General features: G+C 38.7%; 10 protein-coding genes and 2 long non-coding RNA genes across 18 annotated transcripts; 9 read left to right on the forward strand and 3 right to left on the reverse strand.

Moving 5' to 3' along the window:
* Positions 1-14,814: 14,814 nt before the first annotated feature.
* On the reverse strand, positions 14,815-17,891 carry LOC113022276 (uncharacterized). Of its 3 annotated transcripts, none has more exons than XR_003272414.1 (5): positions 17,581-17,891; positions 16,836-16,880; positions 16,309-16,464; positions 15,764-15,856; positions 14,815-15,522 (listed from the first exon to the last, which is right to left on the reverse strand). It is a non-coding gene; the product is annotated as an uncharacterized LOC113022276 (long non-coding RNA). The 3 variants fall into 3 exon arrangements; XR_003272413.1 differs by having other exon boundaries at positions 16,815-16,880; XR_003272415.1 differs by lacking the exon at positions 16,836-16,880.
* Positions 17,892-51,411: 33,520 nt separating this feature from the next.
* On the forward strand, positions 51,412-53,182 carry gpx1a (glutathione peroxidase 1a). Its single transcript, XM_026167500.1, has 2 exons — positions 51,412-51,758; positions 52,501-53,182. The coding sequence occupies exons 1-2, from the start codon at positions 51,534-51,536 to the stop codon at positions 52,849-52,851; spliced, it is 576 nt and encodes a 191-aa protein (XP_026023285.1). The 5' UTR covers positions 51,412-51,533; the 3' UTR covers positions 52,852-53,182.
* A 783-nt stretch (positions 53,183-53,965) lies between these two features.
* brk1 (BRICK1 subunit of SCAR/WAVE actin nucleating complex) lies at positions 53,966-55,450 on the forward strand. The gene is made up of 3 exons (XM_026166373.1): positions 53,966-54,286; positions 54,739-54,821; positions 54,920-55,450. The coding sequence occupies exons 1-3, from the start codon at positions 54,169-54,171 to the stop codon at positions 54,944-54,946; spliced, it is 228 nt and encodes a 75-aa protein (XP_026022158.1). The 5' UTR covers positions 53,966-54,168; the 3' UTR covers positions 54,947-55,450.
* Positions 55,451-56,558: 1,108 nt separating this feature from the next.
* rbm5 (RNA binding motif protein 5) lies at positions 56,559-67,165 on the forward strand. Of its 2 annotated transcripts, none has more exons than XM_026167502.1 (25): positions 56,559-56,710; positions 56,958-57,005; positions 58,425-58,605; positions 58,699-58,857; positions 58,997-59,066; positions 59,487-59,560; positions 60,300-60,383; positions 60,655-60,715; positions 61,096-61,161; positions 61,267-61,427; positions 61,517-61,614; positions 62,104-62,191; positions 62,264-62,332; positions 62,545-62,611; positions 63,092-63,192; positions 63,302-63,458; positions 63,852-63,943; positions 64,106-64,270; positions 64,381-64,521; positions 64,612-64,695; positions 64,837-65,022; positions 65,112-65,186; positions 65,315-65,415; positions 65,534-65,663; positions 65,756-67,165. In XM_026167502.1, exons 2-25 carry the CDS (start codon positions 56,989-56,991, stop codon positions 65,879-65,881), a joined length of 2,553 nt encoding a protein of 850 aa, XP_026023287.1. In that variant the 5' UTR covers positions 56,559-56,710; positions 56,958-56,988; the 3' UTR covers positions 65,882-67,165. The 2 variants fall into 2 exon arrangements, with proteins under 2 accessions (XP_026023287.1, XP_026023288.1); XM_026167503.1 differs by having other exon boundaries at positions 63,323-63,458.
* A 3,112-nt stretch (positions 67,166-70,277) lies between these two features.
* On the forward strand, positions 70,278-97,334 carry slc38a3b (solute carrier family 38 member 3b). Of its 2 annotated transcripts, XM_026167505.1 has the most exons (17): positions 70,278-70,621; positions 80,620-80,785; positions 81,145-81,165; positions 81,328-81,409; positions 81,530-81,645; positions 83,831-83,904; positions 84,439-84,531; positions 86,007-86,088; positions 92,234-92,316; positions 93,819-93,877; positions 94,240-94,413; positions 94,591-94,670; positions 94,753-94,853; positions 95,451-95,575; positions 95,668-95,812; positions 96,762-96,865; positions 96,955-97,334. In XM_026167505.1, exons 2-17 carry the CDS (start codon positions 80,682-80,684, stop codon positions 97,057-97,059), a joined length of 1,548 nt encoding a protein of 515 aa, XP_026023290.1. In that variant the 5' UTR covers positions 70,278-70,621; positions 80,620-80,681; the 3' UTR covers positions 97,060-97,334. The 2 variants fall into 2 exon arrangements, with proteins under 2 accessions (XP_026023290.1, XP_026023291.1); XM_026167506.1 differs by lacking the exon at positions 81,145-81,165 and having other exon boundaries at positions 70,279-70,621.
* A 5,694-nt stretch (positions 97,335-103,028) lies between these two features.
* gnai2b (guanine nucleotide binding protein (G protein), alpha inhibiting activity polypeptide 2b) lies at positions 103,029-154,110 on the forward strand. Its single transcript, XM_026167507.1, has 10 exons — positions 103,029-103,692; positions 103,854-104,000; positions 133,677-133,719; positions 138,738-138,879; positions 145,906-146,066; positions 149,067-149,195; positions 151,186-151,315; positions 151,806-151,959; positions 152,066-152,258; positions 152,906-154,110. Exons 2-9 carry the CDS (start codon positions 103,883-103,885, stop codon positions 152,254-152,256), a joined length of 1,068 nt encoding a protein of 355 aa, XP_026023292.1. The 5' UTR covers positions 103,029-103,692; positions 103,854-103,882; the 3' UTR covers positions 152,257-152,258; positions 152,906-154,110.
* Positions 127,040-127,353, reverse strand: LOC113022282 (uncharacterized). The gene is made up of 2 exons (XR_003272416.1): positions 127,303-127,353; positions 127,040-127,220 (listed from the first exon to the last, which is right to left on the reverse strand). It is a non-coding gene; the product is annotated as an uncharacterized LOC113022282 (long non-coding RNA).
* A 1,385-nt stretch (positions 154,111-155,495) lies between the features above and the next one.
* LOC113021676 (PAK4-inhibitor inka2-like) lies at positions 155,496-158,093 on the forward strand. The gene is made up of 3 exons (XM_026166375.1): positions 155,496-155,601; positions 155,691-155,735; positions 156,980-158,093. The coding sequence occupies exons 2-3, from the start codon at positions 155,733-155,735 to the stop codon at positions 157,907-157,909; spliced, it is 933 nt and encodes a 310-aa protein (XP_026022160.1). The 5' UTR covers positions 155,496-155,601; positions 155,691-155,732; the 3' UTR covers positions 157,910-158,093.
* Positions 158,094-159,697: 1,604 nt separating this feature from the next.
* uba7 (ubiquitin-like modifier activating enzyme 7) lies at positions 159,698-192,993 on the reverse strand. Its single transcript, XM_026167508.1, has 24 exons — positions 192,831-192,993; positions 192,522-192,690; positions 191,845-191,979; positions 191,549-191,655; positions 191,388-191,478; positions 191,019-191,151; positions 190,677-190,774; positions 190,446-190,595; positions 190,195-190,359; positions 189,937-190,035; positions 189,751-189,831; positions 189,187-189,342; positions 188,718-188,883; positions 188,176-188,372; positions 187,709-187,773; positions 185,983-186,193; positions 183,260-183,334; positions 182,483-182,684; positions 182,305-182,393; positions 180,338-180,430; positions 178,670-178,861; positions 162,757-162,858; positions 161,531-161,613; positions 159,698-160,570 (listed from the first exon to the last, which is right to left on the reverse strand). The coding sequence occupies exons 1-24, from the start codon at positions 192,875-192,877 to the stop codon at positions 160,438-160,440; spliced, it is 3,039 nt and encodes a 1,012-aa protein (XP_026023293.1). The 5' UTR covers positions 192,878-192,993; the 3' UTR covers positions 159,698-160,437.
* Positions 192,994-195,080: 2,087 nt separating this feature from the next.
* On the forward strand, positions 195,081-208,561 carry LOC113022284 (macrophage-stimulating protein receptor-like). 2 transcript variants are annotated; one of them, XM_026167509.1, is made up of 21 exons: positions 195,081-195,143; positions 195,856-197,136; positions 198,559-198,729; positions 198,858-198,977; positions 199,079-199,249; positions 199,389-199,555; positions 200,670-200,799; positions 200,922-201,058; positions 201,159-201,338; positions 201,427-201,526; positions 201,642-201,872; positions 202,023-202,169; positions 202,268-202,430; positions 202,859-202,951; positions 203,196-203,402; positions 203,487-203,567; positions 203,665-203,846; positions 203,952-204,061; positions 204,891-205,056; positions 205,407-205,543; positions 205,864-208,561. In XM_026167509.1, the coding sequence occupies exons 2-21, from the start codon at positions 195,940-195,942 to the stop codon at positions 206,087-206,089; spliced, it is 4,116 nt and encodes a 1,371-aa protein (XP_026023294.1). In that variant the 5' UTR covers positions 195,081-195,143; positions 195,856-195,939; the 3' UTR covers positions 206,090-208,561. The 2 variants fall into 2 exon arrangements, with proteins under 2 accessions (XP_026023294.1, XP_026023295.1); XM_026167510.1 differs by having other exon boundaries at positions 203,217-203,402.
* A 10,532-nt stretch (positions 208,562-219,093) lies between these two features.
* On the forward strand, positions 219,094-235,314 carry LOC113022286 (caM kinase-like vesicle-associated protein). Its single transcript, XM_026167512.1, has 11 exons — positions 219,094-219,378; positions 227,118-227,254; positions 227,987-228,118; positions 229,354-229,428; positions 229,565-229,703; positions 229,855-229,975; positions 230,082-230,157; positions 230,277-230,413; positions 232,609-232,687; positions 232,798-232,885; positions 233,918-235,314. Exons 2-11 carry the CDS (start codon positions 227,160-227,162, stop codon positions 234,197-234,199), a joined length of 1,224 nt encoding a protein of 407 aa, XP_026023297.1. The 5' UTR covers positions 219,094-219,378; positions 227,118-227,159; the 3' UTR covers positions 234,200-235,314.
* Positions 235,315-236,091: 777 nt separating this feature from the next.
* On the forward strand, positions 236,092-250,606 carry rbm6 (RNA binding motif protein 6). Of its 2 annotated transcripts, none has more exons than XM_026167513.1 (23): positions 236,092-236,223; positions 236,827-236,894; positions 238,087-239,599; positions 239,691-239,780; positions 239,898-239,967; positions 240,869-240,942; positions 243,847-243,921; positions 244,153-244,444; positions 244,552-244,709; positions 244,806-244,906; positions 245,008-245,077; positions 246,330-246,396; positions 246,491-246,540; positions 246,628-246,748; positions 247,898-247,995; positions 248,330-248,674; positions 248,768-248,917; positions 249,031-249,096; positions 249,173-249,403; positions 249,490-249,564; positions 249,659-249,756; positions 249,891-249,942; positions 250,032-250,606. In XM_026167513.1, exons 2-23 carry the CDS (start codon positions 236,848-236,850, stop codon positions 250,125-250,127), a joined length of 3,939 nt encoding a protein of 1,312 aa, XP_026023298.1. In that variant the 5' UTR covers positions 236,092-236,223; positions 236,827-236,847; the 3' UTR covers positions 250,128-250,606. The 2 variants fall into 2 exon arrangements, with proteins under 2 accessions (XP_026023298.1, XP_026023299.1); XM_026167514.1 differs by having other exon boundaries at positions 246,333-246,396.
* The last annotated feature ends 21,350 nt before the right edge of the window (positions 250,607-271,956 follow it).

Genomic DNA, 271,956 nt, shown 5'->3' on the forward strand with positions numbered 1-271,956 from the left:
GAGAAGTCAGGGCATTCTGCAGCTTAAAGAAGGCTTATCAGCAAAATAACTCTAATAAACAACTTAAAATTTCCATTACTATACCACTAATTTTATCCAGATAACTGAAGAAAACCTGGAGTTCAAGATTTGGTCCTGGTAAAGCTTCTACTTGAAATGGCTCCCTCTCTGAACCCAGTAAGACGTGGTGGTGTTGTCACATTAACTGTAAACAGGTGTTCAGTTCAGAATCATTTAAGATAATGAAATCAAGAAATTTCATCAATTATATTTTAACAAGGCACACCTGATATCTACTTTGAGGAATCCGAAGTATTAAATATATTTAGTTAAACCTTTTTTTAAGTAGTGTATTGGGAATAATAGTTTTAATGGAGAACTTGTCATACTCTACTGCGAGTGGATCATTCTATATTGATCCCTACCTATTTCTCACCTGTGGCTCCTAGAAGTTGTTTGCATGTGGCAACGGCATGATAGTCAACAGGTCATCATACTATGTGATGTAGTAGACAGCTCTGGTTAACTGGGCAGAAGAAATTAACATTCACTGGCCAGGAAGGCAGTACAGCAGTACACAGTGCAGTGCACTCACCAGCTGGGAGAACAAAAGACAACCTGGACATCCACAGCAGCCAATCAAGTCCCTAGTTGAAATGTGTCACAGTGTCACTGGGCTCTGGCTTGGTAGATAGAGAGTTGCTCACAAAAGCTAAACACTGAGTTTCGCAGGGTATTTTGAGAACACTGTAACCTGTGTCTTGTAATTAAAACAGACCTTTAAAAAGGTGGGAATGGTTAAAAGAGAAAGAGGATGCAGGAAGCTAGATTCAGTCAAAGAGCATTCAGTCACAGTAAAATTAATTTTATTTGTCAGCCTACTTGTCTTGGCTGGACACTCACTGTAATCATGTCCTCAATCTCAGAGGTTGTGAGAGGACGCCAGGAAGAAGGTAATTGCACATTTGCACCATTAGCCACCACCATTTGAAAGTGAAGTACAGTTTATAATCAAAATATGTGCCTTACCAACAAAGCTTGAACAAAGGTAAATTCAGTTTTATTTATACAGTGCCAAATCACAACAACAGTGCTGGAAAATAAAGGAACAAAGTAATGACAAAATTACAGATTTTATAGCCCATCAAATACTTTTACCAACCCTAGACTTAGAAATATGTGCACCAAAGAAATATATGAACCAAGCTCATTAACTGACATAAAAGCAGCTGTTTGGGGTAACAACGCTGTCTGAGAAGCAGCCACTCTAAAAAGGTCAGGCTGGTCTTTTAGCTTCAACTGAAAATCTGAATGAGGATAGGAATTCAAAGTGGACACCCTGAATCATTAAAATCTTTCACAAGCTGAAATTTGGCAGCAGACAGGTGTTTTCATGTGCTGTCCAGCTTTTCCGTAGAAGTCCAAAAAGCGGTGGCCAAACAAAAACTAAATGCAACAGAAACTCGCTGATAGTCCAGAGAATCCTGGTCAGAAGTGATTTGGGCATTAGGCCTGAAGCCAACAAGCCATTTCTCCAGTATGGGAACAAAGCCGGGTGTGTTCAAAAACACAAGGCCTGGGTGTAGAAAAGTGACAGCAGGTGCTTTGACCAAAAGCACTTTCTTTTTTTCTTTTCTTTTTTAAATTTTTCCTGAGCTGGAAAGTGCTTCAAGTATTTGTAAGCAACAGGAGGATGAAGGTAGAAGTTCTTTACACGTCTGGGATTTATGGAGGTGATGAACTGGTCTGCACTGGTTTTCTCCTGAGAGTTTATGTTTACACCAAACACTGATTTTATTCTTTTTTGTTTGCAACATTTAGTGTTATGGTAATTGATAAACACTGTTGATGGGATTAATTTCTTTTCAGTTCATTTTCACAGCTAAATAAGCAAATCTTGTCCTCAAACTAGATCATTAACAATGATCATTAACAAACGATCAAGCAGTACAGCAATATATGAACCAGACTCATTAACTGAAATAGAAGAAAATGCTTCTTGAAAGCTAAAACTATGATTTTGCTGCACAGATAAAATATTAAAAGTGGAATACACTGAAGTGAAATGCTTTGAGTTAAATACATTAACTTCAGTGACTTTAGACTTTTTTAACATTAGCTTTGCATTTTGCAATGAACAAGTTCTTTAGAGTTAGATTGGATTGTTTTCTGCCACTGAAATTGATTTGATACTGTCTGCTCTGAAATTATTTGCTTTCTATGTTGAACCTCGTTTGTTATTCAGAAACTACAAAATTGAAGCGCACAGCTACACCTTCATCATCCTCTTCATGAAAAGAATGGCCTTTCAGAGCACATTCTTAAACAGACTAATGCATTGTTGGTTCTGTTGTTTTCATGACAGTTGTTGACCATCACCAGTCCTATCATTTAAGGAATATTGTTATAGATGTACTCTTATAATTTGCAAACATCATCCTTTATTCTCTCATTCTTGATTAATACATCTAACTGAATTTAAATTCCTCTCCCACTCCTGAGTGGGAACCTCCAGGCTCCTCAGGTTGGAGACTCCACTGTGACGCTCATCTCTGTTTTCCTGTTGTCCACCAGTCTGCTCCAAATGAGGTTCCCCTGGAGCCTCTCCCTCTGTAGTTTATTCCCTTGATCCCGGATATACGGGTAGTGGACCGTGCATGCCGCCAGTGACGTCGCTCTGTTTTCTAACAGGAGAACCCCACTCCCTGAGCAAGCTTCGCTGTCAGAGCCTGTACCTAGAGCAGTTATAAAACAAAGGGAGGGGAAGGACAGATGGTGAGAGGACTTCTATAAACAAACACCACATGAGAAAAGCAGGACTGCCCAAAAATCCTGGGATTCAACCAAAATCTGCTTGATGGCATTTAAGCTATACTGTGATTTCAGTCGAGAATGACAATTTTATTTTTATTCATGTTATTAAATCTATTTCTAAATCGTATGCTCTGAGAAAAATGTCAATGTGAAAGCAAATGCTATTAGAGTTTATGCAATATGATAAAAGAAAACATGTGCTTTAGAAATACCTTTTTTAAATGATATCCATACAAAGTGCCATTGACAGAAACAAGATTAACATCCTGTCTTTGATATTACCACATATTACATAGCCGTGGATTCCATTTTCTCACAGCTGTATCGTCTGCACGCGCTCAGTACATTTTCTTAACGTCAGGACATCTGATGTTGTTGATTTTACTGTTGTGTCTTACGTGTTTAAAAAAAATGTAAACACACTTCAGCTTGGTGAGACAAACTTATATTAATATATTATTATTAGTGATTAATCTAGTAATAACATTATCCCCTTTTGCATTTTTACTTGACAGATCAGCTGTAGTATATTTTGCTTGTCACACATTTCCCTGCTTGGGGGGAGAGATAACAGCAACGACACATTTTGCTGTGACTGGAAGTTGAAGCTCAGTTAATTAGAAACTCCAGAAAGCTAAAGGTCTTCTGTTCTTTAATTGGATGGGATCATATGCGCAGCTCAAGCACTCAACTCCTCAGTGTTTTCAATTTGTTCCTTGCAGGTTAATAGGATCAATTTTATACCTATGTGTGCCAGTCTGTTGACCTTTTGTCTTTGTGTGGAAATCAATATGCGCTAACTCGAAGCCAGCCTGTCATTAACAACAGACATGATGATCACGGCACACACACGTTGGACAGAAGCAGGATGGAGGTTGTCACGTCATATGTTCTATATAAAGGAGATGAGATTTGTGCATTAAACAGAACAACAAGCTGTTAGTCTGCACTTCTAGATGCTTTTTGCACATTTAAAATGTGTAAAAAGCATGAAGGCAAGAATATAAAGTTGCAAGTTCTTTTATGATTAAAAGATAGAAAAAAACACCAAATATCTAGAGGGTTTAATGCAGAAACTCTATTGCAGCATCCTGAAATCCCAAAGAAAGATAAAACAAGATTTTTTCATTGCTCATTCAACTTCAAGAGGTAAAAAAAAACAGAAAACAAACTAAATATCACACTTCTGAGCTCAAGTTAAAAAGACTTCCAACATGCAAGTCAAGAGAAAAGCATGAAATGGGGTTAGATTTCAACATTTGAAAGACTCTGAATAATTATCACCTTTGCAATGGTATGATTCTTAAGAAAAGCCTGACTCTACAAGCATATGAAGAAATCTCCACATTGATATGAGCTAAGCTTGTTGTTGAGTGTGCTGTGCTATACTTATTCAAGATATGAAAGACAAAGGACTTGTTCTGCTGTGCAACATGCTAACTAAATAAGTTATTGGAAAAGAACAAGAATAGGAACCAGAAGGATTTAAATTAATTGCAATATAAGCTGCTTAGCTGATTGTATGATAAAGGATTTATTCCTGATGCTGCATACAATCAGCTATGATGAATTTCAAAAGATTTTAGAGTAAGAGGAGTTGTATATACGCGATGTAAATCCGGAAAAACTCAGAATGCAATATAGAATGAACTCCTATTTATCTTTATTTTTTAAAAATGCATTTTAAATTCAAATTTAAAAAATCTAAATGTGGCCAGAAGCATAAGCTGATTAATTTACATCAAACTCATGTGCCTGTGATTGATGGAGGAAAGAGAGAAATTAAATAAAACATTACAAATATGCACCATGAGATCTGACGAAGGAGTAGGATTGGTTTTCAAGTGCTGGTTGGTCCCCTGAAGCAAGTCACAAAGTCTAATCACTCTGTGGGAAAGAGAAATCCTATATGGATTAGCGGATACACATTGAGCATGATGACTTCATTTTTTTAAGTGAAATTTGCATTTTAGTGGGTGGTTAGTGATGACTTCAGGCATCAGTATCCACGTATATGATTATGATCTAACTGACAGCTGACCATTGTGAGAATGAGGTCAAGAAAAATGTGGAAAACTTTAAGTAAAGTTATAAACTTCAAACAGAATCACACCAGTGCAGATCAGCATATTTTGTAAAGAGCGAAAACCAAAGCTGTAGACTTCAGACTTTTCAGCCTGAAGTCGGAGGCCTTACTCCATTCGATTAGTGTTGTACAAACACATCTTTTGAATTCACAGCTCTCAGTCAGATGAAGCAGAATCTTTATCTTTCTGTCTTAAGGGTGATGCTGTACCTACACTGCTGTGAAAAACAATTTACCCCCTTCCTGATTTCTTTTTTCCCCCTTTTTTGCATATTTTTCACATTTCAGAAAATCAAAGAAATTTTATTATTTTAAAAAATTCAAATTTTAATGATGATTAATTCCCCCTTAAATCTAATAATTAGTTGTGCCACCTTTGGCCGCAGGAACTGCAATTAAGGAATTGAAATGCCTGGCAATGAGTCTTCCACATCACTGTGGAGGAATTTTTGGTACCTCTTCTCTGCAGAATTGTTTTACGTCCACAAGGATGGAGGGCTTTTGAGCATGAACTGTCATGGGGCTCATTTGCAAGACACTGAGAAAAGTTAACAAAGTTTTATTTACTGGTTGCCTTAGTACAGAGAAAACCCATCTGCGAAGCAATGGTTTCAGAGAGTGGTCGGAGGAGTTGCAGGTAAGTCCATGGGCGCACACACACACTGCCAAAATGACTCAAGGGGTCCCAAAATACTAGAGAGTTCTGTACAGAATCAGAGGACAGCACTGGGAACAAACTGAAGGAAAGCATGAACAGGACAGGAGTCAGAACAATCTGGCGACAACTGAGAGTTTTCTCTCGCTTTAACTAGTCAGCAGAGATGGGCAGAGATGCAGAGATTGGCAGTAACACGTTACAAGTAACTGACCACTGCGGCACACCTGCACCAGGGCAAACCTCCACCTGCCCCACTCCTGCTATACAGGTGAAACTAGAGAAACAGGACCGCTGAGTCTTTGATTTTATTTTTTTTCTGCTGTGTTTCACTTGCATTTATTTGAAAGAGTGAGTGTAAAAACAAAAAAATATTTTATTTTATGTGCTGGAATGTGCAGAAAATAGGTTTAAATGTTAAACAAATTTCTTAGAGTAAGAGAATGTTGCACATAATTTAATTTTTGCTTGATGCATAAAGTTAAAAGATTAAAACTAATAAAACAAATTTTAAAAATGGACTTTTTCCATTTGATTACATTTTATATGATGGATTATGCAGAAAAAGTAGAATTGGGCTGAAAGATCTATCACTTTATTACCTATTCAGGTTGTAAATTATGTTTTTAAAAAGTAACTAAGAAACTAAGTAACTAATTACTTTTGAAAATAAGTAATCAGTAAAGTAACAGGATTACTTTTGAGGGGGAAGTAATCAGTAATTAGTTACTGATTACTTTTTTCAAGTAACTTGACCAACACTGCTAGTCAGCTTGACAATCACACGAGAAGCAGGTGAGTTAATCAGCCATCTTCAGCAGGTGAGGGTTTGACAGGAGAGACGGGAAGCCCGGAGGAGGAAACCCTCATCTCTCAAAGGTAAATAATGCACGCCCTGAAGAACACAAGAAATACATAGACACAGAGAAAGAACGAGCCAGACAGAGAGAAAGAAAGAAAGAAAGAGTGTTTGAGAGAAGGCAGGCCAGTGCAGGAGGAAATGGGTACCATGACATGAACAGCCTGTTTAAGGTGTCAGTGAGATTTCAGACTGGACATGGACTTGCCCACTTCAGAATCATCATTTTGTTTTAGCTTTTGCAGAGACATTCAGAGGTGGACTCACTGGTGTGTTTTATGGAGTTTATGGAGAGAGATTCTCCTTCACGAGAGGTAGAGAGCAGAACTCATGAATTACAGCAAAGAAGCCCCAGACCATCACACTACCAATAAAACTTTTGAATGTATGATGTTCGTTTTATGAATCTGCCATTAGTTTTATGCCAGCTGTAACGGGACAAAGGCCTTTCAAAAGTTCAGCGTTTGTCTCATCAGTCTGCAGAATATTTTCCCAACAGTCTTAGGGATCTTCAAGATGTTTTTCCTGTAAATGTAAGACGAGCCTTGGTGTTTGTGGTGTGAATGAGACACGGAGGGTCCAGGGATCATAGTTTTGAGCTATTTTATTACACGCGGCTGCAGCTCTCAAGCTGATGCCATGCAGGTGCGTCCGCACGGCACCGCAGACCACGCCCGCCACCGCCACCACGCCCGCCTCCTTATGGTTTAACCAAGGTTAGCAGTGGCTGGCTGAGAGCTCTCCATTTTTTCCCAGTCTTTTTCTTATTGTCTCTCATGAACACTGACCTTGAGGATAAGGGAGGCCTACAGTTCTTTAGATGATGTTCTGGGTTCTTTTGTCAGTGTGTTGTTGAAGCGATCTTGAAATAATTTTAGTAGGGAAGGTTCACCTCTGTTCCAAGTTTTCTCTATTTGTGGATGCTGGCTCTCACTGGAGTCCCAGAGCCTTAGAAATTGCTTTGTAATCCATTTTATACTAACAGATGTCAATAACTTTGTTTTAGCCTATTCATCTATCTATCTTTTAGCCTATTTCACTTTGTCAAACAGGCTCTAAACAGGTATGGCAATAATCATGCCTGGGAGTGGTTGATGAAATTGAATGCAGCCAGGTATGTCTGGAAAGTTTTTTTTCCCTTTAATAAATAAAATTACCATGTAAAACCTGTATTTTCTATTTAATTGGGTTATCCTTATCTAATACTAAATTTTGTTCAATGATCTGCATCACGAGTGTGACAAATATCCAACAAACTTGGGAAAGGAGCGCATTTATTTTTTAAAGAACTGTAATCTAATTACACACGCAGGGTGTGGAGATAACACTTGGGGACTTCCTGAACTGCGACTGGTTGCTTGTCTTTTCCCCTACAAGTTTCTCACAGTGGTAGATACAATGTCAAAATTTCAGCAATGTGCGTTGGTCTCAGTGATGAAAGTATTTATGCACTGTATATTAAATAATAATATTGATGGTGATAATACTACCACATAGCATACATAGCAGTCAAAAGAGTGATACAATGATTTTTTGAGACTGCTGTCCCACATAGTGAGGAGCCATGTGTGCTGAAGCTGGGGGCTGATCAGGTCACAGACAGAACTGGTATGAGGGTGTGGGAGATAGTGGGTGGTTGAGTTGGGAATTAATGGACCGAAGAAGCTCCCGCTGTGGCCCGAATGCTCCACTGATCTGGCTGAGTTGGTCTCAGTATGACAGGAGCATGGCTATCTGTCACATTATCATTCTAAGGTCTTGGACCTGAATGTCACTGCCACTCCGCACTGCGTCCATGACACATAAAGACCACAGGATTTGTCAACACCAGTCAGTATTTCTCTGCTTTATAAAGTAAAAATGCAGCAATCCAAAAGGGGGGAAATTCTATTCTGTTGTGTAGCTGAAAAGTCTGAGCTTGTGATTAAAAAAGCAAGACACAACTGATGCTGTGTTAAAAAGACATAACTATATCACAGACAGAAGTAATAAACTATCATTTATTGTTGTAATATTAGTTTTAAGTATTGTGATACACGTCACTTTGTTTAAATTGCATTACTGACAACCCACTCAATTGCCATTGGTAAGGTAAAAATTCCTGAGTAATTGCAAAAAATTAGTATAGTCTGCAAAATTAATTCATAAAAAATATGGGGAAAAAATATGTATATGTATATGTATGTCCCAATGGTTCTTGTAAACACAAATGAGAAGCTCAAGACTATGAGAGTCAGAACAGCAGAAACGTCAGAATCAAGAATCGAAATAACAGTTGCTTTTGTGAAAGAAATTCGGATATAGAAGCCAAATTATCACACAGTACTGTTTGGTAATTTTCAGAAGATTCTATTTCATAAAATAATTGCTAATTAAATTTCCGTATACTAGCCAAATAGTCACAACATGTTATTTGCAAGTTTTGAAATATAATGCTATAATTGAGTGTGTATTTGGTTGTGGTTTACATGGTTATTTTTACTTTTATCCAAAGTCATGTTTGGACTCCTCATTAAGTCTGACTGCTGTGCCCTCTGCCACAAGACATTAGCAAATAGGTGGTATGGAACTGCTTAAAAGACTTCTTTACACATCCCACATTAACTCATGATTAAACCTGCTTCATCGTCATCTTTACAAGGTTTTATGTCTCCTTGGAACAAATCACTGCCAGGTGAAATTGTGTTTAAGAGCATGTGCATCTTTTGTAGATGTCCATAAGGTGTCTGTAATAGCTGCGGACAGCTCCTCGGTGAGTGACAGCACACTTCCAGCAGAAGCTGTTGTGTCTGGACTTTTCATTAACACCTAAGAAGGTGTCAATCACAGTTTGCTTCTGCTTGGGATGCTCATAAACAAACCAGCAGTAGTAACAAGGTCCAATTCCCCTAAGCCCCACCCAAGCACCAACACAGGTGCCTTAGCATCCAGTTTTCTCATAACCACCAGAACCATGCTGACAGAGAAATCTTGTGGTTTTTCCTCCTGAAATCAACATCAGTCACAATGCCTCTGCATGTCTTGATGGGTATAAAAATGAATAATATTGCACTTATGTTAACAGTTAAAGACATCACCTCACATCATTATTTTCCTATTCTGAGAGTTTCTTTTAAAGAATGCAACTTTACTATTTTGCTTATTTTGCACTGAGACTAGATTGAAACTGGTGATCATAGAGGAAAATTTAGCAGCTAAGGAGTCAGATATTTCCTTTAGGAGTTAGAGACAGAAAACCAGACTGAATACTCCACAAATTAGGACATTGCTGTGCCCATAGTAGTGCAGCGCCACCAAATATGATAATAGCAGGTTAAACTGCAGCTCACGTTATAGGAAAGAGCTAAGCTGCACTGAGGGTTGCTGAGGTTATTTGTCTTGAGACACTGTCTAACTGAAACTGAGGCAGTACAGTAAGTAAAGAAGTAATGAAACTGTGGGGGGAAAGAGCCACTTGGTCTAACTTCATTTTCTTTGATGTGATGCTGTGTTATTTACATTAGGTATGAAAATAAAGATTGTGCTCTAAACGTGTCACAGAAACCTGTAAAATAAAACAGTGGATATATTTTACTATTATCTATGGAGAAGCTAACTATTGACCAAGCATCAAAGTGATTTTTTTGTAGGTCTGTTCATGTTTTCAATCAGAGCTTTAATGACAGTAAAAAGAATAATAAACCAGCATACCTGAGGTTTGATCCTGATCCATTATTGATTATTGCTTTGATGGGTTTTTATTTGTTTGTTTGTGTTGTTTTTGTTCATGTTTTTTGTTTTTGGTGGTCCTGAGTAACAATTCTTTGTAAGCTGAAAAAATGTAAATCATGTGTTCACCTGTACTGTCTGTGCCCTCTTTTGTGCTACCAAACTTTAGTAACGTAAAAATTGTGCAGGTGAGTAAAAGGGACCATAAGCCGGAATCCAGTAAGCCACTCGATCTTCCCCTGTGGGGCACTTTTGCACAAAAAAAAAAAAAATATGAACTACATTATCACATATGTCTACAGTATGTGCTACAGTACAAAACAAAAAAGCAAGTGCATGTAATGTTCACCATAGTGGGATACAAGCAAAATTAGTGAAAAGTTTTATATGTAGATATATGTTAGAACATCACTGCTGCACATTTGCACTACAATGAACCTTTTTTCCTCTCACTTCTTTACAACCCTGCAAAACATTTTCGAAAACTAAAGATTAAGAATCCATTTTTCACACTGCTCTGTTAAAACTGATGTCCTTCCTCAGTTACTTGCCTCACTCCTCTACATGTGGGAAGTCTCACATGACAGAGACCACACCAGTTTTCAGGGCTCATTAACCTTTCATACCAAATGTTTTGTCATTCCACTCATGCACAGCTATGCATTCACACATTCACCCTTTTGGCATATGCTAACTGTCGAGTAATAATAGAAGCATTCCAGAGCAACAGTGCACTATCTTAGTGTCACTGATTATTTAAATCTGAAATAATGAAGATAATAAACATAATATTTGTGGATATTTAATTTTCATTATCAGCCAGAGCCGAGTCTGTCCATTATCTTTCGTTTGTAGCACCATGATTTTGTCCATTTGTGGAGGTATTTGCCCTCAGACAGCATACAGAGAGGGTTTTTGAAAAGTACACATAGTTGCTGTAGTGGGCACTTTTCATGGTTTTTAACACTCAATTTCACTTCAGTTCTTTGTATACTATAACTTAACTCTTCTCTGTGGCTGGCTGATGGGCCAACCTAAACATAAACAAGAGTAGCCCACATAATGGTTGTGCCACATATTTTTGACAAAATAGACTATCTGCAGGTCGACCAAGCAGTTCGTAGCTGCTCGTGAACTCCCAGTGGACTGCCAACACACTGCCACCACTAAACCGTCATTTCCAAATAACTCAAATCTTAGATCTACGAGGAGCAAAGCGGCCTCTAGCCTGGTCGTGGAACATTAGACCGGCTTTTTATCCTTTCGAGGTTGTGTGAAGGTGTGTGGACTTGAACAAGGTGTTCAAATGCATCTCGTGGACATCCCGTGGGGAGTGTTTCAGAGTACGGGCCGGGGTCATTGCTGGTGGCCATTCAGGCCCTGTACAACTGTTGAGAGAGCTTGGTTCGATATTCTGTAGTAAGTCAGACCTGTTCCTGGTGAGAGTTGGACCAGTGATGCACTTTGTCACTGATTCTGTTTATAACTTTTGTGGAGAAAATTTCGAGGAGCAGCTGGGTGGTGGACATTTTATGTTTTGGTTTCTACAGGATCACGTCTCTGCTCTTTGATGTGGTTGATGTGGTTCTTCTGAGGTTATCAGGTGAAAACCTCCACAGAGAAGAACTACTACTACTCCACATCGAAGGGAGGCAGATGAGGTAATTCAAGCATCTGACCAAGATACCTCCTTGAGGCCTCCTAGAAGAGGTGTTTCAGGCACGTCCTAATGAGTGAAGGGGAAGGACCTGGGGCAGACCAGGGACACACTGGAGAGATAATGTCTCTTGACTCGTTTGGAAACACCTCAGTGTCCCCCCCAGATGACCTGGAGGAAGTGGCCAGGAAGTGGGAAATCTGGGTGTCTGTGCTTATATTGCTAACCCTGCAACCCAAATCCAGATAAGTGGCAGGGATGTACTGATGGATGAAAGGATGGATGGATTCATTACCACTTGATCATTTTAGTGCGTTTTATTTTTCTTTCTTATTTTTTGACCTGAACTATCAGGCCTGAAGCATATCAGGCCCAATAATTTCATGCATTATGACAAATTCATGACAATTCACAGAGAGTTGATGCTACTCGCAAAAATGATTATTTCTTGACAGTTCCTGGGAGCATAGAGTCCCCGAGCATCTTGCTGATGTTCCAGATTTAAACAATGCTATGCAGTGACAGGTAGTTACCATTTAATGGTCGAACATAGCGCATCTGATAATCAAGGCTATAGACACACATAAGTTAGACTGTTTAAAGTGGAAGAATATTTTAGTTCTTTTCAAGCTTCATCCTATCATGTCTCTCACCATCTGTCTCAGCCCAATTATGACAGACGTAGTGTTCCTCTCACTGCTGTGTGAAGGCACAACATTGTCAGTTTGAGTGATTTCAGCAACATAAATTATTGGTGCATGTTTCCTTCAGAAACATCTGTGTGTTCTTATTGGCTTGGCTCGTCAGCCAGAGTTAGACACGGATTGCTATATAATGCATATTAATGTGAATGGATGCATGATGACACACAAGTTGAATTTTGCAGTTTGGATCCTATAAATAAATGATCAAATGTAAGTAAAGGAAAAAGTATTGGAATAAAAGCTAAATGGAAGGGTTTGGTATTAACATTGTTCCGGGTAATTCAAATTTGACTGAATGCTGTTTATTTGCAGAAAAAAAAATGCACAAGAAATTAAATTTCACAAGTTTTCAAAGGATTCAGGACAAGCTCATGAATGCAGTAACTCAAGATAACAATTAAACGTAGACTAAGCACTCTAATGGCACACTTAAAATAGAGAAGCACAAAATATAAATTTACCAAGGAATGGGGCATTAAAAAGTATTTATTCAAGACCGTTCATTATTTTGTTAATACACTTCGCTTCTAAAAATCCAGTCTTGTTGGGGTGACTACTTATACTTCCCTACATGCTGCAAATAATCGAAGTCCATCAACTGCAAGTGTTTCAAGTTAATTTTAAGAGGAAAGCTGGGTGGCAGTGTCACAAACTTATGACCAGGAGTCTTGTTTAGGACTAGCTTTATGTTTCATTTTGACATTATTGCTATCTGTTATTCACATCGATGTCACTTAATTTTAAGTATAATTGTAAATTGCAAACAAGTGGCAGCCTCAGGGGCTGAAACATGAAACAAACAGAAATATGGGAGAGAAAAAAGAAACTCCCAGCTGTAGTTGGTCCTTGAGGTTGGCTTCAAAAGCAGGTTGATTACCATACACTCAAAAAAATGAAACGTTGACTTTAATTAAAATTATTTTGTCAACAGGTTCCACGAAATTGAATTATGTTAGTTTAAAGCAAAAATCTTTAGTTCATCTAATTTAAAAAAACTACTTAAGATTAACAAGACATATTTAAGACTAACTAAATCAAGTTATGTTGTATGAACAAAGATGATATATTTTCAGGTTAGATAGTTTAGATTAGTTACTTCAACACATTTCTTATTTGTGGCAGTAAAATGTTAAATTTAAGTTAGATTAATTCAAATATTATATTTTCAGCCACCTTGTGCTTTATTAATTAGTTTTACATAAATCTATTTTGTCAACAGGTTCCACACAAATGAATTAAGTACATCCAACTTATTTTTTAACATTTCTTTTATTGCCAACACATTCAGTGAGCATTTGTGTAAACCCAGTCCAAAATAAAACACAACAGCTCATTAGGGTTAGTAATTAACAGTATGTAGACAGATGCAACATCAAGACTTTAAATTAAATGTCTGTATCTACCAGAAATAGAAGAGAGAAAAAAAAACGCATTGAAGATCACATAACACATTGATAAGATGACACTTGAGTTATGCACATGTGATGCTAGTAAGGTCTGTGAGTGTTTTTTTCTTTTAGTGTCTAAAATGGATAGCAAAGTTGCTATTTGCAATGATTGCTTAGGGTCAGTCCAGTAACACAATGCCAATGAAGTGCTTTCCTTTAACAATGCAAAGTGAAGTGTCCACCTCAACAGCCACAATTTAAAAAAAATTTATGTAACAACAACAACAACAACAACAATAATAATAATAATAATAATAATAAATAGTCCACTGATATTAGCAATCAAAGAAAATTACATCACCATCCCAAATAAAACTTTAACAAAACATGCCAACATTATGGTCTAACAATAAAACAGCTTGTCAGCGTTCAGTTTTTTTGCAACAGCACAGCAGTAACCATTTAACACTTGCCACTGTCAACATTTATTTTACTAGTGTTTGGGCAAAAAACTTCAGATGTAAACATTTTAACATGGAAACAATTGTTCGTCTTTAAAAGTCCACAAAATATACATTCATCCTGCATTCCCAACTTGGATGATCTGATATCCTCGTGTTGGTGTTGTTCCCAGACCATCATGAAAATGTTGTCACATTGTTGTGACGTTATTCTTTTGCGCGCCAAGCCATTCGTGCATTTATGAAATTCCAATGTTGCAAGGACAATATCAATTCTGCTTACTGTTTATTAAAGGGTTACGGTTAGGGTTAGGGTCAGTTGATCGGCGGACAGAGGCGGTTTCACGCAGCTTAAGTACAGTTTTTTGTTTTACGCCGGTTTTTCCCGAAGTCGCAAAAGTATGACGTCACAACATTCTGATTGGTCACTTGCAATGTTGATCCTGGAACAACATTTAGTATGATGATCTGGGAACAACACCAACACGAGGATATCAGATCAACCTCCTAACTTACCCTTATTTTTAGTATGTATTGCAATTACCTTTACAGTGCACACAATGTAACACAAACTGAATATGAACATATTTCCACCTCATAACAATATGCCTTGAACGCTAATATACACACCACCCTTCAACATTTCTGGTGCAGTATCATCTCTCAATTAAATCCTTTAAATCTCAATACTTTTGATTGTCTCTTACTAGCCCCCCACAACAGTAAAATCTCTCAAATTGTAGTAGTTTACAAACTTTTCAAAATGTTCTAAATTTCTCTTAAATGTAATTTTCCCGTTATCTGTCATTTACAAATTACCATTTTATTGCCATTCAGCCTCCGAAAAACTTCTGTCCATCTGACAGAACATTCATCATCCAAATTAAAGGTTGGCTTATTCATTCAGTGTATTCTTGAGCAACTGTACCTTGGTCAAGAGTATGCTGACATACAGATGAAGGAAGAGCTTCTGAAGTACTTCAAAGAAAGCTTTCAGTCTTGAGGTTAACTGAGATTCAGTGCATATATCCCACCCATTAAGAGTGCACATGCAGAGGCCAGGTCTTCCAGGTCATGCAGGACACACTAGATGGTTATACCCACATCGGCTGGAGGAGTGCTGGCATCAGCTCTTTCGATGGTAAAGATAGCAAGGGTAATTTGTTCCAGCTCCCTCTGAACAGCTGTAGCTTAGACACAAAAACATAGAAAAATGGCATCCAGTTTTAAAAAAAGAAAGAAAAAGGGCCACTATTTCAGACTACAGATTCAACGATAAATATAAATAGTTTGGGTATACAAGAAGATTTCCCAAAACATTTAAACAGGTTCCATGCAAATTACAACAACAACAACATTACAACATGCAACAACATTAGTTATTCAAAATTTGGTTTAATACAGATAAAAAACTAAACTAAAATTACCAACCAATTATTCTTTGAAGAGGATGCTTGGGTCTTCATTCAGGTAAAAAGGTAGTGCCCTGAGGACACACTCCCTCCCCTTTTCAATACTTTCCTTCTGTAGAGAGTGGCAGAGATACAGGAAGAGAAAACAGATGTACTTTAAGATGACAGAAACTCACATTATACGCAAAATGAATGACATATCCACTGCACAGATAGACATGTACACAAGACCAACTAATCATCACATGGACATGAATAGTTAACCTGTTGGGCAGGGTTTCCACCACATTATATATGTCCATAATGGAGGTAAAGACAAACTAATACATCATCTTTTTTGCATTCAAAACATAACATAAAAACATTCACTTCTGGTTTAACCTAAATCAAGGGATCAGATTTTACATATGTTTAGGTAATTTAAATTTTCCAACGTTTTGAGTACCAAACTTTGTCTTGCTTAATATAAATGTAAGTGCACTGTGCAGCTACCATACACTAGCTGTTTAAATTTGAAAATGATCTTATTAGCCATAATATTTTGCTACCAACAGAATAACGCACCTGTGTGGCTGGGGCCAAAGTTTGTCTAATTTTCTTCCCTGCAACGCCTCCTTTTTTCTTGAAGACTTTTATGAGCTGGTCAGTGTATTGGTCAAGTTGTGTAAAAAGCCTTGGAACATGTGCAGCAGTAGTAATCCTCACATATTCTGCTTCCACCTGAAAATATGTCAACAAACACAACATACTGTACTGTAAATATACATACTATATGTACACATATACAAACTAAAACTAATGTAGTAAGACCTCATTAAAGCTATAATTTTAACACAAACATTTACACAAAATGCTAATGGAGCCATTACAGCTTTTATTGTTATTTATCAAGTTCCAAAAAATATTGATCACAGCTGATCTGAAAAAAATTTCATACCTCAGGCCCTTGAACTGCAACCTTTACAATGGTTCAGATGTGGAGAAGAAATAACAGGGGCATGGGATGGGTCACTAAAGAAAACTTAACTTATAAAACAGTTTTGTTTTTAAAAGTATAACAGTTCACATACCACATACAAGCTCAGCAGTACCACATACACCACATCAGTATAGGAGGGAGCAGGTAAAGGCAGGATCTGAAATTTATAAAGTAAAACAAGAAATTCATTTCTTAATTTCAAGAAGCAAATTATTGTTTGAATTACAACTAAATAAAATACTACTCAGAAGAAAAGCAAGAGATTGACACTGCCATGTGCTAACTTTCTATAGAAGCAATTATCACCAGGTCTGTCGACCTCCATTGTCTGTCCACTCATATGTCTTGAATAATTTTATTTAAAAAATTAAGTGTGTACTTTCACAAACTGTAATTTATAACTACATTGATATGTATAACTCCGCTAGGAAACATGCTGTATTTACAGACCATTTTTACATAATACAGATTACTGATAGAGCAGAACAATGGTGTCACAGTGGCTTTCGCCCTTGACTTTTTGGATTTTAAATGTCACTTTATGCTATCCTTGCTATCCTATTCGATATTTCCGACTCTCGGATTACAGAAAAGGAATCCCAAGAAAGCAAATGGAAAAATAACCCCTTGAAAGAATAACCCCATGAACCCCTGTAGCTAATCCCTTAATAAAACAAAAAACAATAAAAATGTTTCTTACACAGTCCACAAAATAAGCATGTCCAGGACCCAGTAAAACTAATGTAAAACAAGCGCACGCAAACGATATAACATGTCTTGTAAGACAAACGCAAAATATAACCATGCTGGACATATAGATACTACACAACATAGTCAAAGAAAAAAAGTGGTCTTACCTCTCAAAGAAACAGCAGCTTGGCGCCAAAACAGCCTTTTTCAGTTAAATTTGAAGTCTTGCGCATGAGCAGGCACAAGCCGTGAAACCTTCTTGTTCTGCGCGGTTTCATTACAACTGTTTTTGCATTACTGCCACCTTGTGGATATACAAGGTATATCGATCCTAATTGACTTAACTTAAATGTTATGCGATCAAGTAACACATTAGTATTATGTACGTTGAATAATAGACACAATTACGTAGACTTGATTAGAAAAACATATGTTAACTTAACAAAAACATATATTTTAAGTAAAATGAAAATAAATAATTAATATACACTGAACAATCCACCTCATTCATTTTTTTGAGTGTATAACCTCTACTCTACTTTTCTAATCTCAAAACATCTACACACTAGTGGGTTATGTTGCATACTGTATGTTCACTTATTTTTATAAATACTACTGTATATAGTGGTGGTCATAAAAAGATATTGTTTTTGATGGATTTGATGGATTTGATAAATCAGAAGGCTCCAGAATGTCATGCTAAAAACTATTATGGATTTTCCTTGTGGTGTTGATATGGTCCAGACCAGGGACTAATGTCACATGTACCTATATTTATATCATGTCTATTCTTGTCATTTATGCCTACATCATATTTTCAGTTTTGTGACTAACACACTTATCCACATTATTCTGGCTTCAAGGTTTCTGGTTACAGCCCAGTAACTGTGCATCTTTGTCATCCATAATGTCTTCTTCACATTGTTTCTTAATTACCAGTGAAAAGCTACTGAAACAAATCACACTGCAAAAGATTTCCTTGTGTGTGTGCTGGAGGAAACAACAGGTGCATTAGTACCAAGGTAAAAATAAAAGTGCCTTTTGCCTCTTGGCAGATAGTGTGGAGGAATACTTTTAACTTTTTCTGACAATACTTACAGTCAGACAAGTGCATTAAGCACTTGTCTGAGTGCTTAATGCACTCAGCATGTAATAAATTACATGCTAATTTATTTTGAACATGCTAATATAAAGTAAACCAAAAGTGCTCACTCCCCTCATGCATCTCTTGGCATGACTGACAGGTTTGTATGTTTTTAAATAAAATAAATGTCAAAATTAAACTTTTAATTTTTCTCAAAGATGAACCAGATACCTAAAAATCATTGCTATTATAAGATTATTAGAATTTTACTTTAAACGCATGTAAATTTAAATGCAAATTTAGTGATATGATCATAATATGATACAAAAGCAGTACCTCTGTTGTAAAGAAAGTCACTTTAAATAATAAGTGTACACAAAAATAATAATCACAGCAGCAGAACAGACTTTAACTCTGGGCGCTCCATCTTTTATGTTCGGTGGAGCGACTAGCTGAACCCGAAGCGCCACAACTGGGGCTTGAAAACAGGTCGCCACCCAATCACCCCATGAACACTTGCACATAATGCGTGTTTCTGTTTTTTTGTTTGTTTGTGGGGGTTTTGTTTTGTTTTGTTTTTTTCATGCAAATTACAAATTATTCGTCAAGTTTATGGCTGCCTTTGTTGCCTTTCTTTGTGTTCTGATTGTATTTTGATTTTATTTGTATAGTAATCATTTAATCATCTTCTGGTGACAAAATTTTGAGTCCATGATTGCAAATAAATAATCATGTAGCTCTAAAGTCTTTTCACTTTGTCTGACTGAGACTTTAAATATCAGCTGGAGGATATTTGTTTTTAGTTTAAATTGTTATTCATGAATATTTTAACTTCATAGTACAGAATATAAGATGGGACAAACTCCAGACTTGCAGCGGGGAAACAATTCTAACATGTCAACCTAATATAAGAAGAAGAAGAAGTAGTTGATAAGTTTCTAGGAGCTTAACGTGACAACCAAGTGCACCTGTAATATTAGTGTGCCCACACATAAAGCCGGTTACTCATACGGCACTCGTTGCTGACTAGGTAAAACAACAACCTGACTGATCCCATCCATGCAGTCATTTTCTGTCTTTTACAAAGAGATGAGAACATAGGGAAGGCTAATAATTAGTCCAGCAGAGAAGTTACTAAGGAAAACTGTAGGCTTTTGAAAGTGGGTATGGGGATTGTGAATAGTGTAGTTATTGATTTTTTGTTTGATTTTCTCCATGCTCCTCCCCTACAGGATCAGGACCTCATAGCCCAGGGGAACCCTTAAAACAGTCCAGAGTAAAGGGTTCAGGATAAGGTTTTCTTTTTTCTTCACTAACCTACGGCAATAAAATGGCTTTATTTTTCTAGATATGGTTTTTGTAATTTTGTTTTATCCAGCATGAAAACATTATTATATTGCAGCATTATTAAGTGAATAGACATGGGAAATTACAAACACCAGCATAACATGACCTCACCTTGCTTTGATTGAATCGTTTTAAAAATTGGGGGAAAGACGTTTATATCCTTCTATGCTTCATGTTGCTTGCTTTCTTGTCCATCTTGTTATCCATGATTGACAGTTCAGGATAAGTTGTGAATAAATGACTAATTATTTGCTGTGATTTTGATTGTCACCATCTATGTCTTCTTTTATGCCTCCCTCACATGCATGTATTGTGTTACTCTGCAAAATTATTTAATACATTAGAATTTAGAGAAAACACAGATGCACAGACAGGTGTAAACAAAGCCCTTTATTCACCTCTCATATACCTTTTCCTGCAAGCTGTAGTCACTCTGCGGCTTGCAGCATGTCCCTAGGGAACGTGGATGAGAGATGGATGAGGCTGAGCTGATTTCCTCTCTATACAGGTTTCTAAAACAGCACGTGAGCTTGAATATATAAATTAAGCAGCTGCCAGTACAACAAAGCTGTTCAGTTGTTCTAAAGTTACTTTTACTTTCAAGGTCATTCAGAAGTACCATATCATATGAACCAGAGCTAATATATTGATTTAATCACTTATATAATAATAATAATAATAATAATAATAATAATAATAATAATAATAATAATAATAATAATAATAATAATATTTCCTCTATACAGTTTTTCATTGCTGTTTTTAGTACGTGCAGTGGTCAAAATAAGGACTAGATTTTTACATATTTATACACACTATCACTTAAATCTGTTTAAAATCTGGCTTAAAGTTTACTTTACAATACTTAATAATAGAGATGGACCGATCCGATATTACGTATCGGTATCGGTCCGATACTGACCTAAATTACTGGATCGGATATCGGAGAAAAATAAAAAATGTAATCCGATCCATTAAATATCACGAAAGCACCTCACAAAACTTGCAACACGCCGTAACTCGCCTCAGAACGTCGGAGCAGTATGCATCACGTGATAGAGCAGCTGTGGCATGCGGGACCTGTCGTTGGTCTGGATAGCATTTGGAGCTTCGCTAGCAACCTGGCATTTCATCTCCGACAAAGTTATCCCCGAGAGAAGTAAAGCAAGTGTGTAAGTCCATCTCTGAATGTTTGTAAAGCATTCCCACGTTAAGCTTAACGAGCGACTGCCTCTCGCTCTCCTGCTGCTACTTCAATTGTGAAACTGCTAATGATCAGCTGATCGGCTTTTCTGTCGCGAGTCCGTCTCTCTGGTTTGTTTTTGGTCCACTTTGCGCCAGAAAGAGCAAACCAGCGGCTGAACAACAGCAGAACGTTTAAGCTTGATAAGCTGTTGTTAGAATTTATTTAATATTACTTTCTACACCAGGATCTTTTTCTACGTAGCTGACGGCTGGTAACTGTGCAGGGGCGGATCTAGCAAAGTTTAGCCAGGGGGGCCGATAGGCCATTAACTGGGAAAAGGGGGCACAAAGACATACTTTTCTTTCTTATTCTCATTTAAAATGTCTAGCTTTTAATAAATATCTGACACCCAAAGTTTTAATTTGATGTAAAATGAATAGAAGTCAATTACTGTATATAGTGACTATTAAGTCTAATATATATACCCTAGTAAGCTATAGTACATTTTCCTTTGGGAAGGTACCATCTGTGCAGTCTGCAATTTTGTTGAAGAAAGATGTTGAATCTATTTAATATTTCTTGAAAAATAATTGATTTCTGTGCATTTTTTTTCACACTGCATCAAATTAAGGTTGATTACATTGATTAAGCATCATGAGGTGGAGCGTGAGGGGTGGTTCCCTATTTTTTATTTATTTATTTTTGTTGTTGCTGGGAGTTGGAACCCTATTAGTTAGGTTGCTTAATATTTACGCTAAGTACTCTTTAAAATACCAGAATAGGGAGGATGGTGTAGGTCTAAGTTTATTAGATTGATCAGTATTGCTGAACTATGAAATATTTTTTTTGTATACAGGTATAACAGAATAGCTTTAGTGTAGTTGTTGTTTTAAACTTGAGTATGAACTTGCAGACTTGCAAAATGCAGCAAGATATTTTAAAAAACAGTTTTGTTGATTAAAAAACACTATATCGGATTCATATCGGTATCGGCAGATATCCAAATTTATGATATCGGTATCGGACATAAAAAAGTGGTATCGTGCCATCTCTACTTAATAACATTGCTACAATCAAGCGGATGTTTGGTATCCTTGGAAGTAAACAGGCAAACACAAAAACTATAATATGAATGCACAAATAATAACACAAGTCAGCAGGATTGAGAAAGATTATCTAAATATTAAAACAACTAGAAGAAAATAGACTAAACCCTCATCTGTTAATGTTCATGTTTGCTATGATTTTAACTGCAATTAGATTTTAGGTGCTGGTAATAATAAAAATAAAACAAAAGCTACATAACAATCATGATTTGATGAATATTTCTATAGACCTGTTAGCAACTAAGTACAAGAGTATAATGTTTAAACTTTCGCATCAAGATTTTAAATCATGATACTTTCCATTAATAACTGTGTCCTGCTTATAAACAACAGGAGCAGTTGGACTCCTCAGTTCTCAGACATTTACAAACTGTTGTCAAATAAGAATTGGTTGCTCTACAGTGGTGAACATGACCCTGTCCCAGCTTTTTGCCATCAAATTCAAAATGAATTTTTATTTTGTGTTTGTAATCAAATGGGTTTATGAGAAACACAAATTATTGCAGTTTTTATTTGCATTTACAGTTTCTCAACTTTTTTAGAATTGGCTTTGTATATACTTTTCAGTTTTCCTTTAATGAATTAAACTGTGAGTCTTACTAAGATGAATATTGTCCTAATCTGTCTGATGTAGCAAATAAATAATACATCTAAAAAAGATGCATTTTACTGCAGTTTCCCTCATGAGCAGCAATTCAATGACAGACAAAGGAGAAAAAAGGTTTTTCTCCAGTGTGGAACTGGAAGAGTTGAAGGAATAGACAAAAGCAAAGAGCTCTTTCCCTCAAAGAGGCACTTTGGGGCCGTGTAGAAAATACAGTGAATACATCTGGGCATCAGATGTATGCTATTATCGTAGAAGGAGACAAACCAAAGTCAAGCCTGATGCAAATAAAGGCTGTATTGTGCACGAGCTACAAGTGGTGACTTTCTAAAGGAGCCATTAACTTCTAGCACAAAAAGAAATAGGACACGCTTTCCATGGGTGGAATTTAATGAACAAATTTCAGCAAATTTTCATGAATCTCTTTATTTATCTAGCAAAATATAAAATAAGAATCATTGCAGAATCATTATCAGGATAAATCAGAGGATAGCCACCCACATGGCATTATAAGCACAATCAACTGATTAACAAGGTTTACTCTTACTCTCTTTTATACTTCTTACAGTTTCTATTTTACACATCTAAACTAGATTTCTTCATGATGGGTTTGCAATGATCAGGATGCTGTCCATTATGTTGTACACTCTTAATCTAATCCAAGATAAACTCTTGTTTTCCTTCTCGTTGTTCCCAATCTACATGATGCATGATGTTTTCCATCTTTCGCCTATGCCTTTTTCAGCCGTGATGATAAGCAACATTAGTGGGTTAATCAGTCTATTAGAGTGAAGGCCTTCTGTCACTCTGACATAAGTCCCTTTTATATAAATTTTCCTCACAGCTTTTTTTTAAACATACCAAAGATAGTAACCAACACAGTGAACACAGTCTTTGCCACAGTCAAGCTTCAAATGAATAATAAAATATGTATTGTTAGTATTGACTCTAGTTATTTATAGGAATGCTTATGTCTCTGCAATTTCAGCTGCATAGTCAGAGCTTTAACCGACCCCTACTGCACAGTTTTAGAAAGAGAGATTTTTCCTCTGGATAATTACAAGAAAAAAAAAACTTTTTCCATATTAAAAGTGGAGTTAGTGAGCTAAAATCTCATTATGTAAATGTTATTGCTGTTTATGGGATTCTTTAAGAGAAGAGTAACTCACAAAAATGCATGTGCCTATGCATTAATGTGACTCCATATATTCAGACTCATATATTTCTAGGACCAGTCTGGGAAAATTGGCATGGTAACCCTTACAAACCCTTCCTGTTTAGATATGATAGATAGTCAGCCATGGCACAAAATAGGTTTAGTGTAGCTCTGATTGCAATGAGACTCATTGTTTCTTGACTTGAGGTGAGTGCCCCTCCTCCTGTTATATTTAAGGTCTGGATTTTTGGTCAAAAACAGAGACGGTGTCTTTAACCTGTGAAAAGTTCTATATAACAAGCAGTAATCCACATTGAGAGGTGGGAATCACCATAGCACCCAGTGACTCAGCAACTAATTGGATGTTTACATTCCTTTTTTTCTCAGTCCAATTTCCATAACAGCTGACAGCATGGGGATAAATTATTTTTTCTGCTAATAGTGTCTATCTATTAGCGAGAACAGCAGCAACCACAATGAAATTTCCTCATTAAACTTTTTTCTCCGACAACGATGAAAACTGGTACAATATTCATGCCACATCCATCCAATAACTCGTAAAACCAAATTGCATATGTCCAGGTCAAGAAGACTAACTCTCCCTCAGCAGCACACAGGCAGTCTGTCAAACAAAAAACCGGGTACCACAGAGCGTTGCCCTTTAAGGGTAATGATGATGACACCTCAGCTGCCATGCTCTCACTGTGGGCAGAGAAATGGAGAGTTATGTGTCTGGCTGGAGGAAATGTGGCTCATGTACAATCACAAAGTAATTAGAAATCTAATACTTTCATAATAAATTAACCTTATTTCAAGTCCAACTGAGATAAAAAAAATAAATAAATAAATAAACTTGAAAGAAGTAAAAGCATGTACTCAACTAAACGACCAAATACCAATATTTCAGTGCATTCACATGTAGGCTTTAGCTCAGAGATGGTGCTTCATTATCTGCTGTAGCATAAAGAATAATATGTTATAGATAGCACTCAGGGAATAAATTAAAGCATTCTCCTGCATCTCAATGTCTTAAAGATGCAAAGTTTAGAATGACTCCAATCCCTTGGGGGACATTGCACCTACTGTATCTAGGAGAGTGAGTGAGCCTAGAAGAGACAAAGGAAGTAAAAAAAAATGAGAGCATCCCATAGGGAGAGAGAAAAAGAAAAAAAGAGTGTGTTTTTCAGAGGAAAACAGTCCACAAAAGAGTATTCTGAGTACTGAAACCAATACAAATGCAAGCCCTGCCTCAACAATGCCCCCGCCTCCTGAGGAGAAAGGCAAAAGAAAGTGAGTGCCACAGACAACAGTTTAGAGGCAAGCTGATGGAAGTGGCAGATAAGTGCTCCCCACTGTCTTGAATTAAAATAATCTGCAAAGGGAATTGTTTTATGTCATTTACAATTTCCTAGTGAGAAAGAAAAATAGGAACAATGAAGCCAACAGCCAGTCCATTTCTGTTCATCCATTAGAATAACAAAATGTAATACATTAAACAAAGTACACCAGGGATTCTCAATACCTGGACTCAGCCGCTGGCCACCAACAGCCATTGAACTTTTTGAGCTGTTCTCTCCCATTACAGTGTGAAGGCAGCCTTAAAGCCTTTTTAAAAGGGCTTTAGCAATGGACACATTGACTGTGGACAGCTCTTTCAGTTGTTTTTGGTTACCTTTCATTTTTTTAACTGAACCACTCTAGCACCAGAAATGCTGGGGGTGTGTTGATGTACCAAAGGTGAAGTAAACATCAAAGCTGCTTTGCTAGAAGCAGAAACTGCTGAAGCAGACGTATGGGACCTTCTCCACAAGAAAAAAATCACCCCATTCATAACTGGACAGAGGTCAAAGCTTTTTTGTACTACCAGGCTGTAAATAAAACTTTTATTGCTGTAATGTTGATTATTTTATTTCAACAGTCTGTGGGGTCTTATTTATTTATTAATTCATTTATTTATTTATTATAATTATTATTTATTATCATATATTTTATTCTTGAATAAAATATATTCCTTATGAAATTCAGAGATAGCACCAAGTATGGGTTCCAAGCACTAATAGAAATGCAAGAATATAGAAGTATATGTGGTTTAGTCCAGTTGTCCTTTCAGGGTCATCCTAGTCATATTTGCTGAGGCATGTTTGAGTTCAGATTGGTGTCATCATGCTTCAGTGAGTATGAAGACACGTGCAGCAGATTTATCTTGAATAATGCTTGCAGCAGTGAAAGAAATGTATCAAACAAAGAGAAGATCCATCATTTGGTATTTACTCAGGCTTTTAAGAACCAATGTATTTTAGTGCAAAATGCTGTAGGGACACAGGTAAAATGCTTTCAAATATAATATTCACCTGATGATTGATAGTATCAGTGTTTTCAGTACAGCCACAGGGAAAGGGGATTGTCTCTGACAGATAACAGAATCTTAAGACCATGTCTTATTACTGCTAAAAGACTTTTCTGAACAGAGAAAAAACTGAAATTGCAAAAATGGAACTGACTCTTGGAACTGACAAACACATGGAAAAAGGACTTCTTAAATTAAAAGCTGCACTCTTGTCTCTGTCAAAATGGACAGAATTCTTTTATCATCCGTTTTATTAAACACGTTTTTCAGTTCTTATCTAAACCCTTGCATGTTTTATTTAACATAAATGCTCTGATCAAAAAGTTCAGGAAAATGGTCGGCGAACATCAAAATGACTGAACTGACTTAAATTTGACCCAGCATCTTTCTCATGCATCTCTGCAACCTGCTGTTTTCAATTGCTCTCTAAAAAAGTATCATTATGACCACTGCCATTATGCACTCTGTAAGAACAAATATCAACTGTCCCTTTTGAAATGACCTAGATTTTGTGTGGAGGATCATTGCTGGTGATGAGAGTTGAGATGAGAACAGTTTTCAGCAATTTTCACTTTAAGGGTCCACAGAAAGTCATTTTTGACTTTCACTGGGTTATATGGTGTAACATGGACTTTGTCTACTTTTCAAAATAAAAATGAATCAAACTCCTTTTTTTCTCTTTGTTTTGGCATACTGAAAGAGATCCAACATGTGTTCCAAAAGTACAAATGCTAAGGGACAGAATGAGACTTCAAGGGAACGTCATTCTATACACCATAATACACTATATACACTAATATAATCATGCATTGTGCTTTAGGTTTCATTTTAAAAAGTTCCCTTTTTTGCATCAGTGTTCATTCACAATGAATAAGCCAAACCAAATACAATTATGTTTGCAGGATTTTTTTTACTTTTTAGTATTGTGACCCCTATTAAAGACTCAGTAGAAGCTAATTTCTGAGCAGTGGAATTCAATTTTGTTTATACAGCACAAGTGTTTTGACTAGAAGGTAAATACCCTATAAGAGCGGTCCCCAATCCCCGGGCCTCGGACCGGTACCGGTCCGTGAGTCCTTTAGTACCGGGCCGCGAGAGTTGAGGCTCAGGTGTGAAATGTATGGTTTTCAGGGTTTTTATCGGTTTTCAGCGTTATTTTGTCATCGTTTTTATTGTTAACTCGGTTTTCCTGGGTCTTTTCACGTGTGTTATGAATAAATCTTCTTTTTTTCGGTACCAGTACTAGTTTTATTTTGTTGTATTTATCCGCAACACCTTAAAGGCCGGTCCTTGAAAATATTGTCAGGCATAAACCGGTCCATGGCGCAAAAAAGGTTGGGGACCGCTGCCCTATAATATTAGAGAGAATATTTACAGCTTTGAGTCCTCTAAAAGCCTTTAGGTTTTTACACCTGGATTTTGGCAGCTTATCCGATTTTTCATTTCATCCAACAATGCCTTGGCAGTATCCTTTTGGGTTATTTTGAAAGTGTAATTATTGCTACAGTCTCGGGTCACATGGACTAACATGTGAGCCAAACCATTTTTCATTTCATTACACACAATTTAATTTATGGACATCTATGGTTTGTTTTCCTTGCGTGTGTGGATTGGATAGGTTGCTACCAACATCTGGTGAGAAATTCGTCTCAATAGCACCTTTAGAAATATATTTACTTACATAATCGGTAATGTCATCAATACTCGTTAGCCAATAATATGACTCTGAAAAGTCCTCATTTTTGAAACTCTGACCTGAGTGACTGAGCCCATAAACTCAGTTGGAGAGCTGTTTTCCTGCAGACTTGAAAAGGACTGCAAGTCTTTTTTTTGGCAATGGCAGGTATCTCCCCACCCAGTGCCCATCAGAAAGTATGTAGGTTTTCCATGTTCTACATTGATGTTTTATACTGTTTATGATCTCTCCAGTGGATATTTCTAAAGTTCTGTTTGAGTGAGTGATCTTGGTTCTCGGTCGCCACCCTGACCACAGTCCCTCTTGTTCAGCTACTCAATTTTTCCAAATGGCCAATGCTAAGAATAGTGCTGGTGGTTGCACATGTCTTCCATTTCACATTTTAATAGGCCACTGCCCCCCTGGTACAACTCAAAGCTTTAAAAATGGTTTTGCCCTTGTCCTAGTCAATGTCTGTCCAAATTTTGCCACAGGTCTACAGAGAGCTTTGCTTTTGTCCTGAAGTACAATGTGAAGTGTGGGAGCCTATAAACACAGTTTTGTGGCTTTCTAAATTAAACTCCATTCAACTCAACTCCAGCTGTAGTGTATTTAAGAATGATTAAAGCAAAAAGCATGACACTGAACAAAATGAAAAGTGCCACAGCAAAACATACTTCTGCAAATGATTAAAAGCAGCTTTTTACTCTGTTATTACTAGTTGCCATTTTGACAGTGACACATTATTAATATCAATGAATAAAATTGCTGCAGCAACAGCAGGATATGTACATATCATACTTAGTTAAAAAGAAGACAATTAAACACACCTACGCAGGCCAGACAGCAAAGTGTACAAAAAATAAGGGCTCTAAATTGGTTTCAGTATTTAGAAAACATGCTTCTCAGATTACAAAGGGATTTGCACAGCTTTTATCACATATATACTAATAGTTTTTCAGAAAGGTAATGTTTTAGGTGTAACATTAGTGAAGGTCCCGTTATGTTGTATTTTTAGAATAAAAAAACAAAAACATTTTTGCTGGACAATGCCACTCTGTCAAACCGCCTAATGTGTGACTCAACAGGCACTGCAATGCAAACAAGAATGCCCAGCAACGACACAGAATGTAATTCAGAGGATGGCAACATTTGACCATTTTCTGTAGCTTGTGTGTTATTAACAGCAATGGTGGAGACCACTCTATCAGAGGCATCCCTTATCTCCCTAGCAATTATTTTTCCTTTTATATATTTTGCTTTTATTTCATTGCCCAGATTTAATAGACCTATATCATGCTAAATGTCCTGTCTATTCTGTGTTTGCTTTGTCACATGGGTATGCTGAGTGTTAAAATTTCAGTATTAAGGAAGTCTTTTCACAGTCTTGTTGCTCACATGAAGGAAAGGATGATGGAGCATGGTATCTCAACAACCCTTTTATAGTCTACAATTCATTTCAAAGCTGTAAGGGGAAAAAATGGTTTGAAGGGCCTGGGAGCATAATGAGTGACAGTAGTCGCTGCCACCATGAACAATCTAGGTGTCACTCAAGCAACAACACTCTTTACACAGACTTATTCAGCTCTGACAAATGAACAAGGGCTGTCTCAAAGTCACAGAGCTGAATAAAGCCGTTAAGTCCTAAGCCTCTTTTTTTTATCTTTCCCATTTACTTTTTCATTTGTTGACTGAGGTCCCAAAACCCCACACCTTGGTTAGGTTCCCCAATCCTGCTCATAGACTGACTTGAATGGTTCAATTGTTTCATGGATTGCTTTTGAGAAAATCCCTCAAGAGGACACTGGAGCAATTTATTTAATTTGCATGCCTATCTCAACAAAAGATACACCCAAACTGTTGAAATATTTTAGCGGACAGTGTGTGTGTGTGTGTGTGTGTGTGTGTCTTCTCTTTTATATAGCAGAGCCTTGTCACAGATATACAAGCTGGCCAGGTTTCTAAATGCAGAGTTTTATAAACCCAACATGTGGTCCAAATAGTACTACAAAGAAATAATTTGCGCTGGGGGAAAAAAAACACATATGGGGTTCACGTTGGGAAATCATCCACATCCTACTGCAGCCAGCAATAGTTGGGTTCCACTGAGTCATCTATCTGTTATTTGAAGAACCTTTTCATCCATTTTCCTTTGACACTTTCACCCTTTCGATATTTCAAGCAGGACAAACATGGAGCACAATAAACAATATTCAATACACAATTGCTGAATCCAATCACAGAGCAGCGGAGAGCATCTGAAGCCATTAATAACTTGGTACCTGGTACATAATAAAAGAGAAAAACAACCCTATGTCTAAAAATAACTACCTTTCTTATATTGTATTCACATCCATCTTCCTGATATTCATTCACAGAGAGAGGAAAACAGCAAATAAAGTTTAAATCAGATCAATCATATGTAGATGTGACATTTAACACCAACATTAGATTCCCAGCTGCTTGATGATAAAAGTCATGTTTGAACACTTGATGGGCCAACTCTGCTGAGGCTCCTACGCGAGCAGTTAGTTTCAAGGTAGTTATTCAACAATAACTTACTTATTACATTAATATGATATACTGATTAAGGATTATATCGCATACAAAAGATGCATCTCATAGAAAAACCAGAAGGAAAAAATACTTGATAATATAGTCATTGAGGTCTTAAGGTAAACAATTCCATCAAAAAGGCTTTTTTTAAAGCGATTTTAATTAATAATTTATTATTACACTTTTTTTTTCATCTTAAAGAGTCATCACTTTGTTCACATGGCTTTCAATATAATTATGTACCGCCTGCTAGTATAAATGTTTTGACATTAATCTTTTATTTGCATTTTCGCTGTGCAAAATTGGTTCGTCAAAAAAACTTTTTTTTTCCATCATCTTTCAAGGAAGACACATAGCTTCATCACTTTGAGACTTTGTGCCCAAGTACAGTTTAACACATTCATTGGACCATCATCCAATATAAGGTTTATGCCACAGCTCCCATAAGTAAACAGCAGTGGTAATTGCCAAAATCAACCATCTGTAATCGGTTAATCCATCAGTATACACAAGGTCTTTAATCAAAATAACATTTTTAATGCTAAAATATAATTATTGTTGTTATCCAAGGATTTTAAAATGTACTGTTTTTAGTAGAAAAAAATAGTAATGTGACACATTATTAGTTTTTTTTATTAAGATGCCAAATTACAGTTGTCTAGGTTTTTGTTTTGAAACAATTTTTTGACAGATTTCTACAATCTGTGTTGTGTTTATGATAGGTGGGCTAATAAATAGTTTAGCACTATATATAGTATAGGCAATTGTTTGGAAAGAAGAGATGTAAGGCTTCATAGAAGTTAACAGTTTGATAACAAATCATCCCAACAACCTGTAATAAGCATGAAAAACACCTAAATGAACCCATCATCCCTTTTACATTTTCGAGTATGATACTGTAATATGCACAGCATACAAATCCAACAACCTTTTCTGACCTTTCTGAATAAACATCATGTTAGCTAAAAGTCTGCATTTTTAACAGACCCTGCGGACTAGCATCTGTGCACTCCTTTGCATCACTCTTGCCCATGCAGATGACATGAGTAAGAATTGCAAGAGGCAGTACCTTATGTTCCAAAACTGGGGCTACACTTTCTTCATGATCATCTTTCCATGTGTGCCAGTTGCTAAAAAAAAAAGTCTTTTCTAAGGCACAATTGACAACTTGCTTTATATTCAGTCCAAGACCTCTGTGCTGGCAAGAAACTTTGGTGCCCTAAAGCAAACAAATGTTCCATCATCTGCCTTTCACAAACCTTTAGATCTCTGTGAATGTCAGCAGTATTATTCTCCCACTCCAGTTCCCAATCCAGTCTGAAGGCCTGGCCACCATGCTCGAACCAAATCTCAAGATGCCAAGGCGCCTGTGTTGTAGCTCACCACTTAAAAGCCAAGGCAGAGACGAAAAACACTCAAGCCGATCGATGGTCTGACTAGCGCAAATATCAGGCCTGACCATGGGGCAGCGACTCAAAGTGTCTGACAGACAGAAATCATTCTACCATGACAAGCCAGGCATACTAAATGCTGATGAGCTTGTCTGAAAAGGTCTCACCACTTGGGATATTCAAAGTGTCAGCTATCTTCCGAATACTACAAAAAAGAGAGATGTAGAAAGAGACTTACGTTGTTCAGCTGCTTCTGTTAAATGTGAGCTATATTTTAAATTCTATTTCATTCTTCAACATCAGAAATAAGTGTCTTATTTTTTTGGTTTAATTTTTCAGAGCATTTGCCTTTTAAACCAATTTCAAATAAGCTTAAAAAGATTTAAGGTTCTAATGTTCAAGATGCTCTTCAAACCCTTCCTGCAAATATATTTTACCTGACTCTTCAACTGCTCTCAGAGTGACTCAAAAAGTTTTGAAAGGGGAATCAAATTCCAGCAGAATACTTTTCTGTCTTCTGAAGTCAACAACACTTAAACTCATCCAGGCAGGAAATGACTAGCAGTGATGTGTCAACCAGAGAACACAGAAAGTCAATGACATTCTCCAGCTTTAAGTGACGAGGTCGGAGAATGCATAGACAGTGGTGTGCACCACACTAACAGGTAGGCTGAATGAATTTCTTATACTTTGTATACGTACTTGTTCCCTGTCATTCTTTGTTTTGATTGGTGCAAAGGTACGTCCAGTGTGACCACTCCCATAGCAGCACCTCTACACTGCGACTTGTTCAACGCAGTGGCGAGATGGTAAATAATGTGTCTGTGAAGGTTCTCAGTCATCCAGGTCATCGTAGTCAAAGGAGCTTGCAAAGAAAAGCGTCTGGACTTCTTTAAGTTGCTTGAAGACGTTTCACCTCTCATCCGAGAAGCTTCTTCAGTTCTAAGGTCAAATGGTGGAGAGTCCCAGATATAACCTAGTGGGAGTGACCCCCACAGAGGGACAAAAGGACCCCCTGATGATCCTCTAATCGCCTGAGCCAAGGTGTGAAACTGGGTGTGGGTCCCAATCAGCCAGAGTTTCGGGTGTGTTCATTGTGAAACCTGGCCCCACCTTATCATGCGAATTCCTGAGATCAGATGGCCCAGGATGTGAGTGGGCGTTAAGGCGCCTGGGAAGGGATCTCAAAACTGGATTATAGATGGCAGAGAGTTGGTGTCGTAAACCCCCGCCTCTGTTCAAAGATGGTCGCTCACAATGGACATAGATGGCTTCTTTCACTCCTCTTTCAAAACCATCTGTCCTCTCTGTCCAAAATGTGAACATTGGCATCCTCGAAAGAGTGTCCTTTATCCTTTAGATGCAGATGAACTGCTGAGTCTTGTCCTGTGGAGGTGGCTCTTCTGTGTTGGGCCATGCGCTTGTGAAGTGGCTGTTTGGTCTCTCCAATGTAGAGGTCTGGGCATTCCTCGCTGCACTGTACAGCATACACCACATTGTTAAGTCTGTGTTTTGGCGTTTTGTCTTTCGGGTGAACCAGTTTTTGTCTGAGCGTGTTGCTGGGTCTGAAATGCACCGGGATGTCATGCTTGGAGAAAACTCTTCTGAGTTTCTCTGATACACCGGCTTCATAGGGGATGACAATGTTGTTGCGTCTGTCCTTCTTATCCTCCCTCGCTGGTGTCTGGTCTTCTTTTCTGTGCCTCTTTGCTGACTTTAAGAACGCCCATTTAGGATAGCCGCACGTTTTGAGTGCTTCCTTTACATGTGTGTGTTCCTTCTTTTTTCCTTCAGGCTTAGAGGGAACATGTTCTGCCCAGTGGTGTAGGGTCCTAATTACTCCAAGTTTGTGTTCCAAAGGGTGATGGGAGTCAAAGAGGAGGTACTGGTCCGTGTGTGTGGGCTTCCGGTAAACTTCGATGTTGAGGTTGCCATTCTCTTCAATGTGGACAGCGCAGTCCAGGAAAGGCGAACAGTTGTCCTTTGTGTCTTCCCTGGTGAACTTGATGTTTTTATCCACAGCGTTAATGTGCGCAGTGAAGGATTCCACTTCTTGTGTCTTGATTTTGACCCAGGTGTCGTCTACATATCTGTACCAGTGGCTGGGTACTCTTCCTTTGAAAGAGCCAAGTGTCACGGTTTGCGGGGCAAGCCGTGTGGATTTGTAGTAAGGACCCAAAAGGCGGCAGCTCTGGTGCAGGTGAGTGTTTATTTACAGGGGTGTAAGTACAAACAGCGGTGGCGACAAAACATGAAACCGGAAACCTAAACTGGGTAAACTAATAAGACAAACCAGAATGAGGATGCAGGGAGGTCCGGAGAAATACATACGGGGAGACGCAGGGAGACCGAGGGGAAACAACACAGACGAACCAGCGATTACTAAGACAGAAAATACAACTTAAATATACTCAGAACACAGGGAGATTACACACAGGTGGGAGACACAGCTGGGAGTGATTAACATGACGAGACCAGGGAGGCAAACTGAAAACACTCACATAAGACGCAGACCTTCACAATAAAACAGGAACACACGGGGGGAACAGGGTAAACACCAATTAGAGAACAGAACCAAAATCGCGAAGAGAAAACACAAAACGCTGGGTCAAAAGGACCCAGGATCATGACAGTACCCCCCCTTCAAAGGCTGGCTCCAGACAGCCCAACAAGAAACAAAACAGCCAGAAAAAACAGAAAACAACCCGACCAGGGCGGGCGGCGGGGGCCCAGGAAGGAGGGCTCGAAGCAAAACAAAACCGGAGCACCAGAAGGCCAAAAGACTAAAACAAAAAACGAGCCCAAAACCAAAAGAAACGAAGCACACCAGAACACAGGAAAAAACAGAGCCCAAAACAGAAGAGTCCAGGGGGCCGACAGCACAGGAGTCCAAAACAGTTCAGGGGGCCGGCCAGGGGGCCGACAGCACAGGAGTCCAAACAGTTCAGGGGGCCGACCGTGCGAACGGCAACGGCGGCGACGTGGACACGGTTCAGGGGGGCGACCGTGCGGACTGCAACGGCGGCGATGTGGACACGGTTCGGGGGGCCGGCCGTGTGGAAGGCAACGGCGGCCACTCAGGCGATGGCGGTCCGGGGGCCGGCCGTGCAGAAGGCAACGGCGGCCACTCAGGCGATGGTGATCTGGACCAGGCGAGGCTGAAGACTCGGATGAGGCCGGACCAGGCGAGGCTGAAGACTCGGATGAAGCCGGACCAGGCGAGGATGAAGACTCGGATGAAGCCGGACCAGGCGAGGATGAAGACTCGGATGAAGCTGGACCAGGCGAGGATGAAGACTCGGATGAGGCCGGACCAGACGAGGATGAAGACTCGGATGATGCCGGACCAGACGAGGCTGAAGGCTCTGAGGCCGGACCAGACGAGGCTGAAGGCTCTGAGGCTGGACCAGACGAGGCTGATGATGAGGCTGGACCAGACGAGGCTGATGATGAGGCTGGACCAGACGAGGCTGATGATGATGCTGCAGCCGGCGAGGATGATGATGATGCTGCAGCCGGCGAGGATGATGATGAAGCTGCAGCAGGTGGCTGGACGGGCTCCTCGGGCCCTCCAGCTGAGACAGGTGGCTGAACGGGCTCCTCGGGCCCCCCAGCGGAGACTGGAGACAACGGCCGGAGCGGTCCCTCGGACCCTCCAGCGGAAACAGGAAACAAAGGCCGGAGCGGTCCCTCGGACCCTCCAGCGGAAACAGGAAACAAAGGCCGGAGCGGTCCCTCAGACCCTCCAGCGGAGACACGAGACGAAGGCTGGACGGGCCCCTTGGACCCTCCAGCAGAAGCCATCACAAAGCCAGCAGGCATGGAGTCCTCTGGCAGACATGAAGGCAATGGGTGCTGTGCTGAGCACTGGCCCTGCTCAGACAGCACTGACACGGAGTTGTTCTCTGAGGGCTGCTTAATCTTCAGGGGTCCAGAATCAGCTGGGGACTGAGACCTAGCCTCTGGGGAAGCCCTGGAGTGCAGAACGGTGCCTGAAGCAGCTAAAGCGCGAGAAACTCCCTGACTGGACCTTAAATTTTCTCCCTGCATGGAGTGAATGAGTGGAACCGGTACTGCTGGAGCCAGAGCTACGGGTAGCGGGGGCACTGGAGCTGCTGGAGCCAGAGCTACGGGTAGCGGGGGCACTGGAGCTGCTGGGGCCTGCGCTACAGGCGGCACTGGAGCTACTGGGGCCTGCGCTACAGGCGGCACTGGAGACTGAACTGAGGGTGGCACTGGAGACTGAACTGAGGGTGGCACTGGAGACTGAACTGAAGGGGGCACTGGAGACTGAACTGAAGGGGGCACAGGAGACTGAGCTGAAGGGGGCACAGGAGACTGAGCTGAAGGGGGCACAGGAGACTGAGCTGAAGGGGGCACAGGAGACTGAGCTGAAGGAGGCACAGGAGACTGAGCTGAGAGTAGCACTGGCTGCGGGGGAGCTAACCGAGCTGAGAGTGGCTGCGGGGGAGCTAACCGAGCTGAGAGTGGCTGCGGGGGAGCTAACTGAGCTGAGAGTGGCTGCGGGGGAGCTAACCGAGCTGCCGGTAGCTGCACAGGCGATAAGCAGCTCGCGTTGACATCCGCCACACAAAACGCAGCCCCTGAATGAACAGTCATGCAGTCTGAAAATGAAAAAGAGTCCTCACTCACCACAGCCGGCGATTTAGAAGCCCGAACGTCCGGCTGTGGGTTGGCGCGCTTGCGGCGCGATCGGCGTTTCCTCCCCCACAGACGGCTCCGACGGGCCGGGCAAGATCACATCCGGCGAGTCGGGCAGCGAGGCAGGAGTGGCTGAGAGAAGGTGAGGTGTGTGCCGGAGAAAAGCCTGTATGGTCGGAGGAAGTGAGTTCAGTAGCCATGGCAGGCCGGAAAAGAGACGTTATAGCCGACCTTCCACGCTCGTACGGAGGATTCTCCAGCCACAGCCCGAGGAGGATCTCCACATTGTAGCCGATGTCATCCTGGAGCTCCTCGGACGGATTGACTGCCGCTGGGTTCATGGTGGCTGGTTCGTACTGTCACGGTTTGCGGGGCAAGCCGTGTGGATTTGTAGTAAGGACCCAAAAGGCGGCAGCTCTGGTGCAGGTGAGTGTTTATTTACAGGGGTGTAAGTACAAACAGCGGTGGCGACAAAACATGAAACCGGAAACCTAAACTGGGTAAACTAATAAGACAAACCAGAATGAGGATGCAGGGCGGTCCGGAGAAATACATACGGGGAGACGCAGGGAGACCGAGGGGAAACAACACAGACGAACCAGCGATTACTAAGACAGAAAATACAACTTAAATACACTCAGAACACAGGGAGATTACACACAGGTGGGAGACACAGCTGGGAGTGATTAACATGACGAGACCAGGGAGGCAAACTGAAAACACTCACATAAGACGCAGACCTTCACAATAAAACAGGAACACACGGGGGGAACAGGGTAAACACCAATTAGAGAACAGAACCAAAATCGCGAAGAGAAAACACAAAACGCTGGGTCAAAAGGACCCAGGATCATGACACCAAGAGCCTTCCTTTCCACTTCCTCCATGTAAAGGTTGGCTACAATAGGTGACACGGGGAAGCCCATGGCACAGCCATGTTTTTGTCTGTAAAAGCCTTCGTTGTATTTGAAATATGTAGTGGTGAGGCAGAGGTCTAACAGTGTTCAAATCTGATCGGGTGTGAAGTTGGTCCTGTCCTCCAAGGAGCTGTCTTCTTGTAGTCGTTTTCTGACAGTCTCCACGGCCTCCGTGGTGGGTATGCAAGTGAAGAGAGAGACTACATCAAAGGACACCATGGTTTCATCTGGATCCAGGGTAAGTTTCTGGACCTTGTCGGTGAAGTCGGTGGAGTTCTTGATGTGGTGTGGGGTGTTCCCCACAAGAGGAGCACGGATGGTAGCAAGGTGTTTAGCAATGTTATAAGTGGCTGAGTTTATGCTACTGACTATGGGTCTGAGTGGGACAGCTTCCTTGTGGATTTTAGGAAGTCCATAGATGCAGGGTATGGCATCCCCTGGGTAAAGGCGGTGATATGTAAGGCGGTCAATAATTTTGTCCTTTTCAAAGTCTTGAAGGCAAGCTATAACTTTCTTTTTGTAGCTGCTTGTGGGGTCTCGCTTTAGGGCTTCGTAGGTATTGTTGTCACTGAGGAGAGTAGTGATCTTTGTATGGTAATCTGTAGTGTTTAGGACCACGGTGCATCTTCCCTTATCAGCTGGTAAAACAGTGATGTTGTGGTCCTTGTTCAGGGAAGCGACGGCCTTCTTTTCCTGTATTGTGAGGTTGGATGGAGGGACTTTGGCACTGGAGAGCGTGGCTGAGACTTTCATCCTGATTTGCTCTGCTTCTGTCTGTGATAATTTATTAATCCGTATGGCAGATTCTGTGGCTGTGATGAGGTCCACTATGGGCAACTGTTGTGGAGATTGTAAATAATGGGTTTCAGGAAGCAGTGCTATAGTGTTGCATATGAAGGGCCCTTTAAACTTTTCTCAACTTTCAGGCAATCAATTCAAGCTACTTCCAGTGAGACAGCTAGAGATACACCCTTGACTGATATATGACTGCCAAGGTAACCCAAGGGTATGATGGTTACCAAGGCAACAAAATCCTAGAATGTCCTGCCAACAAGTTTTTTCAAAAAGGTCTCAAAGACTTTAGAGTCAGACCTGTTACAGATCGTCAACTTTTCTTTATTATCAGGTGTGTTTCCAGAATCACTAAAAACTGCTGTAATAAAACCTATACTGAAAAAGGACAATCTTGACAAGACACAAATGAACAACTACAGGCCGATCTCAAATCTCCCATTTTTAAGTAAGATCATTGAAAAAGCAGTTTCTCAACAGCTCAGTTACTTCTTAAAACAGAATAACTACTATGATGCCTTCCAGTCAGGTTTTAGACAGAACCACAGCACTGAAACCGCTCTGACCAAAGTGTTTAATGACATATGTCTGAATACAGACAGTGGAAAAATGTCAGTCTTAGTTTTACTGGATCTCAGTGCAGCATTTGATACTGTTGACCACAACATATTACTCAAACGACTGGAGAACTGGACAGGTCTTTCAGGAACTGTACTAAACTGGTTCAAAACATACTTAGAAAACAGGAAATACTTTGTATCAATAGGTAACTTCACATCTGAGCAGACAAGTATCACATGTGGAGTTCCCCAAGGTTCCATCTTGGGACCCCTTCTGTTTAACATTTATATGCTCCCACTGGCACAGATTATAAAGAACAACAAAATAAACTACCACAGCTATGCAGATGACACACAAATATATATCACAATGTCACCAGGAGACCGAGGCCCTGTACAGGCTCTTGGTAAATGCATTGAGGAAATTAATGACTGGTTGCACCACAATTTTCTCCAGCTAAACAAAAACAAAACTGAGGTAATAGTCTTTGGCGCCAAAGATAAACGATTACAGGTCACCAGAGAACTTCAATCTATACATCTAAAAACCACAAACCAGGCGAGAAATTTGGGTGTAGTGATGGATGCAGACCTAAACTTAGAAAAACACATTAAGACAATAACAAAGTCAGCTTACTATCACCTCAAGAATATTTCAAGGATAAAAGATCTGATGTCTCAACAGGACCTGGAAAAACTAGTCCATGCATTCATCTTTAGTAGGCTTGATTACTGTAACAGCATCTTTACAGGTCTACCTAAAAAATCAGTCAGACAACTACAGCTCATTCAGAACTCTGCTGCTCGAGTCCTCACTAAGACCAAAAAAGTGGACCACATCAGTCCAGCTGTGAGGTCTTTACACTGGCTGCCTGTCCATCAGAGGATAGACTTTAAAGTTCTGATGCTGGTCTATAAAGCTTTGAATGGTGTAGGGCCAAAATACATCAGTGACCTCCTGACCCAGTATGAACCTTCCAGATCCCTCAGGTCATCTGGATCCGGTTTTTTATCAGTTCCTAGAGTCAGAACCAGACACGGAGAAGCTGCATTCAGCTTTTATGCTCCTTATATCTGGAACAAACTCCCAGAAAGCCTCAGATCAGCTGAAACACTCAGTTTATTTAAATCCAGGTTGAAGACTCACCTATTCTCAGCTGCATTTGAATAAAGCACCAAATCCACACTTTTAAGCTTAAATTTCAAAACTTACATTTAACTACTGATTTTATCTATCGTTCTGATTTTATCTGTTTTGATTTTATATACTGTTTTGTTTGTTAATTAGTTTGTTTGTTTGCTTGTTTTAATCAATTTTAAATCATGCTTTTTATTTGTTTTTGTTTCTAATGTCTCTGTAAAGCACTTTGAATCACCTTGTTGTTGAATTGTGCTATACGAATAAACTTGCCTTGCCTTGCCTAGCGATCAACAGGTGGTGATACAGTGACAGGTGAATTGCTTCCTGTGTGGATGCCCCTTTACAGTCCATATTCTATCGACATTTTAGCTCCTAGTTTCAAGTTCATCAGTTATTACCATACATGTTTCAGATGGTATAAAATATCAACTGTGTGATATTGCTCCTTCCTACATTTTAACAGTGTTATGTGAGTCTGTAGGAAACTAACATTCCTGTTACACTAACACTGGAGAAAACACAGCTATATTTAAACAACTTCATACTCTAAAGCAGTTAAAGAGACAGCCAAAATCCGCAAAATCCGCAAGCAAATTTCCAACAAGCAGCCACCGAGTAACAGACAATGTTATTTGTGTTAATTAAATTTTAAGTACTAGTTTTCTGAAGCTATAGTTACAAACATGTAGAATTAAATGTCCCACAGATAAAGCTACAATTATTTAAAAAAATTATAGTGAAATAACATTTGTTTTATATAGCTTAAAATTACTGGTGTTTTTCTTAACTGCAGAAAAAGAAATTCAGACTTTACAGTTGACCTTCTAAAGACAGATTTCGCTCTCTCTGGGGGGGGGGGGGGGGAAGCCAGGGGTTGTGGGGGATGTCTGGGGGATGTGGGGTGGCAACACACACACACACACACACACAGATGCACAGTATATATACTTTATATTCTGCCTTATAAGTCTGCTTTCTACCACTAAAAGATCAATATGGACTTACAGAATATTTTTCAGTCATCAATAATAGCCACAGGGGCTACACAGACAGACACACACGCACACATTTGAGAGAACCAGTAGTGGATAACAGATAAATACATTTCTAAATATACATATATTTTGTTTTGCTTTTTTCATTTAAGCACAACAGCTGAATCTGTGCAGTTTAAGTACAACGTCCTGTGATAAAGCCAGACTTTGTGAAGGTTGCTATATCTAAATGATTTGATTCTGTTGAAAGCCATATTTATCACTTTAACCACCCAAATTATATCTGTGTGGCTGTGGTTGTATTTCATATTAGAAACTAAAACTTCAAGACGACCAGTGAATTAAATAAGCAGCTCTCCAGCACAGTTCGTGCCAAAACATAAAGACGATAATTTGATGTAAACCTATGATTTACATCAGAAGACTCCATTATTTTAGCTAGGTAAGTAAATTGACCATTTGAGTTTATCCTGTATTGTTTTATTTTAAGATTTAAAAAAAACACGTGTCCAAATTATAGGAAACCACAAGCACCTCAAAGACTATCAAAAAACAGCTAATATATGAAGCTATACTATTACAACTGCAGTCAGACTGTAAGCTGACCTCTGAGATAGGCTAAGTGCCACTGGAGCAGAGCCAGGCTTAAACAGCGTCCAAGCAGATGGTAGAGCCGGCCAGACATGACACACAAACACATTCCTCCAGTGGACACAGATTTATTGAGACAACCTGTGGTGTTGCCACCTGTTTTAGTACACTTCACAATTAAACCATATTCACAAAACTCTCTGCTCGTCACAATGATTCACCTTCACAGAATCCCTTGAGCAGCTATCACTGGAGTCATTTATCATTAAGTGTGAAGAACCCCAAATTGTTTCTCTCTCTCTCTCTGTCTGTCTTCAACTTTATCACCAAGTTCATCTTTCATATAAATTGTGGGATGCCAGGAAGGAAATCTGATCATGTTTTTGTTTTTTTACATAATATATTTTACCTTAGATCTGCCTGAAAACTCAGAGCATGACTCAGAAGGGCATGTGTTGAACATGGGGTTAGATACCGATCGTTTACTTGCCTCTGCCTGACGTAAGCCCACCTCAGATTTAGCAGTGATTCATTCTGTTATACACACTTATGCATTTCCTTTAGGGAGTTCATGAAATTAAAATAGGAATACTGGTACAGCCATTTTCTAAAAGAAACTCCACAAATATCACAAATACAGAAAATATTTAAAATTTGGACAAGACATTCATTCCCCAGCAGCTAGTTACACCTTGCTAGTTGGATCCTATTTTGATCCTATTTTCAAAACTGCCTTAATTCCTAACAGTGTAGATTCATCAAGATGGTGGACCTTCCATATTGACATGAAAGCATCACAAAATTGCTGTAGATTTGTCAGCTGCACATCCATGATGTGAATTTCCTCTTCCACAGCATCCCAAACGTGTTCTTTTGGATTAAGAACTGGTTACTTTGGAGACCATTTAAGTAAGAAAACCAGTTTCTTGAAAAGAGCCCAGCCTTGTGACAGGGTGTGTTATTCAGCTGGAAGCAGCCATTAGAAGATGGGTACACGGTGGTGATAAAGGGATGTTCATTGGTCAGCAGTAACACTCAAGTAGGCTGTGGCATTTAAACAATGCTCAGCTGGTACTAAGGGCCTCAAAGACTGCCAAGAAAATATGCTTTCATGTTGTTTACACCAAATTCTGACTCCACCATCCAAATGTTGCAGCAAAGACTTGTCTAAAAAGGCAAAGTTCTTCCAATCGTCTATTGATCAATTTTATTGAACCTGTGTGAATTGGGTTCATTTTCCTGTTATTTGCTGGCAGGAATAGCAGTCTCACCAGTCTCCTTTGACCTCTGGCACGAACAGGGCATTTTCAACCAGAGAAGCTGCTCACTAGATATATTGTTCTTTTTTGCATCAATCTCTATGAACCCTAGACATGGTTGTGCAAGAAAATCCCAGTAGATTAGCAGTGTTTTAATACCCAGACCAGCCCACAAACAACTATGGCAAGTCCAAAGTCACTTAAAGCATCATTAAAATCATAGCTGAGATGCTGTGATTCAAAGCAAATGTACGTGATTGGCTTGATGTTGATGATTCTTGGCATGTGCTTACATATATATGAATACATGGCATGTAGTGTGCCTAAATCAAAGTGTTCTAGATTTCGTATTTTATAATTCAATTCAATTCAATTTTATTTATATAGCACCAAATCACAACAAAAGTCGCCTCAAGGCGCTTCATAGGTACAGAGAAAAACCCAACAATCATATGACCTCCTTTGAGCAGCACTTGGGCGACAGTGGGAAGGAAAAACTCCCTTTTAACAGGAAGAAACATCCTGCAGAACCAGGCTCAGGGAGGGGCGGGGCCATCTGCTGTGACCGGTTGGGGTGAGAGAAGGAAGACAGGATAAAAGACATGCTGTGGAAGAGAGACAGAGGTTATTAACAGATATGATTCAATGCAGAGAGGTCTGTTAATACATAGTGAGTGAGAAAGGTGACTGGAAAGGAAAAACTCAATGCATCATGGGAATCCCCGGCAGCCTACGTCTATTGCAGCATAACTAAGGGAGGATTCAGGGTCACCTGGTCCAGCCCTAACTATATGCTTTAGCAAAAAAGAAAGTTTTAAGCCTAATCTTAAAAGAAGAGATAGTGTCTGTCTCCTGAATCCAAACTGGAAGCTGGTTCCACAGAAGAGGGGCCTGAAAACTGAAGGCTCTCCCTCCCATTCTACTTTTAAATACTCTAGGAACAACAAGTAGGCCTGCAGTGCGAGAGCGAAGTGCTCTAATAGGGTGATATGGTACTACAAGGTCATTGAGATAAGATGGGGCCTGATTATTTAAGACCTTGTATGTGAGGAGCAGGATTTTGAATTCTGGATTTAACAGGAAGCCAATGAAGGGAAGCCAAAACAGGAGAAATCTGCTCTCTCTTTCTAGTCCCTGTCAGTACTCTTGCTGCAGCATTTTGGATTAGCTGAAGGCTTTTCAGCTAGTTTTTTGGACATCCTGATAATAATGAATTGCAGTAGTCCAGCCTGGAAGTTATAAATGCATGAACTAGTTTTTCAGCATCACTCTGAGACAGGATATTTCTAATTTTAGAGATGTTGCGCAAATGGAAGAAAGCAGTCTTACATATTTGTTTAATATGTGTGTTGAAGGACATATCCTGGTCAAAAATGACTCCAAGGTTCCTCACAGCGTTACTGGAGGCCAAGGAAATGCCATCCAGAGTAAGAATCTGGTTAGATACCATATTTCTGAGATTTTCAGGGCCGAGTACATAATCGGGACATTTTCCTAAACGAGGTATTTTCAAGTGAATTTAATTTCAAAGAGTATTTATTATTTTTTGATCTGTCACTAAAAATACCAAAATTCATTGGATGGTAAGTTTATAACAGTCTACAAAGGGACAATACCTTGATGTAGTCCTCATGAACTGAAATGACTTATTAGTATCAAGAAGCTACAGCCCGACGTGTTGGGAAACAAAGTAGTAGCACATGTTATTTCAGGAAAGGCAAACACTTTATAGCCAGATCCCTTATAGTGCTTTTGAACCTCCTCATCAGGCTCGTTTTCTCTTTTTCTCAATACACGACTGACAGCATATCAGCAATGAGGTCCAACCATCTAAAGTATCAAATAAACTGAATAAATAAGGATGTGTAAATAAATAAATATAACATAGAAACAAGATAAACTCATAAATAAATGAGAGGGAGGAGGTCCTCATTCATTAGTCTTATCAGCAAACTCTTTCTCATTATGATGTTCTCAACTCCCCAAATTATTCACAACCTCCAAATTGACAGCAGCAGCACTGACATAGAGATAAATGCTGTCAAAACAACTGTCATTTGGCTATTTTGGAGTAATCCATAATGTTAATTAGTGTAGCGCTTTTGTGCAAAATCTCACGGCACGAAAGAACATTGCACTATTGTGCATCATCTTGTTTCATGCCACTCAAATTTGCAGAAAACTGAAATCCAAACTCTAAATTGCCCCCTACCACCAACATTTCCAATGTAATAACCTCTACATACTGAGGACTCACAAAAACAAGGATGTGTAAAGCAAGGCAATGGTAATAGTTCTGCATAATATACTTAAACAAAAAATCTGGAGATGTTAGCCAGGTGCCAAAGTTAAACAGAAAATATGCTCATTAATCTGAGCTCTAATTGGAGCATTTGGCAGCACAGCAATTATCGCTCTTTCTTCCATCTTGAGCACCCCGGTGCCCATTAAAAAAAGAGGAAAAGGGAGACACTCTTTACAAATGAATACTCCTGGGAGAACCAAGACTTTCTTCCTGCTGTGCTGAGCTGTGCACCACTGATGGCTGATGTAATAAATAAGCTGGAATCGTCCAATTTGTTCATAAACCTATCAATGTTTTACTTCAAGCACTGTCAGCATGTATTAGAAGGCTTTTTTCTCCTCTGCTTCTAAATACAGGACAGCAATAGGTATAAGTTTTACGTTCAGGGTATTCACAGTGCATTACAGAGGCTAATTAATAAAAACTTTATTTAAACTTTAAAATAAATACACAAACATAAAAAAAAGAAAAACAGAGCAAAGTGCATATACATTTCTGACGTTTTTTGGTAAAAGCCAGTGAAAAAAGGTTGGACCAGTTTTTAACAAGTAATAAAGGAATTATATAACACTATGACCATGGTATTGAGTCATCTTTTGGGTCTTATGAAACGCCAGATTCATTTTTATTTGTAGTAAGTAGAAATTTTGTCAGCACACTCACATGTATTAAATGTATATTTTGAACAATATTTTGTTTATTCTATTATAACAGCCAAAAAAAAAACATAGACACAAAAGAATAACAATAAAGTGCTCCTGTCAACTGCAACAAACAACTTTAAAACAGTTACATCCAAGATCTTAGTTAAAAAGAGGTTTATGTTGTGATTTATAAAGAGTTCATCTAAAGTACTGTACTTTACTACTGTACTTGTCCGTCATTTCTTACATACCCACTTGGTCTGTCTGTTGTATATTGTTGTTCAGTGTCACTCCTTGTTTTGTTGTTATGGCATTCTGTGTAATATGTTGACTAACTTTATTTGTCAAAATAAAAAAAATGCTCCTCTGCATTAGAACCTGATTTATTAGCAGGCCTACATTATCAACTGGTATTAGCTGTTTGTAAATCTATCAGTATCTGTACCGTATATGTACAGGGCAATCTGCAGCTTCCATTTTGGCAATACATGTGTTTGAAACAGCACAAACACATGAGCCAGTTGAGCCAAGCAGTAAAGAAAGAAGTAAATAGACAACTACACATCAGATATCTTTTTATTCTTTGTGTATCTAATTTTTTTAAGTATATATATATCAACTGATATTTTGCAATATCAAAATTTTAAATCAACAAATATCAGTATCAGCGTTTGCCTTGAAAGTCCTGCATTAGTTGAAATTTTGTTACACACAGTTAAAGTGTGGTCTTGCTCAACGACCTCTTTCTTTACTGTCAAAATTATGTGATTTAGAGATTAATGAGGTAAAATACTTTGCAAATGGCCAACAGAAGTAGAATATATTGATTTAATTACTATTTAAAAAGGCCAACATTTTTATTAGCATGATTAAAAAACAAACTAGTTGATAGCAAATATATATACCTGAATATAAATTATTGCCATTAAGGAATCTAATGGAAGACCTGGCATGATATGGTCTATGAGTTTTTACCCCAAAACAATAGCACTTATGAACTTATTATCCAAAATTACACACTGAATAATTAAAATTATACTATTTAATGTGCTTTATTGAATGGTGATTATTCAGCAATTGCTATGTTTTGTTATATAAATGTTCTCTTCTGAAAACAGACCAAAACAGAAATATTGTTGGTTCCGTTTGTGCCTTAGTGTTTTTGGGAAATACACACAAAGTTTTTCTGATTTGGGGCAGCTTGTCAAGCCTGCTACATGCATTATATTCTCTTGCCATTTTGTTTTATTGATGCATAAACAGAAGAGCTCTGTACAAAGAATTCTGGTGAAATAAATATCAAGCTTTTAAGATTTGGGCTCTTGTCTTTTTTAATGGCGTTGATGTACATGTACTATTAGCAAACATCATATTACTATTAATATCCCTTCATTATTTTATGATTGATAAACCTCACCAAGCACTGGATACTCAGTGAAGATTATAAGAGTCAAATTCTCTATCAAATGTCCACAAACCGTGTATTCACCAGTTCAAAATATAATAGTGGCTGCTTTCACTGAAGCTGTCAGAATTAAATGACAACATGGCAAATGCTTAAAAATCAGATGGATTGAAAATGACCAGTTAATTGCTTGATTGATATAATTGTTAACAGCAAAAGCACAACTGGGGGACTCTACGCAGAAGGCTATTTTTGACACTTTCGCTGCTTTGAAATTTCACAGTGGGGAGCCTTAGCCAAGTGGATTTATTAACCATCACAGGACTCCAACTAGGGAGTCCAGAACAAAGAATCACTGCAAAAAGCACAAGCCTCTGTACACAGCCTTTGTTTTGCCCCTCTGCACTCATCAGTACACAAGTGTGCTGTCTTTTGATGTTTCTTCAATATACTGACAGTTCATCTGAAGCAAAAAGTTCCGAAATCCAGCTCACGCAATCACAACTTGTTGTGTCTCTGCTTCGCATCAGCTTCACTGGTTTTGGCGAGGGAGCAGGGAAAGTAGCGTAAAAAGGGTAGTTTCTCCACCAGCATACAAAATGTTAACGATCCACACTCAAATTCAGGAAGGCTTACATTTTAAATGTTGTACTATGACTTGTCGAAGGGGGAAGCGGTGGAGCGATTTCAGCATTTATCACAAAGACCAATTTTTGAACTGATACACATTTCCTGGCCAGTCGCCTCTCAAGCTCCCTTTCTCACTGCTTTCATCATATTGTAACACTAATATGGTCCCTAGAGATGGGCAGACACATGTGCCATTTCACTGCAAGCTCACTTATCATCCATCACTTTCTTTTTTACACAATCTACATCTCCAGAACCACTTTGTCATTTGGAATATCAAATTGGACAGGAAAACTATACAATCTACCCTCAGTTCTCTCTCTCACACATTTTTTGGATGTGAAGGTGGGAGGGCGGTGAAGTGGGCACACTGGGTCAGAAAAATGCCCCTGGCCTTGAAACTGTGAAGAGGTTAGTGCAGAAGGAGGATTTAGCAAGTGCGGCCCAGAATATGTGTTAGCCATTTGGAGGAACAGACAGAGCTGCTCCAGCCCTGTATCCATGGCAACCATTTCAGGACCAACTCAAGTTCTCGTTGAGGTCTTTTGTTTCTCCAGAGGCTGTGATTAAAGGAGGTAAAAGTGAGAAAAACGAGAGAACAGAGGATGAGACTAGCCATGCTGACACTTATCCTCTCTCAGCTGCACTTTTGAAAATCCTTCCCACAGCAAATATCAGTGGACAGTGTCTTACTATTCAGACACAAAGTACCAGTCCTCCTATCTGAGAGCACTCTCTGGAGCTCCTGATGCAGGGACTGAATGACATCCTGAGGCCTGGACGCTAATGAGCTGAGATCATTACGCCAATTATTTTAGCTTAGATCAGGACTTGGCTGTGACTGTGCAGAGGAAGTAGGACCCACTGCTAGCCTAATTGATGGCTTGGGAAAAAGAGGATGAGCAAAACAAAAGGAGTTTGAACCGGAGATGGGAAAAGTTCATTGCTAAACTCTAGTTAAATTCCATCAGGTTGGTGTGCATGAAGCTATGATAGGGTTTATGCACTTAAAGTCAGTAAGGTTCAGTTAGCTCCATAAACAATCAACATAACTAAATTTCAGACACAGAGAATTACACAAATGTTGCAGGTTGCTCTAAATTGGCTGTAGGTGTGAATGTGAGCATGAGTAGTTTTCATTCTTTACGTGATGAACTGTTGACCCGCATTTCAAATATTAGTTCTCTCAGCCCTTTGTTTTGCGCTAATGTTACCAGAACCTCCCAACTCCCAGCACTGTAGCAGTGCAATAACTTCTGACTAACCATTTCAAGGTGCTACTCCTTGTTACACTGTTTTGGTAGAGCCCAGTACAAACACAGCTCAGCTGGACTTGCTTTGAAATGTGGGAAAAAGATTTCGGAGACCCAAGAGAGGGTGCAGTATTAAGTATCATGAAAACAGATCCAGCAGAAATTATTTCCTGCTGTTTATAGGATATTTGAGGAAAGATGAGTTCACAAAGGGATCAACTGGGAACATACACAGACATCTCACTAAGAGCCAAATGACTGATTGTGCTGTTAGAAGCACTTGAGTGACAATAAAGCAGATAGCTACAGCTTCAGTAACAGTTCTATAGGTTTAGTAGTCTGACCTTTGATTGAAGTTGGTCGTACTGGCTCACAGAACATCTGATGTAGTGTGCACATTTAAAAAGGGGCTCCAGAAGGACATTAATCTGACATCAGTGATGACTTGGCAGGTTTAATGGATAGAGGGCTAGGTGGATGAGTGGATGAACTGATGCATATTTTTTTCTTAAGATCAAAATAAGAATAAATAATTACAATTAAAGATAGAACCAAATCACATTACTATCAAGCTACTGAAATAATTAAATAAATTAGGATAATATCAATTTCCGCCATCCTAGTATTTCCATTTTCCTTACAGGCAGCAACAGAAGGCTAAGATTCTTTGTTCTCGTCTCAGTGGTAAGGATGTTTTTTCCTTTTTCTTTTTTTTTTTTAAGGCTAAACAGGCCTTCTAAAGCACCTCATTTTATTGAAGACTCCGCGAAGTCTCAACTCCCTTCAGATAGACTAGAGCAACGATTTTGTCACGTTTATTTTTCTAACATTACTTTTAGCTAATTAATTCATTTTAGTGTTTTCATTTGTCCTTTATTCATTGAACTTTTCCCTTGATGAATAGTAGAAATACTACAAACCCTACATTTAGCTCTGTTTTCAGACTGTATCAAGTCAGCTATCCAGTAATGCACTTGGATTACATTCCATGACATCTGAATCCACAAAGCACACCACACCCTGACCAGATGTGCCATGACAATGCTCAAGGGAAAACACAAAAATCAGTCAGTCCCAAGAGTCTTGCAAAGCGTTGGGCAGCTAAAAAACACAGAATATGTCTACAGGATAAGTAGACATGGCTATGTGTTGTTGAAGTAACAATGTAGCTGGATTAATATGATAAATCTCATCATAAGTTGTCTACTTATACCTGGTGAAAAGTAGGGTACTCGTCGTCTAATGCCATTTTAAGAGAATGGCAACATCGCCATCTAGCGGTCAACTGCACAGCCTTGTTTAGATTTTTTTTACGTAAACATATACCTGATTTTTAGGTTAATATCTTTTAAAATATTAACAAAATAATAATAATAATAATTTAGACATTACAGAAAACAGACTTTATATTATTGCTAATAGATATGCTATACTAAAAAATTGTGTCTACCAGATGTTTGACCTTTTATTTAATTATTATTTACCTTAGTACTGTCAATATAAAACACTCCAAAAAGTGGAAGCTGTGATCCAGTCCTTTTCGAATCCCCAAAAAGCTCGACGAGGTCCTCGTATGAACTTGCAGGCGGGTGTAATCTTTCTTTCTTGTTGGCTGATGGCCAGTTATCACAGTAACTTCTGAGCAGATTCCCGAATACAAGATGTAACGGATAGCAGGATATCAGGATACTGACCACACACACATTCATATAGTCTGACATGATTGTTTACCCACAGGGGGAGCCATAAGTGAACACAGCTATGGCTCTTATTTTTAAAAAAGCCACCATGTTTAACAGCATGGTTTGTGTGTTTTCCACTTCTCCAGTCATTAGTTCTCAAGTCATTTCACTAAGCAATAAATAAATTCACTTCCTGTGACTTCCTGGAAAGTACCATTCATGCACACAAAAAGGGGGGATTGTTGTAAACAAACTGTAAATCTCTTAAGACATACCGATGTGAAATACGTTTTGCTAACAGAGTTTCTGCAGTTTCGGTTGTGTAGGTTTGTGTACGTGTCCAATATCAAAATTGGCAGTGGTCATTTAATAAATATTTGCTAAGTAAAAACTATTATGTCATTTTTCTTTACTTATTTTGATTGGAGATTTAGACGTCAGTGACTTCCTCAAGTGGTTAGAAACAATGATAATTACCATACTGGATTACCACATTTGTTAAATTCTTGTGCAACTTTATCTTTATAGATCAGTATCTATAAAGAAATACATTTAAAACAAATAGAGAGAGATTTCGATAGCAGGTGAAAATTAAATGCTTTACGTCTTTCTGCAAAACGATAATAAAATAATACTACTAATAATAATAATACAAATAATAATAATAATAATTTGCATTTGCACTGAGGGGTGTTGTTAGATAAGCTACTTGTCCCGCCCTAAGAATAAAAGCGAGGGCTGGACTTGGAGCACATTTGAAACGTGATAAGGAAAAGGTTTTTAATCCGAGTTCACGGTTTCAGAAATCTAAATCATCTGGATTTTTTTAACAATGGCTGGCCATTTGAAAAGGTTTTACGACCTGACAGCTAAGCTGTTGTCTGGAGAAACTCTCCGTTTCTCTGCACTAAAGGACAAAGTTGTACTTATTGAAAATGTGGCGTCTCTCTGAGGAACGACAACCAGGGACTACACTCAAATGAACGAGCTTCATTCTCGCTACTCCGCCGAAGGTCTCGTTATTTTGGGTGTACCCTGCAATCAGTTTGGACATCAGGTACAAAGCGTGTTTGTTTTTTACTTGAGAGAGAGAGAGTAATGTTTATGAGGTGACCGAAACTCCGGACTAGCCAAATCCAGGCCTAGCTTCCTTATTCTTGACATGTGAGAAATATGACCTAAGAGCCGTCCGTATTTTAGTAACACAAGTTTACAGACATGCGTGTGTGTTATCAGTCTGAAATGAAACAGTTTTAACTTTAGGAATCTTTTACTTCAACTAAAGTGGGCCGTAAGTGTTCAAATACATGTGAAGTGTCATATTTTAAAAAAGTAATATATTACATGAAGTGTCTTATTAAAAGTATTCTGATTGTTACTAAAATATTAGCAAATTATCAGTGTCAAAGCAACATTTTAGCTTGCATATTTATAATATTTATAAGCTCCTGGTATTGATTTTTATATATAATACAGCGCATTATTTTCTAATATCCTAAATTGTCAAAGATGTTCTATGGTAAATATGAATCTGTCCAAATACCATATCTGTCGGATACATTTATCAGGTTCATAAGCACGATTATTTACTGCTAAAATGTCATGAACCAGAAAAATACAATACAAAGTATAAATTAGCGAATAAATCTCAAATACAAATACACCTGCCTCTATAGTGCACCTAAGTACTCTAGAGGAAATGTAGGTTACACTACAATTCCTCTTATTTAGCTTGTTAAATTGAAACCCCACTTTAATGTCTACATCTATCTAACAGTGCTTGTGTTTTGGTGCAACAGGAGAACTGCAAGAACGATGAAATCCTAAGATCTCTGAAGTATGTCCGTCCAGGGAATGGCTTTGAACCAAAGTTCCAGCTCCTCGAGAAGGTGGATGTGAACGGAAAGGATGCCCACCCCTTGTTTGTCTATCTGAAGGAAAAACTTCCATTCCCCTGCGATGATGCCCTGGGTCTCATGAATGATCCAAAGTACATCATTTGGAGTCCAGTGTGTAGGAATGACGTATCCTGGAACTTTGAGAAGTTCCTGGTTGGTCCTGATGGGGAACCCTACAAGCGCTACAGCAGAAATTTCCTGACAAGTGACATCAAGGCAGATATTAAAGAGCTACTTAAGAGACTCAAATAAAGTGTGCTGGGAAATTTTATGGGTGATTTAAAACATAACAGTTCAGAAAGATCAGTCAGCACATACACATATTAGGATAATTTGTCATGCTTTCAGATCTCAAGTTCCAAAAATGTTGTAGCAGGCCTGGGTTTGTTTGTGATATTTTAAATGACATCCACTACTGGATTGTTCAGCCTTTTAACTCAATGACGACACTCCTTTAAATGTTTTTGTGGAGGGGTTTCTGATAAAAATGTAAAAGTTTGACGACCATTGTGAATGTCTTTAATAAGATCGCAAATATTTTCACTTCCTTGACTTAAAAGAAGAAATAAATGTTATTATAATACTTGTGTTGTGCTCATTTCTTATTTGCAATGGTAATGGACAGGTAGATGGTTTACATCAGGCTTTGTGGACTGCGATGTTCAGATGAGGCATTGTGCTCTGTAGTGACAGTAGGGAGCAGGGAGAGGTATGCGCTTGAGAGAAGAGGAATAAAAGTAGAAGCAAGACAGAATGAGATGAAAACAAGACTGAAGATGCAATGAGAGGTAGTGAAGGTGGATGAGTTTTAATACCTGGGTTCAACCATCCAAAACTATGGACAGTGCACGAGAGAGGTGAAGAAGAGAGTGCAAGCAGGGTGGAGTGAGTAGAGATGAATGTCAGGGATGAATTGTGACCAAAAAATAGCAACAAAAGTGAAAGGAAAGTTCTCACTACAAGACAGTATTGAGACCTAGTATAGTTTGGACATGGTGGAACTCCAAAAACAAAAGGAGGCTGAGCTGAAGGTGGCAGACTTGAAGATGCTAAGATTTTCATTGGGAGTGATGAGCTGGATTAGAAATAAGTACCATCATAGGAACAGCTCAGTTTCAGCAGTTTAGAGGAAACGTTAGAAAAGCAACTCTGAGGTGCTATTGACATGTTCAGAGGACACATAGTGGATATATCAAACAAATGATGTTGAATATGAAACTGCCAGGCAGGAGGAGAAGATGAAATCCTCAGAGGAGCTTCACGGATGAAGCGAAGGAGGACATACAAAGGGTTGGTGTGACAGAAAAGGATGTTAGGGATAGAGTGAGATGGAAGTAGGTGACCCGCTGTGGCGACCCCTAAAGGTAGCAACCGAAAGAAAAATTGTGTTGTGCTCATTTCTATAAAATACACACAAATATCCTTCAGAAATGTATGCAGGAAACTTAGGAAATTTCGGTAAATAGAATCTTCATGGGGGAAAAAAGTGTTGTATAATATTTTCACATCGACGCAACACTTTCCGGTACTTCCTGGGTGAAAGCAGAGGGATACTGCAACTCGTCCAACATGGCTGGCCAGGAAGATCCAGTGCAAAGAGAGATTCACCAAGACTGGGCGAATCGAGAGTACATAGAAGTAATTACGAGCAGCATCAAGAAGATCGCCGACTTTCTTAACTCGTTTGGTAAGCTTTTAACAAACTAGCTGAAGTTAGCTAGTTCAGCCAGCTGTTAGCATTGATGTTGATGTTTTCAATGGCCACTCCCAGCTAGCAGTTAGCGAGGCTGTTAGCTGTTAGCTTGTTTTTGTTTTGGAGGAGGATTGTGACATTTTGAAGAGGAATCGGCTTACATTTTGCTCCAACTAGCTGTCCTTTAAGAGTCGGTCGTATTAATGAATTTATTAATATACCAGATGCGACAGACGATAGGAAAGCATTAGCAGGCTGCCGTAACCGCTAATGCTAGTGTTGTCGGGCAATATGTATGCGGATGTGCCCTTTAAACCTTTTTAACCCAAAATGACGGTGTGCATCTTTGTTAAGCAGCTATTGAAAAATTGATGACAATGTCATGCTTCGTCGTGGTAACCTCTAAACGTTCTAGTTTGTTTGTTTGTTTTTTAATTCTCCATCAGACATGTCGTGTCGATCTCGTTTGGCCACACTCAACGAGAAGCTGACAGCGCTGGAGAGGAGGATTGAATACATTGAGGCAAGGGTAAGTTAACTGGATGTAAAGTGCCTTTATTTCTTTGTTTGACTTTGTCTTTTTGTCAAGTAACCATACCCGTTACATAAACATGTCTCTTATTGTAGGTGACAAAAGGAGAAACCCTGACCTAGAAGTGGCCATTGAAACTCATAACACCCCCAACCTACCTGCCATCTCTCACCCTGAAGTTTTGGACTAAGTGTGATGGACTCCACCCTCCTATTTTTGGACGATGTGGACCTTTTTTTTTTTTTTTTTTAAATATATTATATGGCTGGATTTTGTGTTATTTTATCTCATGGTGCATTTGTACAGAAGATGTGTGTCTAACTTGGCTACCATTGATTCAAGCATCATTATATTCTATTACAAAACAAAACTAAGCTCCACTAGTATTGGTTTAAAATAAGTCTGGAGCACAATTATGATTTATAAATTTTGTATCACTGCAGTTTGACCATCTGTGTTGTGTACAGTGTCACTTCCAAATGAAAGCTGTATCAAAAGAGGAACATTTGCCTGTGCCAAGATGAACTATTATTGTGTACTTACATGTAATAAGGGCCTCCTTGTACAGCAAAGTGTTTGGTGATGTTTCTGAATTTAACTACTGTAATAAATTACCTTAAATAACATTGTAGCTGAACTTAACTTTTTTTCAACAGTTATGTTGCTATGTTGAAGATGGGTCTAGTTATGACTATTATGTAATCGGACAGACACACAATGTTTATACAAACTTGTAGTGTATATAGACTAGAGCTTGACATGAAACAACATATTAAATGGGTCAGATTGCTATTGTATGCAGGTTTTGGTACAGTTAGAAGAATTCATTGCAATGGCATTAATGTGTAACAAATGTTTTATGAATAATAAATCATACTTGCATAAAGAGTAATGTGCATTCTGGTTGAATTGAATTATTAATAGCGTGTGTTAAAAATAAAAAGCGTGGTTATAGCATGACGGTAACTTAATTATGTGTCCAGTAGAACATTAACAATTTTCAATTCCATGAAAAACCTGCAGGGAAATTCTAACAGCAGCGGGATTAAGCGCTTTCAGAACGCATCCATATACTGCTATTACGAAAATGTAACGAAAACAGCCAATGAAATGGCGGAAATCTGCGAGATGTGATAATTTTGTCCTGGGTTTTCCCTCACAGGCAGCACTACGCTATATCCCTTTGTTGTCCGTCCAGGCTTTTCTACCCAACTGAGCACTCACTAAACCACCAAACGTTTTAAGAAAATAAAAGTAGCAACGCACATTTACTGTGAGAGGATACACAATTTATGGAGAAGACAAACTCCACAAAGAAGGACTTTAGAAACCCAGGACTTTCTTATTATGAGACAAGAGTTCTAACAACAGTGCCATCATGCTGCTTCATCCTAGCTTGTATAGGTTAATTTATCTTATCCACCATTTTTCCACTCAAACGTTTAAACCTTAATTAGATACTACTTTAAAGTCTTCTTTGCCAATGATTTGTTAATTTCAAGAAAACGAAAAAAACTAACCATGCTCTATATTTAAATACCAATAAACGTATATATACGCTTTGTTGCGGTTTTATGTTTTGTTTTGTTTGTTATGATAATTATAACAACATGTAACCCCAGTAAGTCTTAACAACTAACTACGGAAGAGTGAGGAAAACAACCAGGCTGAGAGACCACTCCATGCCTGTAAGGCAAACTCGGGGCTGACCTTTCCATTACCCATAATGCACCGGGTAACACCAATGCATCTTGGGATAAAGAAGGTGCCATCGCAGATAAGTCTTTGGACGTGAGATGAATTTTCTTCTCCGCAATTTTTCTATTACCGTTTTGAAAAAATAATAGTGCGGGTGAAAAAAAACCCCATCATAAAAGCTTACACTGGTAAGTTGCTTCACGGTCAGAGTTGAAACTAAAGCTTTCGCGGTCTCTTGTTAGCACCGTTGATTTTGGCTTAAGAGACGTCCGTTTGATGACGTCTAGCTCCATATTATGGAATGAAGAAAAAGGAGGGCTTTGGTTTTTGTTTTTCTCACGCCAAACGAGTTCACTCGACTACACGGGGAATTGTTATGTGTAAACGAGTAAAACCGCTACGTATATTTTTAACGTTTTTATTTCTGTTTTCTAGAGGTCGTGTGAGTGCGGAAGCTGTAAGAAATATGGGGGCTGACAAAAGGTGAGTAGCAACGTTAAATGCCAGTTCAGCTCACCATGGTAGGTGTGGCTTATCATAGTGGGAATCCTGTGTTTTTCCCGTTTCTGATACATGTTCCGAGTTTCGGGGATATGTTTAACCAAATAATATTCAAAAGTTGTGTTTAAACTGAAATGGCAGACAAAAGTAGCGGTGATTTCTACCAGCTTTTCCAGACATACAGGGCGACCGTGGCTCAGGGGGTTGGGAAGCGTATCTGTAACCGGAAGGTCGCCGGTTCGATCCCCGGGCTCTCTGTCCTGGTCGTTGTGTCCTTGGGCAAGACACTTTACCCTACTTGCCTACTGGTGTTGGCCAGAGGGGCCGATGGCGCGATATGGCAGCCTCGCTTCTGTCAGTCTGCCCCAGGGCAGCTGTGGCTACATCCGTAGCTTGCCTCCACCAGTGTGTGAATGTGAGAGTGAATGAATAGTGGCATTGTAAAGCGCTTTGGGTGCCTTGAAAAGCGCTATATAAATCCAATCCGTTATTATTATTACATGGAATTTATTTTTAAACCAAAAAATTAAAAAAAGGCAAAATTTGTTTTCGTTAATACTACAGGTAAACAGTTTTATTGCCATCAAATTCTCTCGTAAAACGTGTTACGTAATTCGAATAAAAAGTTAGGACAATACAAGAATGTAAAAGTGATTATCTGCCAATGAGTGATTGCCAGTGTTGTTGTTTTTGGGGGGGTTGTTTTTGTTGTTGTGGATTTTTTTTTAATATGAGTAACATTTCTTGCCTATATTGGTGTATTGTACGTGCTTTTTTTTCTACATTGCAATCAATTAAGTCACTTTCAGCCACTTTAAAGTATCTTTAAAGAACTGATATGTTACATTTGTTGCAATTTCTGGTGCCCTCTCCGGCAGACATATTCCTGTCAGAAGGTAGAAGCTACAATCTTTCCTTTAAAAAAAAAAAAAAAAAAATACAGCTTAAAAGAAAAAAAACATGTCACAGCAATTGAAAATCTGACATTTTTCATGCACATGAATAAAGGGTTTATACATTTCACCTGGCCAAAAACTGCTTCAATCAGGTCACAAGAATCGTTTTTCCAGTGCAAAAAAACGTCATCATTCACGTTAGAGGTGTTTCAGATATGTTTGACAGACTATCGGCCAACAAGTCACTTACAGCAGTTTAAATTCCAGCAGTTTTTTGGTTTTTTGGCATGACAGTGTTAAGATTAACTGAGATTGACAATGACAATGGAGTATGACAATGCATTGTTCAAGGCTGGAGTCATGATAAAACTAAAATGGTAACAAAGTGATTGAAATGTTATACATGTTGAACACTAAGGTGTGCTAAGTTGGTTTGTTTATTGCAGTATTAGTTGTGCTCCTGTTTGACTTATTTTTTTTTTTTTTGTAATGTCCTTCTGAATAGGATTAGTCGAACAGAACGTAGCGGTAGATATGGTTCTGACCAGTGCCGTGATGAGTCTGAGTGGCGCGACAGACGTGAGCGAGACCAAGAACGTGGTGAACACAACATGCGCCGCTGGGGTGACGAGAGACGTGGTGATCGTTATGAAGGAGATCGCAGAGGATCACGAGAAAGCCCAGAGGTGCTTGTCCTAATAGCACTTGGGTTTAAATACTGCATTTGAAAAAACAATTGTCCAATGACACTTAGCAGCTGTTGTTGTTTTGTGTTAAAGCAAAGGGAGAGGAAGCGTCGTAACAGTGATAGATCAGAAGATGGTTATCACTCAGATGGCGACTACCAAGAGCAGGACTATCGAAGGGAACCAGGGGACGAGAAGAAGAGCAAGACCATCATGCTGGGGGGTCTGTCTCCTCATGTCACTGAGGATGATGTAAGTATTCAGTTGCACTGGTCGTGTGCACCCTTTTGTTCCTTTTCTTTGTTTTTATTGTGCAAGTACCTTTCTAAATGTATTAATGAATGAATGATTGAATTATGATGTTAAGCAGCCTCTGCATGTTGTTATTTAGATTCGTTTTGCCATTGACCAACTTGAGGGACCCCAGCCAGTGGATGTCAGGCTGATGAAAAAGAGAACAGGTGAGAACCAGTCATGTGACGGACTCCGAGCTTCCCCAAGTCTTTGACCATAGAGCCAATCTGCTTCCATTCAGACCCATTTTCCCATAGAAGTTAGGAGATGACTATATCAAAGTACTTGAAAAGGTTGTAAGAATATTGATTCAAGGCTTATCTTGTACACTGTGGAGCAATTTAAGGTAAGTAAGAGCAGCATTGATTGCTATGAGTAAGTCAGCTGGCAGACTCATGTTGATGTTGAGTGTGGTTCAAACAGTTGTATTCTGCAGGATTACTTGCTATGGTAAAACTCCTAAGGAGTGGGCTATTGTGTACCAATCTGGCCCTGGGTCGGGAAGCAGTTTGTGGAAGAGTTTGAATAATATGCCCTTGGACTCTTAACTAACACGCCTCCCGTCTATATTTGAATGCTGTCTCTAGGTATAAGCCGTGGTTTCGCCTTCGTGGACTTTTATCACTTGCAAGATGCTACACGATGGATGGAGACCAATCAGGTTGCTTCACAATCGCCAAGTCTAGTTTTAATCTTGGGGATCTGGAAAAATAACCCAAAAGGCAACCAGAATGTATTGAATACGTAGTGTGGAAACTGTATAGAGAAAAAAAAACTGGAAAAAACAAACTGAATACAATAGAGCAAATATAGAGATGATTATATTATTATTTACAATGTCATATTTTAATATATTTTTATAGTTAATTGTACTGGGTAATAAGCTTCAAGAAAAATTTCTGGTTTTGTTAAGTGATCTCTTTAAAAATCTGCATTTAGATTTGATGAACACACCATCTTTGCCTTGCAGATCATGGCTATATTAGTTATTTTCAGATTTCAGTGTAACCCCATTCTTTTTTCTTTTTTTTTCTTTGCAAGCTTACCCCAAATACTGGGAATTGTTATTTTTGTATTTTCTTAATCTTTTTAACAGAATTTTCTTCTGTTTTGTTTTTTGAGAAGCCCATACATTTTTTTCTTTGGAAAGCAGTCAGGAAAGTCTGTTAGGGTCACATTGTACACTTTGCTCCAGCTCAGCCTGGGCACTCGGGTCCCAAACACCAAAAGAACCCTCTTTACATCATGCTCACATACACGTCATGTGCCTGTCTGTAACTCAAAGGCTATCTGTTGGGGGTCCCTCTCCCCCGTCCCCTCTCCCTTCCAAAACTGCTTGCTCTTTTGATGAGACGAGTTCCCTCCATGAACACTTGGATGATTTTGTTCTCCTCTTTCAGAAACGTCTGACCATCCAAGGAAAAACCGTAGACATGCACTACAGTCACCCCAGAAACAAGTATGAAGACTGGCTCTGCAGCACAGTAAGTTAATGTCTCGGTTTCATGGTCTCATTATCCAACATTTTCTTCTAAAGAACACTGCACACACTTGAGATAGGCCTGTAAGCATCAAATTTTGCAATCCTGTCATCTTATTTTGTTGTACACCTACATTTGGATAAGTGGTAAAGGTTAGGTTGTGTCTTAGGTAAGTATGGTATGCAGTACCAATATAGTTGCCTGTTCTCTGAGGCAGCACTGTTCAGGGCTTTAGTAGGTGTATAATCAAAATGATGTGAACGGTTACTTGCAGTGTGGCCTGTACAATTTCCGGAGGAGGCTGAAGTGCTTCAGGTGTGGAGCAGCCAAAGCTGGTAAGTAGTTAAATCAACAAGAGGCCACTGACTGCAGACATCTGAGCAGCCTGAGTCCACAGGGCTGGGATGCAACACCAAGTTTGTTTCTGTAGCTGTGAGATGATGTGGATTTTTAAGGAATGTCACTCTGTCTAGTAAGGTGTATCAGTGCTAATTGGCCTGAATAATATAAAAGAAAACGTGAAACACAACAGACAGTGTAGTTCATGAAATGGGCACATAGTGTCAACACTATCTTTTAAAGAGATTTTTTTTTTTTTTTTTTTTTTTTTTTTTATACACCATTTTATACCTTTTTTTTTTTTTTTTTTTGTTGCAGTCTCTCACTTCTGGAGGTTGTGTTAATGCACTTCTTACTTCTGTCTTTCTCTCAACAGAAAGTGAAGCGACCAATAACACTGGAGTTCCTGAAACTCAACCCAGCGGAGATTTCTATGGCGATAGTAAGAGTTTCTTCATTACTGAAGCAGTTTCATTTGCTTAGTTTCGAAGCAAAATATCTCTATTTATAGTATTCTTTCCCTAAATATCATCTTTTGTCCCATCAGCAATCATCCTTAGAAATATTGCTCCTATGACCACAGTGGAAGCCATCATGACTGCCCTGGCACCATATGCCAATCTATCATCCAACAACATTCGTCTTATTAAGGACAAGCAAACGGGCCAGAACAGAGGCTTTGCCTTTGTGCAGCTGTCTTCACCTCTGGTAATTCTTTAATATGTACAGATGGAAAAAGCTTTCCCTTTGAAAAAAGTTTTGTATATAACTTAACATATTATCAATCATTTTAACAGGAAGCATCTCAGCTGCTAACAATCCTTCAAGGACTGCAGCCTCCCTTAAAACTAGATGGAAAAACAATTGGGGTGGATTATGCCAAGAGTGCTAGAAAGTAAGTAGTCCTCACTTGTTTTGTTTTTTCTTTTTTAAATGCAGGAATGGCCTCAGTATGGCTTTTTCTGGGATGCTTTCTAAATAACTGGTGTCACTAAAGAAACGTTAGCCATAAAGGTCGATGTAGCAAATGCGACAAAGCCCCATCTGCTCGCTTAATTGTTGACATGATTTTGGTCTTCAAGTTTGCATTCCCTCGAGTTGTTTTAGCAACTCAAGACTGTCATAAAAAGATTTCACCACATTGGAAGACTTTACTAGAGAGTTGAAAGTGATGATTAGAGGTCTAGTTTGTGCCACCACAAGTTGCTGTGGTTAAAAGCAGCGAGGCTCTGTGGTTTAACTCCATCTATGCTCTTAACCCTTTAAATGTTAGCCTTAGGCCAACCTTTTCCTGGTTCCTCAAGTTGCCTGTCTTGATTCACAATATAAAGAAAGATTGAGCTTCACTCAGGTGAATATCATTTTTTTCCCTTTTCTTTTTTAGGGACCTTTTACTCCCTGATGGAAATCGTGTCAGTGCCTTCTCTGTGGCCAGCACAGCTATTGCTGCAGCCCAGTGGTCCTCAAGTCAGGTAGGTCCTTTTTCTGTCTATCACCTTCCATTTTTGATATCACAGAGTCGTAATTGGTGTTTTCCTTTTCAGCCACAGCAGAGCTCAGAGGGAATGTCAGAGTACAGCTACCTACAGGAAGGTTATACTCCCATGTCCCAGGTTAGTAAGAAGAAAATTATGGTTACATTACCAAGACCTAGAAGGTAATTTCCGACTTCTCAGTATCAGTGAGATACAGCTCTGTATCATCATTCAGTGGCAGCTGTGTAACTCTACAGCCATTCAGAGAAAACGTGCGGGTGTATCTAATATAATGACATTATAAATGTACAAACACTGTTTCTTCTTCCTTTTTTTTTTTTTTTTCCCAGGATTATCAGACATACTACCAGCAAGGAGCAGCAATCAGCACCTCTCAGGGAAATGGAATTCTAGGAGGTAAAGAACTTCTAAACTCTGTTTAAAATATTGGTTCTGTAGCTAATTGTTCACTGTATCATTTTAACATTTGAAAATTAGTGTCTCCAATTTTTTTTCTTTATGTGGTTGTGATTAGACAAGACTACAAGCTGTTCTAACATTTGTTCACACTGAATTTATAGTTTTATGAGCTTCAGTTAAGCTGATATGTTTAATGTGGTTGTTTCCATCATTTTTGTCTGTATTCTAATAGGCATTTTGGCGTTAACAAGTAGTTAAGATTTTGAATGCGTGCACAGCGGCTGCTTTGCAAGCCACTGTGACCCTTTGCTCGGATTTATGTGTGTGCATCCTCAGAGAAGCGCAACAAATGCTAAGTTACTGTTTCTAGAAAAAATGCTCAGAGATTTTCTGTAAACTTTGAAAAATATAATAATTGGACTTTGTTTGCATCATGATCTTGAGTTTTGTTTCATTTTTTTGTTTTTGAACTTACAGCTGCCCCGGGTGTAAAGATTGTTCCAACTGCAGTTGGAGTTGTGATATCACAGAACGCACAAGTCTACCAACCCCATATAATTGCACAGCCTGCTGTGCAGGTAATGTACACGGTTGATAATTCTGTAATAAGATAAATTTATAATACTGTGTAAGTTACTGATTCAACAATCTCCAAATAATCTTAAATAAACTGTTTATTGATTGTAGGCATTGCCACTTGCCCAACAGTTGGAGGCAAAACCCCAGGCTGGACACATTTCAGGAATTGAAGCTGCTTCTTTGCCAGCTGCTGCTTTAGCAGCTGCCACTGTTACCACTGCGGGGACATTAACAGCCTCTGAACAGGCGGCGGACACCAACATTGGTATGAGCACATAAGATCCCTTTAAACCAACACTGCTGAACTGTGACGTGCATAGAAACATGACAGTTTTCTCAAGGTCACTGTCATGTGTGTTGAAGTGTTTCTATGTATAGAACCTGGATAGAACTTCAGTCTCCAGCCTGTAGTTTAAAAGGACTGTGTTAATCTGTTATTCCTTAGACCTAACCAAATGTGCGGGGCATGATATCTAAGATTGTTAATGTTGTACATAATTGCTAATGCTTAATTCTTTAAAGCTTTTCATTTTATTAATTGTGTGTTAGTTAACAGTTAAATCTGGAATGCGTCTTTATTTCTATCCCTGTCTTTTCTAATTTGCCAAGAAAGATTTTTACCACCATTGTTAATGCTGTTGTGTTTGCTAATTCACAGCTGTTCCTGATACATCCACCTATCAATATGATGAGTCTTCTGGCTACTATTACGATCCTCAGACTGGCCTCTACTATGACCCAAATACACAGGTAAGTAGTGCACATCCACCTTGTGTGAGTTGCATGTTTTTCTGTCTGATCTGTGCATTTATAATGTGTAATTGAGCTTCCTTTTTTTTTTTTTTTTTTTTTTTTTTTTTTAAGTTTTTTTTTTTTTTTAATTAACATGCAAATTGCCGTTTCTACTTTCAGTATTACTACAATTCTCAGACTCAGCAGTTTCTTTACTGGGACAGTGAGAAGCAGACATACGTACCTGCCAGCACAGGTTCTGCAGGTTCTGCAGCAACAGGCACCAAAGAACAGAAAGAGGGCAAGGAGAAAAAAGAGAAGCCCAAAAGCAAGACAGCTCAGCAGGTGTGTTCAAAGTCCTGCATTAACATTTTTATTATGCCTGAAACAACTTTCACACATTTTCAGTTCACTCGTTTCTTTGTGCACTTTACTATATTTTAAAAATCCTACAGATTGCTAAGGACATGGAACGGTGGGCTAAAAGTCTCAACAAGCAAAAGGAAAACTTCAGAAGTAGCTTTCAGCCTATTAGTCAAGAAGAAAGAAAGGAGGCAGCAGCTGCTGATGCTGGATACACATTGTTTGAAAAGAAGGTATCTCATTAGGCTTCGATACGTAACAAAGTTCTGGGACTGCATGTGTAAAGCTTCTATGTCTTTAATGGTTCCACTTCCCTTTTCCAGCAGGTAAGTCTAGACAGACTCATCCCAGAGATGCTAAGGGCCCCTGAAGAAGAGCCATCCACCACCTCAGTCACCTCTTCAAAGGTGAGTATTTTCTGCATCTCTCATTTTAGTTGGCTATACTTCTGTATGAAGATGATAATGTCAGATTTTGCATGAATTCAAAAATCTGTTACCCTTAGTAATAAGCTAATATTTATGTATGGTTATCCTTGGTGTGGTCAGTGTGGCCTTGTGGCTGCCTACAGTGGAGACAGTGACCCTGAGGAGGGAGGAGCAGAACCTGATGGTGGTGATATAAGCCAGGACAAGCTGACAGACTGGAAAAAATTAGCATGCTTACTGTGTAGGAGACAGTTTCCCAATAAAGAGAGTCTAATCCGACATCAGCAACTCTCAGACCTTCACAAGGTAACAGTACATGTGTCATCTTCAGAACTAACAATGAAAATTTTCCAAAAAAAGGGAGAGAGCTCATTATTCCGTTGGTCTCGTCATAGAAAAACCTGGAAGTTCTTCGCAGATCCAAAATGAGTGAAGCAGAGCTGGAAGAGCTGGAGAGAAAAGAGACTGAGGTGCAGCTCAATATAGAATCACCCACTTACTTCTGAGTCATTCTTTTGTTTTTCAATGTGGATGCATTTAAACATTGTTTTTGTACATTATACCGTGTTTATTTGTTTCTTTTTCTATATTTCTATAGATGAAATATAGGGACAGGGCAGCCGAGAGAAGAGAAAAATATGGCATCCCTGAACCGCCTGTGCCTAAAAAGAAGAAATTTAATCAACCAGCGCCAGCAATGTAAGCAGTCATTTTTGTTTATTTTACTGATTTGTGTGAAATGTCGTTCCTCTAGTGATTTCAGTCTATTTTATCATTAAACTTGGCTTTATTTGATATTCTGCTCTTTTATGTACAGTAACTATGAACAGCCCACTAAAGATGGCCTCAACAGTGACAATATTGGGAACAAGATGTTGCAGGCAATGGGCTGGAAGGAGGGGAAAGGTCTTGGCCGCAACCAGCAGGGCATCACAGCACCAATTGAGGTATTTGTAACAGTTTTGGTGTAATAGTTCATCAGACTCAGTAACTATATACAGCTCTAGAAAGTACTCAACTCTGTGGACTTCCTCCTCAGGCTCAGTTAAGAACAAAGGGAGCTGGACTCGGCACTAAAGGAACCAACTACACCCTCTCTCCTTCAGACACCTACAAAGATGCAGTCCGCAAAGCCATGTTTGCTCGCTTCACTGAGCTGGAATGAGTCATTAGTCTGAAGCAAAAGTGACTTCTTGAAATGGCCTGCCAACAATCTGCTTCTTTTTGGTGTGGAGCTCCACTGTGTCTGCGTCACGAGAAGCTAAAGAGACGTTCCTAACGGTATCAGTCCAGTCTGTGATCCATAAAAACTATACCTCTTACTCTAAACCAGTCAATGAAGAAAAAATCTGTTGTAGGAATAATGACATAGTTAATATAATTTATAAATTGTACATATGCACAGTGAATTTACATTGCTGGTTTTCAGATTTCTTTTATAGTCATTCAATGTTATGACAACTTTTTCTTTAGTCTGAGCATGTTTAAATGATTGTACAGTTTATACAAAATCTGGATTATTTGTACAGAAATAAACTTGTGGCGTTATTTTTCTCTGGTCTTCATTATGTTTGATAACATACGGCAGCTTTTCTTAATGTAAATTCTGAGTGTTTTCATCAGTTAAATTCAGAAATATTGCAGTGAGATCTATATGTGCACCGCTAATTCCAGAATCTCACTGCTAATAAAATCAGCTGAATATGCAGTGGGAGCACTTGGCTGTAGAGAAGGCACATTTTCACGTGTAGAGAAAAACCTTAGATGACAAAAGCTGCTCTTTTGTCTGATTTTGGTGCTAAATTAAGCATTGCAATCTGAGCAGTGGCTTCCTGTGAAACTTAAAGCTGTTCTCTGTAGTTCGGAATTGTGGAAATAGCAGTAACTGGCCTGTGACAGCAAAAATCTGAAATTACATTTTTCCTTCTTTTGTAGAGGGTTTTTTGTTTTTTTGTTTTTTTGTTTTTTTTTTTTAAAACTTATTCCAAATCATTATTTTGTCAGGGGAAAAATATTGATGTGACAATTCAACCACATGAATTAAATGCAATCGTATTTGCGCACAAACCGATACTGATACAATACCACCTTACTCTGGATATACCCATGGTTCCCTAAAAATGCCACAATGCTTTGTGTTATTTCAGTGTTTCATAATCCTTGATATACCTGGGAAGCTTCATTTTTTTTCTCATTTGAAGAATTTTTCCTGGTTGTCAAAACTGAAATTCAGTGTTCCTTTTTGTTTGGACAATATGAAATAAAATTCTCCAAGTCAAATATAGTAAAATAAAAAATCCTTTTTCAGTCTGTGTTGACGCAGGTGCAAGTGCTGTCTCTACTGGCTGTTCTTTTGACACACTTATTGTCCCTTTTTAATTGTTTATTATATAGTAAATCCATTGTAGTCTTTCCGTATGTTACATGTAAATAAAACTTTGACAAAACACTTTATTGATTTTTATTATCAAATTGTTTTTTATAAACAGTTGATTGTCAGTTGTAATTCCACCTGATCCCACTGCTGCACTCTGGTGATATTTTGTACGCAGGCAAAAGGAGTCCAAGGTCAAAACCTTGAAAGTTGTGTTTTGTGGTTTATTTATCCAGTTTGGCAAGGAATAAACAAAGATAGAAAATTGCCCTGCAGTTCTTCCTGGCTGATTTACAAAGGCAAACAACAAAAACAAAACACAAAATTATGCAGTCATTAACCTGCAAATAAACCTTGTAAATAACCAAAAAATATAAAGTAAACCAAGAACAAATTTTAAAATAAAAAAAGAATAAATTACTCCAACGCATCTTAAAACAGAAAAAAAAACCTTGAAAGTGATATTAATTCTTCACATAAAGAGTTGGTCATGTGGATGCTAGCAGTTTGTATGAAACACGATATATCTCTCAGATTGTTTCATGACTCTCATCATCTTTCATCCTTTGATGTTTTCACTTCTTAGGAAGAAATGTCCTGAACCTCAAGCTCACTTCTTTTAGACACATATATTGTAAGAAAGAGTACAAATTGATTACATATCTCACCTTTGTTCTGTGCTGTGTAAAGTGTTTCACCACTTCCTAAAGCCACGCCTAGAAAACCAGCTGGGAAATAGTAGAAGAAATCAAGCGCAGGACGTACGTCAGCAAGAATGTAGTGTTGTTTTCTTTAGCTCCTCTTATGTAATACCATTATGTTCCAGTCACAGAACTTGTAGTCTCTTTTTTACATTTTTGATGACACTTTTAAAACAAACAACCAGCACATGATTTTTTTAATGAACTGAAAACTGAACAGACTTGAAAAAATTGTAGAAATTGAGTGGAGATGTGTACTTTGCATGTTTTTGTATTGGCATTTAAAGACTTTTTAAGAGATGCCTATCTCTGTGGGACAATAATTATAGAAATACGTGAGAGACACAAAGTGCTGCTTTTCTCTTTGTCTTTTTAGTCAACTACTGCAAGTTGTTTAGCTAAAAATGTTCCAGCTGATCAGTCTGTTGAAATGTTTTGTACTTTTCATGTAAACATTACTTTAAGCAGATTATCTGAAGCAAGCATCAAATCAAGACATGCCACCTTTCCTCTCCTAAGCACAACCACAATGAATGAGTGATCTGTTAGCCAGCTTGTGCTAAAAAAAAAAAAAAAAGGTATTGTCTAATGAAGTTGTATGTGAAAAAGCTTGGCAGTGATTCTCTTGGCAAAGAGAATCATCGCTAAATCTGCAGCATTACTTCCGTGCCTTGAACTACTGCTTTGCTCCATATTTAGCACGTCTAGTGTGATGGATGAAGGCAACTGTTTTCAGGAAAAGGCTCTAAAAGCTCACTAAGCACCAAACTGCAATGTTAGCACCTATCTGCTGAACAAATGTGAAGCGTTTTGAACCAGAATAGCTATGAGCACATAGCAAATAAGAAGAAAAAGCCAAGCTAAAATCTCTCTGATTCAACTCTACATATGGTTAAGCAGTAAGACAAATATGACAAATAGATCATGTGATCCCACTTGTTAAAAGATGAAAACTTGGCATCACTCAAAAATATGCATCTTACACCATTTAGTGCAGGCTATTGGTGATCTCAGACTGGGTTATTGTTTCAGTCACTCCAATACATGCTCAGTCCTCTTGAAAAGTCAGGGGAAATGTGTGTATAAATATCACCATCTGTTATTGTTGTGTTCTGAGGCTCCTCTGAGCTGTTCTGCATTTAACATTTACTTACTGTTTGGGCCAAATTTGACCTCTTTTGAGATGTGATTATAGTAAAAAAAAAAAAAGAAAGTACCCTGTATAATATCCATATAGATGGTAGTTATGGTGATGTTTTTATGAAAACAGCAGTGAGGAGTAATGATAGTAATGGTTATATGGTTGTCTAGTAAATCCCAGCATTTTTAGAACGTTATCGCCATTTCACTTTCTAAAATATATTTGAACCCTTACAGCTGTTGTGTTTTCATGTCTTGAACAAAGCAGAAATAAGGTTTCCCTGCTCTCTGAAACACCCATTAAGAATTAATCATCTATTTGTTGGCTTTTTATACATTCTAAACAGATCTGTAGTTCAGATTTTGATATTATAAAGAAATTATTGGCTTTTGTCAAAACTCACCAGGACCCTACAGTGAAGGCAAAGACATGTGTAAGGGTTAAGGATGTGTTTATGGAGATGTGAATGAGCATTAATCTGTTAATTGGCGTCTCTAAATCTTCCTTCAATCAGCATGACCTCTAGAGGACGCTAAAGTGACATTTAATTTAAGTTGTCTTTTGCTTAAAATAATTTAATGTCGTGGCAACAGTGTAAAACTACACGATTCATTTCTGCAGTATAACCATACCTTTATGATATACTTGTAAGCTATGTAATAGCCAGTTATTTGATCCAATCTGGGTTGCAACTCTTGCTTCACACTAGGCTTGTTTATTTTATGTTTTAATATTTTATCTACAACTACACTATTTTTGTCTTTCATTGGTTTCCTCTTATGGTCTATTCTACTGAATTCTGATAATTGTCTGTATTTGTGCAGCTGCTGGCTGGTGATATTTCAGGATAAGATATCTTAAACTTTAATAACTCATACCTGCACCAAAGCCACATCTCAAATCAATTTATTGATTTAGATTAAGAAAAATAAATACATAAAAGAAAGTGTGATCCATTGGTAAATACTTGTCTGAGTGCCAGAAGCAAACAAGTGACCTCCTCACCTTTGCAATTTTTTTGTGAGCGAGCAGAGGAAACCACTGGATCCAACACAAGACACACAATTTAAGAAAAATAATGTACTAATACAGCTTTTCAGTGCAGGAACCACGGTATGCGGAATATAGGGAGACAAAGATGAACGCGCGTATTTGGCACTGTCGGGTTTTTAAAAGCTTTCAGACAATTACGACACGTATGTGAAACTTAGCAGGACGTCTCCTCTATTATCAGACAGATCTAAAGAGCCGTGCAGTTAAGTTCTTCATTCCGAAGACTTGAGTAATCAGTGCCTGCTGAAAGTCAGATTTTTTTTCTCATATTCGCTCACAGGCTCACTCACAGAACCAAGTGGCTGAACACTACATCGAGCAACGCGGCTAAATACCCGGCGGGGGCGGCGGGGGTTGCAAAGGAGGCGGACCTACCACGACCCCCACAGTTGGAGCTTCAAATGGTTTTACAATGCAGACCATCTCTCAAAGAACAGTTTGTGGCCACTGGTTTGGAAAGAGACGGTACAAATGTGCGTAAAAATCCACGAATACAGATAGACAGATAGATGGGCAACTCTCACCTTCCCTGAGGAAAAGAAAGACACGCGAAACGCACGAAAGGAGAGCGAGGTCATCAGATTGTTCCCACTTACCAGCGGAATTATCGTGGAAGCTTCGTGATACGAGCTTTTGGTAAGACATCACAATCCTGTCTTTTTTATTTGTTTTATTTATTTATATTTATTTTTTAGGGGAATGGCTTTGTTACTTATTGTGACTGACATATTTCCAGGTTTTTCTGCCTTCACTGAGAGGTGGACACTTGTAAAATAATACTTTAAACCTTTATTGCGATCTTTTGATTTTCATTCAACCACGCAGGAATATAGTAACCTAAGGGGAAAGCAATGAAGAAGACATAAAGGAAATTGTAGCTTCACTCTTTGGATATATAGGCTATAGCTTTGTTTCCTAAAAGGGGGTGATCAATGAAGAAAGAGTAGCTCGGTCCCTCTGGAGTGAGCGCCAAGAGCAGATGTCACGACTATGCGTTTCATCCAGGGCAACAAACTGGTGCTCATCCGTTGTTGTTGTGAATCTTTCTTAAATATAAACCGATGCGCCTGAAAGTTACTGTAGCGCAGTTGCAACAGGTAAATCCAAGCTGGACGAATGCCTACGTGAGCAGTATGTGACACAGAAACGGGTTTGATCGCTTATATGATTCCTATTTTGAGCAAATTTTTTTCACAGGAAGGTGTAAAACTTTGACATGTTGTGACCCCAGTGTCCCAGTATTCTTACAGGTTGTAGAACAGGCTACTTCCCTGCGGTTTAGGCTGTAGCACATGCAGGCACATGGTATGGAGTAGCTAAGCCCTTTCCTTTTCCTCCTCTTAGCGAAACCATATCCGACGGAAACTAAAAATTTTTCCGACTTAGTTCACCACAAGGTGACAAACATCTAACAACGGCAAGAGTGGATCAGTAGCTATAAACACCAGAAGGAACTAAGAGCAGCCCTTTAAAGCACTTTAAAGTCTGCCTTTGTTACTGTGGGCTGAAGATTAAGCATGATTACATTATTACATTTCATATGTTGTGTCACTGAGGTTTTTGTGAACTAAATATTCGCTGCTTTTCTGTTTTCTTAAGCTGAATGTGTCTTGATTTGTATCAGGCTACTTCTGCTGTATTGTTACTTGATTTATTTATTTGTGGTCATTTTAATTTAGATAATGCTGTGAAATGGATTTTTATCCCATTCTAAGTATAAACTAGGCTTATGTGTTGACCAATAAAGAGGCTACAGTTCAGTTAAATAAATAAATAAATTGTAACAGGTAATAAATACATTTAAAACGAGCCATTTTCAGCTGAAGATGCCTAAAATAAACAGGTTTCAGCTACTTGACTGTGAGCATTTGTTTTGTGAGAAACTGAAAACCAAATGATAGTACAACAAGATGATGGGTGGAAGATTAGTGAGAGTGACACTTTTTTTTTTTTTTTTTAATTTTTGCATACAGTGTGCATTCTAGCTCTGAGTATATAATTAAGAATTTACAGTGGCTGTTTATGTTGAAAAGCTGCTTAACTGTAAAGTGTTGTTCAGCAATAATAACAATACTTACAGTAAAACTGTTTGGGCCAGGTGGTTTCATGAAGCTGCAGTTTTGTTTTGCTTTGTTTTGAAATCAGCATAACAGCTTGTGTTAATGTAGGATAAAACTTAACAAGTGGGCTGCAGGCGGCTGGCTTAGATTTTCCTTTTGCTGGAAATGTGTGGAAATGTGGTAGGTGGTGAATGTTTTTCTGCAATGGCTGTCAAGATCTTTCGACCCCAAGCTGCTTAAATGCATGTGTTGACTAGATGTGTTCGACTGTGACATATTGGGGGGGGAAAAAAATTGGTTTCCAGGTAATGTGAGAGAGGGTGTATGTGTTTGACTTTGGTCCCTATCGAAACCCCAGTGTGGGGTTTTGTCCTGGGGTCATTATAGTGCAGAATGAGCAGATAAGCCTTGTGTAATGAACAAAGTGACTAGGAGTTTGAGCAGGAACCTGACAGGTGCACAGTGCGTGGAAGTCAGTGTTTTATCCATGTGGGATGCAGCCAGCTGTACTCATGTGTCACATTAAAGAGACCTGTGAAATGTTGTATTTAAGTCAGTCTAACTGTCATGTGTCAGGTTATTATTATCTTTGTCATGGGTCTCATAATCTTTGTGGGTTGAACCAGACTTCATCATGCGCCAGTGTCTATTTATATTGAAGTCATTAGAAAGTCATAGTCGTTTGTTGATATTGTTTATATTGTGTGGCAAAAATACATTTTGTTCAGCATTTTATGAGAGAGTTAAGATTGAAAAGAGAGCTCTAATTCTGTTCAGAGTGGATTTTTTAAGCTTTTATCCCCCAAGTTTGTTCCCTGTGGATGAATATGCACTGACATGTTAATATATGATGACTGAAATATTCCACAATGAGCCATAGATTTTGTATTTATATTTGTACTTGTCCTAAAGAATTTCCTTGGCTATTTAGTCTAATGTTTTGTAACCCCAAGAAATCCCCTGAACGACAATTAATAATAATAAAATGTTAGATAGCAGCCGTTCAAATTTCAGCTCATTATTTCGATTTCTAACTCATAGCATCATGCATCATTTTTGGCTGCAGCAGACATGTTTTCCAAGGAGTGCTGAGTGAAATCTACTCAACACCATACATCAGATAGAGTTAGACATGAAAGAGTAAGATATTTCCCTCAGTAGAGACAATAACTGGACTTCAAATGAACAATAATGATAAATTCTGGCTCTGATGGACAAAATTATTGCTCTGTGTGTACTGACCCATATGGGAAAGATTATAGAAAACACTAAGGTTTCCCATTCCCTCGGTAAATGTTTAGGTTTTATCCCAAAAGCCTGACATTACAATTTACTCATTAAAGTGGTCACTTTGATAGGTTTTCCTCATACAACATTATTACTGCATTCATCCTTCTTTCTCAAAACAGTGTTTCATGGAAAAATGTGAAAAGGGACACTTAATTGTTCAAATCATAATATGAGACATAAAAGCCCTCAGAGACAATGTAATAAAAACATACAACATAAAACATTTATTATTATTTTCCCCCATGTCGTAACAAGGAATCAAAATATCCGTAGGCCTTTAAGCCAGGGTACCTGCTATAATGCTTCCACTGCAATCACTTTATTCTCGCATTGATGTCACATTTAATCATTTTGTATTTTTTAACTGTTCAAATAAAACAACACCCTGCCCTGTCAGTAATTCACCCGTTAAAAATGAAAAATGCAACATTCTTGTGATGCAGTGTAAAAGCTGCCTGAAACACATGCACAGAGTATAATTGCTCAGTACTTCCCGCTGCAAACTCCTGGTTACCAAACTGTGCTTCAGAAAAATGTCCTGCAGTTTATCAAGTAATCATAATTAATGAGAGTTAACTATTTGCTTAAATAACTTACCAAACTGTTTTGGCTAAAAATTAAATCAAACAGCCCCTTTAAAAAAAGCTGGTTGTAGTTACTTCTTACTTCCTTTTGATAACTGTAGGACATATGCTTTTAATATTAAAAGAAATATAGTTGGTTTATTATTATTGCACTGCACTGGTTTTTCACTTTACTCATGTATGGCACAGATATATATGGTTAATTCTTGTTATTCAGAAGATCTTCTTTGTAACACTGTAGATTACAAAAAAAAAATAGTGTTTGTTAATAAACACTTAATTACAGCTGATAAATATATGTAATCTCTTATTCTCACGGTACAAAGTCATGCTATCATCTTGGTCTGTCTTGTTAGATAGTTGAAGTTGAGAGGTCATTTATAGAAAGCATTACAGTGGCTTTATTAACACTAAAGCCTCCTTAACTGCTTTAGTGCTAATAAAGCATAATAATTGCATAATTTGCACAATGTAAAATACATCTGTGTATTTGCTGGGTTTCAACACGATACAAAATTTTGTTTGTTTTTTTAAACTATTTTTTTTACTACAAATGGGCAAAATCAGTTCAAAACCATGCTAGCAACAAATGTAAAACTCTTCTCAAAGGATCAAGACATTACTGATAACTCAAGCTGTCTTTGAACCATCCTGGTTAAACTAATTTGAAGTATCTTTTACTGTCTTCTTTCCATGGTGACTTCGTTCTGTGCTATCAAGCCTGAAACCCGGTGCTGTTCTCTATAACTGCATATGTGCGCTTGTCTGTTGTATTTTATTTCTTTGTGTTTTTGTCATGAACCTATGTACGTTTGAGTGTTTTTATCTTCTGTGTTAAACACAGTGACTATATAATTATTGTATAATAAAATGTGAATCATAAATAAAATGTCCTACTGTTTTTTAAATTTTTGCTTTATTATTGTCTATAACATTTTACATCTAGCATTAATTATAAAGATTGTAGACAGGAGAATCTGGGAAAAACTTGCATAAATAATCATAAATAATAGCTTTTATATCTACTCGGACCTGTACAGGTGCTTGTACTGACTTCCTTTGGAACAATTCGGGATGTATCAATTAGGCTTAAAATAAAATCTGACATTTTATGGTTCCCTAGATCCTAAAGTGTCAGCCTCTGGGATGTGTAACTCACAACTTCACCTACCATCAGGGTGCACCTGAACCCGTACTGATGAAATATGGGGAGGTTTGTTGGGCTGTTTGCTATTGCTCTACAAATCATCCTTTATCGGACAACTGAGCCTAATGTTTTCAACTAAATCTTTGTACAAACACAGACTGTATTGTCTGCTTGCACAACTGCACATTGAATTTCGTCCTTGTGTGCTTTCTAGTGGTGGTGCTTCATTTTATGACCCTTTAAATGATTTAGGCAGCTTGTATGTGATGACTAAGAAAAATAAGCCAAGATTATTTTATTGAAATTATAGAGGGTTCAACCTTAGAGATGGAAGACAGTTGTACCAAAGCATCAAGTTGCTTAAATAAATGTCTATCATGTTTATTTTTTACTTTATTTATGCAGTTCAGCAAAAAGGCAATTTCAGAACTACTTGGGGGTAGTTAAAGCTAAAAACAGAAATGTTTTATAGTTAACAGCACTCCTTTTTTTCTCCTGCAACTATTTTCTTTTTATGTAGTCTTTAATGTCCCTGTCTGTTTGATTTAACATACATTTGACGTTATACATTTGTATAATGTATAATTTATGCAATTCATTTCTAAATTAAACACCTCAGTTTTCCTTCAAAATGAATGGTTAGAATACTTTTAGTATACTTTCTAGTCATGCCTGTTTAAAGTAAAATAAATCATCTGTTCTTTTGAACTGTTTAAAACGTTCGTGTTAATATGAAGGTTTTAGTTGTTGAGAAACCTATCATGATAAATGGAAAGAATATGTAATTCAAGTTCTGGCTGTAATGCAAGACATGAGCATGTGGTCCCCTGTCCCCTGGAAGCACGTGGATTAGGATGAGCTGGTGCTGCCAGGCGCTCTTGGCTGAACCTCGTGCCACATGCGCCTTTCTCATCTACATGTGCTTGCCTGCTCCCCACTGTCCCGTGTTTGTCGCGTGCATGCCCTGCTTTATGTCCTAGTGTCACAGGAATAGATGCTCTGGTTTTAATGATAAGAAAAAATATATAAATAGCTCCTCTTACTTGAACTTTTAACCTTGAATTGTCAAAAAAGAGAGAAAGAAATCAGCTAATCTTTAACCCTCCCACTTGTTCAAACATTTCAAATGTCAGATAAATATAGTAGCTCAAAATGAGACTTTTCAGTTTTTGTCACTTCGTTGCTGAAAACAAAACTCATTTGGAATCTATATAAAGTCTAAGAGTTCTTGAAATTATGTTAAAGCAAGTTTTAAATTGATACCTTTTTAGAACCAGCCCGCATTTCAACAGGTTTTAGAGCTAAATTTCCACGTAGGCGGGGTAATTTCTTTGGAAAGAAAATGACCAAATTCACAGGTCGAATGGTTTTAGGAGTGAACGTCACAAATTTTCACGGGACACAAATATACGCTTAAAAAACTCAGGCTTCTGGATCAGTGACAAGCTCTGCTCTTTAAAATTATCTTATATGTGTTAGTATAAAGAAATAATTTGGCTTTAGTTTACTTTTGTGTTTTATGGGAACATTTAAGTGGAAATCACTGGCAAATATTTTCTGTATTTGTCAAAGTTCTATACTAAGATGTGTCCCAGCTGTAGCAGCTGTGACATTTTCCTAATATCTCCTACAATTTTCAGAAACTTTTTCATGTGTCTATTAACTTTTTGTACTCTGAAAAAAGATTCTGAATGTAGAAAAATATGTGGAGCTGGTTTGACTTGTGATATTTCTTTGAAAACAACTTTTTTAAAATTTAAATTTGATATGTATTTGCTAAGATATACTGCAAAGTGCCTCATATCTATCATATCTCCTTTTCACAATAATAAAGAATTCTCTGGTTTAGCAAAGCCACACTTCTGATAAAATTTGTATACAAATCTGTTTTTAACATTTGAGCCAAATTTTATAAACTTTGTGGTAATTTGAGTCCTTTTACTTCTGTAACTAGTAATTATGTGGTACTATGTTGTCTTTTCAGTCCATAGTTTGGTAAATCCATTAGGATGTACGGTGCCATCTATAAAAGTCATGCTCCTGTCCCCCCACCTCTGTACTTCAGTGTTGAGACAATATGGTAGTCCTGGCGAGCTTTGTGCCAAACATCCTGATGCCAAATATATTTATGTTGGTCAAGATCACGAGGAGCTCACTGAACAATGATTATCCAGTCATCAATTATATGTTGATGTTCTATAGCTAAATTGAATCTTGCAGTTTTGTGTTGAATAGCAAACAAGCGTCAGACGCCATCCGCTGAGACTGACATTGTGCAATGTCCTTAACATTGTCCACACTGTCACAGAAACACTGACTTCCATTGATAATCCCTGTGCCAAGTCTGAAGCGCTTTCCCTTCTCATATTCACCTCTGCTGTCTGTGGTGTGATCTTAGTAGGACTACCATTGCGGCTCTGATTAGTGTTATGAATCAATTTATATTCCCAATTTCCCAAGACTTTTTATTTCCCAATTTGTCCTGCAACTGTGTTTTCACATAGTTTTAGTTGGCCACCTCTGCTCTTGTAGCCTTTTTAAAGTTTCATCAGACTTTTTATTTCCCCTGGCAGCTCTTTCCATACTTTTGAATAAAGAAATAAATGAGGAAGTTTAAATGTTCATGGGTTATTTTATAAGAGTGTTCTCAGTTGCACTCAGTTTTGTTTCAGTGATCATGCACACACGTGCACACGTGCACACTCACTTTGTTGCATGTGTTTCTACAGTAAGACCTTTATTTTCATTCCCTCTAAATGAGGTTTTTTAGTGGTCATAAGAGGAAATTGTGTACTTGTAACTTTAGAAATAATGCAATAATTTAGAGAGAATACAGCCTTGAATAATTTGACATTTAATTGAATAACCTTAACCATAATACTTTTTTATGGTTGTGGTTAGATTATGCTTTTCTTGCATTAACAGTTTTATCATTTTTTGATGAACCAAACTGAGATTTTTCTTATTTTTCATGGTACTCTATGCAGTACGGAAGAGGATTAGGGCCACTGGAAAAACAATCTGAGAAAAAAAGTCAGAATTCTGACTTTTTTTTCAGAATTCAGGAAAAGAAGAAAAAAAAAGACGTGCCCACTTTTTTCCCCCAGTGTCCCTAATCCTCTTCCGTAATGCAGCCCTGTGAAACACAGAGTAGTCTATGTTTCAGTAGATCCACCTTTAGCACTGATAACTCAAAGTAATCTTTTTCCGTTTGACTTTATCAGTCTCTTCCATTATTGAGGAGGAATTTTGGCCCACTCTTCCTCTTAATAACACTGCTTCAGTTCATTTACATTTGTAACCATTCATTTATGGGCAGAGTTGTTCAGGTCTCACAGCAGCATTTCAATCAGGTTGAGGTCTGGACTTTGACTGTGTCATTGCAACATCTTGATTCATTCTGCTGTAGATTTGCTGCTGTGCTTGGGATCATTATCCAGTTGTATGACCAAGTTGGGGCCAAGATTTTGCTGTAGGACAGATGGCCTCACATTTAGAGTACTGGCATACGGACAGCAAGGTGCCCACGACCTGTGGCAAACAGCAAGCCCAAATGATCTTGACAACTGTGTTTGGCAGCTGATATGTTGCATTGTTGCATTTTGTTCTCACCATGCATGGTGCTGTGCATTATGGTCAAGACATATATGTTGAGTTTTAGATATATAGAAGACTACAACAGAACAGTCACTGCTGTATTTAGGTATAAACATGATAAAGTCACGAGACAAAACAATAGGCTCTTGTTGTGTTTACTGTAAATTCAGTGATCCCATGCTTTGTGGTTGTTCATGAACAAACATAATGACTGTAGTTTCACTCACCGTGAGAGGCTCAACATTTTGAGCTCTACATGTTTACGTTTCTAAGTTTGATTTATTTTTGCTTGTTTGCGATTGCTTTTCGTGTGATGGCCAACACTAATCATAACTTGTATCACAAAGTGTATTTCAATTTGAAAATAGCATTCACACAACATTTTCTCCTCTGAATTTACCTCACTGGAAATAATTGCTGTCAAAGGCCAGTGTTGCAACAGGAAGTGTTTACATCAGGGGTTTTTAGGCTAGGGGATTGAGGCTACGTTAAGGGACGTGGTATCATTGAGCAAATACTGACTCACCAGATAACATGGTGCAAGGTATCAGTAATGTTAGGTATTTTTTCTTTTTAATTTAAAATCCAGATTTAGATCTTCTTCTTTTTTTAATTGATGAAAGGTATTCATAAATTTGAAGAGCTCAGTACCCGATTGTATTGTGAAGCAGCACGCAGTGTCCTCTCAAGTTTCTTTCCTAGCTTCAGTGGCATTGTATCAATGACACTCTTTAATTGTACACTATGAATAGCCACAGCAGTGATCTTCTGGCAGAGAGGACACTGTGAACACAATTGAGCTGATCTACCCTGGTCACAGCGGAAACTACTAACAACACACCATTGTCTGTCTAAGTTCTCACTGAAGTATAGAAGAGTATTTATTTCTGTTAAAAAGTCCGAGGCAAATTTTAAAGAGCTATTAATTACAGGCTTGCTAATGATAAATGACAAATACTCTGACATTCTCTTCTGACTGTAACTGTGAATACAGCATCCCCCACACTGATGCTACTGTTAAACTGTATAATTATAGTAGCCTCATAATAGCTGCTTTGGAAAGCGCTTTCTCTGTTATTTGAAGCATTTTGTTGTGAGTGATCTGGCATCTCGTTTAATCATACTCATGTTTATATTCATCATCAAGGCCACAGTGTCATTGTGTGGGGATGTCAGCAGTAGCACTAAAAATCGAGGGATCTGGAATATAAAAGACAAGAGCAAATACGGTTATAAAAAAAAGTACTCTGACTGTGGACTTTGCCTTAGTGATCCTGACTTGTTTGCTTTGCTCCATTCTGAAGTTCTGGAAAGCAGAACATGCATCGTCATATTTCATCCTCACATTTCATTATTTGCAGTTCAGTGTATGGACTGCAGAAACTTCTGAAAAAGAACAAATGAGGTCAGATCCTGTTGTCAGGCATGTTGAACGTCACTCTGTTGACTCTGAGTCATTCCTGTGCTGTACAGATGTATTCTGGATAGAAAAATTTGATAACGTCATGAACACAACATTTTGTTCCAATTTCTAAAAAAGAAAATTAGGCAAAAACAAATGACTTGTTTGTGGCTTGTAAAGTTTAGCTTTCAGTGATGTGGCACAGACAAAGGCAGCCCCACAGCATATTTCTAGGCCCTCTCTGAAAAGAAGGATTGTATATAAGGGTTTCTTCAGGTCCACCCTTTTCAAGTTTAACAAACTTGCAGAGATGTATATAAGGATATTTTTCACATGGACTAATCAAAAGTCTATGAACTTTTAGAGAAAGCTTGTGTTTCCACAAGCATTAAAAAGTAGCTGATTGTCTACAACAGGCTGGCTGAAACCACATGTCTTGAGGGCCATTAAGCATGTTAAGTGTACATTGTCTTTATGAAATGGTTTATCCAAAACAAATAAGGCCTCTTGTCTGATATGTTATCTGACTCATGTTCTTTCCACCTCTGCCCTAGATATTCAAGTCACTCATAAGAACTGCTTTAATCGAACGCATACACCAAACAGAGCTTGAATTATGGAGCCTTCTCAATCAGAGATGAACATATTATCAAACGGGAAAAGTCATGACCTCGGCGATGATGTGGGTGTGCCATTGAAAACAATGCTAGATGAGGATCAGTGAGTATTCTTTCCTTATGAATGGCTGCCTTTGTTTAATACAGCTTGAAGCAAGTATTTTTTACGCTTTCCTTTTCGTCTTTCTCTAGTTATACTTGTGTGAAAGCCACAATCTCATAAATCCAATTAACCAATATTCTTTTAAATTCAAATGTCACTGCTAAAGCTAAAAGCAGATGTTTGATTTGTTTTTGCTTACTGTTGCCACTATGATAATTCTCCATTAACATTGAAAATGATGAACAAGATAACAGATGTGGTGAACCACATAAAGTATAACTTCATAAATAATATTTGCTTTTTTAAATGCATGTTTACCTTGTTTTTGTGCTCGCCTCAACTGGTGGATCCTTATACAGAAATGGCACTCAAACAGTCAGGTATGTTTGCAGAGATTTACGTCAAGGGTTTTCAGCTACATATTTGCTCATTACGTCACCTTCAAAGCACATGATTTGCTAGAGTCTGCAGACGATGTTTGCTCACTTTCTCAGTGGTGGATGGAAATGCCATCAATTAACACCTGCAAATCTGGCCTCTAGATATGAAGAGCCTGATGATGGACTGGAGAACGAGGAATTTTTGCCCAACGAAGGCGGAAAGAAACCCATACGTTTCACAGATGTAAGTGAGAAACCCAACAATTATAGCTATATAACATAGGTAACAACGTTAGGTTTTATCTTAAATTGGCATTTAATGTATACTCTGTTTTTTATTTATTTATTTATATTGCATTTACAGTTTGAAGGAAAGACGTCTTTTGGCATGTCGGTCTTCAACTTGGGCAATGCTATTATGGGTAGTGGAATCCTGGGTTTAGCTTATGCCATGGCCAACACTGGGATACTCCTTTTTTGGTGAGTAAATGATTTTTAAAACAAATATTGTCTTAAACATTCCTTTTGGAGGAGGATACTTGTTCACCTTTTATCATTAATTAGATTGATACAATCATTATTTCAAGCCTCGTACAATAGCTTTTACTGTATGGGGACAGTCTATTCTTGCACTGTCAAAAGAAAAGACTATATCTATCAGCATATAGAAAGTTCTGTAGCAGGTAGTTTCAGTGCCTCCCTTATGGATGGATCTACATATTTTACACTGGATGTCTTTTCTGGCACAATTCTCCCATTAATACTCCCAAATGGGAGCAGACTGGCTTGTGACCTCTTGAGGCTGGTTTTGTAACCCCTACTGGTCTCAACACAGGGATCTTTTGTATATTAAGGAAATGTGTTAACCAGTACACTATGGAGCTAGCATATGGAAAACTATTTTGAGACTAATTCTTAGAACTACGTTCTCATGGCAGTGCCAAGAAACCAGTGAAGACCTCAGGAAATATCTTCACCTAGGAAAGGAATTCTCACATGGATGTAGGGAATCACAGAGATCTTGGTATAAGGAGTCATCCTAAGCGATGCTGTCTGGCCCCACATTTATATTGAACAAACAAATGTATGACAGCTTCCCACCTGTCAGCAAAAAAAACAATTAGTCTTTTTCCAACAATTTTCTGACCTCAAGATTTGCTATTCTACTGATATGCAGTGATTAAAATGAAAGGAGGTAAACTAAGTTGTACTTCTCAAAGTAATCTGCCTTTTCAGTGCATTTATAAATAGTACTGATTTATTATATGTCTTAATGTCTTGCAACACATTATATGCCAAGATTGGTTCACTTTTATTTATTGCCTCTCTTAGGCCCCAAGCCTCCTTGCCACATAGGCCATAGAAAGGCCACAGCTCAGAATAACTGAACCGCCAGACCCCATAGAGGCATCCATACAGACAGCTGCTGTTAGACCATGACCCAGGTTTTCCTAGTCATATAGTTTATGTTTAAGTAGCTGTTTAAGTGAGACTGGAGCAGAAAATGGCCTCAGCGTCTGGTGAAAGCAGGAAGTCAGTTTAGTTTATACAGAGTAGCTCTTGTACTGAAGGAACCTATAGCCTTATGGAATCTTCCTATTAGTACTTGCATTAGAACTGTATAGTGTATGATTAGCACAAATATAGTTAGAATGTAATATTACATCAAGCCAAATTTAACACATACAGAAGAAAAAAGGAATAAATAAGTACAGCAAAATAAGTATGTTTATAGATGTCTGTATTATAACCACATTAATGCTAGAACAGGTGTTTCAGCCACTGAAACATCTATCCAGACTGAAAAAATACTACTGAAAATACATGATACTGCAAGGTTTATAGATCTGGCTGGAATAAGTATTTTAAACAGTTGCAATTAAAGTTGATATAAACACTTCACATATAAAGGCTAATTTACATCATGAAAAGCTGACAGATGTAACACTGCCTGTGTAGCTGGATTTAAGAAATAAGTGCTTAATCCTTCGGGATTCTGAAAGTTCAAGTTTTTAAAACATGTTTATTGCCATCTTGTGCCAGTAGAGAACGTGACATCATGTGGTAGGTTTTTTTGCGGTCAATAGACTTACATTAGTTTATGTTAGCTAACAAAACTAATAACTCAGGAGAAAATAAGGACATCCATCCACCCAGTCGCTTCCGCCTATCCTTTTCAGGGTCGCGGGGGGTGCTGGAGCCTAAAATAAGAACAGTAAAATAAAATGAAATATAAAAAACATCAGTTTTTCACTTTTGTCCTGCCCTTGGCTATATCAATGAGTTTTATGTTAAAAGTGAGGTAATGCTGTCCAGCTGTCACTCTCTGTCTCTAAAGCAGTAAGTGGTTCTTCATTGTTTGGTTAGCTGCACTCAAACTGGAAAATCCACCTGTTAGCCATAATGCTTGGATTTGTAAAGCACTTTATGAATGAGATTAGTATGGAGAGCGGGTTTGAGACAGGTGACAGGTGGTTTACCGAAATAAAAAACCTGGAGTCAGAAACGGATTTTTTCTTGTGTGGTCATATGTACTGTGCGGCACAATCAGCTGATGCAGTCAGTGCTAATTTATGACCACAAAATATCATGAATCAGAAAACAAATTTCAGGATAATAGTGGTATAGAAAATAACGAGTGTGTGACTTTTGTTTTTTGTCACAGGTTTCTTCTGACTGCGGTAGCAGCTCTGTCATCCTACTCTATTCATCTGCTGCTCAAATCCTCAGGCATTGTGGGTAAGCATTGTGTCATTTCTCAGTGTTTTGAAAAGAAATGGTACAATTACATGTTGTAAAGTTCTCACATCGAAAATCCCCTGGAGATTGCTATTGTGGTTGCCATTAGAAAAGGACAGCTTATAAAGTTAAAAAGATCAAAAACCGCTTAATGTCAAAGAGTGCTTGACTGAAAAAAAGGTTATGTGAAAAAAACTTTATCAACAAATAAAGTATTCATAATTTAAATGTATTTTTAAAAGTCAATTTTGTATAGAAGGATTTGATTTTCAGTCATCGCGACTTGTGTAATGCCCTGTCTCATTAAATAAAGACATTTTGTTTTGTTTTTTTATTCTGTAATTTGAGGTTTCGCTGAGTTAAAATTGTCTAGGCAAATTTTAAAACTAGAAAAAAAGTCATGTCAGCGTACTCTCTATTTATCTAAGTTGTGCAGTCATTTGTCAACCCCTCTGAAAGCGTCTCGTTGTGTTCCTTGGACAGAGATCATAGCAAATATAACTAAATTTGTGATTGTTTGTAATCTGCTTACAGGAATCCGAGCTTATGAACAGCTGGGGTACAGGGCCTTTGGCAATCTTGGAAAAATAGCTGCTGGCACAGCAATCACCCTGCAAAATATTGGAGGTGAGGAGACAGTGTAGGTTTGGAACATGTTCGCTCATGTGTTCTTCCACTGGCCTGAAGCTATAAACTGATTTACTTCAATTCAATTCTGTTATATGCTTATTGCACCAAATCACTTCAAGGTGCCTTATACTGTACGGTAAAGACCCTATAACTATAGTCAAATAAGCCATTAGTATTACTTTGGCTTTTGGTCCTATTTATAAGTTTGGGATATGATAGAGTATTAACAATGAAGTAGCTGCTTATAAGTAGCTGTATTCCTTGTGATTTTGACATTAAAAAGATTTGCTCTTCTTACTGACCAGAAAGTTGTTGAGACAAACTAGGTCATACCTTCTTCCTTAAGCATGAACTACTCAACCCAGCTTCTTAAGAAAAAAGCCACAGTTTACCCTGTTGATTTCAGAATTGAAAATGGAGCTGCTTGATTACTAACAGACTCAAAAAGATAATGCTGCTTTCCTTTCTTCACTAACGATTAGCTTTGGTACTGATTGTAAGATTACATTTGAAGCATTTCATGGCCTACAACAAAAAAACATTTCATCAAGTGAAACTGAAGCAGTCAGTCCTGTGAGTGTCATCGGGCAACAGTGGCGTTTCCTAAGACCAGAGTCAAGACATGAAAATTATCTGTGAAAGTCACCTTAGATTATCACAGTCATTGATGTTTTTTTGTTTTGTTTTTTTCACTCTTTCTTTAAACTTGACTTTAAAAATGTTCTCAAATGCATTTTTCAGCTCTATCTTGTACTTAATTATTTATTGTAGGAGAGCTTGATTATATGTTTTAGTGTGATGTGATTTAATGTGATTTTAATGTGCCTCGCAAAACTTCTTAAGCTCTAAATTAGTCCATAATTGAGATAAACCCATACTGATTTCATAACTAGTTTGCTGCTACTACGTGGTAAGATCTGGTACGATCTGTATCCAGATAACTGAAAAGGGGAAAATATGTTAATGCAAGCTGTAAACGCATAAGCATGTCACTGTGATCAGTCATACCACTCACTACCACTAACTTCACCTGCTTCTTCTAACCAAAACAGTTGCAGATATTACTCATAGGTATAACAATTGCACTGTAAAGAAGCTACATAGCATAATTGTCATTGGAAAACTGACCTTATTTTTCAACAAATACACATTTTTGCTTGAAAGGTAACAGAGTCTATCGTCCCAGCTCAGCTAAGTTATAATCTTAAACCTGTTTCAAAGCAATAAAGTTTTGGTGCCAACGATAAATACTGAAAGTAGTAAAAATTTGTAAAACATCCAATTTCCCAAAAGTACAAAGGACGCGACCACAGTGTCCACAGTAGTAGCGACGGCTGTGTCACCTATGTAAACATGATGTGGTAAGTGTACTTGTGTCATGGTTTTTCTGATGTCTGTTTGGTTAGCGTGTGTACTTGCACTGTGGTTTACTTCACCACATGTTACATTTCCCCTGTCTTGTCTTGTTACAGCTATGTCCAGCTACCTTTACATTGTTAAATCCGAGTTACCGCTGGTCATCCAAGCTTTCCTGAAGGTTGAGCCCAACAGCGAGTGAGTCTTGTCATTTATGTCCTTTTCAGTACATGAGCACATGAGTCTTGCCTGTTGTTGACCCAGAGCTGAGACACTGTGTGCAGGGTCATGGGGCCTGGCCCAGTTTGCAGCATTTACTGAGTCAGTTGGTTTGGGGGTGTAATGAGAATGGGAGCCTGGAATTGGCTGAACAACAGGAAGGACATGAAGGAAGGGCATCTGATACTAAAGCACACAACATCAATCCTCACTACTGTCAGCTTGTAGAGGCAAGCACTGTCCACGTCAGAGTTATGCCAGAGACACGGTCTGCATAAGGCCACGGAGGACTGAAGTAGATTCCAGCTGTCTGTTTAAATCTAAAAAAACCTTGTGCTCAAAATGGATTGCAGCTATAATACTTATGTGCTGCAGCCTAGACGGTCTGAGGGCAGATATTCAATAGCTCAAGATACTCAACAGAATACTTTATTCAGTTCAATTTAGTTTTATTTATATAATGCCAACTAGCAGGATTACACATGTCAGGGCATAATGTGCAGACCTTCTGAGTTAAATGGGCTTGACACAAGATTTTCATCTAAGCATGGGGCTTGTTCCAATTGTTGCTCGTTTGTGTATTTTAGTGGAATTTTCCTCTTGCTTGGATAGACTCCAGCCGCCCCATGACCTTGTATTCAATAAGCAGAAGGGAATGAATGATGCATGGACTCATAATTACATAATTGTTCAAGTCGTAGGTGCTTCAAATATTTAAAGTCATAAAAAAAGACCTTCGGTTGTAAGGGGTCTTGCAACACATAGTGTGGCAATCCAGAATCCTGACCTCAACATTATTAAGTCTTAAGATTAAGATTAAAACCAAGTGAGACAACCTAAACCAGGGGTAGGCAACCTTTCTGATGGTGAGTGCCATCTAAAATTTCCTCAGAAGTCAGTGTGCCATATGATTGCATTAGCAATAAATTTAATAACACTCTATATTAACAGCTACACAATATATAGAACCACTTTATAGAATGATATTAGTTTGCAGATGTTGGCAGGTATCAGCAAATAGTTATCAGCTGTTTTGAAACAAAAACTTTTTATCCATAACAAGAACTCCATAACAGCAAATGAACTGTACAACAGAAAATGCAAATGCTATTTATGGTCTCCTCACAACAATGATAACAAAAATAAACTAAGCCAATATGGCATGTCTGTTAATACAGAGACACACATGTTAGTGTGATCTCTGGCCTCCCACTCAGAGACAGAGGTCTCCGAGTGTCCAGCATTCAGACGGCTACCCGAGGACACTCATGTGAGAGAAAATCTGTTCACACAGATATGTAGAGCCAAATACTGTCAATAAGGCCCCTGCAATGTTCTGAAGAAAGTTAAACTTGTCAGGTAGTGATGTCCAGCAGGTGAAAATGCAAGCTCCATGAACACGCACAGCTATGGATTCCAGCTGCTTCGATGTTGCATTAACTGGCATTAACTCAGCCAGATAATGCGAGACAAATCTAGCTGCTCATTAAAGTGTTCTGGTTTGATCAGAAAATAAAACATTGGTCCATACACCTGAAAGTCCCAAAAACGCATTGTGAATTCTGTCTCGAGTCTACGGATGTATCCGTGTATTTCCGTGGTGCTGATGCTGAGCAAAAAGCTCCTGAAGCTTTTGAAGTGTCGGAATGTGGAAAGGTAACAACGTCCCTCTCACCGATAGGCTAAGTTATTTTTAGCCAATTACAAGTTGAATCTGGTAGTTGGGGTTGTTAGCTAAGATACTATCATTAAGAAGTGGCACAACTAATGTATCTATGTGAGTTGATTTCCGATGTGCATCGTTGACGTGGCCATTTATTTTTTAATGCACCTTCTCAGATTAATTCACTGCGTGTCGTGCCCAGGGCTGGATTGGGACAAAAAAACAGGCATTTTGACTAGAGACCGGCCCACCAGGTATTAAAGCTATAAAGACTTTGAATGAAAGCAAACACTGTGGTGACAGTGATGTACAGTCTTGTTGGTATATGTATGATTTCTATACATTTTACATCAGATAAAAACTTTGGTTGTAAGCTTCAGATAATTATTTAATAGCAGCCCGACATTTTAAAAGAGAATAAGAAAGTATTTCTTTGTGCCCCCCTTTCCCTGTTAATGCCCAACCTGGCCCTCCTGCCAAAACTTTGCCAGATCCACCCCTGCACAGTTACCAGCTGTCAGCTACATAAAAAAAAGGATCCTGGTGTTATTTGTCTCTCAGAAACAGTTCATAACTTCCCTTCAACTCATTCATGTCACCTAAAAGTTAAACCTGTTTCTCCATCACAGCTCTGATGATTCAGTAAGGACATCTCCTGGTTACATCTTCATGTTTCCCTCTCATCACATAACCAAACCATATCATGACCAGCAGGTTTACAGCTGTGGCTCCAGCAAACATCAGCTGATACTAGAAATTAATATTAAATAAATTCTAACAACAGCTGATCAAGCTTAAACGTGCTGCTGTTGTTTAGCGCGACATCCGCTGGTTTCCTCTTTCTGGCGCAAAGTGGGAGATAAACAAACAAGAGAGAAAAGCCGATCAGCTGATCATTGATCAGTTTCATGATTAAAATAGCAACAGGAGAGGGAGGGGGAGAGAATGAGAGAAGAAGAGGCAACTCCAGCTTTGTGTCTTTTTCCATCCTAGCTGAAGTCCAGGACAAACTGCGTCCCTTCTCAGCTCAACACCAAACGCGTAATATTTTCTCTGAATACGGGACGATTCCGTCTTTTTACGGGAAGGTTGGCAACTCTACTAACTAACCTTATGAATAAAATAAAGTTCAACATCAGTAACATCATAGCACCCACCCAGCTGTATAGAAACTCCGTCATGCTAGCTAGTACGGAGTACGGGTTATTGTAACTGACTGTAAAAAGTCAGCACAACGAAAATAAACTAAACTTGGTTTATATCTGACCCAGATAGACTGCAGGTCATAACTTCTTAGCTGAAGTTCAGTTCACCTGACACTCGGACCGGCGGCTGCCTCGGGTCTCTCCTCCTGCCTCCCCTTCCCTCATCCACCTGCTGGCCTCCACCACTTGTTAATTTTACTGAATCTGTGGAAGCTCCGCCATAGCCACCTCCAAACAACTGAGTTATTTTTACACACCGGCCAGCATCTGGCCAATCCACCACCTTTCATTGTTTATACCGTTACAAAAAAAAGGATAATCGGGCCACCGAGCAAATGCCTAGTACGCCCGATGGCCAGTCCAGCTATGGCCGTGCCATCAGTTAACCCTTAGGGTTGCTGACCCCTGACCTAAACCCACATGACAACAGCAGTTCTCTCGTAGTTCTCAACCTACTTGCCACCTACGTTAAACGCTTATAGCCAAATGAAATAGATGTATTGAACTCTGTAACTGCTCTACATGTCTTGCACACACACACACACATAAATGACAGCAGCAGGTGGTGTAAAATGGGGTGCCAAATTCTGAGGCTGAGGATAGGTCAGCTCAGGGCCAGCCCTTTAGCAACGGAGGCACACTGTGTTCATGTCCACTCGATGAACCTTGTTGTCCAAATTCATGACGTCACAGCAACTAAGAGGAATGAGGGGTGTGTAGTGGGTCTGCAGTTTTATTTATGACTAGTGGCTCTTGAATTAGAAAGCTATCGTGTGGTGGAGAGACAGCCAAGTGCCTTTCACTCTGCCTGAGTTTAAGTAGTTTGTGCCAGTGCTAAAGTAGATCTGAATTGGTTGGTGTTGTTTTATGTAGGGTATGGGAAAGTTTTTTTTGGCAAAATATAAAGGGTCCAGTGATGTCCATCATGTTCAAATGCAGAGAGGCTGAGACATTTGGAAACAGTAGCTACTTTGTTGATTTTTTCTGTCTGCCATTCGGTTCTATAAAAAAATCTGTTAATCCAACCTAGGGTTGTCACTCTATGAGAACAGTGAAAGTTAAATCAAAAACTAATTTTGAGGGAGAGAAAACCAAAACTGTTTGTATTGTCACTATTGTCACTGCTAATGCAACTTTGGAAGCTAAATGTTAAAATACTGCTAGTCAGACTAACACAGTCTACTTCCAAAGACTTCATTTGACTGAACTTGGATTTGAACTCTAGACTTGACTGGACAGAACTTGTCCCAAGTGCAAGTGCACCTGCATGTGAAAGCTGCTCTCATTTGACCTACCGCCTAAAAGGCCAAAGAAGACATGACCTATGATTTGTGCAACTTCCCCTGCTTTTAAGTGACTCGCCCAAATTCGCATGCACACATGCATACACAAATAAACACTGGTAGTGTCATAGATCACACTGTGTTCCAGCATGTAGGACTGTGGCAGACAGCCGATCCTACTCATTGTGTTTCTTGCAGGGTTAAGAATAACAGGCTTAGCAGTGAGAAACAGGCTTTAGGGGACAAAGACTTTCCTATGCACAGGATTTAAGAGACAGTTGACTTTAAACTGCATGTTTGTGTGGTACCATTTGGCTCTACAGCTCCTGATGTTTTAAGTTTAGACAGGTAAAATGACTATAAACATGCTGTTTCACCACATTCATTTATTTATATTCACTTAGCAGATGCCAGGTAGATAAAGCGCTAAAGTTCACAGAATAACTCGCTGTATGGATACGGTAAGTATAAAAAAGGCACTGTAAAGTGCTTAGATAGATTAGTCCCACTGGAAAAAAGTCATATAGATGCCACTGCATTCCATTTAGTATAACTGATGATTTGAGTAGTGATTAAAGACAAATAAATGTTTTTAAAACTTAAATATATTATGTCCATCCTTTATTATACAGCTGGATCACAGTGTCAAATCGATAAAAGCTATATCATAAAAGAAGTCAGACTCTCTGCAGCATCTCTAACTGCACCCTAACACCTGACAACTGAGTGTCAGCATTTATACAGAAGTTATTAGACCACCTGTCATAAAACAATAAAACACAAATATTTCAGTAATCTGTGCAAAACGTATTTAAAACTCAAATTTAGAGCTGTTCTTTGGGCAAATAACAAAAGGAAATAATGTTTTTATACCCAAATTTGAGCAGGCGCAGTTGATTGGTAGGTAAATAACTGTATTTCGGTATCTTGATAAAATATAAGAATGTCTTTTACTATTTTTTCTGCTTTTTCTGAAAAATAGTAAATTTGAAAAATTGATGATAACAACAGTAAATTTGTTTTATAATTAAACTTAAAAAAAACAACAACCCATAAATAATGATTTTGATAATTACTAGTACTGTTATTTAGTCAATTGGAGAATAAACCTTCGCAGGTTTGCACCCTCTGAACCTGCACAGGATGTGTCAACAACAACAACAGGTTATGACACAGGTTACAGTGTAGGTTATGGCGTGGATTACAAGATAGTTTACAGTGTAGGTTATGGCGTGGGTTACAAGATAGTTTACAGTGCAGGGTTTCAGCAGGGTTTGCAGATATGACAGATACCACGGTGTAGATTTAACACAGAAGTACGAAGCCACTGTAACACTAACATTTGTCTACATGTCCTTAGAATAAACATATACATGTAATCTCAGCTATTGAGGTTGCACAACAGAGATATTTCTTTTTGAATGAATTTCACAAGATATTTGTTCAGAGTGAGGACATGTCTGATGATGACAAACTAGCAGAGCTGTAGAAGGAGACTGTAAATGTGAACACTAATACTTGTCTGATGTCTTTTTTTCTGTTTGAAAGAGAGGATAAAGTGTCTGACAGGGACTTTAAGCTTATACTGGTAACATTTGCTGACTTCTTCAGTCCTAAGATGTTTAGGCACCATAGTGTTTTGCTTTACTGCAACTGTGACCTGTCATATAAATAATCTGAGTTATGCAACACACTATTCTAGTACTTCTGTCGAGAGTAACATAAGCAGACACATTTTTTCCACAATCTTGCGGCCAAGGGTGTTCCCAACAGGTTACTGTTGGCCTGACAAAATGGGGTACATCAGCCATTTGGACCAACAGATTTTTAACAGCCTTGTGTCACAGATTTAGCCGCACTGACATTTTTAAAAGTACAAAAACAGCACTAACTCTATGCTACATGTACAGAATGAAGAAATATGTTACCACCACACACTCTTACCAAAATAAACTAGATTTTTCTCCAAACAGTCTGTGGTACTTGAACGGAAACTACCTGGTCATCATGGTCTCTGCCAGTATCATCCTGCCCCTTGCTTTAATGAAACAGCTTGGTGAGTATAATGTAAATATATCTTTGTTATGGGAGTACTGTTTTCCACTTCCATTTACCAAAGAAAGCTTTTAGTGTGTTGGAACATGCTATAATAATACCTTTTTACAGATATTAGAAAACTGTCACAGCTACAAATTGCTCCACAGTTTGAATAAAAGCCATATATTAAAGATAAATATGCACGTTCGAATGTACAGACACATAAACAGGCACACAATCGAACATATGGTCAGAAGCTCATTCAGACATATAAGCAAATAGTTGTAAACTATGGCCAAAAATAAAGGGATGAGGATTAAGGGAAAGCTAACCTATAAAAATGAGTTTTCAGCAGTCATTCAAAACCGTTATCAGAATCAGCTAACATGTGATCTAATGCATACATCAGACAGTGATGATGTTTTTTCTCCCTACAGTTGCCCTGCTGTTAAAAAAGAAAACAAAAACAAAAACATCCTCTTTTGAATCAGACCACTAAGGCAACTTTAACCTTATTGCTGACACAATATTAAAGCGAGTGGGCAATTGCATATAGATGAATGTATAGGTGTTTTCTGTACACACAGTGACCAGAGATAAAAGATAAGCTTGAAGCAGATAAAAAAGCCAAATTCACTGATCTGTGAGTCTAGCCAGACTTCCAGGACCATGTACACATCACCAGCGGGCTTAACTTTCCAATATAAATAATAGATTATTTGAATTCCCTAAGAGTAAAAAAAAAAAAAGTAATAATATAATATGTAATATACTAATAATCAATAGCTAGTGAAATAATATAAAATATTTATGTTGTCTTCACTTAAATTTACAGTTTGACTTACTTTTTTTTTTTTTTTAACTTAATTAAATGTTTTTTCTGTTTAAAATGGATCTCCATGGCAGCTGGGCAAGGTTCCTGCATAACAAGTATTATGTGTTGACAGTCTGTATTAACAGTTAATGTCCTTTTATTCAGCTACTCGTTGTAACATAGCTTCTTTAAAGTAGTTTTGCTCCTTTTCATTATACTCCAGAGTAGTGGGTTTGAGTTTTGGGTTGTTTTCATGCAGTGCATTTATCTAACTCGTGCATTTGCCAGTTTGTGTTCAAGAAATATTTTCTATACTTAGAAGTTATCAGTTAAGATTATTTGAAATTAATCCAACTTATCTAATAATTTTTGAAGGCAAAGGTATGTACATTGCAGTCAAGCAATTAGTGCGTTCTTGTCCTACCCCTCACAGCGAAAACAGCGGGCTGTTCAGTTAAAAATAATTTCTCCTGACATAATCGCACTCTCAATTCCGGCATATTCTGCTCGTTAATACACAGTATAAACATGCCGTCTTTGCCCTCACAGTGCTGTGAGGTCACTCTGTACATTTTCAGGATGTTATTGCAGTAGCTTCATTTATGACAAGGAGCATCTAAAGCTAATGCAGTTAATAGTGGTTCCAAACAACACATGAATTCAGTCTGAGGAGCAGTTATGAATTTTCTCGTTCTCTTTATTTTCAGGTTACCTTGGCTACACCAGCGGGTTTTCTCTCAGCTGCATGGTGTTCTTTCTCACTGCAGTAAGTTGGTCCAACACACACAGTGGCACATCATCACAGTCACTGCGCACACAGAGCCTCTTTTGCTCTGGCATGCCTTCCTGGCGTACACTTTATGTTGCTAACTTTCCCATCCTTGTCTCTATTTTTGGTGGAATGTGTCAGTGTTTGATAAGGCTAATATAAGAGCTACTATACAGACATCAGAGGTTCAAAGTTAAATCTGTCTACTTAGAGGCTGAGTGGCCCTAATCTAGATTGAAATGGTTTTTCTAAGTAGTTGTTGATAACTGGAGGATGTTTTTTTAATGACTGACATATCACCTTATCCTTATTTTTCATGATATTCCTGTTTGTTCTTCCACATGTTGCCACATTTGCAGGTCATCTTCAAGAAGTTTCAGATTCCCTGCCCCTTTGAGGAGTTCTCAGTGAATGGTACCGCTTCCCACCTCAGCTTGAACGATTCAGTCCATATCCATGAGTACAACAACGGTGTGGTTCACGAGGATGATGACTCCCACTGCACCCCACGCATGTTCACCATCAACCCACAGGTAGGCGGCTGAGATGAAGAACCGTTTGTATCTGTGGATATGTATCGCTTTTGAATATTGAAAGCCAGAGATGCTGAGATGCTGTAAATGTATTTGCTAGTTTCCACACATGTATGCGGGGAAGCTCAACTGCACTGCTAATAATAGACAGTCATGTGTTTATGTGTCTCTTAACAGACAGCATACACCATCCCGATTTTGGCTTTCGCTTTTGTTTGCCACCCTGAGGTCCTGCCCATCTACACTGAGCTACGCAAGTGAGTCGCCCATCTGTAACCTGCAATGTTTGATAACATCTCAGTGCAAAATGTGGCATTAATGTCCACTCTTTGATTTTAGCCCATCAAAGAAGAAGATGCAGAAGGTGTCCAACATTTCCATCTTAATCATGTACACCATGTACTTTCTGGCAGCTCTCTTTGGCTACCTGACTTTTTATGGTGAGGGCAATTTTCCCTGACATTTCTTTTACGATTGGTGTTTCAGTACCAGCGGACGAATACAAATGGCTGTGTTCATATCAAGTGGACAGAACAGTGATAGATATTTGTTATTATTAAGTAAGACAAAAGGAATCTAGTTTGGGCTGGAAAATATTTGACTAGGGAGATTAGTTTTTTTTAGAGGGGCAACTCAGATACAGTGTTAAAATGTTCATTATACTTTACAAATCTTGCAAAAAATAAAAATAAAAATCATTTTCCTCGCAAAGGAATAGCTTTTCCTTGTTGTTAATTGTTAGTTATTGTGTATTAGCTATTAAGTGCCATCATCCAGACGATCTAATGTGGTTTCTATAAAAGCGTAGTAACCTTTTTCATGGAAAAATTGAGTCTCTGTAGACAGATTTTCTAATCAGGGGTTTTGTTTTGTTTTGTTTTGTTTAATGATTCCATCCTTTACAGAATTTGCCTCTACTGTGTTACATGGAACCCAAGCGCCCTCTTGTGGAGATTGTTTGTCATGGTATGCTGTCCACAGTTGCTGAGTAATGAGCTCATGCGCAGCTAAACTAGTTTATGTTGATATTTCTGTAGGCAATGTGGAGACTGAACTACTGCACACATACAGCCGGATTGATCCTTACGACACTTTGATCCTGTGTGTGCGAGTGGCTGTCCTTACTGCTGTAACACTGACAGTCCCCATTGTGCTATTCCCAGTAAGTGATGCATTTTATTTCAGTCTTCATTCAATAATTAAATTAATATTGTAACATTATAGTGTTTCTAATGTGATTTTTTTTGCCCACAGGTGCGTAGAGCCATCCAGCAGATGATATTTCCCACCAAATCTTTCAGCTGGTTACGTCATATTGCCATCGCTCTCATTCTTCTCACCTTTATTAACATGTTGGTGATATTTGCTCCTAACATTCTGGGAATCTTCGGCATTATTGGTGTGTATAATACTGAATGTAAAGTTGGAATAATATCAAAACAGTAATGCTTTTCTTATGCTCTGGAGTCTGAGACTCAAGAAGAGGGGGTATAATGCTTAAATCTCCAAGAGGCAGTAAGGGAACTGATAGGTTGGATTTATGGGTAACTTCAGTTGCCATTTGTATACACACACAAACAAATATTAAATGTTAAAAACGTGACCAGTGTCATGGACACACTGACAGCTTAAGTCAATATTTTTGTTCCACTTTGTTTTCAGACTGAGGTCATGTTTCATAGGTTACAGGTAAAAGTATAAAACATTAACCTTAGGGACTACCGGGTACTTCCTCAAAGCAAGGGTTCACGTACAGAGTTTACCTGTTTTTGAATCTATGCACGGAAGCAGAAAAAATAGAGGATATAATAAATAGAGCTGTTTTCAGATTTTGCTTTTTTGTGTGCTAGCGTGTAAAACAGAGGGGATTAGGAGAATGGGATTAGGATTAGGCACATGTATATGTTGTATAAATAATCAAAAAGTCTGAATAAAAGTATAAATTACAAATCAAGTTTACAGAAGGGCAGCAGTGACACGGTGGTTAGCACTGTGGCCTCACAGGAAGAAGGCCCTGAGTTTGACTCCACTGTCTGCCCGGGACCTTTCTGTGTGGAGTTTACATGTTCTGCCTGTGTTTGTGTGGGTTATCTCCGGGTACTCCGGCTTCCACTCACAGTCCAAAGATATGCACTTAGTGCGGTTAGATTAATTGGTGATTCTAAATTGGGTGTCTATCTCTCTGTGTTAGCCCTGTGTCAGATTAGTGACTTGTACCCCCTGGAGGAGAACGAATGGATCGAGAATTTAGAAAACAGAAAACAAACATCAACAAATAATAATGAGTCCCGTGTATTTTTTTCTTATCAAAGTTTTATTACAGCATTGCATGCTTTTTTATTTTTCAGGCGCCACATCAGCTCCTTGCCTTATTTTCATCTTCCCTGCTGTCTTCTACATCCGCATTGTTCCCAAGGAAGATGAACCCATGAACTCTCTTCCTAAGATAATGGTGAGGCAATGAAAATATTTGCCATGCATGTTACATCATTTTACAACTTCTTGATAGTTAAGTCCAAAATGTTTTCCCATCATTCTTAGGCTGCCTGCTTTGCCGCTTTGGGTTTCTCCTTCATGGTAATGAGTCTGAGCTTCATTATTATCGACTGGACAACAGGGGAAGGCCTCGCTGTTGGAGGACACTAAGTGCTGCTTCATTGTGTGTAGTCTTAGGGAAGGAGTACATACTGTAAAACGGTCAATGGTTAGAAAATACTGTCAAGTAAGCAGGAACACACTACAGGGCTGCTAAGAACAGCTTCCGGATTTCTAAATGTGTAAAACACCCAGTATAGTATGTGGGTAGAAAGGAATCACTCTTGGAAATCAATGTCACTTTCTGACTGTAATTTAACATGTATCTGTACAAAATCCATTCATTTCAATATTTTATTATTTAAGTTAACAGAGTGTAAATTTTTATTTGAATAATTACGAATGAACAGGGTTGTTGTTCTGTTTTGTTTTTTTGTTACCCTGTGTTAGTGCGATAACATCCAAGGATGCAGGGATGATAGTGAAATTGTCTTTCCCTGTTGTTTTCCCTTTACTCACACACACAAACAGCTGCAGCTGGTACTGTACAGAGAAAGACAGTATGATTGACAGTATGAAAGGAAACAAATTAAGATAAAGTATAAACAAGAGACAGTAAAATAACATATTTTTTTATGTAATATTAGTTATTTTCCATTAAATGCACAGAAGAAAACAGATTATTTCAACCTGCACCAGCAGCGATCTGAACTGTTCATTCTCATCATTATTATGTAATATTATATAGTGAGGTGTTTTAAAGCCTTAGAGCATGGCTGACATTTAATTATGTGTATGTATTGTTTGCTTCATATGCATAAATCAACAAATTTTATTCAAAAACCTGGGTGCCTTTTAGCATTTAACAAAAAGCACACAAAGATACGATGAAAGCAAGAGTTTATATTTATTTAGCTAACTACCAGAAACATGTTTTTAATTTCAAATGAAATATATTTAATTCTACTTTATACAATGAAACCAATAATCATGATACAGAGATAATTCACACAAATAATATTTCACTTGTTTGTTAAAATGTAAAGTGTTTGATAAAGAAATGCCTTTTTAATGCTTTTGTAGTGCATATAAGCCAACTGTGACCCTTAATATAAAGAGTTCAAGTTTACTTTAACACTTTGTAGAAGTTTATTTACCTTATTTTATTCCTTCTTCGAGGGTTTCAGAAATAATTTCTTTACTCTACCACATCACTACAATTTACAAGTTGGATGATGACTGGGTTTAAAAAAAATAAATCTAAACAAGTGCCACGCTTTTCATGGATAAAAAAGAACACCTACATGAATGTTTAAAGCCCAGTAATGAGCATGTTATGTCCAGTTTCCAGTCTTTTTGCTCAGCTAAGATAACAGCTAGGTAGCTCTACTTTTATATTTATCGTAAGACGTAAAACTGGTGATGATCTCGTTTAATTTTAAGCAGCATCAAAGAGAATGTTCATCTTCCCAAACTGTCCCAACTATTCGCTCACTTTTAATCACCCGTGGTTAAAATTTAAAGGATGTATTTGCCCAGATTCCAAATGCATAAATAAAGGCCATGTAAATAGTTTGGTTGTACCCAGGGTTTAATAGGAATTTTATAAACAAATGTATAGACACGATGTATATATCTAAAAAAAAATAAGCAAATAAAACCAAAACGTCATCCATTGCTAGATGCCACTAGGTAAAAATGAAGAAAATGTAGTTTCTAGTTGTAATTCAGTTTGGACCTCTGACCTCTGAGTTGTTGGGTTTTTTTTTTTTGTTGTTGTTGTTGTTGTTTGGCTCTGCCTGCTGGAAATCTGTAAAATTAAAATGAGTTAATTTGATAGATCGATGTGATGATGATGCTTTTGTTATTCTGTCGCATTATCATTGCTTCACTAGTTGATAGTAATTTGCTTGGTCTTGTTGGCCATAAACATGAAGTTAATCTTTTTGCATGATGTCAAGTCTGTTCTGTATTTGGTGTAGTGAGCAGAGATTTGCCTTCCAGCACTGTCACATAGAGATGTTAAGTAATAACTGTGCATTTGGCATCTTATAGTGAAGCGTACTGAAGTCCCAATCGGTTTTGTGTTACGTGTTAAAAAGTCGTTCTTAAAAAAAAAACCCTCAGACTATTACAATTACTGTCATTACGCTCAGAGAGAGAAGACTTTTTTTTTAGTTTAATTCATGTGTGTTGAGGAATACCTCCCAAGTTTTGGCTTAAAGTGATCTCAACACCCATAACGGGTATGACTAACTACATAGGAGTATGCTTTCACAGACTACAGGGGCTTTACATTATGTAATATATATGAATATAAACCATAAATTCCCAGCTTTTAAACCAATGGAAAATTTTCTCATGGTCAAAAGTGAGAAAAGCTTATGACAAATACTTCTACCCAAAGATGGTTTTATATTGTGTAACAACTCCCAGACTTTAGAAAAGTCAAGGACAAATTCTCAGTTTATTTATATATAACTCTATTTTCTGTTTTTTGTAGCAGTTTTGACTCCAGGTTAAGTTGGGTTTTTTTTTTTTCAGACTAATCATGAGCAGAAGAAATATCCAGTATCCTTTTCAGTATTGCTTTGTCACATTTACTTGCTGTGCTCCTTGTAGTGTTATTGGAGGTTTAGTCTCATCAAGTTCAGTAACCAAAGTTACTAAAGGGATCTTGGGGTTACTTTAAGGGATCTTGCCAAAATAACAACTGACTACCTACTGCTTTAAAATGCTATAGCTTTTAAACATATGCCACCACATGATATCAAATGTTAATCCATCATGTATGTAAGAAAATCTATGTGATATGTTACTAGAGCTGTAGTTCAAGAAGTTAATTATAACGTCGCTACAAGTAGATAACAATGCCTCTGGACTTTGGTGACTTTATATAAATAATGTATATAAATGTATGCCTTTTATATTTGTGTTGCATATTTACAGTAGCTTGTAAAGTGTAAATAGCTGAACAATTTTAGTTTGCCAATAAAATAATTGTAGATGTTTTTAGATTGTCTTTCTTGGCCTCATTTACCCCTTGACTCAAACAAATTGTTATTTGGACAGTGTGTGTTTCTGTTTTTTTTTTTCTTTTACTATGTACTGCTCTTAATTTGTAGGCAATTTTAGTATTTGATAGATATTAATACAATAATCTGTGCAAGCCTTGAGTCATTCTTCATTTCTTTTTTATATTGCTAGGAAAATGCATTCTCTGTCAAGATGATCCCGCACTACTTAAGTAATGTTAAAATCTGGGCTTTTGGTGATTGGTGGCATCTATGACTGTTAGTGCCTCATCGTGTGTTTTGCTATCTTGGTCTGTTTGTATTGCACTGGCAATATGCTTCAGATCGCTGTCATGCTGAAAAATAAATGAGATCCTTTCCAGATGGTACTGCGTGGTGGATCGAAATCTGTTGGACTTTTTTGAATGCATAATTCCATCCCCAACATTACTAGCTGACATGCAGCTCCGACCATGACAGAATCTCCACTGTGTTTCCCGGATGACTGTGAACACTCACTGTTGGACCTCTTTCTTGAACTCATCTGCACATACTGACAACAATTTGAACCAACATTTTCAAATTTTCAATTTTCACTCTGTAAGACCTGTTGCCGCTGATTTTTAGTCCAGTTGTTCAGTAATTTGTCATGCATCAGCCTTTTCTCCTTGTTGTCTTTGTTTAAGAATGGATTCTTGACGGCCAACCTTCTACTGAGACCATTGCTGACCAGTCCCAAAAGGTTGATTCTGTTCATCTGGATGTAGTGTTTTTAAGTGGGAGAAACATTTTGTCACTCATCCAAGTGACGTGTCTGCAGAAGTAAGTACTGGAAATGCTGCGTCCAGATGAACAGAATCAGCCTTTTGGGTTTTCCTTACCTGGATGATTGAGCATGCATCAAAATATTTCTGATGAGGTTTCAGTGAACACTAACTAGATCAACTACAGGGCCAGATGCATCTCTCAGGTCCTGGGTCAGGTCTTTGCTAGATTTTTTTCCCCTATTTCTTAAGGACATTACATTTAAATACTGTTCATTTGCTGTACATAGTTGGAAGCAAAACATAAATACATAAAAAAAACTTTTGCATTTGACTGTAGATCTTACCAATATTGGAATCCCGGAACCTCTGTTTTTTAAAGGTGTTCAGGCTGTTTTAAAGACAAGCTTATCATTTTAACTGCTCAGTTTTCCTATGAAACTGTTTGTCATCATGAGCCGCCGCTGCTGACCTCATTATGTCAACATACTGCTGGTTTTTACTGTAACACATTAAGAATTTTATTTAGACCGGCACAGGTCTGTGTATTTCTGAATGCTCAAGCTAACGTTACATTTAAGTACTATAGAAATGAACTCAACAGAATATCATCTATATTGACTCAGACTAAAGACATTACAGCAGTAGCAAGGGCCCTGCAGTTAAATGGTACATTAGAACCCAGCAATAAAATGTTTGATTTATTTTTTTTACAAGAGAACAAAAGCCAAGACTGGTAAAATGGCTGTAATAAGCCTACTGTGAGCTGGTATAGTTCAAGATTATTTATTATTTTTAAATGCCCCATTCCTTTATTGTGCTGTGAAAATATTGTTAAAATAAAGAACGTGTCTCTCATGTCAAATAAATATAAGTAGCCATGTTTTTTCACTCTTAGAAGATTAGAATAATTCAAATTATAGCAGTGGAAGTGATTATTTTATCTTAAATTGTATTTGACTTTATATTGGAACTGTCTGTTTTAACATTGTGTGTCTGACAAGGTAATCAGCAACACAGAGGCACCACAAGGGACTGTCCTCTCCCCCTTCCTCTTCACCGTCTACACCACAGACCTAGGCCACTGCACAGAGACCTGCCATCTTCAGAAGTTTTCTGAAGATTGCGGTGGTTGGATGCATCAGCAGGGATGATGAGACAGAGTACAGGGCTGTGGTCGACTCCTTTGTCACATGACGTGAGCAGAATAATCTGCAGCTCACCGTGGCAAAGACCAAGGAATTGATTGTGGACTTCAGGAAGACCAGGAAACACTTGGCCCCTGTTTAATCCAGGGGGTCAATGTTGACATTGTGGAGGACTATAAATACCTCGGAGTATAAGATAAGATAAGATAAGATAACCTTTATTAGTCCCACACGTGGGAAATTTGTTTTGTCACAGCAGGAAGTGGACAGTGCAAAAGTATACATAGACAATAAACTGGACTGGGCTAAAAACACCACAGCACTTTACAGGAAGGGCCAGAGTCGTCTCTATTTTTTGAGGCGGATGAGGTCCTTCAACATCAGTCGGACAATGTTCAGGATTTTCTACGAGTCTGTGGTGGCCAGTGCAATCCTCTACGCTGTTGCATGCTGGGGGAGCAGATTGAGGGTTTCTGATGCCTACAGACTCAATAAACTGATCTGCAAGGCCAGCAATGTTGTGGGGATGGAGCTGGACTCTCTTAAGGTGGTGTCGGAGAGGCGAATGTTGTACAAGATAAAGACAATGTTGGATAATTCCTCCCACCCACTCCATGGCATGCTGGCTAGCCACAGGAGCACGTTCAGACTATGGCCATCTTTCTGTACAACTCCTCCACCTAACACACTGTATACACTGTGATAGCTACACCCTTTTTCCACATGCTCTTCTTTCTTATTCAGATATTTATTAGTAAGTGACTTATATGTATGTATATATATATATATTGTATATATTGTACTGGAGCACTGTAACCCACACAATCTCCCCTGGGGATCAATAATGTTTTCTGATTATGATTCAGATTTTTAATGTAATTGGTTATTTCAGTGGTAATATAATTTGATTCTATATTTTGATATAATTTGATTCTTTATGTTTTGTTTTGGAAAACAGCTTGTGTCCAACCTCAGGCAGTGCACCATACACATAATCTGTAATTTCTATATAAAGTTTATTCGCTGCAATGCCTTTAAGTCTTTAACGAGTAGATAAACTCTATAACTGTGTACGTCCATTGGATGGCGCTGCACGTCAGCTATTCTAGCGGTCTCATTTGGTGCCAAGGTATTTCATAAACATGTGACGACAAGACTCATTAGCCATTTTAACAGCACTCCGTGCATCCTTGACCGGAGAGGTGCCCCTGCGTATCGCAGTTGGTCAGTGAGAAGAGGGCGGACTGCTGGCCTTCATTTCATTTGTCATGCTAGAGTCTGCATCCGCGGGAAATGCAGAGGAATGAGGCTGGCACAGCGCCCACTGCGGTCTGCACATCACACTCCTAAAATCACGCCTCGCTGGTTTGCACATTAATTGGTTTCGCTCACACGAGCTACAGCGGAGAGCTCACCTGATTTAACAGGGCTATCGCGACAAGTTGCTCGAGTGACGTCGCTGCGACTGGTTGACAACTTACAGTTGTCACACGATGATCAGGTTTTTCGCGCGAGCCTAAATACGCACAGAAAGAGACTGCAGCACTGTCGCCACCACCGAGGGACGCGCTGCTTACCAGGCCAGGACTAAGTGAGCCAGTCTACCGTGGAGCAGAGAGCACGGGCATTTCAGTCTGTGGATGGATGCAAGACATCGGGATTTGATAGATTCGACATGGACCACATACAAATCTGAGGTTTAGTGTAACAAACACAAACCCAATAACAACAAAACAAAACAGCAAATGTTCTGAATTCATTTGCCTCCCTTTTGAGCTTCTTGTAGACCAGAAGAGCGGGACCACAGACTTCTTGCAGGTGGATAAGCTGACTTTGTTTGCAAGTAAAAGAGGCTGTTTTTTTTATAGAAGGCAGTACTGGAAGCAAAAGCTGTTCCATTGTTATTCCTGGCATCGGCCGACGCACTAAAACCATCAGCTCTCTGAGATTCTTATTGTTTTTTTCTTTTTTTGCGCAAGCGGTCGGTGCGCCCCTGCGTTTGGATCCAATGGGTTGTACGGTGAGCGCCGAGGATAAAGCTGCTGCGGAGAGGTCAAAGATGATTGACAAAAACCTCCGAGAGGACGGGGAGAAGGCAGCCAGAGAAGTGAAATTGCTTTTATTAGGTAGGTAGGTTACATCTGGAGTTGACTCCTCAGGAAACTGAAAGGAGTGTTTCTTACTCCAGAAATGATCGTGTCACGTTGCCTGTACATAATACTCCGAAAACTCATAAAACCATAAATATTACAAACTACCACAAAGGCAAGTTAAACCTCACTATATCTAAGGCAGGACACTATACACATAATCTTAGCTACAGCATAGAAAAGGGGCCATTTCAGTGCTCATCTGTCTACAGTCATGTTGTGTATTATTAATTAGCCTACACAAGTGCCCACACTATATACTTGGAGATAAGTCAGATATCCTCATGTCAACATGCTGCACAGCTTCTTAGAGGATTGAGCTGGCATTTTTCCCAGAAAGCTTAATTCAATATATTAAACCTGTGGGCATTCACAGGATTACACTTCAGCTCTACTCTTATACTCACATTAATCTCTCTCAAAGGGATACAAGGAAGAAAATGCCAATTTAATAGGTGGCAACAGCAAGGCAACAGTTTGTATCGAACAAATTCTGCATCTTGAAGGCACCATCTCCTTTCCTCCTTCTGCATTTCCATCCTGTGTGCACACAAAGTCGCATACATATGCAAACAGGAAATACATCCTCCCACTCATTACCGCATTCTCACTTCCCTTCTTAACAGTTTCAGCTGTTTAAGTTTGACTCGATCGTGCTTCTGATTGGTCTGTCAGCTCCTTCGAAAGGGATTGCGTTTAATGTCAAGACAAGAGTTTGTGTGAATGCCAGTAGAAGTGGGCATTTTCTGAAAGCTGTTTTGCCTGGCATGATCGCAAGCTTACCAGCAATCTCCCTCCTTACTCCAGCTCTGTTTTCAGAAGATGTGGAAAGATTTGCAAATCATATGGGCGATGTAAAAACATGATAACCAAAAAGACTCCATGATAAGCAAAAATATACCTGCAGGCCACTCTCTCAGTTAATTCGGTTAATTGGCAATTAGTAATTTAACTTGGTTGTTAATATTGTTATTGCTAATATTTATTACCTCTATGGATAGTTTGGATGTTTAAATGGCCTGTATTTGTATAGCGCTTTACTTAGTCCCTAAGGACCCCAAAGTGCTTTACACTACATTCAGTCATCCACCCATTCACACACTGGTGATGGCAAACTACATTGTACATAGCTGCCCTGGGGCGCACTGACAGAGGTGAGGCTGCCAGACACTGGCACCACCGGGCCCTCTAACCACCATCAGTAGGCCCAAGGACACAACGACCGAGGCTGTCCGAGCCCGGCAACCTTCCGATTACAAGACGAACTGCCAACTCTAGAGCCACGATCGCCTTCAACTCTGGTCATGCACACATATTTCAACTAAAATAAAACTGGTTTTTCCTTCTCACATAAATTCACCCCATCTCTTAGAGGAAAAAATAAAATATAAATAAAAAATTGTATCAAAGCTTAATGCAAATTATTGCCTTCTCTTTTTAACTTTTTTAGTTAAAACATCTTTGCCATCAAATAAGGTGTTTAACTACCTGACCTAAGTGAACCTCCTAAAGGCAAACTATAACATTTTTTACTTCTTTCGTTGCACCTACGTGACAGATGCTCATAGGAAAAATACTGAAAGGCTGTGAGATCTCTTTCTGTTTCTGCTGCACAGATTTTGGTAAAGACTTGTGTTTTGTCCATTAAGTGACCATTTTTCAGAAAGATTTTTTACTCCCCATGTTTGGTGGACACTTATCTTTGACCTAATGGAATGGGAATGTGTTGTAATCTCAGTGCATCTTTGTGAGCTGGATGGATATGCTTACGTGCTGTACAGCTTTGCCTTTATGGATATTTAAGCTGATGTTGGGCAATTTACTTTAGCAATCACCATGAAATATTGTATTGTTTTTCTTGGCCTTCATGCATTATACTGCAGGTTGTGGTGTGTTTCCAGGCAAACACAACTCTACAGCACTCTTTGTATGTGATTTTTTTCTTGGTTAGCATCTCTTGCGCTAAATCCAAAGTATTTTCAAACAGCGGATGATGATGTCCTTCAAGGGATGAGCTTCTCACATTCTACCGTGTCAGACGTTTGATTTTTGTTTGATATTTGTCTGTTATCTGTTGAATATCTGACTTTTAATGTAGTGTTACTCCTCCAGACTATACTCAGGAAACTTCAAATGCGCAGTGCAGGGAATAGCTGTGATCGGCACATGAAGGCTCGTCTTCAGGCTGACTTTTAGGAGTACATAGTACTCAGTACTTATTTTGATTTGTGTTGTGCTGGTGGATCATGTATTTTTGTTACTGGTTTAATCACATTCATTTAGTAGTGGGAAGCCAAAATTGTGATCAAGATTAATATTTGATAAAATGTGCAGGCCTGCTTTGTTTGCAGGGATGATTAAAAAACAACAACAACAACAACAACCCAATAGTTCGGAAGTTGGGGGAGCGGTCACTTGGATAGACAGATGTCTGGATGCAGGCAGGTGGTGTCTTCAAGGCCTTACTCGGGTAATAGGACTCACTGAACTGGACCTCTCTGCCACTTGCGTAGATGTTTGTGCTTCAGTTTTGGTGATTGAAATACTAGTGTTATATTAGTCTGTTGCTAAGCACTAATTAGCAGGTATAGGTAGCTGGTGCCCCCCTATGGTTTATGGATGCAGCTTGCTAACCAAGGTTCCTGACATTAGCTGATAAATTAGTAATGCAACCTGTCCTCCAAATATGGTAACTTCTGTCAAAAGACAGCAGTGTTTTCTGTGTCAAGAGCAGCTCAGCTCTCATTAAATACAAACATCTGCTCTTAATCTAGACACGTTCTACTTTTTAAACACTTCTTTTGCTTAAACTTATCATATCTTGATGATTTTTTATTTAGTCTGTTGTAATTTGATGACTGGCTTCACCTTGTCTGACATCTCAAGCAAGCCATTTGCAGACTTCTGTTTGCTCACAGCACCGGTCAGTGGTATTTATATATATCTTTGAATCTTTGTGTCTAATACCAACGTGAGGTTGTAAGAGGACAGTTGACTGGCAGAGTAAAATTGACAGCAACTAGTTCAGAGTCATTTAAAAGTACAAGTACAGTGCTTGGAGCTTACAGCATTTTGAATTTCATTTGCCTTCTTTGGTTTCAGTCCCGTGCTGTGGTTTTCCTAATAAGAAAAGTCAAACTGTCTGCTGTAAAAAGGGCATATATTTATTATACACAGTTTATCAAACATTATGTAACATAGTTTGTTTTTCATGATTCAAAATAATTTGTGGAAACAGATGCAAACAAGCAGCCTGAAGTTCTAAATAGTTAAGTTTACTTACAAACTGCTTAGCAACCAATTAATTTGTCACAGCATCTGAATAAGTATAATAATAATATCAATTAACCAACAATAGTAAAATAGCAGTAATAATAGTAAATGTAGTGATAATAGTAGTCATGCTAGTAATCTTAGCATCATTGTAATGCAGTATATAAAAATATTATGATTAAAATGTATATGTACCTGTCCCATCTAACTACTGGCTAATCACCTGTGCACCGCCTGGATTGATTATAAGAAAGCCTTTGACTCAATGCCCCACACGTGGATCCTGGAATGCCTGGAACTGTACAAGATCAGCAGGACGCTAACAACACTAGAGGCCAACTTCAAGTCAATAGCATAAGTCACCATCAAGTGCATGTTTTACTAAGGAGATCCTCTGTCCCCACTGCTCTTCCGCATAGGCCAAACTCCCTCAGTAAAATCAAAAGACTGTGGTATGGAGCAATAGACACACAGAGTATTGTATTATAGAAAGTGATTAGAGGAGGTATGAAAGATTTTCTATTCCTGTGCTTGTGGCAGTCTATTAGAGACGGAAGGACTGCTTCTGCCTGCCTATTAAGTGGTGCAGAGGGTGTTCAGGATTATCCATGATGGATAACAGTTTGTTCAGCAACCTCCTCTCTACCATAGCTTCATAAAGAAAATGAAAAAAGAAACATCACAAAGCAGGCCGTCCTAGTCAGTTTATTCAGTCTTATGGTGTCACCAGCTCCATCGCTGCTTACCAGCAAGCCATAGCAATACACTCCATTCGCCACAACTGTAGTGCTAGAAAGCCTCCATCATTTTGCTGCAGACATTGAAGGGTATCAAATTCCTTAGGAAATAGAGCCTGCCCATCCTATTCTCATATACGGCCTGTGTGTTTTTCTTCCACTCCAGTTTGTTGCCAGTGTGGATGCTCAGGTATTTTTACTCTTCCAACACATTAAAAGTATTTCTGTAAGTGCTGTGACACTGACTTGTACTGAAGGCCTGAGGTGTACAAGCGAACAGGAATAGAGACAGAAAAGTCCCCTGTGGAGCTCCTGTACTGCACATCACCAAATCAGACAGACCAGTACCCAGCCTCATATACTGAGGCATATCTGTCAGCCAGGCAGTAATCCATGAGATGGTGGACGTGTTTTTGGACATTTGCCCGTTCTCTTAATACCAGTGGCTGGATTGTGCTTTCTCACAATATGAAGTATCTTCTTCTTCAAGTATCTTCTTGGTCCAATTTGTCCATAGACTTGTTTTCCTGTCTCAAGCATAACAGATAGAAGAATCAGATTGATGTGTAAGTAAACAACACATTTGGCCTTTCAACAGCATAAATATTTTACAAGGTGTCCAGAGGAATTATGTCACAAAGATTTTGATAAAAGCACAGGGGGCTGTGTTTGGGACTATTTCTTTGTTAGCCGAGTGGCTTCCCGCTGTCAAGGGGCTTGAGGGAATTTCTTCAAATGGCACAAATGTGGCTGCAACTATATTTTGTGAGATACCTTAACTCAAAATTTCACATGCTACTTATTACACAGTTGTATGCAAATGTCTGATTAGATATATTTTTTTACACCTAAAATTTCATAGAAAAAATTTGGATTGAACTTGAGAAGATCGTTCTAGTTTTCAAGATTAAGGCAACGAAATGAAACACACACTTTGTTGGCTTCAGAGATCTTAGCATGTGAATTTTGTAACGTTAGGCAAGACAGCATCAACATCCGTGATATTTAGAAGGGTGAGGCAGACAATTAGAAAAGAAGAAGAACTGACCAACGAAGGAAGTGAAACTGAGTGGAGTGCAGAGATTAGTAATTAGTAAAAATTTAAAAATTACCGTATTTCCCGGACTACAAAGCGCACCTGAATAATAGCCGCACAAGCTAAAATCAGGGGAAAATCCTGTTTTGTACATACATTAGCTGCACCTGACTAAAAGCCGCAGGTGTTTCAATGTTGACTTATCATATGTAAGAGAATATGCACAAAGCGAATTGTCAGGAAAGAGATGGCTGTTTGGAGACACACCCCTTTTATTAATATTTTGAAAAACAAGTTATGGGTACATATTTACATAACTTTTTAGGTATATGTACAAGTAGCGGTAATTACAAGTACGAAACATGTACTGTGCTTCATAAATGAGTAACAAATGTAGTACATAACAATAACCTACAGCACAGCAGAAAAATAGATTCGGACTACCTTTTAGGCTCAGGTGCAGTGACACGGCTTTAACAAGAAGAAAAGTCAGTCATTCACCACCATATTCCTGCGCACTAAAACCACCAAAGTCCTCTTCTCCAGTGTCGGATACGAACAGGCTCAGGATGGCTACGTCATCCACTCTTCGTTGTCACTTTCAAAACCAAAGAAATCCTCGCTGTCAGTGTCAGAGTCGAACACCCTCTGAAGGGCCGTGGCGGTGTCCTCCTCTCCATCATGCAGCAGTCCAGCCCTTCAAAATCCGTTGGTGATCGTGGATGTTTTCACACTTTTCCACGCTGTCAGATTCCACCGGTGGAGTTGAGCATAACTTGCTTTTCGCAAGTTTATCGCCACTCGTCATCCACGCCTCCCGCTGAACGCATAGCGCTACTTTGAAGTTTGTTTTTCGCGCTACTTGTACGGCACTATGTTGCCTGGCGGATGGACATGTGACCAACATACCACTCTTGAACCCCGATACTGTGTGTCTGATCACATGCCCTTCCGCCAGGCAACGTAGTGCCGTACAACAGCGGAACAAACAAAACAAATCGTCTTATGATATGACAAAAATCATGGACAATCCATAGAAAAGTCGCACCTGACTAAAAGCCGCAGGGTCCAAAGCTTGTGCAAAAAGAAGCGGCTTATAGCCCGACAATTACGGTAATTAACTAAATCACAAAATACAAACTATGACACTTTTCAGTTTAAAAAAGGGTATCTTTCCAGTTTAATTTTTTTTTAAAAACACTGTTAAACCCTTTTAATCGATGTCACTTTTGTGGATGCTGAGTGAATTTTTTTTTTCATGATGAGATCAAGTATTTTGAACAGCATTCCTTCTTTGTTACCTCATGATTTGACAAGGAATCCTCAGTTGACCATATAATCACTGTTTTGTAATTCTACACAGCCGCACTGTATCGTCTTTTATCGTCTGTCTTGATATCAGTTCCTCAGGATGTCAGCAACATCACTAAGTTAAAATAATAAAAATATTCTTGAGTGGCAATTTACTGAAAGCACTGAGAACACGCAGGAGCTTACTGCTTTTTGATTTCTTGACTGAGCGCATATTGCAGTAAACCTAATGGTTGTATTTGTCCAATTTGTGTTTAGAAAAAAAATCATCTTCTTTTGGCAAAGAGAAGATGAGTCACTTGATAGAAATCACTGAAGCATGAAGGAGTGAGTACCAAACTGTCAGGGGAACGGGGCAGCTGTTCTTTGCAAACTGAGTATCTTAATTCCAAAAATACTGTTCATGAAATAAAATTCCCAACCAACTAAACAATTATGTACACTCACCTGACACTTTTCTAGATACACCTTGCTAGTACCAGGTTGGACTCAGTTTAGCTTTAGTGCTTTGTGGCATAAATTTAACAGTGTTGGAAACGTTCCTCAGAGATTTTGATCCATAGTGACATGATAGCATCACTCACTGCTGCAGATTTGTTGGCAGCCCATTTTAGTACAGTACTCACTCTCATGTTCAAGAAACCAGTTTGAGACAATTTAAGCTTTTGTGACATGGTATGTTGTCCTGGTGGAAGTAGTTATCAGAAGATAGGTGCACTGTACTGACATTGTCAGCAAAAATTCTCATGTAGGCTGTCCTGACATTTGACACCACCGCGACTTTTTCTATTTTGCTTTGGTTTTCTATTGTTGGGTTTTAGTGACCTGCGCAAACTGTAACCTCAGTTTCCTGAGAGAGTGGCACCTGGTGCAGTGTGTACTGCTGTTGCTCATCTGCTTCAAGATGTGACATATTGTGCAGTCAGAGATGCTGTTCTGCATGCAATGGTTGTAGCGAGTGTGAAAATCCTAGTAGATCAGCAGTTTCTGTTCTCAGATCAGCTTGTCTGGCACAAACAGCCATGTTGCATTCAAACTCTCATGTTTCAAAACACAACTAACAAATGTCCTTTTACTTGATGGCCTGAGAATGAGCCGTAAAGTAAGAAGCTTAAAAGACTATAAAGTCCATAGAAAACTCTTCTCATATCAGTTTTCATGGGTTTTAAGGGTGAGAAAACACTTATTTCACCATGTTGCACCATGCCCTCTCTGTATTGAGTAAGTAGATGGAATGTCTTTATATGAGCAGGAACTGGGAATAAAAACCAATGTTACATAAATGTATAAGACGGCTTCTCCTGAAGCAAGGTCATCACTTCGTCACATGTATACACTTTCAAATTGTCATTTCAGTACTGATAAACACTGAAACATTTCTCTTATATCTCTTATCAGAAATGTTATGGAGAGTTGGCCTCATGTTTTTTTTAACCATTTAAAGCTATTTAAAAGAATGTGTAATACTTGAGAATAGTAAACAATTTATTTCCATGACTTTTCCATGACAGTTACTCTCAAGTAATTTTGAGAGTAACTGATTGGCTCTGTAGATTGAGAGTGAAAATCCAAGGTTAAATGAAGGCAGACAAGCACCCATTGCTGCTGGTAAAATATAGTAACACATCTGAAATGCTATTAAAAGGATTAGGGAGCAAGTTAAACTGAAACTGTAAACGGACAAGAGAAGATTTTGAAAAATGAGAAGGAAACATCATCACCGTCAGAAACTACACCGTTATAAGTCATTAGTGATTTATGAGTGCTGACTTTAATATGCAAGATACTCCCTACTCTAATAGGCAGATTCTGTTTCCCTATTTTCACCCAAAAATGTGAGACTATTTTTAACCGTCTTTGTTCCCTTGAACCTCGTTGAAATCAGAACCCACTGCAGCTTATCTCTAATTCCCTCCCTCAGGAGACAGTAATAATAGTTCTTCACAGACATTACTCAATTCTCATGATGGAGAGAATAGCTCTGGGTGAGGCTGCCCATCCGGAGATGACAACTTTACAATTACACACATGTTCAAAGAATATACTTAGTACTGTTAGTCATGTCTCTGACGAACACCACTAAGTCCTCATTAAATCCCCGCGAGTTTACTGTATGTGCTGATCTAGCAAGAAATGAATCCTTCCTACAGTCACGCTTAGGATGCAGTTTTTACTTTAATGTAGATTTTGCACCAGGCAGTGACTATTGGTGAGTTTTTCTGCTTAAAGAAAACCAAAAAATCCACATTTTTAAAAATGTAATATACTGCAGTTGGTTTTTAGTTTTATTTTTTAAATGCTATTTATTTTTGTATGTATTTAGTAGTGAGCTGACAGTTTTTTGTGCTCAGAAGTAAAAATGTATTTTGAACAAACAAATAGTTTTTCTTAATGAGGCTTTTTCACTCCGAGTCACGATGAGCAGTCGAACAGCAGATCTTCCAGATTTCATGTATGTGCGTGCTTGATTTTGGGCCTATGAATGAGATAATGTCTGAGACAGTTCATCCATGTGTCTGCTTTGCTTGATAAAGTGAGATGTGTGTTGTGGCTGTTTCCTGAGGCAGGATGGTGGTTTATGACACCCTGTGAGAGTGTTAAATTCGGTATCTGTGGGAGTGAGCATACCACTCATATTCAGACCAGTGTGTTTATGACAGTTGTCGCCTGCCCAAATCTGACATCCGTCTCCTAAAGACTTTCATTCTTATATTTTTTTATTTTGCAAGTCTGAGATTTGTGGGCTTTATAGTATAAGTTAATAAAAAAAAAAGTTAGCTAATTGAGGCATTAGTGTGGAATAAAGCTATTCCCGGTGGCATGTTTGTTTGTTTTTAAGCAGTTATTGCCTCCTTATTTAGGGCCCCTTCTGCCTGCTCCAGCATTTACTAAGTAAAAGGTCAGTGAACCTCCTGCCTATCACACGAATATCTTTCTCTCCTTGTTTACTTAAAAGCTGACTAAGTTTACTTAAATCCATCTTAGTGACTATAAGGTAGCTGAACTTGAATCCAAGCAAATAAATGCACAGCTTTCACATATGATAACCTTATAAATGTATAAAGCTGGGATCAAGGAGTTACAACATAGACTACACATACGAGCAACAACAAAAACCCACAGCAGGGGACAAGCAGAGATACAGCTGGAAGGCCAGAGAATAAAGGTAGGTTTTGCGCCTACACTTAAAAGCAGGGATGAAGAGAGAACTTTTTATTTCAAGTGGTAACTATTTCCACAAATGAGGTGCAGCAACGGCAAAGGCTCTGTCATTTTATTTTCTGTGGACTTGGGATATGTAAGAAAGCTTTGCCAGCAGATCAGACCTAAAGGTGGGAATGTAAGCAAATTAGGTTGATGATCAAATTTGGAGCCTGCCCATTAAAAGCCTTAAAAACAGTTGACAAAATCGTAACTGAATTCTAAAATGGATAAGGAACAAAATGCAGAGAGGCCAAGACTGGAGCAGTGTGTTCATATTATGACAATATCTAAGCCTTACAAGATGTTTGGCTTTATTCAGTAGCTAACTGCTAACTTGCCTACCATGGTGGTGGGAATAGGATTTGGTGCTGGATTCACCAAACAGAACACCCACAGGAAAAAGGATTTTAATAGCCGTGCAGTGTTTAGAGCACAGGGCTGTTTCTCAGCCTGAGAAAATGCTTGAAATGTTAAATAGCTGTTTAAATCTTTATATGGTGGTGCTCATCCACACTGCACGGTACATAAAATGAAAAACCACCACAATTGTTTTGATGATTCTTTGAAATAGCAGACATGCTTATTAAGTGAGAGAGGTGGATAAACGGAAGGGTGATTATTTACTAGACCACTATAGTGCAATTTTGTGGCAGAGTAATAAAGCAAATTTTCCTGTCCAACATTATTTGTCAATTATCCCACAGAACAAGTTCTGTACAACCCTAGAAATGATGTTTTCTCTGAAATGCATTTAGAGTTCCCCAACATTTTAGCGAGCTGAGTTGCAGTCTGCTTGCTATGTGAATTCTACAATAAATTCCTCCATAATACCACAGTTCCTGGTATTGTTGATGTTGTTCCAAAAGTGACAACTCCACTTCATTTTATTATAGAGGTAATTCCCTGCATTATAATGAAAGCTGTTAGTAATCTGTTTTAACCACGGGTGTACGTTTATAGCTTAGTGTGGAAAACGGATATTGTTTGGAAAAGCAGAATTTAGAGCAAAGCTGTCGTTTTCAGTTAAAGAAAATCCCTCTTTTGTGGCTCATTTTAAAACGAGCTCACAATTTGTGTAGTATCTGCAGAGGTCAATACATTTTAAATTCCCCACAGTTTCCGCTAATAAGGCTGGATTTAAGGAGGAGAATGAATTAAGGTAGAACCCTTGACCCTTTGTGTTTTTTACCAAATGTTGTGGTTGATACCCAGCAAACACTGTAAAGTTGTAATGAATGAACGTTTTAGAGAAGAGCTACATTAATTTAACCTACTTTTTTATCACAGCACACAAATACAAAATTTGAAGCTTTATCAGTCTTCATCTTCTATTTGGTGCAGATGACACAGCAGGTCCTTGCCCATAATTCATTTTTCAATCACGTTTTCTATTTTCAGCCCCATCCATAATTTAGGTAACTTCTTTTATCGCTTTCACTCCTCATCTTTTCATATTACACTCATCCCCTCTCATACAGTGGTGTAAGAGTGCAAACATGCCTCAGCAAGCAGCAAAGTCTTGCGGAATGACCAGAAATCATCACCATCTGTCTATATCAGTGTAAGATGATATAGACAGATGATATATTCTGTCTATATCATCTTACACTCGACTCCAGAGACAGTTTATTTAGGTGCTGCATGCAACGTGGGAGGACCTTGACCTTTTGCAAGAACACTTAAAAAGCTTAAGTTAGAGACAGCGAAGGAGATAAAGGATGGGAGATAGAAATAATGTAGACAGTTGAGGTCCAGAATACTTGGAAAAACAAGGGTTTGCAATCACGACATGAAGGAACTGCTGTCACATGGGGAAAAAGGGGAAACCTGAATTCAAATATTAAAAGTTCTCTTTTATAATTCACACTGAGAAGATCCAAACCTTAAATATAAAAAATCGATTTTACATAGAAAATACTAGACATTGTACAAATTGTGCACCACAACATCTTTATTTTATTTTATTTTGGCCACTGATCTGTAGTCTACACTGAAAGAAAATATTGAATCTTACACAGCTGCTTATCACAGAGACCCAAAATGTAAGACGTCTTCAGATTGTTGTGAGTGGATCCCGTGATTGTTTTGCATCTTTCCTTAATAACCACTGAAAGGTTAAACAGCTGCTTTCAACTAAGTAATGTCATTTCAGTAGGTCTGACGTAACTGAAGGTAATTATATTAAACTTTACTATAAAAATCATATTTTTGGTAATATAGTTGTATACTAACTTTATTGATATGACTCTAAGTATCCCTTATATGGAAGCTGCAGTGCTTGGGAAACAGGGCCTCTGCAGATCTTTTAAATTGGTTTTCCCCCTGGAGATGATTTTCTGCTCCACCTCTAAATAGGCGAGAAAGTAATCACTGTTGGAAAAGGTGTAAGAGCACTTTAAAGCGCACTGGGCCACATGAAATATAACTGTGATCAGATTTAACTTATGAAATGCAGTCATCAGCAAAGGAAAGTAACAGATCAGTCGAACATTCCTGAATGTGCAAGATTTGATCATGAAGTCAGATTCCTTTATTTTGCAGATGTAGTAGACACAGATGAAACACACTGATTATAAACTGTTAGACAGATGCAGTGTACATGAGCCAACTTTGTTACCAAGTCCTCAGTTCCAAGCGTCCCCATTAGAAGATAAGCCAACATTGGCAGTGATGACAGTGACAGTGCAACAATATAAAAGGCATACGAGTGGAGTGTGAGAGACAAGTCTGTGTTTCAGAGCTACAGCTGAGATACGTTAACCATCACTGTGTCCGTAACTCGCAAATGTCCAACCTACATAGACAGTGACAGACACGACAGGCAGCTAGAACATATGTGGAGTAAAACGGTTAATAAATAATACCTGTGCTATTCACATGTGGCAGTGACTCACATTGGGTAGCACTGTAACAATATCTTGCATAAAAAGTAGCAAAAAAAGTGTAAAAATGTAAGATCAATATAGAGATTTTCAACAAAAGGCTGCCATTGCACATATGATTTTATTTATTTTTTATCTTTGTGACATCTCAAAGCAACCATATGTATAAGTGACAATATGAGTTTCAGTATCTTGCCCAAGGTCACCAGGAGAGCTGGGGGTCAGACCACTGACGTTCTGAGCAGTGGATAACACTCTAACTACACAGCCTCAACACTTGAGACAAAAATTATGGCAAGATATGGAACATGAGTAAAAAAAAGGAGGCTTTAAAGAATTTAATTAAAATTCTAATTAAAATTTTGAATATTGAACAACAGCAAAATATGCCTGCATGCATTCATATTAAAGAATATAGTCAGAGCGTGTAAGCTCTTCACAGATAACCATTTTATTAGCTGCTGTAGGGCTTAGGACTCTACCAATTGGAGGGCATCAACTCTGTAGCTTTTGTGTGCAAAATGTCTGCTCAGCAGCGGTCTAAATTGAATACCTTCAGTAATATTTACAATCAGTGGGCCTGATGTAGAGTCCATTAAGTTAAAGCTCTATATCAAAGTTCACCCATCGATCTGTCTGCCAGCTGATTCCTGGAATAGCCATCAGAAACCATCCCCATATTCATTCATATAAATGTTGATGCCAGAGCACTGACACGGAGAGACTTAAAGAATCCGGAATAGAAATCCACAGGAGACTGAATGCCAGAGATTGTTGTTGTTTGACACATGTTCTACTTGTACCCCAGTCAGCTGTCTGGGTAACTGCCAGACAGGGAAGCATATTTAGCCACTCGTATTGCTACCCCCCCTGACACAAGTCATGCAGTTAAATTACCCCAAATTATTGCCTCGGGATGTTACTTAACGACCATCAAGTGGAAGTCTTTTTTGTAATGAGCAGCTTTATAGGTTAAACTTTTCACATACTCTTAAGTTAGAAAGGTAAATTTAAAGGTTAACATTTGGAACAAACCTCCATGGATCACAGAGAACCCACTTGGAGGGCTGATACAATTTATGTGTAGTAATGAAAATGTTCATTAATAATACAGTTAGGGTGTAGATCATACAGAAGCTGAAAAGGGAACGTCTCAGTAGAGTTTATGATGATGCACTGGTCTTCAGGAAGGTAATATACAGCTTGTTCCTACTCCGAGGTAATAATAGCATTTTAGGAGTAGCACTGAGGTATGATCTGTAGAAATACAGGCACAGTAACCACAATGAAGCATTATAGCCTAGTGCTTTTCCAAGGTAAAGACAAATAAACTGTCTACAAACAGCTGAGACCCTGATATCTATATTGTATTATATTATAGGTTTTTTACTCACTACTGACTTTGTGGCTTTAAATATATTATCTCTCCCTGCTGGTAATGCAGTTTCTGCATGCAGTAATTTAATGTGTATGTCACATTTTGGAGAGGCAAAGCATGAATTGGACACGGTGGACCACCGGGTCTATTACACGTTTTGCTGTGATGCTGGGTTAAGACACCAGATACACTCACAAACAATCGAATAAAAAAACAAACATTACTTTGTACAGTTCATCTGTGATCGCATTACTTCATGCCATTAACATTCCTCAGTCAAGTCTTACAAATTGTTGCATACACTGGGCAAGAATGTATAACAGTGTGAAGTTAACGAGATGATTTGAAATGCTCTATTAATTAAGGTCGCCTCATAGCTGTTTCTGTTTAGCTGATGATGGCAAGTGACATAAATGTTTATGCTTGTTTATAAAGTGAAATTTCTGTCCACAGTATGCTACTACGAATAATAAACAGAAAGTTTACATTATGCTGGACAATAGTAACTCCAGCATTGTCGCTCACTGATTAAGATGTCCACAGCTGGTCTGAAACAAGATACTTTGTCTTACACTGAATAATATTACTGTGTAAGATGTACTCTGACATCAACTAGATGATGTGGGGAGAGAGAAGAAGGCAGAGACCTAATTTTTCTTGGCTCAACTCTAAATTAATGGGCCATTAATTTGGCAGTTATTCATTACTATGCAGTGAAGGAGGCAGACTGCAAAAGATCCGAATGCTATTAACAAGCTATTTAAATGAACTATACTCGAAACTTGAACTACAACCACTCTGTGAAAGACAGAGGTAGCTATAGATGTTATTTTAACAGCAAACAGGTCTGTTAAGATGTGTGATGTTTTGTTGAGTTGTCGTTAATTCTTGATGTTTTGATTGAAGTAAAGTGGGATCAATCATTGGTATACATCCACACATGCATCACACCTCCATTCTCAACAGGCCAGTTCACTGTTCATCAATGATTATCAATACTGAGGTCCTGAAAACATGTGCCATTATACCACACTTTATTTTTCTCTTTTGTTTGTTTTTTACATATGTCGACATAATTGTTGTATGTATGTTGTATGCATAGGCAGTTGAACTGATAGGCATTTTAAAAGTTCACTTAAATGAGAAAAGTCCCTGCTGTTGCCTTGTTTGTGCTATGAATCTGTGACCCAGTCAGCCTTCGCTTAAACAAATATTTTTCTACTGTTGGAAAAAGATCTTTTCTACTTTCAGAACATGAAAACGCGTGAATTTGTTGTTAAGGATTTTGTTTTGGGGAGGAGACTGTAGTGTCGTAACCATGGCAACTAATCGAATGCCAGCACAAGCAAGGCAACCCATCATTCCACGGGCAGCTCTGCCAGGGCCGACATTTAGATGTGTTTTCCAGGCGGAGGCTGTACTCTGTCTCATTTCTCTCAGGCATTGGGTCAACAGTAACGAAACAGCTGCTGCAACATAAGCATCTTACAGGCACATCGCAATGTGAAAAAATATTCTGATTTAAGTCGGAAATGAGCTGTCAGGTGTGTACAGTCTGTTTTTATACATAATGATAATAATATGCAGCATGACTGGACATGAAGTGGTAAAGCTGTGTGGCTCACACATTCTCACCATTTCTATTGCACTCCAGCTACCTTTCATCATCTTTTCATCTAGATATCATAGCATCTTTATATGCAACAGAGGGTTTTTGTGTGTGGTGGGGGGGGGGGTTGCATTGTCAGAGTTTGCTTGCCTTTTAAAAGGTTTCATGAGAGTGTCAGGGCACTAAAACTGTACTGTGTGTCCTTACGTATCCCAGCAATCTGGTGTAACAAGAGAATACTGCATGATTTTATGGTCCCTCAAATAGTAGAACAGTTTACCTCCAGATGCCTCATTTGATTGCTGATGTGTGTGTCTAACTAAAGAGTATAACCTAACATAATGGTCTGCAGAAACATAGGGAGATGGTAGAGTAAGCAGACTGCCTAATACCAGTTGTGGTGGTTTGTTATATGAGCAATCACTTTCCGGGTGCAGCAGATTGATTTGAGAGCAAAAGAAACAGCCTTCTCTTTGCTACAAACTTTGTGTTTTATACGTATTGTTCTTGGTCAGATATATGGTTGAGTGTCAGTTTAAACTACATTAGAGAAAACCTTTTCTCTCTGCCAAGGATTTACATAATGACCAGATCAGTGTCAGGAAGCTACCCAAGTCTAAAGCCCTCCAACTGTTTCCATATCAAACTGTCTTAGTAGCTCATTCTTATTCACTCCAGCCTGCAGAGTTATATATGAGGTATTAAAGGGCTGATGTTTGTGGCTCATCATCAGAAATGACCAAGAATAGAGAAATGTAAATGTAAATGAATTTAGCCTTGAGATATGACTGTTAACAATAAATGACAATGTGTAGATGTTTTTTTTTTGGAGGGGGCGTTTTGTTGTCTCAAAACTTACTGTTAAATTATCACTCATACCACTCTTTGTGCTAAAGCCTAAAGAACAATACTTAATGATACACAGAAGTACTTTGCAAGTACTCTGATGAAATGTCATATTAGAAAGGTTTCCCAAGCGAAGGTAAGAAATAGGACGGGACCCCGGAGTCTAGATTCTGGTACTAGAGCAGAGTTAGCAGATGGCTGATTGAGGCCTTGAAAGAGATTCTCTGGACGGGGGAGGAGATGGGATGAGGAGGAGTAGTGTGGCATGAATGCTGGTCTGAAAGGCAGAACAATGTGTTGAAAAACAGGGATCAAGAATTGAGAAATGCTGACTGGCTCTCATGAAGATGATCGGAGTAGTGATAATAAAATTAAATTAAATGAACTGAAAACTGTTGTAATGTGGAAGTGAAATAAATGAATAGATGCAGAAACAAGGCAATGGATCAGATCGAAATCATTCATTCCATTTTTGGAAAATTTTACACTGTATTTTGTAGAGCCTGCCCAAAAAGATTTTTTAAGACTAATACTTATATTTGGTGACTTAAAATGATCGACAGATATTTCTTTCTTCCACACACACAAAACATAAAGACAGTTACGTATGTGTTGTTATTAATCAGTCCTTACTGAAATAATATTCCAATTTATGTATCCATAGATAAGAAACAAATATCTTTTCCTAGAAATTGGCCTCAAGATGGGATTTAAAGTCTGTCACAGAATCTATTATCTCTATGTAATTCAAAACATAAGCTACGGTAGGATAAGCTGATTTTTCCATTTAAACAGATGACCCAAAACAAGGTCTTAATGGACTGACAAATAGCTGAAACGAGAACTCTACAGGGAGTTTTTTAATAGCAAATGTTAGCGTGCTACCCCATAAAAAGTTAAAAGGACTAGGTGCAGTGCTCTGACTTGGTTTCTTTAGTGCATTTTCTTTTCTGCATGCAGAACATGCAGTGATATATATATATATATATATATATATATATATATATATATATATATATATATATATATATATATATATATATATATATATATATATATATATATATATATATATATATATATACTGTATTGCAGGTGTAAAAAAACAGGACAGAGCTACATTCATAACCTCATCCTGAAAAGTCATATTACTGTGAAAAACACCCACAAATGGTCTAATGTTGGCAGATAGACCTCTGTGCTGGAAATGGAGAACTATTACTTGAGACTTTAAATTGCCGGGATGTAATAGGCTTTGAAAAATCCAGTACTTGATACAATAAAGTCACCTTCTTAAATTGTCAAGAATTGCTGGGTCATTTGCTTTTAAGAGTGCATTATTATGCATGTTCCTTGTGGTTTACATTGTTATGGGAGGAACATGTAAAAAGAAGTAGATTAGAAAAAGAAGGGCATGTATTGTCTTTCCTAATTAGGCCCTAGTTTGATGTTTTGTCAGTGGTGACTGAGAAGGTTGTCACCACAGAAATGTGTGAAACAATCAAGAACAGTACTGGAGACACCTCCCAGCTGCTTACAGGCATTAATTTAAAAAGGATGTTAAAGGTGCTGAAGCATGCATTGTGTTCTAAAAGGATTAAAAGTGAAGAAGTGCTTCTGTTATAAGGAGACAGTAATGAAGTGGGTGTCTGCTATACACTTATAAGCTCAGCACACTTCCTCAGGCACCATTGATTGATTGCACTGCATACATTTGCATGTCATGTTACAGCAGCCATTGTTTGTTTGTTTTTTTGTCTCATGTTCTCCATGTGCTGTGAATTTGTTTGTATCAGAAGAAGCTTCCAACCTGATCCTCTTTAAATGATATACATCTGTTCTCTTCTTATATTCACTCTGCTTTCATTGGTGCGATTTAACACTGGGTATACATTCAGAGTGCAGCCAGCATCCTACTGTGCAGAGCAAAGCAGCGAAGCTCCATTGCTCCGTGCAAGGCTGATGACCTACTTTCTCACTTCAAGCGATAACATACTGTACTGCATTCAGCCATGTAAAATTCCTCCATTGCTCTCTACTCTGCATGTGAATGGGGTTTGGGTGGTGGTGGTGGGGAGTTAGCTGCTTGGTTGGCTGGAACACCTGCGCTACCAACTCTGCTTGTCCAGCAGTCACCACTAGAACCTGCTTATTGTGACACAGTAAGCTTATATAGGTCTTTATTTCTTTGGGGTGTCTGCAAGAAATTACTCATAGGCTGCAGCATATTGACTTAAGACCTGCAGAAAAATTCGGGGTTTCTTAATAATAGCCTGCTAACAGAGGGCAGTGTAGCTGAAGCAAGTCTGTGGTAAAAAGGAAACAGATTAATTGTCTTGAATTGAGTTTCTCTCTTGCACAAATAAATTCCCATAAATAACCATACTCATGCTGAGCAACCAGAGATTCCACTATAAACTCCTGTTTTCACTCTCTCTTTTAGGCCTCAATACTTAGCTCCAACAGCCTGCTTCTACTACAGATGATGCCTATGAAGGTGGTAAAAGTAAACCAAACAAGCAAATCTGCAGCAAATCTTAAGACTGAATTAAGCCAATTTGCATAATTTGGGAACAGATATTGAGTTTGGACAATGTGTCAGCAGTTATTTTCAGTCCACTGAAGGGTCGAGCTATTCCATGCTAAAAGCAGTATTTTGTTGACAGGAATTAGACTCAATAAGAAATACAAATGATAGTGCTACAAATTCAGAAAGAAATGATACTTAACAAGTTAACATTAACAAGTTTTGTTCATATGTTACTGTTCAAATTCTATTCAAGAAAATCCTCCGGGAATCAATCCTATGTATGTATGTATGTACTATGGCACAGAACATCACACCAGTACCCAGTACATTGAGACAGAGCTGTATATAAAAAATAGTCTCTTGTTGAGGATCCTTCTTGATGCTATTAACACATAAAAAAGAACTTTTAATTGGCTGTAAAAGCTATGAAGCAGTCGTGACACCAACGGTTGGGGGCAGTGGGCCGGATGAAAAAGCAGGAGGAATCGTGTCACAGCTGAGCCAGTGACTCATTCTCCCATGGCAGACGCTTAAACAATAGATGGCCTATAACGCTGGCATATGCTGAGATGTGTTACATGTCTCCACAAAAGAAATGCAAAGGCAGTGGGCTGAGTGGCACAGAGATGTGAAACAGTGTTTGTGGTTATAGGCCTCGTTAGGATGCTGAGACACTGTGCTGAAAGGGCAGAATGGATTTTTTATTCTCCCTGTTTCTAGGAAGTGTATTTGTTTGTAGTGTATGTCAATTTCACTAAATCCAGACTCAAATAATTGTTTGATGCATTCCCATGAAATTTAGTACCAGCATTTATATTCCAGGGAAAATGAATCCAGTAATCTAGTAATTTCTTGACCTTTCCTCTAGGAAAATTACTGAAGTGTCATTTCTGAATGTGAAATAATTCAGCAGTTATTTGATGAAACGCCACAAAAGGCCAGTTCCCCATGTAAAAATTAAGAGGATTCTCACATTTCATCAGCATGATCCATTGAAGGTACACGTCTTTTTAACAGAGTGATTAATTAACCAAGTCCTTTAGTAGTTTATATCCTTGTTAGCTTGATTTTGCATTTTTCTAGATCAATTTTATGCTTGCAAGTATTGTTAATTACAGTCAATAATGTCAAAAACCAAAATAATAATACAATAATAAATTGTTATTTGTATAGGACTTTTTTAAAACATAGGGACAAAGAACTTTACTGAATACAATAAAATAGAAAATATACAGAAAGAAGAAAACATACACTACAACCACAGTGTACATTTTTTAATGACCTATCAAATGTTAGCTAGTAATACAGGTACTCAATTAAATAGTTTGCCCCTACCATGCAAAATACTGGCCACTGCAATAATTTGCTAGCAAACTAAGGAACTGCAAAGGTTTTCAGTGCAGTGCTTTATATCTGTAACAACCAGCAACCTCCAGCAACTACTCGCCAACCGGTTGCAGAATACATACTTTTCCCTAGGAAATGGCAGTTGCATGGGGCGTCACTGACCAGTCTTTAGGCTTGAGTGAATGATGCTATAGCAATTTGATGTTTCAATGCCAGCAATCACTTGGCAACTGGTCAGAGCGTGCACATTTTCGTTCATGACCATTTTATTCCAGATGGTTGCTGATTGTCCTTTAAGCCTGTGTGACTGGGGCCTTAGCTAAACACTAATTTGCTGAAACAACGCTGGCAGTAGGAAGAAAACAAGTGATTTTTGCTGCTGAGTGCTTTACAGCTCACTCTTACGTGTTTCTCATTCCAACATCACCTTATACCTGAGCTCTGCATTTATCTATGAGTTGGCAGATAACCTGTTATGAATATTCATTACTTTTTTTTAAATCAAGCACTCATGCTAGTTCTCTCATCCCACTATCTTTTCTCCTAACCATTTCCTAGTGTGTTCAGTCCTCTCACACACTTTACTCTGCATTGTCATCCACCTCCTCCACTTCTTGCTCATTTGTCACTCTTGTTCACACTGTCCAACTCTACTCCCAGTACCACCTATCTATCCTGTCTTTGTTAACAGCCTTTTAATTACAGTACTTTTTCTTCCTCCCCATTGTCCTCACTCATTCTGTTTTAAATTCTGTTTTACGTTCTTAATAATGTTGGATAGAAACGGGTTCACCTCTGCTCAGAATCCCCACACCATACACTTATAAGGTCCTGTGCCAGCCCTTCCAAAGGGACTCTGCGAGTTCTTATCTCCTCCCTGTTGTACGCAGCTATTCTGAGCCAATTTATAATGCAGCTTACCTCAGCCTCAGAATTTTAATTAAAAGATGTGACTCAAATAAAGACCATAAGACGTCAGTTGTGTATTATGATTTTTTTGGTCAGTTTTTTCATATGTTTTAACACCTACGTATGTCAAAAACAACTCCCCTCTCGTTTCTGCATTAGTCTAAGTGCTTCACCAGGCACAATGTAGCCATCCTCTGATAGACATTGAGTCACACCAGTGATTTCTTTTTGCCCGAAGACAAGCAGCATCACTCTGAGCTTCCCACTTTCCCTGACAGATCCAACACTCATTTTCACAAGTCTAAGCAGCAGATAGAAGTCAACAGTAACTGCATGTCAGAGATGGTGCTTTTTATATTTTGAACATTTTTAGTAATTATAAAGTAAAAAAAAAAACCAACTATATAAAACTGTAACTTTATTGAGTAAAAGTTACAGTGTAATAGTAAATAAAAAACAGTGCTGGTTTTTAGTTTTATTTCCCCAACAACTAAAAGCTACTTTCATCTGAAATGTGGGCCTCAGCTTTATAGACAGTGCCTTCAAAAATGTCAGAAACAAACATTTTAAAAACTGTGACATTTAGAGAATAACTGCTCTTCCTCATGGCAAAAATCTTTAGTTGGCCTGTTTGACTAAGAGTCCAAAAGCAAATGGTTTACAGTCATACTAAACAGCAGTAAATTTTTGGCATTCATGCTGTATAAATAATGATAAAAATTGTAGCAATTAATTTGCCGTCAGCTGCCTTATCTTTTAATCAAGCAGTGCTGTAAACACCCTCGAGAAAATGCCAGATGTAGATTGGTATCGTAAAAGCTTTTTGACTGATGACTGACCTTTTCTGCTGTGACATTATGTGTGGATGTTTGTGTGTTTGCCCGGTTCAGAATATCTCATCACACCATGAATGGACACTTTGTGTCATCAGCAGTGGGTGACTGAGGCAACTGCCAAGTTTTTTATAAATGTAAGTGGGTCTGTGAGGGTACTGGATGTGTTGAGAAAAATGGCTGTATTTTTTGTAGCCTGGCTACTTATGATCCTCATGCTACAAATCACGTTGTTACCATTGCTGCATGTTCTGGTACTCACTGAAAAACAACTCTGGAACAGCTATGAATAGTTGAGGTTAAAGAAGCAGAAAGTACGGGGGGCGGGCGATTTTCTTCTAATTGGCAGAAAGTGATTCTGAGCCTATTTGACTGAATGGGCTTTCGCACCTGCTGGCACAAAGCATAGATGGATCTTTGTAATGCTGGTTCACCCTCATTGCTGCACTAGTCCTGAAGCAGTGGATACAAGTCTTTATTTAGAACAGGGATGCCAAATACTCAGTATACATTGTGGACCACATACAGCCAGCTTTCATCTTTAGTGGGTTTAGGTTTATATAGTGCCAAATCACAACTGAGATGTAACCATATGAAAACGTTATAAAGAAAAGCTAATAATGTAATAATAAAAAGATCTGTCAGCATGACACTTTGGGTTCTAGTCATAAGTAATAAATGTGCAAAATTGGAGAAAAGGTTCAGGTAGCTCCCTGACCAGACTCTTGTAATTATAAAACTAAAGATTTTGGTTAATTCACAACAACGTTTTTTTCTTTTTTTTCCCAATTTTATGCCCTCCTTCACATTTTCCAAAGTCATGCTGTGGGCTGGATTGGAGTTGGATAGAGATTTAGAATATTCTTTAGATTTGTCAGTAGCAACAGAATTGACTGCTTTTAGTACCACTATTTGATGTACTCTGCAGGGGCTTGTGTAACTGTTTTAGCTCCATGTGGGAAAGTTGCTGAAATCAATTGTGCAATCAGACATTTTATTGACATATAAAACTGTGTTAATATCCTTCTCAATGGCAATTGATTCATGTAAAGTTGTCAGGCGCAGTGGCCCGTGGACATGGGATGGACTCAAGTGCAGATTCAAAACCGGAGGCCAGGGGTGAGGTGTAACGAAAAGAGATTTTATTTTACAATGCTCAGAGGCTAACAGAAAGTGCAGACTAGAATCAATGAACTTAAACTAGATGTCTGAGGCGAGAGAAAAATACTGTGATGATAACTAGATGGCAGGGATAACTGGGTGCAGGTACTGGGCAGGGGAAACTGTGGCGGGCCAGGGCACTGAAACAGAGGACAGAGCAGTCAGGGGAATCCCACAGAGGGTTGCGAGTGAATCTAAGGATAGTACACTGAGCTGTCTTACAAGCTTGCAGGTGGGGGTTGCGTGGAGGGGGGAGGCAGGAGAGGTCCAGGCGGGTGCTGCATGCAATGCAGGGAGGCAGGCAGGAGAGAATGGCAGCTCCAAAACGGAGAGGGATTACCAGAGGTGGGACCAAGTCATTGTTTTGCAAGTCTCAAGTAAGTCTCAAGTCTTTATCCTCAAGTCTCAAGTCAAGTCTCAAGTAATGTCAGGCAAGTCAGAGTCGAGTCTCAAGTCACTGGTGTAAAAGTCCGAGTCAAGTCACAAGTCTGAAATTTTGAATTTCAAGTCCTTTCGAGTCTTTAAAAAAAAAATGAAAAAAGCATGTTGCAGTTATGCTAAATGTAAATATTAGACCATGTAATTTTAAAATCTGTGTTTTTCTCAACACATGACAAAATAGTGAACGTAGAAAATATACACAAATTGTGAAATTGCACCTCTTTAAAATGCAGCTCAATTAAACCTAGCTCCAAGAATAATTTTCACAGTTCTGAGATAAGCTGCATGTTATTCTTGGATGCGGTTGTAGGACCGGCTTTAAAATCGCATGACAAAAATATCATACACATTAAAAAAAACTGCATCACCAACGTAGCCTGGAAAACATTTGCTAGTTAGATGAAGTCAGCTATCTCATCGTAGCATATTTATATGCATATTTATAAGCATACGGCTCTTGGAGTGAGTGCATACACTCATGAAGTTTAGTAACTTCCGGTCACTGCAACAAGCCCAGGTACAGTTTACCGCCGGATGGGTACAGGACCTTGAAATGCACCGTGTAGAACGAAAGACCATCGTACGTATCATAAGTTTACCAGTCTCACAAATCGTCTTCATAAATACACATTCGTTAACCGTTTATTAATAGGACCTTTGAGCTCAACGGTAATTAATTAGCAGTGGAAATAATTTCTGGTAGCGTTACAGAAATGTAGCAGTGACAATAATACTGTATGCTGTAATCGTACTGGGCAATTAGTGATACAAAAAACCTGTTTTAAACTGTGAATAAAAGTATATGTTTTTGTCAATGTACCATAATAACAGAGGCGAAACGCAATATTGTGTCAGGACAATTCACTATTTATGCACAATAAATAAAGGAGCATAGCGCGACAATTTCTGTTCAGCGCCAGACTTGCTTGTAACCTATATCACCAATTATGTTATGAAAATGACGTATTAACTACAACAGCAGACTGACCTTTGTGGAAATGCTTGGAGCAGACTAACCTGTGAGCTGGAGTGTTCTGGGACGTTATATTTGATCTTTGAATGGCTGCAATCCAGGCCATCCGTCGCTCTTTGTTACTTCGGAAACATGGCTCGAACAATTTCTCTTCAACGACGTAATCCGATAACAACCGATCTCTTTACCCGTCGGCTTCCCGTGGCTGTCATGCGACCGGCTATTGCAGTTAATAATACAACAGCTTCTCGACATTTTTGTGTTTCTTTTTATCGCTGTGTGACTGATTTCAATTGAAAGCCTGCGTGCGCTAGTACCTCTTGCCACGAGTTCCCAGAATTCTTTGCGGTTTACCCCTGAATGATGTCACATTTTCAATCTCTATATAATATGCATGTTAAATGTTATATTTGGGGTAAAATATCAAGTCTTTTCAAGTAAACCGGTTCAAGTCCAATTCAAGTCCCAAGTCATTGGTGTAAAAGTCCAAGTCAAGTCACAAGTCTTAGAACATTTTTTCAAGTCAAGTCTAAAGTCATAAAATTAATGACTCGAGTCTGACTCGAGTCCAAGTCATGTGACTCGAGTCCACACCTCTGGGGATTACCGGCGGCAGCAAACTGGTATCCAGGAGAACTTGGTAGGTGGGTTTCAGAGGCTGACGAGAAAAACAGAGATACGGTCAATACACACGATTAGTCACCAAGGAACGGACGTGAGGCCGAGAACTGACTAAAGTTGGCAGATAATCTGGCGAAGACCAGTTGAGTGCGCCTGTCATAAATACTGCTGGTACGATTGCCATCAGGTGAGGAACAACAAAGACTCCACCCAGTGGGGAGGAGCTGATGCTGTGGAAAACCACCCAGACCACGACAAAAGTAGCTCTTTTTACCCTTGCAAACACTGTTTTGAGTGCCAGTGATGTAAGTTTGGACACACCTTCTCATTTCAATGTTTTTTTTTCTGTATTTTCATGACTATTTACATTGTAGACTCACTGAAGGGATTAAAACTATGAATGAACACATATGGAGTTAGTCTGAAGTATCTCAGAGTCTGAAATATCTCAAAACATGTTTTACATTTTAGATTCTTCAAACTATCCACCCTTTGATCACTGCTTGCACACTCTTGGCATTCCCTCGATGAGCTTCATGACCCATATGGAAAAGAAATAGTAAAAACTTATATGTGATTACTCATGAAAGTGGCCACTTTCTCATTACTTTCATATATTGTTTTAGTAAGTATCCAAAACATACAAGTTTCATTATATAAGTTTTCAAGGGATCGTATATCTGTTTTCACTCTTATATGCATTTCATACAAGTTTCACACCAGACAGATACAAACTTTATAAGATTTATATATATCTTTTCCATATGGGGAGGTTTGTCACCTGAAATGGTTTTTCAACAGTCTTGAAGGAGTTCCCAGAGAATATGAATTCTAACAGTTGTCAAATAGGGCAGTCAGCTGTGTACCAACCTGACTTCTGCACAACACATCTGATGGTCCCAACCCCATTAAGAAGACAAGAAATTCCACAAATGAACCCTTGCTTGTTTGCAGTGCTGTCAGCAAAGCAAAGAGTGGCTACTTTGAGGAATCTAAAATATTAACATATTTAGAGTTACACATTTTTTCTATAATTCCACATATCTTGCTTCATATATTTGATGTCTTCAGTATGTATCTGCAATGTAGAGAGTGGTATATATAAAGAAAAACCATTAAATGAAAAGGTGTGTCCAAAGTTTTCACTGGTAGTGTACATTTACTTAAAAAACAGTTATCAATAAAAAAGTGTCTGTTCCCACCTTAAATGGTTAGTCTACTTTTGCTGTTTTGTGTAGACGCAACGCATGCTAATTAAAAATAATAATTTGAGCTTTTGAAATAAGCATTGTGTAACACTTTTTTTTCACTCCTTAATAAGATTTATGCTACTACCTTATATCTGCGGAGGAAATACAACACTCCATGATCTTAGCAAGGTGCTATCCCTGCAAGAGAGATAAATGAACATATTTAATAATAAAATACTCTACTCAGGAAATATTTAATTAGAACACTTTTGAACCTTTACCAAGATTCAAATATCACACCTTTAATGTGTGCTTTTGAAATCTGTACTTGAAATCTGTATTTGGTATCTGCCTGAAAAATCTTCTGCTGGCTACAGTGCATTTTTATATTTTTCATTATAAAACAAGGAAACACAAATCATTCAGACTGCTTTTCTTTCTAATGGTTCACAATCAATTCCACACTGACGATGGATTAAAAATATTTGTGTTTGTCTTGCACTGTCTATTCCCTTAGGTTGCAGGAATAGTGATATTTTCCTGTAAATACAACATCAGTTCAAAAGTTTTCCCCTGAAGCAGAATAAGAGCAGTCCCCGGTTTTCCTGTAATACCGTGTGCCTGAAGAATTGGGAGGCTCTTTTCTTTTTCTCTGCTGCTCACAAGCGTCCACCTCCCTTTAGGTCTGAAATATTAATGGATGAGTTTTATTCTGGAATCAGAAAGGTGCCCTTCATACACATGTGTGTCCACAGAGAGGTGGATATCACACTTTCTACCACCTACCTTATATTTTTAACCAGGACATTTTTTTATATAAGCACTTGTAAATCAGAGGCTGTATTTATGTTATTTGTTCATGCTTGTGCATCTGAAAGGAAGCTTTAATGTTCCAGATATAAGTAGATGGCAGTTCAAAAGAGGAGATTTGACAAGGCCCTTGCAATAAAACAATGTGTTCTTAAGAGATATGGTGTTGAAAAAAAGAAGCAGCTCCTTACACAGTTTTGTCTTGATTAGAGGTTTCTACAACAAGAAGCGGGCATTAGTAATTCAAAAGAGAAAACTGAGAAGATCATTTTTCATGTTTTAAAAAAAACACACATTCTTTTGTCTGCTGGGTTGTTGCATAAAATATATATATATATATATTTTATAAATACACAAATCACCTAGAGATCCATCCAGCTCTCTGACAGCTTGCAGCACAGCAAATGTAACCTAAGACTTGGCTTTTTACACTTCTCCCTTTGCGTTCCCTTCTTTTTCTCAGAAAAGTACTTGATGTGTGCGAAAACGATGTGTGTTGACAGCGTGAACGGGCAACACTGCTTGTCCCAGTTGGTCCGTCAGCCCAAGGCTAAGCTAATGTCTGTTGGCAGGGCTGGGTCAGGTGGCGTGAAGGGACAGTTTATGGTGGCGCAGAAGTGGCAAGAGCTCGTGTCTCCTCATTTCAACATGATAACAATTGTCCGGAAACATTGTATTCATTCATTGTGTTACTCACTGTATTCAGAACTTATGGAAGTAGGTTTACAGGCTATGAAACAAAAGGCAGTAAAGCGCTGACTTGTGAACTGTGTGCGTGATGATTTTGCTTGTGTAAGGAACATACAGTTTTTGCTTGGCTGACTCAGAATTAAGTTTTAAATTCTTAATGGATCTTTAGTTCTTTACTTTTGATCCAGAGGAATAGGAATTTTACTGTCCCGATGGTGTAGCGTTTCTTGCTTTTACAGCAGCGTAACCAAGATGGTGGTTTCAGCACTAAATCCAATGTGTGCCCTGTACTGTGCTCTGCAATGCATTGAATTCTCTTCACTATTTCAAAATCTATTGTTTACTTTTATGCTTGACTAGCTTGTTGTTTTCCTCTTGCTTTTATTAACTTTTCCTGAGGAATTTTGAAATTGCTGTCAGTTGACATTAACTAAAATACTGGAATAGGATCAAACTACAAACAAGCGAACGGAGTGAACATTGCTCCATATCGTCGCTCATAATAATAATAAAGTAACATGAGAGTTTCCAGTCCAAACCAAAGGGTTTCTAATATAATTTGGCATAAAAGACCATGAAATTCTAATGTTTCATTTGTGCACACAGTTTTCTCTACTCAAGCATGTTGGTGTCACGTAGGCCCTTCCACATCTGTGTGGGCAAATAGAAACTCTAATATAAATGTGACACATTTTATAAATCTCGTGCATCAAAGAACTGGGCTTCTTTAGAACTGGGCTTCTTTATTTCTAAAAACAAAAGGTATGGAGTCCCAGATATTTAACCTCTAGTGGAGGTTGTTCCCTTTGAAGTGGACATTGATCTACTATTGACTTGGTCATCCCTAGGAAAAAACTTTCTAAACACAAGCTAAACAACATATACACTATGTGCACTTCAGTGAGGAGAGGTCAGACCTGTACATAGGAGAAACTGAACAATCATTCCACAAATGCATGACAGAACATAGAGTTACACCTCAACAGGACAACACTCACCTGTACACTCATTCACCTGAAGGACAAAGGTCACTCTTTGGACAGTGAAGACAGATGGTTGCTGTGAACAAACATCATTGAACAGAGGTGGTGGCTTACCACACCATTTGTCAGCCACCTACAATGCAGTCTTTAGGTCCTTAGATCCCGGACACACACACCTTGCCTCAGGTTAGATTGGGGTAGGTCACATGATGGGGCAAAGTCTCACAGTGGTTTCACCCTTTACCCCTGCTGATGGTAATGACCATTGACTTTTTTCACATCTTGGCTTATGTGATGATGCACATTATCAATAGTGGGTCAACGACCACCTCCAAAGGATACTTGGGAGTGTCCACTTTGTTTCTATAACTCAAGAAGCTTCTTGGATGAGCGGTGAAATGTTTTCATAAACTTAAGGAAGTCCAGTTGCCTTCTTTTTCAAGCTCCTAAGACTACCATGAACTGGATGACTAAGAGCCAACACAAACTTCTGCTGTGTAGTTTGTCTAATTAGCCAACTAGCTAAATATGACATCCCTGATAAAATGTTGTGTGCCGCAAAGCCACCTTTAAATGATCTTTTTCTCATCATAATAAGTGGCTTATTGTTGTGAACTATTTAATAGTCAAAAGCCACTTCTTCTGGAGTGAAAAATAAACACTGAAATGAATATGGGAAGTATTCATGCATATCTGTACATCGTGTTCTCACAAACGGAAACATAAATAAACCAGGCAACCCAGAGGATGAATGTGATGTTAGCAGTAGGTCATCACTGTGTGTTGCTCTTATTTTCAAAGCAGGAACAGCCACAACTAAAGTTTAAGTTTATTCTTGTTATGTGCGCAGAGATCCTTTGTAACTCTTTCATGTTAATGTTCCAACAGGTGCTGGGGAGTCTGGAAAGAGCACCATTGTAAAGCAGATGAAGTAAGTTGCAAAAGGAATGTTTATTCCACCTTTTTTAAATTCTGTGTAACACAAAAGCTTTTTCACGTCACTGGAATTTGGTTGGTAATCACAAAACCATTAAAAGCTACAAACTAATATTAGCTCTAATGCTATATGCCCGTTACTCATTTTTTCTATGATCTGTTGGTCAAATAGTTGTTTCCTTGTTTAACAAAAGCAACCAAAGTAGTTCTTATGTCTGTGTGTGGAAGTAAATGTTGCCCTTTAAGATAGTCCATTTAGATTTTTACCCCTCAGCTGTGAAAGGATGTACATATGTATAATGTGGTATATTGCCATCACCATGCCAACAGGTGGGGGACAAGTTTGTGAACGTGATGACTCGAGAACGGAGTGACATTTAAATTGATACCATAGGTGTATCTACTCAAGGTCTCAGAAGAGTTCGAATCTCATAGACCTCGACCTCAAGCATAGAAGTCCGAGGTCAATTGATCTGAAAAGCTTGTGAATACGATAGTTTGAGGATAAGGTGACGTGGGATTTTTAAATTCATACGATAGGTGCCTCTACTAGGAGGCTGAGGGGTACCATTGGCCACTGCCAGTATTTGTAAATGTCTTTTAAAAACCTCACAAATTAAGAAATTTTTTTATAATCACAATAAACTTTAATTATATTGTGTCACTGAGCCTAATAACCACAGTCATATTATAAGTGGTCACACGATGCCGGTTAACACCCCAGGAAGTCAACCCAGATTTTCTGACTTTAGCAATGAGTGTGTTTACATAAGAGGGGGCAGTGCTGACACCAGATGACCCATTTCCAAAAATGGACAGGTCTAGAGCTGCATATTTAAAGAAGAACAAGAGATAATCCTAAATAAATATAATAAATTTAAAATATAATACAAGCTAAAAGCAACACATTTGTTTTAGCTAGAGACTGCAAGAAAATCTGGCAGTTTGAATGTGTAAACTGATATTGCTATCACTGCTTAATTCTTCAGTTACAAAAGTGTGCAGAAGAATACATATAATCGATTTCTGACAGTCTGTTTAATTCTAAGACGCTCATAAAATCCAAGACATTTAGAGAGGTAAGTTATTGGCTTTATTAAAATGTCAGTGCATGAGGATGCCATGTTCTAAGGTTAATAGGCACAACTTTATCCATCATGTTGATATAATATTTCCAACTTACAGTGGGGTGTGCTGCATAGGTTGTTGTAATGGTATGCCTCAATAAGTATTGACTGACTGCCGTAAGGGGAAACCCTGTTAACTTCCGGTCACAGTTCACTGTTCTTATTTTATGTGTTTCGGTCAGAGAACTTGAGCAGTTTACAGTTAAATCGTTTCAGTTTTAGATACAATACAGTGGAGTTATTTCAAGTTGGTTCCCAGGTGATGTTGTGGTCACAGGTGTTTAGAATTTTTTTGTACATGTGAGAACGTATAGGGTTATTGGAAAGTACTTAACAGAGGTGGGACCAAGTCCTTGTTTTGCAAGTCTCAAGTAAGTCTCAAGTCTTTATCCTCAAGTCTCAAGTCAAGTCTCAAGTAATGTCAGGCAAGTCAGAGTCGAGTCTCAAGTCACTGGTGTAAAAGTCCGAGTCAAGTCACAAGTCTGAAACTTTGAATTTCAAGTCCTTTCGAGTCTTTAAAAAAAAAACGAAAAAATAATGTTGCAGTTATGCTAAATGTAAATATTAGAGCATGTAATTTTAAAATCTGTGTTTTTCTCAACACATGACAAAATAGTGAACTTAGAAAATATACACAAATTGTGAAATTGCACCTCTTTAAAATGCAGCTCAATTAAACCTAGCTCCAAGAATAATTTTCACGACAGTTCTGAGATACGCTGCATGTTATTCTTGGATGCGGTTGTAGGACCAGCTTTAAAATCGCATGACAAAAATATCATACACATTAAAAAGAACTGCATCACCAACGTAGCCTGGACAACATTTGCTAGTTAGATGAAGTCAGCTATCTCATCTTAGCATATTTATATGCATATTTATAATCATACGGTTCTTGGAGTGAGTGCATACACTCGTGAAGTTTAGTAACTTCAGGTCACTGCAACAAGCCCAGGTACAGTTTACCGACGGATGGGTGCAGGACCTTGAAATGCACCGTGTAGAACGAAAGACCATCGTACGTATCATAAGTTTACCAGTCTCACAAATCGTCGTCATAAATACACATTCGTTAACCGTTTATTAATAGGACCTTTGAGCTCAAGGGTAATTAATTAGTAGTGGAAATAATTTCTGGTAGCATCACAGAAATGTAGCAGTGACAACAATATTGTATGCTGTAATCGTACTGGGCAATTAGTGATACAAAACAACTGTTTTATCCTGTGAATAAAAGTATATGTTTTTGTTAATGTACCATAATAACAGAAGCGAAACACAATATTGTGTCAGGACAATTCACCATTTATGCACAATAAACACAATAAACAAAGGAGCATAGCGCGACAATTTCTGTTCAGCGCCAGACTTGCTTGTAACCTATATCACTAATTATGTTATGAAAATGACGTATTAACTACTAAAAAACACTGACCTTCGTGTAAATGCTTGGAGCAGACTAACCTGTGAGCTGGAGTGTTCTGGGACGTTATATTTGATCTTTGAATGGCTGCAATCCAGGCCATCCGTCGCCTCTTTGTTACTTCGGAAACATGGCTTGAACAATTTCTCTTCAACGACGTAATCCGATAACAACCGATCTCTTTACCCGTCGGCTTCCCGTGGCTGTCATGCGACCGGCTATTGCAGTTAATAATACAACGGCTTCTTGACATTTTTGTGATTCTTTTTATCGCTGTGTGACTGATTTCAATTGAAAGCCTGCGTGCGCTACTACCGCTTGCCACGAGTTCCCAGAATCCTTTGCGGTTCTACCCGTGAATGACGACACATAGACTTGGCTTCTGAGACCAATAGGAGTCTATGGGAAAATGTCCCTCCATCTTGACCTCTGCAAACACTTTCCTGATAGGTTTCTGGGCTCAGTCTCTCAGTCTTGGGTCATACTGAATAAAAAAGCCTTTTGTAAATCTTGGGAGTCCTGTGTTTCAGAATGGAGGTCCAGTGCGCAAGTAATTTTAAAGCTAGACCCCTCCATGTCATATAGCTATTTTGAAATCAAAATGACGATGGTAAAAACACTCATTTTGAGGCTTCAAAACGAGACTTCATAAACCAGGGGATGATGTCAGGGTAGCTAGGTCCATCTTTTATGCTGTCTATAAAACAAAGGCTTTTCATTTCTTTCTTTTCTTTCTTTCTTTTTGTAAAGCTTGTGCACCAATCAGGATACACAATGACACAGATACTCACACACTAATGGATAAACACAGAGGACACTAAATGCCTTAATTATTCACATTCCTCTGGGCTAACCAGGCATTGAATCCATTTTTTATGAGTTTGGACCAAGAACAGTCTGTTGCTTTTGAAGCTAATTTATAAACTTGTACAGAGGTATCGATTTATCAGCATGAAGACAGAAGCAATCATGACTCTGACCTTTTATTTAATGTCATACATGACATTAAATAATGTCATGTATGATGACATTGTGCGGTGTAAACATGTCTTACAGTAAGAAAAGTTAGCTAATTCAACGTTCTTAGAACAGCTCAAAAAGAAGGCAGCTGTTTTCTAAATTATTACTGTTCATTAACATTAACATCGGTAGGCTGTTAAAAGCAGGGGGCAGACCCACTTTAGAATTACTGTGGGGCTGTCTCACTTCGCTCTCTCTGCACTTTGTTCTGCAGCCTGATGAAATCTGGGTGATTGCACCTCATGATGGGCTGCACACTTGTGCATGCACAAACACTTAGTTCCGTCGCAGTCAGGGTAATAATACTGCAAGAGGTAAAGTTAGGATACTGCATCAGCTGAATGCTGCAGTGTTGAGGCAGTCCCACTGTGTGTTAACCCCGTTTGCTACACATCATCCTACACAGCATGCTGACATGATAAATGTTACACTGAGTATTCAGTATGATTTTTTATAGACTAGATAGCAACACAGACAAAACAAAATCAGCTTTTAGCTTCAAAAATATTTTGAGTTTAAACACAGCCAAAACTCTTAATGTAATCATTAATGTGTAACAATGATTGTAAAGAAAATGATTTAAACTATACAGTACAAAGACATTAATGATGTTAATCATTAACTAGCCAGTAACAGAATTTGAGCTAGTCTGATTTTCTGTGTGAAAGAAGCTGTTTAGTTTAGCAGTTTGACTTAAATCTGAGCCTGGCAGCTTAACTATGTAACTGCATTTGGGAATATGTCTTCTTAAAAATAATTCAGTAATAATCAACATGTATGTTTCTTTAAGAGAATTTCAGACAACTTTACATTGATTTATTAAAAGAAATAAGGTCAAACAGGTGACAAATAGGTAATAAAGGCAGTAGGTAATAAATAGGTTATAAATAGGTCAGATTCTGTGCTATTCCTTACTCTGTGTTGCCACCCACATCCATCCATGTCATCTGTACCACTGAGCTCCAGCATGACTTTTTGGGATACCTGCTGACAGTAAGAATTCACAAGTTGCTTCATTTTATATACTTTAAGCTGTTTTTTTCTTTATTTTTATAGCAAGGATGCTGGAGAACACTCCAAATGAGCTTGTAGTGCACATAGTGAAGCATAAGAAGTAGTTTTTGAAGACTTCATTAAAACAATAATTGATTCCCCCTCATGTACATCGAACCAAGTGTTGCTAATCTGTCATCCTGTTCTTATCGGCCATGAACTAATTCCATCCTGATGTGTGTCTGCTGTTAAATGAATTTCACATTCTGTGCAAAAAGCAAAAATGTGTCATTATTTACACTTGAAGTGCACCAGAAGAGTTTTTTAATTGACAGGGTAAACAGTAGAAATGATTTCAGCAAGCATAATTGCATCACACATTTGAGAATACTGTGGGCAATGTTTTAATGTGCACTTAAATAAAACTTGAATGTCTCTTGATATTCTCAGGATCATCCATGAAGATGGCTACTCAGAAGATGAGTGTAAGCAGTACAGAGCAGTGGTTTATAGTAATACCATCCAATCTATAATGGCCATTGTTAAAGCCATGGCCAGTCTGAAGATAGACTACAGCAATCCCACCAGAGTGGTAAGATGCACAAACACTCCCAAACACAATGTATTTTCTAAAGCATGGCGTTTGTGTACAAAATAATCACTCTAAATGCTTTTTTACTTGATCTTTACAAAATGCTTTATCTGTTGGTAAGCATGGGATGTGTAAGAGCAATAAAGACTCAGGAGCAAGATCCAGACCAAAGGCTAAAAACCATTGTTATGTGAGAATGCTGAATTTAATTTGGCCTTACTAACCATTGACTTACCAGGATGTCGCTTGGGGCTAAACAAAACAAAGCCTGCTTTATCAACAGCATCTTGCAACTGTGTATCTGGCACAGTACTTAAGAGTTACATTGTGCTTTCCCAGAATTGAAATCACAAGTTTTCCATTGTTTCCAGTCACTGTGCCCTATTTACTTGGTCCTTTTTCTCAATATAAAGAGGCTAAATAACCCAGTTGCTTACATACATACATATACACGTATGTGTCATTACTAAGACATGTATAACACGGTAAAATAGGATTATTTAAAGGCTACTATGACTCTTTCTTACATGTTTCCTCTTCTTGGCAGTTCTTTTTCAGTCAATACCACTGTCGGGCTGTGCCAGTGTTTTAAACAAACATGGTATCATGTGATTTCCAACATGCATCTGTTCACAGCAGCCTTTTTTTTTATCAGCAGTAAGATTTATGTAGTAGGTGTTACACAGAACTGGAGCACAGTATAATCCTTTCCTGATATGTCTTTGCAACCTGCAGGGAAATAGCACTTGTCTTACTGACTCCATCTGGTCCATCTTTGATCTGCTGTCTCCTTAAAGTTGTACTAGACAGAGAGGAGTCTGAAAGTATACCTGCTGCAGGAGCAACAGCAGCCACTGAGAGCTCTGGTGCAGATTGGATTAATTCAGTGCTGCTAGCAGGGCACGTTTGAACAGCACTGCAGAGGCTGGTTTCTGCAGCCTCAGCAGCAACACAAACTAATTTCTTATTTTGAAGAATACCCAACTGTAAAAGGAAGATCTTGTTGCTAACCCATTTGTCTGGAGGTGTTTTGTAACAATTGTTACCCATCATTTATGTTTGCTTTGCATGTTAGTGTTTGCTAAACCTAATCACTCCCAAACTAATGGTTTTATAACTGGCTAGCTAATGAAAACAGGCTTGTCAGTCTTTAAATTACTCCACATATTAAAGATGATTGATTATGCATTTATTTATTTTCTGTCATATATAAAGAGTTACAGTAGCGCATGCTTGTGACAGCTCTAGGTCTTGTGTTTATGTTCTTTGGCAGGCCTGCCTTTTACGTGCTCTATTTCAGATCCTAATCAGGAAATGGCTTGGGAATGCTTGGGAACTCTATAGAAACCAGTTTCCTCGCTGGCTGTCTCTTCTTCTGGAAGGCTCTTGCCTTTCAGGTCGCTAACTTGGTTTTCATTTGATTTCGCTTGGGTGTGCTGCAGTAACACCTAGTTTAAGCCATATTTGGTTTTAGGTAAGCACCTGCTTATCAGTTCTCCTTGAACCGCCTTTGTGTTGACTTGTTGTTAAAAAAAATATTGACCCAGGAAAAATTGTTTCTCTGAGGATCTCCATTTCTTGGTATGTTCTAAATGATCTGGACATAACACGTTCATATTAAATGTGTTCAAAATTTCAAACAGTGAGGCAAACGCTTACATCGTTAAAGCTGTTTATTATGTATAAGTGTTAAAAAAAAAAAGTGATGAAGTGAAAACAGTTGTTTTTAGTGCTAAAATCCACAGAATTATCAAGTAAATCTGTCTCTATAATCAGCTTTATTGAGCTTTACAAGCTCTAGGTCTTTGTTAAGTCATCCAATCCACTACTTCACAGTTCATCATCATTCTCATTTTAGAACGAGGCAGAGTGAAATATTTGAGAGGCAGCCAGAGACGATTTTCGACGTGCAAGTCATGGATCTAAAAATAATTTAATTAGCCATAGCTACAGCTGATAAAATCTGCCAGCAACAGTTGTCATCTGAGTAGAAAAAATTAACAGTTGCTTTCGGGGGGAAAAAAATGTACCTCTGTTTAAAAGTAAGGATTTGCAAAGAATGCCACATTTAAGCTAAGTACTGTGTCACCATACAAGAATTTCAAAGGCTGACACGTAAAAGATATTTAATGATTTCTCTGATGTGCGGATGTGGAAGTTGTCTGTGTAGTTCATCCAACAGCAAATTTAATATCTATGGGATTTTGGACAGAGATGTGATGTGATTGTGAGGGCGAGATGTGCATTTGGATTCAGTTAATTCAGATCTTTAATTAGGTGATTAACGAACTTCATTATTATGACTGCACAATTCGAGCATATCAGAAGTACTTAATGAACACACTAAATAATTAGGTGCAGCTCATACAAACACACACTAAGTTAAACACAACAGGGCATCCGTGAAACTTTTATACTTAAACCTGCAGACAGAAGACAAGAGATGCTGAGTTGCAGTCTCCTGCACCCTGTGAACACTTATCAACTTTCAAACAAGCTGCCGGTGAGGTCTGACAGTGGCCGTGTGTGTATCCTGTAAGTGAAGCTGTAATAGAAGGATTAAGGACTCTGCTGTGGTGACGTTTTTTTTCTCACCCATAGATCTGTCAAATGGCTGGGTGTACGTGATGCTACTCTCGCACTCCCACACATAGCAATTAGTGTGCTAGCCTGCCCATACTTGCGCAGCAGCCCTGTAGAAATTGACACACGCTTATGGCTTTCATACTATTCTTTAATTATGCCCCATATTGGATTTCAGTTGAGCTGATTGTAGCAGCTGATCTGCATGTGATAAGGATCATTAACAGACACATTATGCTGCTGTATAGAAGTAAACATGAAACTCAAGTCAGTGTTTGCAGTTTCATGGTGATTCATTGCAGCTGCAAGTGCAGTCGGAGCCTGCAAATTTGTAAGTGAATGACAAAGAGGAGAAGGATAAGGCGAGTGTGTGTGAGTCTAATATTCTGCAGTCTGCAACTTGTAGCTGTGTTAAAAAGAGCAGAAAGAGTTTTAGTAAATGTGTCACATTCCCAGAGAGCCATCGTAAACATCAATTTCATTGGCAGCATGTGAGCGCATCACTCATAGTGACGCACCACTAAATAAACACATTTCAAAAGAACAGTAATGCTATTGGTCCAGTCAAGACATTGACTGGACCAATAATAAAGGACATACACAAATTCAGTAAGCTGGCCATTTAACCAACGTAAACATCACCATCTAATAGGCACAGACGTACATTCACCGGCTGCTTTGTTAGTACTGGACTCCCTTCTGCCTTCAAATTCGCCTTAATTCTTCACTGCATAGATTTAACAAGGTGGTGAAAACATAACTCTGAGATTTTGGTTATTATTGATGCAATAGCATCCTAGAATTCCTGCAGATTTTAGGCTGCAGATCCATGATGTAAATCTCCCATTCCACAACATCCCAGAGGTGCTCTATTGAACTAATATCTGGTGACTGTGGAGGTCATTTGAACACAGTGAACTCATTGTCAGTTTCAAGAAACTAGGTGTGTTGGAAGCATCCATCAGAAGATGGGCACACTATGTTCATAAATTTGTGGACAGGGTCAGGAACAGTATTCAGAAATGATGCTCAGTCACTACTAAATAGCCCAAACAATTTAAAAAAAAAATAAAAATAACCTTCACGCAATTACACCGCCCTGCAGGATGAATCCAGGCTTTTGTGGTGTTTTCTGTTGTCCAACTTTTGTGAACCGTTGTGAATTTTAGCCTCAGCTTCCTGTTCTTAGCTGACAGGAGGTAGTACCTGGTGTGGTCTTCTGCTGCTCTATCCCATATACTTACAGGTTCAATGTGTTGTGCATTCAGAGATGGTCTTCTGCGTAACGTGGTTGTAGCAAGAGATTTGTTGAAATACTGCTGTCTTCTTCTCAGCTTGAAGCAGTCTGGTTATTCTCCTCTGACCTCTGACTTCAACAAGGCATTTGAACTGCTGCTCACTGGATATTTTCTCTTTTTCAGAACATTATCTGTAAACACTAGAGATGGTTGTGTGGGAAAATCCCAGTAGATGCGCATTTTCTGAAATACTGAGACCAGCCCTTGCAGCATCTTACTTAAATCATCTTTCGTCCTCATTCTGATTGTCGGTTTGAATCCCAGAGAGTTGTCTTGATTATGTTGGCATGTCTAGATCTAAACTGGGTTTTTGGCATGTGGCTGATTTGACATTTTTGTTAAGGAGCAGTTGAATACGTGTACCTAATAAAGTGACCATGATTGTATACTGACTGGATGACAATGGCAGGTAGAGATAGTAATAGATTTCTACTCAGTCCAGTTTGTTTCCATTCACAATTACGAAATGTTTCATTATGAACCATTTGTGTATTTTGATGATGCCATACATATTCAGAACTCTAGAAAATCCTGACTGCAGTTGCATTAAGTTAGTTACACATACAAATGTGCAGAGAAAACCAAGGTTTATTTATTACTCTTAGAATTTCTATCCTTGAGAATAAAGGTCAGAGAGAAATAATTAACATTGTGCCAACAGGAAGATGGTGAACTGAGAGAAACAAGCAAGGTGGCAAACAGCAGGAAATCAAACCACAGTCTGTTGAAGCAGCCCTGCATGCTGTTACTTTGAGTCATACAGACCTATCTCATATATCTTACATGTGGTCAGCCCAAATTGGCTGCCACATTGCTTTATCACATGTTGTAATGATATTATAATCACTTTACTTTAAAATATTTCCTCTCTTTGTGCCAGTTCTATAGAGATATCGCTCACATTGGTCCATACTGTTGTATTAGATTATCAATAAGTATTTAATAGGGGTGCAACGATATTCGTATCGATATTGAACCGTTTGATACAGTGCTTTCGGTTCGGTAGGCATATGTATCGAACAATACAACATTTGTAATTTATTTTATCAACTTTCCTTCTGACGATGCTGTCTGTGTTGAGCGCTCAGTGAATCTGTGTTTGACTACTCCGCCTAGGCTGCACTGTCGAGCGCAGATCCACTGAGCGCTCAACACAGACAGCATAGTCAGAAGGAAGAGCGCAGGGCAAGCTAGCGAGACAGAAGTTAAGCTCTCCTTGCAACATGGACCTCCCCCACCCTCATTCAGATCTGGCGTTTGGAATTATTTTGGTTTTCATGTGACGTATGACCCTGAAGGTAAGCACGTCATGGACTAAAGTAAAACAGTATGTTGGATGTGCCATGCAATGCTCAATTACATGGGTGGGAGCTGGCGTGTTAGCGCAGTTCTAGCCCCATGCACGGGTGATCGGCGGTAGCTCGTTAACGGAGATTTGCCGTGTTGTGGCGTTAAGGTCATTTCAACGAGATTAACCTGAAAGCACTAGTGGGAACACAACGAATATGACTGCACATTTACGCCGACATCATCCTAGTGCAAAGACAAAAACAACAAGCATGCTACTACCTTTAGCCGAGTCATTTAGACAGCTGTTAGCACATGATTCTCCTTATGCTGCTGAGAATATAGCCCAGAAGAAGCGGATAGTATAGCTTTTATTTTGGAAAGAGACATTTCTCTGTAATAAACTCTCTTTTCCAAAGATGAGTGATTCCTCAATCAGATACAGGGCTTGCAATATCGCTAGCCCAACGTCCTGGAGCTAGCGATTTTTTCAGTCGGGCTACCAAAATCTATCTCTTCCCTGCCCGTCGGGCTATTGTAGGAAGGAAAAATATATGTCAATGCTTTTGCATTCTTTCAGAAATGTAGCTGGGTAATTATGTCATTGGCATCGGTGAGCCACTGTCAATATGTGAAATATTGAAATCGCGTTTGAATTTGCGCTTGTTTTTTTGCTTTCACTTTGCAATCGTGCGAACTGTGTATAGAGAGCGACAGCACTGATCTGTGAGTGATGATAATTTGTGCACCAATTCCTCTGACATCGTCTTATTAATCGTTAGCTTACTACGCAAACATGACAAGTGAAATCTCCCGCAGCTTAAACATGTGAGAGGTTGATCGCAGAGAATCGCTGAGCTTATGTGAGTGCGTGTGTAAAAGCATTTCAGTTCTGCTGAGCCAAATAAGACAGGTCAGGGTGAAGAAGTGACAGCCAAATAAAAGCTTACCACAAAACGGAGAAGTTATGACAAATCAGACTATAAGGCAAAAAGAAAGTGCAGCTTTATGGTTTCATGGACAAAATAATTTCTGTGGCTGCAATATGACGAGCTAAACAACCAGGGCTGCACATAAGTGGTCCGCAGGTGCGCATTCGCTGTCAAAATAAAAAACATGCACAAGGGTTAGGGTTAAATTTAAAAACTGTACTTTTGAGTTAAAATATATATTTATAATTTTAATAAATGACAAATTAAAAAGGCATGAACATTTTTTTTGTATCGAAAAAATATCGAACCGTGACACCAAAGTATCGAACCGAACCGAACCGTGAATTTTGTGTATCGTTGCACCCCTAGTATTTAAATCAAAATCCGATTGTAACTGCCTGTTGAAATTTCTCTAACATGTTACACAGGTTAGCTTGTTTCTAAATATTTCCATAGCTGAAGAATATGTTTTGGTTTCCAGTGGTGCCATTTTGCAGGAATTCAAGAACTATCAGAACATGTTTGCCAGCTAATTGCCATTGTAATTTTTCCTCTTGATTGTACTGGCAGAAGAAATATCCTTTCTATTTCTAAATGCCATTGTTAGATATTTCTTAACCTTATTCCTTAGCTTTAGCTGAAATTTTTAAAAAAAAGTTACCAGAGAAATACAACTAGGGTTTTTGTCATTTGATCAGTTATATGAAATTTGCTTCAGGAACGACTTCCCTCCCAGCCATTATAGAAGGGGAAGTAACAGCGGTTACTCTTTAATGTCCTGTACATAAGAGCATGTAACTCTTTGTCTTTAAGAACCAACTGGATCTTTGATCATGTTTGATTGTGTCAAGGATAGCAGCTGTCGCCTTGGTTTTAGTTGCAGTGTTCTTAACAACCCACTCCTGTGTCCTTATTGCCCCCTGCAGGACGATGCCCAGCAGCTCTTTGCCCTGGCTGCAGCTGCTGAGGAACAGGGCATTCTCCCTGATGACTTGGCTAACGTGATCAGGCGACTGTGGAGTGACAGCGGCATACAGAGCTGCTTTGCAAGATCGCGAGAATACCAGCTGAATGACTCGGCGGCATAGTGAGTGTGAATTTGTGGGCGGATATTTTTCTGCTGTGATCTGTTAATTAAATGCAAATTTACTGATTTTTACTGTGCATAGTCTCAGGTTTCCACCATGAGCATCTTCTCCTGCTCGTACGTCAGTCAGTATGCATTCTGTTTACACCAGACGCTATATTAATCCTCTACAAATGGAAATGTGACTAATTGGGAAATTTATCAGTTGTTTTCATATACAGATGAAGATTTGTTTAAGAACTAAATCACTACATTTGCTATTTCAAAAGGCATAAAGGTCGAGAGAGTTATAGTTTGAGATTTTTTTTAATTTATTTTTTGGAAGGGATGTGCAGTCCCTTCAGCCTCGGTCATATGTGGGAGCTTTGAACCTGTTTGTGACTTCTCCTGGGAGTCATAGAGACAGGAAGGATTGTTCACTAACTTTCATTTAGTGATTATTTCTCCCTCTCTGGGTTTGATTCTTTAATACTATAACCCGATAAGCAGAGCACCGAATAATTTGTCTTGGGGGAGTGAAAAAATTAGATTTTAAAAAAAAAATGTGTTTACTTCAAGGAAAATTAGCTTAGAAGTAAACTTTGAGAATTGATAGTTCTTATAACACCCTCAAGTGGTCATTTTTTATTGGAACATGCTGATTAATTTTGTGGCAGCGCTATGTAAAAGTATGAAATGTTGCTTTATGTGATATTTCCGCAACAACTCTGTCCTGCCATTTAAAAAATCTATTGTAATGGCTGCTGTGCTGTGAGACAAAACAAAAATTGTAGTCATTTGTTATAGTTATAGGTTTTGTTAACTCATTAATTATTCTGTAACATTTTAAGTATGCATGAATGGTTTGATCAGCCCGATTGAAATGGTGGATATATATCTCAGTTTCTCTGTGAAGTGTGGGCTGGCTGGGCAAGTAAAGCTCCCAGTTGGCCTCGGATGATGATGCAATGCTTGTGTAAGCCAGGCAGTGTCAAACATGGTGCTTTCACACTCCCCTACTGACCAGCAGTCTGTCAGATAGCAGAGAAAATGCAAAAAGGACTGAGGGGAAGTGAGAAATATGAGTTGTAAATTTTGACATAAAAAACAAAAACAAAAGAAATTACCTTCTTTCTTGGATAGTCTTTATAATGTTTCCTTTCCCCCACATGCTTTTCATATTGAATACTGCTCTTAAAGGCAACATGTCTTTAAAAAACAGAATAATATGATGGAGAGTATGACTGTATTTCTTACCATGTGATAATGGGTATAGAGATGGGGTTTGTTCTGCATGCTATGATGTCATTTTACTCCAAAGGCCTATACCAAGCTTAACATTGTAGAGATTGTGTTACGTTGGTATCAGATTTTATTTTTTAACCCAGTTGATGGCATCGTGGGAGACTGAAGGCAAGCAGTAAAATAAAGAGATCTTTAGTATGAACTTTGCAAGGCACTGAGGTAGCAGGAGAAAAAAAAATACAATAAAATCCATAAAGCAGTGCAAGCAAACCAACTGTGAGGAGCTTGCACAAGAAACTGAGGAAAACACTGGAACTAGTCAGAGATGAGGGTAATGACCTGACAAAGACTGGGGGAAAACAAGCAGACTATATCCACATCAGGAGCGATGGATAATAAGACACAGATAAAAAACAAAATGAGGGAGGCAAAAGGAACAAAACAGGGAAACAAATGCAACAAAAGCATCATGAGGAGTTGAAAAGGACAAAGGACTCACACAGGCAAGCAGAGGACACAGACAGGAAATACAGAAGGGATGTGGAAAAGGAAAAATCACCCAGGAACATAAGAGCAAAAATTAAAGGTCTAATATAAATCAAGCATCACACCACAAGTACCATGGCAAATTGGAGTGATGATGAAAAATGTGTCATCGTCCCCCCCCCCAAAAAAAAATGCATTTAATACAGAGCCTTACAGCTTGTGCAGTATTACACACTTCTATTGCAGGAGATGCACAGCTGGTAAACTGAAATGGACAAAGAGAAAAAGACATCTGAGATGCAGCAGCGTACTGCAGCAAATTATAAATGATTAAGGTCAGCAAAGTAAATGTGCAGACGTGTTTTCTCAAGCAGACAAATAACTTCTAAAGAGATCTTAGGCAGAATTAAGCCAACAGATAACTAGTATTCAGTGTAGCTGTTGGTCTCTGCAAAGCTCAATTTTAGTAATGAGTGCGGCCGAGGCAGAGTCACAACCAATATTCAGTGTTACCATCTGCAGGAAACTCGTTGGCCGGAGGCGCTATAGCACAAAAATCTTACAACAACAGAATCAATCAAGAGGAAAATATGCTGCAAAACCAATTTCACATATACAAACTCAGCCATGAGTTCTGCACTGAGTGAAACAGGAACATAGTATGTTGGATTAAATACCCGTATGTAGATGTAGCTGCAGGTTTTAATCTGTTGATGAAACACAGTGATATACTTCTAGCATTGTATCTACTGAGAGGGAATATTAAATATCAGCATGATGTTACACACCTAGAAAAGCCGTTTTTAGGCCACATGAAAAGATAGCAAATATGAAATGTTTGTGGATATAATAACTCGCATTACAGAGAATAATAATCAATTTTGTTTGTAGCTGGTCAGCAGTTTTATAGTGGTGATTTATGAGGAAATGGGCCACAAGATGTTTTTGTTGAGTGGCAAGTGAAACAAACTGATAGCAAAGCTGAGCAATAAAAAAAAAGCCAGAAATAATGAAACTTTATTTTTCTGTTGTAGTTCTGCAACTCTAAACTGGCTAGAGTGAAAGATGCACATTGCATTTGACTATAACTTTACTGTAGGACCTGATTTACACACTTCCTTTAAAAGCACTTCAGAAATCAAAAGTTTAAAGCTATTCAAGTGACTCAAAAATTGCAGTTTTGGGTAGTGCCTAAGCAGCCACACGCCTTCCTGTTGTTGTTTTTGTCTCTCATTTGTTGCAGATTGTAAAGTCATTTTGAAACCTTGCTCTCTCTCTTTCTGTCTTAAGTTACCTGAATGACCTGGAGAGGATAGCTAAAACAGATTACATTCCGACCCAGCAAGATGTGCTACGAACTCGGGTTAAGACAACCGGCATTGTTGAGACTCACTTCACTTTCAAGGAACTCCACTTCAAGTAAGGTTCAATATCAATAACCTGTCAATTAAAAGTGACATATTTTTTAAACAAAATAAATATATAGATGAAAAAAATATATTATAATTTCACTTTGTCACAATTGGGTTGTTTTTTTTTTTCACGTTTAAACTTCTTTAGCCATTTGCATTGTTTTGTGAGAGTTCTGGGACCCTCACTTGAAAGTTGAGCCCCCTCCCCATAGGCAAGAGGCAGGGTACCATAGGTCATAGGTCACCAATCTGACACACATATTTGTCTTTTAGTGGGATGCCGAACATAATTTGGGAAAAGCAATAAGGCAAAAATGTCACTTGAATATTAGATATGGGCATGTTGTCATTTAATTAGTGTAGACAGCGGCATATCAAGATACCTGTTCTAGAGTCGTATGACCTTCCTTGTGTGAAGACAGGCGAAAGATGTGAGCTGCAGCCCTGAACCTTTCTCGACCACACCTTGCAAAGCTGTGGAAACTGTACTGCTCAGTCTGATCAAACATGAAAACTGTCTTTAACCTGCCAGCTCCACAGTAGTTCATGTCTGATATCTGCACATCTAAGAATAGAGCAGTATCAATCTGTAGAGTTCACTGTTAGTGCCTTCTGCACAGGATTATTTTCAACCATGAAAACGTGCCTAAAGGAAACTATTTCTTGCTCTGTTTTACGTGTTTGGTGTCTCATCAGCAGTTCATGGGGATTTATGAGGGAAATGAACCATGTTGACTGTGAAAAGGGCAAGAGAGGACCTGATTTTCTCTACATTTTCCAGAGTTCATGGGTTAACGTGGTTCTAGTTTACCACAAAAAATCTACACTTGATTTTGATCTCAATCTTTATAGCGTTAAGAGGCAAGTGACCCTCCTGGCTTGAAATATGTTAAAACATCAGAAGACAAATTATACCAGCAATTAAAAGCTTAATTACTGTGATTGCGCTAAGAGCTGACTAATAAATTAGGTCCTTCCCACAGTGCTCCTCCTTAATAAAACCAGAGCATTATTTAGTAATAAAACATGTTTGTCTGACATGGCACAGAACTAGTACTGTTGGTCTTACATAAAATGTGCTCTAACCCAGCCCAAGCACTTATGTGTGGGATAGTAATGCATGCATAGATATGTAAAGTGAATATGTAAAGTATGTTATATAAATGTGCAAAGGGTATAAATGGAGAAAGAGAGTGGCAGGTAGATAAAAAAGATGAGCTATATTTTTGGGGTTTTTTGCAGATTTCTTTGTCTTTTTGGGTCTCAACACATTTTAATGCACTTTTTAATACATATTAAGAGGTTATGGGTACGGTAATAAAAAGGCAACTGTATCCACTTGGCTTTGGTGTGACCTGCTTCCTGATAATCTCTGATATTTGCTTTGTGTTACAGCCTCAGTATTTGAGCTAAATAATGCATGAAAGCGATCAATACAAAAAAAGCCACGTTTGTGCTGTTTCTGCTCTATTCACCTTAATGAAGCCGATGCTGTCACCATTGACAGTGGCTGGCTTTAGATCACGTTGTGTCTGGTCGAAACTTCATTTTGGGTTCCAGTATTATATATGTATACAGTAGTTGTCCTGGTGAACTGTTTTCATCTTTCCGTAGGCTTTTCTCACACCTCTCTTCTGCGAGTTTTAATCAAGTCTCAGCATCTCCATTAACTGAAGCTTTACTCTGAATATGGACCCTGTCTGCCTCTTCTATCCTGCACTGACCCTGCAGTCTTTTATCAGATAAATTATGTGACAGACGTCTCTCCACCTCCTCACCATTTTTGGTCCCCAAACAACTACATGAAAGCCAATTTATTTCCTGGCATTGAATGTCACTCTAAGTTTGCCCTTCCTTCATTCACAGCACTTTTCCTGAAATAGCAGTTTTTTCCCCTGTTAGGTTCACATTACTCCTTTTTTTTTATTGTGACCTCCTTCCCCAAATATAGACACACAAACACACAATTTACCTCCTTTGTTTGATCTCTCTGGCAGAATGTTTGATGTGGGAGGCCAGCGCTCAGAGAGAAAGAAGTGGATTCATTGTTTTGAAGGAGTAACAGCCATTATCTTTTGTGTTGCACTGAGTGCTTATGACCTGGTGCTGGCAGAGGACGAGGAGATGGTAAGGAAAAGTCCACCCTCTTATGCTTGTGTGTATGTGTACTTGTATGTGAGCCTCTTTCTGTATGGATGATATCACTTTACTAGCTTCATAAATCTGCTTTCAGGCTCATTTTCAGTATGTGATACATAACATTATATTGCACTGCAAGGAATGTACCATTTCCCATCCCTCCTTATAATGGCTGAATGATAGTCAGCTCCATGTTGTAAAATTAGCTCATTGAGCTTCACTGTGAAGTGTAATTATGCAATAAAAGACGTAATAGCTATTTGTTCAAGTTATAGCACATGAACTATTTAACCCCAATTTCTTGAATTGCTTAAAGAAAGTGCTCAGGAGACATTTGGCCAAGAGATGCTGTGAAGTACCTGAAATATTTGTCCTCACTTTTATAATATAGAAGAACATTGTCCCCTGGTGGCAGCGCTGATGAACTGTTACACTGTAGTGAAAGTCATGAGCCATGACCAGTTTTGATTCTCTTTAGAACCGAATGCATGAGAGCATGAAGCTTTTTGACTCCATCTGCAACAACAAATGGTTCACCGAAACCTCCATCATCCTCTTCCTCAACAAGAAGGATCTTTTTGAGGAGAAGATTACCCGCAGCCCTCTTACCATCTGCTTCCCCGAGTACGGAGGTACACAGCGGAGCATCAGGAATGATACTGCATCTGTGATCATTCTCTGCAGAAAGTTCAACTTGATAATAAACTGCTTCCTTGTCTCTTAAATCATATTTTACAGGCGCCAACAAGTTTGATGAGGCTGCCAGCTATATCCAGACCAAGTTTGAGGACCTGAACAAGAAAAAGGACACCAAGGAGATCTACACCCACTTCACCTGTGCCACTGATACCAAGAACGTGCAGTTTGTCTTCGATGCTGTCACTGACGTTATTATTAAGAACAACCTAAAAGACTGTGGTCTTTTCTAAAGGTATGCTTCAGAGTGGGTAGAAATGTTACCGTAAAGTCTAATGGGCTGTTATTCATTGTATTTTCATTTGGGTTGTCATTTAGGTGGCCTATTAATGATCTCATCAGCTATGTATTGTCTGTACTGGCACAACTTAATATTCAGTCTAGAGCTGTAATAATTTATCACTGTGAAGAAATAAATTGGCAACATTTTAATTTAATGCTTCATCGCTTAAGTAATGTGTAAGAAAAGCTGGCAAAAATCATTTAGCTTGAGCGCATCAAGTGGGTTGCCTTGTTGTTCGGCAATAGTAAACAGTGGATTATCCAGAGTAAGACAAATGTCATTGCTGTGATACAAAATTAAGTTCATGTCTGCTGAAAAGAAAATTAAAGGGAAGACAGAACTTGGGAACTTGGGAGTTTTTCAGCATGAATTTGTATAGTGACTTATTTGAATGTGATTTAAATTGAGTGAAATTACTTTTTACATTGCATTTTTTTAACTTCTCAAGATCTGTGCAATTTTTTTCACTAAAAATTTAATTTGCAATCAACACTAGAAATCAGAAAGTCAAACGTGAAACAAGAGCTTCTTTTTCTTCATTTTATTTTATGTACATTAACTTGTCTAAAGAATGTATACTTGTTTGTCTTTTCATGCAGGACAAAACCCGACGCACACAGACTGCATGAGTGACTGCAATAGCCATGAATGATTACTGCTTTTCATAATGAAAACCATAAGAGAACTGATTCCTAGAGGGGGAACCTGAAAGAACTTTAACAATCACTGTTTTGCAACCATCACGTTATCTGTCTGATCTGTTGTTATTGTTTTTATATACTGTATAGCTTACTGCTCCTTATCAGGGGTTACTTGTACACATATATGACCGAGAACTTTCTAATTTGACAAAAGCAATCAAATAACAATTAAGGCACTTACATGAAAAGATCTGCTTTTTTAATTGCATTTGGAAACTGTGTAACTGTATGTTGGCCAACTGGCCTTCAATAAATGATTGTTGTAAGAGTAAAGTTTGACACAATTAAGACCTGCAATCTCATTATACCAAACGACTAAATCAAAACACTGGGGGAAAAAAACAAACAAAAAACATGTTTTCCATTTTCGTGGACCAGTTGGGGAACCTCTTGGTATTTATTTGACTTATTGAGCGTTCTTTTATATTTGGATCTCTTATTGTGTTTTCCTTTTAGGTTTACATTTTACTTTGCCTTTTACTTTTGCATTTTAATAAAAGGATAAAGTCAAATGAACCTTTTTTTATAAAAATTCTATTAACTTATGTTAACTGGCATTTTATGAACCTTTTGACTGTAAACAGAACTTATTTTTTAGAAGAAAACCAACAAGCATGGAGAATGAAAATGGATGAAGGGAAAATGTTTTTTGTACAATGTTTACACAGAATCAATATTCACTCTTGTACTATAGTGCATTGTTCTGCATGACTTGTCCATAGATTAGCTTGTATTCCCCACAAACTGATTAACATTCCTTAAGTAACTTCTTAAAAGAAACAAAACATAAATGGTTATGTGTCACTTTTAAGATATCTGCAAAATTTTTAAGTGGTTATGTCTGTTCCTAACATGGATCGTTCTGTACTTTTTATTTCAATCCAAGTCTTTTTACATATGTTTGTGCCTTGATATCTGTTTACACTTGTTCTTTAGAGACATGCTATCTTCATAGTGTGAACTAGGGCTATTTCTACTCCACTTCAGTTCACAAAATCTGTCATTTAGGATGCACCACAATACCAAGACAAATGGATGATAGTTGTTTGTTAACATTAAAAGTCATTCACTTGTTAAACGTAAATAAAGGTTTGGTCACATGATCTTTGATTCTGCTGTGTGATGTGTTAAGGGAAAATTCAGAATACTTTATTTTGTTTCTTCATTTTTTTAACCAGTTCACTAGCAGAAGGACACTAAAGACAATGAATTGAGCAACTTTAAAATATAGAATAAGCACTTTGCTGATTAAAAAGACATCAACAAAAAACTGAGAAGAAAAGGACAATCATACAACTAAACTAAAAAGTATTTTGGTAAAACAAGACTATATAAATACCATTCGGACAAACTGCAGCTATAAGCCAAACTTGTTTTCTTTTATTTTAATACATCCTTTACACGTTAGTTCTTGCAACTGAGCATGTAATAGGTACTTAAAGCAAAGAAATGAGTGCGACTGCAACCTAAACTTTGCTGAATTACAATACAGAGTGTTGTCAGCATATAAAGAGGTGAGATAATGACGCGCGGTAGTCATGCCAGAAGGTATTTTGCGTTTCAAAAGGACCATTAGAATAGAATAGTGAATACGCATTGCTGAAGAAGCTTTGTGGAAAAGATCCACAAGGTGGCGACATGTAGATTTATTTCTATCAATACATACCTGGGACTTTAGGCCTTTAGTAGCCTGCACGATTCTGGAGAGAATTAAAAAATGTATTTTAAATGCTTGTTTATCAACTGAAATCACAATTTTTCATTATTTTTTCATTATATATATTATAACTAAATTAATAACTAAAACTGCACGTGGAAGAAAAAACATTTTATTTAACTAAAATAAAAAAATAGACTTTTAGTAAAGGTTTAAACTAACTGAAATTATTTGTAAAGTTGGGGGGGGGGATATAGAGGTAATGTCCTTAGTTTTAGTATTTGTTAATCTAATAAACTGTATCATAACTTAGCTCATGAGTATTTAACGGGCATGTTTATTCTAACTTGTCTGAAAACTCAGAGTTATTTTTTGTTGCTAATACTAATCTTCCTAAATCTTGTCTCTGGCATATTTCCTCCATACAATAAAAGACTAATATTAACACTGAAAATAGCAAAAACATTTCCAAACACTAACAACTAAACCGAAACGAGCAGCACTACTCTGGAAACTAAACGGATAAAAAAAACAAACAGTCAAAATGAGATTATAAAAACTATAATAACTCTGCTGGAAATGTATAGTGCTCAAAAAATTCAAAATAGCAATTGGACGACTTGAGTATTCTCAGGTGTCTAATTTAAAGAGCTCCAGATGTGGAGTCCCAACAGTGTGGTGTGAAACGCACAGCGGGAACTACTGAAATGACTCCAGGGGGCATCTTATTTCAGGCGACTCACTATTGGCTGGTTTTTTTAATGGGCTGTGCTGATTCGCTGCGACAAAAAGCTCAGCATCGACAAAGTCCGCTGACGGAGCTTCATTTGGTTCAGAGGAGAGAGGACCCACAAAGAGCGAACAAACCTCCGATCAGCTGTTCGTCTGAGGAGTTGTTGTTGATTGTGCTGCGATTCATTTGGAGCCACATACAGAGGTGAGTATTGGCAAACCGCTGTGTTTTTAGGAAGGGTGGTAGTTGCCACACGCTCAAAACTTAATCCACTACTCTCTTTTCTTTTGCAGAAAAAAAAAACACAGGCTTTGAACTTCACTTTCTCAGAAGCAATGGTAAGTTTATTTTTTCTTTAGTTTACTTGTGTTTTAGGTGCTGCATTAGTTTCATTAAGAGTACAAATGCCCCAAACCCCTTGGTAAACCCACTATGTGAAGCTTTCTTAAGACACTGGCTTATCCTAGTTTTTTGGCATTTATTTTCTGTTTTGTTTTTATTTTATTTCTTGACCAACTTCTCTTTATAGTGCTTTAATCCACCAAGTCACTGTTAATTCAAACCAGAATTGCCTTTGCCAAAAGCACACAGCTGGGTGAATCACTTCTAGCCCATTGTGTGAAAGCAGCCAAGAAGAACAGGGCATTTTAAAAGTGGCAGACTGACCACAGAATCTCACAGTGGATGTCTCTGCATGTCAGATGAAGTCTCCCCCAGAGGCCAAATGGTTCAGCACCCACAGCTGTGATAACATCATGGCATTGTGGCACCTTTAGTACTCCAAGACAAACAGTGACAGGAGTTAGAAGCTCAGCAAGCCAAATATTGTAAGAACCTGAAAACTAAACAATAGCATTACGGATTAGACTGGAGGCATTTTTGCAACTCCCTGACCCAGAAACTCTTAGTAAATTGTAGTTTTTTCTTCATTTTTGTAATGATCAAAGTGCAGATTAAAATTTAAAGGATTTTTTCATCAATATAATTATACTGCCTACTCGAAGATGGTTTAATTAACACTGAGCACATGATCTTTGTGCAATTCCAAAATGTTGCTGTCACTTCCTGTTTTATAATACATGCCAGTCCACATCCTGTGAACTAGGGGAATCCAGAGAGGATATGTGAGCCTTCACACTCCACTCCAGACTAAGCTCTACTTTGTTCAACTTCCGCTCTAAATTTAGGAGGCAGGGAGAGTTTTCCCCAGTATGAAATGTGCATCCTGTGCTTTTAATTCATTTTCTGGACTTATATTGCATGGGATGGTCTCCATAAAGCTGAGGTTTTTCAGGAATGCTTGAGTTCTTATAAGGCCAGAGAGCACAGTGATCTCAGCTGGTAAAAATCTTACTGGCCGAGTCCTGGAAATAACACACTGAACTGTTCAAGATATAGCTAGAATGGCCAGGGGATGATGGGATATGTTGGAAAGCGGCCTAGGAGCTCTCTTGGCTGTTGCAACGAATGAACATAGCTTGTCTTTACTTAAGTAGTTTTGGTGGACATGTCAATTTTGAATAGACTTTATTTAAAATCTCCTTGCACCACTAACTGTTTGTCTGCCTCTCCTGTTGTGCAGCTGTGTTTAGGAGATTCTTCTGACTGCCTCCGGGACCACATGCAGTACATGAGGAGATCCCTGCAGGATTTGAAGCAGATAAGCAGGCCGAGGCCACTTAGCGAACCATGTGTTCAGTCTTTCGCTGTCACTCGGTTATACAAACAGAGGGCACAGCAAGAGCGACTCACTCGACTGCGTGCTTCTGATGCCAGTGAAGCCAGCACCTATGACTCTGCCTGCTGCCTGGCCAGCCCACTGGAAGAGGAGGAAGAGCAACAGGAGCATGAAAGGCTGAAACAGGGCTCTCCCAGCAGTGAGAAGAGTGTGGACTTTGACTCAGGTTACTCTGAAGCTTCTTGGCCTGATGAAGGCGTGGTGCTGAGGAGGACCAGAAACATACGAGTTTCTTCTTCTGCCTGTCTCCGCACAAACAGAGGACCTTCTGGTCGTATCCGACCCAAATCAACATCAGACGCCTGTCTGGAGCGCTGGACATCATTCGAGGCCAGTGAGCAACAGGACTGGACGACAATGCTGCTGAGCCGCAGCAGGAACAGACAGCCCTTGGTTCTGGGTGACAACAGTTTTGCTGACCTAATAAAGAATTGGATGGACCTACCGGAGCTTCCTGAGCCAGCAGAACAAAAACCAAATGCAGGCCGACGTCTTGCCAAAGACATTCTGGTTAACATGCGCCGAAAACTTGCAGGGGTGTCCAAAGGTGTGGAGATGAGGCAGAGACCAGGAGACTCCACCAAGGGCTGCAGGAGTGCAGAGGCTTCTAAACGAATGTCCTGTCCCGTGGGACTCCAAGGACTCAAACCTTTCTTTCACCAGTCCCACACAGGTCTACATACACTGGACACTGATTTTTACCAGTTCACCGCTCTCATGAAGACAGGGAGCCGGCAGCCCATCATATGCAATGACATCATTGGCTACATCTGAAGACTGTACCTACAGACACCCGTTTCAAAAGAACTATTGTTTTTTCAGTGTTTATATTTTTGGAATAAAAACTGATTATTATTATTTTTATTATTAGTATTATTATTTAATGCAAATTTGTCTGTCCCTGTTTGTCTGAGCAGTGCTAAATGCTACAAGAATATTAAAAATGTACAAAAAACAATCAATGTTTTGCATTCAAATAATTTTAATCATCCTAAAGCTTCATCATCACAGCAGTATTTTGTGTCAACTTTTAGCAGACATAAAACGACTGAAATGCGTTGATATAATTATTGTATCACATCAATTAGTTAAAAACAAACAGAAAACAAATACAAAACAAGGTTTAGGAGCTGTGTAAAGGGCACAGAGTTTGTACCAGATTAAGAAAAGGGAGTGGTGTGCATCAAAACTTGCACAGTGTAGTTCAAAAGTCTTGATCCTCTTCTCATTTCTTTATGTTTTCCTAGGAAAGCCTAAACTAGATCCAGTTTATTGAAACACGTGCATATGGAAATACATTATATAAGGCAACTGTGGAGAGGCAGGTTCGTGACTGCTGGATTATGTGTGTTTCTATCCAGGTATGCTTTTACAACACTGGCAGTGTGTTTGGCATCACTCTCATGGTAAAAAATAAATAAAAAGAATCTATAGCTAATCGGATGCTTTTCAGATGGTATTGCATGGTGGATCAACTTCTGACGATACATTTCTGGGTTCATAATTCCATCACTTTTGACCACTCTCTGAAATCCAGTCCCAAACCATGACAGTTCATTAAACCTGTTTCCAATAACTATAAGTCCAGTTCTTGTGTAATTTAGCATACCTTAGCATTTTCTGCCTGTTTCCCTTTCTTAAGAAGGCTTCTTCACAGCAAACAGAAGGTAGATCAACTGAAGAGCCAGACATGTCTCAGGTATTGTGTCAAGTTATTGCTGGACTTTCAGATGTTGTTCATCTGCTGTAGATAGTTTTCGTACGTCTGTCACTTTTTCTTTTGTCCTCCACTTGTCCAATTTCCTTTGAAGCCCACACTGCACATCTTGCAGAGATATGCCACATTTCAGCTAATTTCTCTTCAGGAATCTCCAAAAGGTGATTCTGTTCATCTGGACGTAGCGTTTTCAGTGGGAGAAACATTTCGTCACTCATCTAAGTCACTTGGATGAGTGACGAAATGTTTCTCCCACTGAAAACGCTACGTCCAGATGAACAGAATCAACTTTTGAGTTACTTACCTGGATGACTGAGAATGCATCAAGACGCTCTTCAGGAATCTGCTTGCTGGGGCAAAATTTCATTAATGTCAAATGAATGATTGTTGGCATTGTTTCATAGATTCAAAAAACACCAAAATGTTTTTTGTGTTTGCAACAATCTGCTAGTATCTAAAGTGCCTAAAGATACAATTGAAATTGTTTCTTTGCTAAGTTGTCAGTTATATGTAGGCACTACACTAGTTTATCCATTGAGTTAGGTGCCTTTTTACGCTGAAATAGGTCGTATATTAGTGTAATGTGGATTAAAACAGTCAAGGACAAAATTAAAAATGAGTTAAAGGCATCCAATGTCCAATTAAAAACTCTTCAGAAAGCCTGAAGAACTATTACTCAAGGCAACTTTGAAAATTTGGAGAACATCTGGCTCCTCGGAAACAATATATATAAAGAAATGCGAGGTGGCTCAAGAGACTTGCACAGTACTGCATGCACAATACCAGCAGAGAAAGAACATTTTAAATGATGGGGAACTGAAGTCTGTTCATGAAATACACAGAAATAACTTGTTCCTCAAAGAGGCATTTTATTTTTCCAACTGAATGTAATCGCAAATTGCATCATCATGCAAATTACAAGGTAAAGTTGAAGACATATATTAAGTAGTTGCAGAGAAAATTACAGAGCTGATTCACTTTATATAAATCAAATTCAGACAAGAGCATCAAGAGCGTGCTAATAATGTCAGCCTGTTAATGCGAGGGTGTGGAGTGAAACATTGAGGCTGCAGAAAGGGGCGGGGAATGTACAGAAGCATGCTGAGGACAGATGAAATCCTGCTAAATGACTTTGGCTTCTCCACTCTGAACATATGGCAGTATATCTTCCGTATCCATAAACACTGTGCACAGCATGACCTTAACTTAAGCCAAATTACCAACACTGGCCCAGTAGTGCGAGATCTATCATGTATGTCTTTGCAACTTCACAACTTCTCAAAACTTTAGGTAAAAGAGTGCAGTTTGCCAAGATTCCTCATTTTCCGTAAAATGATTTATAAATCGATATATCAGTGTTTTTTAAACATAGATCATTAACACAACAAAGAATGCAGTCTAACAAAAATCATGCCATTTCAATAATTTAAAAACACGAGGAATAAAAACGTAGAAGAAAATCATTCAAATATCAAGCTCGGGTAATAAAATCTGTTCATTTTTAAATGTTAGATCCTGAGAAGTCCCCTTGTTACACAGCAGCAGATCCATGAAACTCATATTTACTGAAACTGTGCCGATGGTATCACAAGTAAAGGTATCTGATCGTTGGGACTGACTCGCAGTCCTCGTCTTCAGAAAATGACGGGATTAATTCCAGCATCTTCTTATGTGGAGGGATGTCTTCCTTTGTTACCTCCTTCACTACATCAGACACCCTGCAAAAAAAAAAAAATAAATCATAAGCTATTCTAAATAATAATGTGGAAATCAAAGTTTGTGTTGAACAACTACATATTCTCACTATTAATCAGGTGCTCCTACTAATACCTCTTTTGTAGTATATATCTCCACATGGCTTTACATTGCATGAAAAATCTTAAACATAACTAATAACTAGCAGATAGAAGAAAATTAACCCCAATAACAAATGCATTGTCCAAGTTTTTATGTTCCCTTTTCACTGGTCCAAGCTCTGGACAGGGTGACTGCACAGGAAGTGAATACTCCAGAGGACATTTATCTTGTATGGTCTGCTGTCCACATGGCCCGCAGTCTGCACCTCTCTCTCCCTGTGGGTTAACCTAATCATAACAACAACACCAGCTCCCCAGAGACTTGAGCTTCCAGTACTCACAATATTATTTTGGCAGACGGGACTAATAATCGAATGTTTCAGTTTACCCAGTGAGCCATTGCCTATAAAGTTTGGAGGTGAAAAGTGATTTATTACATTTCCCTCCTACTCTCTTCAAGGAATCGAAAAATCCTGCAGGGTCTTTATTTAACTGATAAGGAGAGTTTGCAGCACGAGTCATCTGATTTATTTCAAACACCCTGGAGCTAATGAAACATGCCTTTAATTTGCTGCAGCATTGAATGGGTCAAATACCATAGCTTCTTCTAAAACGCAGAAAAAGAATGTCACGCTCATTTTATTCTTTAACGTCTTTCCTCAACAAACAGAAGGAAACCCGAGGAGGAGTTTCAGTCATCTGTGTTTAGTGATGCGTGTTAGTGTGTCAACATGCTCTCTCCTCACCGGCTAGGAGGAAACACCTCATTAGCCTCTAAACAAACAGGAGACTGTTGCTTATTGTGACTGTTTATATGTGCAGCAAAGGTCACGTAAAGGTAGTGATGGGCAGTTTGTACTGTATCTGTGTTTTAAGACATACCTCTTCTTCAGCCTCTCTTTGTGTCCATTGAATAAGACAGAATTCCCATAGAAAAGACTGCAGACATTCAAGTTGCACTTTTCCTGCACAAAGACAAATAGTCAAGATTAAATCTGTAGTACAGTATAATAAGCACAATAAGCCATGACAGTAAACACAGATAGAGTGCACGCAGTAACAAAGACTGATGTCCTTCTGCAAGGACACCAGTCTGCAGAGCTGTAAGTCTGCAGCAGTTCAGAAAACTCCACAAGCAAACTAAGGAAACCCAGTGGTTAAAAGGTTAAAAGAAACAACTGGAGCACTGAGAAGACGTGCCAATTTATTTTCCCTTTGCTTCCTCAGAAAAAATAAATTCAACACCATCAATAAACCAAATGTCTGTTCAGAGCAAGATTGCAAGCACCTAACAAATAGGCTGGTTGTGCTGTGCTCAGATGTTCTGGTTGAAACAAACATATCTCATACGTATGATGAAGACAGTGACTCAGAGATCAAATGTACAGTGTAGAAAAGTAATAAAGATCGCACTAAAAACAGGAAGAGTTACAATGTGATGTTAAGGATGGGTTTTCCATCACTGCATTCTAGGATACGACATTCAGGTCAACAGTCAGCTGTACCACTCTATCTGGGATGGAAGTGACATCCTGAAATTAAACGGCTTGCCATTCCTCACAGTAGAGGACTGAATTCAGTATCATGTGCTGCTCTTGTCTTTTGTCACTGGTGATAAGATGGACAACCCAGACCGTGGTTAAAGTACAACAGTGTCAAAGTTGCCTTCAACCAAAGCACAGCTCTAATCTGAACTGCTGAGAGGACTTAAAAGGTACAAAAACTGTGACAAAAACAGTGCAGAAACAGGAAACAGTTATGACAAGCTTTTCAGTTAAACTGTTCACTGCATGAATTTGTAGATCTTATTTTCAAAAGTATTGTTTTAGTAATAAAAGGAGCAATTACCTGTTTACTTATCAAAGCCAGTCTTTAACCCACTACAAATTTCAACAGTAAGAAGATTTTTATTCTCTAATGCTTATTCACTGTAATTTTAATTTCTCTGAGAGGGTAAGTGTAAAATAGCAAGTCAGGTTATACTGGATATATAATGGATGTTGTGTAGAGGGGTGGAAAGGTTAATAAAAAAAAATCATGCGTGTACTCAGCAGCACCCGCTGTGAAGAAAGTGTGTTTCCTTGCTGAAAGAAATAAGAAGGCCATACCCTGATACACTGGAACAGATCCTCCAAGGTCATTTCCTGCTGACCACTTCTTCTGCCCTCAACGAGGAAGTCATCCCACAGGCTGAATTTCTTTCCTGCAACCTGATGATAGACATATTACATACAGCAACACTCACACGGACAAAGATGACAGACAAAGTACTGCTTGCTGTGAGGGATGTGCAGAAAATGGTTAAGTCCATAACAAGAGTCCCGCATGCTCAAAGACAGAGAGACTGCATTTTTCATTGGTAGAGCAGCTGAGAACAATCAGCACTCTAGAACCGGCCACACTAAGGTCAAGAAGCTTCTTCCTCATATACGATGAAGGGCACTTTTCTCAAGTTACATCTTTGAAACTTCACAGTTTATGATCTGCACCAGTAGAATCTACATTCATCCATGTGATGTTGTGTGTTTGCATCTTTATAAAAGTAAAAAAATAAATCTAAAAAATCTGTGTGAATATAAATGTGTTGCAAGAGAAACAACATGGGAATTTCTCCACAGACTGCCAGATTGTACTTCACTTTGTTGACATTTTAAATCTGAGGGACTATTTTCTTTCTCAATTTCCTGAAGTTTTTGAGTCTAAGTATAAAGACATCCATTGTTTGAACTCTTCTTATTTCCACTGTAACGACCGTACCTTAAGGATATTCAAGGTATATTTGCACAATTTGATCGGCAACCTTTCCAAATGTCCTTAAATGGCCACATTAAGGTTGAGTTAATTGGCACTTAAGACAATAAACTAAAACAAATTGGAATTTTAATAGTTTTGCTGGTATTATATCATTATATTGAGCAGTGGCCAAAGTGAAATGATTGATCTGATTTTAATTTTACAGCCTACAATACAACAGAGGCCAAAAACAAAAGGCACTGCCTTCAAACCCCTCGCTTTCTCATGGGATCAGATTGTAAATTAAGTTATTTATAAGGTCAATAGGATTAATCTTTGACTTTGCACATTGAGACAGATTAATTAAACCCTTGTAAGCATAAACAATGCATTTGCCACTGGACCTATTGTTCATCACTTGGCGCTATATGCGTACCCTAAACATGATAATCCACATATGCAAGATCTAAGGGAAAAAAAACATCACTTGGTGGAAATGGATCAGAAATCCTCACGTGCAGAAATTAAGTCTAAACATGTCACGTAGTCAGTCGACTCTGCTCACATACAGACGCTGTCTGCTAGGAGAAGTTGTGAAGATCAAAAGTTGGCTCGAGCTGAGAATACCAAAACTCTGGCTGAACCTGGGTCCAATTATCTCTGCTTCAGCAGCCAAGGGGAACTTTTTGACTAGCCCTTACAACTCCCACCACTTATGAGGTTTGAGGCTATGGAGACACACTCGAGACATACTTTTACCCAAGTCTCACTGGATGTGATGTCGATGTCCTTTGTCCCAGTTTTCAGACAAAGCACACTTTTGTAAATGGACTAATAGTTAAATACTTTTCTACTCTATTTGAGCAGTTAAAATGCTTTCTTGCATTTCGTTTGCAAGATGTGCATCATAAGGGTGGACATGTCAGCTTATGTTAACGTGTGACTAGCATCAATTGTTAGTACAATCCTAAACTATCCACGGAAAGAACAAGAACTAGAACCTGAACACATCTAAAAAAAGAGGATTCTTTTATGACCTTGCACATGCAACATCACTGTTGGACTGTAAAGTAGATCGTGTGTTTTCAGTGTACCTATGCTTTTGTGTGCAGTTGCTCTTTATACACAATGCAAAGCAGGCATGCAGTCTATTTTCATTCCCACTCCTCCTTTCCTCTCTCGCAAGTCTGTCACCCAACTCTGGGGGGGAACTAAAAGCCAATCAGCTACCATGGTGACGTCAACTATTCACAGTACAACAGGAGTGAAAAAATAAACGAGAATGCTGGAAACTAACAGGCCGCTGGAAACAATTACAAACGGTTTCCCACAAGCACAAATGCAGTATCTTTCTGTCATGGAACTTCCGCAATAAAAACAAAAATGCCCCCACAAAACAGTTCTTTCTGGGGAACCAAACGAAATGTGGATCAGAAAGTAATTGTTTTTGTCTTAAACTGAACTGCCAGACTGGGGACACTGTTAAGAGACTTTTAGCTGCACTTCTGAAGTGGTTATAATTAAACTGCATGCACTTATAGTGGATAGTGTATATACTATAAAAGCTGGGAAAGGTCGTCTTGAGGTTAGAGTTTAGAATTACTGTCTGACAGCCCTCCTGTTATGTTGAGAATAGTGCAAATGACAAATTCCTCCCAAGTGTTGCTTGGTGGTTTATCACAGCTGCACATATTCAGTTGAGACTTGTAGTTGAGTATCAGGTTGTCGAACCTCAAAAACCACTTTATTAAGGATTCAATACTGGCTATAAGTGTGCTTTTAGGTTTACTGCTGTGTGTCTATTGTTGTATGTGGTACAAATTAAGCTGTTGTGTACAGTCTAACTTCAGAAGATGAGAATGAAGCAAATAGCTATTTTATCAGCCTGAGGGACATAAATTCAAATTGATGAAAATATGGTGAAAATACAGTATATATTTTTTTTTCATCTGCTCTATAGTCTTTTTATTATAAAGAGCTTCAAACCTCCCCATAAAACTTGAAAGAAGCATTTTTTCCAGAACAAAACCAGACTTGCTTCATGTGTAATATTTCTGGCTCTGATCTGTCCTCCCCCTGCTTTTCATTCTCACTCTACAGAGCCCTTCAAACAGTCTGTGAGGTTGTTTTTGGTTTAATGAAATGAAGCTTTTCTCAAATACTCCGTGTTTGTGACTTCTCCATAATTAACTACAATGCATGATGTAAATTCTCTCTCCGTGCGCATTCAGATATGAAGTTCCCCAACATCTGACATTAACAGCCAAACGTGCAGGCTGCTTCCTCTTGTTGACAGGAAGCCCAGTGATCCCCCCTTCTCTTCCTGACAGACAGTATTTTATCTATGTGAAAACAGGCCACATACAGTGCCAAAATCATACACACACTGAACGTGGGATTAAAAAACACACACACAATATATAAATCCTCACCCCCTTTAATAATATTAAATGTAATCAGCTGATTCCATAAGATATAAATGTGTATTATCACATAAACATAGGTGAGTACTGACATCAATATGGCCTACAGACAAAAATGACCTTTTAGCAATACATGTAAGCAAGTGGGAAATTAAAAGCCATCTCAAAGTGAATGGGAGCTACTTTTCTGTGCGTACACTTTGCAGACTGACATGAAAAGGTCAGAAGGACCTGGCTCACGAAGTGTTATTTCAAGTGAGTCAGCACAGTATTAGACTCTTTAAAAAGGACAAAAAAATACAAAAGTAGACCAAGATTGCCAAAATCTGACCCAACAATCAAAAGGCTTAATATCACTAAACAAAAATGAGAGTTTTCTTTTTCTATTTTGTTTGCTTGTTTTCTAGATTACATGTTTTGGTTTTAGTCACTGTTAACAGGGCTGTTAACAACATATGACATGATACACAATACAGTCTTTTGTGATAACATATGCAATTGATTGATGGAGCCCAAAAATAGATGCCTCCATCTACAGATATGAGAGCAGGAGTGCAGTCTGAGGAAGTTTAGCTCATGAACCTGATAAGGAGGTAAAATGAATCCCAATCTAACTGAAGCCCATTTTTGCTGGTTATTGTGAACAGAACCAAGCATTTGAAGAAATATCATAATGTGTTGTTCATAATGTATATTTCAATCTTGCCCTTTGAGACAATGAGCACTTTCGGAGACAGGAAGCGACCAGAGACCAGTATGAAAACTTTGATAAGCCCTCCTACTTTCAGCCTGCACAAGAACCACTTCTGCACAGGCACGCTCCTGTCTCAGCTTCACTTGCTGGCAAGAATCCCAACAGTGGAAATATTTTTACAACCCATTGAGGCTTGAGGCCTGTTTCTTCAAAGGCATCTATTTTCCTTTAGAAGCCCTCAAAGAGAGCTTTAGAGGAGGCAGATGGAGGATCTGTGTGGTCTCTTTAGATCACATTTTCATCTTGATCTCTTTAAGCTTCTTGTAGCTTTCCTTTTACAGACATTCTGGTAGCATTTCAATAAGATCCAATGTTCTAGATACATTCTTAAATGAACCTGAAGGTCAAATTGCTCTCCACTGCTGATGATTACTGAATGTGATATTGACTGCAGTTTAAGCATATATTTGTTTTTTTGTTTTTGTCAAGGGTGATTTGTGACAAAAGGATAGCAAGAAGGGTGAAGGGTAAGGTTTACAAGATGGTATTGAGGTCTTCTATGATGTATGGTCTGGAGAGGTGGAGGTGAAGATGCTAAGACTTTTATTGGAATTGAATTAGAAATCATAGGATATAGGGATAGCTCAGGCTAAGCAGTTTGGAAAAAGCCTAAAGGGGCAAAACTGAGATGGTTTGGGCATGTGCAGAGGAGGGATAGTGGATATGTTGGACAAAAGATGTTGAAGATGGAGTTGCCAGGCAGGAAGGAAAGAGGAAGATTTCAGAGAAGGTTTATAGATGCAGTGAAGGAAGCAATATAGAGGTTTAGTGTAACATAGGAGGATGCTAGGGATAAAATCTGCTGTGTCCTTAGCTAAAGGGACCAGCTGAAATAAGAAGATTTCAGCTATATGAAATTCATAATAACCATTATTTAGCCATAATGGCACCGGTTCTGACACAAACGGTAGTAACCAGACTGAAAAGCAGCACACATTTCGGTGCTTTATTTCGGTGATTTTTTCCCTGAGATGTCATACACTTTGGATTCTAGCCAATCATTTTACCTTTGCAAGCGTAGTAGGCGGGCCCAGGTACTTACGTTCTTTTAGAGCAGAGCTACAGATTAAAAATGCCCAAGGCGAAGTGGTCAAAAGTCTGGCTGTACTTCACAGCAAAAGATGCAAACTCAGCAGCCTGCAACAAGTGCTTTAAGGTGATACTGTCCAAAAGAGGTAACACCTCGAATCTGATGAAACACCTGGTGACGTATAGCATTTTGTTAAAAGCCGAGAAATGCGCCGTATTTGATAGCTTGCTGCGAGACCTCACACATCTACTGTGGGTGTGGTGCCTGTTATCGGACGTGGAATTAGCAACATCCCCCAAAAATCCGAAAAGGAGAGTCCTGGTCCCTAGCCCTGCCAGTGTAGCAGAAATGATGACGGATGATGATGGCAGCAGCAGCCGTTCTTCTCTGCATGAGTAGCTTCATGTTGTTCGTGTGTAATTTACGTTGAGTAGGCTAACCACGTTATTACATTAATGCACGTAAGGTGAACTAGCAAACGCCGTCGTAGTTACATGCGGCTGTCTTCTTGTTTGATGGCAGATACTCCCTTCATCCTGGCCAAAAAGGCTAAAATGACCCAAGAAAAAGTGGAAAACAGTTAAACATGAGAGGTTTTTGGACAAAGTTTGAGTTTTTTCCATTGTTTAAGCACTGCTTCCAGCCAAGAGTGATGCCATAAATCCCCTATAGCTGCAGAAAAGGCTAACATTGTTACCTTTTTTACAAAAAAACAGCTAAACATGAGAGGTTTTTGGACAAAGTGTGTGTTCTCCATTCTTTAAGCACTGGTTCGAGCACCGGTTTGAGCACCATTTAAGCACCAGCACCGTTTCAAAAGTACCGGTTTGGTACTGGTATCGGATAAAACCTAAACGATACCCATCCCTAGTCATATCATAGGTCTTTTCTGGTAGACTGGAAGTTAAATTTTAAGATTAGGTAAAATGCATTTTCTTGAAAATGTAAAAATCATTCAGTGATGCTAGCTAACACCCAGCGCTACATGCGGGGCTTTGGTGTTAGCTCAGATATATATACTGGTAAATTTACCAGAACAATCCTGACTGTAATAATATAGCAATTTTCTTAAATGTCATATATTGAACAATATAAATATTAATATCATATCAATATATAGTATTTTATTAAAGATCAACTAATATCCAATGTGTTGCTTCATAAACTGTCTCTTGACATGATGATGATCATTCAGACTTCCTTTTCTTATCTCTACATTGTTGTTGTTTGCTCTGCAGCACTTTTTTCTAGACTTTACGGTTTTATAGTGGCCTACTTTGATGATGCTTGAAAAGTTTCGCTGACCGTTAAAATACATATCGTATCAAACTAAGAATGTGCACAAACTAAACAAACGGCACTAAATTACTAAATACAAATGCTCAATTGAACTGTCAAATGTACAAATACATGGGACTGTAGTATTTTTTATAAAATATCTGTATACGCCATATAGATGTTGATGCTCACTATAGAAAGTTTCAACGAGATTGGTCCATTCATCCAGGATGAGACACAAACATAAATACAAACATACAGTCATTATTGTATGACCAGTGAGCACGTGTGAGACTTAAAATAGTGAAAATAGGCAGCATCTTTCAGTAGGTTATTCTTATAGCACAAAACCAAATGACAAAATGACTGAAATGACACATGACCAATCATATAATAACATTAAAAACTAAAAACTCAGTTGTAAAGTGGAAATTCTTCCACTAAGGCTTGTTTATACAATGTTTCTATGAAACCAGAAAACCAATCTCCCAGTTAACATCGTTTTGGTGACACTGAGTCCTTCGGTCCATTTTAGCATTTAAGACTGAAAGATAAGCCTTTGGTGTGCTATCTAATCAAGGCCAAACAGTCCATGATCACTGTAATGCCACATGGTTCCAGATTTAGTGTAAACTGAAAGAGTAACTTTAAAAAAATGTTACATCAGAAACAGTTTTGTTTGTTTTCCTGTTTTCCTTAGTGGGACAACAGTACTGTTATGTAAAATATGCCCTTTGTTCGATTGGAAGTGTCATCTGCTACTTGACCACTATTGATCACCACTCTTCTTTAGGCTGCAGTGAAGAAGCAGATGGCTGGGACCTCCAACTGTTCTATCCAACCCTCTGCAATTATCATACCCCAGAGAGAAGACAAGGATGCCAGCCTGATGCAATTCCCATGCAATTTTTTTAAAGCTCCATTAGTATTAAAGATCCTTTTTATTTTAAATTTAGGTCCCTTTTTGACAGCTAACTTGTGAGGTACAAATGGTGAAGGCGGTGAAGGCAGAGCGGGGGTAGGAGCAGCGATCAGACTCTTCTCAGGAGAGTGCAGAGTTTGACACACAGACTAAAAGCAGTGAGAAGCTTTGAAAAGGCTTCCATTGACGTGTAAAACAGCAAACAGAATCTCAATGTGACTGTCTTTCAATGAGAAGATAACAGCACTCCACCTGACTGAAAATGACCTGGGGCAGAAGCACTAAGTCAATAAAACCCTTACAAATGGGCCACTGACGTGCTGGAGCCTGTACACACACTCAAACACCAGATGTTTGATGGATTCCCACTTATAAAGCAATGGATTATAATTAAAATGCCTTACAGGGATGCATCTGATTGTGAGACATGCATTTGCATTATAATTTTCTTCCATTTGGAATAAGTGCAAATTTCTTTCTGCACATTTCAGTTTTGCCATTTCTTGATGGCTTGCACTTAATACTGCATTACCTACTATGAACATACAGGCACAGACACATGTATGAACGTACTCTGTGAATAATATGGTAACTAACACGATGTTTACTATTGGTATGAGGCATGTAATGGGACACAGCTCTCTGCAAATCACAGGGATCAGTTCAATAACAGCATACAGCCCTGGGCTCTGTGATCAACATGCCCTTTGTTGCTACATATTTATTTGTAACATTGATCTGAGCTTTAGAAATCAAAGGTCATGCTCTTTGGTTACATGATGTGATGCTGTATGTAATGATGCAACGTTTTCATGTATTGGCTACTGGAACAAGGTATTGATATTTATAGATCAATATGACATTCAGCTCTTGATGACATTAAATCAGCGTCTCCCTCTTATCCGATGTTGGAATTGAACCCACGGCACCAGTAATTTCCTTTTAGAATATTGGTAATTTGCTCAATCCTGTAAGCCCCACTGGCTCCAATATCACATGCAATGTCCTTTGAGTCTTAATCCTAATTCTTCTCAAACTGTCAGGTGTTTGTCATGTATGTTTTTAAATCAAATGCTGGATGGATTTCCTAATTTTTGGTATAGACATTTACTCCTTTGTAGTATGAATTATAACCATTTTGGTAATCCCCGACCAACTGGAAGACTAGGCCATTACACAGCCTCTTTCATCTATTTTAGTTAGCTTTCAACTGAGTAATCATGATCTGAATCAATCAGACACTTCTTATTTTCATTAGTAGGTAGTACGTGATATCATTAGTAGGTGAAAATTTGGAAAACCACTTATGTGCCACCTGTGACCTTACTATAACATTTTGTTTATGACGTAATAAGAGGGAATGGCTTAGTAATAAGTACTCAAGACATGCTGTCTGACCATGTTAGAATTCAGATGTGTTTATAGTCGTTCTGAATGGCTACACTGGAAGATGCATGAAAAAGTGGGTTTAAATGTCAAATCCCTGGTTTCAAAATGTTACAGATAATGGGCCATGCAGACACCCACTACTTACGTGGGAAACGTGGGATATGGTCTCATTCAGTGTTATCTAAGTTAAACTTAGCTTTTTCTTGAGGTTTCTTGTGTTTAATTAAGGTAAAGAAAGAAAAAGAAGGATGTGAATTGATGGGTAAATTTTAAAAACTCACAACCTCATGAAAAGTGTAGAAACCTGCACTCATCTTGAGTCATTTCCAACCAGTATTGGTGCTTTAAAGAGTTTCCAACAGAAGTTGGAACATGGGAAAAATGAATTACCAAGAAGTATGGGAGAAAGGGATTAAGACAAATACTGTAATATTTTTCTGTTTTCATGATGGATCTTTGTATAAAATAATTTGTGAGAATATATATTAATATTGCTCAAACGTATAAATGAAAACAGTGGGGCGCCTCAGGGATCGATTTTCAGGCTGCTACTTTTTAACATTTACACTCACGTGAAGTTTTCCAGTTTTCAGAGGACTCAATAGGTGTAGAATCACTTTTAGCAGCACAAGCAACTGTTTTCTATATGACTTTATCGGTCTCACACATTTCGTTGAAGGAATATTAACCCACTCATCTTTACAACATTACTTCAGTTCTTTGAGGTTTGCAGGCATTCATTTATAGATGGCTTTCATGACCCAGTTTCAGCCAAGCTTTAGCTGTCAGACAGATGGTCTCAGATTTGACTCTAGAGCACTTTGTTATATAGAGGAGTTCATGGTTGACTCAATGACAGCAAGGTGCCCACATCCTGTGGCTGCAACACAACCCCAAATCATCACACCTCCACCACCGTGCTTGACATTTGGTTTGAGGTGTTTGTGCTGATATGCTTGACAGTTGGTTTGAGGTGTTTGTGCTGATATGCTGTGTTTGGTTCTTGCCAAACATGGGACTGTGCATTATGACCAAGCATATCCACTTTGGTCGTGTCTATCAAAAGTACATTGTTCCAGATGTCTTGGAGTTTGTTCAGATGCAACTTTGCAAACCTTAGTCGTAATGCCATGTTCTTTTAAGAGAGAAGATGCTTTCTTCTGGCAACCCTTCCAAACAAACCATACTGTTTTCATCTTCTTCTAGTTGCACTGTTGTGAAATATAAAAATGACCAAGTGAGGCCTGTAAAGTCTGATATTTAGGTCTTGGTTTTTTTCTTGATGGTTTTTTTGCAGTTTTTCTGAGCATTGCTGCTAAATTACGTCCTTTTCTCTCTCTGAGTGATGCAGAGAAACTGATACACGTTCATACGCTTTCAAATCTGGTATGCTTTTATATCTAGTATGCCTGATTACTCTAATGGTATTTGATCTCTCTATATCAAACAATGTATTGTATACAATACAATGTATTCTAGTATCTGCTATTCAGAACTTGGCAGCCAAACTGCTTACTAGGACCCAAAAGAGAAAGCACATTACACCGTAGTAGTCTTTAAACTGGCTGCCTGTCAGTTTCCATATTTAAAATAATCTTACTTGTTTTAAAAGAACTTCGTGATCTTACCCCAGTATATAAGTCTCACTGTGCATTTCCCAATGTAGCCCCTCAGGTCCTCCAGCATGAATCTGCTGATAGTTCTGACATGCAGGACACAAAATGCTTGTAGAGGCAGCTTGACAGATCATCAAATTGTTGAAGGGCTAACACAGAGAGACAGACAAGCACCCATTCTCAAAATCACGCCCAATTTAGAATCTCTAGTTAACCTAACTCATGCATGTTTTGGAACAAGAGCACCTGGACAGAACCCACTAAAGCACAGGGAGAACACGTAAAATCCACACAGAGAGCCCCAAGCCTGGATTTGAACCCAGAAACTTGTTTTATTAAACTGTGTTATGTCTAATTAACAGCTTATCACTCATATGTGAAGCACTTTAAACTGCAGCAACATCCTTGAAAGGTGCTTCATAAATAAAGCTATGACTAATTTAATTGATTGTACAATTGTGTTGAAAAGTAAATCTTTCCTGTTTATTAATAAAATAATTTCATCTATAAATTCGAGTCTGAAATAGTTCAAAAGTAGAAATGAATGTAGGTATAAACAGCTAAAGTTCTTTCATCCTAAAATGATTGTATCATCTTCAAATATCTGCAAAAATCGCAAGAAGACAATTCTATGCCCCATTTCACGTAGAAAGTCATGCATTCTGTCCTCTACATTTGCAATTTAAAATCCAAAACAATTTAATATTTGCACAGAAGAGTTTGAGTGGACAATGAGCAATTCACAACCTTTTCAAAGATTCTGAGTTTTTGAAATCCTACAGGAAAGGTGGAGATCAAGGCCAGTGACGCAGCAGTTTCGACACACACTTGAACACAATTAGTTGAATTGCAGCTGCCATATTGCCCCTGTATTAAAAATGTATGGAAGAGAAAAATACTACTGAGGATAATTTAGCTAGATCGAGCACTGGTGGCTTATCAGTTTGAATAAATGGAGTTTTGTGAGTTTTGAGATGTATCGCACACTGTGCTAAATAAAAGATCTGGGTAGCGACTTTTATTGCCTCCTACGGTCTGTGTTTAACAATGTTCTGGATCTGCTATATCCAGTCTGATCTGATCTGCGTCTGTTGCTACATAAATAAACAACCAGTGCAAAGACACAATATCGTTGTTGATGACACAAAAAGGGAAAGAGAAGATAGATGGGGAACTAACGCACAACAATAACAGTACAATGCAGTAGAGAAAACATCTGACTTAACAGCATTCTACCAAAACAATACTGCCTCCAAATAAACCGTGGAAAACAACAGAAGGCACAAGCCGCATATGTTGATCACAGATTACTCATTATCCCACAAGCACTATTCATGTCTGGGTCTTGAGTTACAAACTGCACAATGGCCTCTGCACTCCTCTGGGAATCCAGAAGGCCTTGGATCATATTCACCCCATTTCTTTACTGGCACAGTCCAAGGAGACCAACACATATTTAACCACATGTGAGGCAAATCTCCTCCTTTGTTGTTCTTGTTCTGTCTTTAAGCCATTCCCTGTTATTTGTGTGACAGATGTGTGACCTTCAATTACGCTCAAATCACAAATCAGTTGGCCGTGGGTTTTCTTTTCTACATTAAAAAAAAATAAAAAAAATAAACAGACACAATGTCTACTCAGCAAATTTAAACAGTCTTCCTTTTTTCAGATTTTTAAATCCAAACAAAGAAGTAAGTTGTGACTAAAAGGTTTATTAGAAACAGAGACTGGAGCAGATGGACATAAAATCCTTGCCTCCTCCTGATTCTCTGCCGACAGCAAGATTACATAGAGTTCTTTGGGAAATCTGGTTTCAATGCACTGCTTCCTGTGAAGGCAGGAAATAACCATCATTTCTGCAGGTAATTAACAAAGAAGCGGTGTGACCATTGACCGACGAGCGCCTCCAGAGTCTTGCCTCCAACTCTGCTAATTCAATTAGAGACTGAAAGGGCAAAGTGGGGAAGTGGGGCACCGAGGAAGCGTGAAAGGGCACAAAGTTAGGAGTAGAGTGTGGAGGATGTGTGCACAGGCATGTAAGACGGAGTATTTCCATGGAACACAACTACCAGGCATCCTAGCAGACAAGTAAAGACAGCGTACTCTGATAGAGCGTTGGCAAGGTGCTACAGGGGTTGAAGATTGAGATATTTAACACACAGCTGAAACATGTCCTCCTCTGCCTGCCTCAGGTGATGTTTCTCTGCATTTTAGTGAGGCTGCAGCTCAGTTACAGCGGCACTCATCAATCTTTGCTGCTCTTGAAATGTCCTTTAATGACTTAGTACCAGAAAATCTCAGAAAATGAGTCCAACTAGAAACAAAGAGTACATAGTTTTAATTAGATTTTTTTTTTTGTCCCTAGGAAGCAGAATTATTATCACTACTGATTATTCAAATATACTTACTATGTTTGATATGTTTACAAACAATGCATTGGACAACATGATTTTTTTAAAAGTTTTGTTCAAGTAAATCTGTTTTGGCCTCACCAACTATTAAGGGAAGTACTGATCTCTTAATGCTCCACTTGCGAGGCACTGAGTTGGTAGAGTACAGCCAGTTAATCACTGTTGGTTTTTTTGGCCCCTAAAACTCTCCCCACTGTAACCTTGAAGGTGAAACGTAAAGGTGGCTTTGGTTTGTAAAATTAAAAAAAAAAACAGGCCCTGCATGTTTGAAAATAGTCTGCAGCTGCAGCTGACTGTTCTGTGTGAAGGGCACAGAGAGGACATTGTTGCTGCGGCCTTAAACTTGCAGCTGAGGTAGTCACAGAGCTGATTCAACATTTGACTGAATGAGAGAGCTGGCATGGATTATACTATATGGGACAACTGTCGCTCAGTTGGTGGAAAGGGTTGTGTGAGTATTTGCCCTTCAATCCCTGGCTCCTCTGTGTGCCAAGTGTCCTTGGGTGGAGGACTGAACCTAAAGTGGGACCTTTTTAGTGAGCAACTCTGCCATTTTTGTGGAACTGCAAACATTTTGTGTTTACCAGGCATGTTCACTGCCAGCTTTAGGACCAGAACACAGATGGAAAAACTCATATTTTTTACAGTATAAAAAACATGTTTCTGCTTCTCTAAAAAGAGACTACTTTGGTTGCAAAAATGTCTCCTTGTATGGAAGTCTTTGTGAAAACTATCTTGCTGCTGCTCATCATGTCTGGTTTAAAAAAAATGTCAATACATTTTGTCGATGCACAAAATGCTTGGCTCGAGGTTTCACAGTGGGACTTATGGGACTAATGGTTGGCTATGTGCACCTTTTAATTACAGTCAGCAGTCTATGGCTGTATTATATTATGATCCTTTAGTAAAAGAGGTTTTAGGAACTTGTTACTCTAGGTCTGCCTTTGATGTCTGGGCCTTGTCTCCCCAACTGAAAAACATAACATAGGGAGGAATTCTACGCAAAAGAGTGTTGAGCAGACAAGGACAAACCTCTTGTTTACATATCTCTACCTCTATACAGAGCACAGCAGCAGGGAAATACCAGGACATTTTCATATTTCGCCAAACAGCTGCAAGAAATCCTGGAAAATTATTAAGACAATGGGGGCATTGGGAGTCATTTATTTTAGTTTAAGAGCTAAGTTAAAGGGTTATTTAGTGACAGCTGTGTATGACCACATTAAAAACACATTTTCCATAAGCACTTAGGCGATCAGAACTGTGGCACTACAGGTAAAGTTATGATGACTGCCCAGAATCTAGCAATGGAGTAATGTCATTAAACTCACTTTGGAACAACACTGGGTGGCCCACCTGCACAACCAGCAAGATGTGACTGTTGTTACTTGATATTAATGAACTGAGACTGATCTCATAAGGGGAGAGGTCTTAGCCATTGCAAAAGTAAACTGAGACCTTAATACTGCATGTCTGATCAGTGATTTTTAACAGCTGCATGCCTGCAGTTGCTTCAAAGGCTGTCTCCCAAAAACTCTAATCTTAGATTAGAGAGATAAGAGAATATAAAAGAAATGGCTTTGCCTTCTGTGTCGTTGTCTAATTTATAATATCTAAAATCATTTATATGTACACCATTTATGTATATTTCCACACTAATTTATTTCAGCACATGAATGCGTTAATGAAGGATTGCAGGACTCAGAAATCTTATGTTATGTGATCTCTTTAACTAGTCACATAATATCTACACCACATTCATGCATAGGGGATGTTTACAGGGAATCAATTTGTTAAAAAATATCTATATATCAACAAAGGAATAGACACCCTGGACCTTTGACCCCGGGTGATTAAGTTAGTCTCATACTGGATATCTGAGGCCAAAATCTGTGTCAATATTTAGGTTAAATTATTATTGGCTTTTTAAGGATCCCTTAAAAAGGTTAATAAAAACTTTGCCAATTACAATCTCATAAATAAAATTATCTAATTTATTTCCACTAGTCAAAATATATGTTGTTGCTGATATACTCATGATAATGACATGTGCACATTCAAACTATTTTTACAATAAATAGACGGATGAGAAACTAGAATTGATGCCATATTGAAAGAGTAAATACAAACAAATAAAGAGAGACTATCAATTACAAAGCTTGGTATAAATTATGAATTTAAAGTAATCACAAAAACCAAAATGTTTTCTTTGGCACTATGTTCCACATTATATGGCTGAAGGTTTGGCAGCTAACCCTCATTCTCTGTTTCTCATATAATTGCATGTGTGTTCCTGATATATGAATGTCTTCCGGTATTACTTTAGGATTTATCTTTAACTCTAAAAATGCTGTTCTGGCTGTGGGTGTCCTGTCTCCTTTGGGTCCTCTGTTGAATAAACAAAAGCTTAAAACCCAGAGCCTCAACCCATGAAGAAAGAGCCTGCGTCTGAAAAATTTAATGTCTGCCCATCTGTCCAATTCAGTACTTGAATACTTGAATAAACCTTCTGGCTGGGATAATGTCAGCTACTCTGTCACTGTGACTGATTATTTTAATGACTGACTCTATCCAGTGTCCCGTGCTGCTTTGGAAATGTTAATACATCTAAGAAAATTTCAGAAGGCATGAAAAAATAGAAAAGTATATGCAAACATCAACAAATTTACAGGCAACAACTGTAAGAACGGAGAGAGGAAGAAGGCACGTCTGGAACCTCCAAACCTCCAAAAGTCACAACTGCTTCTGTCATCATGACAGCGTTTTATGCAGAGGCTGAATTTTCCCCTGTAACCAAAGCTGAAACCAGACCCACAATGTCTCAGAGTACCCTCAAGCCCCACAGGACACAGTTACCCCAACTACTGACCCTGTCAGAGGTTTAGTGCCCTGAGTGGGAAAGCTGGAGCATTCCAGTCTAGTATTTGATTACCTCCAGAGATGACCTACAGTGAGATGTAAGAGTGCTGTAAAATTAATTGGCATGATATTCTCTCAAACCTGACCTTAAATGTGTCTAGCATGTGGTACTGAGCCCAGAAGGACACTGGCTTCAGGGAATAGGGTTGCTTTGAATTCACTTAATTTGTCCAAACATGCATGGATCTGTTTTATGTCTTGCCTGCACTGAAATATGCTAAGGATTATACTGAGCTAGTTAAAGAATGGGCTTACAGTATATTCAAGATACTGAGGGCCAAAAGTGGGTTTTTACTCTGAGAGCACTCATTCATGGCTTAATGCTTTCCACTAAAAAAGGAAGGACATGAATCTACAAAGAACCCACCAGATTTATCCTCAAAATAGACAGGTTTAAATTATGAAAGTACGTTACACAGTAAGGGTCTGTCAGACTTTATGAAGTGCCTTACTCAGGTCCTATATGTGACTGAAAGCTTTATTGATCTCTTCCCTAAAACCACTATAACTAAAATAAAGCTGTGGTCATATGGAGCTGTTACTCACTTCAAACTGCTGAGGCCGGCTCGGCTGGGACATGACAAAGTACTGGACGGCCAGGTTGATGTAAGCCGTGCGGTAAGAGCTGATCTTTTGGTGACCCTGAACCAGCTTATACAGCTCCAGGCACATGAGGCCTGCCACCGCGGCTGTCGTGGTGGCTATGGCAGGGATGATCCTTCCGGCAATGCGCTTACTCTGCAAAGGTGACAGTGGAACGTTCAGTTTCACATCGCAGTGTCATGTAGTGGCAAGAAAATATTTCAGTTATCTTCAGTCACTTTCAGTACAATCCTAACGTGATCCAACAAATATAAACTCGTGTTTTACAACATTTCACTGGTAGAAAGAAACTTAATTTGTTTACTCTGTTAGTTCTGAAGTACTAGAAGTTGTCTTTTATTTTAGTTACAGGTATGTTTACAAGTAATTTCATGGCTTATCAGTCAATTAAGACCTGTCCCCTTGTTACGTATGGACATATAAATCAGATATAACATCTGAAGTTGATTCAAAGTGCTGAATTTGTATTTTATAGCTTTTCACTTCAACTTTAATATGAGGCACTTTATTGCATTATTGTTGGGTCTTTACCTTACAATATAAAGCGCCTTGAGGCTACTGTTGTTGTGATTTGGCGCTGTATAAATAAAATTGAATTGAATAGAAAGAAAAATATACCAATCACAAATTTTAAAGGAAAACGTTATAATGTACAAGGTTGTACAAGAAACCAGATTAAACTTTGCCAGAAAATATCTAAAAGAACCTGCACAGTTCTGAAAAAAAAAAACATGGACATAAAGATGAACTTGTTCCAGAGTGATGGGAGGGCAAAAGTATAGAGAAGGAGAGAAACAGCTCATGATTCAGAGCATGCCACCTTATCTGTCACACATGATGGAGGCTAGGTTATTTCATGGGTAGGGATGGATGCCAGTGGATCCGGGCCACTATTGATGATTAATGATGTGACTGCTGACAGAAAAAGCAGGATGATTTCTGAAATGTACTGGTCTTTACTCTCTGCTCAGATTTAGTCACATTTTTCCAGAACTGAGTGGACAAAGCAACAAAAATTGTGTCTTGGTCCAACAAAACATGGACCTAGCTGTATATACATACATATATACAATATACTGATGATGTTGCATGATGAGTATTTTTACCTTTGACAGTTACAAATATATTAGAGTCTAGCCCTCATGTGGTCTTGCATTACTGATATACTGTATGTTTATTATGTACTGGTTAAATTGTGACTAAAGGAGAAGTTATTTCCAAAGAAGACGCAAAATGTGGAAATGTCTGATTACACAAGGCAAACTCTGTTTTGTCCCCCATCTCCTAGGGGTAACTCCCCCCCCCATCCATGTTCATGTCTTGGCTGTGTATGTCACTGTGGCAGCTGGTACAAGGCCTGGCTCAGGTGTCACCTCCCAGGCGACAGGTAAAGTGCCGTGATTAGTTCTGCTCTGTGAACAATAGGTGAGGGGTCTGTTTTTGTGGCTTTAGGGCAGGTGTGTGCAGCACCTAGGAAAAACATGACCTACAGGGAGGGGGAGCAGTCGGCAGGTCTGTTTTGTCTCATTCGCCTCTCGGCTCAGCTTCATCTCTTAGATCTTTGTCCATATTTTTCTTTTATTTTTACTATGTATACATACAATTACTGACCTTGTGACGATCAGCTGCAGGGATGTCATAGTTTTCTGCTCTCAGGTTAGATGCAGCAACAATGTAGTCCATGTGGAAATTGCTGTCATCATCCTGTATGAGTAGGAACATTAAATATTTTTTAATTAAGATATAACACTATGAAGCTTAATACCCATGAACAGCAATTACATATAATGACAAAAAACAGAAGGGCAGCTTAACAGTATTAACAACATTATAAATTGCTAGTGGGACAGTTCAAAGCCACGTCCACGTCCAGTGACATACTCAGTGATGTCATTCTCTGTGCCCTCTTTGAGCTTTGCCTGCTTTGTTGTTATGTCGCTTCAGTCACTCTGATATATGACTTAGTACCCTGTCAGAAAGCAGTGGAAATCAGATTCCTGTTGTGATCGACGTGGCCAGTGAGGTCATGCCTCTGCTAGTGCGGCTCTACAAAAGCTAGGAGGTGACTGTCACTCCAGGTTTGCTTTAGGGGTTGTGAGGAAGCTCCAAGCTGGCAACCTGATGCCTTTGAAACCCTCCTACACACATTCCATCTATCCACAGCCTGACCAGGGCACAGAGGGATAAAGATGAAGAGAAGTGGGTTTGGGAGTCTTGTTCTTATTCAAGACAACATTTGATATTTAGCTGACTTACCTCATGCACCTTCATTAGAGCCTCTCTTGGTTGATTGCATGTGTTATCAGAATCTCATTTAAAGTCATTTACCTTCTCTAAATTCTTTTAATAACAATCTCTTTCACTCAGCAGCGGCATCTTGACCTGCTTTTACCTTTTGTTGAGCAACAGTATCTTATTCATGGGGTAATATGGTACAGCTACTTTGTGGGCAGAGTTTATTGTAAACTCGTTTAGAAAAGACTTTGTTATGCCCAGTGTCCAGATGTTGGCTATTACATTTATTACAGGATCCAGTCCTGTCCAACAGGACATGTCAGATGCTGAGGAAAAAAGTGGGAGGAATAATTGAACAAATATAATGGCGCTATAAGGAAATGGCTCATTTACTGCAAAAAATTTTTATGCTTACAACTGTTAATTTTTATTTAAACAGATTTTGAGTTAATAGTTACACTAAGTCTTGGAGGATATAGATTTATAGTTGATTTAGAGCCTGTTCTTTTTTTTCCATTTATTTTATCATTTATTAATTAAGCTACTAACTGGAGTCAAAACTTGAAACTGGACCCAAGATGTTCTACTTTGTTTTTCAAGTTGGCCAATGCGCAGCAACACCAATGTTTGCTTAATTTTTTAACTTATCATGCATTTGTAGTTAAAGCTAAACTATTGAAATTATTTTTACCTGGCATTCAAAAGTTTACAAGTACAGAAAGACGAGAGGAAATGGAGAAAACAAATGGAACAAAGTGTATGGCTGGCATCTTAAACCATGAGGTTGCCTCATTTGAATGTGTTTTGTGGCCATGTTTCCCAGAGGATATCAAGGAAGAATATAGAGTGTTAGGGATACTGTCACTGGGAAAGTGCTGTCCTATTAAGAAAATCGCTTTACTCCAAGGTGTGACTGACTTTTAGGAAATACATTGGAAGGAAACGATTGCTTAGGGAACTGGGGATTATATCTAGTCTACACTCCTAAATAACTTTCTAGATTAGATGAACTTTTATGAATATTTACAATGCCAGCCAAGTGCAAAACGTAACTTAATGTCTAGAGTGACAATGTTTTATTAAGGGAAGTCTGCCTTCAGGAGTCTGTGTATGCTGTTTGACAGTCCGCAAACCAGTTCTCACATAAAAGTACACATTTTATATCTGAGTTGTCTGACTCAATAATCATTATATTGCTACAATTTTTGAAAGCAGGAGGGACAGTTTAAAAATATATAACTCTACCCTGCTAAAACCACTGTTGAATCAGCTCAGATCAAGATGTCACTATCTGCAGCTTCTCTGAAGTCTGAGGCAGAGGTGTCATTGTCCTATTGCCCTACCTTCTCAAAGTCGATAGGGTACATCTGAGCTGAGCTCTTCAGAGAGGGCGAGGCCAACTTTCCTTTCAACTCCTCAAGTCTGACCTTTTCTGTGGCAGAGAAAGAGAAAAATATGTAAAGATAAGACATGCTGGAAGAAAGCGAGTTGGTAACAATAAAAAAAATTGAACTAACTGACCCGCATCATCGCATTCACGTGTTTTCTCCTCCTCCATCTCCTTGTCAGTAACATGAATCTTCACGGAGGACTTGGGAGTGAAAGCTGGCACACGGACATTTTCTAAGATTCCTCTGATGGAGGTCAAGTCCCTTGTCCCTTTGATCCCATAGATTTGCCCATACAGATTAGCTCCAGCCATCACGTACTCAATATGAGTAGTCTACAACACAACAATCACATAGTCTTGATGAAGAAGAAAATATAATGTTTTGGAAAATACATTTAACATTCTAGTTAAACACGGTCTATTACAGAAGCACTGCCATCATGGTGAAACTGTGGAAAGCAACGTATTATAAAAGGAGAATAGAGTCAGAACAATGTTAAAGTAATACCAATTACTTCCCTTAATGGAATATATAGCTGCAATAATTTCTCCAGTGTTCCCAAAAATGCGCATCTATATTGTGCATAGAGTGGCAGTAACTTCTACTTAGCAAACAAGCACAGTACAGTTCCATTATTTCACTTCTCTGCAATGCTGCTTTCAATTCACTGATAAGGAGAATAACATGAATTGAATGTGTCTAGAAAGCAGATTATTATCTCTCTTTTATTGCCCGTGTGTACCTGAGATAAGACTCAATTATATGGTCAGAGTGAGGAAGAGCCATTATCAGACAAGATAAAGAAGGAATGTGAGTGGTTATCAGTATACTGTGGTATGTTTTCTCATTACCATCTACTATGTATATGATTGCTACTGGATGAAGAACTGGACCAGACACTACTCACAATGCTAGGATCAAACGTCAGGGGGTGAGGGCATCTCTTGGATCCAGACCAGAACGGCAAGCCATGAGTGGTCTTCTAAACAGAGGCAGAAGAAAATCCCTTTATTGCAGCGAGTAACAGATGTAAAATCATTTCACTTTTATTCTTTAAAAACATTTATATAAATATAAGTGTAACTTGGTGAGTAAACCTATGACTGTCATGGTGAGATCTTTGCCTTACATATAATGAAGGTGACGCTATATTCCAAACAAAAACGCACAAGAAAACAGATTAGGTTTTACATTTTCAGCTTATATGATATTTAATGCACGACGACTCCAGTGCATTAGTGATTTACTGGATAAAGCCTGACAACTACTTTACTATTCTAACAAAGCAAGTCAACTACCTTCCTTTGGTGCAGTCACACTAATATTGTTATCAGCTGTGTGTTGACTACACAATTTGTATGTCTGATAAAGGAACAAAGGGACTTGAGAGCTTTGATGTTTCCAAATGGTCCATATGCCGAGAAAGAGAGAGTCTCCTACTGGTGGTGCCAGTTTTCACTGCAGGGGGGGCATTGTATAGCAGCCAAAAGGCACCAACAACATTGTCCTTTTCAGAAACAGGCATGTTGTTGGCCTTCTCTTCAGGGTCAGAGGGGGCCAAAACAGTGATTTGTCCTTAAAAAGAAGGATGACACTTTCATTTAAGACTTTTTGGGGCCTCCTAAGGTTCTTTGACCAATTGTTCTTTTTTCTTGTAGAGACTTAAGAATAAAGGTGACTTTAATAATGGAAATTTCTACTTGAAATCAACTTTGTTCTGGTTGTTAAGAAAAAGAGAGTTGAACCAAATAACTACATGGCCAAATTTATCAACAATTCAATTAATTGCTGTTAATTAAGCAGTTTAAGAGCTGAATATCATTTATCTCACTAATACAGCAAATTCTATGACAGGATACCTTTAAATCTCTTGTCATTTCATCTACACTCATTCAATAGTCATACATGTATACTGTCAGGTTATGTACCGATGAAGAGTGAGTTGTAAATTATTAAATAGTATTAAGCAGGGTTAGATCAGATGAGTGTAGAAACCCTTTTAAACATATAAATTGTGTGGTATAGAGAGATATGGTAGAAACTCAGTTTATTTTTCGCTATTTTGTTGTTATTTAGATAGTAAATGGTAAATGGCCTGCATTTATATAGCGCTTTTCTAGTCCCTAAGGACCCCAAAGCGCTTTACACTACATTCAGTCATCCACCCATTCACACACTGGTGATGGCAAACTACATTGTACATAGCTGCCCTGGGGCGCACTGACAGAGGCGAGGCTGCCAGATACTGGCACCACCGGGCCCTCTAACCACTATCAGGAGGCCCAAGGACACAACGACCAAGGCTGTCCGAGCCGGGGCTCGGACCGGCAACCTTCCGATTACAAGACGAACTGCCAACTCTAGAGCCACGATCGCCTTCAACTCTGGTCATGCACACTTATTTCAACTAAAATAAAACTGGTTTTTCCTTCTCACATAAATTCACCCCATCTCTTAGAGGAAAAATAAAATATAAATAAAAAATTGTATCAAAGCTTAAAGCACACACACACACACATTCACACACTGGCAAGCTACATTGTAGCCACAGCTGCCCTGGGGCGCACTGACAGAGGCGAGGCTGCCGGACACTGGCGCCACCGGGCCCTCTGACCACCACCAGTAGGCAAACACGGGGTTAGTATTTTGCCCAAGGATATTTGGCATGCAGCCAGGAGGCAGCCTGGGATTGAACCACCGACCTTCTGATTAGTGGCTGACCTGCTCTGCCACCTCAGCTACAGTCAGTGGATTGACTGACTGCTTTGTTTAAAATAAAGCAGTCAGTCAATCCACTTCTCTCACCCGTCACTTCTTGTATTTTCTGCTTTTCCAACTTGAGATGCTGTGGCAACATAGAGCACAGTAGCCGTGCAGTCATCAGTGTTGCCCGTGTACCAGCTTTGGTCAGTTTAGCTTTTGACTTTTAACTGACATTAGCTTCCTTATCATAGTTCCCCCAGAAGGTCTGTGGTAAAAATTGACTTTCAACGAGAACAATAAAACTATAACTCTTTTTACGTAACTAGGACAAAGAGAAGTATGGAGGGGAAAAAAGAGAGAGAACCAAAGCCAAAACCACAAATGACGCAGAGTTTCTGTATCATGTGCTGTGATGATTAGACAAGAGAATATTTATATTTAATAATAAAAAAATGCCATACCAAAAGCTGCATTAATAAATATTAAAACATTGCAAAACACTGCTGGAGCTCTGTTAGAAAACAGCTTGTTAGTGTTCTAAGTCTTGGGTTAGTGAGGGTTTGTTTAGGTTGATACTGATCTGTGCACCCTCCTACACCAAAGGTATGACAGCAACACGTGACACCGCTCTGTCTGCACGTTTCAACAGACTAAAAACCCCTCAGAGACCCTCAAGAGACCCTGTTTATCAGTAGTGCTTTTCAGGTTTTCAGCAGGGCTAATGTTGCCATCTACTCTTGGGGAAATATGCTGCAGTACTCCATGAAGTGAAATGTGAAAACTGCAATTCCTATTGTTCAAATATCTCACTTTAGTTTTTCACTGTTTGGAATGCAAATATCTTACCTGCACAACAGTGCCCCTGTGTGTTCATGGAGACAAATTACACATGTTACATTTTTGGCACCAGGATAGTTGCTTTTTTACCTCATCGGGAGGGAAACAGTGCAGAAGCTGACGGATTTCGTTGTTAAACAGGGTCTCCCACTTGCAACGTGCCCAGCGCACACAGTCTTCCCAGGACTTTGGACGCTGTCCTCCAGCTTCCGTGTCATGCAGGCTGCTCCACACTCCTCCGAGAATCTCCAAGGCCTCAGTGTCACCAAGATCTAGAGTTCGCTTAATAAATGCCGTATCCCTGTGGAAAATAGAGCAGCAATAGTTGTATTCAGTGACAGAGCAAATAATAATAATAATAATCATTGGCTGAGCAGAAAGACAAAGCGCAGGCTATCGAAAGGTAATAATAATATGTTCGATGCATTCTGTGGGTTGAACCTTCACAATAAAAGATTCGATTTTTATTTGCAACATGACTTGGCTGAAAGTAAACTTTAAAAACAACACACGTGGCATACATGACCTGCAGCGTCAACCTGACTAAAGCCTTACTGGAAACCCCCCAAAACTGTTTATACCTGTGTCACAGAAGAGAATGACTAAAAATCTTTTGAGTGTTGTCTCGAAAGTGACTCAAAGGGGGGATTTCTCTGAGTGTTTCGACTCATAGGCAGGAGAAGACAGTGTTGAGTAACTTTATCAGGTGCTGGTCAGTACAACTCTAAACCCACACATGGGTAGTTCTTGCGCCATTAATATGCGCTCGCTCAGGAAACAAAAAACATGCCTGAACAGGAACATGCATACTCATAGCTGTACACAGAACTGTATGGGTGTGGCATTAAAACAGCAGCAACAAAAAAAACCTCCTTTCCATAACCTCATGAACCATGACTTAATATTTGCTGGACTATGACATGTAGCTGATCTGTCTCATAAAAATGCCCAGAAAACTTTTCCAGGATTGCGCTAGAAGGAGGGCCGGGAAAAACTGGTTATCTTAGTAGACAAGCGCCCTTATCTCTAAAAAACTGTGCAATATGAAAAATTTGAATGGTTGTTTCAACTCACAAGCACCATTTTTGCTCTAGGCCCAGTTTTTGCTTCCATATAGAAACAAGAAAGAGAGTAAATGCTTTTACTGTCGTGGCAGATTAAGTTAATCTCACTAAAACAAACAGAGACAAATCTCAAAACATGGCTGGATTAGGATGGCTCCGAGCCTCAGTACTCAGACATAGTTTCGACCTGGAAGCTTAAATCTGCCTTTGATGACACTTCTGTGTGTTATAATTAGGTCAACGCATTATGTAAAGCTTGATACAGTGGTTATTAATTTTTAAAGATTAGCCATGTACTTAAATCTCACAATTAAAATCCATCAGATTCACTGATTCATCCATTTCACATCATATAGCACTCTTTCCTGTCATCTAATCTCTTTTTTAAAATTTGATGGATGGTTCCTAAACCACAAAGCCTCTAATTATCAAAGAATGCATTTATTATTAGTAGAAAACTGCTGTGGATTATACATTACAGAGAGGAGACTTGGCAAGACAGACTGTTTATGTAATTTCTTACAAGGGCTTTACTGCTGAAAGCCAACCAAATGTTTTCCTGTTAATAAAACTAAATAACGAGCTTGAACCACTTCATTAGCTGTTTTGTAGGTGCGCTGGAATGCTTTGTAAGAAAGTGGAAAAGCATCGTAAAATGACCACGCTAAGTAACACCAGACTGGTGAAGACACCGTCTCGCTTTTGGCGCCAACACAGGAAAATCGCACGAGGATGGTATCATCGTATCTTACCTCAAGAAGAAATTTACATTTTCAGGTGTCTGTTTGAACAGTCCTTCAAACTGGTCCCTCGCCCACTGAAACAATTACAAGACCAGATTAGTGAAAAAAGAATTAATAACACAATAAAAAAGACTTTCTTTTGCAGAGCACTGTGCAAAAGAAAGTCTGCAGTCATTTCAAATGTTTTGGTCATTGTTATGTTTAAGAGCTAATATGAATTTTAACAGCATTACCTCAGCAGGTCTTGGGTGGAGTCTGCATTGCACTAATTTTGGTGATACCCTGATTTTATCTAGCACTAGAGACACTTTTTAATATCACACAGAACAATCCCAGTTCTTTGTGCTAATTACTAAACTATATACCAATAATACATACCGTAGTGACTATTGTATTCACTGGTCATCTGGTATTAGATGCAATAAATTCCCGTTACAACAAAAGTGAACACAAAGTTGAACAACTTGATTTTATACCTGCAATGTGTGCTCAATGCGGTGGGGGAAGTTCTTGAGAGTACACAGCGGGATAGCATTGCTAGAACTTGATTTAGCCGGTCCATAAGACTCCGTCAGGTGAGGAACCACCACCAGGGTGTGACCTTTGGTCCCTAGAGTGCCCCCCTCCAGCATTGGCTTCTGGTGTTGCACACAGCGTCCATCGAGATAGACCCCTGACCATCAGAAACAGTGGGTTAAAGCTTAGAAATGTACATGTACAGTCCTTATACTTACTGTAAATATAAACTGTGAATGTTTTTATATCATTTCTATAGACTGCAAAATAATTTTTATACTTGACATCTTATATGTAGACTGAAATACTGTATATAGGCTATAATAACATTTGTATAATTCGTTATTTTTACACCAATACCTCATTTTTTAAATACCCATGCCCCATATTTTTACATCTCTTTTCTTATTCATAATTAGTCTTCTTTTGCACACCATGGGTATGTGGGTATGTCCCGAACCTATGGCGATATTAACAATAAAGATGACTTAAGTGTCCTCACTGGCTTCCACGTTGTCAAGGGCTGCAGCCACTCCATCGAGGCCCATGAAGAAGCAGTAGTTGTACACTCCTTCACTGTCAGCATCAAGGCGATTCTGGTGCGCTGTGATTCTCATCTGTGGGTTTATGTCACACGCAGCTCTGGCTGCAACTTTTGATTTAGGTTTCTGCCAATTGACAAACGCACAAAAATGGAAAAGTTAGTCTGTGACATAACGTATGTGAACAAGAAAATGTATTAAAAACAAAATGATAATAAAGAGCTAATCAATTCAAGATGAATATCTAGCTTTGTTTTGATAGAGCCGCTTAGGAAACTAACTAAAACAAGCCATCTCAGGCTGTAATAATACCTTCATCACAAGCCTCTCCTGTAAGTAAAGCCCTGTTAACTTGCAGAGATGTGCTATGATACTTTTTTACATTTTTCACTACAGAATTGTGATACAATATACTGTGTGGCTTCTCACCCCGACATCATGAGTCCTGAACAGGAATTGGCGGTTCAAGTTGGATCTTTCTATTGAGTCCATGTCTGTTATGGTGATGTGTCCATCATCTCCTGCACCAAGCCCCATAAGGGCAAAGTTTTTAAGAAGCTCACAGCCGATAGCACCAGCTCCAACCTTGAAAGTAACAGGAAAAAAATGAAATTGTCAGATGTGTTTTACAATGTTGCAGAAAGTCATTCATCTGTTGTTGCTCATCACTACATAGAGATTAGGCATTCAGTAGCTCATGTACTTCCTGATGTCTTGCAGACTTTGCGACAAAGATAAAAGAAATGCATACACTGTCTCCCTTAAAAATGTTAACCCAGCACAAAATCACACTTTTAAAGGAAACAGGGAAAGTGCCAAGTACTGTTAAAGAGCCCCTTTACAAAGATGCCAGGAAATGCCACCTGAATCACAGCTTTTTCCTGAATGTGCCATCATTTACACCAGACAAGATCAAAGAAAAACACACATGGAGTTTCTGCATTACAGTGCAGAGTGTGCCCTCTGTTGGACAAATGTCAAATCAGTCCTCACCAGGAAATACTTCTGCCGTTGAAGCTTCTCCTGGAACGCGGAGCCAAACACAGCAATCTGTCCATCATACCTTGTGCCGTTCTATGAAAAGGAAAAGAGACAGATTAAATGCGCCTTAATGCTGTTCATATCAGTCAAATGGAGAGCTTGTTTGATAGCCCGGGAATCTATATTTTAAAGGTATACCATCGCAAATGAGCATTCTGTCGGCTGATCCTCAGGCAGGCACTCCAGTGCATCAAAATATAGCCACTGCTGAAGAGGTGTGAATTTCCTACTGCATGCCTGCAGGAATATTACAAAAGACACACAATACTTGGTCAACTCAGCTAAATACAAATGTTATTTATTATACAGTGTAAACAGTGATAGTTTATGATGAGTGAACCCCCCCTCCCCCCTCCCAAAAGATGAACATTTTCAGGCATTTTCTTCAGACCTCACCTTAATGACTTCCTGAGCAGCCAAGCCTCCTATGAAAGCATTGATGGGAGCCAAATCCCCCTGGGCTGTGTACGACAGGCTTTGTACTGTGACCTCATCTAGCTCTTCCAGTTGTGCGACTTCATTTAGCTCTCTCACTATGGTTAGCAGGTAATCCGCATCGGACTGTAGAAGCACCAACAAGTGAGTGGAAACAGTCCTGTAAATTGCTTTAATGGTTAAACTACAACACCGTAGCTGGATTTACAGACCTGGGACCAGAGACCAGGGAGTCGCTTTTCTTTCTTCACAAAGCTATGGAGTGCTTGGAAAGCCAAGTGCAGGGTCTGATGCCGAGATATTTTTCCATAGTCGTTCATTACCAGCAGATCATGGTCCTGTAAAGCCTCACTCAGTGGTTTCTGCAATTAAAATGAGATTGTTTCATTAACAATGGATTTATTGTTTAAAAGCTAAAGTAGAAACAAAACGCTTGCACCTACAAAATTTAGCAGGACTGGCTGTTTAGCCTCATTCACCACTCCACCCCGTTCATACTCAGAAAAGGCTGAAGTGTCACCAATGCTGAAGGAATACGGGCCTAATGATTGAGATGACAAATGACGAAGGTTTTTATGGTAAATTGAAATTAAAAAAGTTAAAAGTAAATTTAATGAAAAATAATACAAACCCAATGCTGAAAATATAAAACTATAATGACTGCAGATGATAAAGAAGAAAAAGAAAAAATCTCTAATTGCATCAGATTTTTAGAGTAGTGATCGTCATAGAGGTTAAAAATGTCATGAAAAGAAAACTTGAGGAAAGAAATTGCCAACACTGACCCCGGACTTTAATTCCCACGGGGGCCATATTGTTTAGTTCTGTCATGCCTTGCACTTCAGAAAAAATAACGTTATCGCCATCTGAGAGTCCGTGCTTCTGGTCATCTGTGCAGATCACCACTCCAGGATTATCCTAAAATAAAGACATGCTAACTGTCAATTCTTAAGCCTGTTAAGTAAACCTATTTGCAACACTTTGTTAGTCATTAAAATGGTCAGAGTTTGAAAGCATATCTTGGATTCACTTAGGGTTCCTCTCATACGATCTGTTATATACATTACACAGAAATAAATGAAGTACCAGGATTTCAAAATGTATGGCTGGATCTGCAATTTAGCTTTAGCACAAAATAAAATGGAAAGTTTTACCTTAGAAATAGATTGTATCATCACTGATGCAGGCATCTCTCCATCTCGGTCCAAGACCTCAAATTTCTCCCCAAAGTCACAGAACAGCTGACTGCAATTGAGAGTTTTCTCTTGATTGTTCCATAATGTTGATTTAGTACATGTTCCAGAGTTTATCTTACCCACAGAGCCCCTTGGTGTCTGCTACAATGAACTTAATTCCATGTGAATGACACAGCTCCCCAAAACGCTTCTGATCCTCCAATGAGGAGTCAGTGAGGACCACTACCTGTAAAAACATAGCACCCCTACTCAGAAAGGTGTTTTTTGCTTGATGTGCACTGTGATTTGGCCTTGATGAATTGAATATTAATTTAATGAAGGGCAGAAAGTTTCTTGGTTCCAGAAATTTAAAAAAAATATTATTTTAACCTTAGTGGACATCAGCACAGTATTGTTGGGAAAAAGATTAAAATACCTGATATTGCAGAAGAAGGTTTTCATCTAGTGGTCCAGTATATTGTTCCACAACCACATGCGGGTTTAAAACTGCCAACTGTTGTACCGAGCATGCAGCCCGATTCTGACCAAGATGAGACTCCTTCAGGAAAAACTGTTGGGAACAATTAAAATTGAAGACAAAACAATCTCAACCCAAGGTCCACCTGCTGTATTACGTTTGACCATCCATCCATCCATCTATCCATCCATTCTCTTCCACTCATCCCCCCATGACTCTGAATTGTATCAATGAAAGAAAATAAATGAATTTGTTTGAATTTGTTGTTTTGCCTGTGTCAAGGCTCAAGAGTGAAAGAGAAATCTCAAAATGTATCAGGTGTTTCCCAGCGCATGATAAAGAAGGCGGGTGTCCTCAGTCGTGAAAGGAAAAGCAAAACTAAATGTGCACAATCATTTGATCACTTAACATTGAAATATTGAGGATTTATTTAATCATGGAATAATATCAGTGCCACAGTTTCATCCTAAAGTCTGATAACATTTGAAAAGAAAAACAGGTTTGAAAAAACAAAACTCCCATTACCAGGATCACAATCAGCTCGGTTTAGTAACCCTTCATCACACAGGCTTCCTAAAGTTTGTTGTATATTTATGTGTTTATGCAATCAGCTCAAACGCATCCCTCTTGGATACCTGAGATGACAGGTCGCTCCATGTTGTCATTCCTTCGTCCTGGACAGTGACATGTTTAACTCCGGACAGGACCACATTCTTGGCTATTTCTACTCCCAGACCTTTCATTCCTGCTATGAGGACCTTGGCTGAGCCCATTCGGTGCATCGCCTCGTGGCCCAGAACATAACTGTGCAGATTAAAGAACACACAGTGTCATAAGTCATTTAAAACAATTTAAATACCAGCAATCATTCATTTTTTTAGACGATACCGCCGGTCACTTTTTGGCAGGTGTGCACTTTTTGGCACAACATCGCTGGTACTTACAGTTGTCGGGAGTAGAATCCTTCATCGATTTCAGAGATTTCTGACATTTTGTAAAAGCAGTTGAAGGCAAATCTGAGAGAGCTTAGAGAAAGAACTGTCCAGTCAAAACCCGGAACTTAATGTAAACCGGTTGTGACAAAAAGAAAAAAACAAACGTAGCCGTTTTCAGGAAAGTATTTCAGTTTCGATTCAGTCTCTGCAAGGTCCCACTAACAAACGCTTTCTGTAACCACTAGAGGGCGACTCGAAACTTTGTAACCTTTGTCTCCTCTGTAACAGCTTAGTGTTGGGTAACAATAAACGTTTCTCACTTTTTCATGTTTTCTCCTGCGAGTAGGAAAGTGCAGGTGAATTATTTATGATTCTCTGGCTGAATTTCTCTTTAGCTCTAGTTTCTCTGTGCTCACCTTAAATCTGAATATCAAATGTTTGTCTAAAAGCAGGATTTAATACATAAACGTTCAAGTCCTTAATGAAACTCACAGAATCCCCTCATGCATCAATAAAATAATCTATAATCTCAGTCTAGCAGTCAAAGAAAAAAAACCAACTACTGAATGTAGTACTGTATGTGTAGGATGGACCAAAAGTGACTCATTATTGTCATCAGACAGAGAAATAAACAGGCTACCAGGGTAACTATGGTGTGACTGGGGAACACACAAGATTAGCAAATAATAATTTTTTTAAAAAGTTGTTAGGATGTCCAAATTTTTGAAGTTATAGATGAAATTCATAGACAACACAACATTTCAGATGGTACAGTTTCACTTCCACTTCCAAAATGGTATAATAATAATAATAATAATAATAATAATAATAATAATAATAATAATAATAATAATAATAATAATAATAAAAAGTTTGAATACCCTTACTTTAAACAGTCTTCTGGGGATTTAATATCGGGCCAAATCAAAATCTAAACTGCAGTGAGCTCTAAGTCTGTTTGCTTGGCCCATGTCTTATGAGTCAGGTTGTCAGATACACAGATGTAAGCTGAGGAGCAAACATGATGGCCTTACAGCTATTGTTTTTGGCAGATTGTTTGATTAGTTTCTCACTCTGACTCAGTCCAGCAAGTCCTTGTGGAGTTAAAAAAAAAAAAAAAAAAAAGAAAGAAAGAAAGGAAAAACCTTCTTTTCTTTTTTTTGCTCCTGCACTACCTCAGACTTTTTCTATGACATTAGGAGTAATGGTTGCTTGTGGATTTTTATGGTTTTAGGTCTGGAAGTGAAAGCCTGCTGAGTGACACTGCAGCATATGTTTACTTTGAACTTTGGATTCAGTAGTAGATGTTTAACTTCGGAGTATAAATCCACATTATAGCATTTCTGTTGGCACACTGATGACAGTGATGGTCATTTTGGCCTCAACTTTTACAGCCTCCATGTACCATCATCCAACAGAGCAAAGTTGAGGTTTTTCCATGTGTGTTTTATATCACTAATACATTTTTAGGTGATCTGTCAGGAGAATGGAATACATTCTTCCCATAACTTTCTGGCTGCTGAGGAGAAACTGTTCCTCATCCAAAAGCAATGTATTTTTGGCAAATGTCCCTCAGGCGCTGATATAAGCTACAGACTGCTTTCATAAGCCAAGATTTTTTCCACAAAAATTTAAGTCTGACTGGAAATATGTTTCAGGATGAAATATGACAAAGCTCTCTTGGAGAGGAAATTATGCGGATGGTCAAATTTAGCAACTACTTCATACTTCCTCGTTGCAGGCGCGGCTTGGTAGGGCAGAACCCGCTTAGGGAATATCACAGTCCACAGTCAAGCGAGTCAGAATGATGATGGCATTTCCGGTCTTTAACAGTTTAAAAAAATTAAACATTGAATCATATTAGAAAACTTGTTTGAACGGGCAGTGTCATTCTCATTTTTACAGCACAAAAACGCCACGAATTATCGTTTGTTTTGTAATAATAACCAAATGAATATTGTTCCAGACATTTAGATGTACCTTGGCACGATAATGGCAGGATTTAAGGATATTAATTTCCACAGTATTTATTTTTTCAATGAAATTTGACTTATAATTTATCCAGATCTCCCGTCGATACAGTGCCATACAACTGTAAAAATGCAAATCTCTCTGTAGGTCTGATGACCTGATTTGTTTTTTTTAAAATCACCCTTTAGACACAAGACCGCTGGCCTGGAATGCTTTTATTGTGAAGGGTTAGTAACTTCCTGTTTGTTTGTTTTGTTTTGGGTTTTTTTTTTTTTGACGTGAGATCTTAAAGGAATGGGGGAATTCAGTGCCAGTGTAAACTCATTGATAGAGGTATTCAGTCGCTGTCAGGTGAGTGGAACTTCACTAGCATACGTATCTCTGAGGGATTCAAATTTGTTAAAGAAGTTGTTAAAGATTTCTTAAATTTTATTGGTTCCGGAGAACTTTCAGCTATTGGTCCATGTTAATGATTCCTATCCAAACAGTTCGAGTTAATACAAATGATTCTAACTGTAGTAGTATCATGGTTTTCATTAGAAGTTATGTCATATAGTAATATGAAATTTACAGTAACGTAGTCCTTTATAAGCCTCCATGACCGTTTTGCACTGATAATAACTATTACTTTTGTGTATTTGACACATGTAATGTAGTTGTTACTCTGTATGTATTTTGTGTAGTTTTGGTGGGCTGAACGCTCCCATGGTTTCTCCACATGTTACAACGCGTTGTTTCTTGTCCGCTTTAGATTGTATCGTTATCCTCGCAAATTCTTGTTGGGTTTTACATGCCGTGACTGCGTATATTAGGTAATACTACCTTTTAAAATGAGGCATTTGCAGCTGAAGATAAGGAAATGCTTAATCAAGAGCCTCAAAAAGAAAAAGAAAAAAAAGCAGCTGATACTTTCCTCCTTCCTCAGTTCTCCAGCTGTGTCTCAGATTAAGTAAGCTAAAATGTTTACAGTATGAAGTGGAGAATCTCGGCTGAATGTGAGAATCCAGTGGTACAGCTCCCTGTCTGGTAAATCTCAACATTCCTTCTCTGCTTTTTCTTGCAGAGCTCCCGCTGGTTCTCCAGAATGTTTTCTTTGAGAAAACTGTCTTATAGGTAGCATTTATTCACAGCAGACCATAAAGTGGAAATGGTCAGTTTGACTGCCTTGTTGACAGTATGGATATGGATGCTATCACAAACTGCCTTGGGGCAGCACACATGTCCTTCTACACCTCAGAGTTCCATAGATTTCACTGTAACATATTCCCTCCCCCACTTCCAAACCCAGAAACCAATACAGAACATTGCAGTGAACCCGGATAATGAACAAGTTTACATTGGATATCAGAATGCGGTAGTGGGAGTCAACAGTTCTATGAATAAAATATGGGAGGTGAAAACTGGACCTATAGGCAGTCCTGATTGTGAAACCTGTCTGGCATGCGATGTAGAAGTTCAACCCGAGGACCCAGTGGATACAGACAACGAGATTCTGCTTTTGGATCCTGCTCTAAATCTAGTTCCATACCTGTACATTTGTGGAAGTACTCGGTATGGGATCTGTTACTTTACTGACATTACCCTTGAAGCTCCTGCACCTCAATGTTTATACACAAAAAAAAGGAACTCTCCAACCTACTGTCGTGACTGTGTGGCCAGCCCATTTGGTACCAAGGCCATGATCGCTGAAGATGGGCAGACATCATACTTCTTTGTTGCAGCCTCTGTCAATGACAGAATAACACAGACGTACCCAAGGAGGTCATTATCAGTGCTGAGGCCACTTTCAACTGAAGATGGCTTTGACATGGTCACAAACGTGACAGTGCTTCCTGGACTACGTGACTCTTACAGCATTAACTACATCTACAGTTTCTCTGCCAAGGATTATGTCTACTTTCTTTCCTTGCAGAGGGAAAATCCCTACAAAAACGATTCAGCTTTTCAGACTCGTCTGGGACGACTGTCTATTTCTAATCCAGAGATGTGGATGTACAGAGAGCTTATTTTGGAGTGTCGGTACGAGCCAAAGCGCAGGAGAAGAAGGAGAGGGACTTTCAAGGGTACTGTTTATAATGGATTACAGGCAGCACATTTCGGGCAAGTTGGGAAGGACTTGGCTGATGAGCTGAGGGTAGCTGAGGGAGAAAATGTTTTGTATGGGGTGTTCGCGGAGGTAAACAAGCATGGCCAGCCTCAGAAGAACTCAGCCCTCTGTGCGTTTCCTTTAACTAAAATAAACCAAGAAATCGAGGCTGGTGAGGAGGCCTGCTGTAAGTCAAGTACAGAGCAGCTATCCAGAGGTCTCTGCCACTTCCAGCCATGTGAGAACTGCCCACATGAAGTGAGTAACTCTTTTTTTTATGCTCGAGTGTCATCAGAATATCACTATATGCCCATACAGGAAATGGTTTGTCCAGACACAAGCATTGTATTATTAAGTCATTTGTGATGAGAGCAAAGTGGTTTACAGTACAGTATTATTATTTTCTTGAGCAATAAAGGATTGTATATTCAAAGTAAAACTAAAGTTAGTCCATAAATCTTGAAAGTTAAAATGATGTTTGCCTGCGGTAAATCTGATGAAGGTGAGTGTGTGTGAGAGAGAGAGAACAGGGAGGGATGGATGAGTCACTGGTGTGACCTGCATGTTGCGACACCATTACTCTGTTCTGTTTCAGTCACTGCTCAGTAAGTTTCAGTCTTTCTCAATGAAAAGGTGTGAACTGTTTGTAGTACAAGGCTTTGGTAAAAAAAACAGTTGCAGTTTCTTTTCATTTTAAAACAAATAACTGAGAGGACACAAACTGCCTCAGGGCAGCACACGTGTCCTTCCAGTCCTAGCAGGTCAGTGGATTTCACTGTGGAATATTTCCTCCCCAACTTCCAAATACACAAACCAATACAGAAGAGAAAGGTACTGGACGGTAAAGGCAGGTTCAGCCTTATAAGAACATGCACACCTCTCTCTTGAAACACCTTGAATGTAGCTATGGTTCCTCACGTCAAAATAAAATAAAGGTGTGGTCTTTCCTTTTATGGCGCTCAGTCTGTGTCCTTTGAGCTCCCACAGGCATGTACACCTACGGGAATGTGTGCCAGGAAACACAAGCTATAAATCCTGCTGATAAAAATGTGGAACTTCAAGGGGAGGGTCAGTGTTGGACTGTACTCATCTCTATTTGAGTAGGAAATAGGATGAATATGAAAGAAGTGAGGGGCAAGATTTTTACTTATTGAATCTGGCGTGTTCAATACAGTGAACTGCATTTCTATTTAAGCATTAAAGTCTGAGAAGCTCAAATGGTGTAAAAATTGGACATTGAAGTGAGAACTCAAATATGGGCATGCTGGGGCAGGTCAGCTTAATTACCTCACCAGTCTTGCAAATCCTGCTTTTTTTCTGGTTGCTGACCTTTTTTTTTAAACCAGTCTAACTCATGTTTTGCACGCCCACCATGCAAATGTTTAGTTTCAGCAGAAGACAGAAACTACTCTGAGAAACAGTCACCAAGTCAACAACGCTGAGGTCACTGCTGTTTTATGACTTTCCACTCACGGCTTGTTACCATGACTGGAGGAAACTACAGCACTTCCTCTATAAATGAATACAATTAAGAATTTTTTTCCATCCCTTTTTCTTGTCACACAAACACGTCTTCATGTACTTATTCTAGAATGAGCCCAGTGCTGATAGAGGCAGATATGCTGAAGATGAAACTCCTTGAGCTGTCCATGTGTAAACATGTTTTTTCTGCTTGTACAGAACTCTGATAGCAGATGCACTGATAAGCCCACTCTGGTGTCAAAGCCATACTACAGAGTCGATCTCTTCAACAGTGAGATGAGAAATGTACTGTTTACTTCAGTTCTGGTGAACACGATTGAGACTCATACGGTGGGCCATTTTGGCACGTCAGATGGGAGGATACTCCAGGTAATAACATGGTGTTGGGCTGGAGAGTACGCTGAAGTTTGAATGCATTATAAAGTACTGAATGTAGATGTTTTTGCTATGATTTCCATGAATCCTCGCGACATTACCTCTCTGTTTCACATGTTTAGGTGATTCTAAGTTCCTATAACCATATTATTTTTGCCAACTATTCACTGGGAGAGACTGCAGTTTCGAGGAACGCAGCTGTGTACTCTGAGGAGTCACTTCTCTTTGTGGTTGGAAATAAGGTAACACTCGTAATACCTGCCACAGGTACTGCTTATCTCTTGATGAATTTTCTCTTGTATGTCTTTTATAACACCCTCATCTTACTCTCTCCACGATCAAGATGTTCAGGGTGCCTTCTACAGGACCAGGGTGTGCACATTTTAAGACGTGCCCCATGTGTTTGAACGCTCCGTTTTTCATGAACTGTGGCTGGTGTTCGGGAATCTGCTCAAGGCAGGAGGAGTGTAGCTCACAGTGGAACAAAAAGTCTTGCGGACCCATCATAACAGAGGTAGATCTGTCACTCTGTGTGACTCTGTGATAAGCCATTGCATGGTTAAACAAAATGAGTCATAAAGTTCCTCCAGTCACACTGATTATACATACACATAATTAGCTACTGATTTATGTTGGTAATTTTATTTTTCCAGTTTTTTCCTAAAATGGTCCCTGCTGGTGGTGTGACTGAAGTGACGCTGTGCGGATCAGAATTTCAGTCTGTTCTGCGGCCGCCCATCATCAGTGGCAAAACCCACATCGTTACTGTGGGCTCGGGGACCGTGTGTGATGTCCTGCCTGAAAAGAGCAATAGTAACAGGTGAGTAGTTCAATCCCACGTGTAGTCCATTTCCTCGTGTTGGAAGTGCTGCTCAATGTGCTGCTCAGACTTAATTAAAAAATGATGGTATTGAGCTCTTTATTGGTTATATAACTGATGTATTATTTCAGACATATAAACTTCTGTTCTTAACATCTCAGTGACATCTTTGGTCAAATTTTTGTGCAAAACAATAATTTGGGGCTGATTGGCTCAGAGGAGGCAGGGAAAAAGATTATTGGACAAGAATGACAATAACAGCATTGAGACTGACAGCGTAGTGATGTCAAGAACAGAAAAACAACACTAAGGAAAACAGGCAGATGAGTAATGGATTGGATTTATATAGCGCTTTTCAAGGCACCCAAAGCGCTTTACAATACCACTATTCATTCACTCTCACATTCATACACTGGTGGAGGCAGCTACAGTTGTAGCCACAGCTGCCCTGGGGCAGACTGACAGAAGCGAGGCTGCCATATCGTGCCATCGGCCCCTCTGGCCAACACCAGTAGGCAAGTAGGGTAAAGTGTCTTGCCCAGGGACACAACGACCTGGACAGAGAGCCCAGGGATCGAACCGGCGACCTTCCGGTTACAGATGTGATTCCCAACCCCCTGAGCCACGGTTGAGTGATTACAGTTCGTCCTTATTGAATTTAGTTGTCCTCTTGGGTCTCAGAGTACAGGCTTATTTTTTTTCCTAGAGTTTCCAAAAGTAGAGTAGAAGGTAGAGCCTTGAGCTATTAGGCCTGCTCCTGTGGACTCAGTTCTAGTTTGGTTTCAGGAGGCAGATTAGATATATAAGTTTTCCTGAATGAAACTTTTCATAGCTTTAATAAGGGCTGATCATCGACCATAGTCTTGTATGCTGCTATACGCAAAACAGCTCGGGGAGTTCTCATAATGCTCTGAGCACTTAACCTTGACGACCCTCTTTTCAGTCGCCACTCGTAAATATGACGCTCTTGCATGTCATTAACTTTTATCTTCTCTCTCACATGATTTGTCTTTTATTCTGTTAGTCGTTTGTTATCCCTTTATGGGAAACATCAGATGGCTCATATTCTCTCATAGAACTAACAGACATGCCATTCCCTGTGTCTCTAATACAGACTGGTGTGCAAAATCAGGGAAGAGACACCAAACCAGGGACTCAACATCACTCTGGAAGTGAATGAGGGAGAGGTGGAGGGCATTTTCTCAGTTGAAGGCACAGCTCAGATTTCTGGCTTGTCATTTGTGGTGAGATCAATTTTTAAATGGCACCACCCTGTTATAAACTCTCTGTTTTCTAATTATCAGAAATAATTTCTGTAATGCATTTTGGAATCACGATGTGATTTACTTTGTGTGTTTCTTATTAGACACCCAGCATAACAGAAATCAAGCCTGATTACGGGCCCTTGTTTGGAGGAACAGTGGTTACATTAAGAGGCAGATATCTTAACACAGGAGTAACAAGAAATGTCAAAATTGGAGATAAAAACTGCACCATTCAAAAGTGAGTAACATAGACGCTACAACACATTGGTTTTGCTGTGCATTTAAGCAGGTAGCCTTAGTTATGTATAGTTGGTTATTTGAATTTCTATTGCTTTCAGTGTTTCTGAAGGAAAGGGGACTTTGTCTTCAATCGTCTGCCACACAGAAGCTGCTGAGGCTGTTGGGGAACTACCTGTGAAAGTCATTATTGACAGCCTTCAAGTGAATGACACTAAGATGTTTTCCTACAAGAATAATCCTGTTATAAACTCTGTGTTTCCGAATTGCAGTTTCCAAAGGTATGACACTAAACTGGTCTAACTAATAGGCTTACCACCAAGTTCCTCATCAAAACTAGCAGGCATGCTAATTTATATTGCCTTACAGAGGCTCCAAGCTGGTGATAGAAGGTCAGAATCTTGATGTTGCTAACAAAATTGTGGTTGAGTACACTCTGAAATCTCACTTCAGTGAGCGTCTTCAACGGGTAAGTAAGGTTTTGTAAAACTTTACTGGGATTTTTTTCTAATGCAGTTACATTTTTCAGTTAATTAATTTTAACTTGATTGCAAACAGCATATTATTTTTTTGTTTTACCTCAGGTTTGCAGTGGCACAAGAAATGCCACACACATGGAGTGCTGGGTTCCTGCTTTTCCAGAACAAATTCCAGATACCATTTTTAAAACTGGAGTGCTTTGTATTCACATAGATGGGGAAAATGACGCCTGGAAAAGTAACTTTTCCTACTACCCTAATGCCCAAGTCATTCCCTTTGAAAACGATGACAGTATATTACTTCTAAAACCAGGAGAGGACGAGGTTTCACTGCATGTATGTTCACACACTCATGTGCAGTTTTTCCTGCTCTGTCATTTGTTTGGCTGTTTGTACAAAAACCTCAGGAACAGTAGTTGCATTCTTCACAAGACAACAATTACTGCTTGTGTTTTAATATTTAAACCCTTTTTCAATTTGTAACAGCATAAAAAATTGGATGCAGTACAAACATGTATGAAGATCACAATGACCATTGGTGATGCGGTCTGCAAAGCGCAGGTTTTGCAAAATGAGCTGACCTGCAGGATTCCTAAAGGCCTGGTTGTTCCCAGCAACGGGCTGCCTGTTAGGGTAAGAATCATCTGTTTAAGCCATCCTAAATCACTTATGGAGACTCATATTTAAATAAATGTATTTAACAAGAGGGATCATATTTTCCACTGCTGCAGGTGTTTGTGAACCATGACGTTTATGATATGGGTACAGTGCTCTTTGATGACAGCTTCAACAACAATGCGATTGCAGGCATTGTCCTGGGCATCATTGCCGCACTGGTAGTAGGAGCTGCCCTTGCATTAATTGTTATGATTAATTTAAGGAAAAAAAAGAGAGGTGAGAAAGACTTTGCTATTTTGTGATGCATTTCAATAAACTGACATACTTTACTAAGCAATCTTGCAACAAATTTTAATTACATGCATCTGTCAGTCGTTCTTAGCCGACCTTCGGCTCACCGGTGCTTCACACATTATCCTCAGTGGATTCTTCCCTTGTGTCATTCACAATTTAGTAAAAAAAGTTATATATAAAAAGCTCTACATGGCCAAGCTCATGACATAAGGTTTCAGCTAATCCACCAAGATCATATTCTAGCAGGTGGCATGAAGCACCTTGTAACTGTGTATTCTAAAAACTGTTATAAAAATGACCATGCTATTATTTTAAATTTATATGCACACCTTCAGAATGTATTTTGTCCTGTCTCTCTCTATGATTTTTCTTTGTTAACTGATTTTGATTGATTGAATTCTCCCCTCCAGCCACCATAGAGAATCGCTTATCAGCGATGATGTCACATAATCTACGCCTGAGCAACAATAATTCTTCTTCTCCAACAGATGACTACAGACAGGGTGAGAGATTCAAGCCATGAACTGATTCAGTTTAATGTGTCAAAGAACAACCTGACTAATAAAGTTATTTAGGAACATTTATTATTATTGAGGAACATTATATAAACTTGAGCATAGATAATCTTTTTTTTTTTTTTATCCCAGTCCATTAAATACTTTCATGCTTTTCATTCTTCGCATGTACTCAGATTTTATCAGTTATTTATTTGCCTGTTTATGTTTTTTCTCTAATGCATTACAATAGATCTTTACTATCAAACTTCAGGTTCAGCAGGACTGGCTTTCCAGGGTTTATTGTACAGTGCCAGCTCTGATCATCTATCTGTTCCTTTGATGCCACGAGACAATATCTCAATGGTTAGCCTGAATTCCAATATTCTTGAAGAGGTCAAAGATGTGCTAATCCCACCTGAGATGCTCTCAATTGAGGATAGTCAGATTATTGGCAAAGGTGAACCTCAGTATTGTACAATTGTTATTACTAATTTGCCAATTTAGCACAGAATTCCTATAAGGCAATTTTCTTCTAATATAGGTCACTTTGGGACAGTTTATCATGGATACCTGTTAGACAACAACAAGAAAGAAATCCACTGTGCTATTAAATCACTGAACAGTAAGTGAATATCAGTTTATTTCATAAAAGAAATTGGTGTTTTGTGAGCTGCTGGCTGGTAGATTAAAGTATTTTATTATATGTGTTTTATTAACAGGGATAACAGATTTCCAGGAAGTAGACCAGTTCCTCAGAGAGGGGATCATTATGAAAGGCTTTAACCACCCTAACATACTGTCACTGTTGGGTATCATGCTGCCCAAAGAAGGGCTCCCCCTGGTGGTTCTGCCATATATGAAGCATGGAGATCTGCGCCATTTCATCCGTTCTAAGAACAGGGTAAATTAAACTGTGGGGACTGTGAAGATGCTCTATTCACGCCATTACAAGTTTTGTCCTTAGATCTCTCTTTTTTTGTTTTTACAAACTCTTTGTCCTTTACAGAATCCAACAGTGAAAGACCTGATTGGGTTTGGTCTTCAGGTTGCCAGGGGAATGGAGTACTTAGCCCAAAAGAAATTTGTTCACAGAGACCTGGCTGCGCGTAACTGCATGTGAGTGTGACTCATGCACTGATTACTGGCCTTGATATGAAAGACTTTGACTCACTACAAGCAAACGTATTTGTTGTTGGCCATAAGGGGAAATAATTCTGCAGTTTTAGCCGTTTTAAATTTGTGAACACATTGTTGTAGTCAGTTGTATATAGCAAAATGAAATTATTTCATGAAAATAATTTGATGTTCATTGCAAAGCTTGTTAATAAATTCATCAGCTTTCAGGCATCTTTTAAAATTATTAGTTATTTTCTGCAATGTTAAAAAAAAGTATTAGATAAAAGTGACAAATGTACATTAACATGATTTTGAAAAAAAAATCATTTTTATTTTAGATTCTTTTTTCTACATGAAAGATAGTTTAGATCAGAGGTCCCCAGCCGTTTTTGCATCACAGACCAGTTTATGTCCGACAATTTTTTCATGTATTGGCCTTTAAGGTGTTGCAGATGAATACAACAAAATAAAACAAGTACCGATACCAAAAAAAGGAAAATTTATTCATAACACACGGGAAAAATAAAATAAATAATAAAAAACGCTAAAAAGCCCGAAAACCATAAATTTCACACCCGAACCTTAACTCTCACGGCCCGGTACCAAACGACTCACGGACTGGCCTGGAGGTTGGGACCGCTGGTTTAGATGTTAAACACATAGCTTACTCAACATGTATAAGCTTACACCATTAGATCTCATCATAGAGAACATGGTTGATATTCACTGACACTCGTTGTACACGTGCTAGTCTACATGTTAGAAATGTAAAGTAGAAATATGTTATTTGAACTAGATAGTCCATTCTTAAGATGTTTTGTCTTGACAGGCTGGATGAAAACTTCACAGTAAAGGTTGCTGACTTTGGTATGGCAAGAGACGTCTATGCCAAGGAGTACTACAGCATTCAAGATCACAAAAGGGTGAAGCTCCCTGTAAAGTGGATGGCCATCGAAAGCCTGCAAACACAGAAGTTCACAACCAAGTCTGATGTTGTAAGTGTGCCTAATTAATCAAGCCAATGAAGATCATTTTAAATCAGGGGTGCCCAATCCCGGTCCTCGAGAGCTACCATCCTGCAGCTTTTAGATGCATCCTTGTTCCCACACACCCGAATCAAATGAATGGCTTGTTATCAGGCCTTTGCCAAACATGATGGCATGCTGAAGAGGTAATCAAGCCATTTGATTCAGCTGTGTTGGAGTAGGGATGCATCTAAAAGCTGCAGGATAGTAGCTCTCGAGGACTGGGATTGGGCAGCCCTGTTTTAAATCAATCACTCAACCAATCAATCAATCAATCAATCAATATACATACAATATATTATTCTTTATCTGTTTCACAGTGGTCATATGGCATCTTACTGTGGGAGCTGTTAACCAGAGGTGCTAGCCCGTATCCAGAGGTGGACCCCTATGACATCACGCAGTACTTGTTGAAGGGACGTCGGCTTCTGCAGCCACAGTATTGCCCAGACACCCTGTAAGAATTAGCACCCTTTCACTATCCCGTAGCATATGGGCATTATTAGATAAGATAACTCTTTATTGTCATTGCACAGTCATACATAGTACAATAGTGCAATGAAATTGGAAAACTGTCCTACGTCGGCATTATGTAACGTTGATGTCTTTAGTGGCCTCAATTCCACCCTGCATACCTCTAAATCACAGGGATTTAATCCTATGCTACTTTGTATTTGAGAAAAAACAATGCCCGTTATTCAGTAGTGTCTTCACCTGCTTACTCTTTTACTTACTCAGCTTTTCATTCAATAATTTACGCAATTATTCATTCCACAGCTATGTAATCATGCTGGCGTGTTGGGACCCGGAGCCTGAGTGTAGACCTACCTTCCATAGCTTGGCTACCGAAGTGCAGCGCATCCTGTCCAATCTGAAAGGAGAGCACTACATCAGTTTGAAGGTTACCTACGTCAACTTAGACCAGCCAAGGCCTTACCCCTCCCTAGTTGGAAGTGAAGCCACAACCTCAGACTTGGACACAGACTCTAATGGTAGCAGCTGAAGGTGCAATGACACAAAGCTCTTTGGCAGGATCACGGCATCCAGAGTTGGAAAACATACAAGAGAAAAGGACAGCTTATAAAAATTTTTATGTGTATAAACCCGAGCACGCTGAACATTTTGCTACTGATTTATTTGACACTGTAGGCATTATAAACTCTAACTGGAGGGAAAAACCCCACTGGAAGATTCATACTGGTTACTAAATTTTTTTTGTGACAAAATAGAAGCAGCATGCTGACTTATTTTCTATAACACGAGCGTGAATGAGACAAAATGAATGTAAAATAGAGCCTTGTTCTTAGACTTGCAGAACAGGGTTGAGTGGTACGTACATGGTGTTATTCACACATATAGTACGTGTCTCTAAATGTCTCTAAATCAGTACCTTAAACTTTGGGGGCATATGAACAGTGACTTGTGCTCAGGGGTTAACAGTTTTCATATTTGCACCACAATTGTTTTGCCATATGGGCTAACTTAAATTGTTTTATTTAGGTCTGTAGCATGTAGATTTAAAAAGAATACACGTGTGCATCTTACATCACACATGTAAAATAACTCAGTCGACACAAATTTGGAGCCGCTCATACAAAAAAAGCTCTGGGCCCAGAGTTATGAAAGTGAGCTTTTTGTCCTGTGTGGAAACACATCCATGCTTGTAATTATCACTAGAGGGCAACAAATGCCTTATTCTGAAGAAAACTTGAGTTGCTGGTGCAGTGATGTTCTGCACTACAGCAGTCGTCTCCACACAAAGGTGCCGCACAATCGGTACAACTATATTTAACTAAACCTCAGAGAACCAGATTCACAGTTTCACTGAGTGAATGTAACACATTACGGTCTTTTCATTTCAATCAGCAAAATGTAACCTGCAAAGCATTTTGATGAATTTCTGTGTCTTTTGCTTTTAATTAAAATAATCTCCATAGTACATAGGACATTTGAAGGTCATTTATTATATGGGCACTGATTTTAATCTTCTATACTGACGCTGTAATGTGGTTTCAAACTGATAGTTTATTTTCACGGACTAGCTTTCCACCAAGAGCAATGAATTCAGTTCAAAGATAGTTGAGTTTTGTTATTGCTCCATTTATTTTTGTTGAACCAAAGACCGATCGGATCTTTTCAGTAGCTTCCACAGTCAAGCGGGGTTTTATACAAAATGCTTGATTCCATATAATCTTCTCCAAAAAGTCTTATTGTGAATAAACAGTATGAAAAAACCTACAGCAGATGGGCAAACAGGAACATTCCAGCTTTTTAAAAAATCAATTTAAAATTTTATTCAGAGCACCGCAGCAAGTACAAAAGTTCTTCATGAAAGTGGATCGTCAAAGCCAAAGATGAAAATGATGCTGAGTGCATTGACACAGGTCTGAGGCAGTGCAGCGCTTGTTCTCTGCCAGGTAGATGAGAGGAAAAACACAAACTGTTTGAGTCTGAATAATGTTAGCTCAACCAGAGTGAAAACTGCATGCCTCTACCTAATCTGTGTATCTAGCATTTGTAATACTCTATGAATAATTTATGGATCTAAATAAAGATTTTCTTTTTCCATCCCTTGCCTTTAGGTACTGTAAAGGTGGTAGCAATAATGACAAGCTCTGGTTACACTCAGGTCCAGATATTGGGGGGAAAAAATCTAATGAGCTGGCCTAAAGACTAAAGAGAATCTGTTTTTTCCCCCCTATGAACATTGTGTAAGATGCCTTTATTTAAGTCATGCTGAAGCATGCATAGGATCTATTTTGATTGTATGCTACTAATGACCTACAGGAATTTTAAAAATGGTTTTGTTATCAACCTTTTCTATTCAGATCATTTTAAAAATGTATTTTTAGACAGTATGTGATGAGCACGAGCTCATGCAGTAAGCACTCAAAGCTTCAACTCAATGAACCTAAAGCAGTAGAAAGACACAGCACGTAGCTTAACTGTTCCTCAGACTCAGGGTTAAGCTTTTTTAGACAAGCGCTATAAACCATCAGTCTTTACAAAAAATATAGATTTGTGACATAGCATGGATTTTAAATAAAAAGTGAAATCAATTTTGGGAACGAAAAAGTTTTTTTTTACATTGTTTTTCTTATGATATGGAAATCAGAGTGATTTTTTCTTCTCCTGTGACAAAATTTCTCTTTGCGTGTTGATTTCGGCAGATGTGCTGAGCAACTGTCAGGTGTGGCACTACAAAAAGACACTACAAATGTGAAGTATGTTGGAAAAAGTGAAAGTAAATGTGCTCGGCCGACTATGTGTGAATAAACAGATCTCTTAATGGACTTCAGTTGAAGCCACAGTTGACTCATTTGTTGCTTACTGAAACTAAAGAAACTGATGACTGGCACTACCACTAGGACATCTACATAGCTTAAAATGGGTTGCCCTGTGATCTGTTACTGAATTTTGTGTAATTGGTGGCCTTGCAGAAGGATTTTAAATAAAATGCTCCTAATATTTCCGAGATTGATGTTGATGTTCCTCAAACACATAATCCCATAATCCAAATTATGCAACGTGAATGTATTTTCTTTAGAACGTACCCATGTTTGTTTGTTTTTCACACACATACACCCACACACACGAACAAAGCAATCTAATAAATTTCTGACTTACTTTTCAAATCAGATATACCAAACATCAGGGAAACCTCTGTTTCCTGATGTCATAATGACTTTAAAGTTGAAATGAATGCTGTTTGCAACCAGCAACTCCAAATGTAAATGTAAACGTGGCATTAGTCCATACCAGTTTAAGCCTGAGGACAGAACAATAGCAGACATTGGTATTTTTTCCAACAGGAGCTTCTTGATGCATGCTCAGCCATCCAGGTAAGTAAATGTCAAAAAGTTGTGGATATTATGTTTTGAGTTTCCCCAACCTTATAAACAGTAAATATAGTACATGTAGTACGTATAATACACATTAATAATTAGGAGGAAAAGAAGTTAAATGATGGAGGGGCAATCATTAACGAATATTATTGTATAACTAACAATACAATTTCACAGCAACCCTCAGCATAAGCACATCATTTCAGCTGGTCTGTTTATTCAGAACCACTAAATACTGAATGTTCCTCCTTCTCTTTGCACACACAGCCACACAAACACCTTCCTATCCAAACCCACAGTGATGGGGAATAGCTCAACTGAACAGAGAGCAGACCCCTAAAGTGTCTGGTCTAAAATTCCTTTTGTTGTCTACAACAGTATATATTTATAAATAATTTAAACTTTTATTTCACACTGCCCTGGTTTTGGAGCAGAGTTGGTTGAAATCTGCAAGTATCATACAGCAGCTGTTGTGTGATCTGTGGCAAACTGGACCAGAGAAGTAACAAACTTTAAGATTTCAGTGGATCTAAACACATAACAAACATAATTTGCACGCTTACTTTGTGTATTCAGTTTCATAGCTAAAATAAAATAATGATAATTTAGTATAAATTAAATAGTTTCATAGATATGCAATGCAAGTTCACTGTAGAATCTTCCAGAATAACTGCACATGAATAGAGACATTTTTGTTTAAAATTAGAAGCTGAAGGAACGGATAAGGTGCCAAATTCTAAATGTTCCACCGTTTGTAATGTCACGGATGCAGTTGCCAGTTTATTTTGGCTGATGATGATGAGCTGAGTGACATGTTCAGCATTTGCTTTTTATGTTGGAGGTATCTGATCAGACACACTCCTCTGAGTTTTTTAATATACAGATAAACAAGAGTGAATTAAAAAGAACTGCATTTGGAGACTGATCTTCAAACTCCAGAGAGGCAACAAACTTCTGCAGAACAAGCTTCCTGCGGTTTGTCTGTGACTGATATAATGGTAATGATACTGTATGGTGATTTAGTGAAGTTGCAAGTGATCTGCATTACATCACTTGGTATAAAAAAGGCCGGGGAAGTGAGAGAAAATAAAAGAAACTTACCTGATTCACAGTTGTTGAGCTACTCCCTGCAGCTGTTTGGGCTGTGCATGCAATTCGCAGTCTGAGGTTTTCATCATTGATCAAGGTCTCCCTATTTTTCAAGATGTTGCTCAGAAAATAGAAAAAAACTGGGCTGAGAGAGACAGAGAAAGGAAATATGACTCTATAACAAGACTGTGCAAGCTTAATTACTTACTAATAAGTTTGCATAAGGGTCATCAGCTTTCTTCTTGTTTACCTTTGTATACATTCATGTAACATTTAATAAATCAAATTTAAAGTCTTCTGTATGACATAATATTTACTCAATATTTCAAATTACAGCATATTATGCAGTCAAAAGGAATGAATTTCACAGTGCTCTAAAGTGCTTCATTTTTATTTAATTACAAAATCATACATCATAGGTGATCTGGTATTTTCATGATACTATTGAAATTGTTCCTAAGTAATGGACTAATGTAACTGAGTCCTTTGCATGTTAAAAATCCCTCTTTTATTTTCAGAATATCTTGCATACATGTTGCACGCTTTCGCACGTCTGTTCTCTGAACTCAGTCCTCTATCCTTGAGCTTGTGTACCATCAGTAGCTACCTGAATAGCGAGGCAGTCTTCCTCCCTCTCCCTTGCACTTCTCCATTGTTGCAATGCATTCAGAGGGAGGATGAGGAGTTGGGAGGTCACAGATGGAGAGAAGTGTTCTGTTTGTTCCTGTCTCTGCTCTCTGAGTGAATGTCTCCACAGATGGGATTATATTGAAAAGCAAACACAAATTTGCAGAGCAATGAAAGTGCTTTAGAACCACAAGGCCATGTACACAGTTAACTGTTCTTGTTTTTTTCCCCCATTTGGAGTTTTTCATTAGCCGTCATCAGTGCGCTAATGCATTTTCTGGCTTACAAAACGCACATGTGGATTACAGTATTCATCCACATGCTGAATGTGTTATTATGATAACAAAACAAATCTAATTAAATGTGATTAAATATTGAATGCATTCTAATACCATATCCAGTCTTTGCCATCAAAACTCATGCACTCTGATGACTCAGTGGCACGGGTAACCATGAAAATGTATATGCACATAGAAACTCTGAACATCATGCGTACGTTCCTACAGTTTTAACTTCAGTCACACAGATTCATTGTCCCTGACTCCTTTTATCCTCCTTCTATTTCAGTGGATAGGCTCACAAAGTTGTGCCTACTGTGAATTCCTGGTTAGAATTAGCTTCCATAGTGACAGCTAGAAGGTATTTTTTATGTATATGCCAAATATGTTATTATATAACTAAAATAATGGAGAATTCCTTTTAGCTGATAAATACTTTCTTTAATGTGAATGTGTGATAAAATACTGTCAATAAAATAAATTATGTTTGTTTTTATTTTACCATCAAGTTTACCATCATTTAATGGGCTTTCCTTTCTATTTAAACTTAAATATGGAACAATCAGACAGTAATACAACCCATAAGACAAACCTTAAACATCCAGATTGAGCTGAAATAAACTCTTAACACTTCAATCATTGTGACATTACATGACAGTTAGACAAAGTTGTTCCTAATTACATTAATGCAATGTGTCTTTTGTTCTCTTTACGGTGTCATAATTAGTTTAATTAGTAACACCTGTGGTGTTATTAACTACTTTTTCAGTCCAGATTGGCTGTTATTAAAAGGGTCTATTGCAAGAAGAACACTGAGTCATTACTGTTGTTCATCAAGGTTGTACAACAGAGAGTATAAACTCCATCAAACCAACCTCCCCAGTTATTAGGGCAAACCTAATACATGATGGACCTTAACCAAATTTCTTACAAACATAGATCAATCTGAGGCTTTCTTTGTGTTTATAAATAAGAAGAAATAAGAAGCTAAGTTAGCCCCTATAGTGTATCCAACACTAAAGGGAACTTCTTACATGTAGTCTCAGTACTTACTCTTGTATACATCTTTGTTCATCTGCAGGGCAGAGCAATTGATTTTTCCCAGCGGGCCACAATTAGGGCTTAATTGCAACATCCACTCTTACCAGTAACAGTTCATAAAGAGATCAAATTAATATTGAGCAGAACTGTGTTTAGCTTATTGGTGCAATCCTCCACAACAGTCCCAGTTTCTCACATGGCCCCCAGGAATCTTAATTGCTCACACCTGGTCTACTGTATGCTTTGTATATGTATACAGAATTGTTACACAGCTTCTTTTTCACTCTGTTATGGAGCAGCCTGAATTGTTTACATAAACCTGTAAATATTTGGACCATGGTTGGACAGGAAAGATGGGGTAGCAAAATTTAGATTTTAATTTAATTTAATTTAATTATTAATTGGTTAATACGCGTATTTACATAAATAATGCATATATACAATGCAGAAATATCAATATACATATATTAATAGGCAGTTGATTTGATCAGTTTTTCATTTTAATTAAAGTATATGTGAGTGTCTTATCTCAATAGCAAATATTCTAAATGGTCATATTTATCTATTCGGCTATAATATTTGCTGTCTTAGTTGCATAAACAAAATATAAAGTATGTATAAACTAGCAAAAATGTTTCATTGAAAAAGTCTGGGATTGGCTGATAACCTGGCTGACCAGTCCCCTACCTTCAAGGCTGTTAACAAGTGTTGGAAGAATTTCCTGCTTTGCTAGTTTCCTGCCCAGGAACAATGTAGCAATAGTTTTGGCTCCGTCAGCCTGTAAAAGTCACACTTAACATTTGCTGAGAATGTGTCAACTTTTAAATTTCACACCATGTCCCAGTTTTGGAAGCAATTTTACAGTATGCGATATATTTAAATGCCTTGAAAGAATTTGGAATGAATGGACAAAACCATTGTTATATGTGCTGTATACCTTGTCCAATATAGTAGATGTTTTAAACAGACTTTCTTGTGCTAAGCTTATGGTCAAGTCGACAACAATAACAATTAAGAACTATGTCATAACTGCTATCAAGCATAAAAATCTTAAAGGCTCATTTAAATTCTACTTATATTTCAATATTAAAATTATATTATTTGAGTTATATTTGTTTTTCAAGTATGAAATACTCAAATTTCTCCTTATACCCAAAGGAAACACCAGAGCAGTCCAAGGAGTTCACACTGATCATAAACTTCAAACAGAAAGGCGCCAGCTTTCCTCATTACATTCATTACATACGCCTGTCCTGCTGTACCGAACACCAATAAGACACTTTCCATGCGTTCTTTAAATGTCACGTATTTTCAGTGGCCAAAACCCACCAATTTGCCCACATTTACAGAGTTTACATGGAAATTTGTTCATGACAGGGGAAAAATGAACTACGTGAACCATGTTAGCATTCGTTACCAGAGTTCAGACAGGTTTGTAGACAGAAAATGTGGATAAGAGAGATTTTCTGTTATGCTGATATGTATTTGTCTTCCAAAAGCCCTGTTGTTGCTTGTGAGCCTGTTGCCATGACAACCATCATTTGATACCAGAGGTGTGTAGGAAGGCAGAGAGATATGGTTGAAAATTAGCAAACGGCTTTATGCATGTTTTATAATCTATTCATAATTTTCACGTATGACTGTTTTTGTCGAGGGAATAAATAAAATCAGACTGGAACACAAATATACATATGTGAGAGAATAACACCCATTCAAGTATTGAGTAACTAACGGTTATTTTCCATCCCATGATTAATTAGAAGGATTATTATACTGCATTTCCCAAAGTGAATACATCACTGGGAATACTCTGAATATGATATATATATATATATATATATATATATATATATATATATATATATATATATATATATATATATATATATATATATATATATATATATATATATATCATCTTCATTATGCGGATGTTGTAGTGACCTATATCTCTCTCTTGGTACCACCCAGTACCTGCAAGGAACATATTTATTTGATTAAAGGTCAGCTCATTCAACTGAAATGTAGACAGATTATATGTTTCTCTTTATAGGTGTAACATTCTTTTGTGGGTTGCAGAAGTAGAATCTGTAATATTAATCATCGACACTGAAGTTTCATAAAAGACACATCCAATATCTTTTTTTTGTAGACTTAATCTGCTCACCCCCCCCCCCTTTTTTTTTTAAACTATAACAGTGTATCAAGTGTAATATTTCTGCATCCACCATAGCCTGCAGCAATTAGGAAAGAGTCCCACTGTTTATGAAAGTGGTTAACTGCTGGTGAAGACCCAAAGGCAAGCCTCATAAACTGTGAATTAGCGCAAGAGAACTCAGAGATAAATTGCCTTTCAACACAAGCACAGAGACTTCAGTACTTATTAGGATATGAAACCTTTAAAATTCGCTAATTTGTTCATTGTTGTTGCTTTGTTCCACGAACAGTGCCAAACAATGTAGTGCACCAAACTAAAGTTTGCTCCCCCAAATTTCCCTCTCTTTACTAAAATTTAGGAGCATGTTACATGACCTGATATTTTTCCCGCTTAGCTCACTTCGACACATGATGCGGTAGATTATTATGGGCTGTTTGCTTTGACACAGAATACATGCATGCATCACTAGTTATGAGCTGACCAACATCATGGACATCCAGTCTCACTGTGTTGGGTAGCTATGGTAACCTCAAAGAGCACCAAATGTTCTGCTTGAAGTGTGAGGGTATCATCTGTGACACTGAGTCTGCTTTCCTGTAAGGAGGCAAAAACCAATCAAATTTCAAATGACTTCTCCAACTGTTTATGGCTGATTACTCTTGAGGGTCAATTTACCTAAATGTCAAAACAACAAACACAAACAACAAACTCACAAATGATCGCAATTACTAAAACATCATGGAGAGGTCCAGTTGAATTTGCTCACTGAGATTCAGTTTTATCAGAACGCTAAGGACACAACACAGGGAGGGATACATTGCTGCTGATTCTTACTTGAACAGGTCAAAGCTCCAGTATAATAAATGGAGAATAAATGCATGACACTAGAGTATTAATTGAAACATTATTGTAACTTGGATTTGTTGACTAGCTTGAATATTATTTTACGTCCATCCATCTTCTTCAGCTTATACAAATCATAGTTGGGGCTGGAGCCTACCCCAGCTGTTGTAGGGCAATAGGCGATGCACACCCTGGATTAACATAGAGGTAGATAACCATTCACACCTGTGGTTAACATTCATGTCTTTGGACTGTCGGAGGAAGCCAGAGTACCTGGAAAGAACCCACACAAGCACAGGAAGAACATGCAAACATTACAGAGAAAGACCCTGACTTGGATACGAACTCAGGGCCTTCTTTCTGTGAGGTGGCAGTGTTAAGCACCTAAAACAACATTAAAAACTAACATTTACTTGTGGTTTTACTTTTAAATGTAAAACACTGCATTTTGTATGAATGGATAAATGACAGTGAATACATACACTATCATGTTGTATGCTCTAATCATTACAAGAGTAATTCTGTGTAATGCACCAAGACTAAACATATTATTGTAATGTAATCAAGTTAAAGATGTCCTTTTTAAATTATTTAAAGGTCTTCTCATTTAGAACCCTTTCTGCCTTACTCCACATTATTATTTTAATTTTAACATTGGTCTTCTGCATTAACCTTCCCGCTGGACTACGATTTGCATTTTGCCGCAGTGTTTATATGTTACATTGAATAAATGGGAATGTGTTCACATGAAGTCTTTCTTTATGTCTTAAGAGACTGCTGTAATAGCTGTCAAGGTCTCCACTGATGCTTGAGAAGCATGCCTTCAGTCCTTCAAAGGTTTTCATCACAGACCCCATGACTATTGGTTTTGGTTTCTATGGCAACTAAGTTAAAATATAAGTTGACTCATCTTTTTACAAACATGAGTACAGCATTGTGAAGAAAAAAAATATTTTGGTCAGAAAAGGATTTAAGAGCAAAGCCTTTTCTGCAAAGAAGTGAAAAAATAAATAAATACATTTTTTTTTCTTTTCAATAAAACAGTGAAGAAATTGTGCTGATTTAACAAGATTGTTTGATCTGCTGGAATAACTTTTTTCTGTCTTTTCTCAAGATCTAGAAGGTGTAACATAATGTACTGGGATAAATTCTTGTCATGTCTGGTGTGGTATTAACAAAACCCACTCTGTATTTGAAATCCTTCACTGAAGGAACTGATTTCAGACACAGACAAAAAGACAAACATCTTGGACCTGTTAAGCAGGGAGCCATTTGAGTCCATTCACAGACTTATAAATGCTGGATTAACTACATGCAGCCATGGTAACATAAGGATGAGCAGAGCATTGAGTAGTTTCTGAGAAGCACAGTGAGGTAGTGCCTGCGAGCTTAATGACGCAGATTCCACTTTTGCGTATGCTTTTACTGTATGACCGACTAAAAAGCCTGTGGTTAATTACGAATGATATAAATCACATTAGGGGGATATAGTGCATGTTTTGTTCAGGAAAGAACTAAGTAGAGAGTGTTTCTCTTTATTAGATAAAACATATTTAACATTCTTTCAAATGCACAAGGCAAAATAGCTTTAACAATGGGTAGTTATTAATTCTGAATTCCGCATTCATAAAAATGATACAGTCTGTTGCCGTTAACCAAATTTGCAATGACTGCTGAAGGTCGAAATCCACATTAATGTGATTCACTTTGAAATGGCTGTCTGTGCAAGTTTCTCATCGTGACGCAATGAATTAGACATGTAACTAATAAATATCCAACATTAAATAAGAGTAAAATAAGAGTGAAGTGTGCACAGTGAACCAAAGCTCAGAGATACGAGGGTCTTCAGGCCGACGAGACTCAATAAATGTGAAAAATGTTTGTCTAAACTTTCGAGGCGCTCAAAATCATTGGATTTTAATTTAAATTCAGCAGCAAGAATTAAATTACAACCAACCCCAGAGTCTCTTAGATCTGGAAATGATGCTCATGGTTGTTTTAAAGATACCTGTTGTGAGATTTGTTAGTGCAAAATGACTTGCACTACAGTTTCTTCTATCAAATGGCACCACACTCCAAAATCCTTGTCCCTAAGAGGCTGTTACTATGGTGACAGCACACGGACAACATTGATGTCAGAGCCAATCTTGCAGTTGTATCGAGCATGTGGACATACAAATATTCAAATGTAAACACGGGTGTGGAGTAAATACATATTTTACACATGTTGCAATCCTTCATTATACATATCGAACATGACCTGCTGTCCTTCAGCTCCTTTGACAATGAATTAGATTTATATAACACTTTTTTGGACTTGCTGACCACTCAAAGCACAGGGAAGTATCACGTCTCAAGGCTGTCACACTAGATTCTTTATGACTGTTCTAGACAGTGTCTCAAGCACCCTGGACACTCTCCAAATATCTTTTATCTAATAATATTGGTTTTCAGGAAATACAGAGGCCTCACTTTTGATGAAAACTCCATGCAGTCTTGTTAATTTTCATTAGAAAAGGTGCTTCTTTTGCAGCACTTTTAGTGGGAGTTGTATTTCTGAGCTCTTTTGGCTTTAAATGCTTGATTTTCCACTTTAAAATTTAATGGATGGCTGGAGAGAGGATTTTAAACCTATAGTAGTTTATAAATTTTGACAACAGTATATAAAATTTCAGGATTCAGATTTGTGATACAGCACAACTTGTACTCCTAAGACAACCAGAATTCTGGAGAGCCATATATTACAGGGAGTCAGAAAAGAGAGAGTAGGTGGTTTTGTGGGTAGGTGGGGAGCAGGTTAAAGATGCTCCACCACACTCTTTCCAGTTATCCCAATGGCCTTTTAGCGGCATTACTCATTTTCGGAAAGGAGAGACACTCCTGTTATATAAGGCAGTGCTACAGAGTCTGCCTACAATCTAAAATCCCTGCAGATCCTCTGCATACCTGTACATAATTGCAAAGTTACTTATGGTGATATCTGTTTTCACTGCACTCAGCGAGCTCTAAAAATGACAGATTTCTGTTGTCTAAACTAACTAAACTTTATATGCATTAAAAATATGAGCGGAAAGAACCACGTAATAGATGTTTATTTTCAAACCTGCGCATTTTCAGCAATTTCACCATGACACACAGCACCCACACGGTCTGTGAAGAGGTTGAGGATAGCACCTGCTCCAGAAGTGTGTTGTTAATGTTATTTCTACCTCATGTAATCACCTCTTCAGAGGCTTGAGTGAGCCCTGTACCAGTATCAGCTCAAGAGATGAAAAACAAAACTGTGCTTGGTGATCCTTTTTTTTTTCTTGCACAGGTTAATTTTTATGTTGTGTAGCAGCTCTGGATAAGGGATACAGTTAATGTACTAAACTAATCTTGTGTTACTCACTTTACTGCCAGTTGTTTCCCAAAGATACTTTGGACTGGCATTCTTGTACTCCCTGGCTTTCGGTTTGATCTGACAATCGAGCTGCATGGACATAAACCTTCAATCCAGTTCATCACAGCAAATTAAAAGGCATCAGAAATCAATACACTTTAATAAGTTGGTAAAAATGGATATGAATGTGCTCTGTGGAGAAATAAAGGAGAAAGCATGTTGCCTCCTAGTCAGTTGCTTAACATAGCAGGTGGTTTTTAACATGAGTATAGGCTATACTCTGGAAAATATATTGGAAAATATATCATAGACAGCTTGCAGTTTTTGTGAAGTTGAAGGTACTGCCCTAGTCTCGTTGATACATGATGGAATTGTGCTGCTTGTGTTTGAGATGTTTTCCAGTCAAACATCTTGCAGGATTACTTGATCTTTGATGATGGTACTTTATCTATGTATCTTCCTGCAACTCTAATTTCATGACTAAATATGCTGTTATTTGGTTAACCACAAGGTGTACTGAAAGTTCACCCTAAAGGTAGGCTGCACCCTTCTTTCTTCAGGGATGAAAGAAATCTAATGAAAGGAAATGGCCATTTAAAATGGAATTACTTCCAGTCTTCCTCGTGGAAGTAGCAACGAGATTTTCGTTCTATTAAAAAAGAAGCTTTTTTTTTCCTGTTCCTCCAAGCCCCATTTTGAGACATCTCCCTAAATATACTTTGCTTTCAAAACATAATTGATGCAGTGGTGCACGTATATAGTGCTCCAAACACTGCTACACAGTGGGTCGCACTCGCGCGCACACACGCTTCCCCTCCTTTCTGCATCATAGTCCGCGGTTACCATCAAACGTTCACGTAATACTCCCGTGAATACGCTGACTTGTTGGAAACGCTCGAGTATCTTATATCTCTGTGATAGCACGCTGGGACATCAGTGGATGCATCCAAAGAAAAGTGAAGCCGCAGTCAAATACTCGAATATTACGCAAAGACTTGGATTACCGAGTACCAGTTGACTTCGTTGAAGGTAAGTGAGTACAGTTTGCGTAATTTGGATTAGTGTCATAAGACTGCAAAACACTGAAAACAAAAACGATAAGTGAAATTGTTGAGGGATGTTCTCCGAGGTTTATTTATTCAGTAACGCGAATGACCGTCTTTGATACCAAAACACAACACAGCCGAGATGTTTTGAAAACTTTTGGAGGAATTAAACATTTTGGTAGGAATAGCAGACATTCTCACGTGATTTCAGAAAACAGCAGGATCGGTGACATCGGACGAACCTGTGCTAAGCGCATTTTTTGAGCTATGCATAAACTGTTAAACCTGCATGAGCTACTGGGCTGTCAGTGTATTCCTATAGGAAGACTAATAACGGTGAAATCGGTTTTGCTGCCGATGGCAAGTTTGCATATACTCTTCATTATCATAACTTAATTCAAAATCTAAAATTTTGAAGCGGTAGTTCATAGACTTGCTCAAACTGCGCTCCAGATTTACATAAGGCGTCTTCTCCCTGCACTCAGACTGCAGTACTTCTTCAGTTCACATTTTAACAGTCTCGCGGTGTCCATGCCTCCTTGTCATTATTTGTCATCTTTTCACAGCCAGCGAGCTTACAATCCCCACTTACTTTGGCCACCACTTCTTACACCCCAGAAGGAGGGAGAGTGCTTTGACGTTTTGAACACTTTCCCAGAAGAAGCACAACAGTCCAAGTGACTGTCTCCTAGAATAAACCATTTTTAAAAAAGAAAGCCATAAGGGTGCCCTTGTATACCTGTAGTGGCTCTTGAAAGGATTGCAGTGACGTGTCATTTTAGTCATTACGGATTTGGATCAATTACACAGCATTAAAGGAGTGGGAATTTGTAATTAGCGCACAGAAGTTTGGAAAACCTGGTGCAGAAAACAAGAGACTTGATACAATGATACAGTGATAAGAGATGCTGTGTTTAAATGCAGAATTTGGAAATGCATATTAGAATGTGCATGTATGAATATCCAGTATTTACATATATTTACAAACAGAGATGTAGACACACCACACTCTGCTTTGGTGGTTCTTCTTTCCAAGAAACAGTAAAAGATTCATCACTGAGAAGAGTGTGGAAAGGGCTTACCTGAAGAGAGCTGTGGTTTTCAGTTCATGTAGCAAGCTATACACTGAATTTAATATTTCTATGCAGTGGTGCATTCCAGTAGGTTAAAGTAGCTGTCTGATAACTGGGTCATACACCGCTCTGGTATAGTGTCAGAGTATTGTGGTGAACAAGCTTCAGTATCTTTCTCGATTAATTACCTCGGTTAATATTTTTGAAGTTTCGTTCTGTAAACTCTTTTAATAGAGTTTCGGTCACATGAAGTGGCAGTGGTTTTGGGGAGTAATGCCAGTGAGAGCACAGAGAGCTGTTCTGTACAGACGGTGCCACAATGCATACTGTAGCTCTTGGAAACCATGGCAACAAAACAACATCAGAAGAAAGTGGTAAGATGAGCCAGTGATGCTTCAGAAAAGAGTTGAATGGTACGAGTCAGTGCATTGCACAAGCAAGCACAAAAAAGGACTGATTCATACTCAACAATTTTCTCCACCTCACTGGACCTGCCGTTCGAGGAGGGGTGGGGTTGGGTGGGTTGGGACAAAACAAACACTTTTCTTTCGCCTGTGTTCATTTCTGCCTTAATGTGTCGGAAAATGAAAAATGTAAATGTGTGCTTTGCATTCACAGCTAGCAAGAGGGACATTTTTATCATAAATGAAGCATTACAAGCTATAAAATTTGGCTCAGATATTATCACTGCCATCTGCCCCCTGTCACCAAGCAGTTTCCTTTGAAGAGCCTCAGCTGTGGCCAAATCCACAGCTCTGGCCTGCTGCCACTGTCTCACATGGCTTTGACAAACAATCCAATTCCAAAATAGCAGCAAGAAACATTTATTTAAAAATGAATATATAAATAAATAAGGAATAAATAAGGACGCTTGTAGTCATGTCTGTAAAATGTCACGGGCAAACCTAACAACAAAAGCACAGTAAAAGAAAAAAAATGTTCTCCAGACCCCCCCCAAAAAAGGTTTATGTTCTTCCAAACTGCCTTCAGAGGTTGTCAGTTGTTACCTCCTACACAAACACACCCATTACATTGTGAAGTATGCGTACTAGTGGTCTACTAGAACATAAAACAAGTAAACAAGGCAACGACAGTAAATAGTATCCGTAAAATGAACGTCTGCTTTGGGGAAAATCGGTACGCATCATCCAGTTTCCATCACAGTTGTTCAACATGACTCAGCATATCAATTATGCTGCTTAGAAGACCAAAAGAGACAAAGCTTTATTACAGTGAAACAACATGCAGTTATAAGATGGATTATAAATACAATGTCACTGCAGGAACATTGAACATATAATGTCTTAGTATTTTAGGGTTTATTAGATAATAGTTTATTTAATAAAGCAAAATGAGTGAAGCATAACGCATAAAAACACATGAAATTACTTCATGTACATATTCATGATGCCAATTCATTAAATTACAAAAAAAAAAAAAAGACAATTGCAAGCTGAAATCAGTAAATTCATGAAATCTAATTTTTATTTAGGATGTTTTTAAAATTAAAATTTATAAACTTCTGGCATTGTGTTGAACTCAGTATTTTAACACATAAAATAAAATATCCAAATCTTTTCCACCCAGCTCCACAGTCATACTTTTTTTTACTTACTGAATGCAGATGATGGTTATTATTTTTAGCCATATTTAAACTTAACACGTTCATGCCATCCAGGCACTGCAACCTAGGTGAGACTGCTTAAAAACACTGATTATTTTAAAATTCTGATACATTGCTGTCATTTTTAACTGCTAGAATATAATGCATAATGCAAATTTCCAGGCTTTTTTTTCTTCTCAAACTCACATCAGCATGAGCAGAACAAAAACGCAGACATGCCTCATCCCTCAAAGATTTTATTTTGAATCATAATAGTCCCCTAAGGTTAGGCAGTGTTGTGCAACTGCTGGAACGCAATGTGAAAAAGTGCCATCCATCCTCATTAATCTTATTCTTCAAAATTAGACCGGTGGTAGGCAGCTGAGATGTGCCCTAGGATGATATTTACAGACAAAGGCTTATATTTTAGTACCCTTTGTGGCAGGACCATGTCCAGTTGGTAATGTGTTCCAGATGCATGTAATTTATTTTCCTTAATAAAGGGTCAGTGGGAGCATTATGCGACTGCAGCTCTATGGCTCAGTGTACTCACAGTTTCATTTTTGTAACATACATACATTTCATCCCACTGTCACTATCAATAAAACAAATGCAACTCCAGCTAGTGAATAACAACAACAAAGTCAATGAAAAGGACAGAGACCTAAACACAAATTGCTTCTTGGTTTCTTGTCAGATATTATACATCACATTCAAGTTCAGGGGGATCATTTTTTCTTTTTCTTTATACATTTTTGACCTTTTTGTTCACTTTTGTTTAAATCCCATTTCAGCATAGAAATGGGAGTTTTTTGTGTTTGGTTTCTAATGTTGCAAAACCTCTGTAAAAAAAAAGATGTCTATTCAAACCCCACGCATCACGACTGTCAGCTTTGTAGGCTGTATATTAAAGTTGTTATTACTGAAAACAAAATAACCTGAGCTACTACTGTATGCTACCAATCAGCAGCTGGACAGTGACATCTTTTTTTTTATTTTTTATTAATTTGTTTTCTAATCACACCGTTCTGCCTTTGTCATTATTCACCAAGGGTGTCGCTAGTTATATTTTTCTTTTTTTAAGTTGAGCTCAGCGACTTAATTTGAGACATAATTTACATCCCCATTACTGAAGAGCACTTCATTCAGCTCTTTCAAAAAGCATAGATAAAAGACCCCTGACTCAGCAATAGTCAAGTGTCTTCTATCTTTTTTTTTCTGTCTTCTGCTGAAGAACTGCTTCTTATCTCAAAGATTGCTTTGAAAGGGGAAAAAACATGTGCACACAAAATTCTGCCCAACTTGCCATATTTCTGTTTATTGTTTGCTGAGCCGTCCTGTGACTCAAGCTTATGAGAACAGGTGTAGGGATCTGTGATTCATTGTGAGGTCTGATAATTGTATTAACTGGTCTGACATCCGCCTTACCTTCTAATTCTGCTTGGCATTCATGATATTGTCTGTCTTTCTGCGGTAGCTATTGTCTGTGTGGTGAGAAACAGAGGCCATGAGATAAAATGTGTGTTTCTTAAAACTCTGGTCAGACCTTACTAAATATGCTTGCGGCCTAGTTTTTGTTCAAGCCCTTTTATAAGTGAGGGTAAATAAGATCATGAATTCTGGTTGAATAAACACAAACAATGAAAGCAAAATGTGTGCGTTTGTGTCCTCACGTACGTAGTATGTTTTCTTCCGTTGGTCTAAATGAGCCTTACAGGACTGGTGTATGTATAATGAAAAGAAATTATTCTGATACCCAGACAACAGAGTTGTATCAATCTGAGTGAGAGAAAATGCTAATGGTGAGTCTGGGTATTATTCTTGTCAGATTGATGCAGAGGATGTGATTTAGCTTGGGCATATCTTTCAAACGCTCCCATACTCTAGAAGTGAAAGCTCGCCCCTTTAGGACAGAGGAGAGCCACGCTGTTGTGTTCTGCATTTTCACCAGGCAAATGGTAAACTGAAGTATGGAATTGTTTAGGCTAGAGCTCTGCAGGAGGAGATGGATCGCGTGCTTTTAGTTTGCAGCACTCTCGGTCTTTCACTCACCCCCCAGGAAACATCTCCTGCTTGCGCACACTGAAGAAAAAACACAACCTTGAGTAAAGTCTGGGATGGACTTAAATAACAAAAAAGTAATGGCTGAAAAGAAGAGACTTGATCCCTTTGGCTACTCCAAGTTGACCCCCACCTTCACTTTAGCGTGCTCAAAATAAAAGTGGCCTGTTTGTAGTCAAAGAGTGGGTGGATTACTTTTTACCACATAAGTAACAGTGACTTAGAAATGCTGGTAACTTGCATAATGTGTCCGCATTCCTATTCACACACAATTACATAGCTCTTAAATTAATAATAGTTGTACTGTAACTACCTACTGCATTGCTTACCCTAGTACTAATGATATGAACCTCATGCGTCAAAGATTTTACAGTACATACAGGTAGAGATAGAAGATGTGTAAAAAATGCAATAAAGGTCATCTGCTGAAGTCTAATAAAGGATGCTGCATTTTAGAATTGTTATCAATTTGTTTACTGAAAGAGCACTTTGCAAACACAAAATCCAAGCGATAAAGAAGTTGGAAACTGTGTCTTTCCACTAAACCACTAAATAGCCTTATGGTGACATATTAACCTGACTTGTGTCATTTCTTAGATTGCTTAAAAAGAAGCTAAAATTTGGAATATCGCTAGAAAAGATAAGGCGTTCAGATACTGCAGCGTCACTATCTCCCATAGATGTCTTTGGAGAGTCTCCTTGAGAACATTTGGTCACCTACACCATCCCAGTGTCTTCGACTCGAGGGTGCTATCTTGATTCACAATTACTCTTAAGCAATACATTGTTAAAAAGTGCACTGAAAGAACATCTTCTTAAAATATGTTACACCTTGCTGTACTACAGATATTACTGGATGCAGCAGCCGGGAGAAATCTTTATCTCTGGTCTTGACTGAGGCTATCACTCAACACCTCAGTCAGAATTTTTGTACTCCCACTCTTCTGCACTGGCTGCTACTTCCATTGTAAGGCCTGCCAAAAAAATAGTCTGTTATCCACACACAGATCCTATGTCATCAGTAATTTTAGCTGGCAGTTGTGGACTTGTTCAGCCGCATCAGCTCAGGTTATCAGAATTTAAAGTTATGTGTAATTTCAAAGCAAAGTTTGAGTTCTAACCTAGAATTGAAACCAGAAGCCCAGCTGGTAAACACTTTGACCACCAGCTGCTTGCACTGATCTCACAAGACAGAAAGTCTCTAAGCAAAGTAGATAACTAATTCAAAGCAAAGGCGAGACACAAAATGCCGTTGCTCTGAGAACACGTTATAGCAAATGATCCAGTGTTAGATCACTCTGTGTCCATAAAAGTGCTCCAATTTTCATGATGAAAAAAAGCAGCGGGGTTATGTAGCCAGGCTGTGAAATTGGCATAGAAACCTGTTAGAGGAATTCATGTGGGTGAATTTAATTTATTGGGCTTTTTGTGGCATACAGTTGGAAATGTCATCCTGCATGCAGTCATTTATCCTACAGTTAAGGATTTATGTTGTTATGTATTTGTAAGCTCTGTTATTTTGGTCATTAGAGAGACCAGTGCACTCAAAGTGTTTTGTATTTATGAAAGCTGTAGGTTATTTATGATGTATGATTGACATATTTAGTAAAAGTTTTTTCCCATATACTGAAAATTCTCATATTTATGTTGTTTATCTTACAACATATCGAGATTTGTGTTATAGAAAATTAATTGGTGGTTCAGAACCTGGGATTTCTGCAGAACTGAGTTAAATAAAACCTCCATGAAAATACACTGGCAACCTGTCCAGGCTGTACCCAGGATTTCAGCTTTTCACTCTTTCGTCCTGTAACATCTCTGATGGGCTCCAATCAGTCAATCGCCACCCATGCATGGATGGATGGATCACATACATGATGTGTGTGGAAGCTGTTGTTCACGGAACATGGAGAACTAATACACATTGTTGGAACCTGTCAGTGTTTTGACTCAAACCATAAAATCGCTGTATAAATCACAGACTATATTATTAGAGTCTAAATTGTTTTACATTACTCTGTTGGTGTCCTTGGGAAGATTGACCAAAAAAGATAAGCATTTAATAAATTATCCTATGTGATTTCACATTTTCCAGCATTATAATATTTGTCTGACACACAGTTACGTATTCGAACGAAGGCACTGAACTTCTTTTTGGGAAGCCATGTGGCTTACACTGCATGTTATTCATTAGTTTTGTGATCATAAACTACCACTTATTTTGTTGTAGTACAGTACTTGGACAATAATATTATTCTCTAATAGATTTTCTCGTATATTTTCTTAATTCTTATAATTGAATTCTTCCTACTGGTTGACAGTGAACATGTACGGGTTTATATGTTAATATTGTGGTGTTTTCTCTTGTTATTTCAAAGCCAACAGGGCAACAGCTTTTCCAAATTTTAAGCAGTTTAGCATATACAAAAGCAGAAAAAATGTCAGCTGTTGCACAAGGTCAGATCCACCTGAATATTCTTTACTGCAGAAAACAGACAAATGAAAGCTGCTGCTCCTGCAGTGCAGGGCTGACTCACAGCAGGATGGAAAGAAGCACGCTTGCCGGTCTCACTGAGTTCCCCGAAGAAGATTACTGAAATTTTAAATTTTTATGTTGTGTTTCTCTTGTGGTAATTTGAAATAATTTGCTCCCACAAGCTCAATTATGCCTGCCTAGTCTCAGATGTACAACCAAAAAGATTCCAGAGAAAGAGAGTTTTGCTTCCTGCAAATGTGTGCACTGATTTACTGCATTTACTCATTTAATGCTAAACGCATCGCTGAGAAACCATTCCCCCTATTTCTTTTAGTGTCATTAATGAAACAGTTTATTTCGTTCTCAAGTAATTTTTAGCACAGCTTTTAAAACTCGTGTGCAATAATGTTGTTTACAGTATTTAGCAAATACTATGTACTATGCCGTTATCTTTCAAAACAAAGCTATACTCATATGTTATCTCTTCACTTACTACCCATCGTTGGCAGGTTGTGTTGGCAAGATATTCCCCGGCTAGGGCACGAGCTGCCATGCCATTTGGCTGTTTGACACTCGGGGAGAAGAAGGATTACAACAGTCCCTCAGAGGTGACCGACAAGTATGACCTCGGACAAATTGTTAAATCGTGAGTAAATTTTTCCCTATCTGAATGCTGACAAGTGTGTACATAGTAGGGATGGACCGATCCGATATCGCGTATCGGTATCGCTCCGATACTGACGTAAATTACTGGATCGGATATCGGAGAGAAATAAAAAATGTAATCTGATCCATTAAATATCACAAAAGCACCTCACAAAATTTGCGACATGGCATAACTCAGCTCAGAACCTTAGCACGTCGGAGCAGTATGCCTCACGTGATAGAGCGGCTGTGGCGTGCGAGACCTGTCGGCGGTCTGATTGAGCATTTGGAGCCTCGCTACGTGCTGCCAAACCGGCATTTCATCTCCAAGAAAGTTATCCCAGAGAGAAGTAAAGCAAGTGTGTAAGTTCATCTCTGAATGTTTGTAAAGCAGTCCCACGTTAAGCTTAACAACCGATATTTGGAGCGACTGCCTCTTCTCTCCCCTCCCTCTCCTGTTGCTACTTCAATCATGAAACTGATCAATGATCAGCTGATCAGCTTTTCTGTCGCGAGTCCGTCTCTCTTGTTTGTTTTTGGCCCACAAACAGTTTTATTCATTAAAAAAATACACTGTATCGGATTCATATCAGTATCGGCAGATATCCAAATTTATGATATCGGTATCTGTATCGGACATAAAAAAGTGGTATCATGCCATCTCTAGTACAGACTTCTGAGGAATTTGACTCATAATATGATATATGTTTGCTTTTTTTCCATATTGACACAGAGAGGAGTTTTGTGAGATATTCCGGGCGAAGGACCGGAACACCTTAAAGATGTACACATGCAAAAAGTTCCACAAAAAGGATGGAAGGAAAGTCAGGAAAGCTGCCAAGAATGAGATTAAGATCTTGAAGATGTAAGTAAAGTATGGCGCTGCTCATTTCAGAGCTTTAGGGGTGTGGAAGCCACCTGGCAGTGAAGCAAAGCTGATGTGAAATGACCATTTATCTCTGAGTTCAGCCAAAAATACCAAAAAGGGGGCATTGTGGTGAAAAAGCCAAAATATTCAAGTTTGGTATATTGCAAAAGTGACAAACAGAGTAAAGTCAAGTAAAGTCAGATTGCAAGTTTCATACATATTTGTTTTTGCTTAAAGGATAAGTCCGGTGATGTTCAAAATTTACTTACCATCTACCAAGCTGAGAAGTAAACTCCTTAATTTATCCTTTTAATATATATTTATTTTGCAGCCAAATTATGACTTATGCCTTTTTAACATATTGAAAATCTGCTAAAAAAAAAAAAGAAAAGAAAAAGAAGAAGAAGAAGAAAAAGAGAGATCAGTGAGCATAACTATTGCAGTAGATGGCATGGCATTACCATAAACATGGGTTTATCCCACATGGACTGCTTTCGTAAATGTTTATTAGAGCACAAGAGGTGCAGCTTAAATCTAGTGTTTACTGATGAGTAAAAAAACAAAACTACTGCTCATCACTTTAAAAAAATAAAATAAAAGTAGTGTGTTAGCTGTGCTTTAAGATGAGGTCTTCATTAGTGACAAATGGGTATTGGACCTGACAAAATTAGAACTAAAAACATTTTTGGTCAGGATTTTTTCATTGGGTCTCCCACCATTCTTATCCTGTAAAACGTTATTTTTAAAAGCCTGAGATTCTATGACACGTAACATTCGGTGGGCCTATTGTGATGTCTAAGGACTCAATTGTCACATTTGCATGAAAAATAATACATAATAAAGGTCAACATACCAGCAACTGACAAGAAATTATAATAACAATCAGCATACTTGGTCCCAAATCAGTTTAATAAGGAATTCATTAGATGTTGATTATTTATGAACCCAGAACTGACATATTATTGTGGTGATTTGTCATTGCTTGACTAAGGCCTGCACTGTTTTAGTTGGTGTTCTAAAAATTCACCCTCTGATGAGCTAGACCGTGGTGATGCCATGCTGGCAGTTTTTGACGTAATGGAAAAAACTGCCTGTTGCAGTTACACAGCTTTACCTTGTTTTATGCTCTTGTTTTACAGAGTACCACTGAGATTTTGTTATCCTTTCTGACTCAGTTATTTCTCATGTAACCTCACCTACGTCACTGCATCTTTCTCCTGTTCCCTTCAAAGGGTAAAACATCACAACATCCTTCAGCTGGTTGACGCCTTCGAAACAAAGAAAGAGTACTTTATTTTCCTGGAGCTGTGAGTAGTTTTGGGGCATTTGTTGCTCACTGTACCTCTTCAACTCTCACAAAAGAAACGATTTATTGAATCTGTGAAATGTTTTAGAGTATTATCAAAATGTGACGTACTAAATCTAGGTGTCCTTTTTTGCCAGTGCTACAGGCAGAGAGGTCTTTGACTGGATCTTAGATCAAGGCTACTACTCAGAGAGGGACACCAGCAATGTTATGAGGCAGGTGTTGGAAGCTGTAGCTTACCTGCACTCTCTGAAAATCGTCCACAGAAACCTTAAGGTACTGCACTGCTGACACCTAGTGAAAAACAACAGCATGTCATCACTGGCCAAATAAATTACTGTATGCAGGGACCACCTTGTAATAAGGTTGCATTCATTAAGATCATATGCTTTCTATGATACAAACAAACTTTCATTTCCTTAACCAGCTGGAGAACTTGGTCTACTTTAATCGCTTGAAGCACTCCAAAATTGTTATCAGCGACTTCCAGTTGGCAAAACTGGAAAATGGACTCATTAAAGATCCATGTGGGACTCCTGAATATCTTGGTGAGTAAAATCAGTTCAGATCAATAAAATTCATCTTGTACTGCTTTAGTTTTTAACTATAAAGTGCATCCCTGCCAAAATACTTAAAACCTGTTTTTGCTGCTAGCCCCTGAAGTGGTGGCGAGACAGAGATATGGAAGACCTGTGGACTGCTGGGCCATAGGTGTGATCATGTATATACTGTAAGTGGCTCATAATGTGCTTAGAGTATCTTGTATTACAAGTTTTGTTTTGTTTTCTTAAGTTAGAGTTTTGTGGAAGAAAGTCTTATTCTTTTATCCTCATTTTTCTACCTCATTAGTTTGTCTGGGAACCCTCCTTTTTATGATGATGCTGAAGAAGATGACTCTGATAATCGTGATAAGAATCTTTTCCTAAAGATTTTGTCAGGGGATTATGAATTTGATTCCCCATACTGGGATGATATTTCAGACTCTGGTAAGAGACACTCAATGTATTTGACTGTACAACCTTGTTTATAAAATTTTAAAAAAAAAAGTTGAGATGCTGTGTAAAATGTAGGAAAAAAAACAGAATGCAAACAAAAAACCAAACAAAAAATCCTGTATGTTCTCACTTAGGGATCAGGACCATTATTTACCTCAGCCTCAGACAGCAGCAGGCATATACAGTGGGGCAAAAAAGTATTTAGTCAGCCACCGATTGTGCAAGTTCCCCCACTTAAAATGATGACAGAGGTCAGTAATTTGCACCAGAGGTACACTTCAACTGTGAGAGACAGAATGTGAAAAAAAAAATCCATGAATCCACATGGTAGGATTTGTAAAGAATTTATTCGTAAATCAGGGTGGAAAATAAGTATTTGGTCACCTCAAACAAGGAAAATCTCTGGCTCTCACAGACCTGTAACGTCTTCTGTAAGAAGCTTTTCTGTCCCCCACTCGTTACCTGTATGAATGGCACCTGTTTGAACTCATCATCTGTATAAAAGACACCTGTCCACAGCCTCAAACAGTCAGACTCTAAACTCCGCCATGGCCAAGACCAAAGAGCTTTCGAAGGACACCAGGAAAAGTATTGTAGACCTGCACCAGACTGGGAAGAGTGAATCTACAATAGGCAAGCAGCTTGGTGTGAAAAAATCAACTGTGGGAGCAATCATCAGAAAATGGAAGACATACAAGACCACTGATAATCTCCCTCGATCTGGGGCTCCACGCAAGATCTCATCCCGTGGGGTCAAAATGATCATGAGAACGGTGAGCAAAGATCCCAGAACCACACGGGGGGACCTGGTGAATGACCTGCAGAGAGCTGGGACCAAAGTAACAAAGGTCACCATCAGTAACACACTACAACGGCAGGGAATCAAATCCCGCAGTGCCAGACGTGTTCCGCTGCTGAAGCCAGTGCATGTCCAGGCCCGTCTGAAGTTTGCCAGAGAGCACATGGATGATACAGCAGAGGATTGGGAGAATGTCATGTGGTCAGATGAAACCAAAGTAGAACTTTTTGGTATAAACTCAACTCGTCATGTTTGGAGGAAGAAGAATACTGAGTTGCATCCCAAGAACACCATACCTACTGTGAAGCATGGGGGTGGAAACATCATGCTATGGGGCTGTTTTTCTGCCAAGGGGACAGGACGACTGATCCGTGTTAAGGACAGAATGAATGGGGCCATGTATCGTGAGATTTTGAGCCAAAACCTCCTTCCATCAGTGAGAACTTTGAAGATGAAACGAGGCTGGGTCTTCCAACATGACAATGATCCAAAACACACCGCCCGGGCAACAAAGGAGTGGCTCCGTAAGAAGCATTTGAAAGTCCTGGAGTGGCCTAGCCAGTCTCCAGACCTCAACCCCATAGAAAATCTGTGGCGGGAGTTGAAAGTCCGTGTTGCTCGGCGACAGCCCCAAAACATCACTGCTCTGGAGAAGATCTGCATGGAGGAATGGGCCAAAATACCAGCTACTGTGTGTGCAAAACCTGGTAAAGACCTATAGTAAACGTTTGACCTCTGTTATTGCCAACAAAGGTTATGTTACAAAGTATTGAGTTGTATTTTTGTTATTGACCAAACACTTATTTTCCACCCTGATTTACGAATAAATTCTTTACAAATCCTACCATGTGGATTCATGGATTTTTTTTTTTTCACATTCTGACTCTCACAGTTGAAGTGTACCTCTGGTGCAAATTACTGACCTCTGTCATCATTTTAGGTGGGGGAACTTGCACAATCGGTGGCTGACTAAATACTTTTTTGCCCCACTGTATATGCAAACCTCAAAACTCAGCACTGTCTAAATATTTTTGAACATACTGCCATAAAGATGTTAGACAATGGACAGAATCCAGCAGTGTGACTCTGTACTAAAAGAGTCAGTAGCAATCACATGACTCGAATCAGACTAGTTTACTACAGCTGTCTCAAACTGCTACATCCGGCTGGTCTCTCTAAAACACATCCTGAGTTGAGATGTTCAGGTCATCTGCACTCAAGTGATATGTAAACCATATGAATTCACACAACTCCTTATCTTTTTTGGAAACAAGGTTGCATGTATGTGTGTCTGCAATAGGCAGATTGCAAATGATGTGTCCAAGGTATAAATATTTTTTTATATTATTTCTTGTTTGTTTGTTTATTTTATTTGTATTTTTTACAGCCAAAAGCTTAGTGGCATCTTTAATGGAAGTGGACCAAGATCAGCGATTGACGGCACAAGAAGCCATAGCCCATGAATGGTAAAGAACCAAAATCAAATGTAAACAGTACCATGAATGCAAGTTAAATTATGAAGTTGATGAATAGATTGGCACTGGAGGAAAATCTCTCTTTTGTTACTTATTTTCAGGATTTCTGGCAATGCTGCCTCAGATAAGAACATCAAGGATGGCGTTTGTGCACAAATTGAAAAGAACTTTGCCAAAGCCAAGTGGAAGGTAGTCCTTCATATGAAGTATACATCATTAAATTAATGCTGTAATGTAATTACATAATTAATGTAATGTTTAGTGTATTACATACATACGTTATATTCAGTTGTGGCCCAGGATCCAACTAGCAGGCTATATCTAGTTGTATAAATTGTCTAAAACATATTTCTTTATCCATAAAATGACTCTTATTTGACTCTGTTTCTTAGAATAGACACACTTTGATGGTACCTGCTTGCTTTCAAACTGTTGGTTGTAGCATTTAAATAATGCTCAGTTGGTACCAAGGGGCCCAAAGTGCCAAGAAAATTACCGCAGACTGTTAAACCACCAACGGCAACCTGAATTGTTTACACAAGGAAGAATGCTTTAATGTTGTTTACACAAAATTATGAACCTACAATCAAACAGGCCACTTTTTCCTAATCTTCTATTGTCCAATGTTGATAAGCCTTGTGAAAAATGTATCCTCGGTTTCCTGTTTTTAGCTGAGCGGCGTGGCACATGGTGTGGTCTTCAGCTGCTCTGTAGCCCATGTCGTTCAAGTTTTGATGTGCATTCAAGACTTGAGTTACTGGTTCCCAGTATTGCTCAGTGGATCAGAATCAGAATGGCATTTATTCCAAAGTTTGTACACAAATTAGGGATATTTTTTGGTGTCATGGTCCAAAAAAAGGGTTCGACAAATAGAATACAATATAGATTATATGTTTTATATGATTTATATTACATGATTATATATTATATCTTATATTGTATTATAAATACACACAATATAAATATATATAAAGTACCTACAGATATTAGAATACATCTTGTATGTAGGTAGAGCACAATGCACAAAAGGATATTGCCTACATGTCTAAATACATGAAGATACTGTCATGTGATTGATTTTTGCATTAATGAGTAGTTGAACAGTTGTGCCTAATGAAGTGGCTAGTGAAGTTGCCAATGATGAGCACAAGTGAAAAGATGGACTAATGTATTTCCTTGTATGTAATCATCTTATATGAACTACATTTTCGTTACTCACAGAAAGCTGTTAGAGTGACTACTCTCATGAAGAGACTTCGAGCATCTGAGCAGGGCGATTCTGGGGCCACGGGGGCTCCAGCTGACCCCAACGCACCAAGCGGTGCTCCTGCTCCTCCAGCAGGTGGCAGCGACGGCGTTGCCGCCAACATGAAAGGTGGTTGCAGCGAAAAGGCTCCGGAAACACAGACTGCACTCTCCCTGCTCAGTGCAGCCAGACAGGAAGAGCAGGCAAGGTGCAATGGTGATGTTCCTCAAATGTTGCCACAGAGAAAAGGAGACTAGGCCTCAGTCAAACACGTAAGGAGGAGCAACAATCCCATGTGCAGTACAGCCAATAAATCTGGCATCATGATATTGTGTCTTTGCCGTCTAAGTTTACCCCCAGTTTGCAGAATTAATCCACAACAACTCACTTTCATCCTTTTGCATTATGTAATGACTAGTCTTTTCAATAGTGTTCGCCACTCTCCCTTGTTTTGTTGCAAAGTAGGTCTTCTGTTGTGTTTGTTTTCCTTGAGAACTATAAAAAACTCACAGCGTAGTTTAGTGAAATTAACTCAACTTTATTCAACCTGCCACTGTATATAGATATATTTGTCTTTGTTTTGGCAAATTGCTACTTTAGCTTCAGAACTTAAAATCCTGAGTTTATATCTTGTGGCCTAAAATTATGAGTTGGTAATTTAACGATACTAAGGTTTATTTCAAAATAAATATATAGAGTTGTATTTAAAAGTCTCTCCAAAATAGACAGCAACACACCATCTCACAAGTAATTGAATATAAAACTAAAAGTCCAAATAATTATTTTTCAGCCGTCTTAAAGATTTCAAACTTGTACAATATGAGTGGTATTCAAATATTTTATAAAATACAGTGGATTCAATTTGACACCATGACTACTACCGGGCAACTTTTGACAACTTAGAATTTTAAGGCATAAGAAAGCATATGTTTTAAGTTAAAGTGCCTTAATATTTGTTGCAGTCATGTACGAATATGTTTCAAGAGGAACAACTTGATTACATATGCTTACTAAGTTCATTGAAATGTTTTAGCTGTTTTATTTGCGCCTCCGTTTAGAGTCTTTAGCCGCTGTATTGATAATTGTGTTCCGTCCTCTTTGACACTTCATTTAAAACACTGAAAACTAGATGTAGAGCATTCTGTGTGGAGTGATGTTTTAGTTGTTATTGTGTTGTAACTCGTAGCTAGTAAAACTCAGAGTTTATGGCAGAGTCCATATTCTGTACGACTATGTATATTTGAATTGTATGTGTATACATGTGTATTTTTTTTAATTGTGTGTATTTGGCAACCTTTAGCTGAGCTAACAAGTTGCTACAATGCTTGTGAATGAATAAAATGAGCAATACTCCTGTTGCCCTTCACTTACATGATACAGTATTTGATATTTGATTGTGTTGTTATGTTTTGCTTTGTTTCTCAATTAGTATAAGAATCCATGCCTTTTGCCCAATGTCAGACCAGATCAGCAATTCCAGTAATATTATACCAAGAAAGTGTATTTAATTAAAAACTGTGATAATTGCTGACACAGAAAACAAACAATAGATGCAACATATGCAAACACATGCATGTTCATAAAATGTCCCAGCCAATATTTATATTGTTTATTGTGCCTTTAAGCTTTAGACTTTAGCATGGGGCTTCTATAATTGTCTGTGGTAAATTGGATTTTCAGTGATTTTTGAAAACTAAACTCAATTGGACACCCAATATGAAACATATTATTATTATTATTATTATTATTATTATTATTATTATTATTATTATTATTATTATTATTATGAGGCACTAACAAAAAGGAGAGGAGGAACTGTAGGTGGCAGAGTGGAAGATGCTTAAATTTTCATTTGAGGGACCAGAAAGGACAGGATTAGAAATTAGAAAGCACATCATAGAGGTAAAATTAGAGAGGGATGGCTGAAATGGTTTGGACATGTGCAGAGGAAGGATAATGGATCTACTGGACAAAGGCAGTGGAACATGGAACTTCCAGACAGGAGGTAAAAGAGAAAGACCACAGAGAAAGTTTTGGGGTGCAGTGGGAGGAGATCATCATCATCTTCTTCTTCTTGTTATTATTGTATTTAATAACCGCTGGGTGGCAGCAATTCTCCCTGCATAGGTATAGTATAACAAAAACGAAGAAGACGAGTCTGCGCTGCAGCAGCTGTAGAAGAAGAGCACACGCCTCCATTTTTCGGCAGTTCGTTCAAGCCATCGACGGTCTGAGCGACAAATTCTCGCAGTATCAACTCTCAGCTCGAGGAGCAACCGAGGTGGGTTCCATACACTGAATATACACGTAATAATACTGTAAAAAAATAAGCCTTGGTGAAGGTGCTGCGCAGTTGGAAGCTTGGAAAACGAAAACGTCCTTTAATCGTTAGCCAAGTTACGTTAGCTTCGATAGCGTCACTCATCACTTACGGTAGACTGACTTTTGTTACAACGGTCTTACAAGTTAAAACACTGTCGCTGATGAAATGATTCGATCGTGTCGTTGAATTCCTTCGCAGTTCAATTAGTAGGACATCATTGTTTGTCTATGTTGTGGCGTAGTTTTGTGAGGCCTACCTATGGCTATAATTAGCGAGCCGTTCTTTTGTGGGCAACCATTAGCACTCACGCCACACTGCATGTTTATCCCGTGCAGCCATCTTTTGAAAATCATCTTTGTTTCGGCCTAATAGCGCTCTTCCTGACATATAAATGGACACTTTCACGTGACTGTGCATTCAAAGATTTCTGATCAGTCCTATTGGGTTTTTTTTCTGTCAAAGCCCAGTAGTTATCATCTTTATTATTAAATGACCGATGTACCATAGGTAGCTTAGATGGTGTGGATAATAACGCAAATTGGGTTTTTTTTTACTCTGCAGATAGGATACTGACTTATAAGAATGTGGGATGGACCAGGGCAAGGACCACGGGGAGGACCACCCTTTCGGTAAACGAGCATCATTTAGTCATAAGCGCATACTGACTTTAAGATGTGCTATTGTGTATTTATTTCTGCCCAATTTCACATGTTTTTATCTGTAATGCTATTTGCAAGCAGTAGGAAATGTATTTGCATATTTGAAAGATTATTATATAATTATTGTAGGGTCTTTGCCTTACAACTTATAGCGCATTTAAGCGACTGCTGATGTGATTTGGCACTATCATTAATTTGAAAAAGTTATGCAATACATTTTGCTACCTACCTTGAACCATCGAATGTTTGTATTGATCTGGATAAACATATCCGCTCACTGTCAAATCTGGCTTAAGATTATCCATATTGCTATAGAGTAGTGAAGAATGAGGTCCACTCAGCACTACACAATGGGGGACATGTCAGAACCTTTATTAGCAAAAGTCTGTAAAGGCATTTCTCATGTAGACAAAGAACCACAAACAAATACATGTAGATAAGCACACAGACCTCTACTAAATATTCTCACTCAAATGTTTTTCCAAACCTATAAAAACCTGCATGCTAAATCTCCCCACACACAACAGCTGCTGTGTCATTTGGTGCTGGGACTAACTGGTCCTTCTCAGAAACGATACAGTTCCCACTCCTAGCCCAACACCAGTTGGTGTAAAACTATACAGCTGGTGGTATAAAAATGTAATCAGTCCTATTTTGAAAATGGAAAAGAATAAACATCTTAAGATGATATGAAGGTTATATGTGGTCAGTGATAACTGTTAAGCAAGTGAGGTTAAGACAGACATTCATTTTCTGAAATGTAAAAGTTGCTTTAACAAAGTAAATCCTCAGATTTTGTATATTTAAGTTTACAAAATCTACATAATACATATTCTTTCAAAGAATACCTATTCTTAATTAACATGCCACAACTTAAGGACTTTAAATTACCTATGCACACAGACATGCATGTGATACATTGTATTTTCATGTTGTCAACATAAAGCATAAAACTGTATTAATGTACAGATTATTGTCATGATGTACTATCCAAATAGCTTGATAAATTCTGATGCTTTTGCACTATTGTTTCATGAAACCCATGCTAATAAAGCCTCAGTGAATTCAATTAAACTGAATCATTGGATGTCACTTAGTTCTACCATGCTTGCACCTGTTTTTTGTTTTAAATAATATTTTAATAAATATTAATATATTCCAGTGGTGATCACCGTGGAGAAATGTTTGGGGGCAGAGATCGTCCCATGCCTGACTATAGAGGTAGAGATGGGATGAATATAGGTCATATGGGCCCAAGACCCCTTGATCTGCCGCCTATGGAAATGAGGAGGATGGATGGGCCACCCATGAGGGGGCGTGATATGGACCAACATGATATGCGAGGAAGGGAGCCAAACAGAGAGTTCTTCAGACCTGGAGAAAAGCCTGATTTCAGTCTTCGGCGGCACTATGAAAATTCCATTAGAGACAAACTTATGAATTCTTCAGGTCTCCCTGGGCCCGGCAGGAACTCCGTAGATATGGGAGGCAGGGGTATGCCGCCTCAAGAAACAAACAGGTTTATGGATATGAGGGAGAGGGAACCATTCCATTACGATATGCCACGGTTTAGCAATCCCAATGTTGATGGAAGAAGAGGGTTCCCCATGGATCAAATGGAGCGAAAGGATGGATTTATAGACATGCATGACAGACCACCAATGGGAGAGGCAGGTCGCTATGATATGGACATGGCTGCACGTGACAGGAGAATGATGGACACTGACAGGAGAGGAGGGCCGCCTTTCAATGCAAGGGGTGGCTTTGATTCTGATATGGATTTCAGAAATCGTCCCGGACCTTCAGCTGAATTTAGAGGTAGAGATCGATCTCCTTTAAGATTCGGAAATAATGATGTCCCTCCACAAAACAGAGGAAGACCAGACATACCTCCAGATGTCGGTCCTCCTAGGTCAGACTTTATGGGTGCAGTAGACACTATCAGAAAGAGAGAATATTCTGAGCAGAGTAACAGTCCCCTTATGGATTATCGGAGTGGTGAAGAGATGACACTTGCAGAAGAATGGAAGAACCGTCGAAAGGATAGCAACTCTTTCTTCAACAAAGGTATGGGTGGTGTACCTGAACCCAGCTTACCTGTAGGTTTTGGCCGAGATGTGAATATTAGGGATCCACCAGGCTTTAATGAGCGGGATAGACCATCTGTTGACTTTCCACGGAAGGATCTTGGCTTTCCTCGTGGTGATCGCTTTCCTCCCATGGGTCTACCACCAATTGGAAGCAAAGGCCCACAAGATCTTCCGCTTCCACAAATAAGTCCCCTTACTGGCCCTCAAGGAAGAGAAAATGAGGGTAAACATTGGCTTGGAGAAAGAGACCCAAAGCATATTCACAATAAATCAAATTGTGATGAAAGACCGCCTTTGGAGAAGAATCATCCTTTACACGAAATTCAGGAGCCAACTGATCGCTTTAAAGAGATGAAGGATATCCCACCAAATCAAGGACCTGGAAGGGGTAAGCTAGGGCCCGAACAGGTCTTCCCAAGCAGCAGCACTATACAGGCAAGAGATCAGGACTATAGGGACATTGATTACAGAACAGGCTCTGGAGGGGTTTTTGACTACAAACATGAAGAACTTCAAGCTCCAGAGAAACTCCTTAAAGAGTCTAAACCAATCTCACCTTCAAAGTTTAGCGATTCTGGTTCCAAGGTATGTGTAATTTGTTTTTCCTCACTAGTATTTGTTTAACAATATATTGTATTAATAATATTTGAATATTTTAATGGCTGCTGCCTGAAAGGATCAAGATTACAGGAGTGCATCAATGGAAGACAACGTTTCCAATACTATATCTGTAACTGGTATTCCTAAGACTGCCACAATGGAGCAGGTAATTGAAATAGAAATGCAACCTTGTCTTTTACATTATCTATTTTTAAACCATACTGTGTTTTTAATTGGCATAGACAGACATGACATAGCTTACTCATTTTGAAATGTTTTGCAGATTCTTGGTGCTTTTGCAGCTCGTGATGGTGTGCCAATGCAGGGGATGAAAATCAAGAAGGTTGTGCCAGGTAAGAATGAAATTTCTTTGTGGAACTGTTTGGGACAGTTTCTCGCTAGTCTGTCCTGACGATTCGCTTTTACGACATTCGAACCTCCGCATTCTTTATTTCTTTACATTCTTGGTTGCTTTTCTTGTTGGTTGTCTCTGGTAACTTGCTCAGTGAAAAGAAGCAGGGGGGTGGGGTGTTTCTGCAATCCTTTTTCATGTTTGAGGACCTGGGGTCTTTGCCAGCGCTTAAAAAGACTTAGCAAGATTAAATATTAGCAGCTTTTGGAGAGTGATATTTGGTGACCCGTCAGAAAAAAGACGTGTGGCATGTGACTTGCTGAATGTGTCCTTCGGGGACGCTATCCAAGTACTCTGATCAGGGGGGAAAAGATGTCTGCCAATCTGAAATGGAAAGCCCGCTGCTGGCGCTTTGTTCATCTTCCTGATTTAAACATCTGCTTTAGTGTGAAAGTTTTCCTCAGTGGGTCGCTGTACACGCAGTGCCTTCATGATGCTGAGCTTTTTTGTGAAGATCATGTCAAATGTATCAAAACACCTCACAGAAATGGGTGCCTTTTTTTCGTTTTTGATTAGATATGAACACAAATTGTAAATTTTTCTGTCTCCATGGTGCTCTCTACTCAAACACTCACTTGCCAGTGGTTTGTCAAGGCTTGGCTTATCAAAGCCTTTCATGACGAGTCTGAAATGTCGTCAGTCATCTGAAGACTGATTAAGAAAAAAAAAAGGCATAAACTAAAAGTTTTCCTGAAAAGGTATGGGTGTCGGTAAAGGTGTGAAAATTCGCTCGCTTTGTCTCGATGTATTCACAAATGCATTCTTGTAATGTTTCACTGGGTGACTATCATTACTGGCATTGACTAACAAAAACCCATCTGTATTTCAAATGCTGTCCCCAGGTTACAGCTACGATACGGCCTATGTGGAGTTTTTAAACCTCGAGGATGCAGTCCACTTCATGGAGTCCAACAAGGTGGCCCATCCTCGTCACTCTACGAAGGCCATCTCTTCCATCAGGATTACTAGGGGTTGAGGGGGCATTTATTAAATGGGGAGGAAGAGAACCATGGAAGGGATTGCTTTAATTCTTAGTGAAGTCATCTTGGCTGAGGAGATGATGTCAGATGTCGACAGTTTAAGAGATCTTTTTTTTCTTATTATATATATATATACATATATATTTTAATAGGTGGTCCTAATCTCTTTTATTAACATATCAGTGCTTATCCACACAGCCATAATAATGCCACAGATAACCTATTAAGTCGATCTAGAAAAAATACGACTTTAAAACAGTATGTACAGACAGTAACTGGTTTTCCTTTTATTGATTACTAGTCCTAACTTTTCAGATTTCAGCCATGATGTGCCAAACAAGTAACACTACAACGTATTTAACCAGAAACTATAAATATAGTTCTTGCATGGTTTAACATTTGATGAAAAGCTAGTCTCGTTATCTACAATGAATCAATGATTTTTAACATTTATTCTTTTTAAACTCGAACGTTTACTCTATTTGGTTATGAAGACCAAAGGAAATTTTTTGCTGCTTGCGACAAATGGGTGCCTTTATGTCTTGTGGTGGCATTTTGTTTTCAAGTAAGCAGCTGCAAGTTTTAACATTTTACACAGCAATTTTCACGGGATTTCCCATAAAATGGGGGGGAAAAGGAGGCTGATTGGTGCTCGTTTTCTGTACCGGCACCCTTTGAAAGATTCCAAGTTTGAGGAATAGAGTTTGAAGGCATATCAGAAGGTGATAGTCGGTTCATCTTGAGGCTTGGGGTTGAAAAACAGTATTGTAGCTGAAATGTAACTGATTGATTGAAGTAGCTGAAAGATGTCACTTTTCACCAGTTGACCGTATTTGTTTTGTAGGAGTTGTGTGTGGTGGCTGTAAGCTGTGTTGCTGACTGTCTTCATTCAAATTATTATTTTGGGGTCTTGATTGAAACCTTTTCCAGTTGTAATTTTAGGACAGGTAAAGCATTATAGTGAATACCCACTTATCTATAATGTCTGTAACTACTTTGCATTCGAGAGCTTTTAGCTGTGCTTGCAGCTTGGCGCTGTAGTTTGTTGCTTCACGACTTTGGTGCAAACTGAAATAAGTGGACGATATCTTGACTATATTATTTCAGCTGTTGTTGAATCGCCAAGAAAGTTATTTTGGCGTTTCCTCGTAATGAAGCTGTTTGATTTGTGATCGAGCCGTTGACTGTTCCTTTAGGGTCATTCATTATGTTGACATTTCTGTTTTTGCTGCTATGCCACAACATTTATTGGATGGATTCTCTGACTGCACAAATTTTCATGGAATGCCTGAAAGTGGGGAATACAGATTCACAAAGCTTCAAGACACAGTTGCAAACAGTCTTGTCTTCAGGTTTCTGCAGTATGTCTTATATTTTTGGTTCAATTTCATTTATCTTCAACTTTTTCTCAGAATGCAAGTCTTGCAAATTCTTGCTGGCCTCTTGAACTCATCAGTTATTTATTTGTTTTTGTGGTTTTCGATATCGGCCTTTGGATTGCTTGGAGCAACTTTGATCTTGACTTATCTTGGCCAGTTGGATTTTTGCTGAAATGTGTAGCTGTTTTGGCTCAAGTTGACTGTTTTGCTTTTCACCTTTATTACACCAATAACTTATTTATTTTTGTACATGTTCAGCAGCTTGTGATCGGCTCGTTCAAAAAAAACATACGCCAATGGAATCAGTTGTCAGGTTTTAATGACAAATATTTGAATATCCACCTTGAAACTCCTGGGAGAGGAAAAGGATGGCTCTAGTTTTTGGGGGGTAAAATAATGGCTCTGGAATGAAGACACACTGGCCACATTCAGATGCATTTTTGACTTCCACAGTGTTATGGATGATAAATGGTTCAAAATTTGTAAAAACATTTATACGTACTGTAGGTTTTGCTTGGATACATCTCATGCAGATACAGCCTGGTGTTGGAAATGGGTTATTTACAGTGGCAATGTTTGGTTTGTACAACTCATCTGCTCAGAATTTGGTTCTCATCTAGAACTTTAGAGTGACCTTTATTCTTCCGTGGATGGCTGTCTTGTAGACCAAGAGTGAAATTTCTAATGTCTGGACCAGCTCTCTATATCTAACTCTGCGTTATATCTGATTCTGCAAATGTGAGACTAGTGCAGTTTTGGTGACTTCGCAAGGAGCAGTGGGCGCCATGTGTCCAGCCTCCTACCCGCTCTGACTATGCAACTCTCTGGAGTGTTTTTAGTATTGACAATGCATCAAATGTGGACATATCTACTGCGTGCTCCATGTGAGAAAGGGACAACTGTAGATAATCTGATTCTAATGACACTTCTCAGACTTCATGTGCTGACTGTTTAATAAGGCTGGTGGATTGAGAGGGGGAAAAAATTGGCATGATCTCAGTTATTTTTGACAAAAAAGAAAAGAAAGAAAAACATTGCCTATTTTAGCTCTTCAGTTCGGGGTTCCCTGTCCTTTTCTTGTTTAATAGTGAGTTGCATAGCTTTGGGTTTTGGTTGGGCAAAAAATACATTTCAGCATGTTACTTTGGCTCAAGAGATGTGAGATTATAATGGCCCACATGATAATTTTATCTATTGATAGAGTAGTAATGAATATAATCCATAGACAGCGCTTATTTGTGGTCCCCTTTCAACTAGCTGTTTTTTTGGGGACTAATGACCCATGTGTAGCATGGGTCATGGACATGGGCTTTGCACTTTTTCATTAGTGATGGCCCATTTTGTCCTCATAGAAGAGAGGAGGGCTAAACCTGCCACAGTGCATGTTGGGTGTCACTGGTATTTTAGATATGAGTAACTGGGAAGTTTAGTGTTGACTGGTATTTTCTGTTCTTCTTTCAGGGGTCTATAAAGGTTGGCACTAGAACTACTTCAATTAAGTATATCCAGCCAGAAGAGTGTGAAAGACGTGTTCATGTGAGTGAATAAAGAATCTTTAGTTCTTCAGTTCAAAAAACAGTTTCTTCTGAATTATCAGAACACATTGATTATTGGGCTTACATTAATAGAAAACAGCAACAATAGTAACTTGTACTAGCTTATAGGAGCAAGATGACTTTGTAAATAAAATAAAGCTAATATCTAAGTAAAAGATGACGTGAAAAAATGCTTTTTAAAATTTATGGCTCGCATTTTCTCTTGCTACAGGAATCAGATCACAAAGTACCTCAAATCCAGGAGCCCCAATTGCCCATATCAGATGAACCTTTGGAAGAGCTGAAGATGAACCTGAATGGGTCCAGACCAAAGGATCCGATTGAGACCTTTTCTCATAGTCAGTGGCAGCGTAGCTCTGACCTCACTCCAGAGGCCTGGCAGCAGCAGGTGGACCAGCGGCTTCAACAGCATGATACGGAGCAACAGGCAGAGTCTTGGAACAACCGCAACCTTCCTCATCACCCCTCACAACAGTCTGACTCTGTATTTAAAGACAGCAAGAGTATGCAAACTTCAGTTTGTTGTCCTTTGTATCTTGATATGGATGAATATGTTTATTCAGTTATGTGCTAATACAGTTAAAGTAAAAAATTGTTGTCACTGTTACAGCCATGATAATAAAAAATGTGAAGTCCACAACAACAGTTGAGACTATCCTGAAAGCCTTGGATCCCTTTGCTTATTTGGATGAGAGAAATGTTCGTCTAGTGAAAGGCAAACCACCTGGATCAAAGTGCTTCTGCTTTGTTGACATGGACTCCCATGAGGTACTGCCAGATATCGCTACTTTTCCATTCTTGTTGAGTTTGTAATGGGGTTATTTGTTCAGTATCCGAAACATACCATTGTTTCTTCTTTTGTAGCAAGTGACACGTCTGGTTGAACTCCTCACTAAACCCAGGCCCCTTTATATCGATGGAGTCAGAGTATATGCTGAGGTTGCAAAACCCCTGAAGAACCAAAAGTAAGTAACTGTGTTGCAAAGATTTTCAAATCAGACATGTTCACTAGAAAAATCTTTACCTTTTTTTTTTTTCTTTTTTTTTCTTTTTGGTTTTCCTTCAGTGTCAAAAAAGATGTTGAGAAATCAAACACTTCTATCCTTGGGTTTCCACCTGACAGCAGCATAATCGGGGTAAGTTGTGGTAATTATAAAAAAAATTATAGAAACTTGCATCTTTGAATGTTAAACTCATGAAGGGTTTTCTTTTTGGTTTTTTGTTTTTATTGGGAGCTCCAAGCAGTGACCCCTTCCTCAGTTCAGTAGGCAAAGTGAATTTAAGTGCATAATTTCATTAAGATCATAACAGCTTAAAAGGGTTTATAATATTAGTTCTGTACAAATACTACTAAACTCCAGAGCTTTGATTTCTAATGATGTTAATGACTAAGGAGAACACAGAACTCCAAACAAACACCTGGTCGCCCAGGTTGAGGTGATGTAGTTTGTCTGTTAGACTGCATTACTCGTCACTGAGCTACCATGCTGTGCTGTAAAGGGCAGCTACTGTTAAAAAGCGAAGAAGCAAGGTGGGAAAAATAGAGGGCTAACAGGAGGGTGAAAGTTATATGAAGGTAAAGTAGTTGGATAATGACAGTGGGGGAGGATGTGAGGATGAGAAGGGAGGTGAAGAAAAGTGGAATGAGAGAAGGGAATGATTGAAAGTGAATAATAATAATAATAATGGATTGCATTTATATAGCGTCTTTTGGATTCCCTCAAAGCGCTTTACAATTCCACTATTCATTCACTCTCACATTCATACACTGGTGGAGGCAAGGTACAGTTGTAGCCACAGCTGCCCTGGGGCAGACTTACTGAATAAGATGGATAAAGAGGCTAGAAGGAAGGAGGAGCTACGGATACAAACCAGGACTAAAGACTGTTGTTTGTTTGGGCATGTCTGTAGTGAGAACATCCAAAAGCAGCGTGGGGGGCGTGCATTATGAATGAACTTGTTTGAACATCTCTGCATGATGTCTGGGTGAAGACACATGACCAAAGGCTGTGTGCTCATCAGCTTTACAGTAAATTATAAAGTCATATATTTAAAAAAGCTCCCTATTATATTTGTATATCTTGTGGTATTTAAAAAAATAAATAAAGTAAAATGAAAAGCATCACTAATTGACAAGTGCTGCCATGCATCATGATTTGTCAGCAATGAGTTACATTGACTATTGATGTTTAGGTGTTATGCAAAAGTATGTGAACAAGTATTGACTGCTGTTCTGCATCTTTATCGAGGTGGTAGTAGTTCTGGGGTTTCAAAAACAAATATCTAAGTAATAAGAGTCAGCATTATTAAATGTGCAGTGCTCTCTAATTACTGAAGCTGAAGTGAATGATGCAAACTCAGATGATCTATTTTCTTTCTGTGTTTTAGCAGCAGCAGTTTCCACAACCTCCACAGTTCTTGCAGCCACCTACTGGTGCTCTTACTGGAATGCAAGGTGACTCTTTCTCAGATACAGTCTAGTGTGTCTCTCCTGTTGGTTATAATTCTTTTTTTTTTTTTGTAATTTAAAAACTATTGTTTCTCCTCAGGTGTTGCGATGTCTAATGCTGCGCCGCCATTAGACCCCAGCGGCACCCTGGTAGGTTGCATACCAAAAGAGCAAAGTTGCAAATATGCTGTCTGAAATGTGACCATATAACTGTCTTTATTTTTCAACCCCTCAAAGGGAATCGGCTATCTTGCACCTCCAACTGTGGATCCATCATACCAGTTGGCTGGAACTCATGTGACCACAGAGTCTTCTGGGATGGCAGCTACCACAGACGGATCACAGGCCTACATTTATGGTTAGACGGTTTAAATGGGTCTTTTTTTAGGATCATCTACCATCCAATTAGGGCTGGGCGATATGGCCTAAAATCCATATCAAGGTATAATTTGAAGCATGTGTGGTAAATGTATATATCGCGATATATTCTTTTCTTCTGTATAACGTATTTTACACACTATAAGGCACACTTAAAATCCTTTAATTTTCTCAAAAATCAACAGTGTACCTTATGTATGAATTCTGGTTGTGCTTACTGACTTCGAACCGATTTTATGTAGTACACGGCCCAGGTCCCAAAGTCAAACAAACACTGCGGCAACACTGAGAGTTAAAACTGTCTAAATTCTTTCATATTTAATAAAATGATCAGCGTTGCTGCTTTACCAGGTGTAACAATTAAGTTTAAGATCCATGCATTCATGAAAACAGAATTTATTAAATTCATCGGAGTTCGAAGTTAGCAGGAAGTTAGCTCGCTAGTTTCCACTTAAACATGATATGCCATGTTCTGACTGAGAGATTTTTGAAAAAATTAAAACGTACAGCTCTGCTATCACTTCCAACATAAATGAAGAGAGAAAACTAAACAGCAGTGACGTTTGTAGGGTTACTGAAGTTGGACTAGCGGGTATATAATGATGTACTACATGATTGCTAGCAAAACAGCTACGTTAGCATAACATTAGCATAGTGAAGCTGAAGGATGAACGCTAACCTTTTTCCACTGGATAAAAGTTAACGTGAGGGTTTCTGGTGGTCAGGGACACATGCAATCGCATGGAAGGATGCTATAAACGGACCAAACTTCAGTCAGGAGAACAACTGAGATAATCCATCCACAATACGAGGTTGGTGATTAATATACTGCAATAACATGGGAATAGAGCAGCTGCGAGAGAATTCAGCATTAATGAATCAATGGTTTGGAAGTGGGGGAAGCGCCATTTTTGGCTTTTCCCATATTCCAAAAGTGCTTCGTCTCGTAGTTATTACTGTTACCCGGCATAATTTGCAGATGATACTGCTGTGCCCTAGAGCGGGAGAGTGGTATAGTCAAAAGCTCTACCGTTGGCCAAATTTATATCGTTTCTACCGTATACAGTTTATACCGCCCACCCCTACATCCAATGTATTTATGTTTATTCATTTGCTATGCTTACTCCAGGAGCTGAAATTCCAGACACGTCTAGCTACTTGTATGATGCCACGTCAGGCTTCTATTACGATCCGGAGACAACGCTATACTACGATCCGAACTCCAGGGTGAGCCTCCACACTGCCTAAAAAAGTGCAAAGTGAGATTAATCAGTGAGATTAGTCAGTGAGATTAATGATTGCTGTGAAGAATGTGAATACGAGTTTGTATGTTGTAGATTTCACTGCATAATTAAAACATCTACCCAGTACCTCCAACTTCTTTTTGAGAAGATGGATTGTTTAGGTGATTAAAAATTATGACCCAATCATTAAGTAATAAGAAGATGCTTTGATTTAATTTAGCAGATTTTTAAGCAACCCCAAAGGGAACTTGAATAGAGGTTTTAATCTTGTGTGTGTGTGTGTGTGTGTGTGTGTGTGTGTGTGTGTGTGTGTGTAGTATTTCTATAATGCTCAAGCCCAGGAGTACTTGTACTGGGATGCTGTGTCAAAGACCTATGTCCCAGTCCCAGGAAGTAACTCTGCAGATAACCAACCTGTTACCATGACGGCTGAAGACCAGGCCATTCTTTCAAACCCAGCAGCAGATGCTCCTCTAGAAATGAAGAAGCCGTCAGTGTCACTTCAGGCTTCAACGGTTCCAGCTCCAGTTTCAGCTGCCAGCTCAGCTCAGGAGCCCGGCTCAGTTTCTGGTGCTGCTCCGGACAAAGAAGGTGACGACTCTGCTAAAAAGGACAAAGAGAAGGATAAGGAGGAGAAGCCAAGAAGCCTAGCTGCTGTCAAGGTATCAGTTATGTAGCAAATCTGCTGTGCATAATGTTAAATAAATGTGTGCAGGGGGCAAATAGATGAGAAATGTTTTTTTTCCTATTTGCAGATAATGAAAGATATGGAGCGCTGGGCGAAGATCCAGAATCGTCAAAAGGAAACTGTGCGTGCTCCATCTCCTCTGCTGAAGACCGGAACAGACGACGATAAGAGGCAGTCTAAATCGGCCGATGCTGGTTTCGCTGTATTTGAAAGGAAGGTTAGGGACCCCCAAACATCATAATTGAGTCGACTCGATTTCACATGCAGGAGTAACAGCTATTGCTTTCTTTTGTTTTGTAATCATTTTTCCTTCTATTCTGTCATCTGCAGATTGCAGGTGGAGATGATCTTTTTAAGAAGCCCCTTGCTCCTGCTAAGAAAGACGAGAAGTCAAAAGTAAGATTTCCTCCTGGGTCATATTTTTGGTGTTTTGGTTATTGTCAGTTTAATCTTCATCTGCTTCCGTTTTCAGCGTCCAATGGGATCCCTGGGTATGCTGGCATCAGACTATGGAGCCGGAAGCGATGAAGAGGTGGAGGAAGAAAAGGAGGATGAGACGGTTAAAACCGCTCAGAGCGGCCAGTCAAAAGAAAAGGACGACAAACTGACTGACTGGAAGAAGATGGCGTGTCTGTTGTGTAGAAGGCAGTTCCCCAACAAGGATGCTCTTATCCGTCACCAACAGCTTTCTGATCTGCACAAAGTACTACCCTCTGACTTGTCTATCATCAGTTATTGGCACTGATACTACAAATTTAGCTTCTAAAACTTGCATTGTTATTTCCACAGCAAAATATGGAGATCCACCTTAAAATTAAGAGGTCAAAGAAGGAATTGGAGGCACTGGAGAACCAGGAAAGACAAGTAAGTGGACATGCGTGGAGTGGGAACGTTTGCAGAGGAGGGTATTGCGTGGATAATTCAGTAGTCTAAGTAAAAGTGATTGCATCCTCTACAGCTGAGTGCCAAAGAAGCACCCAAATCACCAGAACAGAAAAGAAGAAAACACCATCACTCACAACCACAGCATCAAAACACCTGGGCTGGGAGCTCCAGGTAAGAGGCATTAATAAAATGTGTTTATTGTGACTAAAATGGGAAACAAAGTAAATATTACGAGAATTGTAAAAATAAATAAATTTAAAGCATGCTTCTGGTCATATTTGCCTAACAGTGTTTCCTGTGTTTAGGGAAATGAATAAAGTCAGCGAGAGGCCTGGTTTAGGGGCGGAACCTGTCGCGGTAAGTGCGGGGTTTCATTTGATTGATTTTAGCATTATGAAAGGTTTTTGTTATCTGGACATCTTATTGAGTTTTTTTTTCTTTTCTAGCCAAGGAAGAAGAAGGAGCCTGTCGTTTGGGACCATGCCACCTACAAACAAGCAGTACGCAAGGCCATGTTTGCACGGTTCAAGGAACTTGAGTGATCTCATCTGAACACATCTTCTGTTTGATATGTGAAATGTTAAAAACATGCCATGGCATGAGAGATCTGTACAAATGCCTTTGGACATTATTACTGTGTAGTAAATGTGTATTATTACACATTTTTGTACACTGAACACTGACAGATAATGAGATCTTAAAAATACATTGCAAGGCTGCAATTGAGCTTAAAACCCCACACAAAAAACTTTATGAATTTTGTATATGAAGTGTTAATACAGTTTATTTGAATACTTTTTGCCCTTTTCCCCCCACTTTTTTTTTTGTTTTTTGTTTTTGTGGTCTGTATGTATATTTGTGAATGTGTCTAGATTGTCTTTTTCTCTCCCTGCCCTTTTAAAGAAATGTCACTATGGCGACGGTTTTGTCTTTAAAATGAACGATTTTTTTTACACTCTAATTTGAATGGTTAAAATTATTATATATGTGCATATTTTAAGTAAAAAACAAAAGAAAGAAATTGACCTCGTGTTTCTGTGTCTGTTGAGGTTCATGTCCGCTGCACACACATCTCCTGACCACTAGGTGGCAGTGTGATGCCGTGTTATATGTTGGTGTGAGATAATTGAATCAAGTAAGAATGCGTTTGATGTCTTCACCAACTTGAAGACAGCCGAAGGTCTCAAGTGGATGTGTATATTTCTAATTATGGATGCTGGTGAAGACCAGCTTTGACAAATTGTTTTATTCATTACAGTAAGTCTTGATTGTAGTTTTAATGTTTGCAATTTGCAGAACCCAGAACATCACCATCTCTCCTTTTATTGAGTTTAACTAAGACCTACAGTGGTGGTTCAGTGCCTGTAGAGGATTGCATGATGTGCTGGCATACCAGCTACTCTGAGAACAGGGAGCGTGAGGAGCTGTAATCAGTGTGACAAACAACAGATACAGCAGGAGGGAGCCAACATCCTATCACGTGTGCAAGAGCAGTCATGCCTTTTACTTTATGCTTAGTTTAGGGCCATAACTTGCCTAACTGGAAGAATTAATCGTTTGTTTTTGCACCCGTATCTTAACAACCAGCAGGTAAAGTAGATACAATTAAACTTACAAATCCACATAGTTAAGTGTAAACCTGATTTTGTTACTTGGAAACAAAAACATCAGGTGTTTTTGGGGGGGGGGGTTTTTGGTTTATTTTACGCTCATTTTTGCCCGGCAATTAAAATAATAATAATAATACTACAGAAACACTTTTTTAAAAATACAGTTTTCATCGCCACTCTGCAGAAACATCTGTACAAATGTGGAGTCAAATTAAAGCCTCCGTTGCCCTTTTGTGTTCCGAAAACAAAGCAGTAGGTCTTTATTTGTACTCCTAATTTGCTTTCTTTAATGTGTGCAGCTTGACAACTTTTCTGTTTTGCTTAATCTACCAAATGTAGACTAACAGTAATATAATGTGACAGCTATCAGGATTTCCCACATACCAAGTTATTACGAAGGGGGAAATTGTATGAAATGTTTACTGCATATTATGTAATACGTTTGCTCAAATGTCACATTTTATGCAGCAAAACAATCTTTATGCTCCACGATATACAAAATAACCTAAAATGAAATTATATTTTAGCAAAATACAATGTAAAGATGAAGAACGTACACTACCATAACAAAAGCATGTACTGTGCAGCCCTTTGCTTTTAAAGCATTTTTGTGGTCACTGTAAGTCTCTGTCCTTGGGGAAAGGGACAGCTTATGTGTCAGATAAAATCAAGCATTTGATCATATATTCATACACTGAGAGGTCCTAAAATTACTTCCATATTTTCAGGGATTTTTCTACCCTGCTAGCCTGCTGGTATGTTTAAATTAACTTGTATTCTGATTTAATCGTAGGTCACTGTATCTTCAGGCATCAATCAAATGAATACATTTTGAGGGCAACAGATTTAGCAGAGTAGGAGCCATGATCGTTGTATTTCCATGTAAATAGCAGTTTTATTTCCAAGATTCCTATTGATTTGGGTTTCATGTTCTTCGGTGACATCATTTTTAGACCTGTAAACTACAAGTTAAATAAAATGTGCGATTGTACAGTCAGAGTAGAAATTTAGGAAATTTGAAAATGCTGCTTTTACCATTCAGTCCAGATCCTGTATAATATTATTGTATAACAGTGTCAACAATGTCAGTAGGTGTTTATACTGTGATTCATGCACTGAAATAAATACACTGGGTGAGGGATTATCTTGCATTTTATCTCCCCTCACTGTCCCAAAGGGCTAAAGGGAGGCGTTTTGAGAAGGTATCTGTGGCCATTTTCATTTTTTTGTGGACTGATTTCCATTTCTCTTTTCTCAATTCTGTCATAAGACCCCAAAGACACCCCCAGCTTCCAGTGACAGATGCCATCATTATCCAGTCCTAATGGTCTACGGAATGAAAATTAATGTGCAGTTAGTCTGTGAGGATGAGAGGCCAAATAGAGAGGTAGCGCAGGGGGAACTGTCACGTTAGTATCCCCCGTGTGCGTGTGAAGGAGAGCTTTCAGACATTGTGGATGGCAGTAAAAAGTGGACAGGGAGGCCAATTATCCCAGCTTGACGCCTTTTAGCAGCAGGCAGGTGGAGCCGCAGTCTGGGGACACGGCACAAGAAGATACAGTCAGCAGGATTCTCAGATGTTGAAATGTGCTGTCAGACTACAGGGGTGAGAAGAGGAGGGAGAAACATCATTTGGTTGCTTTTATTGGTGGTCTGACACTAAACTGTTGCAGATGTGGAAATATTCTAAATGCAAAAAGATGCTAAAAAATTGGATATATTTACATTTTGCTAATTTTTCTGCCCCGGTATTTACACCCTTGCATCGAAAGGTAATTCACAGCACATCACTTTGTTTTTCCATTTTGCTTTTCCCTCTTCAAAGAGCCCCAGAAACATAACTCACATAGCATTATTAAAGATGGAATGGATTTACAATATGGTAACATGTAGGATGACTGTGTGGTCATCTCAGATCTCGTCTCTGTCCGTTATGACAAATGATCAAAAGCATATCCCACACAGAAAGAGTCCCTTAAGGAGTAGCATGTGTCTGTAGTCACCCCGTGCAAACAAAGAAACTAAACCACTGCAAGTTCATAGGAAACTCATTCTTGTCTGAGCAGTTTCCCCATCTGGTTTGGTCTTTCAAGTGTAAGTTGGAAAATTGTCTGTTATTGATTGTTAATCCACAACATTATCTTGAAAATGTCCTCATAATTGCGAGTTGTGGGACATCCTTCAGAGCGCGGCTCATGCTGAGAAATGTTGGACCCTTGCTCAGAGCAGAACGAGACCCACTGGCAGCCCTGTCAGTGAGAACATTACAGACATTTGGAAATGATGTCATGATCCTGCACTCCAACTCCAACTGACAGAGAAATGACAGAAGTGATAGCACTAAATTAATACAGAAAACAACCAGTTGGAACATTTCCCTCTATTTTCACAGCCTGTTTTGACTTCTCTTCCAAGTTTTGTGTAATTTACAGTTGTCTCATTTAATTATCACTCAGGAGGTTTTGGCATAAGCGGTTCTCATCTTTCTTGCCACGTTGCTTTTCTAGGCGCACTCTGCATTGACACTGCTTGGGAGGACTGTACGAGATTTACGAAGCTCATCTGAGCGATTCAGATTCAGATGTGATTCAAAAAGTCAAAAGTAGCCCTGCGTCATTTTTATATTAATCATCATCAAGAGTGGCAGTTGATTTGAATGCTCTGTGACTCACTATTGTCTCCTGACAGTTAAACTTAATTTCATTGCCTGAGGTAGTGTGGATGAATTTGATTAAAAGAAACGGGGGGGGGGGATAAATAAGCAAAAAGCCTTAAATCCTCTGTTTTTTTGTTTTGTGTTGCTGTTTTGTTTTGTTTTGTTTTACATGGTTTCAAATTAAAACTCTGTTATAAAATTGTGTGCCGAATGGATTGGCAAACCTAATGGTAAAGGACAACATGATGATCTTGTGAGTATCTTTCCTAACTATTGTTTTTTATCTTGACCAACAATGTGCTCGTGAACACACTAACCATATGAGAATTTATGTTAATTGCATTGGGGGTGGGGATCAGGAGGGTTCTTATATGAAAGCTGAATGTGCATAATAAGGAAGTGTCTATATTAGCTGCAGGCAGCAGAATAATCCCCTCACCACAAAAGCAATAAAAAAGTAATTATCTAATTGTATGTTCAGTCCTCACAAGATTAGATTTACATGCTGAGGGTTTCTTCGTCTGTCCTCAGGTGCTACCATATGTCGAAACATCTTTAACTCATGTCTTGTCTCATAAGGTGCATTAGTGTGGCTATTACATGTTAAGAGGTGACTTCTTTAACCTATTTCACCAGTCACCTGAGTACTTAAGAGGAAAAATACTCAAAGCAGGACAAAATTAAGAAAAATTCAACTCATCTACTGGAAGAATTGTCTTGTTTCAGCACAAAGCCTTCTTCCGTTCCTCATGGGAAGTCAAGCCTTAAATAAAACCAAAACTTGTTGGCTGCACATCCATGATGCAATTCTTTCATTCTGTCACATCCTAAAGGTGTTGGACTGAGATCTGGTGACTGTGGAGGCTATTTGAGTACAATGAATTTGTTGTAATGTTCAAGAAACCAGTTTAGGATGTTCTGAGCTTTGTGGTGTGGTCATGGTGTGTTATCCTGCTGGAAGCAGCTGTCAGAAGACGAGTACGCTGGTCATAAAGGGAATTTTGTGGTCAATACTCAGGTAGACTCAAACAAAGATCAGCTGGTATTTTTGGGTTGAGGCAGGATAAATGCTTTCATGCTGATTACAACAAATTCTGACCCTCCATCCAAATTTTACAGAAGAAATTAAGACTCATCGATTCACTGTTTTTCTAATCTTCTGCTGTCCAATTTTGCCTGTGCCAATTGTAGCCCCAGTTTCCTGTTAGCTGACACGAGTTCTCTAAACCCTAGAGATCAGAGATAACATCTGATATCTAGAAGATCAAACCCAAGACATCAGCAGCTTCTAAAATACTCAGATCAGTCCAGAAACAATGCCACATTCAAAGTCATGTAAAAGTTCTTCCCCATTCTGATGCTCAGTTTGAAAATCAGCAAGTCGTCTCGGCCATGTCTACATGACTCACTGTATTCAGCTGCTGCCATGCGACTGGCTGGTTAAGTATTAACAAGAAGTTAAAAAGGTGTACCTGACAGTGTGCCTGTACACAGCATTTTAATGAGATTCATAATTACAGTGTGGAGTAGTATGTACCCATATATCACTGAAAAGAGCTTTTTCCCAGACAAGTGCTTTTTTTAATGAATAAATTCTTTCACATGATTTCCATAAAATACTTCCCCCAATGGTTTTTATCAAAACTTAAAGCTACCATTATTTCAGTTACTTGCTAACCTAAAAAAAATCTACAAGTTTACTAAAATGCAAGTAAAGAATAAAACTCCAAAGCTAGGTAAGACAAGCGGTAAGAAGTCTTTAAGGATTCAAGTGAGCTGGCCCTTCCTTGGTTTCAAATTCTGTGTGACTAATAAGGTTCCTCATGGTCATCAAGTCCAGGCACTCAGATATTTATATTTTCATCTTTGTATATTATTAATGTCCTGTTTAATTTTTAATATAATATCAGCTTGAGTGAGCAAAGGGCTGAGGGCAACTTGAGGCCTGGGGTGGAAAAAATAATATAATTTATTAGCTGACTGGAAAGTTGGCCCTACACCCTATTATAACTAATGTCAATATGATGATTTTTTCATTTGTTATGGCCATACCTGGCAATAATGTTGTCAGGATGTTGCTATAATAATGATTGCACTTGGGAATATGTTTAATGAGCTTAGCATATGGATTGTTTCAGGTCAGTTCCCTGCCTCAGTTTATTATTGCTATTCACAGTAAGTGGAAATAGCTGTCAGTGCAATCAGCCATTACTACTATACTGTGCACGACAGTTTTACTACTAGTAGTCCATTCTGACACCATATTAGTAGCGTTCTCTATATTATCTCCTTCTCGCACACACACAACTCCATTAAGTTCCCTCTTCATCTGAATTAATGTGCTATACAGTTGCAGTGATGCACACTTGCAGCAAAATTACAGTTAATGTATAAACTTATGCTGCCACAAGGGGAAAAACACACATCATAACGCAGCTTCCTTTTCTTTCTTTCTTTCTTTCTTTCTTTCTTTCTTTCTTTCTTTCTTTCTTTCTTTCCTTCATTTCTTTCTTTCTTTCTTTCTTGCAGTTTGAGAATTAACCTGCTAGTCACTTTGTCTAACAGGTATGATTCAGAGGTGTGGACTCGAGCCACATGACTTGGACTCGAGTCAGACTCGAGTCATTAATTTTATGACTTTAGACTTGACTTGAAATAATGTTCTAAGACTTGTGACTTGACTTGGACTTTTACACCAATGACTTGGGACTTGAATTGGACTTGAACCGGTTTACTTGAAAAGACTTGATATTTTACCCCAAATATAAAATTTAACATGCATATTATATAGAGATTGAAAATGTGACGTCATTCACGGGTAGAACCGCAAAGGATTCTGGGAACTCGTGGCAAGCGGTACTAGCGCACGCAGGCTTTCAATTGAAATCAGTCACACAGCGATAAAAAGAAACACAAAAATGTCAAGAAGCCGTTGTATTATTAACTGCAATAGCCGGTCGCATGACAGCCACGGGAAGCCGACGGGTAAAGAGATCGGTTGTTATCGGATTACGTCGTTGAAGAGAAATTGTTCGAGCCATGTTTCCGAAGTAACAAAGACGCGACGGATGGCCTGGATTGCAGCCATTCAAAGATCAAATATAACGTCCCAGAACACTCCAGCTCACAGGTTAGTCTGCTCCAAGCATTTACACGAAGGTCAGTGTTTTTTAGTAGTTAATACGTCATTTTCATAACATAATTGGTGATATAGGTTACAAGCAAGTCTGGCGCTGAACAGAAATTGTGGCGCTATGCTCCTTTGTTTATTGTGCATAAATAGTGAATTGTCCTGACACAATATTGCGTTTCGCTTCTGTTATTATGGTACACTGACAAAAACATATACTTTTATTCACAGGATAAAACAGGTTTTTTGTATCACTAATTGCCCAGTACGATTACAGCATACAGTATTATTGTCACTGCTACATTTCTGTGATGCTACCAGAAATTATTTCCACTACTAATTAATTACCATTGAGCTCAAAGGTCCTATTAATAAACGGTTAAGGAATGTGTATTTATGACGACGATTTGTGAGACTGGTAAACTTATGATACGTACGATGGTCTTTCGTTCTACACGGTGCATTTCAAGGTCCTGCACCCATCCGTCGGTAAACTGTACCTGGGCTTGTTGCAGTGACCGGAAGTTACTAAACTTCATGAGTGTATGCACTCACTCCAAGAAGCGTATAATTATAAATATGCATATAAATATGCTACGATGAGATAGCTGACTTCATCTAACTAGCAAATGTTGTCCAGGCTACGTTGGTGATACAGTTTTTTTTAATGTGTATATTTTTGTCATGCGATTTTAAAGCTGGTCCTACAACCGCATCCAAGAATAACATGCAGCTTATCTCAGAACTGTCGGTGAAAATTATTCTTGGAGCTAGGTTTAATTGAGCTGCATTTTAAAGAGGTGCAATTTCACAATTTGTGTATATTTTCTAAGTTCACTATTTTGTCATGTGTTGAGAAAAACACAGATTTTAAAATTACATGGTCTAATATTTACATTTAGCATATAACTGCAACATTATTTTTTCGTTGTTTTTTTTTTAAAGACTCGAAAGGACTTGAAATTCAAAGTTTCAGACTTGTGACTTGACTCGGACTTTTACACCAGTGACTTGAGACTCGACTCTGACTTGCCTGACATTACTTGAGACTTGACTTGAGACTTGAGGATAAAGACTTGAGACTTACTTGAGACTTGCAAAACAATGACTTGGTCCCACCTCTGGTATGATTTACCATGTTTGTATTTCACACTGTTGCTGCACGTTCCAGACAGGTCAGACTCTCCCACGTTATAAATGTTGCGTGAGCTCTTTTAGTAAATTGCACTCTGAGAAAAAAGTAGTCCATGTTCAAGACAGGCTAAATATACTTGCAGCATGTTCAATCAAGACCACTACATTCATTTTGTATGCCTGAAGTCCACTGCCAAACATTACAGTGGGCGCTCACAGACTCACCCCTCCTCTGGATGCCCTGTCTGCTATTTTACCACATACCAAATAAAGCTTCTTCAACATATCTCTGAAACCTTGTAGGTGAGAATGACAATCCCCTGCTGCTACTATACGTGTAATTTTTTTTAGGCTTTTACATAGTACGTATGCACTGGAACTGCTGAAGCAAAGATCCAGGTTGCAGACCCCCGATGACAGAAACATGGCTTTGCTCCTCAGCCTACCTGTGTTTTGGGGCCCTGTAAATGTGCACTGAATCAGAAGGTGCTGAAAGGTGCTCGCAACACCAGCTCTTTACCCCAAACTACAGTTCTACTTAGTCTTCCCTCTATGGAGGAAACCAGAGGACACATGGTTAGTTTCATCAGCAGTAGGTTTACATTAGCTTTCTCCAACTGATAACATGATCAGCAAAGTGTTGTACAACAGATGGAGACGCAGTGCTGCTGCTTTTTCTCATTCCCCCCAACTTGATCTATGCTAAGCTGGCTGCAGGATATTTCCATTACTGTTCTTGGCTTTACAACATTCGTGGCATTTCTATACAACAGCTTTGTTGAAACACAATCACCTGTGCTTGTGCCAATTTCTGGAAGGAAAACGACTGTACAAATCATTCACTGTCCTGGAGGCACAAACCAGTACAGTAACATTACCTGCCACATCATGACTGTCAGCTTTGAGGGATTATAGCAGTCTGTAATGTTGCCTATGCTCTTACATAAATGAGAATGGATGGAGCTGGTGGGAAACATGCAAATGTTATTATCTACAATCTGAGCTCAGGCATTCTCATTCACTCTTCTTGATTTCCACTCTAATACGTAGGTCTCAATTTGTGGTAATCTACTAGACGCGATGAGGTTCGAAAACCAGAGCGGGCTCAGTGTTCATGTTGACTATCAGGAGTACAATTTGCTGCTCTGTTAGAAATGAGGAGCCATCATATGCAATTTTATATTGAACTATAGAAGACAGTGGATTGAAAGAAACACCATTTCTATGACAAATCTGAGCACAGGAGGGCTTCTGTGTCTTGTTAATGTAATTTGTCTTTACTTAGAGTCCTGAAGGGCCATTGGATGACAAATGGAGGCAATAAATCATTTTGTCTCTTTCTGTAGCGCAGACCTCAAACAACACAATACAGCAAGGCTGTAAAGTGCCTAATCATGTCAGTTAAATGCCTCCTTATGTAAATCTCCAAACTGCATCTACAACCCTTTATGTTTAAGATGACTTCATCTACCTACCAGCCTTTCATTCCCTTGCTTTTATGCATGTAAGTGCCTCGCACACTCACTGACAGCTGAGAAAGCCTCAACCTGAACCACTTCCACCTCCCCGGAGACAATACTGACAACAACACAGCCACTTGGGTCGGCCGCTCCCTGAATACTGTGTAGGTGTGCAAGCAAAGACAGGAGTGCTGTAATGTGTGTGTCTTAATGGCTGCCTGTTAAAGCTCAGGTGTAGCATGTATCTGCAGCGTTTGTTAGGTGATTTTGCTCTACCTTTTTGTTAGTCTTTCTCTGAAAGCCTGATAATGAACCTCGTTTTTTTTTTTTTAAAGTCTTTACTTTATTCTTTTACTGAAGAATAAAAAAGACTGAGTTTCTGATGACAACATAGGTATTTTGTTTCTTTAGTTACTCAGATGATCTGTAGTGTGATTAAAATGTATAATTTTATTTACTTATTCTATCAAAATCCTCACATATTATATTACCCTTCCAAAACACAGCCAAAGATAAGTAAAATGCCTTTTTCTATTTAGTCCTAACTTTTTTTACTCCTCTATATATCTTTGCTCAGTATATCTGCATGCAAATCAATAAGTGCACTGAAAGCTTCTTTCAAGTTGCTTCAGTCGCCCCTGCATTTGATCTCAGATTCTTACCTTTGAAATCTCAGACTTTTTCGGTCTTCCTGCAGTTCTTTTGCTCCCTAATTAGCGTCAGTACAGGGACTCTTGCCTTCTGTGCTTCCATATATTTTTTAAGCTTAACTTTTTGACACAAGCAAAAAGTTTAACAGCACAAAAGAGCCTCCTTTGCAGCATAACCAGAATACAGTGCAGTGATGCAGACATAGATGCACCATCATGCATGTCCTTTGTCATCAAGACAACCTTAATTTAAAATTTTCAGCTGAATACCTATATTACAGTACATCTTAGTCACATCTCATGTAGCATGCACAATAATAACTACTCTATACAGACTGTAATATCAGAATCAGAATACTTTATTAATCCCTAAGGAAATTGTGTAATATCTTTTCCTGAACCTGTGTGTGCAAGTCCTGAGCCACCCCTAATGTCTTTGTGTTTTGCTTCCAGGTTGTTAGAGCAATAGTTCTCCAGTGTTTCTCTGCTTTTTAACTCATTTCCAGTCCAGGTCTTGTACCTGACCATTTTCCGGAAATTATTTGTTGCTCTTATTGATGAGCGACTTAACACGAACCAATGAATCATTCAAGCACAAAAGTCCATAAAAGTTTCAGATATTTTTAATCCCCCCACTGCGCTTTCTTTTTGTACTTGGGTTAACGCATAGTTTTCTTTTTATTAAACTCTGCATTTATCTGTTCTCACACTGTTAGTCACAGGGCAAAGATATTTCTGTGCGTGCCCTGTGCATATGGCAGGAATCACAGTAAAGCTGACTTTGGCTCAACTTCTACTGCAAATTTCATGTAAGCAAAATACACAAATGCTACACTGTTGCTATTCAAGATATCAAAGGAATCTGTTATCAACCATGAATGCACTATGATTAGATTAAGATGTAGGATAATTCATGACCCATTAAGCCATTAGGATATTGGAAGCTTTATAAGTTTTCACTTTGTAGCATGATGAATAGAAACCAGCCACACAGGCTGGGAGAATTTTGGGCAAATAGGGGCGTCGCTGATCGGTCTCTAGGCCTGCGTGATGGGAGCTTAGGAGAATTGGCTTAGATGGTATTAAGTAGAATAAACACATTCATTTTGCCCAGAGGATTAATTTCCAATTTTTTAGTAATACTTTTTCTCTGGTACAGCAGCGAGGATCATGTTTATGGTTTTAAATTAAACTTCTTAATGGTCATTTCAAAGAATTGTCTTAATTTTTAGCAGAATTTCTCATTTATTAGTCACTTAGTTTTCATCTAGCTCTGCTATTACCATTTCCGTTTTTTCACATGATAATTACTTAGTATTAATATTGCTAGTGCTTAAGTCATGACCAAGGGTGAGAAGGTGTTGCCCTTACCTGTGTTTATCAGTGATGTGAACATAATCACACAATTAATCCAATTCAAGTCTATTAGAATTGTAGCTTACACTGACAGTGCTACCATACCAAACCAACAAAGACAACCAAGCTTTTTCTACTTAAAAGAAATACAGGGCATAGTATACAGCAGATTTCTTTTACTTTTTTGTGTTTTTTTTCCTTTGCAAATAATGTTTCCTGCCTGTATTATGTGTAAAAATGACATGTTACAGCATAATTCAAATTAAAGTAAAATCAGATGTGGTCATTCTCACAGCCATTGTACAATTCTGCATGTTAGGCCAACTGGTGTCTCTGAACCCTGACAAAAACCTTATGACATACTCGCAGTGTGCTCGTTGCCAGAAAATCGGGGGCTCACGATTCAGGAACACAGAGAACATTAGTTGTCTGTGCCTGGGTGACTTCCAACAAGCTACAGTTCCTAGTTACTCCCAGAGTGTTTTCTTTGACGTGAGCCTAATCACCTTCATAGATCATCAGAACGTATCTGGAGTGGCTGAAGGAGAGCTCCACCTTTGTGCCAGGCCCGGTTGGCGTGACTTCCACTCCTGCAGCTGTTCATGCATAAATCAAATAAGAAAACTCGATGAAGCCTTATTGTGGATAGTGTGTGAGCTTATTGGACCGATCAGCACCAACGAACGCCTGTTTCTCTTCACTTGAAAATCAACCATCACCATAAAATTCCTCCGTAGTTTCTAATATCGTATCCTACAATGCAAACACGCCCACCAGAGCACAATGACGCATGTCTTGAGCTTGTTTTGTGTTACACTGTGTTCTCCTGAAATCTAAGAAGGTGTTTGATCTTCTGTTCTGCATCTTGCCAGGACCATTATATAGCCACGGCATATCAAATGGTTCAACAACGGCATGCTATTCCTCTGGCCTCGCCTTCTATTTGAATATCATCTGTCAGACAGTACAAGAGGAGTCCTGCTCCAAATGAAAATGCCTATAGCATATGAAATTACACAGCAATTTATGCCATCTGTAATCGTTATTCATCATCTCTGTGTCCTGTGACAGCCAATAATTAGCAGTACTTTTTTGTCTTCCCTGCTCCTCTGGTGTCTCTGGTGTACCTGTATTCTGTGGGGGTTCAGTCACAATACAAACTTTGTTATTAGAGACAGCGCTGAGAAAGCCTACTACAGTGCATTTTGCTAAAAAGTGATTAAAGACGTAATCTGATGCACTTTGAGGGTTTTATAATAAGTTATGTGATGAATGTAAGTATATCCAATGTTGTCAGTGGTGTGCTGTTAAATAAATGATGCAGATAATACTATAAAGCTGTACTACAGCTCTTTTGTTTTTCATTTTTTGTCACAAAGGAAATAGGTCATGTATTTTTTCTCTTATATTGTGTGTAAGAGCAACACATGTGCCTCTGCTTTCCGTATGAGGGGCCATTTGCTGTAAGGCCAAAGAAGCATCAGGCATACAGCTGGGAAACCAGGAGACTAGCACAGCCCAATCATAAAGTCATAATATAATCATATATACTTACCAATTAATCACTGTCAAACCACTGTTGTGTGTGACTTGTTACAACGTAAAGTATTGCAGTAACATCACATTTGATATGGATAAAATCTCACGGCTTGAGCTACAAATAGCATGATAAGCCTAATTCTATCCATTCATAGTGCTATTTTGTAGCTTAGGGAGTGTTAGATAACAGAGATAATTTCTTTCCATTATTTGTACTAACAGTGTTTATATTCAGAATGCATAAACATACTTTTCCCATTTGCATACCTGCATTACTTACGTGCTCTTACCACATCTATGACAAACTTTATTGCAAAAACTAAAGCCACACTTTTTCATTACCTCTAATATTCAGCATAGCTAGCGCTTGGTATACTTAGTTTGCCATATTTGCTTTCTTTTGCAGTAGATGCACATTGTTTTTATGATTTATTATTTTGTGCATAATAAGGCTAAGCTCTAGGCAATCACATAAAAATGTCAGTTTTTCTGACTGATAACAGAGCAAATTAAACATTGGCAAAAACATGCAAAGCAATTGCATCACAGATAAATAAAAGTTATGTCCCTGTCTCAAAGTCAGAGAAGAGGTTTAACCTAAAACGCTGCACTGCTGTACGCCCGCTTAACATTTCTGATTTCTCTGTGGATGACAAGCTTAAGCTCCAGCATACTTCAGATCACTACATCTGCCCAATCTCTGCTCGACAGCTGACATCATGCAGCTGTTGCCAAAAGGGAGGCTTTCCCCCTGAGAATGAGCTTTGCCTGCACCGTACCACTGTCACAGTTTATGCACGGTAACGTCGTAACCTGTTCTCACACAGATTTATGCACACGTGAGCACACACCAACATGCTTGTCCTATCAAGGCATCTGTGAACATGGAAGCCTAGAAACTGTCAAATAACATCTGTAACAATACCTTTTGATCTATTACTTTAATTAAATAGTAAAACAATCATTAACAGGTTCATAGGACTGTGCTGAGGGGATTTTTTTTCTTCTTTTTCGAGAATGCGAAATGTAGCCTTACATGTTAGCAGCAGCTCTTATAAAAAGCTGTCCTGCAATAAGCGCCATATGATAAATATGAGTGAATAACTTGTTCTGTTTAAATGCTTCATGATGTACTTATTGACAGATAAACTTCTAAACAAACGAATCACATCCATCATACACTAGTTTATTTTGCTACTGAGGCAACAAAGTGCAAAGTCAATCATCTGATACAGCACATTATTTGGCATGTGCACACAGAGTACATATATCCTGACCACAATTAAAAATCAGAGGCTTTTTGATTAAATCTCGTCATAAATGTAAAATAATGGATTTGAAATTTCTATCAAATCTATTTTAATAAAATTAAAACACTGAAGCTGTGGCGGGACATGCACCTTTATGTCAGCACAGCAATCTGAGCAGAACTTATAGAAGTTTGATGGAGCACCTGGAGTCAACAGCTCTTCTCAGGTCACTACGTCAAATGTGGACCTCATCTGCACCACATCTGGACCTCATCAGGCCTTTGGCCAGTAGAACGGAGGTGTGAAACAGCCTCACACAGAGCAAAAGGGTGTTGTGGAGAGGAAATGAAGAAGAAGAAGAAGAAGGTTTGGGAGCAGGCTGAGCTGGTCTTACCTAAGATCATGCTGCATTTTTTAATTAAGTTTTTTCCTGGAACAATGAAGACTTATCATAAAGCGAAAAATAATATCGCAAAATAATAATAATGTTTAAAACATTTAAAGCACATTGTACAGCAATAATAGACAGCCCACTCTATGCAAGTGACTGGTAAGACTTAAATTCAGTGCTGGTCTTCTTTCTGTTTAATAAACTGTGACTCCAAAAGGCTGATTCAGTCCAGCCCCTGTGTTCTGGCTTCACTGCATATACATGTTGACAAATTCCACAGCTCCTTTGAGTTTCTTTCAGGTCATATAATACTACCCATATATCTGAAAGTGTGGTCTTCAGGGAAGGTAAACCAGTGCAAGATGTACAGGGAGCATCATGGTTACTGAGTGTACGCTCCTTTATACTTAGCTATGTTTTTCCTTCATATGATATCATCCATGCTATGTTGCACATTGTCTGAATATACACACCTAATCCTAAACATGAAGTGTGAAACTGTGATTAGAGACTGCTGGTCTGTCACCATACAAAGATATCCTATATACTGGATGTTGTGTATTAGGCTTCTGCTGCTGCTCATATGGGTCCCGACTTAGTTGACCCTCATCAAATAAAAGTCTGTCTCTCACTTTGTCACTTTCATACAGATGGAAGGGACATTTATTTGAAAGAAAGATTTTCAACTTCCTGTACAATTTACCAAACTTTTTGCAGCAGGACTCTGGACTGCCACTCTGTCCAACCTGTTCCCGGTTAACGTGTTGACAGTATATTTGACACATGTCTCACTCCTACTTCCTCACAGCCATAACAGACCTGAGGGCAGAGCAGGCGGCAGCAGCACATTTTGAAGGTTAACTCTGCTAATGAAGCCAGGCTGGGCAGCAGGACCCCAAGGGTTTTTGTGGCAAAGTCATCTATGTGCCACTCTGCTGGAGAGCTGGGCTAACAGAGTCCTCATGCTCGTTACCAAAATCTCTGCAGGCAGCGCTCTGAATAAGCCCAGAGCAAAACCATTGTTAATGAGAAATGACCCCTTTAGTTATTACTTCCCTGAGATGGAGCTGATCAAAATGCATCTAAGATCGTTTCCACAAACTGACCTTTATCTGATGAAGAGTAATCAAATTAATTTAAAGTGTGTTTTTGCTTTTGTTTTGAATTCTAAGAGCAGAAATATGATCATATTTCACAGACGTTTACAGTGCTAATAGTTTAATCAATGTCTTAGATATTTGTACTCCAAAAAAAAATTAATAAAAAAATAGAATCTTTAAGGAATCATACACCTTCCCCGAAAATCAACTTGAAGTATTTTGAACTCATGAAAAATGTTGGAACTTCTTTGAAATGTACTTTTCTTTAAAAAAAAAAACAACAACAACATTTTAAACTAATTTTCAGGGATGCATTTAATGTCACAAGAACCTCATAAGATGAAAAACACATACCAGTGGTATTTGACACAGAACTGAGTGTTTGGGGTCTGTTAGCATGCACTACAAAAAAAAAAGTGACAGAATGTGAGCAATTTGTGAACTGGAGTCAAAGGGTCACAGGAGGAGGGGGTTTTACTCCTAAAACTGGCCTCATTGAGGCAGAGCTAATGTAGTGCGACTGGAAACTCAGTGTGATGAGGTGTTACAGGACAAGAGTTAATACTAATTCAGCGACACAATAAAGCGCTAATTAATAGCAGAATCTTGTTTCATAAACTTTATGTAAGATTTGCAATAATAGCATCAATCTGCCATGATTCTACCTAACACCGTTATGCATTTAAACATACTTTATTGCCATTTTTAATACATTTTTAGTATTACACAAATATCAGTAATGAGTCTGTGTCATTTACCAATCTTTTGTAGAATGATGATGATGAGGTGTTCACAGTCTGTGATGTGCTGTAACTTTCAGCTTGGATAACATTCCCCTTTGGACCTTTCCTGTTATGATTTTCTGTGATAGAAACAGCCATGCTGCTCTAAGTGGGACCTATCTGTGCTCACATCTGGAAGCACACAGGCAGATGAGGACCTTGTGGCATACAAATACAGCTGTCCACTAAAACACAGAAATGATTTATACACTCTGCCTACAGTGTGGTTCTGTGTATATTCTCTTATATATGCAATTCCTGTGCATGGGCATTGGCATCCATGTTTACCTTAAATGTGTGGGTACAACGAAAGTACACTGATGAGAGAAAATGGGGTACTTTTGGTGGTCTTATGAGTATTATTAACAATTTACATGCGGGAATGTTAGCCGGGGCTAAACACGAGATTGCAACTCCTGCCAGTTTATTCAACATTTCAAGAACAATGTTTTTTGTGATTTACAAGCCCATTCTCAGATCTATTTCAAACAATTGGATTAGAGTCCAATTGCGGCCTAACCCAACATAGTTTATGCCCCAAAAGCAAACTTCTGTCACATTGCTTTTAGACCCATAACAAGAGATGAAAAAGACTTTTTGAGGATTTAACCTTAGTTCATGGCTAATATAGAAGATGGGGGGCTGGGCTGTGGCTTGAAATGGAAACTAATCCAGTGTGAAATGGGCCTTGAGGCAATCCATTGGACCTATCTAAAACAAAAAACATATCACTGATGTCATCAGGATCTCAGGGATAGAAAAATGACATGGCGTTCACCCGTGGCACTTAAATTTATTGTCCCCTTATTATTTTGTTCCATGATGAGGTATCATTAAGTCTCAATAAGCAAATCAGTATAGCAGGCGCAGCACTCATAAATAATGCAACTGTTTGAATGGAGACTCCACAGGCTCCGAACCCAAAGTGAGCCCCCAAAGAGACCTCACAGAATGAGCTTAGGGAGGTTAAAAGGCCTGTCGACAACATAAACAAAATTCTAAATGGAGAAAAAGGGTCTCTCTGCGGTTTTAATCCCATCTTCTCCCTTTTGCTCACCTTCTTTGCAGCTTTCACAGAAATATGTGGTCTCTTTCCATTTCCCTGCTCGCTGAAACAAAAAGAACAGTCTCACGTTGCCAAGTTCTTTTTCTACTTCTAATCCTCATCTGAAGAGACTCTCCAAAGAGCTTAAGGCAGCTGAAAGGTCACAGGCTGCTTTGTTAAAGTTAACACTGACCCAGGAACCAGAGATGCATGCAACCTATTTTGATGTGGTTTGAGTTAAAGTTGCATATTTATGTGTCATGTATGACGAGTTTATTTGCAAGTGTTCTAAAAGCTTTGATTTGCCCTGCTTCCACAAGTTCCCAAATGCAGTTCAACAACCTCCTAAAGCATAGATAATGTGAGCTTTGTACACTGTCTTCTGTCAATACTGAACTGCCCGTTTGTCATGTCAAAACAATCTTGATGTACAACTCCACGATAAAGCCATTTACTGCCTTTCATTCTTCATTCTTTATACTTGCTCTCCAGTAACCAGGTCATTTCTCACTATCTAACAACTCTCAGTCAACCACGTGCATTAGCTTAATCTTTGCTAAAGAATGTGATATTGATTGGTAGATTTCTATACTATGATAAATTTATGACAGGTTATGGACTTCCCTCAGAGGCTGCCAGCTCATCAGCTCTTTGACGTTAGAAGAATAGAAAACTCACATCCTATTCAATAAAAATGAATAATTGATGCTAGAAGCACTTATTACTCCATTCAGGGCCCGCAGACTTGTCAACCTTGAGTTTGTTGTTGGTATAAAGGCATTTTTTAAATTGCTTTGGTTAATTCAGTTGCTGGTTTGCACTACTTGCGTATTATAGCGAATGCATTCCACTAGTGATGTGCGGATCGATACTGAAATATCGATTCCTCCGATACCAGTCATTTATGTTCTAGAATCAATTCTCACATTAAAACATCGATATTTTAGTAATTTAGGGTAAATTTGTAGTTTATCATTAACAGAAACACAGTGGAAAGAAACTATATCATTTGGATTGTCTACATTGGAAGGAACTACTTTCTCTTCTGCCCCTTGGCGTGCGCACTCACAACAATGGCTGAGTGTAATTGGAGTTGTTGGACGTGCTTTACATCCACAAACAGCCGAGATGTGGTTTGCGATACATGTGGCAAGAAAGTGAGGTGTTGTGGCAACACCACTAACCTTGTCAAACACAGAGAGAGAGTAAAGCATATCACAGAATATGACAAGCATATGTTGAGGTGAACTAAAGAGGAGGAGTGGGATAGGTAATGCTAGGGTGAGACAGACGTCTCTCACGGAGTCCTTTTGTGCTGCAGGCAGGCAACGTGTTCAAATAGCACACAACTTCAGGTTTTTTATTTCTATATGATGAATTCTGCATTATTAAGTGATAAGAACAAGTAATCTGATGTCCTGTAATCATTATGACACTATAATTTGAGATACAATAAAAGATACAATAAATAAAATAAGCTTTTGTACAAAGTATCAGTATCGGATCAGTATCGTCGATACCACCCTGAATTTTACTTGGTATCGAATCGGAAAGGAAATCAGTGGTATCGCACATCACTACATTCCACGATTCACTGTTTTAAAAGCTGATCAGATATTCTTGTAATGTCCCTACATCACTAGAATAATTAAGTTATAAGGTTATTAAACTGTGTTAGTGCTAAGTTTACAGTGAGTCCAAATCAAACCCAAGATGTGAGTGGTATATAAAATGATCATCTGATAGGGAAACTCCTAATATGTAGTCAGGCTGTGAAAGGAATATCTTAAGGATGCTGTCAATTCCATATTTTGACAGTAAGAAGTCAGAGTACTTCCTGTTTTTTTTTGTTTTTTTTTTGTTTGTTTTTTTCTTCTAAATGACATCAGAAACAGCAGTATGCGACATTACGTGATGGCAGAGCTTCAGTTCATCCTTTGTCTTTTTTTTTTTTTTTTTTTTTTTTTTTTAATAAATAGGACAGGGGGAATGAATGAGAGAAAGAGGGGGAGAGAAAGAAAGAAAACCAAAGGGGAGAAGAGACGGTGAGAAGGGGGGGGAAGAGAGAGAGAGAGAAAAAAAAAGAACTCCTGGGTCACCTGTATGGAGAAAAAAAAAAACAAACAAACAAAAAAAACAAACAGAGGAGACAGCAAACAACAAAGAGCAACATAATAATAGAGAAAACAAAGCACCATCACAATAAACTAGCTAGTCATAGATATCAATATTTACTAAATAATAAACGATATTGTGCAGCACGCAAGATAGACAGCGCACAGTGTGCTTTGAGGCAGCAGCCAAGAAAGCTTTAGTCCGCGTCTGTGAATACCCATGTGTGCATACCTGTGTGGATCAGCATGCTTGCATTCCAAAGGTTTCTCCATGTAATGATCTGCTAGGGAGTGTGGGGGGGCCACAGCCCCGTCCTCCAGGGTGTGAAGCGGGTATGGAGGAGATCAAAACTCCAGACATCCAGAGGCCCCCAGAACACAAGAGACCATGGAAGACCAACAGAGGGGCAGCCGCGCCACTGTTCCAGTAAGAGCTGAGGAGAGTCCCAGATGAGGGCTCGCCCAGCAGCCGCGGAGCAGAAGTCAGGGGGAGTTGCAGTGACGCGCCCGTGAGCTCCGCCGGCCCCCAGCTGTGCCTGAGTGACCGAGCCCCAGGCCGAGAGGCCGGGGGCACCCCACCTCCAAAGGCGCCCGAGCGAGCCCCAGGCCCCAGGCCCCGAGAGTACTTCCTGTTGAGTGTGGTTTGTCTTTTTTCATGACTTCACATCTCTTATGGACAGAATTTCTAGGTGCAGCCAAGGGTGGGCCTTAGGGTCATGTCTTTATGTGTTTGTGGACTATGGTGCTGTGCTTGTAACCTCCAGCTCAAACTACGTTGGAGTGCAGTGAAGAGTAAAGTAGCTGGGATAATAATTACCACCTCCAAATCAGAGGTGGATTAGAGTCACGGCTTTTCTCCTGTTAGGGCATCTCAGCAGTCTTTTAATCAGCTTCTGGCAGAGGTGGAGGTGATGGCTATGGAAAAGACAGTTTGGGAATCTCTGCTGAGACTTGGTGGATGGATGATCCCAAACAACTGTTGGACATTAAAATATTCCCTTTAAAGCCACTCTAGACCCTATGTTTATGTGGAGTATAGGGAAATAAATAATTATCATCTTTGTGACTTTGTGTAAGCTTGTCGAATCTGATATCATTCAGATGACAGTCTGATTATTTTACCTGGCATCTAAACAGCTTTAACACATGAGGATACAATAAACTAAAGAGAGCTCCCTGGTCCCAAAGTGTCCCTTTATTTGTGGCAGACTGTCCCTTGAGACCCTCATTAACAGTGCAGTGATGACTGAGTGAGTTCTCCATGGTGGAGATCCGTTGGGGGTCTCATAGAGGGTGATCGTGCCAGTAAGTTGGTGTGGGCAAGAGCTACTGACTTGAAAGAGCAGGGGACACTGTGGGTACATAGAATCTCTCCAGCGGCTCTTTTAGTCCCTATCAGGTATCATCACCACATGCCAGAGTTTATATAGCACCAAGCAACAAGTTGTGAGGAAATCTGATCCCGTTAGAAGCGACGGGTTGGCTTTCCTCAAGCAGGCAGCCCTGTGGCTAGCCACCAAGCCATGGTTTCCCCGGTACTTAGGGTGTGTGTTACCTCTTCGATAGTGCTAAACCATCCCTCCCCTCACCTCCTGCCCCCAGTGTGAAGTCTGTCCAGCAGCTCTCAGGTTTCACAGACACCGCTGGTAAAACCCTCTGACGACAGCCCTGTCGGCAGTGTATGAAGTAGAAAGAGGATCATCTGATGTGGGCCGCTCCCTGGATCTGGTGTGCATGGAATGCCTTGCAGAAAGAGAGGAGGACATTTCCACTTCTAAGAGGAGGACACGGCTACTTCTGATACTCCACTCATCTCTGCATGTAACACAATATCTACTCATACACCATGGCAGTGTAGTAGCCTTTTTTTACTCAGACTAAACTTGCGTCTCCTCTACCACATATCTGACTCCCTCCTATCAACGTATTCAGGTTAGAACAAGTTTAGCTCATCCCTCTAGATAAAAGGGGATGATAAAAATTATCAGAATATGTGGTTGGGAGAAAATGGAAGGCAGCTATAATATAAAACAGCCTCCTGTAATGTCAATTACTCATCTTTTCCTTAAATGATATGCTCTTACTCATTGTCAACCCGCACCAAGGAAGAGAAAAGAGGCGCCATCTGACGCTTGCACGAGAGGTCTCCTGACG

Source organism: Astatotilapia calliptera, chromosome 5 (assembly GCF_900246225.1).
Source record: "Astatotilapia calliptera chromosome 5, fAstCal1.2, whole genome shotgun sequence".
NCBI lineage: Eukaryota > Metazoa > Chordata > Actinopteri > Cichliformes > Cichlidae > Astatotilapia > Astatotilapia calliptera.

What these genes read in the sequence shown, in the direction of transcription:
- brk1 (XM_026166373.1), top strand. Translation starts at nt 54,169, where the DNA reads ATGGCTGGCCAGGAAGATCCAGTGCAAAGAGAGATTCACCAAGACTGG. An exon ending in CGACTTTCTTAACTCGTTTG is followed by an intron (nt 54,287 to 54,738) that starts GTAAGCTTTTAA and finishes ATTCTCCATCAG; the next exon opens with ACATGTCGTGTCGATCTCGT. An exon ending in TTGAATACATTGAGGCAAGG is followed by an intron (nt 54,822 to 54,919) that starts GTAAGTTAACTG and finishes CTCTTATTGTAG; the next exon opens with GTGACAAAAGGAGAAACCCT.
- rbm5 (XM_026167502.1), top strand. An exon ending in GATCACGAGAAAGCCCAGAG is followed by an intron (nt 58,606 to 58,698) that starts GTGCTTGTCCTA and finishes TTTGTGTTAAAG; the next exon opens with CAAAGGGAGAGGAAGCGTCG. An exon ending in CTCATGTCACTGAGGATGAT is followed by an intron (nt 58,858 to 58,996) that starts GTAAGTATTCAG and finishes GTTGTTATTTAG; the next exon opens with ATTCGTTTTGCCATTGACCA.
- slc38a3b (XM_026167505.1), top strand. Translation starts at nt 80,682, where the DNA reads ATGGAGCCTTCTCAATCAGAGATGAACATATTATCAAACGGGAAAAGT. An exon ending in AATGGCACTCAAACAGTCAG is followed by an intron (nt 81,166 to 81,327) that starts GTATGTTTGCAG and finishes TCTGGCCTCTAG; the next exon opens with ATATGAAGAGCCTGATGATG. An exon ending in GGGAATCTTCGGCATTATTG is followed by an intron (nt 95,813 to 96,761) that starts GTGTGTATAATA and finishes TTTATTTTTCAG; the next exon opens with GCGCCACATCAGCTCCTTGC.
- gnai2b (XM_026167507.1), top strand. Translation starts at nt 103,883, where the DNA reads ATGGGTTGTACGGTGAGCGCCGAGGATAAAGCTGCTGCGGAGAGGTCA. An exon ending in ACCATTGTAAAGCAGATGAA is followed by an intron (nt 133,720 to 138,737) that starts GTAAGTTGCAAA and finishes TGATATTCTCAG; the next exon opens with GATCATCCATGAAGATGGCT. An exon ending in CTGAATGACTCGGCGGCATA is followed by an intron (nt 146,067 to 149,066) that starts GTGAGTGTGAAT and finishes TTCTGTCTTAAG; the next exon opens with TTACCTGAATGACCTGGAGA.
- uba7 (XM_026167508.1), bottom strand. Translation starts at nt 192,877, where the DNA reads ATGTCAGAAATCTCTGAAATCGATGAAGGATTCTACTCCCGACAACT. An exon ending in AATGTAAATTTCTTCTTGAG is followed by an intron (nt 186,194 to 187,708) that starts GTAAGATACGAT and finishes TATTTTCCACAG; the next exon opens with GGATACGGCATTTATTAAGC. An exon ending in GCCGGCCTCAGCAGTTTGAA is followed by an intron (nt 162,859 to 178,669) that starts GTGAGTAACAGC and finishes GTCTATCATCAG; the next exon opens with GTTGCAGGAAAGAAATTCAG.
- LOC113022284 (XM_026167509.1), top strand. Translation starts at nt 195,940, where the DNA reads ATGGTCAGTTTGACTGCCTTGTTGACAGTATGGATATGGATGCTATCA. An exon ending in TCAGTGAGCGTCTTCAACGG is followed by an intron (nt 201,527 to 201,641) that starts GTAAGTAAGGTT and finishes GTTTTACCTCAG; the next exon opens with GTTTGCAGTGGCACAAGAAA. An exon ending in TGCTATTAAATCACTGAACA is followed by an intron (nt 203,568 to 203,664) that starts GTAAGTGAATAT and finishes TTTTATTAACAG; the next exon opens with GGATAACAGATTTCCAGGAA.
- LOC113022286 (XM_026167512.1), top strand. Translation starts at nt 227,160, where the DNA reads ATGCCATTTGGCTGTTTGACACTCGGGGAGAAGAAGGATTACAACAGT. An exon ending in GAGATTAAGATCTTGAAGAT is followed by an intron (nt 228,119 to 229,353) that starts GTAAGTAAAGTA and finishes TTCCCTTCAAAG; the next exon opens with GGTAAAACATCACAACATCC. An exon ending in GGATGATATTTCAGACTCTG is followed by an intron (nt 230,414 to 232,608) that starts GTAAGAGACACT and finishes TATTTTTTACAG; the next exon opens with CCAAAAGCTTAGTGGCATCT.
- rbm6 (XM_026167513.1), top strand. Translation starts at nt 236,848, where the DNA reads ATGTGGGATGGACCAGGGCAAGGACCACGGGGAGGACCACCCTTTCG. An exon ending in TTAGCGATTCTGGTTCCAAG is followed by an intron (nt 239,600 to 239,690) that starts GTATGTGTAATT and finishes GCTGCCTGAAAG; the next exon opens with GATCAAGATTACAGGAGTGC. An exon ending in AATCAAGAAGGTTGTGCCAG is followed by an intron (nt 239,968 to 240,868) that starts GTAAGAATGAAA and finishes TGCTGTCCCCAG; the next exon opens with GTTACAGCTACGATACGGCC.